The sequence below is a fragment of the Lampetra planeri genome, chromosome 14 (assembly GCF_965212315.1).
Source record: "Lampetra planeri chromosome 14, kcLamPlan1.2.h2, whole genome shotgun sequence".
In the NCBI taxonomy this organism is placed as follows: domain Eukaryota; kingdom Metazoa; phylum Chordata; class Hyperoartia; order Petromyzontiformes; family Petromyzontidae; genus Lampetra; species Lampetra planeri.
The window spans coordinates 13,874,214-14,122,693 of NC_136120.1; the positions used below are offsets into that span (position 1 = coordinate 13,874,214).

General features: G+C 56.7%; 5 protein-coding genes across 7 annotated transcripts; 3 read left to right on the plus strand and 2 right to left on the minus strand.

The window, feature by feature from the left end:
* Nucleotides 1-29,719: 29,719 nt before the first annotated feature.
* On the plus strand, nt 29,720-176,274 carry LOC144722415 (receptor-type tyrosine-protein phosphatase kappa-like). 2 transcript variants are annotated; one of them, XM_078600660.1, is made up of 33 exons: nt 29,720-30,387; nt 58,950-59,069; nt 68,529-68,827; nt 69,954-70,035; nt 73,697-73,812; nt 83,550-83,724; nt 87,475-87,587; nt 88,255-88,435; nt 111,943-112,136; nt 112,431-112,593; nt 112,927-113,036; nt 117,997-118,198; nt 118,594-118,696; nt 118,983-119,313; nt 119,743-119,779; nt 126,302-126,440; nt 137,611-137,801; nt 141,832-141,909; nt 146,439-146,779; nt 148,861-148,948; nt 152,531-152,607; nt 157,876-157,912; nt 158,776-158,873; nt 163,350-163,466; nt 163,887-164,041; nt 165,984-166,119; nt 167,664-167,813; nt 168,868-169,041; nt 169,317-169,448; nt 169,574-169,699; nt 170,115-170,275; nt 172,503-172,638; nt 172,860-176,274. In XM_078600660.1, exons 1-33 carry the CDS (start codon nt 30,246-30,248, stop codon nt 172,911-172,913), a joined length of 4,758 nt encoding a protein of 1,585 aa, XP_078456786.1. In that variant the 5' UTR covers nt 29,720-30,245; the 3' UTR covers nt 172,914-176,274. The 2 variants fall into 2 exon arrangements, with proteins under 2 accessions (XP_078456786.1, XP_078456787.1); XM_078600661.1 differs by lacking the exon at nt 141,832-141,909.
* Nucleotides 176,275-177,410: 1,136 nt separating this feature from the next.
* Nucleotides 177,411-187,511, minus strand: LOC144722263 (rho GTPase-activating protein 18-like). The gene is made up of 11 exons (XM_078600357.1): nt 187,467-187,511; nt 186,753-186,918; nt 186,425-186,516; nt 185,722-185,799; nt 185,066-185,225; nt 184,642-184,724; nt 184,004-184,210; nt 183,260-183,418; nt 182,851-182,978; nt 181,843-181,910; nt 177,411-180,794 (listed from the first exon to the last, which is right to left on the minus strand). Exons 1-11 carry the CDS (start codon nt 187,509-187,511, stop codon nt 180,691-180,693), a joined length of 1,290 nt encoding a protein of 429 aa, XP_078456483.1. The 3' UTR covers nt 177,411-180,690.
* Nucleotides 187,492-206,379, minus strand: LOC144722416 (uncharacterized). 2 transcript variants are annotated; one of them, XM_078600662.1, is made up of 6 exons: nt 205,912-206,379; nt 204,671-205,020; nt 189,118-189,869; nt 188,644-188,957; nt 188,167-188,293; nt 187,492-187,629 (listed from the first exon to the last, which is right to left on the minus strand). In XM_078600662.1, exons 2-6 carry the CDS (start codon nt 204,775-204,777, stop codon nt 187,583-187,585), a joined length of 1,347 nt encoding a protein of 448 aa, XP_078456788.1. In that variant the 5' UTR covers nt 204,778-205,020; nt 205,912-206,379; the 3' UTR covers nt 187,492-187,582. The 2 variants fall into 2 exon arrangements, with proteins under 2 accessions (XP_078456788.1, XP_078456789.1); XM_078600663.1 differs by having other exon boundaries at nt 205,905-206,361.
* Nucleotides 206,380-214,936: 8,557 nt separating this feature from the next.
* Nucleotides 214,937-227,166, plus strand: LOC144722418 (putative splicing factor, arginine/serine-rich 1). The gene is made up of 6 exons (XM_078600666.1): nt 214,937-215,181; nt 216,105-216,355; nt 217,691-217,800; nt 221,379-221,578; nt 221,975-222,040; nt 223,081-227,166. The coding sequence occupies exons 1-6, from the start codon at nt 215,075-215,077 to the stop codon at nt 223,442-223,444; spliced, it is 1,098 nt and encodes a 365-aa protein (XP_078456792.1). The 5' UTR covers nt 214,937-215,074; the 3' UTR covers nt 223,445-227,166.
* Nucleotides 227,167-230,893: 3,727 nt separating this feature from the next.
* On the plus strand, nt 230,894-232,364 carry LOC144722417 (transmembrane protein 200C-like). Its single transcript, XM_078600665.1, has one exon. The coding sequence runs from the start codon at nt 230,912-230,914 to the stop codon at nt 231,818-231,820; it is 909 nt and encodes a 302-aa protein (XP_078456791.1). The 5' UTR covers nt 230,894-230,911; the 3' UTR covers nt 231,821-232,364.
* The last annotated feature ends 16,116 nt before the right edge of the window (nt 232,365-248,480 follow it).

Here is a 248,480-nt window from a genome sequence, read left to right on the forward strand (position 1 = left end):
GACTCACAGAGACACCCAGAGGCTCGTATGGACACCCGTCGACTGAGACGGGGTTAAACTGGATTCTCAAGGTCAGCGAGCTGATGGGCTCGGTCCGGTCATGAATGCAGTCGTCATCATCATGCTTATTGTACTCTGACCACCACCAGTGTCATCGTCATCACGACTTTTACTCATATTGCCATCACAGCCATCACTGTCACTATTACTATCATCACCACCATCATGGTTGTCACTTGGGCAGTTGTCATCACTACATCAGCCTCGTCATCACTACAACAGCAGCAGCATGATCGTCACTTCAGCATCATCACCACAGCAGCAGCATGATCGTCACTTCGGCATCATCATCATCACAGCAGCATCAGCACCTGATTATCGTCGTGACTATCCTGGTCACCTTTGCAAATTAGCTCTCAAGTTCTCCATCCACTGGAACAAGATCAACTTTAACTCGAGTACCACGATCGCCATGACGACCGTTACCACCCTGGAGATTGTCACCATTCTGTCACCAGTCGAGACGCGCTGACGGCTCCGTGTGGGGGGTGGGGGGGGGGAGAAAAGGAGACGGGGGGGGTCAGGAGTGAGCGATCTCGGATGAGCATGTGGGCAGGGGGGGAGTGGGAGGTTTTACCCCCCCTTAACCCCCCCCCCCTTAACCCCGAGCGTGGAGACGACAGGGGTGAGTGGTGGAGACAGGGGTGAGTGGAGACAGGGGGTGAGTGATGGAGACAGGGGTAGGTGGTGGAGACAGGGGAGAGTGGTGGAGACAGGGGTGAGTGGTGGAGACAGGGGTAGGTGGTGGAGAAGGGGGTGAGTGGTGGAGAAGGGGGTGAGTGGAGACAGGGGGTGAGTGGTGGAGAAGGGGGTGAGTGGTGGAGAAGGGGGTGAGTGGAGAGACGGGGTGAGTGGTGGAGAAGTGGGTGAGTGGTGGAGAAGGGGGTGAGTGGAGACAGGGGGTGAGTGGTGGAGAAGGGGGTGAGTGGTGGAGAAGGGGGTGAAGTGGTGGTGGAGATTATTGAAGTGGATATTTGGGTGACTGCATCATTGCGGGATGCTTGTGGCGATGAGCACGTGGCCATGCTCAGGGCGGGGTGGTGCTTGTGGTGGTGTTTATAATGATATCGATTATAGTTGCGGTGATGGTGGTTGGTATATAAGTGATGGTTGTTATTTTTAGGATGGCAATGGTAAAATTGAAGTTGTTGATCATCATTGTGGTGGTGATAGTCATGGTGGTGGAGGTGGTGATAGTAAAACGTAGGTGATGATGCTGATGGTGTGCTGGATGATGTTGACGATGGGGATGATGATGATGATGGCGTCATCGCGATGGTTGTGACTCCCCATCACCCCGTGTGCGTGCTCCAAGTGTCGCTGCTGCCGGAATCGACGTTCCTCCCCCGCCTCTCCCCACCTCTGTCCCCACGCCTCCACGCGTTATCTTAAGCCCAGAGATGTGAATCAATTCCGAGCTGTGGTTGTTGCGTTTCACGACATCTCTCCACACCCCGCACTCGGATACACACATGCACACACATGCTCGCGTGCAAAGACAAAGTTGCCCTCCTCCGAATAGCCTTATCAGACTTTTGGGGCAAGTGCTGTTCGCGAGCACCTAATGAAGGCCGGAACGGTACACGAGGGGGTGGGTGGCCAGCACCACGCCCGACCGCCTTTGTCTCCACAGTGGCGATGTTTACACACCGCACCGGGTACTCATTTGAGGCTGAGTCGACCTAGGGGAGACCCAGGACCAGTTCAAATAATCGTCACCGGTGTTAGCCGTGAGCGGGAATCGAACTCTGATCGCCAGGTTCGTCGTGTAGCGTAGCGCTAACCGCGACACTACCGCTCGTGTACACACACACACTGACACACACACTGACACACACACTGACACACACTGACACACACACTGACACACACTGACACACACACTGACACACACACTGACACACACACTGACACACACACAGACACACACGCAGACACACACGCAGACACACACACTGACACACACACAGACACACACGCAGACACACACACTGACACACACACAGACACACACACTGACACACACACAGACACACACACTGACACACACACAGACACACACACTGACACACACGCAGACACACACTGACACACACACTGACACACACTGACACACACACTGACACACACACTGACACACACACAGACACACACGCAGACACACACGCAGACACACACACTGACACACACACAGACACACACGCAGACACACACTGACACACACACTGACACACACACTGACACACACACAGACACACACGCAGACACACACACTGACACACACAGACACACACTGACACACACACTGACACACACTGACACAGACACACACTGACACACACAGACACACTGACACACACTGACACACACACTGACACACACACTGACACACACACAGACACATACGCAGACACGCGCATGTCCAGCGACACAAGCCTCAGCGGCGTGAAGCCCACAACAGACTGTTGGAGCGAGTGCCGTTAGCGAGCGCCTATGAAGGCCGCTTATGAAGGCCGCCTATGAAGGCCGACTTTGACAATCGGTGTCTCATCGGCAGACTGAGGGTCGCTGCCGGCAGTGAAGGACATGGTCAGCTGCTGTCTCAACAATTCGCCGTCGACGATGGCGCGAAGGAGAAGTCGGCACGCGGCTCGCGCCCAAGGACAAACGTGGCTGGGCTTAGAAGCCCCTCGCGGAGGGGGCGGGGCTGTTGGGGGGTGGGGGCGAGGTGGCTGACACTCAGTGACTTACGATGGCAGCGGCTTTAAAAATCACGCGAGCTCAACTCAAGTGGTGTTGCGTGTAGTGGGGGAGCGGTGGCGCAGTGGTTAGCGCGCAGCACTGCGCTAGGAACCCCACGAGATGAGTTCGATTCCCGCTTGTGCCAGGCTAGGTGCACTTTGAGGCCGTCACGTGACGTTTCAAAGGCTTGCTGGCAGTATATATGTATGTTGAACTTTTTTCTCACCGTACGTGCTAATCGGCGGTGCGAGTTCACGGAACAGGCCCAGGTGCCATTGGTCGACTGACTGAGATGACTGAGACGACGGACAGATGCGCCACCTGTGCTCCCCACTGCGCCAACTCGCTGCATCTTCACCGCCTCGTGTTCTGCTCGTCGCTCCGCTGCCGTCCGCTACTTCTGGAGGGCGACTGCCTCCCACTGCGCCAAGTGGCGTCCTTCACGAGCCTCCTCCTCCTCCTCCTCCACGCCCGTCGTCTCGTCTCCACTTGTCCTGCCCGCCTCCTCTCATCCGCCACCGTCTGCGGGGCGCCGTTGTCGCGACAGCGGCGCGTGATGAGCGGCGTGGCCGTGAATGCCCCGCGATGCCGATTAGCCACGGAGGCTCCCCGCCACTCGCACGGCGCGAAGCCGCCACCGCCCCGCTCACGCGGCTCCCTCTGCGCCTCGTTCACCACACGCGCTTCCACCGCGTCGCTGCGGCCCCGGCCGCCTTGCGCTGCTGCTGCTGATGATGATGCTGGTGATGTTGCTGATGCTGCTGCTGCTGCTGATGATGATGATGCTGCTGCTGATGATGATGATGCTGATTATGATGATGATGCTGCTGCTGTTGATGATGCGGCTGATGATGATGATGCTGCTGCTGTTGATGATGCGGCTGATGATGATGATGCTGCTGCTAATACTGCTGCTGATGATGCTGCTGCTGATGATGATGCTGCAGCTGCTGATGATGACGCTGCTGATGACGATGATGGCGAGTCGAACCCTTGCTCGCTCGTGAGATGTCCACTTGTGCTACTGACGCTGCTGAGACCCCCCTCCCCTCCTCCTTCCTCCGTACTTCAGCACATCCCGACGTGAACTTCGACACGCCACGTGGCCTCAACGACCTAGCCTGGCGCAAGCGCCGTAGAGACGTCACCGACAACTTAGTGGCGAACGGCGGTTGTTGTTGTTTCTCCGTGTCTGCCACACACAGCACGTGGGTTCACAGCACGCGTATTCATCCTCGCGTCGTGAGACCACGGGAGGTGGTGGAGGGGGAGACACTGAGTGAGTTGGGATGGAAAGGGGAGAGGCGCGGGCTGGGTGGGGGTGGGGGTCACGTGCAGTGAACCTCGCGTCGGCTCCGCGAAGAGGCAAACAGAAGCGAGGAGAGACGGGAGCCGCTTTATTGCCGCTCGGATGAACTTTCGCGATGGATGACAGCTTAATTACAATTAAAAATAACAGGGCTCTTTACTGTCACTGAGAGAACAAGAGAGAGAGACATCTGTATTTCCTGCCGGTGACTCAGTGACGGTAAAACAACCTCGTCTGCGTCGGATTCATCTCCGCTCCTCCCTGCCCACGATCGTAGACACCAACCCGCCACACCTCTGGGTGTGAGCAGCGGCAGCAGGAAGGAGCGGGGTGGGGTAGGGGGGGTCTGCAGCCTGGGCAGGGAGGGGGTCTCGGGAAGGGAGCCTCTGGGGCCCCAACAGAAGTGCTCCTGGCGATCAGGGGGTCCTGGCGCCCCGCGAGCCACATCACGACCCGTGGCCGCTCGCCACGCGCCGAGAAGACGCGCGCGGCGCTGTCTCCGCGCTTTTCATTCGCTCCCTTGGATCCCGACGCCTCTCCGGCCGTCCCCGGGGGTAGTGGTAGGGGCGGGGCGGGGGGTAAGATGAAGGGGAGGGGTAGCGGGGGAGGGGAGGGGGGAGCCGAGCAGGAGTGCGCCGAGCTGAGTGTCTGCGTGTGCATCGTGTCTGACAATAATCGCGACATCTCGCGCGCGGTTTCCCATCTGCTTCACTGCGCTTGGGGCGGCACAGCTGCTGCTGCTGGTGGTGGTGGGGGGGGGGGGCCCACAGCCCCCCCGCCCCCCCCCCCACACCCTCCACCCTTCCTCCTCCTCATCAGCGAACTCTCCTGGGGAGTAATTTGCACAAATAACAAAAGAACTCCACGCATTCGTCAACGACGCCTTCCTCAAAGGAAGACGAAGAAGAGAAGCGACAAGTAACGGGGGGTGTTCCTGCTACTGCCTCGTCTCGAGTTGTTGTGAGGGATGAGCGGCACTGGAATAAAGACGCCGGGGTGGTCTCTCAGCCCCGTGTCATTGGCATTGAAGAGCTGCTCTCCACAGCCCACGTGATTGAGCCCCCACCCCCGCCCCCCTCGCCCCCTCCATACCCCGCCCCCCTGCCCCGTCTGTTCTTCAAAGCAGAATCAAATTAATTTCGCCCCAACGCGTCCTGCGTGTTGTGATGATGGTGGTGCGTGCGTGCGTGCGAGCGAGTGCGCGAGACCGGTAAACACGAACATCTGGGACGCGGATTCGGACTGGGATTTGCGATTCCTCCCCTCTACCTGGTCATCGCAATTATCATCATCATCACGATTCATGGGCAGATAGGCGGGAGGTGTCCACTGCACACTTCGTCATTTGTATCCACTTTCCTCTGTCTCGTGCCACTCTGCCAAGGTAGCGAAGATCTTTCTGGCATCACTCTCTCGTGGTGTCGTCGTGAAGCCATTCCCTGTTGGCTCTTCCCCTCTTTCCGGTTCTGTCCATTCTTCCGAACAACACGACTTTTAAATGTGCCTGTTGTTGGCCATCCTACATGTGTCCGAAGACTGCCAGTGGTTACTTATCGTCACGGCCTGCATCATCAGGTCTTCTTACACACGCAACCTTTGGGTTTACTACTTCGTCGGTCACTCTTTGAGTCGAGTTTGGTATCCTGCAGGAACACGTCTCGAATGTCAATATCTTCATCATCATATCCATCGTCATTGTCATCTCCACGAATACCGCCACCATACGTCAACAATATTGATCTTTACTATTGATCATCACCATTGATCATCGCCATGCATCATCACCATTCATCATCACCCCCACGCGTCGTTGCGCGCCTCGGTACACCCACTCTGAGTGCGCCGGCAATCTTCGCACGGCGGAAGCCAAGCAGCGTTGAGCCTGGCTAGCGGCCTTCTTTGTCCAGCAACGTCTCACTGGGAGTCTCGAGATGCCTCCTTCAATGAGGGTTCCTCCCATATCGAGATGCAGAGAGCGCGCGGTGGTGATGGGTCTTGCGTCCCCCCCCACTCCTCACCCGCGGAGAGGGCGTTTGCTCTCCTTAGCCTGGCTAATCGGGGCCAGGCTATCCCTGATCCCAGCCGAGTACAATGCCCAAACATAAACCGTATCCATACAGTCTCCCTTGCTCAGTCCACTGCTGGATGAGGGACTCATCGGGGTTGTTGTACAGCGCTCCGCCATACTTCACGATGCTGGGTAGTGCAGTCTCGGTGGGCGACGGGCAGTCGAGGAGTGGGCGAGATGCCCTTAGCGCTGTTGCTGCGGTTTCGTCTTTGCTGTCGTGAGCCCGGAGGGGCACGGGCTGCGCGCTAACCACTGCGCCACCGCTCCCACCGTCGTCTCACGCCGCCGCACCGCGGGCATAATGGACGGTGTTCTCGGTTCGTTCTTCCGCTCGTAACTCAAGAATACAAATAAAAGCAGTTGAAGATGTTTGCAATACAAACATCCCATGCACGCAATGGCCAATGCGTTTTAATGAAAAGGCGTGACGGAGAGCGGGGCCCAGCAGGGACGTGTGATGGGTGACAGCTATCAGCTGCGCGCACACCGCCTCACTGCCATCTGCGAGTCGCGAAGCAATCCCCGCAGTCGGCGAGTGGGGATCGCAGGCCACGCATCAGCAACGTTTATCAGCGGCGTAACGACGACTGCTGCGGAGAAGGCGGCGGAATGGAGTCGGAGCCAAAGTGGGCAGCGATTATCTCTTTAACCTTGGGGCTCGCGATGTTAATTTGTAATCGGAGTGATAAGGCGTATCTGTGTGTGCGCGCAAACTGATAGCCCGAATCCAGAGGGGACTGCTCAGCGTGCCGATAGCCACGCCTCGCACCTAGGGAGGGGACGAGGAGGAGGGGCTCCGTGGTTGAGTGATGAGGTTAATTATTTGCCCTCATCGGATTCTTTATTTCGCCCGGAAGAGGAATCCGATGAGCTATGAAGCTCTTTTTCACAGATGTCCAGTAGGGGCAACGGGTTCAGGGAGTTACAACAACAAGCAATGCAATAACGCGACAAGAGTGCAAAGTAAAGGTAAGAAAATCACAAACAAATAAAACAAATTAAGTTTTAAAATACACATTGCAGAAGTACGTAAATTCCTGAAGATGTATCCAGTGAGCCACGCTAAGCCGTAGGCCTCTTGCTCGGGAGGTTCCTGTCGCTGCCACATTGGGTGTTGATGGTTGCAGACAATTGATGTTTTTATTATTATTATACAACGTGGTAGGGAAGCGAAGCGGCCGGAGAAAACCGACGGCTCGCGCGAGGGGGCAACGCTCTATCCCCGTACAGACGGAGTCAACAGACGGCGCGATTAGTCCACGCTTTGCTGTACCGCCTTCTGCTGGCGAGCAGCGGGGTACGGCACCTCCTCGACACCCGCACGCGAAGGGAGTTCCACAGCAGCGTCTCGTGCCGTGATCCACCAACCCCAGCTGCTGCCTCGACAGCGCTGGGTTACAGTCCAGCCGCGTGCAGCAGCAGCAAGACACCACGAGCACTCGGTGTGAGGGAGTGAGGTGGGAGGGTGTGAGAGAGGAAAGGAGGAGGAGGGGGGATTGTCTGAAATGTTCGGGTGGTAGTGAGGGCTTGGGGAGATGTTGTGCGCGGTGGTGGTGGTGGAGTGAAGGCACGGGCTGGAGGAGGTGTGGAGAAGGGTGTGGAGGGGGCAGGATGTGTTTGGGTCCTGGTGGACAACATCGGGTGGGGGTGAGGCTCGACGAGGAGGGGCGGGGGGGGGGGGCTCCGGCGAAGAGCGGCGGCACCACGCGCGGGGCCCGTGGGCTGCGGGTTCGGGCCACGCGTCCGAGGGTTTAGGGGTCGCGTTCGGGCCACGGCAAGGGACGACTACTTGATTGACAGGTAAAGTGGACAGCGATGATGATGATGATTGGAAACGAGTGGAACCCAAAACCGCAAACCTGAGTTGATAATTGAACCAAAGCCGAAAGTCAAACCTAAATTAACTCCGAAGATAATGATGGCGGTGAAGAAGATGATGGTGGTGGTAATGAAGATGATGATTAGCACGTAGGCTTTCGCGACCAAGCTCATCTATAATATATGGTTTTGGGTTAGATAGCGTCAATTTACGCGATCGAACTGCAAGAAAACCGATATTATGGAAGATGATGATGGTGATGGTGGTCGTGATGATTGTAGTGAAGATGATGATAGTGATGATTGTAGTGATGATGATGATAGTGATGATTGTAGTGAAGATGATGATAGTGATGATTGTAGTGAAGATGATGATAGTGATGATAGTGATGATAGTAGTGAAGATGATGATGATGATGATAGTGATGATAGTAGTGAGGATGATGATGATAGTGATGATTGTAGTGAGGATGATGATGATGATGATGATAGTGATGATTGTAGTGAAGATGATGATGATAGTGATGATAGTAGTGAGGATGATGATGATGATGATGATAGTGATGATTGTAGTGAGGATGATGATGGCAATCGGTCACGCGAGTAGCAGTAGAACGAACCACGGCGCTGACGGTGAGTTCGGGTGACGACCGTCCATGAGCCAATCTCCCGCTCCAGGAGGAATCAACCCTAATTGGCGCGCGTGCGGATTCGCGTTTCGCCTACAATTAAGCGGCCTTTGTTTTAATAAAGGCGAACGAGGTGGGGGAGGGGGGGAGATCCGTGGGGATTGTTTGGGGGGCTCTGTACGGAGCGCTCCCCCCCCCCCACAATGTCCTCTCTGATGCGGGAAAAGACGCCCCACCGCAAGGGGCGAGATGAGGAAGCAGAAGAGGCTTGCCTCTGTCAAGCGACAACAACAACAACACCAACACAAACAAACAGCCGTCATTAGTCACGTCGGTGACGTTGACATCACCATCGCGCCTGTGCCAGGCTAGGTGCACTTGGAGGCCGTCAAGTGAAGAGAAGAAGGCTCGCCGGCAGGAGGTCACGGGTGGCATGAGTCGACGGACTGAGATGACTGGCAGATGCACCAGCTGCGCTCCCCGCTGTGCCAACTCGTAGCATTTTAATCGCCCCGCATTCCGCTCGTTGTTGTGAGCGGCGCTCCTCCGCCATACCCTGTTGCTGGAGGGCCACTGCGTCCAACTGCCCAGGAGCGTCCTTCTCGAGCCTCCTCCACAGAGGCCGATCTTGACACCGCTGGTACCGAGCTTAGGCATGTCGACTCAGCTCCGCATCAACCCATTTAGCCCCCCCTCACTACCCGACCAAGCAGCTTGGGCACACGCGCACGCGGCCACACGCGCCGCCACGTGAGACGTCTACGACACAAAGAGACGGACGCACGTTTACGGAAAACCCCAAACGCAAGAATGCGTCGACCTGGGCGCTTGCCCGGTTCCGTCACCCGTCGCGTGGCAAAGGGGGACATCCTCGCCACGCAACTGATCGCGGATGTGGGGAGCCAAGCGGGGCCGCGCCGGCTTAGCGCTTGGCTCGGTGACAACCGCGGCTCGGCAGGTGTTGCCACGTGCGGTTGCGAGACGATTGACATGCCAGTAGAGCGATAGATTATTGACTCTATCTGTGCGGAGTTTTGAGAGTCACCCCCCCCCCTCCCTCTCTCGTATAATGCGTGGGGTTTTCTCCAGGTTCCAGATTTCCTCCAACTCGAAGCCAGTGCCTCATTGGTAGACTCGATGGCCAAACATCCCAATGTGGCAGGGCCCTCCTGAAATTAACTTTGAGACTCGGCGATGCGTTGGAAGTCGACGAAGCGCGCTGCGATTGCTCCTCGCCGACAGGAGACGCCCCCACTGCCAAGAAGCACGAGGGAGGAAGCCACGCGGCTCATGAAGTTTGTGATGGCCGTGTCGGGGAAACCGATCCTGCACGGCTGGGACCCTGGGTTCGCATCCAGGTTTAACCAGCCCGTTCTTAAACCAGCTTCTAGAGGGCAGTGAATTGATGGGGGTCCCCCCCCCCCCCCACCACTCCTCCACGTCCCTCTACTCTGTACCCACTATCTTCCTCTCAACCCTCTCCTCCACCCACTCCTCCCCCCTCTCCTCCACCACCCCCCCCTCTCTCCTCCCCTCTAAGCTCCTCTACATCGTGTGCTGGGCCATATGGCCGTGTGGTCACCGGGGGAATGGGCCCGGGCTAAATTGCGCTCAGCCCCAGGCGGCTCCCCGCCGGCGCCGTTGACCGCGTGTCGGGTTCGCCTCGCGCAGCTCACGCGGCCGGCCGGGGCCGGGTGAGCGGGTACAGGCTCAGGGGTGAGCGGGGACAGGCTCAGGGGTGAGCCGGGGCTGAGCTGGGGCTGAGCCGGGGGCTTGAACGGAGCTCAAGGCACAGATGGCGGTCGTACCGCGAGCGGTAATTAACGCCGCCGCGCTCGGCGCTAATTGCGTTTGCGAGAGCGAATTGCGCGGGCAGGCGCGTGTGGTGGGGGGCGGGGGCAGAGGGGGGATGGGCGGTGCTGTGGGTGAGAGGGGAGGGGTTGCGGGGGGTTAACGCTCTTCCACCTCCACGAGGACACGGGCTCGTCACGTGACCCGCGAAACTTCGTGAAGAAAATCACGCGGAGGATGATGGGTGCACAATGCGCGCTCGACATCATCGTTATTAGCGATGACATCATCATAATTGTTAGCGACGCCGTGATCGCCGTCGTCCTCGTCAGCAGCATTGTGCAACATCCCAGGGCAGGACTCTCTTCAAAAAAAGCCTTGAAACGATGTTTGTAGGAGGAGCGGTAGCGCAGCAGTTTGCGCAGCCGTCATCGAACCGGGCTACCTAAGTTCGGATCCCACTGACGGCTGGCATCAGTTGCGAGTTAGAACCCGACCCTTAGCCCGAGGTCGTCTCGGCCTTGGTGCGTTACACAAACTTCAGCACGAGGGATGCAACACGCGGTCTGCTCCATCCGTACCCGGATTGCAAAGTTACTCGCTGACAGTACTTGCCCCGACAGCCCGTATGTCAACACGGGGAATCTTTGTCTTTGGATGAGTGCAATTGAGACGCGGGAGCTACGCAGAGCGGATGACGCGACGAGGACTTCAAACGCGGATTGCCGTGAGCATCGACAGGCGCCGGGCGTAGTCATCGATCTGCAGTTCCGTCGTCCGTGCTGTCGGCTCCGTGCGACGAGGGGAGGCGATGAGACGAAGGGGGAGGATCTTGAAAGTGGGGGGTACCACTCGCCCCATCACCCCCCCCTCCCCCGTTATTCACCCTCATGCAGTAAGTCATAGGTGCCTCGCAAATGTGTTTACATTTTACTGGCGCGTTGCTGCTGGCGAATGCGTTTTGTCTTCCTTGCACACCACTCACAACGCAGCAGCAGGAGCAGTTTCGTCAAAGCCTCGTCTCACGCAATAATGCTCACCCGAACACTCACCCGAACATTCACTCGACCATTCACTCTGATGATACTCGAGCATCCTGATCGGGGATTAGATTCACTCCCAATGTCACTCCGGAGCAATTTCATGATCGCCTTCAGCGCATTCAAGATCCTTCACGGGCTCGCTCCTGCCTCTCCCCTCTCATCTCACTCTACTCCCCTCCACACGCTCTCCTACCTCTCCCCTCTCATCCTACTATACTCCCCTCCACACGCTCTCCTACCTCTCCCCTCTCATCTCACTCTACTCCCCTCCACACGCTCTCCTACCTCTCCCCTCTCATCCCACTCCACTCCCCTCCACGCTCTCTCCTACCTCTCCCCTCTCATCTCACTCTACTCCCCTCCACACGCTCTCCTACTTCTCCCCTCTCATCCCACTCTACTCCCCTCCACACACACTCCTGCCTCTCCCCTCTCATCCCACTCTACTCCCCTCCACGCACTCTCCTACCTCTCCTATCTCATCTCCCTATATTCCCCTCCACGCACTCTCCTGCCTCTCCCCTCTCATCTCACTCTACTCCCCTCCACACACACTCCTGCCTCTCCCCTCTCATCTCACTCTACTCCCCTCCACGCACTCTCCTACCTCTCCCCTCTCATCTCACTCTACTCCCCTCCACACACACTCCTGCCTCTCCCCTCTCATCTCACTCTACTCCCCTCCACGCACTCTCCTACCTCTCCCCTCTCATCTCACTCTACTCCCCTCCACACACACTCCTGCCTCTCCCCTCTCATCTCACTCTACTCCCCTCCACGCACTCTCCTACCTCTCCCCTCTCATCTCACTCTACTCCCCTCCACACACACTCCTACCTCTCCCCTCTCATCTCACTCTACTCCCCTCCACGCACTCTCCTACCTCTCCCCTCTCATCTCACTCTACTCCCCTCCACACTCTCCTGCCTCTCCCCTCTCATCTCACTCTACTCCCCTCCACGCACTTTCCACTCTATCAACCAATCAAATGCTTTCTGTTGAATCCATCGGTCAACATTTGCTCAGTGAGAGGTCACTCCTTGTCTTCTGCTGCCCCCAAAGTCTGAAGCGCCCTTCCCCCAGCCACCCGTGCCATCAACGCCCTGCCCCTGCCCAAGCGCCGGCTCTATATCAGTGGTGATTCTTCTTCTTAACCTGGGGTGCGAGATGCCCTTTCTGGGGGTACGAGACATGACAGATTTTTTTAGAAGGTAAATAATCAAAAGACAAATTAAGAACGGGCACGTAAGTACAACTACTTTGTTTAATCAATCCCGATGCATTTATTAACAATGTACACTTTTTACGATTGTGAACCCAAGGGGTGCAGGCTGCAGTGATGGTGAAGAACGACTGCTCGAGACTTTGCTCTCCTCCTCTGCCGATGACTGACCGCCTCTCTGTCTGTGAATCACGCGTCCCACGGCTACGTTTGTGGGCAGTGTCTGTAGCGGCACTTGCATCACGCACACCCCAAAGCGTCGTATGCACGCCTGAGTAGAATTCCTGTACACGGTCATGTGCGCGCTCACAATCGCATCGCACCTAATCGATTCCCAGACGCAGGCCTCGATGCGTGGTTTCTTCAGAGGCCGAATCGATTTTAAATTACTCGATCGATCAATCAATAGATAAACGCGGCTATTCATTAGCGCCGGGCGCACGTGACTGCAGCCGGGGGAGCGGGGAGGGGGCGGGAGGAGGAGGGGGGCGGGAGGAGGGGAGAGGAGGGGGGCGGGAGGAGGGAGGAGGAGAGGGCGTCACGCGCGCGGCCAATTACGGAGATTAAAATGGAGCAAAGAGACGATGGCACTGTCAGCTGACACTGCTCGTGAGTGGGAGGGAGAGGGGGAGACGGAGACTCGGGGGGGAGGGGGCTAGGAGGAGGAGGGGGGGGAGAATTGGAGAGGGGCTCAGTGCCGCGCGTCGTCTCGTCCCCAGGGAGAGGCGCCGCCTCTGTGGAGCCCACGGGGTCGTCGGTCGCGATGCGCTCATCGCGGAGGAGCGGCTCCACACCTGAGCGACGAGGTGCGAACCTCTGGTTGCGTGCGACAGAACTGGCATAGAGGAGGGAGGGGGGTGTTTAACCCGGTGACCACGCGGGAGACCACGAGTGGGAAGCCGGCTCACCGAAACTACCAATTACATACGGGGATCGGCAGTGACGCCAATGGAAATCGGCACAAAATCAACTGCGGCGTCACGTGAGAAGTCGCAGAGAGGTCGGCAGGGAGAGAGGAAGACGGGGGGGGCAGACTGAGGGCGGGGGGAGCGGGGGGGAGGAAGACGGACGGGGGGGGGGCAGCTGGGGGAGGCGGGGGGGAGGCAGGGGAGGGAGGCGGGGGGGAACGAGAGCGGTTAGCGGCGCCGAGCGATCGCTTTACCCCCCCCCTCCCATCTCGTCGTCGTCGTCAAACGCTGTGACCCCGCCGCGTCTCGAGAGCTCCGGGGCACGACGATCGCTCGGAGAGGCACCGCGCGCGTTGCCCACGATGTTGTCGATGACGGCGGTGTTGGTGACGTGGGTCGTGAAGACTGTGACGTAGGGGACGACTCCGTCGTGACGCGTTGCCTGAGATGACGCGTCAGAGCATCACGGCTCACTCACATCGCCATCTCGCTCACTGCAACGCCACTCTCTCTGAATTGAACCCGGCCCCATGTGTGCCCTGGTTAGTGATGGCAATAATAGTTGCGAGTCTTTGGGAGACAAAGGCGGCCGGGCGTGGTGCTGACCACCACTTCGAGCTACGTGCCGACCTTCATAGGTGCTACTCGCTAACAGCACTTGCCCCTAAAGTCTGTTGAAGCTATACGGGGAGTCTTTGTCTTTGCTGCTCCAGTCGCCTGTATTTAACCACGAGATGAGACGAAGTCACGGAGACGCGCGAGCCGACGGCAGCGCCGCTTCTGCAAGGGCGATCTTTGTCGACTATAAATGATGTGGATGTGTCCACATCATTTATAGTCGACAAATGTAGACTGCGTGAGAACAACAAGTTTAGGCCATTACAATGTGAAAAAGGCGAAAAGTAAAACGGTAAATTGCCCTTAAAATAATAAATATACATTTTAACATAACCAGGAACGCGATCAGATTTGACGGGGAGAGGTAATGGGGAAAATTGCCAAGCCAAAGTCCAGCCTGCGTGTGTCTTTATCTGATCATTTGTGTGTGTGGAGCAGGATTGCAATGGTTAGCGCGCTCCGCTACGAACCCGGCGACCCGCGTTCGATTCCCACTTTCGGTGAACCGATCCTGGGGCTTCCCCTAGGTCGACTCAGCCACAAATGAGTACCGGGTGCAGTGTGTCATCGTCGCCAAGAGTGAGACGAAGGCGGCCGGGCGGGGTGCTGCTCCCCACTCCCTCGTGTGTCGGCCTTCATAGGCGCTCGCTATCAGGTCTTGTCCGAACAACCTTCTCGAGGCTATACGGGGGATCTTTGTCTGTAGTTTGTAGAGGTGCCCCCCCCTCCCCTTACATGCTCAGCAGCCTCCTCTTCACGCGTGGCGGAGCCTCGCTAGGGGACACTCATTTAAGTGGCCTGATAATTAATTATGGGCGCTTGATTACAGCCATTGATCGACCTGGTAACATCGGGGCAGGAGGAGGAGGCCTGGCTGGGTCACATTACAGTCGAGGTCCGATGAGGGAGGCACTTCAAGCCATCCGATTAGCACGGTTGCCTACGCACGGTGCGAAAGAAGTTCAACATACGTCATCATGATGATGACGACAAACCACAGTGACTCTGCTGGTCCAGAACGTGCTTCTGAACAAACTACACAATCGCTCCCATAAGGCCGCGCGCGCGTGGTGTGTGTGTGTGGTTGATGGGACGTCTACACACGTCCACCAGGAACGCGCTGTGCGCTGTCTGCCGGGTCGGTGGAGCCTTGAGCTCGGTGGCGGTGGTAGCATTTCTGGGTTATGATGAAGAGGTGGGAGGTAGTGCGGGGGTAAGTGGGTGGTGGGGAGGGGCACAGCCCCATTCAGATGTCACTCGACGCCGATGTTCGTCGTGGACGGGAATCGAACTCGGATCGCTGGGTTCGTAACGCAGTGTGCTAACCGCTGCGCCACCGCTCTGCTCCACGTGTGAGTCTCTCGGTCTCTGTAGGCCTGCAAGTCTCTGGTTCCCTGTGCTAGTCTGTGGATTTCTATGTAGGGGTATGGGTCGTAATGCCAACATTACGAGTCTCTGTGTAGGTCGATGGGTCTCTATGCAGGTCTACGGGTCTCTATGCAAGTCTACGGGTCTCTATGCAAGTCTACGGGTCTCTATGCAAGTCTACGGGTCTCAATGCAGGTCTACGGGTCTCTATGCAAGTCTACGGGTCTATGGGACTCAAGCCACACGGAGCTGTGGTGCCGTCTGAATCCGTCTCTCGCTCCTCTCCTCGCACTCAAAGTCGCGCCGCGTGTCTCTGGGTCCACGTGGCGGTGTGGAAGGGGGGGGGTCACGTGTGTCTCCCCCCACCCCCCCTCCCCATTATATATTTTATTTGCATTGTCTTTTAAGCGTTCTGAGAAGCATCGCGATTGAGAGATACTGCGCTGCATACAAATAGAAACAGCTGATGTTGTTTATTTGAATCGTGAATAAAGCTGTGCTCATGTCCGTCACAGAGCCACTGGGCAGGGGGAAGTCTGCTGTCGGTAGGAGGGTCACACAGTAGTACTCGTTTTATCGACCCATGAGGAACGTTGCTGAAGGTGATTATAGCGATGGCGGCATGAATCAAATGTTATCCGAATAGTTGTGTCGATGTCACGTGACGAGACGAGGTGTCTGCAGGGCGATGCGTTGGAGAATGCCCTGCGGAAGTAGATGCCGCAGAGCTGCTTGCGAGGTCCATCCACGTGACCTGTTTGTATCCCACCACTCGCCCACGCAGCCCGCGACAGAGACACGCTCGTCGCATGGCAGTGAACGCGACGTTCTTGATGCTCAGAGTTGGAATCACGCAGAATTAACGGACAACCCGAATGCAGCGCGATGTTTACAAACTCGTTGTGTTCCTAGTCTCCTGCAACCCGGCTGGTTGCCGAAGATAATCGACTCTGGACATGTGTGACAAAGAGCTTTATAGCTCATCGGATTTCTCCAGCGTGAATTCATGTTTCTGATTATGATTCTAAACTCCTGTCGAAGATTCGGTTTGATCACGGTTGGCTGTGCGGTTTAAACCCGGGCTCTAACCCATGCCCTGACCTCTGAGCAACCCGGCCGCTTCCCCTGCCCAAGATTTGAACTCGCGACCTTCCTGCTGCGAATCCTTCTCTCGACAACAACAGCAACAACAACCACAACAACAACCACGACAGCAGCAGCAACAGCAGCAGCAGCCGGAGCGATGACGAACGTGGTGTTTATTGTTATAAATGTGCACGGCTGTCTCCCGAGGCTGTCACGTTACTGTTTTTGGATCTGTTTTGCACATGAATAATGCAACTCTTCCCGATCGTTATTGGGCATATACAATAATAATGGGCAGAGAAAATATTAATAACGGTGCCGTGTCGACTCTTCCGGGCGAGTGGGCGCTACGAGCTATGCCCGGAGGCCCCCCTGTGGTGCAGGTGGAGGGGTTGACGGACGGTGTGTGGGAGGGTGGGAGTGTGGGTGTGTGGGGGGTTCAGGATGGGAGATGCGGCGGGGGGGGAGGGAGATGGTTTCTGTTGAGAGACGCCCCATGAGACCGGGGATGGAGATGAGAACCCGTCCCCCCTAGGTTCTCGGACAGCAGATTGACAGCTTGCGATCCCTCGGGATAAAATGCGTTAATGCACAGACATACAAACAGCACACGCGCCCCACGCAGAGGTGTGCAGAAACCTCACCCAGCAGGCGCACCATAGGCGCACAGCACTCGCCTGTGCACACAACCACCACAAGACACAGATCCCCGTGTAGCCTTAACAGACTGTTGGGGCAAGAGCTGCTAGCGAGGACCTATGAAGGCCGGTAGCCACAGCACACCACGTCCGGCCGCCTTTGTATCCACAGTGCCGATACACCGCACCAGGTACTAATTCGAGGCTGAGTCGGCCTAGGGGAGGCCCGGAACAGGTTCAGATAATCGTCACTGGTGTGCATTGTGAGCGGGGACAGAACCCGGGTCGCCAGGTTCGTAGCACAGCGCGCTAACCGCTGCACTATCGCTCCCCACGACATCGTGCACACACAGAAACACGTGCACCCGTACCACACAAAGGAAATATCTCCCGTGGAGACGACACAGACTTTTGGGGAAAGTGGTGTTAGCAAGATCCCATACGCAGACACACTCGAATACACCGTGCATAGGCGGAAGCTGGGAAGACCTTTACAAATTTCACGAATCTTACATTTCCATGTTTGCGGTTTCATTGAAAACGCGAACAGTTGAAGGTTGTTCGTGGCCGTGTCTGTGTCGCTGTTCTCATTGTTGTTGTGTATTTGGTGCTCGGGTGGGAGTGGGGGAGTCATGGGCCGCGTGCCTCGATGCTGCCGCCGCCTTGGCAAAGGGCATGGCATGATCCTCATCATCCTCACCATCATCATCACCACCTCTGCCTGCGGGCGGTTAAAGCGCGGCGGAGTTCAGTGAAACAGAAATCGGAATCTTCTCAGCCCCCCCCTCCGCCCCCTATCATCCCTCTCAATGAACGCCTCGTGATGGACTTCCGCGCCGCCTGTGCTTGCAGAGAGACCGGAGCCTGGTCCAGAGGAGCGTGGCCGTGCAGACACAGCGTGGGCTGCCGATACAAACATGCGGATGGGCACCTCGGGGTTGAGCCTGCTTGGTGAATGCCTCACCAAGCCGTCGCCGTCTCTCCCGACACTGCGATGTTTCATTCTAGATTTGAAGTTATCGTGACTGCAAGGATCCATACTCTTTGTTTTTTTCGGTAAAGTCACGTGGGTGAAAATAATAAAATAAAGTGAAGTGAGTTTTCACTTTTTTTTTATTATTTTCACCTACGTGACTTCACCGAAAGAGCCAAAGAGTATACTGCGATGATTCAACAACAATCCACTCGGATTGTTGTTGCTCCGTCTCCTCGACAGGGACGCGCTCTCGGACGCGTTCCATCCCTTGGCTGCCGCTCCGATATTAGTCTCGACCATCGCTCCTTCTGGCGACGTGTCCTGCCCAGAGACAACCAATAACAATCGGAGTAACAACCAATAATCATCAGTAACAATCAATAATCATCAGTAACAATCAATAATCATCACTAACAATCAATATGAAGGCAGTCAGCTAGCTTGTTCTTGTCACTGTGTTCGGCATCACGCGCCACTGACACTCGCCGTTACCGGGAATACAACTCATAGCTGACCTCTCCAGAGCACATTGCGCGAAACACCGCTCTTCACGGAGACGGCAAGGCGCGCGAGAAATCTTGTGTTTAACAGCGCCCTGAACGGTAGCGCCTCCAGTAGCTGCAGCAGTGAGTGGTAGCGCCTCTAGTGGCTGCAGCAGTGAGTGGTAGCGCCTCTAGTGGCTGCAGCAGTGAGTGGTAGCGCCTCTAGTGGCTGCAGCAGTGAGTGGTAGCGCCTCTAGTGGCTGCAGCAGTGAGTGGTAGCGCCTCTAGTGGCTGCAACAGTGAGTGGTAGCGCCTCTGGTGGCTGCAACAGTGAGTGGTAGCGCCTCTAGTGGCTGCAGCAGTGAGTGGTGGCGCCTCTAGTAGCTGCAACAGTGAGTGGTAGCGCCTCTGGTGGCTGCAGCAGTGAGTGGTAGCGCCTCTAGTAGCTGCAACAGTGAGTGGTAGCGCCTCTGGTGGCTGCAGCAGTGAGTGGTAGCGCCTCTAGTAGCTGCAACAGTGAGTGGTAGCGCCTCTGGTGGCTGCAGCAGTGAGTGGTGGCGCCTCTAGCGCCTCTAGTGGCTGCAGCAGTGAGTGGTAGCGCCTCTGGTGGCTGCAGCAGTGAGTGGTGGCGCCTCTGGTGGCTGCAGCAGTGAGTGGTAGCGCCTCTGGTGGCTGCAGCAGTGAGTGGTGGCGCCTCTAGCGCCTCTAGTGGCTGCAGCAGTGAGTGGTAGCGCCTCTGGTGGCTGCAACAGTGAGTGGTGGCGCCTCTAGCGCCTCTGGTGGCTGCAGCAGTGAGTGGTGGCGCCTCTAGCGCCTCTGGTGGCTGCAGCAGTGAGTGGTAGCGCCTCTGGTGGCTGCAACAGTGAGTGGTGGCGCCTCTAGCGCCTCTAGTGGCTGCAGCAGTGAGTGGTGGCGCCTCTGGTGGCTGCAGCAGTGAGTGGTGGCGCCTCTGGTGGCTGCAGCAGTGAGTGGTAGCGCCTCTGGTGGCTGCAGCAGTGAGTGGTGGCGCCTCTAGCGCCTCTAGTGGCTGCAGCAGTGAGTGGTAGCGCCTCTAGTGGCTGCAGCAGTGAGTGGTGGCGCCTCTAGCGCCTCTGGCTGTTGCAGCAGTGAGTGGTAGCGCCTCTAGTGGCTGCAGCAGTGAGTGGTGGCGCCTCTAGTGGCTGCAGAAGTGAGTGGTAGCGCCTCTAGTGGCTGCAGCAGTGAGTGGTGGCGCCTCTGGTGGCTGCAGCAGTGAGTGGTGGCGCCTCTAGTGGCTGCAGCAGTGAGTGGTGGCGCCTCTGGTGGCTGCAGCAGTGAGTGGTAGCGCCTCTAGTGGCTGCAGCAGTGAGTGGTGGCGCCTCTAGTGGCTGCAGCAGTGAATGGTAGCGCCTCTAGTGGCTGCAACAGTGAGTGGTAGCGCCTCTAGTGGCTGCAGCAGTGAGTGGTAGCGCCTCTAGTGGCTGCAGCAGTGAGTGGTAGCGCCTCTAGTGGCTGCAGCAGTGAGTGGTGGCGCCTCTGGTGGCTGCAGCAGTGAGTGGTAGCGCCTCTAGTGGCTGCAGCAGTGAGTGGTGGCGCCTCTAGCGCCTCTGGCTGTTGCAGCAGTGAGTGGTAGCGCCTCTAGTGGCTGCAGCAGTGAGTGGTAGCGCCTCTAGTGGCTGCAGCAGTGAGTGGTAGCGCCTCTAGTGGCTGCAGCAGTGAGTGGTAGCGCCTCTAGTGGCTGCAGCAGTGAGTGGTGGCGCCTCTAGTGGCTGCAGCAGTGAGTGGTAGCGCCTCTAGTGGCTGCAGCAGTGAGTGGTAGCGCCTCTAGTGGCTGCAACAGTGAGTGGTAGCGCCTCTAGTGGCTGCAGCAGTGAGTGGTAGCGCCTCTAGTGGCTGCAGCAGTGAGTGGTAGCGCCTCTAGTGGCTGCAACAGTGAGTGGTAGCGCCTCTAGTAGCTGCAGCAGTGAGTGGTAGCGCCTCTAGTGGCTGCAACAGTGAGTGGTAGCGCCTCTAGTGGCTGCAGCAGTGAGTGGTGGCGCCTCTAGTGGCTGCAGCAGTGAGTGGTAGCGCCTCTAGTGGCTGCAGCAGTGAGTGGTAGCGCCTCTAGTGGCTGCAGCAGTGAGTGGTGGCGCCTCTAGTGGCTGCAGCAGTGAGTGGTGGCGCCTCTAGCGGCTGCTGAAGGGAGTCACGTGAACATCGATGTTCTCGCGCGCGATGCATTCGTCGTTAAGAATCGATATTAATCGATGATCTCCTACCACAGGACCCGTCTTCTCGTCAGGCACACAAGTCCCCAACTCGGGTGCACTTTAAAAATGACATCTCTCGACCCCGGCACGCCTCTTCGCGTGCCTCCAACCCGGCTTCGGATTTGATGAGCGCCGCAGTGATGGACGTGGAGTGTGAGAGGGGGTGGGGGCTGAAGAGGAGGGGGAGTGGAGGGGGAGTGGGGGGCGGGAAGAGGAGGCTGAGTGTTGAGGTGAGGGGGGTGAGTTGAGGGTAAATGGGAAGAAGGCACGGGGAGAGAGAAGGGGAGGTCACTCATTCAGTTTGCGCACGCTGCTGCTGCAGGTCACGTGCACGCTGCTGCTGCTGCAGGTCACGTGCACGCTGCTGCTGCTGCAGGTCACGTGCACGCTGCTGCTGCTGCAGGTCACGTGCACGCTGCTGCAGGTCACGTGCACGCTGCTGCTGCAGGTCACGTGCACGCTGCTGCAGGTCACGTGCACGCTGCTGCTGCTGCAGGTCACGTGCACGCTATTGCTGCAGGTCACGTGCACGCTGCTGCTGCAGGTCACGTGCACGCTGCTGCAGGTCACGTGCACGCTGCTGCTGCTGCAGGTCACGTGCACGCTGCTGCTGCTGCAGGTCACGTGCACGCGGCGTTGCACTGCCGCTGCAGCCACTCGGCAACCATCAGTGGCAAGTAATGTTAGAAGCGGTCCCCGGCCTCGCCTAGGTCGCCCAAGCCTGAACTGAGCGAGCACGTGGTACGTCGTGTAAACATCTACAATGGGGATATAAAGGGGGCCGGGGGTGGTGATCGCCACACCACCCAGGTTCCCCGCTCGGATTTCGCCACGCAGCCGTGCGTGGCGCGGGAGTGCGTGGCGAGAGGCCCAGGGGAGATCTGCTCGGCTTGCATCTCAGCTCACACTGCGTCTCGCACACACACAGCAAGGACACAGATCTTCCGTTATAGCCTCAACAGCCTTCTGGGGCAAGTTTTGTTAGCCTGAACACAAAGGGAGGGGTGGGTGGACAGCACCACGGCCGATCGTAATACACCTGTATTCACACACACACACACTTGTACTTACACACACACCTGTACTTACACACACACACACACTTGTACTTACACACATCTGTATTCACACACACACATCTGTACTTACACACACACCTATACTTACACACACACATCTCTATTCACACACACACCTGGACTTACACACACCTGTACTTACACACACACCTATATTTACACACACACACCTGTACTTACACACACACACCTGTACTTACACACACATCTGTATTCACACACACACCTGTACTTACACACCTATACTTACACACACCTGCACTTACACACATCTGTACTTACACACACACACCTGTACTTACACACACACACACCTATACTTACACACACACACCTATACTTACACACACATCTGTATTCACACACACACCTGTACTTACACACACTCCTATACTTACACACACACATCTGTATTCACATACACATCTGTATTCACACACACACCTGTACTTACACACACACCTATACTTACACACACACACCTATACTTACACACACATCTGTATTCACACACACACACACCTGTACTTACACACACACCTATACTTACACACACACACCTATACTTACACACACATCTGTATTCACACACACACCTGTACTTACACACACACCTATACTTACACACACACACACCTATACTTACACACACATCTGTATTCACACACACACACACCTGTACTTACACACACACCTATACTTACACACACACACCTATACTTACACACACATCTGTATTCACACACACACACACCTGTACTTACACACACTCCTATACTTACACACACACATCTGTATTCACACATGCATGGTCGTGATCGCGCATTCCGCTCACAGGCGCATTCGCGGGCGCCTCCTCCTCCCCCCTCCTCCTTCCCCCTCCTCCTCCCCTACCTCCTCCATACTCACAACAACAACAACAAACATCATAACAACAGCAGCAGCAATAACATCTCGCCCAGTCCTGGGCTGTAACTTAATCCCGAGCCGCTGCTTTATGGCTCCGCGAGCTGGAAAGTGAATGGATGATCCTCCCTCCTCCCCCTCCCTCCCTCCCTCCCTCCCCCTCCGCCTCCCCCATCCTCCCTCCCCCTCCCTCCGTCCCTCCGCCTCCCCCATCCTCCCTCCCCCTCCTCCCCCCTCCGCGGGGTCGTTACACCGCGCGCTCTTCCACCGCGCGGCTTGTCCGAATGATGCATCGCTCCGAGTGCTGCCTCCCTCCCCCTCCCCCTCCCCCGCCTTCCCTCTCCTGCCCACCAACATAGCCCCCTCCCCCTCTCTACTGCCAACCAGCCCCCTATCACCGAGCCCCCCCCCCCCCATAAACTTTACTGAATGGTTCCACACGAACTCTGGACCGGTTTTCGGCATTTCGTTGTCTCATCAGCAGAGCCGGACTCACATGAACCATTGCTGGTGAACTATCGGCAAAAAAACCCCTCCGGTTACAATATTGGTAACCGCTAATACGATGCAAAATTACATCCATTGTACGCTTATGCGAATATATCTGAAAATTTATATATGTAATAATATAATGCGTAGCACAATGTTATCTTTACCGGTTAATTAACCGCGCAGCGAGACGTGGACATCTGTACGGGTCCACGTGTGTGCGCGTGTCCGTGCTGAGCTACTCGATAGCAGCACTTGCCCCAAAAGGCAATATGGGGCGTCTTTGTCTTTGCGTATGTGCACACGTGTATGTATGTGCGTGCTCGTTGCTGTTGTCCGCCCACGTGTGTGTATATGGCATCTCTGTGTTTCAGCGCCTTCGTGGGGATGTTTATGGATAACCGAGTGTGTGTGTCAGTACAGAGACAAAGCGGTGGCGCTGCTGGTTGGGGCACTGCGCTTCGAACCCGGCCACCCGAGTTCGATTCCTGCACACGGCTAACATCGGTTGTGAACGTTCTGACCGGATACTAAGTAGACTCAGCCTTAAATGAGTAGCTGGCGCGGTGTGTAAATATCAACATTGTGGAATCAAAGGCTTCGGGTCGTAGCGCAAGCCACGCCACCCAATCATAGGGGCCCCTCTCCGACCCTCCAGAGGTGCTCGCTAGGAGCACTTGCCCCAACAGCCTGTTAAGGCTACACGAGGGATCTTTGCCTTTGTGTGTCAGTGTGCGCGCGTAATGCACAACCGCAAAAGCGCGTAATGATCTCGGGTGTCTCTGGTGATTGTGCTGCTGCTGGCGGACATCACAAGCCGCGTGTCTACCGCGTGACTCCACAGCGCCTGCGAGGCGTCTCAGGGCGGGGGTCTGCCCCCCCTCGACCCCCCCCCCCACCCCCCTAGACAACCCCCCGGCCCCCTCCCGCGCGTCTCAACACGGCCGCCGTGTCGTCAATCCGCGTCGACGCGTCCCTTCCCTGCGGGTACAGCACGGGACAGGACGTCGCCTCGAGGCGCTAAACATCGTGCATCAGCTGAGCGGCGGCGGATCATGGTAGGAGAGGGCTCATTAGGAGGGTAATTTAACCCACCCCCCCCTTCGCTCGCTGCGACCCCCCGTTCGGGGGTCCGGGTAGAAGAAGGGGAGGGAGGGGGTGATTCTTGAGATGCGTGACCCCCCTCCCCCACCAACACTCAACCCCTGCCAAACCCTCTCCGCAGAAGGTCAAACATCAGAGTGATTTCTGACTCTTCTGCTGTTCACAATCCTGAGCTAGTGCTCAGAAGAGCAACCGCTGCTGACATTCCCACAAAGCGAGTCACTCGCCCTACCGCTGAGCCGATTATTGGTTGGCTAAAACTCCAACACATTTGTCAACAACACTGCCCTAAAGACGACACATTGTACAGTAGGCGACGTTTCGGGTAATGGTCCTTACAGCAGAGATTGCTCGCTACAGACTGCACTATACATCATATACACCATGAGGTCCCGATATACGTAAAACACAAACATTTTCTGAACGTTTAGAGATGTGCAGATGCACAGCACTTTCATTCAGTCCACTGCTGGATGAAGGCCTCCCTCCCCCACGCTGTGCGGCTAGGTGTTGTTTGACCATACTTCACCACGTTGGTCAGTGCGGGTTGAAGACATACACAGGTGGGGGCGTAGGGGGAACAGTACAACAGTTTCGCTGCACTGCCCCCTGCTGCCCGCAGCATCTCCCCGCGAGTCCGATGGGTCACACGTCCGTGCACTATCCAGGCTGAGCGCTGCTTAGCTTCTGCCGGATTAATTGTCGCTCATCAGCAGGACATCGCCGGTCACTGCGCGTACAAGTACACAGAGCGCCCGTATCGTCCTGTAAGTCCGTCGGGGCGAGCTACAAGTGAGCGAGCGCCTGTTGAGTCCAGCGGGGCACACGGGAAGGTGGTGTTGGTAGCCCTCACACCCCGACCCTCCCGTGCGTTTAATTGTTTAATTGATGGGAAGAGCATCCCGACGAACACACCGTAAGCAACGTGTGAGTTCCTAATCGAGTGCGGCTATGGCGATGCACGGAGGATAGGGCAAGCAACTTGGAGTTTGGGAAGAGCTCGTGGCAGGAAAGCGCGGTGAGTAGAGCGCGGAGGGGAGATCGTGATGGGTGAGACGCCGGTTCGGCGTGGAGGAGGAGGAGGAGGTAGGGGTAAATAACTTGGAGGTTGGTGATGGAACGTGACAGGAACACGTTGTGCGCGTAACCAGGCAGAGGCTGTAGCGATGTGTGGGACACGTGTTCGGGGTGAGGGAGGAGCATGGCGGGGTAAGCATTGTTGGAGGTGTTGTAAAGAAAGAAAGAAAGGGGCGTGAATGAGAGGTCTCCCACTCCCCCCCCCGTGTGATGAGTGGGATACGCGTGCGGGGTGGAGGAGGAGGAGCGCCGGTCACGGACACGGGCAACGGAGTGGCCCGCACAGGTTGGCGACCAATGGCACGACTCTAAAGGCAGATGGGGGTGGTGGTGGTGGTGGCGATGCTGCGATTGTAAGAGCGGCCCTTGAAGGACGAGTCTGCGGGTCTGACTCGTACGGGTCGAGGTTTGAAAATGGAAACTGCTGCACACGATGCCCCCCCCCCATCCTCTCCCCCCCCCCCCATCCTCTTCCCCCCGCCACCCACCCCAAAGAGCACTCGTCGCGTGCTTTGTCTCACGAAGTGATCCAAAAATCTCGCAATTTGATTTCACGCAGCTCCGGACGCGTTTTAACGTCGACGGATCGGCGCTCGAAATTCACGTGGCAATGTCTGGGGTCACGTGTCACTGTCTGGGGTCACGCGGCACTGTCTGGGGTCACGTGGCACTGTCTGGGGTCACGTGGCACTGTCTGGGGTCACGCGGCACTGTCTGGGGTCACGCGGCGTTTGGCTTGGCGATGTCGCAGCGTGAACGGGCGAGCGGTTGTCTACACAGAGACACTGCGCACAGGGGGGGGGGGGAGACACAGAGAGAGACACACGGAGACACGTACTTTCAGCAGGCACTTGTAGAGACACGGACACACACGGAGACAAGACAAAGATCCCCCGTATAGCCTTAACAAACTGTAGGGGCAAGTGCTATGAAGGCCGGAACGGTACACGAGGGAGTTGGGTGGCCAGCACCACGCCCGACCGCCTTTGTTTCCCCAGTGGCGATGTTTACACACCGCACCGGGTACTCATTTGAGGCTGAGTCGACCTAGGGGAGGCCCGGTTCAGATAATCGTCACTGGTGTTAGCCGTGAGCGAGAATCGAACCCGGGTCGCCGGGTTCATAGCGCAGCGCGCTAACCACTACGCCACCGCCCCCCACCAGAGAGACGCGCGCGCACTCACGGGTACGCGGAGACGTGAGGAGGCGCGCACGCCGCGTACCCGTGGGCAGCGCCGCTTTGACGCCACTCGTACAGAGAGGACGATGAGCATCATTATTCAACGCCTCCTTAATCGCATTCATTGGAAAATGAATGCGAAGAAGATTAACGGAGTAAATGTTTGTCATCGGTATGAGAGGGATTTTATGGGATTTTGTGAGATTTAAAATGCGGTGTATAATTGTATCCGTACCATCGGGTGTTTGAATTGACAACGCTTAATTCGAATACAAATTAATAATTATCAGCTCATGTTCTGTCCACTGCTGGATTAAGGCCCTCCGGCCAACGCAGTGTTCTTCACGGTGGGTTGTGCGCTCGCCACTGCGCTACCGCTCCCCACGAAAGTTGGACTCGTCCGAGAATTGAACCCGGGCCCTCTCGCACCGCGACACCAATGAGGCAGACACACGCATGTCCACGAGACACCCGTGTAGCCTGCGCACGCTGTTGGCGACTGAGCGAGTTGTACCCATCAAGGGTGTGGTGTGGCCACGATCACTCCCGGCCGCCTTCGTCTCCCCGATGCTGATGTTTACAAACCGCTCCAGGCGCTCATTTAAGGTTGAATCGGCCTAGGGGAGGCCCAGGACCATTTCAGATATTCGTCACCAATGCAACCATTATCGGGAATCGAACTCGGGACGTCTGATTCGTAGCGCGGCATTGATCGCTGCGCCACCGCTCCCCACGCATGGCTAAAAAAAACTAACACCCCCGTATATCCTTAAGCTGTTGGTGCAAGTGCTGTTAGCGAGTAGCACCTATATAGCATGGCACTGTGGCACACGAGGGGGCGGGTGGCCACAACCACGCCAGGCCGTCTTTGTCTTCCCAGTGCTCATATTTACATACCGCACCTCTAATTAGCACGGTTGACCACGTGTGATATGAAAACAGTTCAACATACATACAGCACCAACAAAGATCCCCCCTATAGCCTGAACAGAATGTTGGGGCAAGTGCTGTTAGTGAGCACCTATGAAGGCCAGCATGGCACACGAGGGGGTGGGTGGCCAGCAACACGCCCGGCCGCCTTTGTCTCCCCAGTAGCGATGTTTACACACCTAACCGGGTACTCATTTGAGGCTGAGTCGACCTAGGGGAGGCCCAGGACCGGTTCAAATAATCCTCACTGGTGTTGGCCGAATCGAACCCGGTCGCCAGGTTCGTAGCGCAGCGCGCTAACCACTACACCACCGCTCCCCACACACATACCACACCAGCTACTTGTACACACACACGCACTCGTCTCTCTGCCCGTGCTTTCCCCGTGGCTGCAGCCTCGGCTGTGTGGAGTCGACAGGAGGGGGCGTGTGCCGCTAGCGGATTGAGTGGCGCGCGTCGAAAATCGCTGCGACTGCCAAACATCAAAGATGGGGGGAGAAGTCTCCACGGGTTGTTTGTTTATGGAAAGGTTGTGGTGGGGGGGGGGTCCCGAATCCAGTTGCTTCATAAACTCCCGGTGGCATGTGGAGCGAAACGTCGGATATCGTAACCGAACAACACGCGGTACAACGCGAACACACGCCGGAGAGAGCTGTACCCCGTAGCCCGCCTCGCCGCCGCTTGACACAAAGACAAAGGTCCCCCGTATAGCCTTCAACAGACGTTTGGGGCAAGTGCAGTTCGCGAGCATGTGTTATGGCAGGGACGGCACGCCGAGGGGGTGGGGGTAGCTAGGCCCGACCGCCTTTGTACCCCAAGTGCTGATGTCTTCACGCCGCGCCAGGTAGCTGCTGTGGGCTCATTCCAAGATGCAGTCGACCCAGTGGAAGGCGAGGCAGGTTGCGATATAATTCGCCATTGATGATGTTGGCCGTGGTCGCAATGGAATTCACGTCTCTGGCTCAGCGTACACGGACACGCAGACGTACGGACTCGCGTAGACGGACACGCGTGCAGTGTGACACGTGCAGAGAGAGAGAGACGACCATTTCAATCGGTGACTGCATTCCAATGTTTAGTTTCAGGCTTTCGTGGGCGGAGCGGTGGCGCAGTGGTGGGTGCCAAACGATACCCGGAACCGGTTCAGCCCTCGCCCTAACAAAACCGTGCTGCCTAGCGTGGTGAAGTAGGGTCCAGCAACCCCCAGACATCGATATGGTGTGTAGAGGAAGTTGGTGGAGGGAGGCAGTGGTTGACAGCTGTCAATCATCAATCATTTAAACCATTTGAATTGCAGTGACGACCGCACGCTTGAACCACAGCGACTTGGGAATCGGGGGTTGTCGGATCACGATAGGATGAGGTGAACAAGACGCCCATCGGTAATTGCCCGCGAACTTAGCGGCGCGCAGTTTGAGGTGTGAGCGTCTCCCTCTCGAACGCGCGAATCGTAAAAAGCCGAGCGTCTTGAAATGAGTATTGAGACTCAGCGAGGATGTTCTGGATGTCTTGAGGCGTCTCGTGTCTTCTAGTGGCCCTGTATGTGGGCGCATCTCTGGCCAGCGAGATGTTAATCGATGTCCGTGCCACTGTGGGTTTCGTACCGGAGTCGGGAACGGCACCGGGACCTCCCTCTCCCTGTACCCGGATCAAACTGATCACCTCGAAAGTCGAGAGGCTGAGCCACGTGACTTCGCCCGCAGCGAGCGCACAGCGGTCGAGAGCGGTGGGAGAGGGCGGTGAGGTTAGGAGGCGGTAGGGAAGGAGAGTGGGAGGAGGGGCAAAGGTGAGGGGGGGAGAGGCGGGGTGAGCTATGGAGGTAGAGGGAGGCAGGGTGAGGCATGGAGGTAGGGAGGGGGAAGGGAGACGGGGGAGGGGTGAGCTATGCAGGTGCGGGAAGAAGGGTGGGAGGAGGGGCGAGGGTGAGGTATGGAGGTAGGGAGGAGGGGGAAGGGAGACGGGGGAGGGGAGAGCAGAGGGAGACGGAGGGAGGAGCGATCAGGCTGCGAGGGGGAGAGGCGCAGCGTGAGGCGAGAGAGAGAGAGGAGAGAGCGCGCGGCATCGCGCGGGGCCCGCGAACAACAAACCACCGGGGTCGGTGGCGCCGCAGTTGAAGAAACCTCGGGGCGACTCGGGGCGACTCGGGACGACTCGGGACGACTCGGGACGACTTCAGCCTCTCGGAACAGCCGTTCTGGTCGCGCCCGCGAGAGAGGCCGCGGAGTGGAGAGGCAACTTTGGGAGCAGCACGGGGGGGGGGGGGAGGAGTCGCAGCGAGTGAAGCGCGGACGCGCTCGCCGCGAGCCGAGGTCGCAGAGACTCGGGGAGAGAGGGAACTCGGAGCGGGACACGCCGGGAAGGACGAGGTGGTGGACACGAGGTGGTGGACACGAGGTGGTGGACACGAGGTGGTGGACACGAGGTGGTCGAGGGGAGCAGAGAATCCTGGAACTCTGGACCGTCTGTGGTTGAGGAGTGGAAGTCGTCACGAGGAGGAGTAAAGACTCGGGTGACGATGGAACCCGATCAACAACAACATCAACAACATCATCATCAGCGACATCATCATCGCCGTCACCACCGGCGCCTTCTGCTCGTGCTGCTGCTCTGCGGGAGTTGCGTCTCCTCGGCGTCCTCGGCCAGACCTCACTTCGCAGGTTCGTCAACAACTCGGACATGTCGGGGAGGCGAAGGGGGCTCGCAGAGACTCGGGGCGACCTCGTGCGGTGGGGGGGAGGGGGGGGTATTTTGGAGGACTCGGGGAGAGGGGGGGACGGGACTCCTTTACCGCGTGGCGTGCGTGCGACTCAAATGAGTACCTTGTGCGGTGTTGTAGACATCGCCAGGAGGGAGACAAAAGTGGCCCGGGCGTGTTGCTGGCCATCTGCTCTTTCGTGTACCGTTCCGTCCTTCATAGGTGTTCGCTAACAGCACTTGCCCCAACAGTCTGTTAAGGCTATACGGGGATATTTGTCTTTGTCTGGTGACTGTAGTGTGTGTGACTTCCTCTCTACACTCGCCAGTGTCAAGTAAAGTGTGCGGGGTGAGTGAGGTATGAGCTAGGTGAGTGGGGTGAGCTAGGTGAGTGGGGTGAGTGGAGCGAGTGAGGAATGCAGGGGAGTGAGGTGAGCAGGGTGAGGTTAGTGAGGTGAGTGAGGTGAGTAGGGTGAGGTGAGTGGGGTGAGGTGAGTGAGGTTAGTGGGGTGAGGTGGGTGGGGTGAGGTGAGTGGGGTGAGGTGAGTGGGGTGAGGTGAGTGGGGTGAGGTGAGTGGGGGGAGGTGAGTGGGGTGAGGTGAGTGGGGTGAGGTGAGTGGGGTGAGGTGAGTGGGGTGAGGTGAGGGGGTGAGGTGAGTGGGGTGAGCTGGGTGGGGTGAGCTGAGTGGGGTGAGGTGAGTGGGGTGAGGTGAGTGGGGTGAGGTGAGTGGGGTGAGGTGAGTGGGGTGAGCGAGCTGTGGAGGGTGAGCGAGGGGAGCGGGGTGATCTACACAGCCCACCGCATCAGCTGTTGTCGCGAGACGTGTTTCGTGTTTTAAACATCAGCATCAGCAGCAGCATCATGACTTCCGCAGCGCTTTGAAACTCTTCCATCAGAAAGTGACGCACAGCGTTGGTCTCCAACCGCCAACTTCATCTGTCCGCTCTCTCGTGCAGCTCTGAAGAAGAAGCTCACACCCCGAAACGCCATCACATTGTACATTGCTGTTGTAAGGCGCTGTTCCGTGTTCCAGACGCGTTGGCTTTGTGGTGGAGAATGCAATCGATTAAACACCCCACAGATTATAATGCAACGAGCAACTCGAGAAACGAAGTAAAACTCACCCCCCCCCTCTCGGAGAGTCGAGCCGCGTGTTCCTGTCCAGCCGCAACCACCGCGAGCTTCGTTTAAGCGCCAACATCTCAAACAGCTGCTTCGGATCACGATCTCACCGTTTACACGAAGACTGTAAACACGAGAGACGGTATCTTCCACTGCGGCACTGGCGGTCGCCTGCTACGCACGGGCCCGTTGGTTCGAGCCCCGGACCTTAGCGGTGCCGGCTGCATTTGGAGTTCGCGAGTTCTCTCTCTCTCTCTCCTCGGGGTGGTTGCGTGGATTGTTCTCTGCCCCCCCCCCCCCCCGTCTACATTTAGAATCAACACGCGTTTATTATCTGGCTGCGCCTATAAATTAACCCCACGTGTCATGATGCTGCTGCTTTCAGCCACTTCGACGATGAGCTTTCATCACGCGTGGCCAGGCCACCTCGGAAAAATAGGCAACAGCGCGGTGGGGGCTTTAGCTGCTAAACAATTTGATGTCGGTTTAGTTTCTACGAACGAGGGTTGTTCGCATTCGAGTGCAACAGGTACTGCTTTGGTGAAGTATGGGTTCGGTAGGGTTGAGGTCCCATATGGGATCAAGCGGGCGATGTGGGGGGGGGGGGCTCTGATAGGGTGGTCGCGTGGATTTGTCTCCGGGTTTCTGCGTGTTGCCCTCCGGTTGGATTCCTCCTAATGATTATTATTATTATTATCGCTGTGGTGAGTGTGATGGGTGGGCGAGCCAGCTCCGGTGAATGTCTGTGAGCCGTGGCCCTCGTCTGTGTGTGGATGTGTGCTCTGGGTGGAGCGGTGGCGCAGTGGTTTCGCGACCCGGGTGCGATTCCCGCTCACTGCCAGAATCGGCGAGGATCATTTGAACGCCGGTCCTGAGCAGCCTCCCCGAGGTCGAGTCGGCCTTAAATGAACATCTGGTTCGGTGTGTAAACATCCGCACCCAACTTCATTGCTGCTCACTAACAGCACTTGCCCAAACAGCCCGCGGAGGCGACACGCGGGGGATGTGCGCGTCTCTGTTTTGTGTCGCGTCTGGGGCGTGCGCGTTCCTGTGGTGAGCGCCACGGGCAACACTCGTGGCGATCGCGTGTACCAGACCCGGGCCTCCCCTAGGTCGACTCGGCCTCAAAATGATTACCTGATGCGGGTCGTGTAAACGTTAGCGCTGGCGTGCCGGCACGGTCTTCAGAGTTGCTCGCCGCGACTGCACTTGCCCCAACAGTCCGTTGAGGCTAAACGGGGCGGCTTTGTCCTGCGGGTAAACGTTGGGGCTCTCGCGACCCGTGGAGGAGCAGCGCGGCACTCACGCGGCCTGCAGAGACTGCGGCGTGTCGCACCGGCGCAGAGCTTCCGCGATCCACCGCTGGATAAGCCCCCCCGCCCCACGCACCGTGCGGCTTGTGGGGGGGCTACGTGAACACAGCTCGCCCACCGCACCGGTGAGTGCGGGTTGCCGACGGTGGGGGCGCATAGACGTCGGAGCATAGTCCGCTTCCAACACTCCCCACAGTGTCGCCCCGCCGCAGCCTATAGCACCTGTTGTGCACGATGGTGGCCGTCCACCCAAGCTTGCCATCGGACCCGGTGATTGTTGGCAGGGGATCGCACCACGTGCACCACCGCCGCACCAGTCAACCTGCGACACGGAAATGGTCACGTGTGGCCCTGCCGAGTGTCGTGTTTATTTAAATCCGGTGCGAACCCGTTAACCAAGGTGAGCACCCCGCTGAGAGGGGGAGAGGGGTGGCCGGGAATCGAACTCAGGTGACCGGGTTGGTATTATCGCCCGTGTGCAGATAACCACTGCGCCACCGCCCCACGGCTTAGATTAGGACCCGACTTGACCGGACTTCCGGCGAGGTCGTTTAGAGCGAAAGTTACGAGTTCACATTCTGCTTAGGGGGTTAACTTAACTCATTGGCCCTCCGAGGTCGATCAACATGGTTATCCATTTTGTGGGCAAGTCAAACAGCGGTTGTCCTGTGGATGGACTCGCCCCCGCCACGTGAATGTGAAATTTCCACCACCGGCTCAGGGTTGGAAACAAGGGCTGAGTGCCACTGCCACGGCACTCATTGGTGGAGGAGACGGCGGCGGCGGCGGCTCTGCGAGGCTCGTGGTGTCACGGCACCCGCACTGCTCACGGGGTCGCCAGGAGCCTTGGGGTCGTCCACGGGGTGGGGGGAGCGCCGGCTTTGCGCTCCCGTCCCGCACGGCGCAGTTGGTGACGCGGAGTTGGCAGCGCAATGGCGCAGCAGGTCACCCGAGCTCGAATCGTCGGTCACGGCTCGCATCAGTGACGATCGATGTGCGTGAACGAAAACTGAACTTTATTTTATTGTACCAGGTAAGGCCCACCGAGCAATATAGCTCGGTTTCGGAAGCGACCTGGCAATCACGAATGCATGATAGCTCAACGAAGTGGCTTATATCGTGTCGAAATTCGTAGCAGCCAAATGCTCTGAACGCATGCTTCTAATTGTGGAGGGGCAAACCGGAGGACTCGGAGAAAAAATTCACACGACCACGGGGAGAGACACGAAAACTTCAGATATACAGGCGCCGTCAGGGTCGGGATCGAACCCACGACTCCCTGCTGACTAGGCGAGGTAGTTAACATCTCGCCGCAGCGGCGCCCTTACTCTCACCCCCCCCCCCATCAACAATGTTCACTCAGCAGTGTGGTGGGCGAGAGAGGGCCCCCGTCGGCGAACCTTCGTCAGCGCGGAGATCACGGCACGCGAGTGATGGCGTTGACTCGCGGCTGCACATCACACGTGGACGTTGACGGATGGCGCCGTGAGAATTCCGTGAATCTTCGAAGCGATTCCTTTCAATATCAAACCAAAGTTTTCATTCTGAAGACATCACACGATCCAGAGCGGAGAGAGAGATTGTGGTGATTCCCCAGGAGACCCTGCGCGGGCTTCTGAGTAAGAGCGAGCTGCCACGCAGAAGGAACTTCGCTCTCATTCCTTTCAAATCGAGACTCATCTTCGAATTTTCTCGCTTTGCGAGTTAAGAGGCGTCTCGCGTGGCAATCGCCGCTGCCATCTTCCCCCCTCTGTCGCTGTCAGCTCCACTGCCTTTGCCTCGCTTAAACAACACCAACAACACGATTTCATTTTGTAAGTGGGGGGGATTATTATTTTTTACGAATTCATTTTCGTGAATTGCTCATCCTCATGCTGCTTGCTCTTCGTTCTCGAGTTACCGGCCATATGCCGGACGCGTTCAGCATCTCTTCACGGATTAATCAATAGCAGTGCGTGCTATAACACGTGCTCTCGTGTTGTGTAGTGCGGTGCGGTTGATGATGGCACGTGTCTTTATGACGAGGTGCCACGTGCACTGGTGTAGACCACCATTACAACGACCACGACCACCACGACAACGATGTAACTCGTCATCACTGCTGCCGATGACCGAATCACCAAGAATGCACCCCACCCCATCTCGTGAGATCTCCAAATAGTTGAGCCTGGCTCGTGCTTGGAGAGGCGACCACCACCCTGCACGGGACAGGTGCTATGAGCCGCTGCGGTGCGACGTTGCAGAATCCATAGTTGTGCTGTACTTCCATGCTCCCGCACTTACGCTCTCTGCCTTTAACCCGCACTGAGCAACGTGGTGAAGAATAAACTAAAACCGCACCTCCCCCCCCCGTGCTGCGTGGGGAGGCCCTCATCGAGCAGTGGATTGAAGAATGTGCACTTGATGGTCGCCAGTGAAAGTTGAGGGGGTTGAGTTCCCGTGGTTCAAGGGTGGATTGCAGGCGTTCGTCACGCGTAGCCGCGGAGGCGTGCGCCACGAACCCGGCCTCCCCGAGTTCGATTCCCCACTCGGGGTCAAACATCAGCGGTGTGGCCACCCCGAGGTGACCACAGCAGCGATTGGCTACCCCGCTACTCCCCACATGACCGCCTGCCTGATCAACCACCTCCTCGACGTCGCGTCTCCCACTCTGCTGCTGCGCCGCTCTTCGTCGCAAGGCCCCCAGGGCCCCTGGCGTGCGGCCCCGACAATCCACAACACGTGACACCCCCCACCCCCCTCCATCATCATCGTGCTGCTGTCAATCCCCCCCCCACACACAAAAAACATGTGTGGCGGCCCTCACACTGATCTGGTGTCTTATCGGCCAAAATTCCTCCCTCCCCCTCTCTGAAAATCCGTGAAGAACGCTGCTCGACAGCAACATGAGCCGTGCGACAGAAGACAGAAGCCACGGTCGGTTTGTGCGAGTTGTAGGGGGCTCCGGACCCACGCCCGCCCCCTCCCCCCCAGCAGAGGCTCGCGCCGCAGTAGCCGCGAGCTACCAAGACGCCCAGTAGAGAGGGTGGGAGTGGGGGGAGGGAGTGGGTGGGTGGGAGGGAGTGGGTGGGAGTGGGGGGAGGGAGGGAGTGGGGGGGAGGGAGGGAGTGGGAGGAGGGAGGGAGTGGGGGGGAGGGAGGGAGTGGGGGGAGGGAGGGAGTGGGGGGAGGGAGGGAGTGGGGGGGAGGGAGGGAGTGGGTTGGAGTGGGGGGGAGGGAGTGGAGGGAGAGAGGTTGTCTCCCCCTCTCAGCTGCCCACGAGGGAAGTGAGGGTGGGGGGAGCCTGTGGGGGAGGGGAGGCGGCGTTGTGTTTGGTTTTAAAAACTTCACTGCGTGTCCGAGAACCAATCACAGAGAGCAGCTCTCAGCTGGGCCAAGTGTTGCCGTGGTCCCTTTAAAAACGATCGCGTGTCGTCCGAACAGAGCACCCCCCCCCCTCTCACCCAACCATCACTCACCCCTCTCACTCACCACTCACCCCTCTCACTCACCACTCTCACTCACCCCTCTCACTCACCACTCACCCCTCTCACTCACCCCTCTCACCCCTCTCACTCACCCCTCTCACTCACCCACCCCTCTCACTCACCCCTCTCACTCACCCCTCTCACTCACCTCTCCCACTCACCCCTCTCACTCACCCTTAACGGCTCTCACTCACCCCTCTCACTCACCCCTCTCACTCACCCCTCTCACTCACCCCTCTCACTCACCCGCCTGATTCACCTTAGAACTGTGGCTTAATCCTTCTAGGTTCAGCAGGTTCACATCAAGAGGGTAATTGCCCGCTAAACGCGCCCGATGATTGGTAAACCACGCCCCACGTGTATGTGACACTGCGGCGATGCGTGAGCCCCGACAGGGAGACGAGACGCGCGCATAATGGGCGCAGACGAGTTGGGAGGCAGGGGAGGAGAGGGGGCACGGGGGGAGGAGGTGGAAGCCGGGGGGGGGGGGGGCACCCAGCGTGGGGGGAGGGGTGGGGGGAAGATCACGTTGTCGGGATAGGTAGTGGGGGGGGGCACGTGGTGGTGGGGGGGGTCACGCCGATTTGCGGGTCCCCGCGCTGATTTAATTGAACAGGAGATGGGACGCGCGACCCTGAAAGCGATTACGTAAAACAAAGACAAAGGATCTCCCCCCCGGTATAGCCTTTAACAGAGTGTTGGGGCGAGTGCTGTTAGCGACCACCTGCGAGTTCTCGTGCATTCTCTTCTTGCGCACGATGGCAAATTGGCTCAGGAGCTCGATGTGTCCGCGTGCGGCGGGAGCGGTGGCGCAGTAGTTGGCGCGCTGCGCCACCAAGCCCGGCGAGCCGGCATGTCGAGGCCTGCTGACCACACCGAGAGGACTTCGGCAGAGAGAGTGAGAGAGTTCGTGTCGTGTCGCTGTTCCTCCTCCTCCTGCGTAGAAACGGGCCACGGCGGGTTCCCTGTGCGGGCCGTGATGTGTGGCCCCAGTTGCCCGGCTGCGGTGACTCGCCTCTTGAATGTCCCACTCACGAAGCAAATGTGGGCATCGGCCTCGTGTGATGTCCTTGCTGTTTGTGTTTAGTTTGTTGTCCTTCCACGCACCTCCGATGAGCACGGTGCGAAAGAAGTTTAACATACGTACAGACATGTCTGATGCGGTCGATGGTTCCAGCAGCGGTGTTTTCGAGGAGGAGGAGGAATGTCAAAGCCAGGAGGAGCGATGACGTGTGGGTCTTATTTCGGACGTCCGCGTTGTTCCACTCTCTTCGCCAGCATCCTTCGGGGTCGGCGGGAGATTCTTGGAGAATCGTGGCGGCAGCATCGGCGCGATCCCGTACACGTCACGATCCCATACACGTCGCGATCCCATACACGTCGCAGTGTCGGGGCGACAATGACGATGAACCAACCAATGCTGCTGGAATTATGCACGTTCCAGATGACGGGACCGTGTAACGGGGAAAGAGAACAACAACTGCCACGTGTACGTTGGATGTGGAGGGACGGGAAGCGGGAAGGCAGCGTGCGGGAGTCCGCTCTCAATGAGCCGCGCGCGAGTTAATCACCGGCACGTGACGGTGGGGCCAGTCACGTGCCGGCTGTAATGTGCTGGGGGCCCGGGGGGGGCAAGGTGCGGGTTGGGTGATCAAGAGAGGGGCATTATGGGGGGTGGTGTGGTGGGGGGTGGTGGGTAAGATTGCCCTCGAGTGGAGAGAGAGATGGTGCGGGGATCTGAGCGAGAGACCCCATGGAGGGAGGAATGGGGAACTGGGGGTGGATGGGGTGGGGGGATCACACCCCCGCGGGGACCTTAACGCGGGGACGGCTTTGTAGGCGTTACGTGGCGCGAATTCGATGCATATTTAATTTAACAAGAAAGGAGGATTCGAGCATCGGCGAGGGAGACTCCCGGCAGCGCTCGCTTCTGGAGCCCACAGACGCACACACGCACATAGAGACAAAGACACGCACAGACACATATACATAGTCAAAGACAAACACATACATAGAGACAAAGACGCACACATACATACAGACACACATACACACATACACACAGCCTTAACAGATTGTTGGGGCAAGTGCCGTTAGCAAGCACCTATGAAGACTGACACGGCACACAAGGGGAGCCAACACCACACCCGGCCGCCTTTGTCTCCTCAGTGACGATGTTTACACACCGCACCAGGTACTCATTTGAGGCTGTGTCGACCTAGGGGAGGCCCAGAACCGGTTCAGATCATCGTCACTGGTGTTGGCCGTGAGCGGGAATCGAACCCGGGTGGGCGGGTTCGTAGCGCAGCGCTAACCGCTACACCACCGCTCCCCACCATACATGGAGCGAGCCCGGACACACACATACAGACAGACACACACACAAAGACACACACACATGCAAACACAACGACACGTAAAGATACATAGACATAAAGACAAAGACACGTACAGACACGCGTACAGACAAACATACAGATACACATACATACGGACACACAGACACAAACAAACATACAGACACACACATACAGACACATAGACAGACAGACATACACATGCAAAGTAACACACAAATACACAGACTAATACACACAAACATACAAAGACACGTACATATACACGTAGACACAGCGATACACACTCAGATACACACACGTACAGACACAAATACCCGTGAAAACACATATAGACATAAAGACAGACACACGTACAAACATGCCTCCAGAAAAAACACACGCACGTACATACAGACACACAGATACACGTACAGACACATACAGACACACACAATATACACAAAGATACCCCGTGTATAGCCCACACAGACTGTTTGGGTAAGTGCTGTTAGCGATCATCTCTAGACACACATACGTACAGACAAACACTCCCAGAAAGACACACACACACATTGACACGCAGACACAGGCGACAACTCGCAGTGACACTCAGATACACACAAAGGCAAAAAGATCCGGCCTAGAGCCTTAACAGACGTTTGGGGTAGTTCAGTGCTGTTAGCGAGCACGTGACACAAGGCTGGAGTGGGTGGCCAGCTCCACGCCCGACACACACTGCACGTACACACTGCACGTACACACTGCACGTACACACTGCACGTACACACACTGCACGTACACACACTGCACGTACACACACTGCACGTACACACACTGCACTACACACTGCACGTACACACACTGCACGTACACACACTGCACGTACACACTGCACGTACACACTGCACGTACACTGCACGTACACACAGCACGTACACACTGCACGTACACACTGCACGTACACACTGCACGTACACTGCACGTACACTGCACGTACACACAGCACGTACACACAGCACGTACACACAGCCCCCCCCCCCACACAGCCCCACCCCCACAGCCCCCCCCCCCCACCACACACACAGCCCCCCCCCCCCACCACACACACAGCCCCCTGAAGCGGCTGTGTGTGTGGGGGGGGGGTCCATCAACCCCCGAACCACCGCTACCCCCCCCCCTCCATCCTCCCTCCCCTCCCCCCAGCCAACGTCCCCGCTTCCCCCCCCCCCAGCCCGGAGCGTCTGTGCCGTCGCTGCCGCCGTCGCGATTGTTTTCAGCTTGATTCACTTCCCTTGTGGAGCGGTGGCGCAGTGGTTAGCGCACTGCTCTCTGAACCCGGAAACTTGATGTCGATTCAGGGTCACGGCTGACACCAGTGGCGTGCCCCCCCCCTCCCTCCCCCAACCCGTACTGACAAGCGTGGTGAAGTGTAGCGTGGTGAAGTATAGATGATCGACTCGGCATGGGAAGGCCTTCATCCAGCAGTAGATTGATAAAGATCCGTAGGTGACGATTCACGATCACCATCACGTCCCCTGCAGCCTCTCCCACCCCTTTCCCGTGCCCCCCCCCCTCCCGAGAGCCCTGGCCCCGCCCCTCATCCCCAGCGATCATTTGCCCAGCAGTGAGCGTCGTCACGATAATGAGCGGAATTGATTAGGGCCACAGTTGCATTTGTGTGTACGAATAGAGGCGTAATCACACGTTCTTAAATAAAAACAAATACAGCAACATTATCAAGCATTGTAGTTAATGTCATAATTTGTGTTGTGGGCATTTCAGCTCCTCTGTGTGACTGTGCTCATCTCTAACTCGATGGGTCTCGGTGCGTCTATGGATCTCTGTGACACTATAGGTCTCTGTGTGACTATGGTATATGTCACTCTATGGATCTGTGTGCGAGTCGATGGGTCTCTGTGTGAATGTATCTCTAACTCTATGGGTCTCTGTGTGAATGTATCTCTATTCTCTAACTCTATGGGTCTTTGTGTGAATGTATCTCTGTAAGTCGATGGGTCTCTGTGTGAATGTAGCTCTAACTCTATGGGTCTCTGTGTGAATGTATCTCTGTAAGTCGATGGGTCTCTGTGTGAGGCTATGGTGTCACCTCCGATGAGCGTGCCTCGGGGTTGTTCCTGGTCGTTGCGTGTCTAATTAAGCCGTGTCAAATCAAACCTCTTAATTAAACAGCAACAACAAACAACTCTTCCTCCCTCGCCAAACAGATCGCTCACCCGAGCGGGCAGACATCGATTGCCTCGCATCGTCACATCTGTGGCGAGAGGTACGCACACCTTGCCTTGTGTAGACCCCCCCCCCCCGCCCATATATCCCGACTCCCAGCGGACACAGCATTGGGGATCTCGGGGACCCCAGCAGGGAACTCGTTGTTGCAGTTCGTGTCTCGGTGTCATAGTTGGAGTCCGCATGTCTTTCCCAGGAGCGTGGGTGTCATAGGAGTCTGCAGTGTCCTGTTAAGGAGGTCTCAATGTTCCATTTGGTGGCGTGAGCGTCCAAGAACTGTACTCGTGGGAGGTATCATTGCCCTATTAGGCTCCCCGTGTGTTATATGAGGGTTCTCAACGTTCAATGGATAATCCCAATGTTATATCACGTGTCTCAACTTGTGGGTTTTTGGATCTAATTGTCCTTGTCAGAGTCTCAATGTCGTATTCGGGGCCTCAAGTTTGCGTTTGGGTGTCAATGCCTGCGCAGGTGTCTCAGTGTTGCATTATGGGTCTGAATGTTGCATTAGGGGTCTCAGTGTTTTATTCGGGGTCTAACTGTCCTTGTAGGGGTCTCTGTGTTCTTGTAGGGGTTAGTGTTCTTGTAGGGGTCTGAGTGTTGCATTATGGGTCTGAGTGTTGTATTCGGGGTCTAACTGTCCTTGTCGGGGTCTCGGAGTCTCGAGAAGGGGCTGGAGGTGTTGGGAGAGTGGGAGACGGAGCGACTAGAGCCCCATAGTAATTACACGCGAGTGCAGACACGTTCACTTACAGAGCGGTAATTGGAGCAATCAAGTGGAGTCAGATTACCCTTTAAGTTTCTAATTATCCCCGTTAAGGGCCCATGCGCTCCGCGGCGCATGCTGTGAGAACAAGAGCCGTGATTGCCAAACCTGTTCCACGTGGACATATTGACAAACACAGACAAAGACAAAGATCATCCTCGTCGTCTCAACAGACTGTTGGGGCAAGTGCTGTTAGCGACTAGCACCTATGATGGCCGGCGCGGCACAAGAGGGGATGGGGAGGCCATCACCCCACCCGGCCGCCTTTGTCTCCCCGGTGGCGATGTTTACACATCGCACCAGGTACTCATTTAAGGCCGAGTAGACCTAGGGGGAAGCCCAGAACCGGATCAGACAGTCCTCGCCGATGGTGGTGGCCGTGAGCGGGGATCGTACTCGGGTCCCTGGGTTCGTAGCCGCGCAGAGTAGCGCGCCAACCACTGCGCCACCGCTCCCCCCCCCCCACGTGTGGTGGCGGGGGGGCTGAACTCGTGCGGCCCGGGTCCGGGCTGCTGTAGCGCCCACTGCGTCACGACCCGCCGCATACAAAGACAAAAGTCCCCCGTATAGCGCGGTGCAGACTGTTGGGTTAAGTGCTGTAAGCGGCCGCCTGTTTACATTTTTCCCCATTTTGAAAAAGTTACACCGCAAATGACTCAGTTGTGGCCGTGCGTAGCGATCACTGCCCACCCTCGGCAGGGCCCTCCTGAAAAAGGGTCGCGAGACTCGGCGAGGCTTTCCTGACGAAACAAGCGGCATCGTAGTGATAACTTATTGGGTGGCCAGCGGGGGGGGGGGGTGTGGCCAGGGCCGCCTTTGTGTCTCTGTCTGTGCATGCGGGGAGGCACGCGTGGGGTGCCCTGGAGGATATTCGTGTGGTGACGGGAAGGAACTGGGAGCTTCGCCTTCACCGGAGCTGAACGACAAACCGCTGCGCCCGGCGTTCGCCTCCGTTCGGTCTCATCGGCAGCGCCGTGACCACGAAGGGCGCGTGGAGTTGTACGGTGGGCAGGGGGGGGGGCGACTCTCTCTGAGGTTTCGCCCATAACTCATGGGTGGGGGGGGGGCTCCGGGGAGAAGCGCGCAACGCGTCCTTCCTCTCTCCAGGGGTATCGATCCCGGGCTGTGAATGCCCCCTGCCTCCCCGGCCCCCACCGCCGCCCCTCCCCCACACCGTCCTCTCTCGTCCTCGCTCCTGCTCGCTCTGCTAAATTGCTGCACAAGCGGCACGGATTCTGAACACGCTCCCTGTGCGCATGGCGATGCGTCGTTTGGGGCAGCGGTTATCGCGTTGCGCTACGAACTCGGCGATCCGAGTTCGATTTCCGCTTTTACGGTCAACGACACCAGTGTCGATTATCTAAACCTGTGTCCTTGGCCTCCTCCTCTAGGTCGACTCGGCCTCAAATGAGTACCTGGTGCGGTGTGTAGACAAAAGCGGCCGGGCATGGGGCTGCCCACCTACACACCCCCTTGTCTGCCGTTCCGGCCTGCATAGGTGGCCGCTCGCAGTACGTGCCCCAAAAGTATGTTGATGCTATACGGGGGGTATTTGTCTTTGGTATGTGTGTGTGCGCGTCGTCGTGTATGTATGCATATGCACTTTTTAGAGAATGGTGGGGCAAGTGTGGTTCGCGAGCCACGTGACTCGGCAGAGACGACGCCGGGGGGGGGGTGACGCCGGCTGCGGATCGGTGGGAGCCTCCCGCATCGAGCTGCCCAACGACTCCTCCTCGGAGTCGCTCTTCCCAAATCTCCCTGCGCCCCTCACCACCCCCCTCACCATCACCTCACCCTCCCCTCCCTACCCCCCTCTCCTCCCCTCCCTACCCCCCTCCCATCCCCCCTCCCATCCCCCCTCCCATCCCCCCTCCTTCCCCCCCTCCCCCCTCCTCCTTCCCCCCCTCCTCCCTCCTCCTTCCCCCCCCTCCTCCTTCCCCCCCCTCCCCCCCTCCTCCCTCCCATCCCCCCTCCCCCCTCCCCCTCCCCTCCCCCCTCCCCCTCCCCTCCCCCCTCCCTCTCCTCCCTCCCCCTCCCTCTCCTCCCACCTCCCTACCCCCCCTCCCCTCCCCTCCCTACCCCCCTCCCTCCCCTCCCTACCCCCCTCCCTACCCCCCTACCCCCCCCCTACCCCCCCTCCCTACCCCCCTCCCCTCCCTACCCCCCCTCCCCTCCCTTATCCCCCTCCCCTCTCTACCCCCCTCCGTACCCCCCCCCCCATCCCTTCACCTGGTGCCGTCAGGGCAAGTTACCGAGTGCGTCAGCTCCGGGATCGGCGCCGAACTCTCCCTCCCATTAGTGTCTCTGTCCATTAGGGGCTGGGCAGCAATTGGTACTGCGGGAGCAGGGGGAGGAGGAGGAGGCGGGGAGGGGGTTGCGTGCGTGCTTGATTGGGGGTGGGGGCAAGTGGGAGATCCCACGCGTCGTCTAAATGTGTAGTAATTGATACACACACACAGACACATCGTTTAAATATTAATTCGGCGGACACTTAATTCTCTACCGACGCGTTCGTGAGTGCATCACGTGGGCCAACAGTGCTCTGGGTGAGTTTGAACGTAAATGAGTTAATGGGATTTGTTGTAAGCACAGCGCTCTCCGCTGAGAGAGAGAGAGTCCGTGTGGTGTTGCACGCGTGTTGCACGCGTGTTGCACGCGTGTTGCACGCGTGTTGCACGCGTGTTGCACGCGTGTTGCACGCGTGTTGCACGCGTGTTGCACGCGTGTTGCACGCGTGTTGCACGCGTGTTGCACGCGTGTTGTCCGACACCGCGGTGGCGAGATGTCCTGGGTTTGATCCTGGGCCCTGGCCATGTCTGTTGTGTAATTGGAGTCCCGCGTGTTCTCCGTCTCTCCCCGTGGTGGTCGCGTGGATTGGCCCTCCGGGATCCCCTCCTCTGGTTATACCCCCCCACCTCCACATTTAGAATCAACACGCGTCCATGTTAGTTGGCTGCGACTACAAATGATGACCAAGAGTAATGACGACGACGGCGGCACGCCACTTCGCTGCGTGGCCAGGTCGCCTCTGAACAAGAGCTCACAGCCCAGGCGACTTTGCCTGCGACGTAAACAACATCGTTCACTTTTAGTCCGGGCAGCGTCTTCGGCAAGTGATTAAGAACCGAAGAAGAAGAGCCCAACACGCGCAGCGAAACGTTTCAAGCCACAACAAAAGCAGCGCCTGCAAAGCACGCGGACTTTGTGCATTATTCAACAACCATGGGCAGTTCCTGAAGAACTGCATTGCGTTTCGCTTGTTGAGGTCGCCATCAACATAGACTTTGAGTGAATGTGACCGCGTTGCAGCAGCAGCAGCGATGAGACGGAGAGAGACAAACTGTGGACCGGATTCAGTCTCACTGGCTTGGGGCGGTCTTCTTCCAGCAGTGGATTGTTGATTGCTCACGACTGACAATGACGTTTACTTGATTGACTCGCCTGCGCACACCCCCTCCCCAAGGCCCCCCTCCTAAGTGCCCCCCCCCCCCCGCGGGGATGTTAAAGCGAAGTCCAGCTGCAGCTGCAGCAGCAGCTACAGCAGCCAGGGTCCGTTTGGGCGTTGTTTCAGATGCTGTGGGGGCAAGGGTCGGCTGGGCGCGGTCGCGACGTGCGTGACTGTGGTCGTGTTGACGAGTGAGTGAGTGCGTGCGTGAGGGAGTGTGGGATTCTGAGTGTGGGCGTGGAGGGCGTTAGTGTAGTGGTTAGCGCGCCGCGCTACCAACCTGGTCAACTGGGTTCAATTCCCGCTCACGACCAACACCAGTAACGAATATGCATATCGGTCCTGGGCCTCCCCTAGGTCGACTCAGCCTGAAGTGAGTAGCTGGTGTGATGTTTGAGCGTTTTTGCCACTCAGGAGATCAAGGCGGCCTAGCGTGGTGCTGGCCATCCATAGCTGCTCGCAAACAGCACTTGCCCAAACAGTCTGTTACGGCTGTACGGGGGATATTTTTCGTTTTGTCTTTGTGCGTGTGTTTACATTCGCCTTAATGAGTCGACCCCTCGCTCTCTCTCTCCCGCCTCCTCGACCCCTTCATCCGCGACACAACAGAGAGGGAGAGGGGAGAGTGGGACTCATTCAAAGGGAGATATGGAGTCACATCGCTCTCAAGACGAGACAACTCACCCCGTCATCATCTCCAACCTGTCATCATCGTTATCATAGGTCATGGTCAATTCACTGCTGGATGAAGGCCTCCATCCCTCACTCCGTGGTGGTGGTTTGGCCATATCTCACCACACTGATTAGTGAGTGTGGTAGAATTGTATTTGTGTCGACACCGCGTGATCCATTCACTCTAAACCACCAGGATGATGAAGATGGGTTATTATCGTTATTATCGTTATTATCGTTATTATCGTTATTATCGGTATTATCGGTATTATCGTTATTATCGTTATTATCGTTACTATCGTTATTATCGTTACTATCGTTATTATCGTTACTATCGTTATTATCGTTATTATCGTTATTATCGTTACTATCGGTATTATCGTTATTATCGTTATTATCGTTACTATCGGTATTATCGTTATTATCGTTCAAATGTTTGTCGCTCGCCACTGATGTTAGCCGCGGCCGGGAATCGAACTTGGGAAGTGGAGTTCATCGTGCAGAGTGCTCACCGCTGCGCCGCCGCTTAACCAAACTTAGCTGCTCCATCCCTACTGTCATGGCTCTGCTCCCCAATATTTCGCCTGCCCCTCCTCCTATGCCGCTCCTTCTCTCTCCTTTCCTCGGTCCTCTGCCTCTGCTCCCTTGTCTCCGTGCTCTTTGCTGCTTTCCCCGCACAGCCAATCTTCTCCGCCTCCCTGGGCTTTCTGCAACTCCGCGACCTGCGGGCATCACCTCTTCCATGAGTGTCGCATTGCGGTGGCGATGATTGGGGAACGCTAGGAGCAGGAGGAGGAAAATAAGTGACATCCCTGTCCGACTTTTCTCACCACCTTAAATAAACAAACAGGTCAACAACAACAAGTCAACAAAACAAACTAAAAGTAGCCGCCCGTCTCTCTCCCTGTGGCAGCAGCGCGTCAGCTGACTCTCCGCATGCTCGCATCGCTCACGGAGGGTGGTGGTGGGGGAGGGCAGCGGGGGGAGGGGGGAGGATCGTTGGCAGCTGCCACCGAGAGGATTCGCAGAAGGGCCCCGATGCGTGTGAGAGGGCCCCCAGTGAATGGGTGCCCGAGTGGCCCAATCCAGGGCGCCTGCTTCAGAGCCCCCGTGTCAGGGTCCGGGATTCTGGGGCTCCCCATCCCCTGATCCCTACCTCGGGAACCCTCCCAGTAACCCCCCCCCGCCACTTCCATCTCGTAACCCGCCATCAAAGGCCCCCCCATCTTAAAAGGTGAAGTCCAGGGGGGTGGGTGGCCGCCACCACCCCTACCGCTCCACCCGAGACACCCATCCCATCCATGGACCCCAGCCTGCCAGGTGTTTCCTCTCCCCCCCCGCCCTCCTCTTGGGGGTCGTGGTTGTTGTGAATGGAGGGGTGGGGGAGGTGAGGGGGTGGGGTGGGGCGGGTGGGGGTGGGGGAGTGGGGTGGGTGCTGGTTTGAGCGCACACCTGTGTGGGTACCTGCGGGGTCGTGCCAAGGCAGCGAACAAAAGGAATCTCGTGGCCGTGATGAATGCAGCCGGGCCACCTCGCTCCCTCCCATCCATTTGTTCATCCGCGGCGGCGGCGGCCTTGGAAGGGCGCGGGGCTCGGAGCGGTGCCCCCCGGTGCGTGGACACAGCAGGCCGGGAGCGAGCGGCGCTCTCTTCTCGCCAACAACAAACGGAGGAAATTGCTTGAGCTTAAGGAGGAGGGATTTCTTAAATAATAAAATTAAATTACAATAATGTTTGGTTTGTTTGACAAGTGATTGAGGGTTTTACAAATGAGTGGGGTTTCGAGGCTTTTGAAGACCACGTCGGGCTGTGTGTGCGCGTGTGTGCGCGCTACGAACCTGCCAACCTGATTTCGATTCCGGTTCAGATATTCGCCACTGAATGTTTGCCGTGGCCCCGAGTTGAACTCTGACGGGCGGGTTCGCAGCTCGATGTCCTAACCGCTGTGCCACCGCTCGCTCGCACACGTGTACATACCTCGCTGCTCCCCCGACAGACATACACATAAACCCCCCACACACACACGCACACACGCATTTTCATCCTCCCACACATACACGCGCATTCACACGCACACATGTGCTGACACACACGCGCTCTCACACACACGCGTATTTAACACACACACGTGCTCACACACACGTGCTCACACACACACACACACGTGCTCACACACACGCGTATTAACACACACACACGTGCTCACACACACACACGTGCTCACACACACACGTGCTCACACACACACACGTGCTCACACACACACACGTGCTCACACACACACACGTGCTCACACACACACGTGCTCTCACACACACACACGTGCTCACACACACACACGTGCTCACACACACACACGTGCTCACACACACACACGTGTGCACTCAGGGATATGAAGTGACAGCTGCAGCAAATGCGCAAGCTCCATCGATGCTGATGTGATGATATTCAACCGCCATGGAGGGTGGGGTCTGAGGGGAGGGGCTGTGGGGGTGCGAGGGGGGTTACCCCCCCCCAGCTCTCGTCTGATTAACCGATTAATGGGTTCGGGAGTTTTCTCGTCGCCCCTCCCGTGGGAATGTGCGAACAGTGTCGGGGTGAATGTTCATCCGTGTTCACTAGTGTTAATCAGTGTTCATATGTGTCCATCTGTGTCCACTAGTGTTCATTAGTGTCCACTAGTGTTCATCAGTGTCCACTAGTGTTCATCAGTGTTCATATGTGTCCATCAGTGTTCATCAGTGTTCATTAGTGTTAATTAGTGTTCATCAGTGTCCACTAGTGTTCATCAGTGTTCATATGTGTCCACTAGTGTTCATCATTGTTCATTAGTGTTCATCGGTGTTCATCCGTATCCATTAGTGTGCATTAGTGTTCATTAGTGTTCATTAGTGTCCATTAGTGTTCATCTGTGTCCACTAGTGTTCATCCGTGTTCATCGGTGCCCACTAGTGTTCATCTGTGTCCACTAGTGTTCATCCGTGTTCATCGGTGTCCATTAGTGTTCATCTGTGTCCACTAGTGTTCATCCGTGTTCATCTGTGTCCACTAGTGTTCATCCGTGTTCATCGGTGTCCATTAGTGTTCATCTGTGTCCACTAGTGTTCATCTGTGTCCACTAGTGTTCATCTGTGTCCATTCGTGTTCATCGGTGTTTATTAGTGCTCATCCGTGTTCATCGGTATCCATTCGTGTTCATTGGTATCCATTCGTGTTCATTAGTGTTCATCTGTGTTTATTAGTGTTCATCTGTGTTTATTCGTGTTCATCTGTGTCCATTCGTGTTCATCGGTGTTCATTAGTGTTCATCTGTGTTTATTAGTGTTCATCTGTGTTTATTAGTGTTAATCTGTGTTTATTCGTGTTCATTGGTATCCATTCGTGTTCATCGGTGTTCATTAGTGTTCATCTGTATCCATTAGTGTTCATCCGTGTTCATCCGTGTTCATGCGTTACTCCCGACGCTTGCGAGAGCCCCCTGCACTGCCGCAAGTCTCTGTGGCTTCAAAGGGGAGCGGTGGGCGTAGTGGTTAGCGCACTGCACTACGAGCCTGGCTACCCGAGTCCGATTCTCGTTCACGGCCAACACCACTGACGATTATCTGAACCGATCCTGGGTATCTCCTAGGTCGACTCAGTCTCAAATGAGTACCTGGTGCGGCGTGTCAACATCGCCACTCGGGATACAACTTCGGCCATGCGTGGTGCTGGCCACCCACCCCCTCGTGTGCCGTGCCGTCCTTCGCAGGTGCTGCTACTCGCTAACAGCTCTTGACCCAACAGTCTACTTCGAAACAAGGCTATACAGGGGATCTTTGTATGTACCTGTGCAATGCGATTGTCATGCCATTCATTAGACACGGGCACAATTTCGAAAAGTTAAGCTGCACCTCGTGTCGACAGCCGAAATGGAAATATATTTGACAATTTTAAATCCGGATAAAAACAAGACAGCACACAACAATAACATCAGCAACAACAACTACAATATGTATGCGTTAGCGATAGTTTTTTTTTGCTGAAATGAAATGTGAACCAAAAACGGTTTAACTCATTGTTTAGTGCAGTAAATGTGTGATGCAGACACTGTGCAGTGGATGTGGTATAAGTGTAGACTGTGTACTCTGTGGCTTTAAGTGTGTCCACGTGTCACACCGCGTGTGTCCTGTGTGTGTGTACACGTGTCACACCGCGTGTGTCCTGTGTGTGTGTACACCTGTCACACCGCGTGTGTCCTGTGTGTTTGTACACGTGTCACCACACAAAGTCACACCGCGTATGGCCTGTGTGTGTGTACACGTGTCACACCGCGTGTGGCCTGCGTGTGTGTTCACGTGTCTCACCGCGTGTAGCCTGCGTGTGTGTACACGTGTCACACCGCGTGTGTCCTGCGTGTGTGTACACGTGTCACCGCACGAAGTCCTCACCGCGTGTGCGTTGTTTTTCACCCAACTAAACGAGATGCTCCCATCTCGAGAGAGTAAACAGGTGAAATACAATATTTTAATCCGTGAGAAATCAATCGACTAATAACGCTGGCAGAAAACGGGAGAGGAGTGTTCGGTTTGTATTCTCGTTGTTAATTATGCTTATGCATCACTGCCAGCGCAGTCACACAACACACTCATGAAGATTATTATTATAATGTAAGGTCGTGTGTGCGGCAGTTGTTACACGAGACCAGGTTGAAGCCATGGCACAGACGGACAGAGAGAGAGAGAGGAGAGATGAAGAGATTCTGGTAGGCGGGGAGACGCCAGCCCCTAAATCTTGGTGCCGCCTCTGCGGCGAGACCCCGTGGCCTCTCCTCGGCACGGGGCGTCTGTCTGCTCGCGGTGCCACGCGTGGACGAGCCATTAAAATAAAATCTGGAGAGCCCAAAAGTTTTCATGGAAACAAAGCCCAAATAAAGGAGACGGTGGAGGGCTGGGGTAGCAGACAGGGGGCTTCACCCCACACACAACACTGAGGTCAAATAACCCCCCACCCCCTCCCCACCCACCGGGGTCAAGTTGTCAGTGCCAGGCGCGGAGAGTGCAGACCGCCTCAACCCCCACCACCACGATCCTCCCCCATCGTGCCGCCATGCCGCTCGCCATCCCGCTCACAATCCCACTCACCATCCCCCTCACCATCCCACTCACCATCCCACTCACCATCCCACTCACCATCCCTCTCACCATCCCACTCACCATCCCACTCACCATCCCACTCACCACCCCACTCACCACCCCACTCACCACCCTTCCCTAAATCCATCTCGGCATCTCTCCCTCTCACCCCCCTCCCATCTTCCCCCATCATTCTCATGTTTCCTATCACCTCTTTCCTATCCCCCCCTCCCTCCACCATCCCTCCCACCCCAGCTCCCCCCAACCTCTCACCATCCCTCGGAGCCAGACTCCACACTGGCAGGAATGTTCACGGATGATTCACGGCTGAGTGAGAGAGAGAGAGAAAGTTAACTTTCTCTCTCTCTCTCACTCCCAGTTGTTTTCCTTTCCCATTATTCAGCCTCACAGTTTATGTCGAAATAAATAAGTAACGCCTCCCGCTGCGAGAGAAATCTGAGCTCCGCTTTTATTTCCACCGTTGTCTTCTAACTGCTGCTGATTACAGACAGCACCATGTCCTTGTTTAAGGCTGGGTTGACCTAGGGGAGGTCCATGGGCGGTTGAGCTGTTTGCGCTGTGCCCGAACCACTGCACTGCCAGCCCCACTGTGGACACACACAGACGAAGATGGGTGGCCAATACCACTCCTGGCCGCCTTTGTATTCCTCGTAGCGATGTTTACACATCACACGAGCTACTCATCGGAAGCTGGGTCACTGGTGTCGGCCGTGAGCGGGAATCGAAATGGGGTCTGGCGGGTTCGCAGCGCGCTAACCGCTACCCCCACACTTGCACACACACACACTCACTCCCGTGCCAACTCGAAACAATGCAGGGCGCCTTCCTTGCCAATGTTTACACGAGTCGAGTGTCTCTCCCCCCCAGCCCTGTGCGCGCTGGTTTCGCTGGTCCACCACCCGCACGCGTTCCTCGTGGGGGCTCCGCTCCTCCCTCGCACCGAAATATTTCGCCCGGGCCTCGCCCGAAGCCCCGCAGAGTCAGAGCCGCGTGGAGCCAGCGGCACCAATTGACGACATCTCGGCCGCCGGGACATCCTCGCCACTTCCATGATGATGCGCCTGCGTCTGACTCCGAACACTGCCGTTGTCTCTCTGCTACCAATCTCCCGACGGATCTTTGTCTCTCTGCGTCTTCAGTATCTTTGTCCCCACAGCCTGTCTGTTTGTCTTCCCGTTTCCATCCCAGTGTTTCTGTCACATGTGCCCGTTTCATTCTGTGCGTGCGAGTGCGTCTGTGTCTCTGTGTGTGTGCCGGCTTTCGATGGATGCTCGCGAATTGCACTTGCCCCAGCAGTCTTAGGGGGGATATTTGTCTGTGTGTGGAGCGGTAGGTTAGCGGTACGAGTTCGATTCCCACTCACGACCAATAACGAATATTTGTACCGGTCCTGAACCTCCCCTAGGTCGACTCGGCCTTAAATGAGTACCTGGTGCGATGTGTAACCATCGCCACAAGGTAGACAAAGACGGACGGGCGCGGTGCTGACCGCCAACCCTATCGATCTGGAGCTTCCCAGCGACCATTCCGTTCTTCTCGCGCTAGCGGCCACTGGCGGCCGTGAACCTGGCGTGAGGGCTGCACGGAGTCGGGCAGCAGCAGCGGCAGCCCTTGGAGCCACAGACCGCCCCGAACAACGAGGGCGAGCGATCTAAACACGGCCCGTCACGAACAACGAGGGCGAGCGATATAAACACGGCCCGTCACGGCGGAAGGCGGCGACCAAACGGCTGCAGGAACCAATGCGACCCACGTTGTGCATAGCTGGGGGAGCGCACTGCCCCCGCCCCCCATCCTCTCAAGGTGCACCCTCCCCCCCATAACCCCCTTCACCCTCCCCCATCACCCCCTTCACCCTCCCCCCAATCACCCCCTTCACCCCCCCCCCATCACCCCCCTTCACTCTCCCCCATCAGCCCCCATGACCCTCCCCCATCAACCTCCCCCATCACCGTTCCCCCATCACCGTTCCCCCGGCCCCGGGGCCCCCAGACCGGCGGCGCCCCCAGTGCCTCGTCCCAGCGCTCCCTCCACTAACACGGGGGGGGGGGTCGTGTCGACATCGCTTCATCAACTCGCGTCTTGAGTCAATCGTTGTGCGTTTTCTCATCAACGCGCTCCTCTCGCCCGTGTGCGTCCTCTCCTCTTGCAGCGCTCGCGTTCCGCTTGCCTTGATGGTTCTGCCGTAGCTGCCAGTAAGTGCTCTGCTATGCACTTATTGAACAGGTTGTTCTTCTTATTATTCTTCTCATGTGCCGCTATCGATGATCAAAGTTAATTTCCCAGAAGCACCTCCACTCAGCTCTCATCGCCCCAAGGTCCCACACTCTTTAGAACGACAGAACGGCTTTTTGTGTTTAGTTTGTTGTCCTGCCCCGCACGTCCGGGTTGGGCACGGTCGGCTACGTACGGTGCGAAAGAAGTTCAACATACGTACATACACGATGACCACATCACCACCGACTGAGATTGGCAAAGGATTGAACTGCAATGACCGTGTTCTCGCTCGAGCTCCATTCGGGCGCTCCCGCGTGCCGCCACCCCCCACGTGGTCGCCACTTGGGGGTCTCAGGGTCGTGGACACGGGAGGGGCGGCGGTGGAAGGGGGGGGGACGTGGTGGGGAGGCGTGCAGGGTCGCCCTGCTGATATTCGTTATTGGCGGGTTGCTGTGCGCACGTGAAGTTGGACCTTTGGACCAAGGCCCCGGCACTCACTGCGCGTGCCGCACCCCCCCCACCTGCACCCCCCCCACCTGCACCATCCCCCCCACCTGCACTCTACCCCTCCCCCCCCACCGCACCCACATTGACCACCCAACTTGACCGTTGCACCTCCGCCTTTGTGTATTTTGCACCTGACTACAAGCGACCGAGGTGTGTTTGTTGGACTTCTCTCGCACCGTACGCAGCCAACCGAGATACATCGGAGATGAAGCGGCCTCGCGGTGCCTTTCATCTTATACGGGGGGGAGGGGGGTCCTACCCAAGCACCTTACTCGGTTAATTCAATGATTTATTGCAGTATTTCGCCTGGATAATCCCTTGAGACAAAAGGACGTCTCGTTTGCACGCCTGTCTCGGGCCACCACCTGCCACCAAATCTCGCCATATTTTGAAAGCAAATGTAGAGGTTGCGTCTTATATTCTGGTAGGCGTGTGTGTACCTGTGTGTGTGTGTGTACCTGTGTGTGTGTATGTGTGTGTGTACCTGTGTGTACCTGTGTGTACCTGTGTGTGTGTGTGTGTACCTGTGTGTGTGCGTATCTGTGTATGTACCTGTCTGTGTGTACTTGTATGTGTGTCTGTGTGTACTTGTCTGTGTCTGTGTGTAACTGTGGGTGTGTCTGCGGTAGATGTAGCGGTTAGCGCACTGCGCTGCGAACCCGGCGACCCGAGTTCGATTCCTGCTCACGACCAACACCAGTGACCATTATCTGGACCGGTTCTGGACCTTCCCTAGGTCGACTCAGCCTAAAATTAGTAACTAGTGTGGCGTGTAAACATTGTGACTCGGGAGACAAAGGCGGCCGGGCGTGGTGCTGGCTACCCACGCCCTCGTGTGCCGTTCCGGCCTTCACAGGTGCTCACTAAAAGCACTTGCCCCAACAGTCTGTTAAGGCTTTACGGGGGATCTTTGTCTTTGTTTGTGTCTGTCTGTGTGCGAGCAGAATTTACTTTTATTGGTGCCCTGCTCGCAAACTGTACTTACCCCAAACAATCCGTTAATGCTTGACGGGTGATCTTTATCTTTGTTGCGGAATCGTGTAACTTCATTGACAACGGGCACACACGTCCGGAACGCGTCTTACTTTTCGGGACGTCTTATAACCCGGGTCGTGCATGCTGGTCCTTGATGTCCAACGCTCGTTAAAGTCATTCTGTGCCGGACAAAATGCTCCCCATGTGTGTTTAAGCCTCAATTCCTGCGATCTAATTGACGGAAGTTGCCTTCTGCCCCCGCCGAGAACAACCTCGGTGAGAGCGGGTCTCGTCGTCCCACTCCTCTCGCCTAACGCCGACCCAGGGGTTGCCGCAGCCACCAAGCCTCAGCCCCAGCCGTGCCACTGACCCGAACCCTACGCTCACCCCCAGCACCCTGCCAGCTTCTATCTTATTCCTTATGTCGTTTAAACTAAAACATTTTATTAGTTTGCCAGGTAAGGCCCACTACGGAGCTATATAGCTCTCTTTCAGAAATGACCTGCCCACAAATGATAGCTCAACAAAGTTGCTTATCATGTGGAAATGTATAGCAGCCAAATATTCTAAAAGAATGTTTCTAAATGTGGAGGGGAAAAACTGGAGGAACTCAAAATAAACAGGCGTCAGGGTCGGGATGGATTCCACGACCTCATGCATAGCAGGCGAGGTAGTTAACATCTCCTAGCCACCGTGGTGATGATAAGAGAGAGAGACACGCAACTCAAAAAATACAGCAGGCATCAGGGTCGGGATCGAACCCACGACATCCTGCATAGCAGGCGAGGTAGTTAACATCTCCTAGCCACCGTGGTGATGATGAGAGAGAGAGACACGTAAACTCTAAATATACAGCAGGCATCAGGGTCGGGATCGAACCCACGACATCCTGCATAGCAGGCGAGGTAGTTAACATCTCCTAGCCACCGCGGTGCCCGCTTGGCTTTACGTGACAACACGAACATAGGCTGGTGCCCACCCTCCCACCTCCAGCTACCCCCCCCCCACCCCATTCATCGACCCCCCCCCCCCGTCCTGGGATAATTGGCATCGCCCGTTAATTCTATTTAGCGCCGCCTGCTAATTTGTAGGCATTGTCGGCCTGCAGAGCGATGTGCCCGGTGGTGGTGGTTAATTGCAATTAGGAGGAGCTCCGCGGGAGTGGCAATGCGTGTGTGGTTGCGTGGAGCGGAGTGAGATGCCCAAGGGAAGAGGGGAGGGGGAGGGAGGACTGGGGGAAGGCATGGTGATTGCAGTTCAATCCTTTGCCAATCTCAGTCGGTGGTGATGTGGTCATCGTGTATGTACGTATGTTGAACTGCTTTCGCACCGTGTGTAGCCAACCGTGCAAATCGGAAGTGCGGGGGAAGGCCAACAAACTAAACACAAAAAGTGCATAATATAACGTGGCATATAAACAGGTGCGAGCGTGGTGGTGATGGTGCCGCGCTCTGGTAGCCTGTCAAGAGCGCCTCCGGGGAGATGCAGCTACAAGAGCGGCAGTGGCACGAGAGGACACGACGGAGGGGCCCTGCAATGAAGAGTCGTTCGCTCCACGTTCCTTCGCCCGATGTTGTTCACCACGTGCGCACCGTGGCATGTCCGTGTGAGTGGGTGAGCAAGCGAGTGGGTGAGCGAGCGAGTGGGTGAGCGAGTATCTCGGGGGAGTGCTGGTGCGGCAGTTGGCGCGCTGCGCTACCAATCCGGCGACGCGCACTCGATTCTCGCTCACGGACAACACCGGTAACGATTGTCTGCACCAATCCTGTGACTCCACTAGATTGACTCAGCCTCAATTGAGCGCTTGGTGCGGTGTGTATAGAACATGAGCACTACGGAGACAAATCTGTCTGGGCGTAGTGCTGACCACTCACCCCCTCGTATGCCGTGCCGGCCTTCGTAGGTTCCACTCGCTAACTGCAGCACTGGCCCCAACAGTCTGTTATGGCTACGCATGGGGGGGGGGATCTTTGCTGTTGGGTGCGCATCTGTCGACCCTCCACGGCGTGTGGGTGACGTCGCAATGCGGTTGCTCGCAGTCGCCGTCCACGTTGGCGAGGTTGAGGGTGAAGCCAGGAGGGAGGTCGCTGGTGCGGTTGCGAGGGTGAGGCCGCCAGGCCGCACCGTCGGCCTGGCCGTGAGGGCCTCGTGACCACTCGAGGCCCCGCTGGGACTCGGCGGGGAGTATTCCCGGCGCTCGCAGCTCTCGGCACTTGTTTACTCGGCGCTTTCATTACACGAGCTTGCTGCTGCAAGTCACGTGCTGTTTTCCCAGCGGAGGGCTCATTTAATTGTCGAGCCGAGACTGTGGCAAGCGAGCGAGCCGCTGAAGGAACGAGAGAATTAATCGTTGGATTAATGACTGGAGATGGAAATGAAGAACCGGTACCCGGGGCTTCACGTGCTGGGAGATTTTTCAGGGACAAGAAATGTAGTGAAACGTCGGGCATCACAACAGTGGAAATGAAGCAGTGTCTTCCAGCACGAGTGTGTGTGTGTGTGCGTGAATATCTCGTGGTTGGTGATGTGGACCCTATTGCAATGAGTTAGATTCCCAGCCGTGGCTAACATCTGTGGGGAGTGATATCTGAACCAGTCCTGGGCCTTTACTCGGCCGAGCCTGCCTTGGTGTGGTGAGTAAAGCATCAGCATTGGGGAGACAAAGGCAGCCAGGCATGGTGTTGACCACACCACCCCCTCGCGCTTTGTTCGAGTCTGAACGGGTTCTCTAGCTCTGTCAGTGTTGATGCTCTACAGGGAGGCGGGGGGGGGATCTTGAGGCTCGCGTGTGTGTGGAAAGTAAGCGGGGCCCGGGCAGGGCGCGTCACGGCCAGACGGGACGTTGGCCGACGGTCCAAAAACAACAATAATAATAATAGTGGATTGGCCGCCAAGTGGTGGAGCGACGCGTCCGAGTGGGTGTCTGTCCACCTGGGCGAGGTGGGGCGATGGTGAAATCTCCACGTGGCAGCCAGGCGCCGTGTGAGACGGCAGCGGCGGCTTGGGGAGGCCTTCATCCAGCAGTGGATTGACCGTGGCACTTGCTGCCGATGATGATTGATATGGGATCACCTCTGACTTGGACTCTGCATGCACGATTCTTCATTGCAATGTTCCCGTCGGGCGGAGACGTCGTGTTTATTTTGATTCATGACGCTTTTTTTCCATGTCGAGTAATTGCGGTGATTTCTGCGGCGATGCGCGGGCGGAGTAATTTGGGCTCCGCTCTCGCCGCACTCCGCTCCTTGGGTCGTCGTGAACGCCGCAGCAGCAGCAGCAGCACGAGGCCGTCGTGTTTACGTTTCATCGCAGTGAGAATGATGGAACCCGATTGCTGTCCCGCCGTGTGACGTGGTTGTTTTTGCGCTGGTTTCCATTCGCTCCGCCGCTGTGCAGCGCTTTGTTATTTCCGTTTTGCGATCGTCGTGTTGATGAGACTCCTCTACCCCCGCCCTCACACATGCTTTGAGTTTCAAACGAAATCAATCCGACGCGCTTGCGTTTTCCACGTGGGCCAGGCCGCCGTTATGAGAGAAGCGTTTCCGCATGGCTCAGCGTGAGCCAAGCGATGGGGAGATGTGTAGACACCGCGAAGCCCCACCCCCCTTGGCCCACGCGCTCGCACGGCACCACGGTGGAGTTTCTCATCTCGGTGGTGATGCGTTCAGTTCTGTGCGTGTGTGTTAACCAACTGGCGGCAGTGCCAGTTGGTTAACACGCACTGCGGTACAAACCCGGCAACCCGAGTTTGATTCCCGTTCACGGCCAACATCGGTGACAAGTTTCTGATCCGGTCCTGGCCCTCACCTTGGTCGACTCAGCCTCAAATGAGTAACTTGGTGCGGTGTGTAAACATCGCCACTGGGGAGACAAAGGCTGCCGAGCGTGGTGCTGCCCTCCCAGCCACTCGTGTGCAGTGCTGGCCTTAATAGGTGCTCGCTAACAGTGCTTGCCCCAACAGTCTGTGAAGGCTATACGGGGGATCTTTGTTTGTTGGTGTTGTAGGCAACTGGCTCATTCTGGTCATCAGCCGTTCTTGCGTCATACACTCACCCTGACACCCCGCGGGCCACTGCGAGTGCGGCCGTGAGATGGTGGCTGTGAGGTTGGGCCCATGTGTAGGTCGACCACCATGCACGCCCGGGTGTCAGAGGTGGCTGCGTGGTGCGCAGTAGAATCGAATGTTCTCCCGCAGCTCTGTGTCGCTGCGTCTATGCTCCCCACCTTCCTTCACCAGCCCACACCGACCAGAGCACATGTATGATGATATTGCCACGTGTGACCATGCGCTCCATTCTCTCCCTTCCCACACCCCCCCCACCTCCAGGAAGCTGCTCGTTTGAGAATGACCTCGCCACCTGCGGCTACTCCCAGGACCAAGATGACGACTTTGATTGGCTGCAGACCGGGGGTCACGACCTCACCGTGGAGGCGGGGCTGCCCTCAGGTGAGCTACGGGCGCGGGATTGCGCGCAGCCGCGTCGGCAGCGTGGGTGGCTGGGAGGACGCGAACGCGACGTTGGGCACGGTTAGGGAAGCGCTGTCCCGTCGCACGGCGGGAGCGCGACAGGCGCGTTGCGTAGGCTGCACGCCTTTGAAAACACCGGCCACCCGCTGTGTTGCTGTTTACTTCCCCACGCCGTTGCGGCACGCGCTTGCGCTTCGTACGCAAGGAGCGCCGGCGCAAGAGACGCTCGACCGCCCGTCGGGTGCGCAGGAGCGAGCGTTCGCTGATCAATGGAAAGGGGGGATGATGGCCGAGACAGCCGGAGGAGGCAACGCGCCGAGAGGATGTGGCAAAGCGGAGTCCAGTCGTATTGTTGCATCGCGCTCGATGGCAACGGCCTGGGAGCGTCCTACATCCAGCAGTGGATTGATCATGGCTGACAGTGAAATGGGCATGGCTGCTGCCCATGGCTGGTTGGCGAGCTGGCGGGTGGTGGTGTTCTCTGCCAGCGTGCGGCTGGCAGAGTTGACCGCGCACAGCCGGGCCCTCCTCCCCGTCTCTCCGCGTCATCACCGTTCGTTACGCTCCCAGCCCCACCACCACTAGCGGTGGTGGGGCTTGGAGAGTCTTAATTTGTCACAACAGGAGACGGATTTCTCCTCCATGACCCCTTCGCCAAAGGGAACCGCCCGTGCAAGCGGATATCACAGAGCTTCCTCTGAGACCCCTTCTTCAAGTGACCTCCGACCCACACACTGTAGAGCGCAGCACTTGCAGGAACCACCCGTGCTGCCATGTGAGTGTAAGGTCTGTCACGTGACAGTCAAGCCGACATTGTAATTATCAGAGCTGTTATGTCGTTGTCACGTTCTGACCCGCCCCTACTAGACATCTGTCAAAAATGAGCTTTACAGCTCATCGGATTTCTCCAGTAGAAATACAGAATCTGATTCTGAATTTAGGGGGAAAGTGCTGCTTATCAAGGGGGACAAGGGTCCCCCAGACCACCCCTCCCCCCACCCTCCCTATAGATGTGCTACAATAAATCTGACGATTGTTATCGCTCTGCCCTCTTGCTCGGCACACTCTGGCGCGTGCATGCTCGCTTGCTCGCTCGTTCACACACACACACAGAGTCGCGCGCGTGCGTGCGTGCGGAGCGATTCACCGCCCTGTTTGTTTGCTCAGCTCGCTCAACTTGAAATCCGCAAATGAATTTGAGGTTTCCAAATATTCCCCTTCTATTTCGGAGCAAATGTTAGGCCGTGCGAGCGTGTGAACACAGCGCACGCCCACAGCGGCCCGAGTTTGCGCTGTGAGACCCCCCCCCCCCGGGTCTCCCTTGGGGAGGAGATGGCACTAATAGCCGCGCCCGTTTGACCAGGCGGGATGTGCCATGCCAACGTCTTGTGATGTTGTGGCCTCGACGTGCACCGAGCCTGGCACAAGCGCTGTCCTGATGTCGCCGTTGTTGTTCTGGTCGCTGTGTGTATGTGCGCCTGTGTGTTTGAGCGCGTGACAACATGAAAACAGGACCATGCCACGCACTCACCACCAACCCACTCACCAGCAACCCGCTCACCCCTCACCACCAACTGCTCGCCACCCAACTGCTCACCACCTACTCACCACGGAGCCACTTGCCACCTGCTATTTGCCACCCACCTGCTCACCACCTGCTCACCACCCACCCACCCTCTCAACGCCTACCATCAATCCACTCACCATCCACCATCCACCCGTCCACCACTCACCTGCCACCCAGTCGCCACCCACTGCCCACCTGCTCACCACCCACCCACCCTCTCCACTCACCACCCACCCACCTGCCACCCACTCGGGTTCCACCTGAATTATTTACGAGTTCGCTTGCACCGCGCCCAGCACTGTGCCCATGTTTGCTGTGGCTACTGCACACAAAGCACCCACACACACACACAGGTATACACCCAGGCAGTACACATACAGATAGATACACACACAGACATGCATAGCTACACACAGACACAAAAAACAAAGACAAAGATCCCCTGTATAGCCTGAACAGACTGTTGGGGCAAGTGCTGATAGCGAGAACCTATGAAGGCCAGCATTGCACATGAGGAGGTGGTTGGCCAGCACCACGCCCGGCCGGCTTTGTCTCGCTAGTGGCGATGTTTACACACCTCACCAGGTACTTATTTGAGGCCGAGTCGACCTAGTGGAGGCACAGGACCGGTTCAGATAATCGTCACTGGTGTTGGCCATGAGCGGGAATCGAACTCGCGTCGCCGGGTTCGTAGTCTAGCGTGCTAACCGCTACACTACCACTCCCCTACAGACACACACACATATGTACACACACATAGGTACACACACATAGGTAAACACACATAGGTACACACACATAGGTAAACACACATATGTACACACACATAGGTACACACACATAGGTACACACACATAGGTACACACACATAGGTACACACACATAGGTAAACACACATAGGTAAACACACATAGGTAAACACACATAGGTACACACACATAGGTACACACACATAGGTACACACACATAGGTAAACACACATAGGTACACACACATAGGTACACACACATAGGTACACACACATAGGTAAACACACATAGGTAAACACACATAGGTACACACACATAGGTACACACACATAGGTACACACACATAGGTACACACACATAGGTAAACACACATAGGTACACACACATAGGTAAACACACATAGGTAAACACACATAGGTACACACACATAGGTACACACACATAGGTACACACACATAGGTACACACACATAGGTACACACACATAGGTACACACACATAGGTACACACACATAGGTACACACACATAGGTAAACACACATAGGTACACACACATAGGTAAACACACATATGTACACACACATATGTACACACACATATGTACACACACATAGGTAAACACACATAGGTACACACACATAGGTAAACACACATAGGTACACACACATAGGTACACACACATAGGTACACACACATAGGTAAACACACATAGGTACACACACATAGGTACACACACATAGGTAAACACACATAGGTACACACACATAGGTACACACACATAGGTAAACACACATAGGTAAACACACATAGGTACACACACATAGGTACACACACATAGGTAAACACACATAGGTAAACACACATAGGTAAACACACATAGGTACACACACATAGGTACACACACATAGGTAAACACACATAGGTAAACACACATAGGTAAACACACATAGGTAAACACACATAGGTACACACACATAGGTACACACACATAGGTACACACACATAGGTAAACACACATAGGTAAACACACATAGGTAAACACACATAGGTACACACACATAGGTAAACACACATAGGTAAACACACATAGGTACACACACATAGGTACACACACATAGGTACACACACATAGGTAAACACACATAGGTAAACACACACATAGGTACACACACATAGGTAAACACACATAGGTACACACACATAGGTAAACACACATAGGTAAACACACATAGGTACACACACATAGGTACACACACATAGGTAAACACACATAGGTAAACACACATAGGTACACACACATAGGTACACACACATAGGTAAACACACATAGGTACACACACATAGGTACACACACATAGGTACACACACATAGGTACACACACATAGGTAAACACACATAGGTAAACACACATAGGTACACACACATAGGTAAACACACATAGGTAAACACACATAGGTAAACACACATAGGTAAACACACATAGGTAAACACACATAGGTAAACACACATAGGTAAACACACATAGGTACACACACATATGTACACACACATAGGTAAACACACATAGGTACACACACATAGGTACACACACATAGGTACACACACATAGGTAAACACACATAGGTACACACACATAGGTACACACACATAGGTAAACACACATAGGTAAACACACATGTACACACAGGCACACATAGTTACACACATACACACATAGGTACACACACACACACACAGCTACACAAAGATAAAGATCCCCCATTTAGCCTTAACAGACTGTAGCTAAACACACACAGCTGCACACACGGGTACACAGACTCACACACAGATATACACAACAACTGCTTTTCACCACAAATAGTGATGACGTCACCAAATCGCTTTTTCCAGGATAGGTACACTTCATTATGTTAACATTGTTTGCAAAAAGGGGACGATGTGTTTTCAGCTGCTACGTGTGATCTCATTTGAGAAATTTTCAGCTTTGGGATGTTTAGCCAATGCGAGTTACATGGTCTGTGTTCTTCACTTTGAGGCTGCAAGAAGTGTGGAAGGCTTACTGCTGACAGGAGCTCATGGGAGAGACCCAGGTACCATGGGTTAACTGACTGTGATGTCTGGCAGATGCACCATCTGCGCTGCCCACTGTGCCTGCTCACTGCGTTTTACCTGCAGGTTCTTGTGAGCATCGCTCCTCCGCCTACCGCTGTTGTTGGTGGGTGGCTGCCTCCAACTGCCCAGGAGCCGCAAAAGTGCACCTAGCCTGGCACTGCCCAGTAGCTAGCTTCTGTCACGAGCCTCTCTCCACATAGGTCGCTGTTGACACTGCTGGTATCGGGTCATTGGCTAGTCCAAGCAGAAACACAAACACAGGAAAATGTTTCCATTCCCAGCACACCACATCCAGAAGACCTCCTCTCCCGATGGCAGCGACCGCTCGTCACGTGCCACCTCCCCCAGTCTCCTGCAGCTGGGCCACTGCCCTCCCCTCTCAAATTAAAATCTAATTACGTCTCATCTCATTCCCGGCGACTTGTTTACTTATTCAGCACTGATTGATTTTCTGTTCCGTCAGCGCTTATGGCCGAGTGCCACTGCCAATCAAGAACGGCGGCTCCGTTCAATCCCCGCTCGAGGTGACGGGGGGGGGGGGGTAATAAATGAGTACAATTTTACGAACCCTGTTGTCGCGAGGAGACACACCGCCACCACCACCACAGGAGTGCAGTATTCCCACCGCCGGCTCGCAGATTAAATGTTGCACTCACTCGGGAGACCGCTCGGATTCTCACTTTTGGCTTTGAATGATCGATGCGGTCATGGTGTGCGCTCGCTCGCACCCTCATTTATCCATCCCTCGCTCACCCATCCCTCGCTCACCCCCCCACTCACCCATCCCTCGCTCACCCCCCCCCCCCGCTCACCCCCTCGTTCACCCATCCCTCGCTCACCCATCCCTCGCTCGCCCCCTCGCTCACCCATCCCTCGCTCACCCATCCCCCGCTCACCCATCCCTCGCTCACCCACCCCTCGCTCACCCATCCCTCGCTCACCCATCCCTCGCTCGCCCCCTCGCTCACCCCCTCGCTCACCCATCCCTCGCTCGCCCCCTCACTCACCCATCCCTCGCACACCCCCTTGCTCACCCATCCCTCGCACACCCCCCCGCTCACCCATCCCTCGCTCGCCCCCTCACTCACCCATCCCTCGCTCACCCACCCCTCACTCACCCATCCCTCGATCACCCATCCCTCGCTCACCCATCCCTCGCTCACCCCCTCGCTCGCCCCCCTCGCTCACCCATCCCTCGCTCACCCATCCCTCGCAGTGGTCCTTCACAGGGTCGCTAGACGCACATTCCCTCTCAGCTGCCCACAGGAAAAGCGCTCTTGTTGTCCTTCCCCGCACCTCCGATTAGCACGGTTGGCTACGTACTGTGCGAAATAAGTTCAACATGCACTCTTCACTTCCCCACAACGTGGTACTTTTGTTTTTGAGCCTGGAGGGACGATGTGCTGAGCCAACTCGCTCTCCCGAGCACGGAGCTGCCACGCCGACGTCCGCGTGGTCACCGCGCTGGAGCCGAGATGCGGTAGATCTCCGGCTTTATTGACCAAAAACCAGATACCGACGTGAGCGAGCTGGCAGCCCTGGAGGAGGAGGAGGAGGGGGCCGGGGGGCAGGAGGAGGAGAGCTGGGTTTAACGACAAACTCGGTTGTCATTGTTAAACGAGCACAAATAACAAAAGCTGGCGGCGTGTTCAGTCCACTCCATTCCGGACTCCTCTCTCCTGCGCGACGATTTGCTCCGGAGGGAAAGCAGCGACGCGAAGGTGGAATGAGGGCTGCGCCATGGCCCCCACGCCTCCCCATGCCCGCAGAGGGGGGGAGGAAGTTGCCACGGGCAGGCTTTGTGGCGCCGTTCGGAGCGTGGATGGCGATGACAAACCAAGCGGCGGTGGCGGAGCCCCCCCCCCCTCCGCAGCCTGACGCTCGTGGCTCGGCCGAGCGTGGTCGGACTGAGCCAAATAGTTGAGCACGCGGGTGGGGGGGGGGTCTTCACGATTTCACGTCTACGCCGGTGGCGAGCTGAGTGACGCCTAACTCGGACGTTTCCGCAGGGCCTCCTTTTGATCAAAGCCTTGACGGTGAATTTGCAAACGAGCGGTGTATTTCGTCAGAGGTTCTCGTTTGGATAGGCTGGCTCTTGTCGCCGTCATCATCATCATCATCGTCTTCATCGTCGGGCATGATCAATCCGCTGCTTGATGACGGCGCCCTTGAGCCGTCGCCGCCATCTCTCACCGACCCGCGATTCCCGCAGCCCTTGGCTAGAGGATTGATGAACGGCCGTCATGAGCGAGCGAGCGAGAGGGCGTTCATCAAGCGGCCGTGGTCACGCTGGAGCGATGTCCTCCTCCTCCTGCTGCTGCTGCTGCTGCTGTTCACGAGCGTGAGGTTGAGCGATCACTAACCCTGCCCTCCACCTCCTCACTCCTCCCTCTCATCTTTCTCCTCGTGTCTTCCTCTGTCTCTCCACTCTGCCAGTTGTTTAACCGCGTCTCGTCGCCCCTATCTCCGTCTCGGTGGCGGAGGAGCGAAGTTGGCGCGCAGTTTAATTAATTCATTATTTGTTTATTTCCTCGTGTAACCTCCGGACGCTCCGCAGCTACGGCGGCTTCCCGTCAGGGGATCGTTGCTGCTCGCCTCTGCAATCTGAATCGTGCAGCAGGAGGGAGGGGGGCGACTTGCATGAGGACGGCTGCTGGCAGCCGCGCAGCGGCGGCGGCCCCACGGCGGACGGGGCCCGCGTCCTCATTAGCCGCGGAGCGCAGGGCCAGTCGTTATTTTGATTTTTTAGCGAACGGCCATTTGTTGCCCAGGCGACGCGTGCCTCTGGTGCCGTTTTGTCGCCGTTATCGACGTGGACGCGGAGCGGCCTCGGAGCGACGCGCGCCCCTCGTTTGGCGCGGTTGGCCACGTACAGCGTGACGGAAGTCCGACGCGCGACAATGGCCAGCTCCGTCTCTGTGCGCGCGACGCGCCTTGCCGCGTTCATAATGGCCGGCCACGATCTCGTGAACCCAGAGATCGCCGCTCTCCGCCGTTGCCGCTCTCCACCGTTGCGGAGTCTCCCGCCGTCGTCCTGCTTGCAGCGTCATCAGGAACTGAATTGGGCACGTGGAACGGAACGTCGGACATCGTTCCAAACGACGCACGGCACGACCCGCAAACACATCGGGAGAGTCGCTAACACTTTTGGGGCATGACCCAACCCAGGCAGGTTCTTAATGGCCGACCCTCTGTGGTGTGTGCTCACCGTCACACATTACATGCGCGAGCGTATGGTCACGGTGAGACTCCCCGGTTAGTTTGTTTGCCTGCTTCACTTTGGGTCTGCGGTGGGAGACTGAAGATTTCATAGAATGTGGCTGAGCAACTCGGGGTTGCCATCATCATCATCATTGACATCACAACTATATTGTCATCATCATCACCATCGACATCCTTGACGTGTCATTATTGTCATAGTCATCATTCTTGTCATCGCTGTGATCAACAGCACCATCGTTGATATCCACTCGTCATTGTCGTTATCATCGTGAGTTTAGAATGTACAACACGTGCCCCCCTCACCCTCTCCCTTCACCACATCCCGTCATCACATACTTGCACAGCCACACAGCCACACACCTGCACACTCGCACAGCCACACACTTGCACAGCCACCCAGCCACACACCTGCACACTCGCACAGCCACACACCTGCACAGCCACACAGCCACACACCTGCACAGCCACACACCTGCACAGCCACACAGCCACACACCTGCACAGCCACACACCTGCACAGCCACACAGCCACACAGCCACACACCTGCACACTCGCACAGCCGCACCAACTGTGCCCCCACGCTGTCATCACGTTGCATTTTTCTACTGGTCCGATGGAATCTTGGCGCGGGTGGCACCACGTTGGGGTGGGGGGGGGCTGGGTGGGTGGGGCTGGGTGGGTGGGGATGTGTGGGGGGCTGGGTGGGTGGGGGGCTGGGTGGGGCTGGGTGGGGCTAGGTGGGTGGGTGGGGGTGTGTGGAGGGGCTAGGTGGGTGGGGGTGTGTGGAGGGGCTAGGTGGGTGGGGATGTGTGGGGGGCTGGGTGGGTGGGGGTGTGTGTGGGGCTGGGTGGGTGGGTGGGGGTGTGTGGAGGGGCTGGGTGGGTGGGGGTGTGTGGGGGGGCTGGGCGGGTGGGGGTGTGTGGGGGGTGAGTGGGTGGGGGTGTGTGGGGGGCTGGGTGGGGCTGGGTGGGTGGGGGTGTGTGGGGGGGCTGGGTGGGGCTGGGTGGGTGGGTGGGGGTGTGTGGGGGGGCTGGGTGAGTGGGGGTGTGTGGAGGGGCTGAGTGGGTGGGGGTGTGTGGGGTAACGGCAGCCCAAGAGCCACGGCTAATGTCCTGGTCTGTGCCCTCCCCCCTGACCACCCCCCACCCTCCACCCCCACCCCCCACCCACCCACCCCCTCTTCTCCCCCCCTTCCACCTCCCCAAGTCCCAGCTGCCCACTGCTACAAAACTTTTGTGCTGAGCTCGGGAAAGTGATGCAGAGCGGGGAGCACTAACGCGGAGCGGAGAGTGGGGAGCGTGGAGCCGGGAGCGGTGTCGGTGCGGTTATGCAGGCAAACACTGCAGCATGGGCAAGGCGTGGTGGTGCACTGCTTGCTGCTGCTGCTTGGAATCCCGGCGGTCTTAATCTGGGGCAGCTCACGCCGACCTTCCCTCAACCGTGGATGGCTGGGGGGGTGGGGGGGGTTGGCTGAACCCAGCTGCTGAAAGCTCAGCTCCCCCTTCTAGAGTGTTACCGTCACGTCAAAACACGTGGGGATGGTATTGAACACGCGTAGCGGTTTTCCTTGGGCCTTCGCTCACGTGACACCCTGGTGGAGGGTGCCATCTGTTGCTGGCCACTTGACAGCTTCGGCCTTTGAGCATGCGCCAGGCGGGTTGATGACGTCTCTGGGTCACGTGGGCCACGGCGGTGAGTCGGGCGCGGCTCGCGGGTTGCGGGTCGCGGGTCGCGGGTCGCGCCCGCCGACGAAATCCTAACGCTCGCGCCTCCTCCCGCGGGCGCAGGCCGCTTCGCGTTCGTCCCGCTGGCCGGGAAGCCCGAGGGCTCGCGAGGGCGCCTCGCCGTGCCGCCGCTGCGCGAGAACGACACGCACTGCGTCGACTTCAGCTTCCACCTGTCGGCGGGCGGCGCCTCCTCCTCCTCGTCCTCCTCGCCCGCGGCGCTCGCGCCGGCGCTGAACGTGTATGCCCGCGTAAACGGGCGCGCGCTGGCGGGCCCCGTGTGGAACTCGAGCCAGGCGACGGGCCGCGGCTGGGTGCGTGCCGAGATCGCCGTCAGCACCTTCTGGCCCAACAGCTACCAGGTGAGCGGCGCGCAGAGAGGGATGGAAGCATCACATTGGTATGCTGCTCCCCACCTAGAGATCAAAAAATAACTTTATTGATTGACTGGAGACGCAGATCCAGCATTCTGGACCTCTGTGTATCTTTTCCGACGCACAATGGCACTACTCGGCTGAAATTAAAAGTAACGCGTTAATTATGAATGAGCGGCAACCTCGTTAAGCACACACGAACGCACGCACGTGCGCGCAAAGACAAATATCCCCCGTATAGCCTTGACGGACTCTTGGGGCAAGTGCTGTCAGCGAGCACCTATGAAGACCGGTAGGTGAGTGGTCAATGCCATGACCGGCCGTCTTTGTCTCCCCAGTGCTAATGGTGCACAACACAGCGGTGCACAACACAGTGGTGCACAACACAGCGGTGCACAACACAGCAGGTACTCATTTGAGGCTGAATCCGAGTTGGGGGAGGCTCATTATCGTCACCGGTGTTGGCCCTGAACGGGAATTAAATTCGGGTAACCGGCTTCGTAGCGCAGCATGCTAACGCTACACGACCGCTCCCCATATGCACACACACACACATGTGCGCACACGCACACACACGTGGGAATACTCTGAATAATCTTCAGCATAACCAAGGCTTTGAAGCCAAAGTCTTCAGATTTCCAACAGGACAGTGAGTGGAGTGAGTAGTCGTGTTTGTTGCATCCGTTATTTAACCCAGTGGTGAAATAGACCCAGAGAGATGCGTGTGGTGGCTCCCGCGCCTTGCAGCGGAAGTCCCTGGGTTCGATTTCCCATCCGGGGACGCCTTTCTGTGCGGAGTTCACGTGTTCTCGCCCTATTCGCTATGGGTTCTCTCCGGGTTTTGCGAGTTTCCCCGTGGCCACTGGCAGACCAGTGCCCATCGCCGAGCCAGGCGCCGGTCACCTGGTGGCTGCACAGGGACAGCTGCCGATAGGGGCTCCACGCTACGAGACGTTCCCTTACGCGGTGGAGCGTAGCCTCCCGTGACCCCCAATTGTGACCTCCCATGACCCCACTCGTGACCTCCCATGACCTCCGCCCGTGACCTCCGCCCGTGACCTCCGCCCATGACCTCCGCCCGTGACCTCCGCCCTTGACCTCCGTCTCGTTGCAGGTGGTGTTTGAGGCGGTGGCGGGGAGCAGTGGCGCCGGCTTCGTTGCCGTGGACGACGTGCAGGTGCTCAGCTACCCCTGCAGTGAGTCTCCACTCCTCCTCTGCTGCTCCCACTGTCTAGATGCCCCTTCCCTCAGCCATCCGTGCGGCCGACTCCCTGCCCCCTATTCAAGTCCAGGCTCAAGTCCCTTCCTTTTCCCCATTTGCCTGCAACTGACTGCCCCTCTCTCTCCATTCCCATCGAGTCGGAGAGCCATAGGTGAGACTAGAGCTGATGGTGTGGGTGAGTGTACAGTTGATCTGTGTTTGCATCTGTGCGTGTGTCTGCGTGTGTCTGCATGTGTGTGTCTACGTGTATGTCTGCGTGTGTGTGTGTCTTTGTGTGTGTGTGGCCTCAATGTGCACATAGCCTGGCACAAGCGTCGTGGTGATGTCACCGCCACTTAGTGGCGAATGGCGGTTGTTGTTGTGTGTGTGTGTGTGTCCACCTGTACGCATCGATTCTGAGTGCTCATGCACGCACGCAAACGCGCCCGCAGTTTTGACGACACCTGGGCTCGTCTATCCGTGAATTCAAAATTATCTCCGATTTTTCGCCACTCGCAAAAACGTTTCGCACTTAGGAGATAATTGCGCGAGGCGTCAGCTGCTGCGTCGGCGGCAGCGGCGTTCGGATTGAGCGCTCGCTCCGCGCTCGCTCGGCTCTGAGCGAGCGCAGAACCAGCTCCGTCTGTCACGCTCGCTTCTCCATCGGCACTCGGCGCTAACGAGCGGGAGAAAGTGACGCGGGATTTAGCCGAGAAATATTTAACGATGGCCCCCACCAATAAACACCCCCCCCCCCCCATAAAAACAAACTCGATGCGCGCACAAATTAATGGAGCATCGCCCACCCATGACGGCGGCGGCGGCGCTCCTCACCGACGCTCGCTCGCTCGCTCGTGTGCAGCGCTGCCACGGTGACTACGACGGTGACGCGGTGCGGGGAGCCGCTCTTCCACCACCCCCCACCCCTTGCTCAGCTGCGACGTCGTGTCTCTGTGTGCAGTGCGTCTCTGTGTGTATGTGTGTGTAGTGTGTGTCTCTGTGTGCAGTGCGTCTCTGTGTGTATGTGTGTGTAGTGTGTCTCTGTGTGCAGTGCGTCTCTGTGTGTATGTGTGTGTAGTGTGTGTCTCTGTGTGCAGTGCGTCTCTGTGTGTATGTGTGTGTAGTGTGTGTCTCTGTGTGCAGTGCGTCTCTGTGTGTATGTGTGTGTAGTGTGTGTCTCTGTGTGCAGTGCGTCTCTGTGTGTATGTGTGTGTAGTGTGTGTCTCTGTGTGCAGTGCGTCTCTGTGTGTATGTGTGTGTAGTGTGTGTCTCTGTGTGCAGTGCGTCTATGTGTGTATGTGTGTGTAGTGTGTGTCTCTGTGTGTATGTGTGTGTCGTGTGTGGCTATGGAGACAAAGGCGGCCAGGCGTGGTCCTGGCCACCCACCCCCTCCTGTGCCATGCCGGCCTTCATCGGTGCTCATGAACAGCAGTTGCCTCAACAGTTTGTTAAGGGCTACGAGCGGATCTTTGTTTCTCTGTGTGTAAAGTGTGTGCCTGTGTGCGTAGTGTGTGTGTGTAGTGTGTGTAGTGTGTGTCCGTATCTGTGTGTAGTATGTGTGTCTGTATCTGTGTGTCTGTGTGCATAGTGTGTGTGTCTATATCTGTGTGTAAAGTGTGTGTCTGTGTGGGTAGTGCGTTTCTTTGTGTATTGTGTGTATGTGTTTGTAGTGTGTGTGTGTCTGTGTGTAGTGTGTGTGTCTGTATCTGTGTGTCGTGTGTGTCTGTATCTGTGTGTTGTGTGTGTCTGTGTGCCTAGTGCTTTTTTTCTGTATTGTGTGTATGTGTTTGTAGTGTGTGTGTGTCTGTATCTGTGTGTAAAGTGTGTGTGTATGGGTGTAGTGTGTGTGTGTGTGTAATCTCTCCGTATAGTGCGCGTCCCTCTGTGTACATTACTAGGCGCTCGCTAGCAGCACTTGCCCCAAAAGCATGTGTGGGCTACACAGGGAACCTTTGTCTGTGTGCATGTTTGCACCGGTCTTCACTCGCAGCCACAAACTGCGATCTTGGAACTGGGATTTTCCAAGAACACGATTCCATGACACAATCACCCAGTGAATGTCATAACTTATATTTCTTGTTCCCCCTTTTGGTTCCTTCCCATCCCTCTCGCTCGCTCTCTCTGCCCCTCTCGCTAGCTCGGACAGCTGGTTTCATTTCGTGTAATTAATTCAAATTGCGTGGACCTTCGCCAGCGGTCCGAGCCAGCGCCTCGCTGAGACGCAAGCCGTGTTCCTCTCCAACGCCGAGACGCAAGCCGTGTTCCTCTCCAACGTTGTGTGGAGGTTGTGGCCGCTGACCGGTGGGGGTGGTGGTGGTGATTGTGCCGCTGCGTGGTAGTGGTGGTGGTTGTGTTGCTGTGTGGTAGTGGTGGTGGTTGTGTTGCTGCGTGGTAGTGGTGGTGATTGTGCCGCTGCGTGGTAGTGGTGGTGATTGTGCCGCTGCGTGGTAGTGGTGGTGGTTGTGTTGCTGCGTGGTAGTGGTGGTGGTTGTGTTGCTGTGTGGTAGTGGTGGTGATTGTGCCGCTGCGTGGTAGTGGTGGTGATTGTGCCGCTGCGTGGTAGTGGTGGTGGTTGTGTTGCTGCGTGGTAGTGGTGGTGGTTGTGTTGCTGTGTGGTGGTGGTGATGGTGGTGGCAAGAGGTGCCAAGGTAACGTTGGGTGAGGAATTCCCACAATGAGAATAATTATTATAATCATTATGCAGATTACAATAACGTTGATGATTACAGCGATGATGTGACAATAATAAAAATTATGGTTATTATAATGACCCTGATGACAACGATGATGGCTCTTCCATAGGACACAGAAGGCCGGGTGAAGGCCTTGCCATAGGACAGAGAAGGCCGGGCGATGGCCTTGCCATAGGACAGAGAAGGCCGTGAGAAGGCCCCGAGACTTCTGCCTTCTCCCGTTAAATCGGCATCGCCGCTCTACCCTGACCCCCGGGGCGGCGTGATGGACAGATATTGCAGGCTCCACGCCGGTGATTTACGCCGTGGTAAAAAAAAAACTTCAATTTTTGTCAGAAAATCCGTGCGTCTCTCAAAGGGAGGTGATGGAGGGCGGCACGGAAGCCATTTCGCTTTGTTCCCCGAGTCAGGACTCCCCGGGTGTGGGCGCAGCAATAAAACAAAAATAAATTCACGCGGATCGCGCTTTAAAAGCAAATGGCTCGGCACCGTGACTAGAATCATTGCTGCCTGCCCGCCCGCCGGTTTTTTTTATAGCGAATGTGCCAAAACCTTGCGGCTGCCCACACCCTGCTGTGTTCACGAAGAAAACGAAACCAAAAATCGAAAAGTGTGCGTAAAGACGCGGGCGGGGATGAGCACGTTGGCCCTACGTGGCAAGACAAAACAAAGGAAGACGCGGATCGGAGAGAGGGTGGGTGGGCAAGATGGAGACGTCATGTTGACCGTTACGGAAGGCTGGGGCAGGACACGGGCTCGACTTGAACGGTTGGTGGCCGGTGGTCGAGACTAAAGAAAGCATCCTTGAGGACGCCACCGCAGAGACGGAGCGACTGAGTTGCCAGGTGGATCGTTACAACGCAGGACCTTGAACCATGGCGACGGCTTGAGGGAGGCCCTCATCTGATGATGATCACAAATCCCTAACTCTTGCCTCCCCCCCCCCTACTCTCGCACATACAGACAAGGCCCCCCACTTCCTGCGGTTGGGGAACGTGGAGGTGAATGCGGGGCAGAACGCGACGTTCCAGTGCATCGCGACGGGCCGGAACTCGGGCCCCACACGCCTCGCGCTGCAGGTGAGAGCTCCACTCCCCTCCCTCTCGTCGCCGTTGGCTCGCTCGCACGGAAAAGCCGCCCCCTGCCTCGGGACTCGTTCTCAGGTGGCGCGTGGGAGGTGCGGTGGGGCACGTGGGAGCTGCGCTGGGTGCAGGTGTGGAGGATTCACGTTCTTGAGTGCACCACTTCCCCTGGGCTGTGGGGGCGTTTTTGTTTCCATCATTTAATTTAATTTAGTTTCTTTAATACATATACTTATATACAAACGTTATTTTGAATGTTTCTCTATACCACCTCTCAACTACCCCGTCACTGTGCCACGCTACACAGAACTTTTACGACTTTGTATAAACAGTCAAATCGTGCTTGTTTAGGGTAAAGGCTGATGAGGGGAGAGGGGGTGCCAGATGAAATTAAACCACGAATCGCGCCTTGGCGAAGATTTGCCTGACCGTAGCAGCGTGCTCGGGATTCACGCGATCTCCTTTTGTTTTATAATCCCCTCCATGCACCGCGTCCGCGTTCCCATGGGCGCCGGGCCGTGGACCCGCGACGAGTGAGGAGCGGCCCGGAGTCAGACTGCAGTGCGAGCACGCAGGCGCTCGCTTCGTTCGCGAGCTCATTTCATTGGCACCCCGGATCGTCCGCGCAGAAGCGGCGGTTAAATTGTATTGTACCATATTGTATTGTACCGTATTGTATTGTGCCCTATTGTATTGTGCCCTATTGTATTGTACCCTATTGTATTGTACCCTATTGTATTGTACCGTATTGTATTGTACCCTATTGTATTGTACCCTATTGTATTGTACCGTATTGTATTGTACCCTATTGTATTGTGCCCTATTGTATTGTACCCTATTGTATTGTACCCTATTGTATTGTACCGTATTGTATTGTACCCTATTGTATTGTACCGTATTGTATTGTACCCTATTGTATTGTACCCTATTGTATTGTACCCTATTGTATTGTGCGGCTCTCTGCCGCGTGTTGCTGTTCGGTGAGATGTCCAACGTTTTTCTCTGCCTGCCGGAAGGGGGCTTCTTCACGAACTGAACACCGAACAGAAGCTCAGTTGAGTTCCTGTAGAAGCTCCCAGAATGTGGAGTGAAACGTCAGACATCACGCCCAACGACGCGAGCACAACCCAAACCGGGGGGGTGTGGGGGAGGGAGCTCACTACATTTGCCTCCAAACTGAATTCCCGTCGAATGTGCGTGGTTTTCCCTGCTTTGTTATTTCCCGAGGCGGCTGTCTGAAGCGGCTTCGCTGCGATGACTCCCCTCTTTCTCATCCCCCTTCAGGGCCACTTCGAGCGAAGCCGCCCGGGCAGACCGCCGCGGCGTAAACTCGCGGCGCGATCCTGCGTAACGCCGCCTTGATTTCCTTAATTGGGTTTGGAGTTTGTTGTGATTGATTTCCTCGGGCCCTCCCCGTCGGGCGGAGAGAGAGATAATCTAATGCCGGCGGAGGCCGTGTCTCCCGGCGAGCGGCGAAAATGAGATTACGCGGACGGCGCCGCCGCCACGGAGACGTGCGGGAGAAGTGCGGGAGACGCGGAGAGCTCGATCGAGTTCGAGACGAGAACAGCGTCGTCATCGTCAGTGGCAGCAGTGTCATCATCATCATCACCATCACGAGTGCCGTCATCAGCATCATTAGCAGTGGTATTATATCACTGTCATCAATTTAATAATCAGCATTGCCATTCTCATAGTGTTATTGTCGTCAGTAGTGCAGTGGTATTATCAGCGTCTTGATTATCAGCAGCAGCAGCAGCATCATAAGTCCGCGGCAGCTCTGGCAGAAAGAATGTGCGCCGCATCATCTCACACCGATCACAGGGTCTCATCGTCGTCATCAGCCACGATCATTCCGCTGCTGGACGAAGGCCTCCCAACGGTGTCGCCTTCAATCGCGGTTCCGCACAGCAACGATCCGGCCAGCACCTTCAGCCGATTTCGTGTCTCCATCTCTCGGCTGCCGCTCCGCGTTTAGTCTCGACCACGGGGCGTCGTCCCTCCTCGCCGTGGCGAATCCCGGCCCAAGCCAGGCCTGGCTCTGTCACAGCCCTGCCTCTGACTGTGCAAGTCGTCACGCGCTGCAGTGACAATGGAGTCGACGCTGTAACTTCAGGTGCAAATGCTGCTGCTGTAATTTTAATTGGCGGTGGCCGCTTGGGTGAGGCCCTTCATCCGACAGTGGATTGATCGTAGCTGACGATAATCATTTGTAACCGTAACCGCCGATGGCATGCGTGTCCCAAGCCCAGCTAACGTCCCTTGATTGTTTCCCGAGAGAATCCCACGCACGGCAATTAGATCTCGCGCGAGATGGCCACACAGCGCCGATCACCCGTCTCCCGGGCGAGGAAAGCGAACGCGTCCAGACGGCGGCGTCGAGAAGCGGGAAGCGAGGAGCGAGCGAGGTCGAGCGGCACCTGCCAATTAATGGCCGTGGATGAAAGGCGGAATTCCCGGAAAGGGAGATGCGATCGACAGAGACGCCGGGCCCCACTCAAAGCCACTAATTGCTAATTGCGTGATCGACCCACTTAAAGGACACTTGCGCCTCACAAGTTTATTTTGAATGCCACTCGCAATCAATAATCTACACCCCCCCCCCTTCCCAAATTACGAAAAACAAACAAAAGGAAACTGGTGAAGGGGCGCCGAGGGGATGGCCAGGAGTGGGGACTGCCCAGCGCACCGCCGTGTCCTGTCGCGGACTGTCAGTGCTGCCGAGTCGAGGCACGTGGGACCTGCCGCGTGTGCCCTGTGGCCACGCCAGCACTCGTCGTGATTGAGTGGCATTATGAACGAACATCATGATGACGAGGATGATGATGATGACGAGTGCCACCTTGCTGCGCGAGAAGGCAGTCTAATTATGGTAGGGTAAACAGTTGACCCTTTGTGTTTGTGTTTAAGGGGATTCTAAAAGCGTCGTACTGGAGCAGTACAACACCGTTATGTGTGTTACTGCAATTCATGTGTGTGTGTGTTACCACGACTCGTGTGTGTGTGTTACTGCGAATCGTGTGTGTGTCTCTTCAGCACGAGTGTTTTTGTGCCATGAGAGTGAATGCGGCTTTGATTGCGCTCTCCGTGTGAAGTCGAGGTTAAACTCAAAAACCTCGGCCACTTTCGTTTGGGAAACGAAAGTGTTAACCGCCGCCCGAGTCTGCGTCCCTGCGTCACGCTCCTCCACATCATACAACACGAAATCCCTCTCCGCACAACTGTTCTCTTTCTCTCGCTCGCTCGCTTGCTCGCCCACCCGCTCGCTCGTACACTCACCCACTTCCTCTCTCTCACACGCTCGCTCACACGCTCGCCCACTCGATCCCGGTGCGCAATGGCGCGGCCGTCAATCGCGGCGTTTTTCCGAGCGCGCTCGTAATCCGCCCCACGTCAGAGTTCCATTTCCGACGTGGACTGAAGATGCGAGTGGGGCCTGGAGTCAGACGCTGGGAGTAGAGTTGGAGAGCGTCGATCGCGGTCGATGGAAGCGCTCCACGGCGTCGCGTGCGTTGGCCACGGTGTGTTATTGCCGCCGCAACGCCACTTTGCAGCTGCGCCGTGGAGCGAAGGAGGAAGGAGAGTTGTGCGTTGCGCACCGCGGGCGCTCTGACGCTCGCCAGCGCGTGGTGGTGCACGGCACCCCGTGCACAACCACGCGCTGGCGAGCGTCAGAGCGCCCACGGTGCACGGCACCCCGTGCACAACCACGCGCTCGCCAGCGCGTGGTTGTGCACGGGGTGCCGTGCACGGGGTGCCGTGCACGGGGTGCCGTGCACAACCACGCGCTCGCCAGCGCGTGGTTGTGCACGGGGTGCCATGCACCAGGGGCCGTGCAGGGCTCACTCCTCCACGCCGCTCGGGGCGGGATGGCGGAGTTCAGCGAGCAGTAGCTCTGGCGAGGAGGGTGTCAGAAACCCTTAAAGCCATTTGGCCAAATTACACGAGACCACGTAACCCCCCACTCCCTGCTGTGAGAGAGAGAGATAATGCTCTCAGACGAAGTTGGAAAGTCCGCTGCTCGCGAGTGACATTTTACGATATCACGCTCTTTCGGTTGAATGGAAGATCGCTGCTGGGAGGTCATTCATTCTCCTCTGGAATTCCCTCCTGCCCCCCCCCCCAGACACGCTTGCTGTCTGCTCCCTGCTTCTGTAAAACATCTGTTAGACGCAATCGCATTTAAACATCACTTTATAAATCCACATTCTATTGGAATGTTCATACTCACAGAGACCCATAGACTTACACAGAGACCGATGCCAGACTGCCTCTCTCTACAAAACAGCTGTGCCCACCGATTCTATGGGTCGATTGGATTTGCACGCAATAGTCATGCACATTCACATTGTTTTATTTCATCGCCTGTGCTCTCGCCTGGCCGAGTTTACATTATTCTCTTTCATTAACCAGGATTCCTAATCTTGTCCCAAGGCCAGAAGGCAGCCTGGCCGTGTGGCTACATGATAAGAGCCGATTGCCCTGTGGGTTTTGTGGGTGCAATCTTGGCGGGCGGTGGGCAGTGGGCATGGTGCTCTGCGGGCACCTGCCCAGGGGTCTGCGTTGGCACCCTCAATTTTAGTTTGTGGCCCACTTTTGTGGCCGCGTTTGGGAAAGTCCGCTGGGTGACTCCTCATCCGCTGGGTGATTCTGCGTCCGCTGGAGGAGTGAGCACCAGCAGCACCGGCACCAAACCTATTCCCATCACGACAACCACCACCGATATCCACCTCTTTCGTCAACATCATCATCACCACCACCACCACCACCATCACAACGACCATGCACGTTGCCACCGCTGCCACCACCACCATCACCAACACCATCACCACCACCACAAGCACGCACAAGGCCCAGCTTGGTAATGCGTAGGGCAGCGACGGTGGCACTTGCATCGGACCTGGTCTCGTCTGGCCGCTGTGATGAGTTATTCATGTTCTGAGGCCCCACCATTTGCCCCGGTCTGGGCGAGGGGGGGGGCATGCACAGCCCCCCTCCACCCCTCCAGCCCTTGACCCCCTCCTCCCTGTCTACATCACTTGGAATGTTTCCTTCTCCCCGGCATATTTTTTTTTAATCAAAATGAAACCGGGTGCACTGGAGCACGTTCACAGGACCGTCCCCACAGCTCCCTCGACATAAAAACGGGCATTGAAGATTAAAGATTCAAAGTGACGCTGAGAGCGCTTTAAGAAGCTTCCCCTGCAGGAGACGCAGTGTCCGTGCCGCCGTGAGCAAGGACGGACACGGCAGCCCCCGGCGAGCCGCCTCTTCTCCATCGCCAGCACCCACTCTGCCCACGACACCGCGCTCTGCCATCGCTCTTCAGCATCAAACTCCGACATCACACTCCGACATCACACTCCGACACCGCTCTTCAGCACCATCCGACACATGGCGCCACGTCCCCACCAGTTGGGTAGTGGCCTTCCACATCAAGACTCCAATAGAGACCCCATAGAGACCCACAGATTCCCATAGAGACCCACAGACTCCCATCGAGACCCACAAACTCGCGTAGAGACCCACAAACTCGCCATTAACACATCGACGATGGTGCGAGATAAGCCGCTTGTCACGATGGGCTGCCACGTGCTCGTAAGACTCACGTGGGTGTGTGTGGCCTTCACTGGTGCTCGCTAACACCACTTACCCCGAAAGTCTGTTGAGACTGTTCGGCGGATCGCGGCCTTTGTGAGTGTGTGGAGTGGTAGTTGTGTGTGTGTGTGGAGGGGTAGTTGTGTGTGTGTGGAGCGGTAGTTGTGTGTGTGTGTGTGGAGTGGTAGTTGTATGTGTGTGGAGGGGTAGTTGTGTGTGTGTGGAGTGGTAGTTGTGTGTGTGTGGAGGGGTAGTTGTGTGTGTGTGGAGTGGTAGTTGTGTGTGTGTGTGGAGGGGTAGTTGTGTGTGTGTGGAGGGGTAGTTGTGTGTGTGTGTGTGGAGTGGTAGTTGTATGTGTGTGGAGGGGTAGTTGTGTGTGTGTGGAGCGGTAGTTGTGTGTGTGGAGGGGTAGTTGTGTGTGTGTGGAGCGGTAGTTGTGTGTGTGTGGAGGGGTAGTTGTGTGTGTGTGGAGTGGTAGTTGTGTGTGTGTGGAGGGGTAGTTGTGTGTGTGTGGAGCGGTAGTTGTGTGTGTGTGGAGCGGTAGTTGTGTGTGTGTGGAGGGGTAGTTGTGTGTGTGTGGAGTGGTAGTTGTGTGTGTGTGGAGCGGTAGTTGTGTGTGTGTGGAGGGGTAGTTGTGTGTGTGTGGAGGGGTAGTTGTGTGTGTGTGGAGGGGTAGTTGTGAGTGTGTGGAGGGGTAGTTGTGTGTGTGTGGAGTGGTAGTTGTGTGTGTGTGTGGAGTGGTAGTTGTGTGTGTGTGTGGAGGGGTAGTTGTGTGTGTGTGGAGGGGTAGTTGTGAGTGTGTGGAGGGGTAGTTGTGTGTGTGTGGAGGGGTAGTTGTATGTGTGTGGAGTGGTAGTTGTGTGTGTGTGTGGAGGGGTAGTTGTGTGTGTGTGGAGGGGTAGTTGTATGTGTGTGGAGGGGTAGTTGTGTGTGTGTGTGGAGGGGTAGTTGTGTGTGTGTGGAGCGGTAGTTGTGTGTGTGTGGAGTGGTAGTTGTGTGTGTGTGGAGGGGTAGTTGTGTGTGTGTGGAGCGGTAGTTGTGTGTGTGTGGAGTGGTAGTTGTGTGTGTGTGGAGAGGTAGTTGTGTGTGTGTGGAGCGGTAGTTGTGTGTGTGTGTGTGTGGAGGGGTAGTTGTGTGTGTGTGGAGGGGTAGTTGTGTGTGTGTGGAGGGGTAGTTGTGTGTGTGTGTGGAGGGGTAGTTGTGTGTGTGTGGAGTGGTAGTTGTGAGTGTGTGGAGGGGTAGTTGTGTGTGTGTGGAGGGGTAGTTGTGTGTGTGTGGAGTGGTAGTTGTGTGTGTGTGGAGGGGTAGTTGTGTGTGTGTGGAGGGGTAGTTGTATGTGTGTGGAGGGGTAGTTGTGTGTGTGTGGAGTGGTAGTTGTGTGTGTGTGGAGGGGTAGTTGTGTGTGTGTGGAGTGGTAGTTGTGTGTGTGTGGAGCGGTAGTTGTGTGTGTGTGGAGGGGTAGTTGTGTGTGTGTGGAGGGGTAGTTGTGTGTGTGTGGAGTGGTAGTTGTGTGTGTGTGGAGCGGTAGTTGTGTGTGTGTGGAGGGGTAGTTGTGTGTGTGTGGAGGGGTAGTTGTGAGTGTGTGGAGGGGTAGTTGTGTGTGTGTGGAGTGGTAGTTGTGTGTGTGTGTGGAGGGGTAGTTGTGTGTGTGTGGAGGGGTAGTTGTGAGTGTGTGGAGGGGTAGTTGTGTGTGTGTGGAGGGGTAGTTGTATGTGTGTGGAGTGGTAGTTGTGTGTGTGTGTGGAGGGGTAGTTGTGTGTGTGTGGAGGGGTAGTTGTATGTGTGTGGAGGGGTAGTTGTGTGTGTGTGGAGGGGTAGTTGTGTGTGTGTGGAGCGGTAGTTGTGTGTGTGTGGAGTGGTAGTTGTGTGTGTGTGGAGGGGTAGTTGTGTGTGTGTGGAGCTGTAGTTGTGTGTGTGTGGAGGGGTAGTTGTGTGTGTGTGGAGCGGTAGTTGTGTGTGTGTGGAGTGGTAGTTGTGTGTGTGTGGAGGGGTAGTTGTGTGTGTGTGGAGGGGTAGTTGTGTGTGTGTGGAGGGGTAGTTGTGTGTGTGTGGAGGGGTAGTTGTGTGTGTGTGGAGGGGTAGTTGTGTGTGTGTGGAGTGGTAGTTGTGTGTGTGTGGAGGGGTAGTTGTATGTGTGTGGAGCGGTAGTTGTGTGTGTGTGGAGTGGTAGTTGTGTGTGTGTGGAGCGGTAGTTGTGTGTGTGTGGAGGGGTAGTTGTGTGTGTGTGGAGGGGTAGTTGTGTGTGTGTGGAGGGGTAGTTGTGTGTGTGTGGAGTGGTAGTTGTGTGTGTGTGGAGCGGTAGTTGTGTGTGTGTGGAGGGGTAGTTGTGTGTGTGTGGAGGGGTAGTTGTGTGTGTGTGGAGGGGTAGTTGTGTGTGTGTGGAGGGGTAGTTGTGTGTGTGTGGAGTGGTAGTTGTGTGTGTGTGGAGTGGTAGTTGTGAGTGTGTGGAGTGGTAGTTGTGAGTGTGTGTGTGTGGAGTGGTAGTTGTGAGTGTGTGGAGGGGTAGTTGTGAGTGTGTGTGTGTGGAGTGGTAGTTGTGTGTGTGTGTGGAGCTGTAGTTGTGTGTGTGTGTGGAGCGGTAGTTGTATGTGTGTGGAGTGGTAGTTGTGAGTGTGTGTGTGTGGAGTGGTAGTTGTGTGTGTGTGGAGCTGTAGTTGTGTGTGTGTGGAGGGGTAGTTGTGTGTGTGTGTGGAGTGGTAGTTGTGTGTGTGTGGAGCTGTAGTTGTGAGTGTGTGGAGGGGTAGTTGTGTGTGTGTGGAGCTGTAGTTGTGTGTGTGTGGAGTGGTAGTTGTGTGTGTGTGGAGGGGTAGTTGTGTGTGTGTGGAGCTGTAGTTGTGAGTGTGTGGAGTGGTAGTTGTGTGTGTGTGGAGTGGTAGTTGTGTGTGTGTGGAGCTGTAGTTGTGTGTGTGTGGAGGGGTAGTTGTGTGTGTGTGGAGCTGTAGTTGTGTGTGTGTGGAGCGGTAGTTGTGTGTGTGTGTGGAGTGGTAGTTGTGTGTGTGTGGAGCTGTAGTTGTGTGTGTGTGGAGCTGTAGTTGTGAGTGTGTGGAGTGGTAGTTGTGTGTGTGTGGAGCGGTAGTGCAGTGCTGAGCGTGATGCGCTACAAACCCGGCGACCCGAGTTCGATTCCCGCTCACAGCACCAACACCAGTGACGATTATCTGAACCAGTCCTGGGCCTCCCCTTAGTAGATTCAGCCTCAAATGAGTACCCGGTGCGGTGCACAAACATCGTCGCAAAGAAGACAAAGGCGGCCGGGCGTGGTGCTGGCCCACCCGCCTCCTCATACGCAGTGTCGGCCTCGTAGGTGCTGCTCGTTAACAGCACTTGCCCCAAAAGTCAGTCAAGGTTATAGGGGGGATCTGTGTCTTTGTTTGCGTGGGAGGGTGTGTTTAAAGGCATCCATGCAGAGGAGAGTCGAGTCACTTAGTGCTCTGCGCTGCGTATCCAGCCGCCTGGGTTTGATTAATCTCCACAGCCAACATCAGTGGCGAATAATATCTGAACCGCTTCTGAGCCTATCCTAGATCGACTCGGCTTCATTGGGTGCCTAGTGTGGTCTGTAATCATAAGCAATGGGGAGACAAAGGCGGTGTTGTTTCTGGCCACACCACCCCCTGGGTACACCTTGCTGCCCTTAATAGGCGCTTACGGGTAGAGCATCACCAGCGGTGTGTGCGGATGGCTACGTGGGGTCTCTGTGTGTGGGGGAACACGGGTGCAGGGGTTAACGCGCAGACCTGAGACGTTGGAGCGTGACGCTCACACCTGAGACGATGGTGTGGGAGGGTGCGTGTGTGCGACGTGCAGACTGGTCGTACAGAGCAACTAGTACGTCGCTGCGCTCCGAAACCCGGCGACCCGAGTGTGTCGCCCTGCGAGCGCCGTGTCACCCTGTGAGTGCGTCGTAGCTGTGCCATGCACAGCTCTTCGCTGTGTGTTTGGGCTATACCTCGCCTTGTTTGGCATGATGTTCGACGTTTTAGTCTGGCCCCCAAACAAACTAAAATAAAATAAATCGATCCCTCCCTTCTTCCACCTTCTCTCACTGTCCCTTACCGGTCTCACCCCGACCTTCCACGTCACCCCCCTGAACCCATGCTCCCCACCCTGCCCCCCCCCCAACTCCCGTCCCGCAGCGCAGTAACGGCGAGGACGTTCCCATGACGAGCACCAAGATGGTGAACCACCGCCGCTTCTCCGCCTCCTTCGACATCCGCCGCGCACGCAAGCGCGACGCCGACAAGTACCGCTGCGTGGTGCGCTCTCCCGACGGATCCGGGGTCTCCAACTTCGCCGAACTCTTCGTCAAAGGTGCGGCGCCGTTGGGGGGGGGGGGCGGGGGCCAGGGGTGGGGGGGTTGGGGTTGGAGGGGAACTTGCGGAGCGGATGATCGGAGATGGAGCGACGAGAGAGATCGGCTCTCGGTGGAATGTTGCATCGTGAAGCTGGCAGGGGGTGGCGGCTTTGGGGGCCATCGGACGGATCGCCGGTGACGAAGTCCGTTCGCGGAGCGACGTCGTACGACCGGACGATGCACGGGTTTTGGTATCCAGGAGACCGGCAGGAGAGAGGAGCCGGCAGGAGGACCGGGTAGTGCTGGGGGTGGAAATTGATCGGTGGGTGTGGAGATTGGTAGGTGCAGTTCGCGTAGTTTTGCGTGGACAGCTCGTTGTGCGATTTGTCTGAAGAGATGCAAGGGATTAGTGTCTAGCGGTCGGTGGGGAGACGGCGGCTGGCTGCACCGTGGCGCCCGTGGCACGCACCAAGCGCACACCCGCGCGCCTGGTGGCACCGGGTAAATACGAGGAAGCTGGCGCACGCGGGCGGGCGGGCGGGGGGGGTCTGCGTTGAGTCGCGCCCATCTGCCAACGCCCCCTATCCTCCCCCGGCAGCCTCCTGCTCCCGCTCGGCGCTGGCATTTCAGGAGGGAGCCAATTACAGGCGGCTTTCATGAAATAATTACGGCTGGCATCTGACATTTGGAAAGTAAAGATGCCACATGCCTGCGCCGTTGTAAAAAAAAATAGTTGTTGCTGTTTTTGTGTTTACTTTCTAACGTTTAAATGTGTTCACAAAAAAATATATTTATATTTCTTGTCCTTGTATTCTCAGCGCAACTTTTGAATGAGATTAAGAGGCAATTTCGCGAATGTCCTTTCAACTCGGCGTGTTTGTTTCTCACAATCAAGTACATTGCAACTGGTAAACAGCGTTGTAGACGTGACTCATCGCGCTCCAATGCCAGGCACACTACACCATACCGACCGGTCACACCACACGAGCCATACCATGCATCACACACCAGGCACACCACACTGCACGTCTCGCACCCATCGCGTGTTCGCTGATGACAGGGACACAGAGACGGTTGATGTTGTTTATGTTACACGCGCGTGCGTGAGTGCGTATTCTTGTGTGGGGAGTAGTTTTCCTGAAAGTGGCACGTGGTCCATAACCACGGCCAATCCTGCGATTGTGAGGGAGAGAATGGCGATGGCCTCGGGAGAGGACTTCATCCGGCAGCGGATAGATCCTGACAGTCGGGGGGTAGTGGCGGTTTGGGGGGGTTGTGGAGGGGGGGGGGCTCTGGTCCGCATTGTGGCCACCGCCACCACAGTTGCTGCCAGCGGCCATTACCGTTATCATTAGTGGAGCGGCACGAGTTGACAAAACCACTCGCTTGGGATCGCTGCGGAGAGCCCCGGAGCAGATGTCCTGTCCCACCATCCCCGTCTCACGGCCTCGTCCCACAATCCCCATCCCGCGGCCTTATCCCTGTCCCACGGCCTCGTCCCTGTCCCACGATCCCCGTCCCACGGCCCCGTCCCACAGCCTCGTCCCACAGCCCCATCCCGCGGCCCTGTCCCACGGCCCTGTCCCACTGCCCCATCCCGCAGCCTTATCCCTGTCCCACGGCCCCGTCCCGCTTCGTCGCAGGGCTGCTGTGGCATCTGAGGGCGCGCGAGCGAGGGACGGAGATGCCCCATTGGCTCTAATCACCGTGGCAGCGGGGCCACCGGCTGTCTCGTGCCAACGCGCGATCGTGATAGTTGGTGGTAGCGATCGGAGGGCAATGTCGGCCCATTGTACCAAACAACGCAAGGCGCGACCCGGATCAAATCAGTGGGATCACATCGACATCAGTGGGATCACATTAGTGGGATCGGATGGGATGGGGGAGCTTGAGCTACGGACCTGCCCTGCGGCAGAGATGATAAAGATGTTTGCGTGGGAGAAACAGTCGCTTGAAGGGGTTAACGAATCGGCAATGCAAGGGAGCACACATTTTTTCGCGGAATAGAAAATCAGCGAATTAGATTTTGTGGCGGCGGCAGCGGCAGCGGCAGCCAGATTAATGAGCACCTGCTAAGCCCTGATTCTGCTCGGTTCCAGGAACGCAACTAACGGCCTCCTGGCTTATCGTCACCGCGTCGGTGCTTTTACCCGCAAAGCGCGGCGCGAGCGTTGGAGCGGAGCGCCAGGAGAGAGAGAGAGAATGGATTGTGTGGCGGCGTTGACGGTGGACGACGGGTCTCGGTCGAGACTAACGACGGAGCGACAGCCAAAGCAGGGAATCTCTCTGAGTGGGCACCCCCCCCCCCCCCCCGGCGGTTGTGTCGATGAAATCGACCCTTCGTAGATGACTTCATCCAGCAGTATCTCTCCTGTGGATGGAATGCGTTAAAAAGGAATTGGCCGTGTATCCCAATGCAGGACACTGCCGATAATGGCCAAATGTAATTGCCTTAATCTCACCACGTGGAAAATTATACAAATTACATTCACAGAACCACGTGCATTTACCATCACTGTTGTATGTATATATGTTGAAATTATTTCACACCGTACATAGCCAACCATGCTAGGTACGCTTGGCGTTGAGAGGTAAAGGCACAGCCCTGCAATTTCTCGCTCATGCCCCAACCGCCAGAAGGGCCTCCACTCGAGGGCGCTCTGGAGAGCAGGGCAAGGGGTACTGTCGGCCTTCTCTTTCACACGACTCGGAAGAACATGTGGGAGTTGCCTACCCACACGCGATCTGCCGATTGACTGAATGCAGCGATCCCATTGGATACTGCTCTGTGGAGAGGGGCGTTGGGTGACGGGGGATTCAAGATGCGTTCCCCGTTCCTTTGAACCAGCGCTGACCATCGCAGCCCGGCAGCAGCAGCAGCAGGCCCTCTGTAAAACACCGTGAACTCGAGGTTAATCTTTGTTCTCTCCGCTGTGTTCCCCACGCGTGCGGGCTCTGCCTTGCTACTCTGATTTCTCCACGCACTCTGTCCTGGGCCATCATCTCCACGTCCACTCCACGGGGGAGGGGATGGGGGGGCGGATTTTAGAAACCTGCTGCACCATTATTTGAACCGCCGTGCCGGGAGACGAAATCGAACCGGCGACCCCTGGATTGCCAGTGCGGCGCACGCTGATAGCCGTTACGCCACAGCAGCAGCAGCAGCCCTGCTCTTTGTTGTTGTTCTTCTTATTATCATGAAAATAAAAAATACAATCTGGGGAAACAGAGGCGGAGGCGGTGGAGGCACTTGGGAAACGAGGCGCTCTGCCGGGTGCGGCGATGCTCTCTGCGTGCAGCCGCCGCTCGCTCGCCGCGCCACTGTGATTTATTGGAAAGCGTTTTTTGCGTTCATTAGGCGGCTGCTATTGACCCGCGCAGTACGCAGCGCGGGCTCCCTGACTCGCACGCACGCACGGTGCCCCCGCCAGCAAACAACAACAACGGATCTCCTGTTATCAGTCATTGCTCAATGTACACAGAGTGAGAGCGTGTGTAGGGGTGTGTAGGGGCGTGGTGCTGTCCACCTACCCCCTCGTGCGCTGTGCCGGCCTTCGTAGGTGCTGCTCGCTAACAGCACTTGCCCCAACAGTCCGTTGAGGCTAAACGGGGGATATTTGTTTTTGTACATAAGTGTGCGTCTAAGCGTGTGTAAGTGTGCGTGGGTAAGCAGGTTTGCGTGTAACTTTACTGTCACGGGGAACGCGTTTGGGCTGCGTGGCGTGAGGCCGAGCGACGCTCATGCGCGCCTTTCCCGTGTCGCGCAGAGCCGCCGGCGCCGGTGGCCCCGCCGCAGCTGCTGGGCGTGGGAGCGACATATCTGTGGATTGCACTCAACGCCAACTCCATCCTGGGAGACGGCCCCATCGTCGTGAAGGAGGTGGTCACCGCACGGAGACACCGCCAACACTGCCACCACTACCACCACTACCACCACCAACAACACTGAAACCACGACTTAAGGCAAGCTGTCTCGGGTGTGGACCAATCAACTTCAAGGATAGTGCACATTATCAGAGTTATGTCTTTTGTTTGTATTATCACTGCAGGTATTGCGGTCTATGCAAACATGACTCCTTGTAAAAAGGTGTCAGTTTTGTTGCCAGATAGAAGGGTAAAAAAACAATTAACACCAACATTAATAGCAACAACCCCTCAGTCTAATCCTGAGCAGCAATATGAGATCACTTTAGGCTTACCCCGAACCCTAAGCGCACTAGCCACCAAGACACTAGCCCTGACCCTAACTCTACTAGCCCTGACCCTAACCCCACTAGCTCTGACCCAAACCCTAACTCTACTAGCCCTGACCCTAACCCCTCTAGCCCTGACCCGAACCCCTCTAGCCCTGACCCGAACCCCTCTAGCCCTGACCCTAACCCTACTAGCTCTTACCCTATAAAGAGATGAACACCGAGTCACGCTGGACGGCACCACACCAGCTGCGCCACCCATCGCTCGGCCGCTGCGGTCACCGCTTCACCTCGCTTTGCCCCCTCTACACTGCACTCTCTGACCCCGTGACCCCGTGACCTGGTGTCCCCCAGGTGGAGTACCGCATGCCGCAGGGCGCGTGGGCGGAGATCCACCCGGTGGACACGGCGACGTACAAGCTGTGGCAGCTGGACCCCGACACGCACTACGAGGTGCGCGTGCGGCTCACGCGGCCCGGAGAGGGCGGCGCCGGCCGCCCCGGGCCCCCCCTCATCGCCCGCACCAAGTGCGCAGGTGAGGGCGACGCGGTGCCCCCCCCTCCCCGTCCCCGCTTCCCACTGCCCCCCACCAACCCCCAACCATCCCCAAACCACCTTGCTTGGATGCTTGTCGCAAAGCTTCATGGTTCGAATTCCGGTGGCCGCCGCGGTTAGCCCCACGGCGCGTATCGACCGTGACTGCGCTGGGCGCCCATCGGCTTCACGGTGGACGTCAAGGACACTGTGACGTCACTGGCAAGAGTTGGCCGTTGTGTGCCGACGCCAGGGTCCACATTTGCCAACGTTCAAAATTACATCGCAAATTCCTGAATTGGAATCACAGACAGGAGCAGGCATCTCGCCCCCTACTGGCAGACCAATGCCCCAGGTCACCTGGTTGAGCAATGTCAAATAATGAAACCGATCCCTTCCAGGATTATCCCCTTGCTGAGGAGGCAGCTGATGTCCTGGGGAAGCTGTCAGTGTCCCCGGGACATTACAAATCTTTTGAGTCCAGGTCATTCCTTCGTTTCCTCACAATAACGACGACAGCGCCTCGAAGCAACGCATCTACCTGTGGCTCTCCCCTCTCCTGGTGTCGCGAGAGGGCCCTCCCCCTCTTCTTCCACCCGTGATGCGTCGCGGTTCTTTGTAGCTCGGCGGTGATGACCGTATCACCTGCGAACCGGCGGCGTAGTCTCCACCCCCGCCTCCGCACCCCCCCTCCCGCACCCCCCTCCCGCACCCCCCCGGGTCGTCGTCGTCGTCCGTGATGCGTCGGTGTTTTTGCATGGAGCGCGCACGGCCAGTGGCGGTAGCGGCACGAGCGAGCAAACCGAGCAAGGCCTCGGGGCCCCCATTTGGGGCCATAGGGACTCCCGGAGGCTCTAGGAGAGAACCAGGACCTGGGAGAGAACCACGTGGCCTCGGCCGGTACCTCGTGAGTTCTTCGCCGCTTTTCGCCGTAGCTTTCTTCTTCACAATTGATTGCCTTGGCAACTGATTACAAAGTGGATGATCGTTTACTTGTGATTAAAGGTTAAGATGGTGCGATTGTCTAAGTGCGTCTCGCTCACGCGTGTGTGAGGGTGCGTGCACGCGATGTGTGCATGTGGTGCTGGCCAGCTGTGTCAGCTGTGTTGGCCTTCATAGGTGTTCACGAACAGCACTTGCCCCAACAGTATGTTGAAGCTATTTAGGGGAGCTTTGTCTTTGCGTGTTATTGTGCACCACGCATCAAGTTGAGCGAGCATCACGCAATGACAGCACGTTAAAGACTTCACCAGGCCGCGTGAGTGCTGCTGCTGCTGAGGATGATGCCAATGTCATCGATACCTCTGTCTGTGTTTGTGACGTTGCTATTGATCGTCGTGTTCGCAGCGAGGGGGCTATTTATGAACATTAGCAATGATTCTGCTGATAATCATTGATGGTGCTGCTGATGATGGTGTTGACATTGATGGTGCTGCTGATGATGATGTTGACATATGTGGTGGTGGTGGTGGTGGTGATGATGGTGATGACGACGATGACATTAATCTTGCCGCCACTGCTGCTGCTGTTACTGATGATGGCGCACGGAATAAGAGATTGAGTCACCGCTGCTGCTCGTTTCCTTACCAACAAATGAGGCTTCGCATTCGGGTGGCAGCACCCCCCTCGAGGAGGATGGCAAGTAACATCTAAACCATTCCTGGGCCTCCCCTAGGTCGACTCGGCCTTAAATGAGCACCTGCTACTTTGTGCCAACATCGGCGGCCGTGCGTGTTGCTGGCCGCACTCCACCGCCTCGTTTTCGCTGATAGCACTTGCCCAAAGAGTCTATGCAGGTTATACGGGTGATCTTTGTCTTTGTTGTGCGATAACAGTCTGCAGACGGCTCCACTCATTGCCTTTGTTTGGCGGTTCCTATGCAACGGTCATTAGTAGAGCGCTGTAAGATTAAACGTGCAGTCCTTAATATCGGTTCCTCAACAAAATAACACGTATCTCGCTTCGGAGTATAATTAAAATCAGGCGCTGCCGCCGCTGATATCAATAATTGGGAATTCACGAGTGCAGGATAATCCCAGAGAAGGGAAATGAAGGCAGTATCCCACGGTCCGACAGTGTGGTGGGTGGCATGGCGACGCTACGTGGATCGGTGGCCTCCGGCGCAACGGAGGAGGGCGAGAGCAGTGGAGCTCATCTCGGGCCCTCGCAGAGTCTCGGAGGGCCCTGGAGGGAAGTGGGTTGACGTGGTCTCGGGGCATGCGGCGTGAGAACAGAGAGGAGGGCAGGAACCACGTGGGGCGAAGGAAGGCGATGAAAGCGATGGACGTGGAAGCGCCAGGGCGGAGATTGAGAGGCAGGGTCTACAAAGAGGTGGATCGGAGAAGTGAACCGCGATGTGAAGGACTTGCGGAGTGAGCGGACCTCGAGATGACGGCCTAGGGTGGGCGCGGGTGGAGAGGGGAGCAGGACGGTGCAGCCCACGTGATGAGCGAGAATAATGACAGGAAGAGGGAGATGAGGATGAATGTAGATTGGGTTGCAGAGGTGGGGTGCTGCTGCTACTGCTGTGGTGTGATGGTCAGCTCGCTGGAGTTGCAAGAAGTCACCGGTTCTATCTCCCGACGTGGCAGCTTGAAATGGTGGTGCTAGCTTCTTAAATACCCGCCGCCTCTGTCGTCCCAGCAGTACGAATGGGTTCACACCCCCAGTCAGTCGACCGGCAGGTCGCGTGCGTTGGGGTAAAGTGTGGGCATCCCACCTCCTTCAAGATGGCTTTGCCAGTGTGGACGAGTTAGAGAGCAAACACCCTCTCGAGGGGTTCGCTCAAGCTCCCTGGGGGGGGGGAGCCCTTCCGCCAATGGTGGAGTGAGCACTTGCAGGGCCGCGCCTTTACCTTTCGTGGCCAAGCGAGAGGATGGGGAGCCTGCCACGGGTAGCCCATCGGATGACCACAATGTACAGATGTGGTTTGGGAAAGTTCCAACGTTTAATTCGTTTTTGATGGGCTTTGCTCCCCTCTGAATTTACAGCACGGAGAGTGAGCGCGGAGAGTGAGCGCGGGGAAGAGGGAAGAGAGGGAGAGCGGAGCTGTGGAGGTCGAGTGGGTGGGAAGCGAAATGTTGGCTTGCGAGTGTGTGTGGCATGTGCGTTTTGCATATTGCGCGTGTGTGCGTGTGTGCCCACGGCACTTATCGGCGTGTGCGTTGCATTTAGCGCTGCGCTACGAACCCGACGACCCGTTGACAATTATCTGAACCGCTCCTGGCCCTCCCCTAGATCGACTCGGCCTAAAATTAGTACCTGGTGCGGTGTTTAAACATCGCCACTGAGGAGACAAAGGCGGCTGATCGTGGTGCTGGCCACCCACTCCCTCGCTGACAGGAATTGCGCTAACATTCTCTTAAAGGGATCTTTGCCTTTTATTTACACACACACACGCGTGTCTTCGCTGTGTATATATCTGTAGGCATGCAGGCCGGCGCGTGTGTCCATGTTGCCCGTTCAGTGAGACACAGAAGTTAATCAACAGCTCTGGGAGAACGAAAAACCAATTATCGCGTCGATTCTCGCCGCTGCGCTGTTGCCAATCATCGCGCGAGTTCGACTCCCGGTGCGGGCGTGAGTCTGGGAGAGATTCCAGATCCTCCCTCCACCTCCCTCACTACCTCCCTCCTCCTCTCCCACAAGCACCACGCGGTGGGGGGGTTATAAGCAATACAGACGGAACTGGCTTCACGAATCCTGGCGGATTTGGAGTTATTTGTGCGTCAATCTGACAAATTGGCCTGCGTTGGAGCGATAGCTGCTTGTCACCGATGCATGGCTGCTCGCACTCACCACCAGAGGCCCGCACGCTACGGCGTGTGTGTCCCAGCGCCCTTCTTAGACGCCTTCTCTTCATGTGATGTGTGTCTGTGTGCGGTGTGTGTGTGTCTCTGAGTGTGTGTCTGTGTGTGGGTCAGTCATCTCAGTCAGTCGACCCATGGCGCCTGGGTCTGTCCCGTGACTTCCTGCCAGCAGGCGTTCGACACTTCATTTGGCCTTTAAGTGCACATGGCCTGGCACAGACGCCGTGGTGACGTCACCGCCACTCAGTGGCAAATGGCGGTTGTTGTTGTTGTCTGTGTGTATGATGTGTGTGTTTGTGTGCGTGATGTGTGTGTCTTTGTGCGTGATGTGTGTGTCTGTGTGCGTCATGTGTGTTTGTCTGTGTGTGTGATATGTGTGTGGCTGTGTGTCTGTCTTTGGGTGTGGGGAGTGGTAGTGTAGCGGTTAGTGCGCTGCGCCAAGAAACCCAGCGACCCGAATTCGATTCCCGCATATGGTCAACACCAGTGACGCTGATCTGAACCGGTCCTGGGCCTCCTCGCCTAGGTCGACTCAGCCTCAAATGAGTACCTGGTGCGGTGTGTAGACATCGCCACTTGGGGGACACAGGAGGTCAGGCGTGGTTGCTGGCCACCCAGCCCCTAGCGTGCCGTACCGGCCTTCATCGGTGCTCGCTAAACCCTTCCTCGAAAGTGTGTGTGTGTGATTTCGATTTAAAGCTTTCGTGACTGCAGGGATTCTTTGAACCCCCCCCCCACCTCCTACGCATTCCACAAGTAGTGACTAATCCCATATCATAAATATGCTAAATTCCTCTTGATATGCAAATTCCTTTGTCAAGGCGCCCCTTCCCCCTCCAACCCAGCTTAAATATACGCTGCCAAGCCTGGTGGTGCCCATTCAGACGCTGTCTTTCCGACAGACCTGTTCTTCACCTGAGGACGGCTGCTTGTGTTGTGGCCGAAACGTCGTGAGAATTATTTTATTATGTTTTATTTTTATTATTTTATTATTTCCCTTCTACGTGACTTTACCGAAAGAACCAAGAAGATGTGTGTGTGTGTTTATGCTTTTACTCAATTGAGGTCACACCGCAAAAATCATCACCTCCTCTTGGCAGAACTGATGCCCGCTTGAAAGCCATGTACCTCGTCACCTTGTGGCATTATTTCCGTGCAGGGCAGCTACCATTGGGGGTGCACCTTTTTAGACGTGTTCAGACGAGATGCGATGCAAGTCGCGCGCTGGGCTCTCTATCAAGCGCAGCTCACGATGCGGTGGCGGCGTGCCTCCAAGTGGCGTATCCTCCACGTGGTGACCCACGTGGTGACCCACGTGGTCCTCTTCCTGTCTCTCAGCACAGTTCCCAGCGTGCACCTCTCCGTGCTTCTCTGCGCATCGCGATCAAGACACGACCACGGCTCTCCGTCGCTTGCCCATTGTTGTTCAGCACGATGTCCCACGTTTCGCTCCAGGGTTACACGTCGGATAGCTACGCAGCAGCAGAACAATCGAAATGACCTACGCAAGCAGCAGAATCGTACGCCTTCTGTCTCCATCATTGTCATCATCATCATCATCATCGGTGATGTCTCGAGCTGCCGTCGCCGCGAGTCGCTGACTTAGGAGTCGTCTGCCGTGGGCTGAGAAGCGCCCCGCGGGAGCTCCTCGCTTCTCGCTGGCGCCGTGCGGCCACGCCGGGGCGAGCAGCCACGCTCGCTCCCCGAGCAGAGCCACGTGCCGGCCACGATCCTTGATGAGTGAGGAGCTGCGCATGGGGGGGGGGGGGGTCTCTATGAGGCTACGGGTCTCTATGGGTCTCTATGTGAGTCTATGGGCCTCTATCAGAGTCTATGGGTCTCCATGTGAGTCTATGTGCGGTAAGAATGGCGCGAACACCAAATGCACATTTCGCCCGCCCCAGCTCTCGGCCATAGCGGTGGCGGCAGTGGCTAGTAGAGGAGAGGGAGAGGCCGCCGAGCCTGCGCCGGTGCCGTGAGCTGCCGGTGCCGCTGCAGCGCCGGAGTCGATGATGGTGAAAGCGCCGTACAGACGCCTTCCATCAGAGCCACGCGGCGGGGCGGTGCTGGTGGTGGTACTAGCGGTGCCCGTGGTGCTGGTAGCGGTGCTGGGTGCAGTGCCGGTGGTGCTGGTGGCGGTGCTGGCAGTATTGGTGGTGCTGGTGGTGGTGCTGGTCGTGGTGCTGGTGGTGGTGCTGGTCGTGGTGCTGGTGGCGGTGCTGGCAGTGCTGGTGGCAGTGCTGGTGGTGCTAGCAGTATTGGTGGTGCTGGTGGTGGTGCTGGCAGTATTGGTGGTGCTGGTGGCGGTGCTGGCAGTATTGGTGGTGCTGGTGGTGGTGCTGGTGGCGGTGCTGGCAGTATTGGTGGTGCTGGTGGCGGTGCTGGTGGTGCTGGCAGTATTGGTGGTGCTGGCAGTATTGGTGGTGCTGGCGGTGCTGGTGGTGGTGGTGGCCCAAAGCCTCCCCGCGTGCTCGCTTATTTTCCCGTCAAATTGCCATGTGCTGCGTTGGGCCGGGTCCCGGGCAAATTGTTTTTTTCCATAAGCCCACACACTGCGGAAATAATGGCATTAGGAGAGCCCCTCGCGTATTTGCGAGCGGCCCAAAGTTCCATGGCGAGATTGCTGGAAGGTGATTGTCGTGTAGAGCGTGGGGTCTGCGAGCGCGGCACGCTTTCTTTTTTTTATTATTGGAACAAATTCACGGCGATAATAATTTTCCTGGAGGAGAGAGACGGGAGTGCGATGGTTGGGGTGGGGAGCAGGGGGGGGAGGAGGAGGCAAGCCGCGCTGGCCGCCGCGATGATGCGGGCCGCGATGATGCGATCAAGGGAGGGAGGGAGGGTGCAGCTCTCCTCACCCCTGAGGAATGAATTTGTTGTCCTGGTGGATGTTAAAAAAAGACATGGGCGGTGAGACACCATACACCTCCTCGGAGCTCGTCCACAAACCTTGTGAGCACAGGGGCACAGGGGCCATCGCACCGTGATTTCCGGGGCCTCTGTCACTCTTGTTGTTGTCGTTGTTGTTGGGCGCGCGAGTGGGAATGAGGTGAGATGGACGCGCCGGGGATCGCCGCTGGCTCCCGAGCGACGCGTCGCAAATCGCTGCGTGCGGCCCCTCGAATTTGCGGCAGATTTTATTTTCCGTCGCGTGGCAGAGAGCAGGCAAAAGGTGGCGGGGTCGGGGGCGGCGGGGGCCCAAATAGAGTCAGGAAATTTCAGGGCTGTGCGAGATTGCCGAGGTTGTGCATCCATCACTGCTATAGTGGTTTTTGTTGTTGTTGTTGTTATTATATCTGCCTGCCTCCCTCCATCCTTCCCGCTTGCTCGCTCACCCAACCGCTTGTCCGCCCACCCGCTCGCTCACTTGGCCGCTCGCCCACTCGCTTGCTCACCCACTCACTCATCCACTCACTCGCTCACCCACTCATTCATCCACTCACTCGCGCACCCACCCGCCCGCTTATCCACCTGCTCGCCCAGCCGCTCGCCCACCCGCTCGCTCGTCTGGCCAGCTGCGGACAGTGTTGCTTGGAGTTCGTGTACCAACATTGACCCCTCCCTTTTCTTACCTCCGCGAGAGGGTGACAACGTTCATATCTATGTGGTGTCTGCACGTTGCTCCAGCTTTCACCGGCCACTCTTCTCGCTGGCTTCTTGCCCTGCCGTTCAGTGCGGGCTTCTCCAGAGCTCTCTGCGCTCTGTTTTCGGGTCGTGACGCATGTTGTTCGGCGCGATGTCCGACGTTTTACTCCACGTGCCGGCTGATTTTTAATTAATTGGGTTCCTGCAGTTCCTGCAGAAGCTGCCACAGTGGATGTCCCCGGGATGTCCTCGAGTCTCCATGGTTCAGGACCCTCAATGCCCAATTGCATCAGGAACCACTCTTACTTGGTGGACATGTCAGTGCAGTGCTATGATTTAAAGGCAGGTGGACTCTCACAGTGGTGTCTCCATTCCATGTTTCTGTCTGTCTCCTCGTCTGTCTCTGTTTGTCTCTGTCTCCAAGTCTCCTGGTCTGCATCCCCATCTCATATTATGTCCCTATCCGTGTCGCCGTTTGTCGAGCCGTCTCTGCGTCTCCCCGCCTCGTATTCTCTGTCTCCCCGTGTCTCCCCGCCTCGTATTCTCTGTCTCCCCGTGTCTCCCTGCCTCGTATTATCTGTCTCCCCGTGTCTCCCTGCCTCGTATTTTCTGTCTCCCCGTGTCTCCCTGCCTCGTATTCTCTGTCTCCCCGCGTCTCTCCGCCTCGTATTCTCTGTCTCCCCGCGTCTCCCCGCCTCGTATTCTCTGTCTCCCCGTGTCTCCCTGCCTCGTATTCTCTGTCTCCCCGCGTCTCCCCGCCTCGTATTCTCTGTCTCCCCGCGTCTCCCCGCCTCGTATTCTCTGTCTCCCCGTGTCTCCCTGCCTCGTATTCTCTGTCTCCCCGCGTCTCCCTGCCTCGATGCCGATTATTTTTCGTACAATTTTTCAGAAATGAGTGCACGAGTAAACACGTAAATAAATGCCAGCGTAATAAGGAAAGACAAGACATAATAACCTGTTATTAACGTCACACCATTTTATTTCCATTTACAGTTTCACGTCTAACAAAGTGCAGTGACAGTTCTCATTTCGAGATGGGTTTTATTTTCTCTCCCGCAGCCCGAGCTGCGGTGTTATCGCGGCGCGCAACGCGTGGACAAATGACGATCGCCGTGAGAGAAAAAAACTTCATTACAATTCCCGTTACTCGAGAGGAAAGAGGAGGCAGAGAGAGCGAGAGAGAGAGGGGAGAGTCCTGAGAGTGCTCGCGACAAAAAGCCGTCTCGTCTGCTTCCAAACGGTTGCCATCCTCTCCCCTTTGTGTGGTTCTCCTGCTGAAAGCCACTTTGGGCCGCCGCTCTTCATCGCTGGAGATGTTTACGGCGTGAATCGGCCCGGCCGGGCGAGCGCTTGGGCGCGAGAGTCCGTGCAGTGTAGCGGAGAGCGCGCTGCGCTACGAACCCGGCACCCGAGTTTGATCCCCATTCGCTCACGGTGATAAAATTACACTATGCAACACAGTTTTTCTTCCTGGGTACTAAGTGTTATTTCGTCATTGCTTATGCCGAAAAAGTATAGAAAATGGCTATTATTCCCCACAAACTTTGCTTCTGTGACCAGGACAGTAATATTTTGAAATTTACCTATTTTCCATGAGAAAACGGGCGACTTTGTGTCTTTTCGTTCACCTAAAGTCAGAAAAAAAACATGAATCAAAATTAACTTGTATTTATACTAAAGTAATAAAAAATTACTACGAAATAATTAGTAGAAATGAGTGGTTTTTCGAGATGTATGATTATACTGTAAATTACTTTCACAAATCAGCCGCCAAATGTCGTCTCCCATCATGTTCTCGTTGTACTGTCCTTGGCAGTGGCGTTCAAAGTCCAGTATATCCTGGTGGAAGCGCTCGCCTTGCTCTTCCGAGTACGCTCCCATGTTCTCCTTGAATTTATCAAGATGAGCATCAAGGATATGGACTTTGAGGGACATCCTACAGCCCATTGTGCCGTAGTTCTTCACCAGAGTCTCAACCAGCTCTATGTAGTTTCGGCCTTGTGATTGCCCAGGAAGCCACGAACCACTGCGACAAAGCTGTTCCAAGCCGCTTTCTCCTTACTAGTGAGCTTCTTGGGGAATTCATTGCACTCCAGGATCTTCTTTATCTGTGGTCCAACGAAGACACCGGCTTTGACCTTTGCTTCAGACAGCTTCGGGAAGAAGTCTTGAAGGTACTTGAAGGCTGGCGACCCCTTATCTACAGCTCTGACAAATTGTTTCATAAGGCCCAATTTGATGTGCAGTGGTGGCATCAGCACCTTCCAGGGGTCCACCAGTGGCTCCCACTTGACGTTGTTCCTCCCCACAGAGAACTCGATCCGCTGTGGCCAGTCCCGCCTGTGGTAGTGTGCCTTGGTGTCCCTACTGTCCCAGAGGCAAAGATAGCAGGGAAACTTGGTAAAACCGCCTTGGAGACCCATCAGGAATGCCACCATTTTGAAGTCTCCGATGCCCTCCTAGCCGTACTCATCATACTTCAAGGTGTCCAGCAAGGTATTGATGTTGTTGTAATCCTCTTTGAGGTGCACCGAGTGAGCCAGGGGAAGAGATGGGTACTTGTTACCATTATGGAGCAGCACGGCTTTGAGGCTCCTGGATGAGCTGTCAATGAAGAGGTGTCACTCTTTCTGGTCACAGGCGATTCTGATTGCCTCGAACAGACTGGTCGCATTGTGGCAGAAGCAGAGCCCATCTTGATGGGTGAAGAAGCTGCAAAAAGGTTGGTGACGCTTTCTCTGATCTGCGACTTGCACACTTTCATCCAACAAGTTCCACTGCTTGAGCCTCGACGTCAAAAGCTCGGCATTGGACTTGGTGAGACCAAGATGTCTGATCAAGTCGTTGAGGTCTTTGTGCTTGGGGCAGTATGGGTTTCTCTCCTCAGCTCCACCTCTGAAATTTCCATCTGCATCTACGTCTTCCTCGCTCTCTGACTTGCCGCTCTTTTCTAAAGGCAGCTGCTCTCTCCTTCCAGAGGAGTGGGTACGGGGAGCTCATGGCAGTGTGGCACCGGGGCGATGGATGGATGGATGAAGGAAGGTCCGGATACGTGATAGCAGGTGCATTCTTGCCAGTCCGACGTTTGGAAGGGTCCACCATGCAGAAGTAGCAGTTGCTTGAGTGGTCCGCTCCGATGCGGTGCGGTGAGATGCTGGATGCTTACCACCGCCCAGAGAGATTTGTCAAATTGTGTGACGCCGTCAACGCCGTTATCACCATCGTTACAATCCACACTGTCGGTTATTCATCGTCACCGTAATGGATGAAGATCAATATTGATCACCGTTATCACTCTCGTCACCACAATAATTGTCACCTTTGCATTCACCATCAGTTAACTATTATCATGAATTCAGTTTAATTGTAATCATGAGCATCATCATCATTATTGTCATCATCATCAGTTACTGAGAATCAAGTATCGTTGATTTCATGGTCATCATCCCCACCACCACGACCATCATCATGGCATAATCATCACTCGTTGTCATGATGTTGATAGATTATCACCATGTGAGAGTAAACTGACTGAGATCGATACCAGGTGAAGCGTCTGGCTCAGCGTATTTTTTAGGACGCTGAGTCTCACGTCTCGTGTTCAGGAGCGCTCTGTGTTGGGATTTTTGGCAAATTGCAAGCGTGATTCGTCGTGCTTCATCAACTCGGAACAATGCGGGGGTCAACTCGAGCGGGCCAATGCTCCCATCTCCTTTCCGTGGCCCTGAGCCAGCGGTGGAAATTCCACATTCCTATGGCAGTGGCCGGTGTATACGTGAAACAGACACTGCCAGCTTCACACACACACACGTGGCGGCCGTGTATCTGACCCCGGAGGGGTGGTGAGGGGTGGTGAGGGGTGGTGAGGGGTGGTGAGGGGTGCGGTGTGTAAACATCGCCACTCGGGAGACAAAGGCGGCCGGGCGTGGTTCTGGCCTTCATAGGTGCTGCTCGCTAACAGCACTTGCCCCAAATGTTAGTCAAGGCTCCATGGGGGATCTTTGCCTTGTGTGTGTTTGTGTGGAGGGAGGCGTGCGTGCGTATGAGCAGGGGTGAAATTACTTCTGTCGGCCGTGAATACGCGCACCTGCCGTGTGAACCTGGGGTGTGGAAGCAATGAGAGAGTGGGCGGGAGAGAGAGGAGGGGGGAGGAGAGGGTGAGACCACGTGGGAGTGAGGAGGACATCGGCTCAACCATCACCCAGTGTCACCAGTCTCTGTCGAGAGGGCCCCACTCACCTCTGTGTACCTACAGCAACAGCGGCCATCATCGCCATCAGGATCAATCCACTGCTGGATTGAGGCCTCGTAAAACCGCAGCAATCTCCCACGGATCTGCAGCGTAACGATTCACACAGTGCGAGCTGCTAGATGTGGCTGTGTGGGAGGGTGTGGGAGGGTGTGGTTGTGTGAGTGGGTGTTGGTGGGTGTGGTTGTGTGGGAGGCTGTTGGTGGGTGTGGTTGTGTGGGTGGGTGTGCGAGGGTGTGGCTGTGTGGGAGGGTGTTGGTGGGTGTGGTTGTGTGGGAGGGTGTTGGTGGGTGTGGTTGTGTGGGAGGGTGTTGGTGGGTGTGGTTGTGTGGGATGGTCTTGGTGGGTGTGGTTGTGTTGGTGGGTGTGGTTGTGTGAGATGGTGTTGGTGGCTGTGGTTGTGTGGGAGGGTGTTGGTGGGTGTGGTTGTGGTTGTGTCGGAGGGTGTTGGTGGGTGTGGTTGTGGTTGTGTGGGAGGGTGTTGGTGGGTGTGGTTGTGTGGGATGGTGTTGGTGGGTGTGGTTGTGTGGGAGGGTGTTGGTGGGTGTCGTTGTGGTTGTGTCGGAGGGTGTTGGTGGGTGTGGTTGTGGTTGTGTGGGAGGGTGTTGGTGGGTGTGGTTGTGTGGGATTGTGTTGGTGGGTGTGGTTGTGGTTGTGTGGGAGGGTGTTAGTGGGTGTGGTTGTGGTTGTGTGGGAGGGTGTTGGTGGGTGTGGTTGTGTTGGTGGGTGTGGTTGTGTGGGAGGGTGTTGGTGGGTGTGGTTGTGTGGGAGGGTGTTAGTGGGTGTGGTTGTGGTTGTGTGGGAGGGTGTTAGTGGGTGTGGTTGTGGTTGTGTGGGAGGGTGTTTGTGGGTGTGGTTGTGTGGGAGGGTGTGGTTGTGTGGGAGGGTGTTTGTGGGTGTGGTTGTGTGGGAGGGTGTGGTTGTGTGGGAGGGTGTTTGTGGTTGTGGTTGTGTGGGAGGGTGTTAGTGGGTGTGGTTGTGGTTGTGTGGGAGGGTGTTAGTGGGTGTGGTTGTGGTTGTGTGGGAGGGTGTTAGTGGGTGTGGTTGTGGTTGTGTGGGATGGTGTTGGTGGGTGTGGTTGTGTGGGAGGGTGTTGGTGGGTGTCGTTGTGGTTGTGTCGGAGGGTGTTGGTGGGTGTGGTTGTGGTTGTGTGGGAGGGTGTTGGTGGGTGTGGTTGTGTGGGATTGTGTTGGTGGGTGTGGTTGTGGTTGTGTGGGAGGGTGTTAGTGGGTGTGGTTGTGGTTGTGTGGGAGGGTGTTGGTGGGTGTGGTTGTGTTGGTGGGTGTGGTTGTGTGGGAGGGTGTTGGTGGGTGTGGTTGTGTGGGAGGGTGTTAGTGGGTGTGGTTGTGGTTGTGTGGGAGGGTGTTAGTGGGTGTGGTTGTGGTTGTGTGGGAGGGTGTTTGTGGGTGTGGTTGTGTGGGAGGGTGTGGTTGTGTGGGAGGGTGTTTGTGGGTGTGGTTGTGTGGGAGGGTGTGGTTGTGTGGGAGGGTGTTTGTGGTTGTGGTTGTGTGGGAGGGTGTTAGTGGGTGTGGTTGTGGTTGTGTGGGAGGGTGTTAGTGGGTGTGGTTGTGGTTGTGTGGGAGGGTGTTAGTGGGTGTGGTTGTGGTTGTGTGGGAGGGTGTGGTTGTGTGGGAGGGTGTTTGTGGTTGTGGTTGTGTGGGAGGGTGTTAGTGGGTGTGGTTGTGGTTGTGTGGGAGGGTGTTAGTGGGTGTGGTTGTGGTTGTGTGGGAGGGTGTTAGTGGGTGTGGTTGTGGTTGTGTGGGAGGGTGTTAGTGGGTGTGGTTGTGGTTGTGTGGGAGGGTGTGGTTGTGTGGGAGGGTGTTTGTGGTTGTGGTTGTGTGGGAGGGTGTTAGTGGGTGTGGTTGTGGTTGTGTGGGAGGGTGTTAGTGGGTGTGGTTGTGGTTGTGTGGGAGGGTGTGGTTGTGTGGGAGGGTGTTTGTGGTTGTGGTTGTGTGGGAGGGTGTTAGTGGGTGTGGTTGTGGTTGTGTGGGAGGGTGTTAGTGGGTGTGGTTGTGGTTGTGTGGGAGGGTGTGGTTGTGTGGGAGGGTGTTTGTGGTTGTGGTTGTGTGGGAGGGTGTTAGTGGGTGTGGTTGTGGTTGTGTGGGAGGGTGTTAGTGGGTGTGGTTGTGGTTGTGTGGGAGGGTGTTTGTGGTTGTGTGGGAGGGTGTTAGTGGGTGTGGTTGTGGTTGTGTGGGAGGGTGTTAGTGGGTGTGGTTGTGGTTGTGTGGGAGGGTGTGGTTGTGTGGGAGGGTGTTTGTGGTTGTGGTTGTGTGGGAGGGTGTTAGTGGGTGTGGTTGTGGTTGTGTGGGAGGGTGTTAGTGGGTGTGGTTGTGGTTGTGTGGGAGGGTGTGGTTGTGTGGGAGGGTGTTTGTGGTTGTGGTTGTGTGGGAGGGTGTTAGTGGGTGTGGTTGTGGTTGTGTGGGAGGGTGTTAGTGGGTGTGGTTGTGGTTGTGTGGGAGGGTGTGGTTGTGTGGGAGGGTGTTTGTGGTTGTGGTTGTGTGGGAGGGTGTTAGTGGGTGTGGTTGTGGTTGTGTGGGAGGGTGTTAGTGGGTGTGGTTGTGGTTGTGTGGGAGGGTGTTAGTGGGTGTGGTTGTGGTTGTGTGGGAGGGTGTTTGTGGTTGTGTGGGAGGGTGTTGGTGGATGCGGTTGGGTGGTTAGCGGGGGTTGACTCAGCGGAGCGGTAAATCAGGTTTTGGAGTAACACGGCCCTCCCCTCCTCACTCCCTCCCATCCCCTCCTCACTCCCCTCCTCACTCCCTGGCCCTCCCATCCCCTCCTCACTCCCCTCCTCACTCCCCTCCTCACTCCCTGGCCCTCCCATCCCCTCCTCGTTCCCTTTCTCACTCCCCTCCTCCCTCCTCTTCTCGTTCCCCTCGCCATGTCTTCATTCCACTCGCCGCTATTATTTTTCATATTATACGATGCTTGCGTGTTTATTTATTGTTTGTGTTTGTTTTTATTTCCTGTGTTTGTTTGTGTTCGTTGTTTATTTCCTCCCTCGCCATTTCCCCGGTGACCGCAATTCGTTTGTCGTTGACTCCGAGACGAGGTCGGCCTCGTGTGAGCGGCGGCACCCCTAGCAACACCTCGTCACCCCTAGCAACACCTCATCCCCCATAGCAACACCTCGTCACCCCTAGCAACACCTCGTCACGCCCACCAACACCTCGTCACCCCTAGCAACACCTCGTCACGCCCACCAACACCTCGTCACCCCCAGCAACACCTCGTCACCCCTAGCGACACCTCGTCACCCCTAGCGACACCTCGTCACCCCTAGCGACACCTCGTCACCCCTAGCAACACCTCGTCACCCCTAGCGACACCTCGTCACCCCTAGCGACACCTCGTCACCCCTAGCAACACCTCGTCACCCCTAGCAACACCTCGTCACGCGCACCAACACCTCGTCACCCCTAGCAACACCTCATCACCCCTAGCAACACCTCGCCACCCCCAGCAACACCTCGTCACCCCTAGCGACACCTCGTCACCCCTAGCGACACCTCGTCACCCCTAGCAACACCTCGTCACGCCCACCAACACCTCGTAACCCCTAGCAACACCTCGTCACCCCTAGCAACACCTCGTCACCCCTAGCAACACTTCGCCACCCCCAGCGACACCTCGTCACCCCTAGCGACACCTCGTCACCCCTAGCGACACCTCGTCACCCCTAGCAACACCTCGTCACGCCCACCAACACCTCGTCACCCCTAGCAACACCTCGTCACCCCTAGCAACACCTCGTCACCCCTAGCAACACCTCGCCACCCCCAGCAACACCTCGTCACCCCTAGCGACACCTCGTCACCCCTAGCGACACCTCGTCACCCCTAGCAACACCTCGTCACCTGGCCGCTCGTCCCCTCACCTCGTCGCAGGCGGCAGCAGCCCCCGTGACCTCGCCACGGCCCCCCTCGACTCCGTTGCGCAATCCCCATCGCATCTCTTGACCCACTCGCCTCCTCGCGACAAAGACAAAGATCCCCCGTGTAGCCTCAACAGACTGTTGGGGCAAGTGCCGTTAGCGAGTAGCACCTATGAAGGCCGGTACGGCACACGAGGGGGTGGGTGGGCAACACCATGCCCGGCCGCCTTTGTCTCCCTAGTGACGATGTTTACACACCGCACCAGGTACTCACCACGCACCATCTCACCTGGTGACGCTCGCACCATCGCACTCACCACCTCGCACTCACCCCTCCTGACGTCACCTCGCTTCACGCTCCCACTCGCCCGCTCGTCCTCACCTCGTCTCACTCGTCCTCACCTCGTCTCACTCGCCCGCACCTCATCACAGTTGCTGATGCAGCTGCTACGAGCCCTCTCTTCGCCATAAACCCCCCCCCCACTCTCGCCGTATTTACTTCCCCGCATTGTGATCGCCCGTAAATAATGCCCCGCGCGAGTTTTATGTGCGCATGAGTGAGTGCGTGAGTGTGTGTGCGTGTGTGTGAGTGTGTGTGTGCGTGTGTGTGTGCGAGTGTGTGAGAGTGTGTGCGCATGAGTGTGTGCATGTGAGTGTGTGTGTGTGTGCGTGTGAGAGTGAGTGTGTGTGAGTGTGTGAGAGTGTGTGCGCATGAGTGAGTGCGTGTGTGTGTGCAAGTGTGTGCGTGAGTGTTTGTGAGTGTGTGTGCGTATGAGCGTGTGAGTGTGTGTGTGAGTGTGTGTGCGAGTGCGTGTGAGCGTGTGTGCGTGAGAGTGTGTGAGTGTGTGTGCGTGTGAGCGTGTGTGCGTGTGAGCGTGTGTGCGCGTGTGCGCGTGTTAGTGTTAATGCGTGTGAGTGTGTGTGCGTGTCAGTGAGCGTGTGAGTGTGTGAGTGTGTGTGCGTGTGAGTGTGTGTGCGTATGAGCGTGTGAGTGTGTGTGTGAGTGTGTGTGCGAGTGCGTGTGAGCGTGTGTGCGTGAGAGTGTGTGAGTGTGTGTGCGTGTGAGCGTGTGTGCGTGTGAGCGTGTGAGCGTGTGTGCGCGTGTGCGCGTGTTAGTGTTAATGCGTGTGAGTGTGTGCGCGTGTCAGTGAGCGTGTGAGTGTGTGAGCATGTGTGAGTGTGTGAGCGTGTGAGTGTGCGTGTGAGTGTGTGTGCGTCTGGGTGCATGCGTGTGTGCGCGTGAGTGTGTGTGTTGGGAGTGGCAGGGTAGCGGTTAGCGTGCTGCGTTACGAATCCGGCGACCCGAGTTCGAATCCTCCTCACGGCCAACATCAGTGACAATGATTTGAACCTGTCTCTGAACGCGTTACTGGGGAGACAAAGGCGGCCGGGTGTGGTGCTGGCCACCCGCCACCCCCTCGTGTGCCGTGACGGCCTTCGGAGGTGCTCGCTAACAGCACTTGCCCCAACAGTCCGTTAAGGCTATACGGTGGATCTTTGTATTTGTGTGAGGTGTTTATGTAATTTATTGGTCGCTAAGGCAATAGCGGAACAATAAGAACACCGCGATATTATCTCAAGGTTCCCAAATACACTCCGCGTTTAATACATTTCACTTTCACCGCTTGATCAAATCCTCGATCAGATGAACGGCGTCGTCGCCGCAGTCTCCACGTCGTGGGCGCGATCACCCCCCACCGCCCCTCCCGCCCCACCACCCCCCACCCTCCCCCCACTCTCCCCCCCACCCTCCCCCACCAACCCCCCCACCAACCTCCCCACCAACCACCCCCCACCCCCGAGTGTGCGAATCGCAGACGGCGCAGCACGTCGACATCGCGTAACGTGTCGCGAAATAGCTTCGTGTTTTTCCAAATGTCATCGGCACCATCTTATAAACGTGATATTGAAAAGTCCACAGAGCATGTTTAAAGAAAATAAACAAATCTGCGTGTAAGTGTGTGTGTGTGCGCGCGTGCGGAGTGGTGGTGCAATGGTGCGCTAACCACTCGACCTCAAATGAGCACCTGGTGCGATATATAAACATCGACACTTTGGAGACAAAGGCGGCCGTGCCTGGTGCTTGCCACACACCCCCTGAAGTGCCGTACCAGCCTTTAATAGGTGCTACTCGCTAATAGCACTTTCCGCAACAGCCTGTAAAGGCTGCACGGGCGACCTTTGTCTGTGTGTGCACGCACCTGCTTGAGCACGCGTGTGCACGTGGCCTCGTAATCCCTCGGCCGTGGATTTACGTTTTGCATTTTTCGCAGACGGATTTTTCCCAAATTTTACGGAAGCCAAACAACGACCACGAATAATCACGCCGCTCGCCAAACCCGGGCAACGTTAGCAAATCAACCCAATTAGCGGGCGGATAATGAAATAGTAAATCAAATTGGCACGCTTGTGAATCGAACCGTTCAGATTGAACGTGGGCGTCGGGGCAATGGGCAGCAGCTGCCCGAGAGGACGCCGAGAGACGGATTGGGTGTCCCCGGCAGCAGCAGCGACGATGGCCTTGGTGGTGGGGTGCTGCTGACGACCACTGAAGGATGAGGATATGGTGCCAGCTCTCGCAAAGCCAAGGAATTAACCGGCCCGGCCTTCTCGGCTCATCACCACCGTGCAGGGGGTGATAAAATAGGTACCGCCTTGTGTGAAGCCAACTACTGTGGGTCGTCACATGGAGTGGCTTTCTCCTCGCCGTAGGAATGTGGAATTTCCACCACGTGCCCAGGACTTTAAGTGGGTGGCGAGTGCTGCCGAATGCAAATTCGAGTTGAAAACTTATTTCGATTTTATTTTTAATTTGACTCTCCCGCTCCTGAGATGTTCATGAGTGGAATGAGAATTGACAAAATATAATCTCTTCGACAGAAATAAAAATGATACTGAGCCAACACAGATAATTGAAATGATAATTACCCTTCAGTTAAAAACAAGGGCTCTGGGCTCATTTTAACGCGTGCATCGATCATAACGGCGGTGTCCTCACTCGCGCTCTCTCCCTTACTCTCTCTTACTCTCTCGCTTGCTCTCTCACTTGCTCTCTCGCTTGCTCTCTTGTTCATGCGCAGGGAGTGCCACCCTGGAGGATGTCAAGGTCCCTCCCCTCCCTTCCCCTCCCCTCCCCTTCACTCCCCTTCCCTCCCGCGCCACCTTCGCAACTTTCAGAAACATTTGAGACCTCCACGCCGTTCGGCGCATCGTGAGTTTCATGAGCGGGGAAAACGATCGCTGCGAGGGGCGTGTTGGAGTGCCATGCCAGGATCGCGCCGGCCACCGCACGCCAAACAAACAGCACGTGGTGGCACGGAAACGCAGGGCAGAGCCGCACAGCAAAATCAAACATCCCCCGTATAGCCTTTAAAAGGCTGTTGGGGCAAGTGCTGTTTACGAGTAGCGTCTATGATAGCCGTCATGCCAATTGAGGGGGTGGGTGGCCAGCACCATGCCCGCACCAGGTACTCATTTGAGGCCGAGTCAACCTAGGAGAGACCCAAGACGGGTTCAAATATTTGTCGCCGTTATTGTTCACAAGTGGGAATTTAACTCGGGTGGCTGGTTTTGTAGCTCGTTGCGTTCATGGCTACGCCGCCGCGCCCCAGAGTGGTGCTGCAGAGCGTCCGCGTCGTTGATGTGCGCGGCCGCGCCTCGTACCGTCCGCGCCTCGTACCGTCCGCGTAGGGTACGGGCGGCGGAGTAAATTGTGTCAATCTCGGAGGATTGGGCGACCGCTGCTCTGATGGGCGAATTTCATATTACGACTACGCAGAAATTGACTGCGATGCGTGGGCGTGCAGGCGCGTGATTTGTTTTGGACCCTTGTTTTTGAGATTCGTCGCGGAGGCATAAGCCCCGGCGCTGCAGGGCGCCCCTAAACGAGCGGTGGCCTCCAGCCGAGAGCAACGAGCGCCGAGCGAGGATTAACGAGTCCGAGGCGCCGCATGTTTCGTAATCGCCGAATCTCGTGGAGCGCTTCTGTGGCCTCGGCAGTTGAGCGCTCTCGGTGCAGGGGCTGGGAGGCAGGTGGGCACCCCCTCCTCTACCCCCCCTCTACCCCCCCCTCTACCCCCCCCCCCTCTACCCCATACTGCATTGGGTGGTGTGGGGGAGGACTTGCCATTGAGACTCGGATGACAACTTAATTTTGCCATGGCCAGGATGAGTGTGTGTGTGTATGTAGGGAGTGGAAGTGCCATGGTTGGCACACTGCGCTTCCAGACGGCCGAGGTTAAATTCCCGGTCACGGGTAATGTCAGCCAAATTGAAGCCTCGGTCTTACCTAGAGACCCCATCAACTGGGGTAGAGACCCAGAGCTTTGCATGAACTCACGTAGACACACGGAGACCAAGAGAGATGCATCGTCTCACACAGGGCTTCATTTCTTGCCATATGTTTTCTGGGTCACTGCTTCCGAATCACTCTTCTAACGCGAGGACCACAATCATTTACTGCTTCCGTGGGCTTCACTCCACCCGTGTTGAGGACTCAGTCTACCAGACACCGTGCCATCTCATCCACCACACTGCACGTCACAATAACGCACTCAACCACCCATCCACCACACTGCCTCATCCCTCGCGCGGCTCCACTTTGGAATCCCCTCCTTCCATCATTATCTCTTTTCTCAAGCTCTGATAATCACCTTACTCCACTCAAGGACCGTATTACACTCGTAATTCACAACTTCGAAAGTGCTGTTTTTTTGCCGGCCGTTTGACCTTTTGGGCTTCTGGCCCTGTGCTCGGCATTGTGGAGTCGGATGGCACCGCGACCAGCAGCCTCAACCGTAGCGAGAGGCATCCTGGATGTGTCGTGCTGGGCGTGGATATAGTTTCGGTGTCACCAAACCCGTATCAACCGTGAGAGACCTGGCCGACTGTGGCTCTCTGCTCTGCAGAGGACGAATAGAAACCCAACGACCAGGCTTCGCTCTGAGTCTGCGCACGTTTCAATTAAGGAGCAACAACTTTAATTGTGTGTGTGTGCGCGCGCTTGCACATCGACAAAATAAATAAATAATGTGCACCATGGGGTTTATGAGCGAGCGAGTGAGCGGATCAAACTTCTCGCGGCTAGAGTGGGCGGCGGTAAATCGCGGCAGAGCAGACATTTCATCTGACGGGGAAGCGTGTCCCGTGGTGGGGGGACGGGGTGGCGGTGGGGAGACTTAATTGCTCTTTAATCTCAGCTGATTGATTAAACGCTCCGCCGCGCCGCCCGCCGCCGTCGGCAGAGGCGGCCGCGGCCTCTCCCGCTGGGGCGCTCAGCGGAACACGGCGCCTTTGTGGCGCCGCCACACGAACTGTGACCCCGCTCGGCCAATCAGAATCTTGTTTTTATCCCGGAGAAATCCGATGAGCTTTGAAGCTCTTTTCCACAGGAAGTTCAGTCATTTCACAGGCTCCCCAGTAGGTCGGCGGCTGCTGCTGCAGATTTCCACTCTTTGTTGTAAACGATTAAAATGTTTGGGGGATGTTGTTGTTGTTGTTGATATGAGTGTTATAATGTCGTTTTGCATTGTTCTGCCACACGATCCGAACGCCGGGTATAATAGTGAAGCGCGTTGCAGCTCATCTCAACCACTCGCTGCCCTGCTGCAGTCTGGCCGAGTGGACCAATTGGGCCCAATTGGCCCGTCATGGCGGCACACGTGGCCTCCTCCTTTCCCGATGACGTCACAGAATCTTACATCTCCGCTGTGCAGCGGGACGGCACGTCGCACCTCTCGGTTCTCACGCTCGGTTCTCACGCTCGGCTACACTCGAGTTTTACTTTACTGGGCAGAGCCCATTGAGCTGTGAACTCTTCCTCGCCCCCGCGGCGCCCCGTTAATTAACCAGGGCGGCCGTCGACCTCAAACCGCAAACCTCCACAATGAGCGACCGCCCGGCCCTGTCGCCGCGATGATGTCATCTGTGTGACGGCACCGCAGACGATGGCACCCGCACCCCGCACCCCGCTCACCACCCCGGCTCCGCTCGCTCCAATCTCCGCTTCCTTTGACTGGCAGCGTGCGTCGCGCTGCGGTAATTGCTTCCGAACATCATCAGCAGTGGTAACGGCGCAGCCCCGCAATCCCCTGCTCACGCCGCTGCTGGCAGGAAGGAGTGAGAGGGGGCTCTGTAGGGCCCCTCTCGGGGGGTATTTTGGCCTCCTCTTCAGCACCGCTTCACCCAACCACACCACGGCTTGTGGCAAACTGTGGTGCAACCATTCAGGCTGCTGGGTGTACAGAGGCGTCGGGATTTCATGAACCTGTACACATATATATAGAGAGATATACAGATACACATACAGATAGATCAATACATACAGGTAGATCAATACATACAGGTAGATCAATACATACAGGTAGATCAATACATACAGGTATATACATAAAGAAACATTTACACATACGGATACATATATACATACTAAAACATACATACAGATACATATATACATACTAAAACATACATACAGATACATATATACATACTAAAACATACATACAGATACATATATACATACTAAAACATACATACAGATACATATATACACACAGAATTTCTCAATCAATATTTTGTGGGTTGCTAGTCGACTGGAGCAGGTGACGGGTGACGGAGTAGCCATGGCCAGAGCGAGTGCGCCACTGGATGTGGTGTGCCGGGTGCGGAAACATTTTCCCGGCTCGCCCACCCTGGACAGACGCGGCTGAGATTGAGCGGCAGAGTGGGGGGAGCAGAGATTTGGAAAACTTTCTTCCAGAATTCCACCGAGAAATCATGGTGATTGGAGGAGAAGGGGTGGGTGGGGGGGCACGGGGAAGGAGGAAGAGGGAGTCTGGGAGGAGCAGGAGGAGGAAGGTCGCTTTTGATTTCACAGAATAATTTGCGCTAAATTGCACGTCCGCTCAAGGGGCGCGCGCGTGACCGAGTGAAGGCTCGGATGAGTTAAAGTTTTCCTCGCTTGCACTGTAATTTAATTAAACCTGACCCCAGCACTCCCCAGGTAATTGAGCGCACGTCAGGTGCAAAATTGCTTTGTGTTTCCCACTTTGATTAACGAAAAGTTCAGCGTTGTACGATTAACGCCACACGCTCTCGCGCCCTCGCTACACAAACATCGCCGTGTTGATCCTCAGCCGAGGCAAATGCATGATCCCCCCCCCTCACACCCCCCCCTCACTCCCCCTTTCCCCCCCTCACACCCCCTCACTCCCCCGCTCTCACTCTCCCCCGCACTCTCTATCTCACCCCCGCTCTCCCCATTTTACCCCTCACTGCACTTAGCGCGGTTGACTATGTACAGTAAGAAAGAAGTTAAACATAAATACATCACAATACATTCACTCCCCCTCACTCCCGCTCTATCCTCTCGTGTTCTCCATCGTTTTCCCTCCAGCCCCCCTCACTCCTCCATGCCAGGCCCCGCAGACGATGATGGTGACGTTGTTGACGATGTTGACGATGTTACGATGATGACGATGTTGAAGATGATGACGATGTTGACGATGTTGACAAAGATGACGATGCTGACGATGATGACGATGATGACGATGTTGACGATGATGACGACGATATTGACGATGTTGACGATCAACGGTGCTCGGGGGTAACACTGCGTGCGATTGCTCGGCACCACATCCGACGTTTCACCTCGCCCGCCCCGGGGAGCTTGTTCTTGAGGAGCTGAATGCGCTTCAGTTAGCGGTGGCCGCGGCGGTCTCGCCCGAGACAACAACAACGGCGAGGGCAGCGGAGTACGTTTGTGTGTTCGCTCCGTCGCGCCATCGCGACGGACGTCGCTTCACAGGCACAGCCTGGGATCGTTTCTCAGTGGGGGCAGGGGGAGGGGCGGGGGGTGGAGGCGCGATCGAGTAAACTCACGAGGGTCGTCATATCCCGAGTTGACGGCGGGAAGGGACGCTCGCGCCGAGCGGCAGATCGCTCGCGCCGAGCGATGGCACTGACGCCGAGGGCGGCGACCTTTGTTTGCGCAGAGCCGACGCGGGCGCCGGGCCAGCTGGAGGTGTACAACGTGAAGCCGCGCCAGCTCAGCGTCGAGTGGGAGGCGCTGGGCTACAACGTGACGCGCTGCTACCGCTACAACATCACGGCGCGCTACCGCTACGCCCGGCGAGCGCCGCTCCCGTCGCCCGGCGCCGGCACCGCCGCCCTCGGCGCGCACGCGGAGGTAATGCCGGCGGCGTCCTGCCATGGTGGTGGTGGTGGTCGGTGAGTGTGTTGAGGTTGGTGGTTTAGAGTGAGTGAAGTTGGGGGGTGTTGCAGTGGTGGTGGTGAGTGAAGTGGGTGGGCTGCTGTGGTGGTGGTGGTGGTGAGGGAAGTGGGTGTGTTTTAGCGGTGGTGGAGACGAATGAGTTTGGTGGTCGTGGTGAGATGGTACTGTTGATGGCGATGGTAGCCGTGGTGGTGCCAGCTGTGTGGAGATTGCTCCTAGCTGCGTCCCCCCCCCACCACCCCCCCACAGGAGGTGACGCTGGAGGAGGTGTGGATGGGCGACGATGACTCGGTGACGATGATGACCCTCCACGACCTCCCGCCCTTCACCAACGTGAGCCTGCGCCTCGTCCTCTCGAACTCTGAGGGCCGGAAGCAGAGCGAGGAGATCACTGCGCAGACCACGGAGGATGGTACGCTCCTTCCTTCTCATTCCTCCTTCACATCCTTCCTCCCTCCTCCCTCCTCCCTCCCTCCTGATGGGTGGTTTGCTGAAGAATTGCAGACTTGTTGTCGGTGAGCAGCGAGTCATCCACAGTTTGGGTCACACTCTGGATGGCTTCTCTACCTCCTCGGAAGGAGTGGGGGAGGCTCACGGATTGACGAGGTGGTCCGTCGTTTGTGGGGGGCGACGCTGCTGCTGATGATCTCAAATTCCGCGTCTTGGCCAGACGTTCGCTATATTTGTTTGTTTATTCAATCTGACCGCGGGGGAAACGTGTCGTCTCCGTGCGTGTGCCTGGCAGTGCCGAGCCCGGTGGCCCTGCAGTCGTTGAAGGCGCAGAGCTTCGAGGAGAAGCTGCAGGTGCAGTGGGGGGAGCCCAGCGAGAGCAACGGGGTGATCACGCTCTACGAGGTGAGGCCCTCCCCACCCCCCCGGCCCCCCCCCCCACCCCCGCCCGCGGAGCGACGGCGGCGCTCGTGCCAGGAATCGTCTCGCGACCTTGACGTCGCCGCAATCGCTTGCGCCAGGCTAGGTGCGCTTTGAGGCCGTCGCGTGACGTTTGGAAGGCTCGCTGCTGGCAGGAGGTCACGGGACGGACCCGGGTGCCATGCGTGGACTGACTTGAGGTGACTGTGGCAGACGCCACCACCTTCGGTAATTCGATTTTTGCCAATCAAATTACCAAAGGGCCGTGCCACGCACCGCGCGCAGCACCGCTGGTGCCACACGCTGCCGCTTCGTGTCCGCGTGCTCGCGTGACGATTACCCAGCTCGCGTCGCGCATCTTGCTCTGCAGCTCGCATCGTAGCCAACCAATGAATGGGTGGCTACATATGGTGCAAAAGAAGTTCAACATACACCAAAGGTTCCGTCGTCATCAATACCATCGTCATCATCATTATCGTCGTTGTTAGTAGCAGCCATGATCGATAATCCGCTCTCCAAAGACTGCACTCAAAAATAACATCAACATTTGTGTGTGGACCTCATTCCAGCTTTTAGAATCAAAAATATCGGTGATGTGATGAAAGTTACTGTCGGTGGTAAGAGCGGGTGGGAAAGTGGTACCCCGTAGCGCGTGCACCAGCGATATCGGAGGCGGCTCTGTGATGTCCTCTTCACACGGCGGTGCCGCGCTGCTCTGCGAGAGCTCAGAACGGATTCTCGGTCATAAAACTGCGGGGGGAAAAGACCAAAAAAAAAATTGAAACCTCAATTTATTTGGCCAAGAAGGCGACGTAGCCTGCGGGGTGCAGACCGAGAGGATGATTGACCTCCGTGGTAGCCTTGCCCCGGGGGGGGCGTTGGGATCACCACGGACATCGCATCCGTGAATGGTGGCAGCAAGCGCGTCATTCCTGCGATCAATGAACTCAAATGTGATTTTATTTTGGCGATTTAAACCGGCGGTGGCCCACCTCGTTATTTATTAACGCCCTGGTTCACGACCCCCGGGTGGAGGAGGGTAGGAGGGGTGGGGGGGTCGTGACCCACAGTTACAACCATGTCACTTATCCGGTGACGTAGGATCACTGAGACTCGAGACTCGTTTTCAGGAGGGTCCTGCCACAATCCTCTTTTGAATGAGCTCATCAATGTTGGTTGTGCAACTCAAGAGTAGAGCTCACGCAGTGAGTCGGTTATGAATGAACTCGGTGAATTGACTGAAACCTGTAATTTATTAAATTGTTTGTGGTCGTTACTCAGGCCTCTTTGAAAATAGTTCGGAACCCCCCACATCCTGCCTTTTGAAGGTGGGAAACCCCGGACTAGTCATGCCCAGGACATGGCTGATGATGACATTACCAGGTCCTGCCCATCATCACCTCCCGTCCAGCGGCACACGTTGAAACGGAATTGGGCCTTTTATTAAAACCAACACATTTTGCACTCTCTCATTGTCCGAGTGATCAAGCCGATAATCCTTCCTTAAATGTTTAATTGGATGGCCCCATTGTGCCCCAAGGTGGCGCAATGTGAAACAAACACATCGGTGGCGAGATGGGGTGCGGATGGGTTAAAGTGTGGGGCGGGTGGGGGTGGCGGGGAGGGGGGGGGTTTGCTTTCCCCCGGGCGAGCTGGGGCTCGGGGTAACAGGGAGGGGGGTGGGGGGGGGCCGATGCCGGGCTCCGTGCGGTGCCGGTCGCTCCGAGCGGAAGCGACACGCCGCGGCCGTGCCGCAGCGGGGAGGCGCGCGCCATCAATCGCAATGCGCGGTGACAGCAGAGAAATAGTGATCCGCGAGCACCCCGGGTGGGACACGCGCGGACCCTCAGACACGCACACGTGCTCGCGATACGCGCGCACGCGCCACGCGTCATTTGGGCTTCGTGGCGAGCGCAGGCTGTGCACGCGCGCAAACACGCGGTCACAATCTCACACTTGGCCGCGCGTGCGTAATCTAGCCGGGTATTACTGCCCGGGCAAACATGCTGGGTGGCTGGAGTTTTCATATTTTCCCCCCTCACGCCTGAAAAATAAATCATCACGGGGGCATTTCTGCACGCTCGCACGCACACGGTCTCACGCATACATACACACTCGCACAAACACGCGCGCACGCTGTCACGTGCACGCTCTCACGCGTACACTCACACACAGACACACTCGCACAGACACACTCGCACAGACATGCTCGCACGTGTGCCCACACACTAAACAAAATATATATATATATATATAATATTTTTATTTCACTAGGGAAGGCCCGCTAAACTATATAGCTCTTTTTTGGAAGCGACCTGGCTACAAATGATACCTTAACGAAGTGGCTCATCGCATGGAAATGTATAGCAACCAAATACGCGTGCGGATTCTAAATGTGGAGGGACGAAATGGAGGACCCGGAGAAAATACACACAACCACTGGGAAAACACTCAAACTCCAAATATATTCAGGCATCCGGAATCAAACCCACGACCTCCTGCATACCAGGTGAGGGATATACCATCTCGCCACTGCGGCGCCCCAAACGCCCATCCAGTCGCTCGCACGCACAACCACGCAGCTTTTACCACCGATCAGCTTTCCCAATGGCACCCTAAGCAGCCGTGAGATAATAAACCATAACGCGATTTTGCAATTACACACGCAGAGAGGAGGCCATTAATAGATCCACCGCTCTCTCTTTCATTCTGATTAAACGAGCCTTGCAAGGGGCATCAGCCATTAACGCTCAATCCAATCTCCCATCCGCGTAACGACGGGAGAGCAATCGTACCGGCAACACTGCCAGCAACACCGCCCGGCACTCCAACACGGTCGTGCGACCACGTGAACGAGTGACCATTGCACTGCCCGCGTAACCGCGTGACCACGTGATCGCCGCTCGCGTGACGACGCTCGTCAAAAGGTTCACGTTCATTTCCTTAAAGCGCAATCCCCCCCCCACCTTCGGCACGCACGGGCGATCGATAATCCTCCTTCCTCCCCGTTCACGAAAACAACAGCGACAAACAAGAGATTCATTAGCGTTCACATAATACACCACGCCCCCCGCCCCCCTATGCTGGGCTGTAGTTAATGCCGTGAAGATCACGGCAAGGAATCCATACGCGCAGTCGAAGCCACATCGACATTTTAATAGAGTATCGGCGCGGCCGCGCACTCCGGAGCGCCGCGATGCAACGCCCCCCCCCCGCACCTCCGCCACTTGGGAGGAACGACACGTTGGGAAGATGCCGCCGATCGTTCGTGCGGTGACGTGGATATTTATTTATTTTAATATTATACATTTCTACTCGGGCGCTTGCTCGTCGGCCGGTATGGAATTCTGTAACTCGGAGATAAATCATTAATCGGTACGCATTTTTTAGTAGGGGAGAAATTCTCTGTGGCGGACGTACACAGACGGACAGACGGTCTCATCCACGCTGGGGTGGTGGTGGTGAGTGTGGTGAGAGGGGTGGTGGTGGCAGTGATGGTGGTGGCAGTGATGAGGGTGGTGAACTTTGGCCACGATGTTCGCCGGGCAGCTCGTCAACTGGTGCCCATCATCGCGATGCCACCAGTGGAGAGTTACTCAGCCATTGGCACGGCTGGCACTCGAAATCCGGCCACGGAGCACAGTCCAGAAGTTGTCAACGCTGCCACACAATGAAATCATCGGTGCCATTGGTGCTCGTGCCGTTCCTGTACCGCAAGGTTATGGGCAGCGGCTGACCTTTGCTTTGTGGCAGTTAACCTTCAATGTAATTTGCGGTGTGACTCTCTTTCAAATTACACCACGGGATCTTTAACATCGACCGCAAAGCAGGCGGCACGCGGTACGCACACTTAACACTCCCTGCCGACGTATTGACCAGGGGGATCGCTGGGTTTGAACCGCGATCCACCATAACGAGCGGCCAAATGCGGCACCGTCGCTCGGCCACGTCGCCACCCACCGCTCACCGCCGTCGTCGTCGTCTCGTAGATTCCCTGGCACACACGCAAGTGCCCGTGCCCACACATGCCAGCGTGCCCGCGCACCCGCACGCCCTCGCTACGCGTTTGTCCTGGCGGGGGTCTTGGGGGGGGGTGGGGTGGGGGGCCTGAATTGCGTTTATTGCAATCGTCCAGACCCGTCATGAACAATTACGCTCCTGGCAGAACACGGCGGCGGCGACGGCGACGGCGACGCTGCCAGTCGTCGCGATGTGACGGATCGTGTTCCCGGTTTATGTTCCGGTTGCTGAGTGAACCTGTCGCCCCTCCCCACCCCCGCACACGCGCGTGTGTTTTATGCACCGCGCCGTAAAAGTATATTTATATACGGGCCAAGAGTGAGAGTGGCTGTGAATCTGGCAATTACACTGCAACATTAATGTGGGAAATTAATTCAGAGCCCAAAGCTGCTTGAGGATTTTTTCGGTTCGTCGCTAATTCCTGAGGATCGACGAGGCAGATTGAAGCGGCACCCTCAGGATTATTGGAGATCGACGCCAATTCTCAAGGGGCCTTAGACTCGGCATCGGGTGGATGTTCGGGGGCTTAATGGGTCTAATGCCAAATAAACGTTCGTGAAATATTAATTTGCAAGGTTCGGAGAGCCACACTAAGGCAGCTGCAGGAGTGTGAAACTCAAGTCTGAGATTGGAATCTTCCTCGTCTCTAGCTTGGGGCTAGAGACGAGGAAGATTCTGGCCTGGCCAAGGTCTAGAGGCACCCATTTGTTTACGTGACAGAAACAGACGATTGCGGTGAACTTTTAAGATCGCTCGCTCATAGGCGAACTTCGTTGTGGACGCACGCTACCGCTGGTAGAACACGGGGGGAAGGGGTGCCGCGTTCATTCTAGCGCCAGGGCCCATGCCAACCGCACTACGCCACTGCCCGTGTGCCGCAATGGTGCCAGACTTTCATTGTCCCGGTCTCTCCCCGCCCGTGCAGGTGTCGTACCGCGGCGTGTCCTCGTTCGACGGCGCGTTTGACGCCAGCAGCCACGGCGGGAAGGTTTACAAGTCGGGCGGCGAGTACCGGCACCTGTTTGTGGGGCTGCACCCGGGCACGCGATACGCCGTCACCGTTCGCGCCAGCACCAGCCGCGGCTTCGGGCTGCCCACCACCACTCACTTCAGCACCAACATCTCCGGTGAGCGCGGCGGAGGAGGCAGTGAGGGCCGAGCAGAGAACCGATCCAGAGGATGGTGGAGTGGTCGAGTGGCCGAACCGCTAATTGAGCCGTTAAGTCGTTAATTGGATGGCCCCACTCTGTGCCGAAGTGCGGCAATGCAAAGCACGTGGGCGGCGAGTTGGGATGTGGATGGGTTAAAGCGCGGGGTGTGGGGAGGAAGAGGAGGGGCCCAGTGGGGGAGAGGGACGGGGGGTGGTTTGGCTTCGCAACAAACAAACTCGCCTCCGGTGGCAAACCGCACGCACTGGAGATGGCGGCACGCTGCTGCCAGCGCCGCTCCCTGCCAACTGCATAGCAGCGTCCTCACTTTCCTCCCCCACCCCCCTGCTGCCTTCCCCCCCCCCCCCCGGCAGCCCCATCCATGCCAGACTACGATTCATCGCGGCCGCTGGAGGAGACGGAGACGACGATCACCGTGCTTCTCAAGCCGGCCACTGCCAAGGGCGCGCCCGTCAGGTGTTTGCGTGTGTGTGCGTGTGTACATGCGTGTGTGTGCGTGCGCGAATGCAGAGTGGTAGCTGGCACAGCAGTTGCACACTGCGCTATGAACCCGGGGAACACAGTTTGAGTCCCACTGACGACCAACATCGGTAACGAATATCCGGACCTGGACTTCCCCTAAGTCGACTTAAATGCGTACCTGGTGCAGTGTAATGTGCCGCTTGCACCCAGCGTGTCGGCCCGCCCTTTAACCCGAGCGCCGCGGCCCCTCACCATCCACCCCCCCCCCCGCCCCCCCCAGCGTGTACCAGCTGGTGGTGGAAGAGACTGCGTCTCGGCGCCGGCGCAGCCACGAGCTCCCTCCTCTCCAGCGCCGGCGCCGCGCCCCGCGCCGCTCGGGCGGCTGCTTCTTGCGGCCCACGGCCTACCAGCCGGGGCCCGACGGGGCTGATGCACCGGCGGGAGCGGCGCCCCGGCACTACTTTGCCGCGGAGCTGCCCCCCGGCAGCCTGCAGGTGCCCACACCCTTCACGGTGGGCGACAACGGCACCTACGGCTCGTTCTGGAACCCGCCGCTCGACCCCGGAAAGAGCTACGACGTCTACTTCCAGGCGGTCAGCGAGGCCGGCGGGGTGAGTGGGCGAGGCCGGTGGGGAGTTCACGGCGACATCCGCGTGCGATCCACCAACCCTCGCAGCTGCTTTTGCACGGCGCTGGGCTACGGACAGCCACGTGCGATCCGCCTGGCCGTCGCCGCCGCTTCCCGACTAAACGTAACACCTTGCCAATCACCGTGCGACGCCGACGGCTCCACGCGCACACACGGCCCTTGTCGACCCCCTGCTGGATGAGGGCCTCGCCAGAGCGCGCGGCCAGTGGGGGGGGATCCTGTTAGCGCACGTTGCCGCCACGCTCGCTGTGGGTTGCTGAAGGCGGTGAGCGTGGCCATGGGAGCGCCGGGGTGGGCGGCCACGTCTAGATGCGTGCGTGGCCGCGCGCCCTCTGCGTGCGGTTGAGGGCAACCGGTGACTCCAGTGTTTGTGTGCCCCTTGCGTTCACAGGAAGTGAAGATCGACTGCGTCAAAGTGGCTTCCAAAGGTTAGTTCGTGTGCCTGTGTGCGCGTCAGCCCCCGTGTGTGCATGTGTCCGTGTGCACGTGTGCCCCCGTGTGTGCAAGAGTCACGGTCGCTACCGCCGGCGCACCGTTTGCCCGGCGGCGTGGTGGTGAGATTTGCCGGTGGAGACCCCAACTGGAGGAGCGGCGCTCATTAGCGAGTGACTAGTCAGGCCCCCGTCTAGCCAGGCGCCCGTCTAGCCAGGCGCCCGTCTAGCCAGGCGCCCGTCTAGCCAGGCGCCCGTCTAGCCAGGCGCCCGTCTAGCCAGGCCCCCGTCTAGCCAGGCCCCCGTCTAGCCAGGCCCCCGTCTAGCCAGGCGCCCGTCTAGCCAGGCCCCCGTCTAGCCAGGCGCCCGTCTAGTCAGGCCCCCGTCTAGCCAGGCCCCCGTCTAGCCAGGCCCCCGTCTAGCCAGGCCCCCGTCTAGCCAGGCCCCCGTCTAGCCAGGCGCCCGTCTAGCCAGGCCCCCGTCTAGCCAGGCCCCCGTCTAGCCAGGCATCCGTCTAGCCAGGCGTGGCCGCCTCCTCGAGTCGCTCGTCCTCCCCCCTTTTCCCCTCGCTCCCCAGCTGACCTCTAAAAACGAAATTCTAATAAAAATTTTATTTTACGTGGTAACGCACACTGAGCTTTTTAGCTCTATTTCAGAAGCGACCTGGCCACATATTATCGCTCAACAAAAGCAGCAAAATCCTCAAAATACGTGATCTTGATTCTAAATGTGGAGGGAAAGCCCGGAGAAAAATCCACGCGACAACGGGGAGAGAAACATGCAAACCCCAAATATACAGCCAGCATCAGGGTCGGGATCGGACTCACGACCTCCTGTATACCGAGCGAGGTAGTTAACATCTCGCCACCTCGCCGCCCTCGCTACCGCTACCTCCTCCCATGATTTCCATACCTCAGTCCTGTTGATTAATTTCTCTCCATTTCCATCTACCAAACTCTTCCCGCTATCCTCTCGCGTCTTCATCCCACCCCCTGTTCTTGATATGAGATGCCGTACATGCACCGTAATGTTTGCTGTGGTGGTATACTGCCTTGTCAACTTTTGCCCTCTGATTTCCCGGCACCCACAGTGACCTCTTCTTCCTCTGCCTTATCGCTTATGTCTTGTTCTGCCCATGAGCCGTTCTCTCCCACCCAATCTCCCCCAACTCTCCACTAACTCTCCCCGAACTCTCTCCTAACTCTCTCTGCCTCGTCTCTCCCCCACGCACCCTCTCCCTTGCGGACACAGGGCTGAGTGCGCAGTCGCGCCTCAGCCCCACCAGCACTAACAAGGGAAACGGGGGCAAACGCCTAACAGGTCAGGCCCGAACCCCTCACACCCCCCTCCCCCCCCCCATTTAACCCTTCCCCGAGGTCACCCAGGTCAACCTTCCTCTCTTCCTGAGCAGCACGAGATCTGTAATGATCCCCACAACTCTACGGTGATGGTGACGGTGGGGCGGCTGGTGGGGCGGCTGGTGGGGCTGCTGCTGCTGCTGTTAATCCTTGGGTGCGCGTGTGAGATGTTCCACCGCCGTCGTCGTCAGCCACGGTCTATCCACTGCTTGATGAAGGCCTTCCCCGAGGCCGTCGCCATCACTCGCTGCCTCGCGACGTCACGATCCATGGAGCGCCTGTGCGCGGAGCCGGTTTTACGGCTCCGTCTCCGTGGTGGACGCGCTGTCACCGCGCGCGTTCACGGAAGAGCATCAAGAGTGGGCAGCGCACGCCAGAGATCCGCGTCGAGCGCGGTGCCGTCGCCGCCGACGCCACCGCGCCGTGTTTATCAGCGGGAGCCGCGTTGGCTGTCAGGAGCCGCGGGTCCGACATGGGGGAGCCGCGTTTGGAGCGCACGGGAGGGGGCGGGGTGGTCGTGGCAGCGGCCACTCCGCCCGTCAGGGCCACCCCGGCCGTGACGGATCCCTCCGGAGATGCGCTCGTGTTTATTTGCTCAATAAATGGGAATCGTGCCGAGGTGAATAATTAATTAATCATTCAGGGCGCCCGTGCCCTACGCTCAGGTGCCCGTACCAAGACGTGCCTTGAATCATTGCGCCAAAAACAGTGGCACCGCCACGGATGGCGCCACTGTTGGGGGGGGGGGGGCGTGGTGAGGGGGAGAGGGGGAGGGGTGGGTGGCCGCATCGCACGCCGTCAGTTTTAATTGCCCGTCCTTGCTTTATTTATCTCTTCATTCACGCATTAGCGTGTTTATTAAATATCGCGGCGCTTTTTTTGTTTTGTCCACACGCCATTACCCACGCCGCCACGCTTGCCGCGATCCTCAATCACCGTGGCAGAAACCGCTTACTGCTCTTCCTCGCCACCGCAGGGGGGCGGGCAGGCGAACAAACGAGTGAGCGGGTCGGTGGATGGGCGAGTGGGGGTGGACAAGCGGGCAGGCGGGCGAGTGCGTGGGACGGCACTCGAGAGCCATGCCGCTGCCATGACCCCCCTAACCCCCCCCCCCCCCGGCGCTTCACCGCGCCCACTCCTCACCGTCGTTCTCGCTCCCGAGCGCCCGTCGCTGTGACCCCCACACAGCCTGGGGTCAGCGATCAGGGGTCACGCGATCAGGGGTCACGTCAACTCCAGTGATGATCCGTTTGACAGAGTGCGTGAGTGTGACTGATTGCGGTGAATTTCACTAAAATGTTAATCACCTGGTTTAACTGGACCTCACTTAATCACTTTGTCACCCACTCGCTCAATCTGTTAGGCACTCGCCCACCAACGTACTGTGTCCACCTACACAGTCAATCACTCACTCACTCACCCACACAATCACTCACCACATCCACTCACTTATTCGATCACCCACTCACTCGTTCACAAACTCACTCACTACCCACTCGCTCACTGTGACCCCATCACTCAACCTCCCCGCCCAGCCGTGTGAACACCGATGGGGAAGTAAACACTGGAGGCGTCGTGCTCACGATGAGACGGATCTCAATTTCAGAGCCGGTTTCCTGGGGTCAGCCCCCCGGGAGTCGTCCCTCGCTACAATCGCGCGAGCCAAACCCCCTTAAGTGCCCTCTCCTCCCGACACCCCCCCCCCCCGCCCCTGTTTTCTTACCCCCCGTACATGCCGCTCTAGCTGGGCTGGCTGAGGGGTGGGGGGCTCTGATGACGAGCGGTCGCCACGGTGCCCCCCCCCCCTCCGCTCGCCGCGACGATGTTGGGCACCTGACGACGATTGTCGCGATATCGGCTTCCCGTCAAGGTCAGCATCAGCCATGGTCTATCCACCGCTGGATGAAGGCCGCCGTCGCCACCTTTCGCCATCCGACGATGTAACGATCCACGCGGCGCACGACCGGATCTCGGCGCTCCATCTTCGCGGTGGACGTCCTCTCGGACTCGTTCCGTTCCCCGGGGCCACTCCATGACGCGTGCTGCCCGATAATTTGGATGCTGTTCCACTACGGTGTCGCCATACCCTGGCGACCCTGGCGACCCCAGTGGCGCTGGTGGCGGAGATTGCCGGGAGGGCTGTGTAATCGACGCCGCGCTCAGCGCTATGACCGCCCTCTCCTCGCGCCACTCTAATGTTTGTATTTTTTTGATTATTTTACATCAATGACTTGGAAATGCGAGGCGTGGGTGGGGGGTAGATGGGCTGTATTTCAAGGCACGGATCGCGGGGGAGTCGCGCGCCGAATGAAGAGCGAAGGGAAACGCGTTTGTGTTTTTTTTTAGTGTCGCGCGTGGGGATAACGTGAATTTTATGAGGCGTGGCACCTCTAAAATTCACGGGGGGGGGGGAGCGTGGGGTGGCAGTGCCGGGGGGCTCTGCGAGTTATAGAATCGCTCCCAGCGCCGAGCGATGGGGCTGCCCGCTGCCTGCTGGGGCTGCCCGCTGCTTGCTGGGGCTGCCCGCTGCCTGCTGGGGCTCAGTGTGTTTGTAAACCGGTCCCATGGTGGGCGTTTGGCTCTCCCGTCAACTCCTCGTGGACGTCAACGTCTCCAAGCTGGGATCGGACAGCCTGAGTGGCAGACGTTGCCCGGAGTCGAGCGTGCAGCTCCCTTGGGGTAGGCGACACGGCCACTTGCGTGGCAGCCGGCCCTCGGCTGCAGAGTGAGCGGCTCACAATCGGTTGGCGGTTAATTCGGCTCATCAGCCCTCGAGGTCGATAAAATTGACACCACTTTGTGGGGAAGGCAACCAGCGGGTGTCTTCTCCTACGGAGACACCCGGCCCTGCCATAGGAATGTGGAATTATCACCGCTGCTGCTTCTTCATGTGGCTGATGTTGCTGTGGAGCAACATCTGTTGAGCTGGTTGATGAGCCGGTTGCGTCGGGAGTAGCGGAGTGGCAAATCGCTCCTTCGATGGCCACTGGCTGACGGCTGATCACGTGACTTGTGCAACCGAGGTGATGAGAACTCAAGAGAGCAGCAGCACTCTGCGACACAAATACAATCACAAGTTACAGCAATGGCGCGAAGGGATACGCGAGTGAGAGAAGCGGCGCCCAGATGCCCGCGTGAGGCCGACGCCGCCCGGTACGGCTGCCGCGGGAATCCGGGCTGAGCGGTCCGTCCCGGTCTCGCGAGTCGGCGCTCGGTCCTCGGTGGCTGTGGAAACGCGGCACCAGATCCTGTGGGTGGAGCGTGGAGCAGCGCCGCCCGCATGTCCGGGCGTGCGCAGGCGCTGTTGACGCCAGCGGCACCTGGGGCGGCGCGGGGGCGCGGCGAGCGGGGAGAAGGTCGGGGTGGGGGGAGGTGGAGAGGAAGACAAAGGGAATGCGGGGGGGGGGGGATTAGAGGGAAGGGTGGGATCAGAAGCGAGGTCATGCGATGCACCAGCTGTTAAAACAGACGAGCACTTTATTAATCCAGTGTTAAACACTTTGCCAACCAACCCCCAGTTAAACACGGCAGCATGGTGCTGAACTCCTCTGGAACAGGGCATCACTTCTAATCCCATGTTAAATACGGCCACACGGAGAGGTGTAGTTTACTCCGAACCAGGGAATTATTCATAAACCCGTGGTACACACAGTAACACTGCGGTGTGTACCACGGGTTTCGGAATGATCTCCCGGTGTTCCCTGGTTCCCAGCTCCCAGCGCCAGGGGGATGTGGCGTGGCCCTTTGTAGCTCTGCACACGGAGGACGTGGTGGCGAGCGAGCGAGTGGGTGAGTGGGTGAGGTCGGTGGGTGAGTGGGTGAGGTCGGTGGGTGAGTGGGTGAGGTCGGTGGGTGAGTGGGTGAGGTCGGTGGGTGAGTGGGTGAGGTCGGTGGGTGAGTGGGTGAGGTCGGTGGGTGAGTGGGTGAGGTCGGTGGGTGAGTGGGTGAGTGGGTGAGGTCGGTGGGTGAGTGGGTGAGGTCGGTGGGTGAGTGGGTGAGGTCGGTGGGTGAGTGGGTGAGGTCGGTGGGTGAGTGGGTGAGGTCGGTGGGTGAGTGGGTGAGGTCGGTGGGTGAGTGGGTGAGGTCGGTGGGTGGGTGAGTGGGTGAGGTCGGTGGGTGAGTGGGTGAGGTCGGTGGGTGAGTGGGTGAGGTCGGTGGGTGAGTGAGTGGGTGAGGTCGGTGGGTGAGTGGGTGAGGTCGGTGGGTGAGTGGGTGAGGTCGGTGGGTGAGTGGGTGAGGTCGGTGGATGAGTGGGTGAGGTCGGTGGGTGAGTGGGTGAGGTCGGTGGGTGAGTGAGTGGGTGAGGTCGGTGGGTGGGTGAGTGGGTGAGGTCGGTGGGTGGGTGAGTGGGTGAGATCGGTGGGTGAGTGTGCAGCCGTGGCGGTGGAATCTTGGCATTCCGCCGAGTGACCGCTGTTCATCTGTTACGGCAGAGATTTCGCACGCCCGTTTACGACTCGACAACAAGAGCTGAGCCGTGCTCCCGTCCACGCGTGTGTGCGTTTGTATATTTTTTTTTGCTAAAGAAGCAAACATCGATACCTTGATTTAGGCGTCACGGCGGCGGGCAGACCCGGCGCTCGAGAGCTCTCGGCTGTCACGGCGCCACCGCCGCTCCCACCGCACTGTCGCGGTCTCATTAGGGGCTTCTCTGGCGGCGTGCGTGCGTGCGACTGTGAGGGTGAATGTGTGTGTGTGTGCGTGCATGCGTGTGACTGTGGGAGTGAATGTGTGCGTGTGTGTGCGTAACTCTGAGGGCGAATGTGTGTGTGCGTGCGTGTGAATGTGAGGGCGAATATGGATGTGTGCGTGCGAGATTGAGAGGCAAGGCTATTGCTCCCAAGTTGTATCGATGGCCCAACTCTCGTGCTCTTGAACACGCATGGAAACAAATGCTGCCTCTACAGGCCGAAGCCTGTTACCATGGTGATAACCTGTGCTGTTGATGATTGGTTATGACAAAACCAATGATGATAAAGACGATGGCAATCGTGGTCACAACATTGCCAAAGTCATGGTGGATGCAAAATGACTTTGGCAATGCACCATGACTTTGTCCGTGTCTGTACGTTCATCACGTTGTGTGCACACCCTGTACGGGATCGTGACCTCCTGACCCCTCCCTGCCCCCTCGCTACCCCGCCACCCCCACCCCCCACAGTGGCAGCGTTCACCCGCGCCCCCGCGGCGCCGGTCCCAGAGCAGCGGGCGCAGCACACGGTGCGCGTGGCCGGGATCGTGGCCGGGGCGGTGCTCACCGTGGCGCTGCTGCTCGTGCTGGTGCTCTTCCTCAAGCGCAGGTGCGGTGACGGTGCCACCACAACGTGGCCACACACACACACGCGCGCCATGGCACATCACGATCACCCACAGATCGCGTCACACCACGACACACTCCACCCTCAGATCGCGCACACTGCAGCCACACACGCCAAACGCACCGTACTACCGCGACCGCACGCAGCGATCTGGCTCACACCGACACCGCGCTCGGCGCATTCGGCCAGCGCACCACGGCGCTCACCACGGCGCTCACCACGTCACTCACCACATCACTCACCACACGGCACTCACGGAGCATCGTGACGCATCTCCCGTCGGCAGGCTCATCACGAGGGGCACGCAAACGCACGTGGCGACACAGCCCTAGATAGCTCAGCATGCACGCACACACTCATGCACACACACACTCATGCACACACACACTCATGCACACACACACATGCACACACGCACGCATCAATATGCATACATTGAAATGTGCGCGTTCGGCTCACCGGCACAGAGGTGGTTAGCATTTCCTTCGTGGGTCAAGTGGGGGTTGCACTGCGTGCCCAGTGACAGATTTGCTCATTTGAAGCGTGTTTACTTTTAATTTATGGAGCCGCCACTGCCTTAAGTGGCGTTGGACATCACCGGCACCGGCGGCCCAAGCGTGCGTTTGCGACGCGGTGGCTCCGTGGCGCTAACACCGCGCGGGCGCCCTGGTAAAGGTTAAACCGCAGAGCGCCGGCGTGAAGGACACGTGCGTGTTTGTGTGCGTGCGTGCGTATGATCTCCATGGGTTGATGCTTTCCTATCATACATCCTCACCCTCCATCCTCCTCCATCCATCTTCATCCTCCACGATCGCCCTCCATCCTCCGCCATCACCATCAATCCTCTACCATCAAAACTAATTTATTTAGAACGGCTTTTTGTGTTTGGTTTGTTGTTCTTCCCCGCACCTCCGATTAGCACGGTTGGCTACGTACGGTGCAAAAGAAGTTCAGCACATATACGTAAATTGCCCTCCATCCGCCTCCACCAGCATTCATCTTTCCCCATCGCCCCCCACCGCTTGATCATCTCATGGACTCGTGCCATCCTCTCTGCGATGGTGGTCGTAGGTCAAAGTGTGTGGGTACAAGTGGGTCCCGAGTGGCCCACAGATGGATCAGGGGACATTTTCGTGGAGTTATTCTTCTCTTGGGTAGCAAAGGCCCCCACGTGGAGTTGGGGCAGAGGGGCCCAGCAGTGGAACTCCAGATAGCCTGTACTCTTCTGTGAATCATACCGCCTTCCTTCCGGATAGCCGTGCGCTGTAAGAACGGCACAAGTACCAGATGTAGTCATCCTTGGTTGAGAGGCATGAGGACGCAGTGCAGCACAGGGCCGTATTTGTGGTTCAGGTCACAGTTGCAGAGCTTCGTCCGACCCTCGGCCACTGATATCGATGATGAATCCGAGTCTTGGAGAACCGGAGTGAGGTCTCGTAGGTTAACCAGCCTGAACACGGTTGAGACGGTGCTACGTGGATTGTACCGCTGGTTGCACGAAGAGCGCTGCTTGTTTTCTTTGTAGTAACGTGTTTTTAAAATAGAAATTTAGCGCAAGACTTCTCTCGCCGTTTCACCGCATCGTTCGCGCTATGAGCGGACGCCCCACTCTGCGAGTAAACATCATCGCGAGGCGTTGCGTGTGACACGCGCCCAATGTTAAAAGCGCGACGCCACCGCCGCTGTGCGGTTCCGCGACGCTGCTCCATGGCTCGGCTGTCTCTCCTGGCCTCTGCTGCGACCCCACCCCCCTCCGCGCCCCCTCCCCCTCCCATTTCCTCCATCTCAATAACAATCCAACTCAACAACCGCGCCCTAAAGCATCGCATTTCACTTTCACGTCGGCTAAATAATTTTTTTTTTATTCATAATCTGCCATCGCAGAGGGCTCTAGCGGGATGGAGAGTCGCGATGTGCGTGAGAGTTGTGCCCTGCTCATTCTCTCTGTTTGTTTCGCCCCGTGCGCTCACTCCTCTGCTGCCCCCCACCTCATGTGTCACGCCAGGAGGACCGCGTACTCGTATGCGCATTACCTGTAAGTACCTGCGCCAGTCCACTGCTGCCACCGCCTCCTCGCACCACCGCTCCCATCTCTCCACCGCCACCCACACCGCAATCCCAGCGTCCCCGTGCACCCACCCGCCCGCTCGCCCGCCCGCCCGCCTGCTAGCACGCCCGCCCATCCATCCGCTTGCTTGCTCGCTGGCTCCCACACGAGCTCGGCTTGCATTTGTGCGACCGCTCGTATTTGGCCAGATTCATGCCGGATCACACAACCGAACTCGAACGGAACTCAACCACAGTGAACCGCACCGAATTGGGCCGAGCCGGTCCCATCCTGTGCCTTGCTGCCCCCCCCCCCCGACCCACTCTCCCACCCCCGTAGCTCCATCCCAGCACGATGTCTCGTGTCGTTACTACTGCCAGGTGAGGTTACTGCAGGCTACGGAGCCAGATTGAGCTGTTGATGAAAAGGCGGAAACGCATACCGTGGAGATGAGGAACTCTCGGCAACACCCTGATGGGGCCCGGCAGCTTGGTTTGTTTCCGCTGGCGTTTGCTTTTGTGGTTGTTCCGCGCGTTTCCCCGTTGCGCCGTCGGCACCCTCGCAGGGCAGCGCCATCACCGGCCTAAACTAGAGAATTGCCCACAGAAGCAGATGTCATCGAACTAGTTCTAGGTGAGCACGGCGCTGAGACGCTCGCCTCGTCGTACGGTGCAGCGCTCGCACCGGCTCGGCGTGGAGGTCGGGTGAGGGGTGAGGGGTGAGGTACGTTACGGGGCACACGTCTCGCTTCTGCCTTGACCTCGTGACCTCTCTACTCGTCGCTGGGTCAGCTCATCCCCTACTGCTTGAGATGAACCACTCTGCCGGAGCGAGTCAGGCCACGGCGGCACCGAGCAGCCCCCGGCTGGCACTGTGCCAGCGCCATTTCCAGCGGTCGTGGAAATGGGGTGGCACTTTTCTCGCTCACTCCCTCGCTCGCTCTCATGCTCACTCACTCACTCACCTGCATGCCCCTTTCTCTCATTCCATTCCCGTCACGGTGTTTGTTTGAGATGAACCTCGCAGCCCCAGAACGACTTTCCCACTCCCCTCCCACCCCGACTCCTCCACCCAACACCCCCCCTCCCCCCCACCGCTCACCGGGCTTATTGAGGGTGGATTGGGGCGACGGCGGCGCCTCCTGGGAAACTCGGGCTAATCCGCCGCAGCCCGTTATCTCTCTCCACGGCGCGAGAGGTCGGTGCCAACCCTCGCCGCCACGAACCTGCAGCAATCGCGGGGGGGGAGCGTGGGGGCTGTGGGCTCTCCAACAAAGCCGCCCATCGCCGCTAATCACACAAACGATCAAACAGCACAGGAGGTGGCCCAACGGCCAAGCGGGCGGCTCCCAATCATCAAGCATGAGTTCAACTCCTGGTTGGAGGTTGACCCGGCCCATCACCCCTCCAGGGTCGATAAAATAGTTACCACTTTGTGGGGAGGTTAACAGTGGTTGCACTATGGAAAGACTTTCCCCTTGCCAACGATACGGGGAATTTCCAGAAGACTAGCACTAGCTCGGTGCTCACTGGAGCAGCAGAAGCTCACTTTGACCTTTGACGAGACAAAGAAGAGCGATGCCGAGGTGAGTGGAACGGGGGTTTCGAGCGGTGGGATCAGGCGAGTGCAGAGGAGCGCCTGGTTGTAAGCCAGGGGCGCAGAGAGGGGGGACGGGGAGGAGGAGAGGGAGTGACGGGTGGCAGCTACCTAGCAAACGACCCGGTGGGAGCGGCAGTGGCGGTGGTAACGACGCCGCCGCCCGCCGCTCCCCCGTCGCGCACGGCGCATGCTCTCCTAGCGCTCCGGTTTCCTCCCACACGTGTGATACAAGCATCACTTGGCTTGAAACATCTTCACGTATAGAGAACGGCCAAGCTTGAGCAATTGTTGGCAGCACCGGCTCGTCACCACCGCGTGGCTGCTGCTGCCGCCGCCTTCCTCACTCGTCTGTGGTTCCTTCTCCTGGCGCCCCTCTGAGCCGACTCCTCTCTCCGCGAGCGAGCGACTCCTCTGTGGCTCCCCGGCACAAGTCTAATTTATCTTCATCATTATTATTCAGCCGGTGTTCAGCCCCTCCATCGTTTCAAGTTGCATCGCAAAACCTGCTTTGAGATTTCTGCGAAGCGGCGCGAGTACTGCGCTCCCCACAAGTCAACGGATTTTTTTTGCAAAGCCGGGGACCGTGTTTATCGACTCTCTCGCCGGTGAAACAGCGTTTGCTGAGAGCGCCCCGAGGCGCCGTGTTTATTTGGGGAGCCCACCGGTGCGGAGAAGCACGGTGTGACATTTGTCCGCTCAGCCCGGCAGCTGGAGCCCCAGGGCCCACATGCAGACACTGCGCGTGGCACGCACACCGCACGGGGAGAGAGAGAGATGGGTGAGGGGGGGCGGGGAGAGCGAGGGGAGAGGGATGTGTGAGCAATGGCGAGGGCGCACTCCTCCCCAGTGGTCTTTGTTCTCTGCTTGCTGACGTTGTCAGGTTTCCTCAAAGAGGCCCACCTTTAATCATATCTCTTATTCAACCTGCTAAATAAATTATTAAATAAACGGTACAAAAATATACATTTAGGACGATAACTAATTGAAGCGGTGCTTTTTTAACATTAAAATTCCTCTCCAGGGCTTCATTTCTACATCTCCGGCCAAAGAAAGGGCCTCACTCGTTTGGGAGCCCTCCTCTTTTATTTACCTTCAAACGAGAAGAAAAAAAATAATAACGGAACGTTTCCAAGCAGGGCCGTCTTCAAAACGACTTAAACGCCGCCGTCAAACCCGGTGTTGCTGACCGATTGCCTGCCGCGCTCCCCGCGCCACAGTCCGCGCGCCGCGCTCACAATTTCATTAGGGTGCGTTTTTACCACGTGGAAGCCGTCTCTTTAGATCAGACCTTCCTGAAACCTCGGGGTGGGGGGTGAGGGGGGCGGGGGGTGGCAATAATGAAAGCCGCCGAGTTGCGCACGACGATGCGTCGAACCTCCTCGTTTGCCGTGGAGCGTGTTGCGTTCGTGCTCCCGCAAGCCCCCCCCCCCACCCGACGTTTCCCTGGACGGCCTGGGAGCAGCATCTGAAAGAAGTGAACTCGCTTCTCTCGGTGGGTGTAACCGAATTCGGTTTGCCGAAGAAGCTCCCTGCACGTGGAGCGAAACGTCGGGCATCGTGCAGAGCGACACGCGTCACGACCAGCGAATGTATCGGAGAGCTGCGTGTGAAGGCCACGTGTTGAGCCACGTAGCGTTATCGCCCATCATCATCAGGAGGCAACCGACAACAACCGGGAGGTTTACCGTCCCAGGAGGACGGCAGCCGCTGCTTCCTGCTCCCCAGGAGGGTGACCCTGGGAGCACCAGGATGGGTGGCAACGCTATGTGGACCATGCGTCCAGGGGTACCTCCCGGTCATCACAATTCTTGGGATGATCTGAAGAAAAAAATCGTTTCGGGTTGATCCAAAAACTTGACGTGACCAGCGATGAGGTCACTTATGCGATGTTACATCCTTGCTTTTACCGACAGTCTAATTAAAATGTATTATTCTGAAAATGAAAGACCCAGCAAAATGTATACAATTTGTGTTGAAGATCACACTCGGCATTACCATGTGCGTGTTCACCCACGTGACAACTTGACTAGGTTGGCTCTGTCAGGTAGTGGAGGGTTATGAATATTACATTTATACCTACAATGATCGAAAACAAAAGAAACAAACTTTGAATCACGTTGGTCGTGAAAGCCTGCATATAGAATGAACCTGGAGCCACGTTCACCGTCGTCACCAATCGACCTCAGCCGCATGCAATGCCGAGAAGAGTGGTCCGAAAATCCGAGCCCAGATCCACAATCGTAAAAAAATAATCCGAAAACATTAAAAACGAAACGTCTGGCGGAGCCGTGGTCGATATCGGCCGCTCCACCGCCCGCGGTTCCCACGATGCCGCCAGACAGTGTCCCCTCACCGATCAAGCGCCCAGCGCTCACACGGACCCAGAGAGAAGAGCCGCTATGGGCCGACTCTTTGTGCTCCCATCCTCTCCCTGTGCATTCTCTCACTTCATCTCTCTCCGTCTCAACCTCCATCTCTCTTGCTCCGTCTCAACCTCCATCTCTCTTGCTCCGTCTCTCTCCCTCTCCGCACGAGAGCCTTGTGTCCTCTAATCGTAACTCGCCACGCTCTCTATGTAAATGTAGTAATTACCTGGCAGTACAATGTAATTACATGTGCAGGAGCGCTTGCACATACACGGACACGCAGATACACGCACACGCGTGGTGCAAGAGGCAGACCAGACCGTCGTGACAGGATGGCATGTCATCGTCCGTCTCACTCCGTCGTCTGTCTCCTACGTGGACCAATTCGCCTGGCCTCCTGCGCACGGGCAGATTTCGTCGCTCCATCTCCGCGGAGAGTATCACCTCGGGCGCGTTAGGGAATTGACGTGGATCTCAGTTTGTATCGAGGGCACTGACGGTAGAATTGGAAACCCAGCGGGTTTGACCTCGGCCCTCCTGGACAAGCCTGCGAATTTGTGTATCGGTAGATTCCACGATTAGTTTTTCTGTGACCGCATCCAGCGTGACCATCGTTCTGGACCTGTCAGTGCAGCTGCACGCGTGGGTTTAACAGCTGGGCTGTGGCCAGGCAGCGAGGCGATGGCAGTCCAGCAATGGATTGTTAAATCGATCTGTGCGGAAGCATCGAGTGCGTCGACCTTTGCCATATGCGTGCTGGGTTTTCTCCGGGTGAGGGGGACAAGGGCATGAGGAGAGGAGTCGCAAAGCCACACAGGGAGTGCCACGGACACACAGACAAAGATCCCCCGAATACCCTTAGCAGGCTGCTGAGGCAAGTGCCGCTAGCGAGCACGTATGAAGGCCGGCATGACGCACGAAGGGTTCGTGGTGTGGCAAGCACCACGCTCGGCCACCTTTGTGTCCCTTTTTGAAATCATTACACGTCGTGCCTGGCACTCATTTGAGGCTGGACGTTCTTGGACGTACGCACACACGGACGTACACACACGTACGTACACACACACACGGACGTACGCACACACACACGTACATACACACACGTACATACACACGTACATACAACAACAACAACCGCCATTCGCCACTAAGTGGCGACGCTTGTGCCAGGCCATGTGCACCTTGAGGCCACGTGAAGTGTCGAACGCCCGCTGGCAGGAGGTCACGGGGCAGACCCAGGTGCCACGGGTCGACTGACCGAGATGACCGAGATGACTGGCTGATGCACCACCTGTGCCCCCTACTGTACCAACTTGCTGTGCTTTAGCCACCCGGCGCTCCGCTCGTTGTTGTGAGCGTCGCTCCTCCGCCCTCCGTTGTTGTTGGAGGGCGACTGCCTCCAACTGCCCAGTAGCGTCCTTCACGAGCCTCCTCCACTGAGGCCGATCTTGACACCGCTGGTACCAGTCATCGGCAAGTCCACTCAGCTCCACATCCTCCTGTACCACATCACTCCATCTCTTCTCTAGCCCATGCCGCGCCCGTTTAGCCCCCTCGATCCGGCCGAACAAAAGCTGTTTAGGCATGCGGTGGCTGGGCATGCGGGCTACATGACCCAGCCAACGCAGCCTTGCCTGCCGGAGGAGCTCACTGATGGGACTTTGCCCAGATCTTTCAAGGACTTGTGAGCTCCTCACACAATCCAGCCTGGTTAAACCCAGGATGGATCGTAGGCAGGCCAGCCTAAATGTTTCCAACCGGCGAAGATGCTCCACTAGGGGGGTCCACGTTTCGCAAGCGTAGAGAAGGGAGGGAATGACCGTGGCCGAGAAGACCTGAAGCTTCGTGCGGAGCGACAGACCAGGTAGCTTCCACACAGCGTTACGCAACCGATGAAAAGATATTTCCGCTCGACTGATTCGGAGTGAGACCTCTGCTGATAAACTGGAGCCGGTCATAAGCACACTGCCCAGGTATGGGAAACTCTCCACTCTCTCCACAACTGCCCCATCACCAATTGGGAGTTGTGGGGGTGGAGTGTCCGATGGTACAAAATACCCAGGCAGGTGCTTAGTTTTGGTGGGGCTGATGGTAAGGCCCCACCTCTTAGTGGCATGCTCCAGTCTCAGCAGCAGCGTCTCCAACTCCTCTTCTGAATGAGCAGCTATTACCAAATCATCGGCATACATAACGTGGTTGACCAATAGGGAGCCATCCCTTGATCGCACCCGGGCGTCGATCAGCCTCCCATTATATCTGTACCAAATGGAAATTCCCCCGGTACAGCTATTGAAGGCTTCACGAACTACGCAGTCGAAATAGATGGTAAATAATGTGGGAGCCAGAGGACATCCCTGTCGCACCCCAAGGTGTACAGGGAAAGGCTCCGACTCCCGGCCACGTAGTTTTACCCGGGCCCGCTCACCATCATGAAGGTCCTTAATGATCGTGAGCAGAGGGTCAGGGACTCCGAAAGCATGAAGAACAACCCAGAGCCCAGTCCTACTGATGGTATCATAGGCCTTGACCAGGTCAATAAAGCAGAGATGTTGGTCTTTTTGGAATTCCCTACACCTCTGCTGTAGCAGACGGACAGAAAATATGGCATCTGTGCAGGACCGCCCTTTCCTGAAACCGCATTGGGGCTCCGCAAGCCTCTCCTCAGCGTGCCTAGCAAGGCGATGTTGAATAATCCTTGCCAGGACCTTACCCGGCACACTGAGGAGTGAGATGCCCCTGTAGTTGTTACAGTCGGTACGGTCCCCCTTCTTAAAGAGGGGGACCACCAGGGCATCCTTCCAGTCCTGCGGAACCCGTCCAGTGGTCCAGACTGTTGTTATGATGTCATATAGGGCAGTCTGTGCACAAACGCCACCCTCCCTCAGCATTTCGCTTGGGAGATCACGTACATACACACACGTACGCACACACACGTACGTACGCACACACACGTACGTACACACACACACGTACGTACACATACAATTGAACCGTTTATTTAGAATTGCCCTGTGAGCTAAGAAGCTCTTGAATCGGGTTTCATCAACAACAACAAAAAACCTGTACAATTAAAAAGACAACGTTTGCAACAGGTCGCATACAAATTATGAAGCCGCACGCGAGCGCTCGTCGCCGTGGTTGTAGCTGTGCAGGGGATTGTGTACGAGTCGTTGACTGCTCGTGCCCCTGCCCCCATTAAGTGTCCGCGTGTCTGCCTCGTCTCAAATTCAAACGAGCCCAGCCAGTTCCCCGCTCACACGCCATTGGCCCGTTTGAAGGAGCAACCGCTTTTGTTGTTGCCTTGACAACGGCATTCCACGGCCCCCCCCCCGCCCGCCGGGCGATGAGGGGGCACGCGGCAGAGTGAGCCTCGCGGTGTTGTCTAGACCTTTGTACACTTACACAGCAGAGACACAGGTCCCCCCCCCCCCCCGCATAGCCTGCACAGACTGTGGGGGGCAAGCGCTGTTATCAAGCACCTACGAAGGCTGGCGCGGCACGCGAGGGAGGGGGGTGGGTGGGACAGCATCACGCCCGGCCGCCTTTGTCTCATGTAAACGCACTTTCGTAGAAGTACGTAACAGATTTCGATGTAAAGCTTTCGTGACTGCAGGGATTCATATTCTTGGTTCTTTCGGCAAAGTCCCGCACACACGCACGCGTTCTGCGTGAGCACGCAGCCCCCCGGCTCCCACAATGCCGAGCGGCGCGATCATCGCTGCAGATGCATAAACAATCCACTTGTAATTAGCGACTTAATTATTCTCCACAGTGACGCCTCACGACTGTGACTTGCTCGTCTCTGTCATCGCGCCCGGACCCATTAATAACAGACGGGGCCTTGCCTACAAACACCCGAGGCAGTTTGGCACCGTTGCTTTAAAGCGAGCGTGACTGCTGATGAGGCGTAGAGCGTCAAAACCGGTACAGTGATTTTCTAAAATTGCAACCGTGCTACAGATACGACGCGCGAGTGAGACCTTCACGGTGCTCCCGAGGAGTGGCGTTTGGTATGAATTAATAACTAACTCTGCTGTATGTAATTAGAGTTCCGAACAAGAAAGCGACAGCGAACAATGGGCGCTTGATTGTCGACACAGAGCCCCCCAAACGAGCGTGATAGCTCCTGGGCGACCATGCGGTTAATTTTATCTGTGAGCGCAAATCCATTCGGAGTCGGATCCGAGCTCTGGGTCTGGGTTTTTTTAACCACCCCAGCCCATCGCTGGGCTCGGTCCACTCTCTCTCCACCACTGCTCGCTTTTAGTGACCTCTGTTGGCCACAGCGAGCATGGGGATATTCCACTTGCAAACTCGAAGTGAGAGAGCTCCACTGTTTCAGATCATCAGCACCCCCATTCCCCCCCCTCATCCACCACCTCCTGCTGCTGCCGCTGTCCTACACACGTAGCCCAGAGCCAGCGAGGCTTAGCCAAATCACACAAGAAACAAACTGGGGAGATGCAAATTAACAAACGTGAATTATTGATAAACGCTTGGAATGCACCACCGAGTGATTGACACATTCACTAATGGGCCACTCGTCAGAACAAGTGTGCTGCGGACGTGCGGGCTGTTGAGCGAGCGGGGTGTGCTTGCTGTCTCAGGAGTAGCTCTGTGTTTTCCACTTCTTAGGGCCGTTCTCTCACAACACGAAGGGCCCTGCTGCTCTGCGAGAGTTCCGAATGGATCCTTTGTCTCGTGACGACGCAAGGACGATAGCTCGAATGGGATGAATAAATGAACACGCAAGAAATGAGCGTGCTGGCATCAGAAATTCTGGATGGTCAGTGGTAAAAACGTGCGTTCAGATTATTTGGCTGCTATAAATTTGCACTTGATGAGCCACTTTGTTGAGCTATGATTTGTGGGCATATGGCTTATGAAAAAGAGCTATATAGCTCACTGGCGAGCGTGCAGACTCGCTCCTGAGCATTCTTGGTGACGAGCAATTGAGTGTGCGAGCGAGATAGCGGGCGAGCGGGTGAGCGAGTGGATGACCTTGCCTCTGGATCGTCGATGAAACCGATGCACGTCGATCTTGTTGATGAGCGAGCGAGCGAGCGGACGGGCGGCTCCGGAGCACCGTGATGGACGCCGGTGCGGCGCTCGCCGGTGGTCACGTGTGCGGGGTGCGCAGGAAGCTGGCGAAGAAGCGCGGTGGTGGCGGCGGAGGCGGAAGCGGCGGAGGCGGTGGGCGGCGCCAGGAGATGACGCTGATGGTGAACGCGATGGACAAGAGCTACGCGGAGCAGAGCACCATCCTGCCCGAGGAGCCCTTCGCCTTCCTCAACGCGCACGGCACCAGCAGCAATGCCAGCGCCAGCCGCTGTGAGTCCCGCGTGCGTGTGTGCGTGCGTGTGTGCGTGTGTGTTCAGTTCAGTGAACTACGTGCAAAGAAGACCCGAAGCTGCGTGTGGAGTGACAGATCATGTGGAAGCTACCTGGTCCGTTGCTCCACACGAATCTTTGGGTCTTCTCCGCCACGGTCCCCTTCTCTATGCTTGCGAAACGTGGACCCCCCCTCATGGAACATCTTTGCCAGTTAGAACAATTTAGGCTGGCCTGCCTATGATCCATCCTGGGTTTAACTAGGTTGGATTGTGTGATGAGCTCACAAATCCCTGAAAGATCTGGACAAAGTCCCATCGATGAGCTCCTCCGGCAGGCAAGGCTGCGATGACTGGGTCATGTAGCCCACATGCCCAGCCACCGCATGCCTAAACAGATTTTGTTCGGCCGGATAGAGGGAGCTAAACAGGTGCAGCACAGGCTCGAGAAGAGATGGAGTAATGTGGTAGAAGAGGATGGGGGGCTGGAATTGCCGATAACTGGTACCAGCGGTGTCAAGATCATCCTTTTTGGAGAAGGTTCGTGAAGGACGCTCCTGCTACTAGGCAGCTGGAGGCAGTCGCCCTCCAGCAACAACGGAGGGCAGAGGAGCGATGCTCACAACACAGTAGGGTGCACAGGTGGTGCATCGGCCAGTCATCTCAGTCAGTCGACCCATGGCACCTGGGTCTATCCCATGACTTTCTGCCAGTGGGCGTTCGACACTTCACGTGGCCTTACAGTTTACATAGCCTGGCACAAGCGCCGTGGTGATGTCACCGCCACTTAGTGGCAAAAGGCGGTTGTTGTTGTACGTGTGTGTGTGATGGTCACCGACACGCTCCGGCTGATCGCCGTTGACACTGGCACACAGGATGGAGTTCAGTGGTGATCAGTCGGAGTGTGTCGGTGACCTCTTCTGAAATCAGACGTAAACTGCGTACTAAAATCTCGTATTCACAGATGCGCACCAACAGCACTTGCCCCAATAGCCTGTGTAGGTTATACAGGGTAACTTTGTCTTTGTGCATATGTTTGTTTCTGTGCGTGTGTGCGGGTATGTGTTTTGCGTGCATGTGCACGTGTGCGCGCGTGTTCGTGCATGTGCATGTGTGTGTGCGTGTGCGTGCATGTGCGTACGTGTGCGTGCATGTGCGCGTGTGTGCGTGCATGTGCGCGTGTGTGCGTGCATGTGCGCGTGTGCGAGGGATGGTAGCGTAGTAGTCGGTGCACTGAGCTACGAGCCCAGCAGTCCAAGTTCGATTTTCGCTCACGACCAATATCGGTGATGAATATTTTTACCGTTCCTGGCCATTCTTAAGGTCAACTCAGCCTTAAATGAGTGCCTGGTGCAGTGTGTAAACATTAGCACTGGGAAGACAAAGGTGCCCGGACGTGGTACTGACCACACTACCCCTTCGTACTCATTAAGAGCACTCATCCCAACAGCTTCTCAAGGCTATTTGAGGGCATCTCTGTGTGAGCGTGCGTGCTTATGTGTGCATGCGGGTGTGTGTGTTTTACATCTCCGCCACACATGCCAGCATAATTACCGTTTGGACTCTCAGATGAAAGCGGAGCCAACCTGCACAGGATTTGTGTTGCATCTTAAATGAGCGCCTCGTGCTCGCGTGCTTACATTTGCCGTGCTTATTTAAACACGAGCCTCTCTTGCAAAATTGACTCCCGGTCCCCATGGGCCTCTCTTCTCGGTCATAAATAAAGGTCGCCAATTCAGCCGGCTCCGTCCATGTTGCACCCGGCACACCACATCCACCATGCCGCCTCTCGCTATGGCTGTGCACACGAGTCACAGCACCGCCTGTTCCAGTCCGCCAGCAATCCTAAAATCATTAAGTGAGAAATGAAGCCATGTGCCAACCAAACTGGCCGCCACTAATTGTTGCTGGAGATGCATACAATCATCACTCTTCCCACGCCACTGCCATGGTTACCGTTCCCATGAGCGTCACTTGTTGATTTCAGCACACTGCGGTTAATGACAGGTCACTCACCCACTCACTCACCCACTCACTCGCCTACTCACTCACCCACTCACTCGCCTACTCACCACACTGCGGGTCACAACAACTCGCTCACCTACCACTCACTCAGTCACTCACCCACCACTCACTCATCCACTATTCGCCCACTCACTAATTATTTCACCCGTTCACTCACCGCACTGCCGGTCACCAGACTTCTCGTGCTGCGTCTTTCTGTGCGCTGCTCCGCTTTGTGATCCCCCTCCCCTCATCAGCTCTCATCCCAAGCTCTTACAACAATAACCTTTCTCAGTTCTAGAAACGTGTCACGCTCTTATCTGTTACAACTTCGATAAGTGTTGTTTGTTGCTGCCCACGGACAGTTTTGGGCCTGGGGGCTGTGCTTAGCAACCGTGATGTATAAGAAATATATATATACGCGTATATGTGTATACCGAGTTCGATTCCCGCTCATGGCAAACACCAGTGATGATTATTTTAACCAGTCCTGGGCCTCCCTCAAGTCGACTCGGCCTCAAATGAGTACCTGTTACGGTGTGTAAACATCGCGACTGGGGAGACAAAGGCGGCCAGGCGTGGTGATGGCCACCCACCCCCTCATATGCCGTGCCGGCCTTTATAGGTGCTCGCTAAAAGCAATTGTCTCAACAATCTGTTCAGGCTATACGGGAAATCTTTGTCTTTTGTACACACACATGTGTGCAGTACACGTAAACACATGTGTGTGTGTATATATATCTCTCTTTCTGTAAGATCCAAATGCGGATTTCCGGGTTGGGACGTGTGCTGAGCTGTTCTTCCCTTAAGCTTTGGCCACGCACGACTGTGGCGGGCACCACGGGGAAATCCCGGGATCGAATTTGACGGCGGTGAGAGGTTCTGGATACGCAGCCCAATGTGGACATCCACACTCCCGAGCGGCTACGAAATCAGTTTTCAGTTTTTTCAGTTTAATTTATTTGGTATAGCCCTGTGAGCCATTTGTCTCTTGAATCGGGTGCAACCGCAACAAACAAAAAATAAAAACATGAACAAGAAAGCATCTTAAAGTTACTATGTGACTATGTGCAAACATAAAATCCAAGAAAAGACAGCAAAATATTGCAGAAAAAGCACCGTACACCAACGCTGTGTGGAAAAATCCCAGTGGGATGCAAGTCAAACAACAACAACAACCACAAGACAACTTAGATTAAGGCCATCAGCCTAACTCCGTACTACAATAAACAAACATGGCCAAACAAAAAAACTTATCGAAATCAAAATAAAGCCATTAAAGCAATGTAACAGTGATCATAGGAACTGACCGAATTTTCACAATAAACGACATAAACAACATGTACCACCAAACCCTGCAGCCATAGCTGGCTGCATGAGTCACTCCACAACAGCAGGAGCATCAGTCGGAGTATCAAAATTTTTCAATGCACCTTTAAGATCAGCACGCTAAATCAAAACACAGATCATACTTTGCAGCGGTCATCCGGAGCGAGACATTTTATTTTATTTTAGGCCACTGAATAGCAGTGGCAGCTAGGGGTGGAGATGGCGCGTGGTGGAGATGGCGCGTGGTGGAGATGGCGCGCGGTGGAGATGGCGCGCGGTGGAGATGGCGCGCGGTGGAGATGGCGCGCGGTGGAGATGGCGCGCGATGGAGATGGTGTGTAGTGGAGATAGGGCATGGTGAAGATGGGGCACGGTGGAGATGGGGCGTGGTGGAGATGGGGCGCGGTGGAGATGGGTGCGGTGGAGATGACACGCGGTGGAGATGACACGTGGTAGAGATGGCGCGTAGTGAAGATGGCGCGTAGTGGAGATGGCACGGTCTCCACCAGTGGCGGTGCGGCGAGCGCACGCCGTGCGTGTTTGTCGGGGCGCGCTCCCCGTTGGCCATGTTAACCTTTCGCGTTTCCCCCCTCGCATGACGCGTTTAAACCTCTTGCCTGTTCTTCCTCGTGTCCTCCTCGTGTCTTCCTTCTTCTCGACTGTCTGCCCTCCGACCCCTGTGCTCGCACCGCGGTCAGCCCACACCCCGTCGCACACCGCGGAGAGCCTCGCCGCCAACCACAGATCCCCCAAACCCTCCTCCTCCTCCTGCCCAGGTAATGAGCTCCCCCCGCTCCTTCAAGCACGATCACAATCAAAATCATCATCGGCACGATTTGTACCGCGCACATTTTCGTGGAATTGGACGCGGGGTTCGATTGCGAACTCCAGCGCTGAGATCCTGGGTTCAAATCTGGGTGCGGCCATCTCGGTCACGGCTCTTGAAATCGAGTTCTTGGGCGCAATGCACGCGTGTGCATTGGTGTTTACGTGCGTTAGCGCATGCGTGGGTGTTTACGTGCATTAGCGCGCATGAACATTGGTGTTTATGTGCGTTAGTGCGTGCGTGTGCGTTGGTGTTAACGTGCTTTCGTGCACGCGTGTGCGTTGGTGTTTACGTGTGTTAGCTCGTGCGTGTGTGTTGGTGTTTACGTGTGTTAGCTCGTGCGTGTGTGTTGGTGTTTACGTGTGTTAGCTCGTGCGTGTGTGTTGGTGTTTACGTGTGTTGGCGCGTGCGTGTGCATTAACCGCCTCCATGGTGTCGCCTCACCACCCCCCGCGAACGCGGTCGCGTGCCAGACAGAATGCCCAGGTGACATTTCATTATGCTAATGTGTGCGGTTTTGTGTCACCACATGGGGATTGTTATTTTCTAACCTTTCGCTTATCTGCCCGTGACGCCGCTGCGAGCTGAGGCCGCGTCGCTCCACCGTGATGGGCTTACTCCACGGGTAGGAGGAGGGGGGAGGAGGGACTCCGATAAAGTGAACCCCAGGAGTCGTCCTTTCCCGTAGTTGAACTGGCACCCTCTCGATACCGGCCTCCTGGCGGGAAACTCGAGAGCCATTCTGTGTCCCAACTTGATATTAGAACCGAGTGGCACTTGCTGCAAAATGAAACGGTGATAGTCCTTACTTGCACCGGTCACTGCCATAGGAATGTGGAATTTTGACCACTGGTTCAAGCCACCACTGAAAATGAGCAGTGCCCAATGCACAATAAACAATTGGCTGGGCAGTTCGGTGGTGGTTCTCATAATGGCCGTGTCGGATCACTCAGCCAGCACAGGGTGAAGTCTTGGGTTAAAATTCGGGTAGCAGCTGCCCGTGCTTCAACCGGGTTCCCAAGCGTCGTACATTGCTGATATCAGCCCAGTCAGCAAGGACCGAATTGCACTTAATTCAGCTTCATCCCAGCTCGAAAACAATCGGTTTGACTGCCATTTAAGGCGCCCCTCTGCATCGGGGCGAGTGAGAGGGTTCAGTGCCACCTGGCGTGGCGTCACCACGCCCGTCCCACCCTCCGTGTCGTTGGGCCCAGACCTGAGGCCCATTCCTGGCTTCCCGTTTGTCGCGGGTGGTAAATCTCGCAGTGCCCAGGGCCAAACAGGATTCGGCGATCCGCACGCATCGGCCGCATAGGAAGAGTAGGAAAGGAAGCCCTTGCCGTTAAATTTAGATGTACATGGCATTTGTGCCAGGTTGCAAATATGCACCCCTCTGGCACCCGATCGGTGTGGATAAGATGCTCGCGGCGATGGATAAACATCGTGCGTGGGTCGCTGTTTCGAGGTGGTGAGCTTCGTCAGGCTGCGGGGGCCGCATGAAGTTAAAGTCACGGGCCTTACCTGGTCCGTGGGCCGTCTTGTCTCCACCGCTGGCCTAGGCCATGACGCATGGGCGAGTTTGATTTTGGGTTTGCCACGTGTCCCAGTTTCTCCAGGAGCGTTCTCTTGTTGCGGAGGCAGCTGCAGCTGTCCCGGGACGTTTTTTTTCTCAGCTACGCAATAACACTGCACCACCCAAGACAACGCATTCACGTGTAGCCCTCCCGTATTCATATATTCTGAGAGTGTCTCTTCATTCCACAGCAAGTCCCATGTTGTTTTGTATGTCAGAGGTGGCCACCTTGCCGATCCCCACCGGCCCGGCGGGCCCCAGTCACCGGGCTCTGCCGCGAGTCGCAATGTTTGCGCAGCACCTGCAGCAGCGGCGCCACGGTCACGCAGGCGCCGCGAGAGAGCGGAATTCTAATTAACAGAGCCGCACTCACGCCGAGCACAATTTAATGACCGTAATTATATAATTATTTGGTTCAATTAAATAACGTTCCCGCAGGGAGGTGCGGGCGCGCGCGCCACGCTCGCTCGTGTGAGCCCCGTCCCACGCACCTCCCCGCTAACGAGCCGAGTGGTGTGTCGGCCACGCCGGGGGGCTCGGGAGCGATGAGCCGGAGCCACCTCTGCCGGAAGCGCAAATTGAAACGATGCAGGAACCGCCGCCCGAGCAGTTTGGACACGCGCAATCGTGGGGGGGGGGCGGGGGGCAGGGGGGGGCGAGAGGGGGGTCAGTGACCAATCTTGGTCACTTGCGCTGCTCCATTACTCGAGCTTTCACAGAACGGCTGCCCGATCGTGCCGACCTGTTCTCGCTCACTCACGCCCGCTAATGCCCGCTAACGAATGTTCCGGACTTGGGCTGCCTCGACGACAACAGCCGTCCAGAATCAGACTCAGAATCTTTATTTAAACTGGAGGAATGCGATGAGCAATGGAGCTCTTAGTCACAGCTCAGCAAGGTAAGTCCATGGGTCTCTATTTGAGTCTGAGTGTGCAGACTCCACGTGCAGATGGAGGAGTGAGAGCCCTGCAGACAGGCAGAGATACACAAAGAGACAGATGCAGAGAGATGGAGAGACATGGGGAGAGATGGAGAAACACGGAGCTACAGACACATAGCAAGATGGACAGAAATTACGAACAGGGATGGACACAGAAGAAAGAAGAGATTGCCACCGAGAGACAGGGCCAGACGCAGAGCGAGAGAAACGCGTAGGAATAAGAGAGACGCACAGACAGACGGAGTGCCATGGAGAGAGGGCAACATCTCGCACACACACACGTGCATGCGAATCCGGCGCTAACACAGCGCGTTTGCACGTTAGCGTAATAATCTCTTGCGGCGCCAACACGCACCACTCCACACCGTCCCACCCTTACCGCCGGCACCGGCGCCCTCGACTCCACGCCAGGCGGAGTGACCTTTCCCGGTGAAATACCAGGCTGACATTCAGAGCGAGAGGGAGGGGGTGTGCCAAACGCCGCACTGCCCACAGCAACCGCTGCCCCCACCTACCCTCCGCACCCTCCTGTACCCCCATTTCCCCCCCCCCAACGCCCCCCACCACCGATTACCCCCCTCAGAATGATGGACCAATCGCTCGAGACCGAGCACCTTGGCAAAGCGAACTTGGGTTGAGATGAAACCGCGCGAGACTCTCCGTGCCGGCTCCGTGGTGGAACCCTCCACGGTGAAACCCTCCGCGGTGAGCTGGAACCGCGAGGCTCGTCGCGTACGATCACGACGAAGCCCGGCAAGGCAGATGGGGGGCCGGGGTGGCGGCGGCAGCAAAGGGAGGGAACGCACCCGGAGGTGCGCCATGCGCCACGAAGATGGATTGTGCCATCGCATGTGCGCGCGTGAGAGTCGGAGGCAACTTGGGTGCCAGGCCATCACCAAATGGTTGCGAGATCCTGGTCGATGATGACGATGAGGCTGAAGCGTGTCGGCGCATTGGCGTATGTCTGCGTGCGAGACCCGGGGCTGTCGCGCAGCTCGCTGGCGCTGCCGCTCTGCTCCGTGCTGACGAGGCCTGGCAGCTGAACTTTGCGTGAACGCGAGCGCTCGGCCAGCAGCGTAATGTCACCTCGCCTCTAATTAGCTTTCCGACCACTGCTTGCAAAAGACCAACAGCAGGAAGTGATTATAATCACTTGATTATTATAATTTATTATTGTTGCGCTTACCCTTGGGTCCATGGTTGCAATGAACCGCGGCTCACCAAGCAACTTCACCGCTCGCACAACCACAACTCGCGTGGTCGCTGTGGCGCCGCATGGCGCCGCGTGGCGCCGCGTGGCATGGGGCAGTTGGCTTCACCGTAACGCCGCTCCGTAAACCGCGGCCTTTCGGAGTGCCGTAAATGGCCCGGCACGTCCGTAACCACGGCCGCCGACGGCGCCCAACCACGGCGCCCAACCACGGCGCCCAATCACGGCGCCCAACCACGGCGCCCAACCACGGCGCCCAACCACGGCGCCCAATCACGGCGCACGGCACGGGCACCACCGCGGAGCTCGCCAGAACCGAGTTCCCCATCCAGTGCCGTCTCGCCGCCACCGTTTTGATGGCGCCGGCGTGGGACGTTATCGGCGCCGTGTCTGATTGATGCCGTGGCGGATCGTGGCTTTTGAGCGGCGGTTGGGGTGTTGGTTGTTGCCGAGGTGGTGCGGTGATGGTCTGTGTGTGCCTGGCTTCCAGCCCACGACGCTGTGTTTAATCCAGACTCTGAGTCGGCAGGGTAGGGGTGCCGGGCAGGGCTTTATGCCGATAAGCGGGAGACGCTGCGGTAAACACCGGTCCAGTCCACAGGAATGTGGAATTTCCACCGTTGCCTCAGGGCTGGCAATGAGGAAATCGCTGCTCACCGCCGTGCGAACCGGAGGCCACTTAAAGGGACCTCAGAAGTAGTTCTGTAATATCCGCTTCTAAAATCCCTTCATCCCCCCCCCTCGCTTCCCGCACAGACGATGGCTGTGGGGGGCCCCTCGTCGAGGCGAGCGGCTCCCAGGGCCCGTCGGGGCCCGCGCCCCCCTACCCGCACCACGGGCAGCCACCCATCCCCCAGCAGCTCCCCCCGCCGGGGGGAGGAGGGGGGCACGGCGCCCGCGCGCCGCACTGCCACGGGACGGGCGGGGGCCAGCGGGGGCCGCGGGCCTCGTGCCCGGCGTGGCGGGGCCCCGAGCGCGTGCCCGAGTCCCCGTACCACACGGGGCAGCTGCACCCGGCCATCCGGGTCAACGACCTCCTGCAACACATCGAGCAGATGAAGCTGGGCGAGGGCTACGGCTTCAAGGAGGAGTACGAGGTGTGTGGGAGGGGCGCGGGGGGGACGGGGTGGGAGTGTGCGCGTGCGTGGACCATTGTGTGCGTGCGTTCGTTAGCTTTTCTGCGCGCGCGTGTGTGTGCACGCCAGTGTGTGTAAGAGCACGTGTGTGTATGAGCACCTGTGTGTGTGTCCGAGCACGTGTGTGTGTGTGTACGAGCACGTGTGTGTATATAGCATGTGTGTGTGTGTACGATCACGTGTGTGTGTATATATACGCACGCGTGTGTATATGAGCATGTGTGTGTGCGCACGAGACAGCGCATGCCTAATTTAGCGCCATCAATTATGCACACCTTCATTTGTGAACTGGGCCGCAACATTGACTCTGCGTGTGTTTGTATTTCTCCTCCACGAAACTCGGATCCCCTCTTCTTGGCACCGATTAATAATGCAGATTTCATCAGCACTGCTACTCAAACAGCTCTGGCGTGCGAGCCAACCCTAACTCCTAATCCTTAACAGCTAACCCTAACCCTGGTGTTTGAGCCACCCCGAACCCAATCCTCCTTTTACCGTCGGAGGCCATGGCATTTGACGATGCCCGGCAAAAACAGTCGCATCGTTAGCCTCGGTCTGGAACTACGGTCCCTGCCACCATCCTTTAAAAAAAGAACTGGAGTAAATAAGCCAGCACACTGAAGTCTGTGGATCTCTACGAGTCTCTGTGGCCGAGTGCCTCTCAGTATAGTCGCTGTCGAGTGTGCAGGCTGTGCAATTGCACCAAGCCACGGGTCAGAGGGGGGCCCCCATTTCATCCCTCGTGCCAGGGCCCACGTGGTGACGCTACCACGCCACCGCCTGCGGACCGAACGTGGCCGCCGTGCGCGCCGTGGCCGCCGTGACCGCCGTGGCCGCCGTGGCCGTGTCGCGTACCGAGATGCGCCCGCGTGTCGTTGCGCTCCCCGAATCGTCATTGTTTTGTTTTCATCCCTCGCCCACGGGCATGGGCACCGGGACAAGACAGCCGCGATGGTTCCGCTGCAAAAACTGCCCCGGAATTTTCAATTTGCCCCGAGTGTCGCTCGTCAGCGGTGCGTCCCCGCGGAGCGTGGGGCGAGAGGGGTGAGAGGGGAAGGTGGGAGAGTTGGGAGCGAGTTGCCATGCCGCCTGATGGGACACGACAGAGCCCTCGCCCCTGAACCCTCCTCGCCCCCACCGCCACCCCCTGACTCCTGGGCCGATGACACACACCGAAGCAAAAGTGCTTTCCTGCTCACAGCACCGAGCCAGCGGTGGACATTACGCGTTCCTACATCGGGGCAAGATTCCTCAAAGAATAACCGGTGTTGACATCCCCACAAAGTGGTACTCATTTTATTGATCCGAGGAGGATGATGCGCCAAGTTAACCCCCAACCAGGAGTTGAACTCGTGACCTTTTGACCACGAGCATCTCGCTCTGCCGCTGGGCCACCCAGCCAGATCTACGTCGCAATCCGGGTTTACGTTTCTCACCAAATCCTTTCCGGGCCGCTGGTAGGCGAGAGTAGGCGACACGCGACTCGCAACCCATAGCGAGAGGTGCTGGGGTTGGCGTCCCCCCCCCCCCTGGGAGGCGTCCCCCCACCTGGGAGGCGTCTCTTCTGCGTGGACCCGGCTCCTGTCCGGCGATGACGTCCAAGCGCACTCCGCAGGTTGTTTTGGGGGTTTTTTGGATTCGAGTTTGTCCGGGGAAGTGCGCGCACATATGCGTGCGTGCGTGCGTGCGGGGGGAGCGGTGGCGGAGGGGTTAGCGCACTGCATCATAATAAACCCTGTGAACTGAGCGTGAGTACCGACTGTGGTCGGGAGTGGTGCTGGCCACACCACAGTCCCATTCGCCGTGCCGGCCGTCATAGGTGCTCGCTAACAATGGTTGCCCCAACAGTCTATTGCATGTGTTTGTGTATTTGTGTGCATGTGTACGTGTGTGTGCGCGTGTGGCGCATGTTAAGCGCGCTTTGTGAAAACGATTCGTGCGCAAAATGGGAGCGCTCTGCACCTCCTGCACTTGACCTTACACATCTCTCGCTCTCCTCTCGCTCCTCTCTTCCCTCCCTCCCACCCTGCCCATCTCTCCAGAGTTTCTTTGAAGGGCAGTCGGCGTCGTGGACCGTGGCCAAGCGGGAGGAGAACCGTCCCAAGAACCGCTACGGAAACATCATCGCCTGTAAGTGCTTGACCCCGCCAGGTCGCGGATCCCCGCTCGATCTCCCCCCTCGATCTCCCCCCTCGATCTCCCCCCTCGATCTCCCCCCTCGATCCCCCGGGAGGACCTGGGATCACTCGGTGCCACTCATCGCCTCGGGTCACGCGTGAGATCTCTCACTCGGCCGAGAGATAGCAGCGGCGGCGGCGCGCAGAGCATGAGCTGGAGTCCGGTGGGGACGACTTAAGCTCCGTACGCATTTGTTCGTCCCTGCTGCTCGAGCGGCACGGGGGGTGCGGGGGATCTTGCGAGGGGCGACAGTGTCGCTTGAGATGGAATCCCAGGTTCCTTCTCCATGCGACGGCGTGACGAACGTGACACTCGCGGTGCCAATGATATTACGTGTATGCAATGAAGGCGGTGATTGTGGTGATGGCCGCGGTGGTGATGATGATGATGATGATAGTAGTGACCATGACAGAAATGATGGTTGCGCTCATGGACCGAGTGCCCATTTGCACCGCACACCACGTGGGCACCCGTCTGCCATCAGGGACCGTGTAGACACCTCTGTTGGGCCTTGACGTTGGACCCTCGGTGATGCCATCCATCCATCACCCATTGTGGGGCCTTGGCCATGGATGGAGTCGGCCCTGAGAGTGGATCCTGGGGTAGGGATGGATGGGGTAGGGATGGATGGGGTAGGGATGGATGGGGTAGGGATGGATGGGGTAGGGATGGATGGGGTAGGGATGGATGGGGTAGGGATGGATGGGGTAGGGATGGATGGGGTAGGGATGGATGGGGTAGGGATGGACGGGGTAGGGATGGACGGAGTAGGGATGGACGGGGTAGGGATAGATGGAGTAGGGATGGACGGGGTAGGGATGGACGGGGTAGGGTTGGATGGGGTAGGGGTGGATGGGGTAGGGATAGATGGAGTAGGGATGGACGGGGTAGGGATGGACGGGGTAGGGATGGATGGGGTAGGGATGGATGGGGTAGGGATGGACGGGGTAGGGATGGACGGGGTAGGGATGGATGGGGTAGGGATGGATGGGGTAGGGATGGATGGGGTAGGGGTGGATGGGGTAGGGATGGACGGGGTAGGGATGGATGGGGTAGGGATGGACGGGGTAGGGATGGACGGAGTAGGGATGGATGGAGTAGGGATGGACGGAGTAGGGATGGATGGGGTAGGGATAGATGGAGTAGGGGTGGACGGAGTAGGGATGGATGGGGTAGGGATGGACGGAGTAGGGATGGATGGAGAAGGGATGGACGGAGTAGGGATGGATGGGGTAGGGATAGATGGAGTAGGGATGGACGGGGTAGGGATGGACGGGGTAGGGTTGGATGGGGTAGGGGTGGATGGGGTAGGGATGGATGGGGTAGGGGTGGATGGGGTAGGGGTGGATGGGGTAGGGGTGGATGGGGTAGGGGTGGATGGGGTAGGGGTGGATGGGGTAGGGGTGGGTGGGGTAGGGGTGGGTGGGGTAGGGGTGGGTGGGGTAGGGGTGGGTGGGGTAGGGGTGGATGGGGTAGGGGTGGATGGGGTAGGGATGGACGGGGTAGGGATGGACGGGGTAGGGATGGACGGGGTAGGGATGGACGGGGTAGGGATGGACGGGGTAGGGATGGACGGGGTAGGGTTGGACGGGGTAGGGGTGGACGGGGTAGGGGTGGACGGGGTAGGGGTGGACGGGGTAGGGGTGGACGGGGTAGGGGTGGACGGGGTAGGGGTGGACGGGGTAGGGGTGGACGGGGTAGGGGTGGGTGGGGTAGGGGTGGGTGGGGTAGGGGTGGGTGGGGTAGGGGTGGGTGGGGTAGGGGTGGATGGGGTAGGGGTGGGTGGGGTAGGGGTGGGTGGGGTAGGGGTGGATGGGGTAGGGGTGGATGGGGTAGGGGTGGATGGGGTAGGGGTGGATGGGGTAGGGGTGGATGGGGTAGGGGTGGATGGGGTAGGGGTGGATGGGGTAGGGGTGGATGGGGTAGGGGTGGATGGGGTAGGGGTGGATGGGGTAGGGGTGGACGGGCCCTGGGGCGGCCGGCCTGCGGCAGGACTTCACTGAGTCGGGATCGGGGTTACTGATGATGGCCCCGGTGGTTTCCCGGTGGGTGAATGCCCCTCGCCCTCCCCCCAATACCCCCCCACCCCTCCCCCACCTCCTTCCCCAGCCACGCTCATCATCATTATCACTAAGACTCCACTTATAATTACATTTCAAGAGGAATGTTTTTTCTGCGTAGAACAAAATCCCGATTAGTATTCCCTGCTTTTATTATTTAGCCTTTTTCATATATATGTATATATATATACGTGTGTGTGTGTGGCGCATAGATTATTCGGCACTCCCGAATGAGTGCCTGTGGCTTACGCAGCAGCGCTGGCTGTGTGTGTGCCGGACAAAAGGCGGTGAATCTGCGTCGAGATGGCCGCAGTCCGCTCGCACAACACCGACAAACTCCGCGTGAGCCGCGCCGTGGATATCGCTGCCGTCCTTACTGGGACGAAAACTGAAAAGTGCCCAAAGAAACTAAAATAAAAAAATGATTGTACCAGGTAAGGGCCCCCTGAGCTCTAGAGCTCTTTTTCCGAAGCGACCTGGCCACAAATGATAGCCCAACGAAGTGGCTTGTCATCACGCGGACATTTATTGCAGCCAATTACTCCATTCGCGTGACGGTGATTCTAAATGTGGAGGGAGAACCCCGGCGTGGAGCGGCACGCACCCGGACCGACCGCGAGAGACCGAGAAAGAGAGGAGCACCCGGAAAACGTGTGCAGCTCAGGGACATGGGCCTTTGGCCCCTGCGCCAGGCCGCCTCGTGGCAGCGCTCGCCGGGGGGGGGGGGGGGGCCGGCGAGCAAGGTGCTGGGCGGATTGTTGCGTCGCCATCCCGTGAGAGGCGGTGACGACTTGCAGAGGAGGCCTTCATCCAGCAGTGGATTGATCATGGCCGACGATGACGATGACTGTCATTGGAAGTTTCACAAGCACGGAGGCGCAGCGTGAATCGGCTTCGCGTGCCGTCTTCGTTCACCTGCGTGAAATTCATGTTTGCTCTTTTATTTAAATGCAAATCATCGCAGCGTCTCACTCCACGGCATCGATACACATGCATGCACGCGTCAACACACGCGTGCACGCACGCACGCGTGTGCGTGTGTGTTCTCCACAGTGCTCACAGGAGTGGATGTCACTAGCAAGGAGCGCCTGGTGAATGTGTGTGTGTGTACGTGTGTGTACGTGTGGGACTCTCAGTACTTGCCCCAATGCTGTCGCATTCTATATGGGGGATCTTTACCTTTTAACATGTGTCGGGCATGGTAATGTAGTGGTTGGCGTGCTCCACTACGAACCCGGCAACACGGTTTCAATTCCCGCCCGTGGTTCACACCGGCGGCGACTGATATTAGAACGAGTGCCCGAGCCCATCGGTCGACTCGGCATCAAATGAGTGGCTGGTGTGGAGTGTGATCATCAGCACTGCGGAGACGAAGGTGGCCAGGCGCGGTGCCGGTAGCAAGAGGCGCTCGCTAACAGCACTTGCCTCGAGTCTCTATGTAAGCTACGTGGGGGATCCTTGTCTTTGTGTGCAGACGACCACTCGCGAGTCGTGCTTCAGCCAACAAACGGAGATCCGAGCTCCGACTACATCAACGCCAACTACATTGACGTGAGTGCACCCAGCCCCCCACCACCCCGCCTCTCACCACCCCGCCCCCCACCACCCCACCCCCCACCACCCCGCCCCCCACCACCCTGCCCCCTACCACCCTGCCCTCCACCATCCCGGCCCCCACCACCCCGCCCCCCCACCCCCCTGCCAACCACCGCCACCAACCTGATGGCCCTGCATCATCGCGAGCGTGGTTTAGAGGCCAAGTTAGCAGAGAGCAAACAAATGCTCCGTGGAGTAGCCAAGGGGGTCCACGTGGAGTAGCCAAGGGGTCTGTGTGGAGTATCCAGGGGGTCTGTGTGGAGTAGCCAAGGGGGTCTGTGTGGAGTAGCCAAGGGGGTCTGTGTGGAGTAGCCAGGGGGTCTGTGTGGAGTAGCCAAGGGGTCTATGTGGAGTAGCCAAGGGGGTCTGTGTGGAGTAGCCAGGGGGTCTGTGTGGAGTAGCCAAGGGGTCTATGTGGAGTAGCCAAGGGGGTCTGTGTGGAGTAGCCAAGGGGGTCTGTGTGGAGTAGCCAAGGGGTCCACGTGGAGTAACCAAGGGGGTCCACGTGGAGTAGCCAAGGGGTCTGTGTGGAGTATCCAGGGGGTCTGTGTGGAGTAGCCAAGGGGGTCTGTGTGGAGTAGCCAAGGGGGTCTGTGTGGAGTAGCCAGGGGGTCTGTGTGGAGTAGCCAAGGGGTCTATGTGGAGTAGCCAAGGGGGTCTGTGTGGAGTAGCCAGGGGGTCTGTGTGGAGTAGCCAAGGGGTCTATGTGGAGTAGCCAAGGGGGTCTGTGTGGAGTAGCCAGGGGGTCTGTGTGGAGTAGCCAAGGGGTCTATGTGGAGTAGCCAAGGGGGTCTGTGTGGAGTAGCCAAGGGGGTCTGTGTGGAGTAGCCAAGGGGTCCACGTGGAGTAACCAAGGGGGTCCACGTGGAGTAGCCAAGGGGTCTGTGTGGAGTATCCAGGGGGTCTGTGTGGAGTAGCCAAGGGGGTCTGTGTGGAGTAGCCAAGGGGGTCTGTGTGGAGTAGCCAGGGGGTCTGTGTGGAGTAGCCAAGGGGTCTATGTGGAGTAGCCAAGGGGGTCTGTGTGGAGTAGCCAGGGGGTCTATGTGGAGTAGCCAAGGGGGTCTGTGTGGAGTAGCCAAGGGGGTCTGTGTGGAGTAGCCAAGGGGTCCACGTGGAGTAACCAAGGGGGTCCACGTGGAGTAGCCAAGGGGGTCTGTGTGGAGTAGCCAAGGGGTCCACGTGGAGTAACCAAGGGGGTCCACGTGGAGTAGCCAAGGGGGTCTGTGTGGAGTAGCCAAGGGGGTTTATGTGGAGTCACCAAGGGGGTGCACGTGGAGTAGCCAGGGGGTCCACGTGGAGTAGCCAGGGGGTCTGTGTGGAGTAGCCAAGGGGTCCACGTGGAGTCACCAAGGGGTCCATGTGGAGTCACAAAGGGGTCCACGTGAAGTCACCAAGGGGGTGCACGTGGAGTAGCCAGGGGGTCTATGTGGAGTAGCCAGGGGGGATATTGATTGAGAGGTCATGGCACAGCCTCGCATTCCTCTGTCCATAAACCAGGGAAGAGGCAGCCATCTCTTCTCCCCCCCCGCCACCCCCCATGTTCAAATCTCTGTCTCCTCCTCCTACTGCTGCTGCTGTGGATGCTGTGGATGGGTAGGTGTGCTGCTGCAGCAGCGGTAACCTGGTGAGTTGGTCCCTCTGTTTCTCTGTCTCTACGTCTGTCCGTCTCTCCGTGTTTGTCTTCCCATCTGTCCATCCTCGCGTTTCTGCCAGTACACCCCCACCCCCCCAGCCCCACTCTCGCTGGGTTTCCACTTAGAATTTCGCAGGGATATGTTTTTATTTATCGGATAAGCATTGTGTAGTTATGTTCCGAAGGTTGAACACAACAACAATTGATGGGATAGACACAAAATAAATGGCACATCCTTTAAAAACGTATTAAGGGAGCAGTGTCACAGTGGTTAGCGAACACTGTGCTTCAATCCTAGCATATTGTGATTTGATTCCCAGACGTGGCCCACAGCAGGAGAGAGTGATGTATGAGCCGGTTCTGCGCCACGAGGGTGGTGAAATAAACTAAAATAATCCCCGCGATTGATACGACATGGGGAGGTTTCCATCCAGCAGTGGAATTACAAAGTTACATTTTTTTAAACCGTATTCCCCCTTGAGGCAAGGACGTTGATATATATTTAAGTGATGCCAATTGGACACAAAATTAGAGGAAGGGAAGTGTTTGTTTGGTGTGAGTGCTTCTAATTGGACACCCAGTGAATGTTCGACTCATTGTGTAACTCACGTTGGGGCGTTGGAATGGAGGTGCATGCGCAGGAAGCCTGCAACGCTGTTGTAAGATAGGGCAAGCCACTTGGGGTTTGGGAATTGGAGGTAGGGATGGGTGGGACAGACGGGCAGCGTGGAGGAAGCAGAGGTGAGGTCACTGAGATGGGCACGGCAGTGGCACGCAGAGGTCGGGGACCAAGGGGAAGAGGATACCCCGAGCCAGACGACGTCACGCTGTCGGCGACGAGCTTCGAGTTCACAAGCACCGCAGGATCTAGCGGAAGGAAGGAAGCAATCGCGGGGAGTGGCGGCATCGGCCGTGATGACCCCATGGCCTTGAAGCGGTGGAGCACGTCGCGTCCGTGCGGGTGCGGAGCGAGCCAGGCCAAGGTTCGCTCTGCAGTAGCGAGAGAGCTTGGGGGATTGGGCGCGGATCGGTGGCGTAGCGGCGTTGGCACGATGAGCCCTGGTGCAAGGACCACCGCCAGTCCAATTCCGCCTCCCGCCCACTCTTCACAGCCCGATGCCTGGGCCCTGGGGCAGTCGCACCCCCTGCAGGCACGACAGCCGTGCCGCCTCCTTGTTCAGTGGCCACAGCGGGGGCCGGGGCGGACAACGGCGGGCGGGGGGGGCGGCATTGGAATTCGCGCCCAGGTTCGCAGGCGAAGGGGTGGAAGCAGAGTTTGTGCCGGGGTCGGCGTTGAGGATGTTCACACCGAAATAATCTCTTGAATATTTAAGACGTGAGCCGCTGCGCAATATATTATAGAGCAGTGGGGTTTTCAAGGTCTGGAGAGGGGGAGCGATCTTCGGACGGAGTCGGGGCTGTTGCGCTGACGGCGTGCTGGGTGTGGGGGGGGGGCGCAGGCAAGCGGACGAGCGTGGGGGGGGGGGGGTGTGGGGGGTCAGGGGGGCAGCTGGGGGCAGCTGGGGGCAGGTGGTGGGGGGCGCGCGAGCATGCCGGCTTGTGATTATGTCTGAGAGTTATACGCTTCCTCCTGGGATGGGACATTTCCATAAGACGAGAGATTCCGCGTGCGTGCCTGTGTGTATGTGTGCGTGCGAGCGTGTCTCAAAGTACCCATCCCTCGTGCTTGCATGCGTAAATGTGTCCATTCCTCCGCATGTGTGTGTGTGTGCCCTTATTTGTTTTGCGTACACGTGTGTGTGTGTGCGTACGTTCACCTCGTGTCACCTTATTCCACTGCCCCTCCCGGTTGCTGTGCACGCACATGCTGCGTCTTGGCGCGGCACAGTCTGCGTGTTGGCATGCGCGCATTGATACGTCCGAATAGCACAAGCACACGCATGTCGATCATGTACTGCGTGGAAACACAGGATGCTCCTTGTTTTTCCACCGATTCACGGATTACGATCGATTCTTACGCTCACGGTGCTGATGCGATGCTCGGTGCGTGCGGTGGCCTAGAGGTTGGCGCGCTGCACTGTTCACCCGGTGACCTGAGTTCCGTTCCTGTCCAAGACTAACATGAGCGGCGAGCGATATCTGAACCGGTCTTGGGGTCCACGTCCTTCACCGACCCACGCACGCTGACCGGCGTGGTGAAGTATGGCTAAAACAACTTGCGCGACCGACTCGGAATTTGGAGGCCTTCATCGAGCAATGGATCGACAATCGTGGGTCGGTGACGTGGCCCAGCTCGCTGTAGCGTGTCGCAGAGGTTCGCGGTTCGAATCCACAAGCGGACTGCGTCAGAGTAGCGTTCCCACGCAGGTGCACGCTTTTGCTGGGCTGGGGGGGGTGCCTCAATTGCCTTGAAACTTCCAGGTGAGAGCCCCCTTCAGGTACGGGGGGTGGGGGGTTAAACGCAAAGAGCTGTGGGGGGGGGAATGATTTTTCATGACGACAGTGAAGGATCGAAAATTGCGGAAGCTGAAACAAGTTTATGACAGAATAATGAAATGTAAGTTAGGCGAGCTGTTTTTAATTAAAGGCGATGTGCGATAATTTAATGTAAATTAGGAATGCGCTTGAAGCGGCATCTTCATCATCGTTATATCAGCCACAAAAACATCTGCTTCCTCCCGGAACCCTCGAAGCGATGGGAGGTGAGGTGGTACACAGTGTACACAGTGTACGTGGTGTGCGTGGTGTGCGTGGTGTACGTGGTGTGCGTGGTGTACTCGGTGTGCGCGGTGTGCGTGGTGTGCGCGGTGTGCGCGGTGTACGCGGTGTACGCGGTGTGCGCGGTGTGCGCGGTGTGCGCGGTGTGCGCGGTGTACGCGGTGTGCGCGGTGTACGTGGTGTACGCGGTGTGCGCGGTGTGCGCGGTGTGCGCGGTGTGCGCGGTGTACGCGGTGTACGCGGTGTGCGCGGTGTGCGCGGTGTGCGCGGTGTACGCGGTGTGCGCGGTGTGCGCGGTGTGCGCGGTGTGCGCGGTGTGCGCGGTGCGCGTGGTGCGCGTTGTGTGCGTGGTGTGCGTGGTGTACGTGGTATGCGTGGTGTACGTTGTGTACAACACTGTGCCACCTCCCATCGCTTCGAGGGTTCCGGGAGGGAGCAGGGCCCTGGGCGCGTTGCGGGAGCGGCCGCGGCGTCACGGGCACGGCAGAGCGAACGCCATCGCCTCCTCCTCGCCTCCTCCTCGCTTCCCCCACCGCCGCACGCGGCTCCGGTGGACGTCGAGTTGCCGTGCGCTCCGCGCGACCCGCGCCGCCCGTTAGCTTCGTCGCCCTGATGGGCCTCCGCATTAATCACCGTCCCCCCGCCTCGCCGTGCGCCCCGAGGTGGCGGCAAAGCGATGTCGCCGAGCGTCCGGCGAACAATTTATAAACGCCTCGTTTCCCCGCGTCGCCCTCGCTCTCCGTCTCTCTCTGTCCGTCTCACTGTTCCTATCTCTCTCTCTCTGTGTGTGTCCATTGCTCTCCCTCTCTCTCTCTGCCTGTGTCTCTCCGCGCTCTCCGTCTCTCTTGCCGTGTGTCTCTCTCTTACTCTCTCTGTCTCGCTCCCTCTCCCCGTGTCGCCCCACTCTGCAGGGCTACCACCGAACTCACCACTACATCGCGACGCAAGGTGAGAAGGGCGCGCGAGCACACATTCTCCTGCCATCGCCGTCGCTCATCATCATCAGCCATGATCAATCCACTGCTGGATGAAGGCCTCCCCAAGCGGTCTTCGCTTCTGACGATCCTGCGACGTGATATTTCGTTGCTCCATCTCCACGTTGGATTTCTCACCGCCTTCGGCCGCATTTCCTCCTTGGACTGCAACCCATCATTAGTCTCATCTCTCCGCGTCTATTTGGCTATTTCCACGTCTGCTCTGAAGTTTGTGTGACCATTGTAAGCGGCTGGTCTTCGCCGAGAGTGTTGATGGTATACGTATGTATCTTTTTTTGTTGCGAGCAATTGTAATTGGAGAAGTGAGCGTTGTTTTAAGGGATTGCGTAACATTAAGTTTTCATTCCAGAGCATCTCAGATCACTTAGGGACTCGACACCTGGATCGTAAATCAGAGCCGGTTTCTCCTAGCTTGATACACGCGCGTAGGGTCAGTCACGCAGAAATCTATTATTTACAAATGATGCAAATGTAATGCTAACGTTACCTTCCAGCTGACGGAGCGAATGCGAATGTCCGTACGAGACGGACCGAACAGCAAACAACACAAACGAGATTGTCAAACGAGACAAACGCGAATTGATTGAATCGCGACCCTGAATTATGATAATTTATGTAGTCAAGTCTGCGGTGGGAGGTGTTTGTATCCATGCAAGGTAAGGTGGAGACCCTGACCCAGACAGTGGGGGCGATAAGACCGTGAGAGCGGTCCCTGGAGGTCTGGCGTGGCCTGTTGAGAGATCTCGGAGAAGGAAGGATGGCGTCGTGGTGGCTTCTTGACCCCGCCGTCGTGTTTGTGTCACGGCGTTCACGCAGGGCCCCTCCCGGAGACCGTCTACGACTTCTGGCGCATGGTCTGGCAGGAGCACTCTGCCTCGGTGGTGATGCTCACCAACCTGGTGGAGGTCGGGCGGGTAAGCGGTCGCGCTGCTCACCGCCCACATCGCCAGCCCCTCCCCTCTCTCCACCCCCCGTCGCCTCTTCAGCCTCACCTCCTCGCACCACCACCTTGCCTCCCCTGCCCATCACCTTCCGCGCCTTGTCGCCCTCTGACCTTCCTCGGCCCCACACCCCAGTGTACACACCGTCACCCTCCCGACACTCGCGTACTTGACGTATCGTTGGTTTACGAGCCCTGCTCAGGTAGAACATCCGCCCACGCTGCGCCGTTCAGTACCCCTCCTGCCAAGGAAACGTGGAATTCCCATCGAACGTAGCCAACCGTGCTTATCAGAGGTGCCGGGAAAGACAACAAACTAAACACAGCGGCGAGTAACGAGCCAATTTTCACGTTGCTCCCCCTGGTGCGGTGAACTCTGCCGACGAGGGGTTAATGTTCTCTCCCTCGAGAGAGAAAGAGAGAGTCCATTAAACTTGCCGGGCCTCATGTTCTCAACAATTTGGCGACATTTGTTCGTAATCTCGGCGTGGCGCCGGGCGTTGTTTTTGTTTGAAATGAAAGACATTCATTTGGCCGATCTTGTCGCTAAATTATTTTGTGCCGGAGCTGCGAGGGAGGGGGCAAAGGGGAGGGGAATGGGGAGGGGGGGGGCACCAGCCCCGCCCTTCACGGGGGCCAGACCACCTGCATTATTACAATCCGTTCCGTGGTCGAGCCTCTGATTTGCTCTAATGGACCAAGAATGTTATTCTAATTGCAATAAGGGAGCCCCCGTCTCTCCGCTCAAATGCAGCTTTGCTTTATTCCCCCTTTCATTCGAGGCCCTTGCACTCGTAATGAAATACCCACAAATTGCGGTCAATTATTCATGAATAATAATCTAATCGTGCACACATAATTTCCGCCCGCTTGTAAGATTTCCCATTAAATCATGAAATTTCATCAGACGCCCGACACTCAGAAGATCAGGCGATCGGATATCATCCCCCCCCCTCAACCCGTGACCCCCAGCGTAACCCTTTATATGACCCCCTTCTCACACCCCTGCCCCCCAAACTCAAATGGTCTTTGCTTAGCATTCACAAGTGTCCACACACACACGCACGTTGTCTTACGCACTTACTTTATCATGCGTACGCACGCACGCACACGCACAAGTGCGCACGCAGTCAAGCATGTACGTGCAAGTGTAACAAGACAAAGATCCCCCATATAGCTTTAAAATGCCGTTGGGGCAAGTGCTGTTCGCGAACGCCTATCTATGAAGGCCGGCACGGCACACGAAGGGGTGGGTGGTCAGCACCACGCCCGGCCGCCTTTGTCTCCCCAGTGGCGATGTTTGCGTATGGCACCAGGTACTCATTTGAGGCGACCTCGGGGAGGCCCAGGACAGATTCAGAATGTTGTTAGCGACGTTGGCCACCGCCCCTTCGTCATACATGTACGCACACATGCGCGCAGCCTTAGCCGTGCACTCTCACACGCAGCCACCCTCTCTCGCGTCTACGTGCTTGTGCGCGCATCCACGCGTGTTCCTGCGTGGTTGCGATTGGCACCGGAACGGGGAGAGTAATTTTCCGAGCGCTTGGCAGAGCAAAGAAATTATTTTTTATAAAAGTGCGTGAGAGCCGTGCGCCTCCCGAATCGTAATTCGCTTGTTGGGGGGAGGGGGGCGCGGGTTATTTATTTTATTTCCCCCTCTTCTCTCCCTCCTGGTTCTAACATGACGGATTCGTTAAGGGCGGCGGATTCGCTCTGACCGGAGCCAAGCGCCGAGCGGCGCCCACAGCGAGCGCGATGTCCGGCGGTCGTCGTTTGCCGCTCGAACCGTCGTCTTGGTCGATGTTCACGCGAGTGAGGAGCGGTGCGCGTGGTGTGCCGCCCTCCCCGTCCCAGCGCTCGGCAGTGCACGGAAGTGTGGCCATCCAGACCCCACGACCGACACGGCGTGGGGAGTCCTTCATGCAGCAGTCGAGTGGCGAAGGGCTTTCAAGTGTTATGATAAAAAGAATTTCAGTTGCACTTTAGCGGTCACGTCATTATTGCAGCTATTAAATGCGGAACTCCAAAACGTAGCAGTGCGCTACTTGGTGACGGACAGCGGGGCGCAGAAGAGGACATCGCAGAACTACTGCCGAAGTCACTTTTGATTGGCCTCTATGGTGGACGTCAGGAGGAGGGAGAAGAGAGCGCGGTGGGGGGAGGGGGGTGGGGGTTGGTGCAGAGAGGGCAGGGTGCCCTGCCCTGCGGGTGGGGGCAGGGCCCTGCCCAGCAGGCCGGGGCGCTGCTCCCCCTCCCCTCAGCTGCTCACTCCCCCGCAGCCGTTGCGCTAAAGGGTCCACAGCGCACGTCGTTTGTGAATTGCAGTACGACGCGGATTTGTATTTGTTCATTCATTCTGAGACGGAAGTTAATGAAGCCCCCATTCCAGTGCGGCAGTGCAGACAAAGGTCCGCCGTGTAGCCTTCATAGACTGTTGGGGCAAGTGCTGTTGGCGAGTAGCACCTATGAAGGCCGGCACAGCACACAAGGGGTCGGTGGCCAGTACCACGCCCGGCCGCCTTTGTCTCCCTAGTGGCGATGATTACGCACACCATCTGGTACTCATTTGAGGCTGAGTCGACCTAGAGGAGGCCCAGAACCCTGTGAGGTAAAAGTAATTGGTGTTGGTCGTGAGCGGGAATCGAACTCGGGCCGCCGGGTTCGTAGTGCAGCGCGCGACCGCTCCCCACAAGGTACCGATCCTCCACTTAGCCTTATGAGCACTGCTGTTAGCGAGCACCTATTAAGGCCAGCAGGGTGGGGGTGGTGTGCACCGGTCACGTTCACTCCATTACCGGCTTCAATGGGCACTCGCTCACTCCGGCGGTGAGCCCCGGCAGCTAACCGAGCGAGCCAGAGAGCTCCGTCTCGCTGGCTCCGTCTCGCTGGCTCCGTCTCGCTGGGTCTGTGCGCCACAGAGCGGAGGAGAGCCCCGCGTTGACCGCCCTCAGTTTGGCCGTCTCGGCCCGCGGATCTCGCGTACGGCAGTCGGTAAACGCCGACTCGCTTCACACTGGAGGCGGTGTCAACCTCCTGACTAAAGTTGGCATTTACACAACCGGTCGCGCTGCCCCCGTGCCCCCGGCTCCCACGAGGGTTTATTTGTCCTTACGTGTACTTTGTACGAAGAGAACGGTCATCATAATAATGCTGGGCTCGAGTCACCAGATAATGAATCCACAGTGAACATTTTTACAGAGCAGTGCAACTCTCCGTGTCGGACACGTGGAAGCGGATGTCACAGAGCCACCTCTGAGATCCCTTTGTCCGAGTGATGTGTGGTCTGCGTAGTAAAACAGACAATTCGCCTCCTTTTCAACTCCATTCCTCCGCATGCAGCCTGATCGGCCCCACGGCCTTCTGGTTCGCACACAGTAGAGGGGCAGCACTTTCCTTCCAGCTGCTCGGCCAGAGCGACAAGGTTTGTTTGGCCTCATTGGTGATGGGGCTGGCACCCTCGGCTCACTCCTCTTGGGAACTCGGTTGGGTCGCTGCAGTTGGGCGGCTTGATACCCGGATTCGAACCCAGACTCTCGGCAGGGCCGCTCGGCGCTCCGACCTCTGAACCGCCCCGAGGGTTGATCAAGTCTCGGCGCTCAAATTAATGTGGGGCGGTGCTCATCTCCATCGGCAGCAGTGGAAATTCCAGATTCTTGTGACAAGTGCAGGATGGAAGAGCAAGCATTGAGTACCACAAAGTGGTGCTCGTTTTATCTCCCCTCGGTGGAGGATGAGGATGATAGGGACGATGAATAAGTTGTCAAATGTCAACCCTCAGCCGGGATTTGAACCGGTATGCCTCAGGTGCAGTAACAGAGATTTTCAAATTTTCCAATCTCATTTTCTGAAGTGTGGAATGGAGATGCATGTGGGCGAGCGGCTGATTGCCGTGTATGTTTGTGTGCTCATTTGCTCAAATGTGGTAAATTGCTAGCGTGCTTGTGTGAGTCAGTGTCGTTTCAGCCGTCCTTTCACGGGAATTAGAGAGCTGTGGAATAAGGCCGAGAATAACATTCCATGTCCGTGTCTTCGTGCATGTGTGTGCGCGTGTGTGTGCGCGTGTGTGTGCGCGTGTGTGCGCGTGTGTCCTTTTGTGTGTGCATGTGTGTACTCTATTGGGAGCAGTAGTGCAGCGGTTAGCGTGCTGCACTACGAACTTGGCTACCCGAGTTCGATTTCCGCTCACGGCCAACACCGGTGACGATTACCTGAACCGGTCATGTGCCTCCCCTAGGTCGACTTAGCCTCAACGTGAGTACCTTGTGCAGTGTGTAAACATTACCGCTCTGGAGAAAAAGGGATGTGCCGTGCCGGCCTTCATAGGTGCCACTCGCTAACAACACTTGCCCCGACAGTCTGTTAAGGCTAGACAGGGGATCTCTGTCTTTGTGTACATGCACGTGTCCGTGTATATGCGTTCGTTCGTGCACGCGTGTTCTACTGGCAGGTGAAGTGCTGCAAGTACTGGGCGGACGAGTGCGAGGTTTACAATGACGTCAAGGTGACGCTCGTGGCCACCGAGATGCTCGCCGAGTACATCATCCGCACGTTCAGCATCGAGCGGGTGAGGCTCACGGACACGTGGACAGTTACACGCAGACACACCGACAGTTACACACAGACACACGGACAGTTACACACAGACCCACGGACAGTTACACACAGACCCACGGGCAGTTACACACAGACACACCGGCAGTTACACGCAGACACACGGGCAGTTACACGCAGACACACGGAATGTACAGTTACACACGGACGCACGGACAATTATGGACATGCAGCAGTGGATCATCATGACTGACGATACTGCGTGCGTGCGTGCGTGTGTGCGTGCGTGCGTTCGTGCATGCGTGTGTGCGTGCGTGTGTGCGTGCGTGTGTGCGTGTGTGCGTGCGTGTGTGCGTGCGTGTGTGCGTGCGTGTGTTCGTGTGTGTGTGCGTGCGTGCGTGTGTGTGTGCGTGCGTGCGTGCGTGCGGAGCAGGCGGGCTGCCCCGAGGTGCGCGAGGTCCGCCACTTCCACTTCACGAGCTGGCCGGACCACGGCGTGCCATACCATGCCACGGGGCTGCTCGCGTTCGTACGCCGCGTCAAGGCGCTCAACCCGCCCGACGCGGGGCCCTGCGTCGTGCACTGCAGGTGAGGAGGGGGGAGAGCGGGGGGGGCTGGCCTCACCACATCGCTCGCCCCTGCAGTCCGTTGAAGGCTGCACGTTGTGGGTGCCGTCTCTGTTTCTGCTGTGTGTGGGGGGACGGCAGTGTTACACTTTCTTTTTTACTATATTTTTTTCACCAGGTAAGGCCCACGCTTAGCCGTTTAGCAACCTGGCTATCACACATCATAGCTCGACGAAGTGGCTTATCGTCACTTGGAAGTTTATGAGGCCAAATACTCTGAATGCACATTGATTCTAATGTGGAGGGAAAAAACCTGAGGACCCGGGGGGAAAATCGCAATCTCCAAATACATAGCAGTCAGAGTCGGGATCGAAACAACGACCTCCTGCATACCTGGTGATGTAGTTAACATCTCGCCACCGTGGCGCCCATAAGGGTTAGAGCACCGCGCAATGAGCCACACACGCGTGTACACAAAGACAAAGATGCCCCGTGTAGCCTGCATAGTCTGTGAAGGGAAGTGCTGTTAGTGAGCACCCACGTAGGACAGCACGGCACCTAATTGGGCCGGTGTGGCCAGCACCACGACCGGCCACCTTCATCTCCCCCTTGCCAATGTTTTACATGACGTGGCACACACTCGGCATTCATTTAAGGCCAAGTCACCCTCGGGGTGGGAAGCCCAGGATCGGTTTGGACAATCCCCACCAATGATCGCCGTGGTCACGCATCCCCAACAGCACGCACACACCGAGAACCACCTCTCACACGAAACCCACGTGTTCTCTTCCTGGTCACGGCTAACGTCAGTGGCGAGCGACATGAGAGCCGTCGTGATCCGTGCCTTGCACGTTGCACGTGCTGGCGGTGGCGGCGGTGGTGGCGGCAGTAGCGGTAGCGGCGGTGGTGGTGGCGGTGCGGGGCGATGCTCCGTCACGACCTTCCCCGACATTGCCGATCTCCCGCCCCGCTGGGCTCCCAGCCAATTAGCGATGCAAATTACACCGTGAAGAGCCCTTAAAGGGATTGCTTCCCAAAATTTGATTTACAAACTGCGCAATTCTCAAAGAGATGCAAATACTTCCCAACCCTCCTCCAGGGGACCCCTTGCCTGAGTAACGCACTCGCGGCACACGTGTGTGCGTGCGCAGTACACGTGTGTGTGTGTGTGCGCAGTACACGTGTGTGTGTGTGTGTGTGCGCAGTACACGTGTGTGTGTGCGTGCGCAGTACACGTGTGTGTGTGTGTGTGTGCGCAGTACACGTGTGTGTGTGTGTGTGCGTGCGTGCGCAGTACACGTGTGTGTGTGCGTGCGCAGTACACATGTGCCCGTCGGCGCGTGCTTGTGTGCTGGTCTTGGGCCTCCCCTAGGTCAAATTGGCCTCAAATGAGTACGTGTTGTAGTGTGTAAATATCAGCACCGGGAATAAAAGACAGCCAGGCGTGGTGCTGGCCACATCACCCCCTCCACACACACTTGGCCTTAATAGGTGCTCGGACCAATTGCGTACGAGTTTATGTGTGTCCGTTTGCGCCTGTGTGTGCATGTGTTTGAAATTTTGTTTAATTAAAAATCACAATCAGCGCATATAATAGGAAGATAATGTGCCGATTTCATCCGAGATGAAATCGGCACATTGTGTGTGAATGACGTGCGTGTGTGTGTGCGCGTTTGCCTGTGCGCTAGTGCCCTAGTGTGTGCTTGTGCATCTGTACTTGTGTATGCGTGTGTGTGCCCGTCCGCGCAGCGCGTTACCAACCCGGCGAGACGAGTTCAATTCCCGGCCACGGCTCGCGTCACCGTCGAGCGGCACCTGAACTGGTCCTGAGCCACCTCGAGCGTGTAAAGACATCAGGGGAGACAAAGGCGGCCGGGTGTGGTGGCGGCCACACCACCCCTCGCTATCGTGGCACTTTCCCCAACAGTCTGCTGTCGTGTATTCGTGCGTCTGTGCGTGCGTAGCGCGGGAGCAGGCCGTACGGGTTGCTTCATGGTGATCGACATCACGCTGGACATGGCGGAGAAGGAGGGCGTCGTGGACATCTACAACTGCGTGCAGGAGCTGCGCTCGCGCCGCGTCAACACGGTGCAGACCGAGGCAAGCGGCGAGCGCACGACACACAGGAGACACGTGGCTCCCTCGAGATCCTCCACGCGCTCTCCTAGCTCTCCCCTCTCATCTCCCTTTACTCGCCTCCACGCACTCTCCTAGCTCTCCCCTCTCATCTCCCTTTACTCGCCTCCACGCACTCTCCGACCTCCACGGTGTGGAGGGGCTCCGTGGGTTCCCTCAAGTAGAGGTCCGTCCGCCAGCAGGCGGCGGGGACGAGCCACTGCACAGTTGCACGTCTTCCTTTCCTACCAGTCGGCAAACGCCGTTCTCTGCCGCAGAGCCAATTTTCCAGCTCGTTAGGCTAATGGGCTGCGAGGGAGCGGAGCGGAGGGCTGCCCTCCGACCCCTCGGCCCCGCTGAGTAATTACCACCGGCCCCGGCGCGCTAATCGCCGGCAAGCGTCTTATTAACCTCGTCGCCGCCAATTAGCACGCAGACGCCCCTCGTCCCTGGCTGTCCACGAGAGCTCTCTCTCGCCGGGGCCCCCAGCGCCATGCCAGAGGAAACGTTGGGCCGGGCGGGGACTGCGCCGCCGTGCGTTCATGACGGCGTCGGCCCGAGTCTACCGCACGGCGGCTCGGTGGAGCCCGGGGGGTTCACGGCGGCTCAGCGCTCACGGCCCGGCCAGGCTCCAGAGTCGCTCGGCACTCGGAGCGGAGTCGGATGCAGAGGGGTTAAATCACTCGCTCGACCGTCCCCTCCCTCCGCCCCGTCCTCCACCACCCCCACCCCACCAATCCCCCCCCCCACCTCGCCATCAGCACCTGGGCACCCCGATCACCGTGGAATGTGTTTACTTCCATTTGATTCACATAAAGAATTTCCTTGTCGGGCCGCTGTCTTTTTTAACTGGAATGTGGTGGAGTTCTGCTGCTGCTGCTGTAATTATGTGTGCGCGTGTGTCCGTGTGTGTCTTTTCAATCATCCTTTTACTTGAATTAGAATAGATATGCGTTACGGGACAGACTGCATGCTTGGAATAAATGTTATGTGTGTGTTGGTGTGAGCATGTGTGTGTGTGTGTTCGTGTGTGTCTGTGTGTTTGTGTGTGTGAAGATGTGTGGGGAGCTAGAATAGCGGTTCGCGCGCTGCGCTACAAACCCGGCGACCCGAGTTCGATTCCCGCTCACGGCCAACAGCAGTGACGATTATCTGAACTGGTCCTGGGCCTCCCCTAGGTCGACTCCGCCTCAAATGAGTGCCTGGTGCAGTGTGTAATATCGCCATTCGGGATACCAAGGCGGCCGGGCTGCCCGTTCCAGCCTTCATAGGCGCTCGCTAACAGCACTTGCTCCAACAGTCTGTGGGATCTTCGTCTGTGTGTCTGTGGTAGCAGCGGTGTAGGCAGGGGCTTGTGCACCGCCTATAAACGTAACAACCTGGGTTAGACTCCTGCTCACGGCCAACATCCGTGCTAGCATCCGAGCCAGTCCCGGGCGCACAGCGGCGGCTCCTCCTCCCGCGCGCCGCCCTCGATAGGCGCTCGCTGACGCCGTCGGTGTCCTCGCGCGTGTGCTCTCCGGCGGCAGGAGCAGTACGTGTTCATCCACGACGCCATGCTGGAGGCGTGCCTCTGCGGCGACACAGCCATCCCCGCGCCCGACTTCCGCGCGGCATACTGCGACCTCCTGCGCCTGGAGCCGCAGAGCAGCTCCAACCACGTCAAGGACGAGTTCCAGGTGAGAGGAGGCGGCCGGCCGCTCGGAGTCTCGGGGCAACCGCCACCACGGCCGCCTGCCTGGGTTCCTATCCGAGTTCTCGGCCTAGTCGACGGTCACGGCCCGGTCGAGGTTGACTCGCGTCGAGACTCGGCGGTTTTGGGCGACGCGAGCAGAGAGAGGGGGGACGGTGGCGGCCACGGAGAGTGGCGGTGGCTGCTCCTCCTCCGCTGGAGAGAGGTGGTTGAGCCCAGGACGCGCGTCGTTCTGGACGTGTGTCTCGTGTCGGGCGCCTTGACGACCGTGCGTTGTCTGTCGACCTGCGGAGGTGTCCACGGCCTTCAGATTCCATTGAGACGGCCGCGATTAGCACGACATGTGGCTGTCTGTCCCCATATAAATAATAAATGTGTGAATGCGCCCGTTGGCTTAATAAATAGGTCCATTAGCGACGTGAAAAAATGTGCAGTAATAAACATTCCGGTCGAAAGTCTAAAATTAATTGCGTGAATTCCAAAATGAATTGCTTTTAGACACGGCTACTTTGTCCTCAGGGCCACTGGTTTGTGTGTCAGTGTTTGTGTTTCAGTGTATATCTGTGGGTGTGTTGGTGTATGTGTGCGTGCGTTCGAGTGGAGAGCGGTAGTGTAGTGGTTGCACATTGTTCTATAAACCCAGCGACCCGAGTTCGATTCCCGCTCATGGCCAACACCAGTGACGATTATCTGAACCGGTCCTGGGGCTCCCCTAGGTCGACTCAGCCTCAAATGAGTACCTGCTGCGGTGTGTAAACATCGCCACTGGGGTGAAAAGGTGCCGTGCAGACCTTCATAGGTGCTCGCTAATAGCACTTGCCAAAAGAGTAGGTTAAGACTATATGGGGGGTCTTTGTATGTGTATGTGTGTTAGAGAATGTGTACGCGCATGGCTTGATAACAGAAGTGACGTCACTTGGTCACGTTTCCCGGAACTTATGAATTCCAAAATTCCGGACCTCAATCCAATTTCCGGACGAATCCGAGCTCCCGGTGCCACCTTGGCTGACCCGTGCCGCGGCTCGCTCACTCGCTCGCAGACGCTGCACATGGTGACGCCGCCGCTGCGCGCCGAGGACTGCAGCATCGCGCTGCTGCCGCGCAACCACGACAAGAACCGCTTCCGCGACTTCCTGCCGCCCGACCGGTGCCTGCCGTTCCTCATCGCCATGGACGGGGACAGCAGCAACTACGTGAACGCCGCCCTGCTCGACGTGAGGGCCCCCCCCCCCGCGGCCCGCTGCGCACCCGCGTCGCCGCACCGGCGCACGAGCCGACCGCCCTGCCGGCCGCCGCACCCGCGGAGCGCGATCGCGCCGCGGCCTCTGCTCTCCTATTCGCCGTCTCGTATTCCACGCGTCCCGCTTCCCGTTGTCTCGTTTCCTGTCCGGCGTCTCGTCTGTGCGGTGTCCCGAATGCTCGGTGTCGTGTCAGTCTGGGCACGAAGAGATGAAGTCGCGTCTCCGCGTGTCCGTGTCTCGCACCGCAGAGCTACTCCCAGCCGTCGGCATTCATCGCGACCCAGCACCCGCTGCCCAACTCCGTCAAGGATTTCTGGCGTCTCGTCTTTGACTACCATTGCACGGCCATCGTCATGCTCAACGAGCTCGACCCCACGCAGGTGAGCACGCGCGGACACACGGACACGCGGACACGCACACACGGGGACGCGGGGGGACACGAGCGTACGCGGACGCCCTACCACACAGCGTCACGATGACGAGGCGTCGCTGCGCTTGCCCACAGCTGTGCCCCCAGTACTGGCCGGAGGAGGGCCTCCTGCGCCACGGCCCCATCCAGGTGGAGTTCGCCGGCTGCTTCCTCGACGGCGACATCACCAACCGCACCTTCCGCATCTGCAACGTGACGCGGGTGAGGGCGGGGGGGGGGAGCAGGGCTGGGGGAGCAGGGGGAGGGGGGCATTCCATTCCTCGCGCCGCCGCGTGCAGCCGCGTGCGCAGGGGTTGGGGAGTCGATGGCCGCACCTCCGTGCGTACTCCGTGGGGAACGGCGGCGCAGCGGTTATCGCGCTGTGCTGCGAACCTGTCGGCCCGAGTTCGATTTCCACTCGCGGCCACATATCTTTACCGGTCTCGGGCCTCGAATGAGTACCCGGGGTGGTGTTAGAACACCGGGGAAGACAAAGGCGGCCCGGCGCGTTGCCGGCCACCCGCCCCCTCGCGGGGCCGCGCCGGCCTTAGCGGGCGCCGCTCGCTAACGACGCTTGCCCCGTCGGTCTGTCGAAGGCGGCTCCGCGGCGGATCGTTGACTCTGCGTTGTTTGTTAGCCGCAGGATGGGTACCGCACGGTGCAGCACTTCCAGTACGCGGGCTGGGCGCTGCGCAAGGACGTGCCGGCCTCGCGCCGCTCCTTCCTGCACCTGGCGGCGCAGGTGGAGAAGTGGCAGCAGGAGTACGGTGCCGAGGGGCGCGTCCTGGCACACTGCCTGTGGGTGCCGCACACACACAAGCACGCACGCACACGTTCACAAGCATGCACGCGCACGCACGTTCACGCACGTACACGCACGTACCCATGCGCATATGCTGTGTAAACCATGTACACTGTGGAGACCGTGTCCACCACGTACACCACGTACACCACGTACACCGTGTGCATGGTGTACCGGGTATTGTTTTGTTGCGAGGCCGTGTGAGATGGCGGTGGCTTTGGGAGGCCCTCATCCAGCAGCAGATAGATCGTGGCTGACGACGAGGAGGTCGCGGGGTGCGGAGAGAGGCAGGCAGAGTGGAGGATCGCTGCTGGCGATGGCGGACGGAGCGGGCTGCTAGAAACTCCGCGGGCGTGCCGCTCAGTGGCGGGGTTAGCGGCCATCGCTATTCGTTACGGAGCCATTGATGGTGGTGGTGACGATGGTCATGGTGGTGGTGATGGTGGTGATCGTGGTTGTGATTGGACGGATGGTGGTGGTGGTGATGGGTGGCGGCGGTGGTGGTGGTGATGGTGGCGGTGGTGGTGATGGTAATAGCGGTTATGGTTGTGGTGGTGGTGATGGTAGTGATGCTGATGGCGGCGGTGGTGGCTGTGGTGATGGTGATGGCAGCCGTGGTCGTGGTGGTGGCGGCGGTGATGGCGGTGTTGGCTGCGGTGGCGGTGGCGGCGGCGGCGGCTGTAGTTTTGTAGCTGTGGCTTTGGTTTTTAATGTTTTGAGACGGGGGCGTAATGCGGAGCAGCGGAGGCAATAAACGTAAATAATCTGGCGTCGCGGTTATTAAACCCGCAGGGATAATCACCACGAGTTCCGGCTTTCATTGGACTCTCAGGAGCAGCAGCGGTGCGTGGCGATTTCACTTGGGAGAGAGAAAATTATTTAAATGTTTTTCAATAATATATTCAAATATTTTCCGCCACATCCATACCTGTCAACCCCTTATCAGTGCCCTACCTTATTACAGACCAATTCAGACCGTATTGGTCACCCCGTGCCCTTATAAATCTCAACGTTCATCTTACAAAGTCCCAAGACAAGGGATAAACACAAACAAATGGACAAAATTTCCCTGTACAAGAATACAGGTACACTGTATGGATTGACAGGTATGCACATAAGTCACGCCGCCACTTATAGCGTTATACCGGAGTAAATATTAGCGAGGTGAGAGAGGGTTTAACAGATGGGAGCAGAGCTCGGAATGAGGATGATAAGCAGCAGCAGGAGGATGAAGAGAGGGGGATGATGAAAATAAAGAAGATGATGATGATGACAGGGAGCAGATGACGTTTCGTTCCTTCTGCCTCCGTGTGTGGCTCGTACAACACAGATGATGAAGATGTTGTTGTGAAACTCCAGGAGATGGCGGTATAGCTTCTGTCAGTACGGGGATAGAGCGTTGCCCCCTCGCACAAGCGGTGGGTTTTCTCCAGGTGCTTCGGTTTCCTCCCACACGAATACAGAACGCTCGTCATTAAACATAAACACCCAACGTAGCAGCAGCAGGACTTCCCTAATCCTACAATTCTCCCGGCTAAATCGGTAAATCAGTAAATGTAGCTTCCTCTGTGCACAGATTACACGTGCATCGTTTCTGTCCTCCATTTTTTTATTGGAGGTCATCCCCGCTGGTGCTCTGATCTCTATCCACGCGTTTGGAGCGATTTGACTCCCAAACACCTCCACAGCGGGCACTCTGAATGGAAGCCGCTCCGTGTCCAGCGAGTGCCGAGCTCTCTGCCCAGTCGCCGCTTTAACAACCCCGCTTTTATGCGGTGTGCGTGCGTGCCATGGTTGTTGTGTGTGGGCACGCGATGGTGCGGTGTGCGTGCGTGCCATGGTTGCTGTGTGGGCACGCGATGGTGCGGTGTGCGTGCGTGCCATGGTTGCTGTGTGTGTGCACGCGATGGTGCGGTGTGCGTGTGTGCGATGGTTACTGTGTGTGTGCACGCGATGGTGCGGTGTGCGTGCGTGCGTGTCATGGTTGCTGTGTGTGTGCACGTGATGGTGCGGTGTGTGTGCGTGCCATGGTTGCTGTGTGTGTGCACGTGATGGTGCGGTGTGTATGCGTGCCATGGTTGCTGTGTGTGTGCACGCGATGGTGCGGTGTGCGTGTGTGCGATGGTTACTGTGTGTGTGCACGCGATGGTGCGGTGTGCGTGCGTGCCATGGTTGCTGTGTGTGTGCACGCGATGGTACGGTGTGTGTGTGGCCGCGGCATAGTAACGGCTCGGGGCGGACCGGCCTCTTCTGCGCCGCTACCAACGTGTGCGAGATGATCCGAAGACAGAACGCGGTGGACGTGTTCTGCGTGGTCAAGGCCCTGCGCAACAACAAGGCCAACATGGTCGACTCGCTGGTGAGGCCGCACGCCACCCCGGTTCATCCTCTCACTCGGCTGCCCGTCCACCCACCTATTCACTTATTCATCTAGCCGCTCGTCCGCCATCACCGGCTTACTAATTCACTCGCACGCTCACGGACACACGCGCGTGGGTGTTAATGGAGTGAGTAACGTGCATCGACGCCACCGCGTCTGCGTGCTCCCTGTTGCCCTCCCCCACCCTCCATACCCCGCAGAGTCAGTACCAGTTCTGCTACGACATCGCCCTCGAGTACCTGGAGTCTGGATAGACTCCGGCTACCCCAGCTCGCAGAGGTCCTGACCCCGGCTCAACCCGTGGTGGACATTCCTTGGCGGGCGGCCCCACCCTGCACGCTTACACGCGCACTGCGGGGGCAACAGTGAGCTCACCAACGCGTGAGCGTGCGAGCCGGTGAGCTCACGGACGAGCCGGTGAGCTCGATAGGCAATCGGGGGGGGGGGGGGCAGATGGATGAGCCGGCGAGCTCACAGAGGATCGGGCGTGAGCCAACGCCGGGATTGGTGAACTCGCCGGAGCGTCGTAGCGAACCCCTGGGCCGGAGGGCAACCAGGCGAGCGACCTGGCGGACTTACAAGTGACCTGGCGAGCTTACGAGCTACAGCTGGCGAGCTCGCGAGCTACAGCTGGTGAGCTGACGGGCGAGCGGTTTGTTATTTGGGCGGGCGGGCCACCGTCGTTTCAGCGCTGTGGCCTGACAGCTGTTGCCACCCGCGGCCCCCGCGCACTGCATGCTCCATCTCGCCGTCTCGCCGGCGCGCGAGCGCGCGCTATTTTTGTAGTTGAGCGTTTACGTCGTTTTGTTACGAATCCTCGCGTCGGGGGTCTAGTTACGCGTCCCCGTTTCCAAGGCAGCTGTGCGCCGTGCCGCTCACGAAGGCCCCAATTAGCGGAGGGGGAGTTGTGTAATTATATTTCACCCGAAGTTTTGTGGATTTACGGAGCGGATTCACACGCAGAAAATAACGCGTTTCGTCGGGCTCTTGACATTTCGCTTTTTTTATACTGGTTGTGGCGCCTCGTCGTGCTTATTGTGCAAAATGTTATTCACAAAACGAGCTTTTTAACAAGAAAATCAAAACGCCGACAATTGGTAAACGCTCGGTGAGCCGGGCCCCCGCATCGTCGCCGTTCCCGAGATGAAGCGAAGACACCGTCGTGTTGCGGACACGACGGTGGTTTTATTTTATTTTTTTATTTTTGTACAGAATCTCTCCCAACGTGTTTACGTGCGCGTGCGGGCGAGTGTATGCACGCCTCTCCGCACGCTTGTGTTTGTGTCTCGACCTGTCTCCGCCACCGCGGATTTATTTCTGTTTCACTGTCGCAAGATTCGTCCACGCGAGCACCCGGAATTCACGGCCGTCACGTCACCTCCGATGTCTTTTTTTCCACTGCACAACCAAGCTGCGCCGAGCCAGCCCGGCACGGTTCTGCTGGCGCCAGGGTCCTTTTTCCACCACCGAAACAGTACCGCGCCACTGACGTCATGCGCAGTTAACGAGTGGAGATGCACGTCGCACGCAACGAACGCATCATTAACCCGCCCCTGCTTGGCCCCGAGCCACATTTACATGACTTATTGCGAGGCCAGCGCATCACGGTTTGGTCCCGGCTCAGCTCGGATGTTCCAATGGAAAAGGGATAACTGAGACACTCCCCCCACGCCCCCCACCACCCCACCAGTTTTCGAGTGTGTGGTGCATTTGAGTGTAATTGGTGTGCGGGGTGTAATTGCCACAGCTGGGGGACCGTGCCGCTCTGAGCCAGCCTCACGTGGGGTGTGGGAACCAGGAGAGAGACCCGGGCAGCAGTGCACAGCCCCACACCGACGACATCAGCAGCAGTAGAGCCACAATGAACCGCTGCCAATAGAGCCACCAGCATCACCAGCAGCATCAATACCATTGTAAATATGACAGCAGAAGCAGCACCATCAACAGCACCATGAGCACCAACATCACCTGTAATAGCAGCACCATCACCAGGACCAAAAAAATATCACCGCCATCAGCAGATTCCGCACCATCATTGTCGCCATCATCAGCACCAGCACTAACGCGGCACCAAGGCCACCACCAGCACGGATAGGTGCTGGCAATGCCCCCCAACCCAAGGAATTGCAGAGGCTGCACTTTTATCTTTGACTCCTATCGCGTTGCAGGGTCTGGATGCACAGCAGGCGGACACCTTGTTTATACTTGCCACAAGCGTGTGCTGCTCTCCAACAATTCGACTTTACATTTGGTGACCGGCCCCCCACCACGGGAAGGGTGCCAGGGGCGTGACCCCTCTGCTCGTCCTGTGGGGGAAAGAGGAGCAGGATTCTAGCTACGTGCCACGAGCCGGAGCGCCAAGAGCAGTGCACCTCTGGTTCCGCGTTACTCCCAGCTTCACAGTGCCGAGCCACGGCAGAGTTAGCGCGGCTAAGACCCCGGCTGCCGGGCATTCAAATCCACCCGGCTCCCCCACTCTCAACCCTTGCACCTCCGTTCGTCTCCGTCCTTCGAATCCATGGCCAACCACGTGGCCGCCGTTCATCGATCCCGCCCTTCAATTCTATTGGCCACTGCGCTCAGCCAATCGGAGCTTAGGCCAGCTTTCCGCGTTGATCAATAGAAGACCCCACCACGCCGTGTTTGAGTGACAGAGGCGATTTTTAACGCGTACGCTGTGGCGGACAACTTGATTCATGACAGAGCCTTTGGGTCAGATGGCGATAATTGAATGCGAATCAGTTGATCGGTGTCGCGAGCGCAGGCATTGCCTAATCAGCAACAAGGGTCCGCCTCGAATGGCATTTGCGTTGCTCCGTATGATTTCCGGCAATATATTTCGTGGACATGTTTAATATGTCCTCAAGTAGTGACATAATATCAAATTAATTATTTAATATTTTGTCGGTAATTGATGATGTATTACATGCGTTTGTTAAATATATTTTCGGAAATCAATACTGTGACAGTACGTCCCTTTCGTCGACTCAAACACGTGGCCTGCCGCGCCGCCACGTGGCCACACGTGGTCACTGCACGCGACGCGCGGACAATCCTCGATGATTATTCACAGCTGGCCGATGACATTGATGATCGTGATATCACGGTCATGGATGATGATGAAGACGGTGACGATGGTGATGGTAATGATCATGAGGATGGTGATGACCGCGACGGTGATAATTACCACGGTAATAATGATCATGATGATGATGGTGATCATGTTGATGGAGATCGTGATGATGATGATTACGGTGTTCCAAAGCTTTTTTTGCAAATCGGAATTTTGTCCCTTGGTTGAAAATCGTCTGGCGTCATGGTCGACTCGTGATGCGGGCCAAGGGGCGAGGCTGCCCGAGTAACGGATGAGGTGGGAGGAGGAGGGAGATGTGAAGAGGGCAGCAGGAGGGGCAGTCTGACCAAAGCGAGGTGTATTGTGGAGAGAGAGACACGCAGGGAGAGCTCCCAGTGCGGCACGGGAGAGACGACCACGTTTCGCGCCACGTCTCTGTTCGCGGTTTGTGTCGCGCGCGTTCCGCCGGGTTCACCTCGGCCGCGGCTTTGGCGGGCGAGAGAGTTGTCGAGTCAGCAGCTCCATTAAAGGCGCGGACCCTGGCTCCTGGTGCGGAGTGTGTGAGGGTGCGTGTGTCTTGTGGCTCGGTGATTAGCGCTACGCTGCGCTACGAACCCGGCGACCCGAGTTCGATTCCCGCTCACGGCCACCAACACCATTGACGATTATGTTATCTGTACCGGTCCTGGGTCTCCTCTACGTTGGCGCAGCCTCAAATGGGTGCGATGTGTAAACATCAAGACTGGAGCTGGGCACGGAAGGCCTCACTGAGCCTCATGACTCTTTTGCAGGAGGCTCCTGCCAAGTGTTTGTAATGGGGGAGGCAGGGGGTTGATCACTGTGTAAATCCCAATCGAGTAATTTTAGTTTTTTATTTGACGAATCTTGATAAGTGACGTCGGCGCACAGTGGCTTCCTCTCGCAATAGACGCCACGGGATCTTTAACGTCCGCTGGGAAGCAAGCGGCGTGGAGTATCGTCACGGTGAATGCGCACGCCCGTGGTATTGATCGGGGCGGCCGCAGAATTCGAACCGCGAGCCTCTGCAGCGAGCAGTGAACTCGCCTGCCGCTCGATCGCGTCACCACGACGATGGCGGATCAGCAAGATCAAAACTATAAACTATTTTATTTTACCGGGTAAGGCCCACTCTGGCGCTCTGTTTCAGAAGCGATCTGGCCACAAATGGTCGCTCAAGGAAGTGGCTTATCACGTGGAAATGTATAGCAGTCGCCAAACACTCACAACGCGTGTTTCTAAATGTGGAAGGAAACCCGAAGGACCCGGACAAGAATCCACGAGACCAAGGAGAGAAACGCAAACTCCAAATCTACAGCAGCAGGCGTCAGGGTCGGGATCGAACCCACGACCTGCACACCAGGCGAGGTAGTTAACATCTCCTAGTCACCGTAATGATGACGAGAAAGAGAGACGCAAACTCCAAATACACAGCAGGCGTCAGGGTCGGGATCGAACCCACGACCTCCTGCACACCAGGCGAGGTAGTCAACATCTCCTGGCCACCGTGGCGCCAGGAGCAGCAGAGTGGATTGGAGCGCCGCGAGTCCCGGGGGGGGGGGGGGGGTGGCGACGGCGTGGGGAGGCGGCCTTCATCCAGCAGTGGAAAGATACTGGCTGATGATAATAATAATAATAATACACAGGGGAGTCCACCAGATAAGCACGTTCTTGGCTTTTATTGTCCAAAATCACGACCTCTCCGCGTTACAAAATATAATAACATTCACCGAGACGACGCGTGTGATCGTTAATACGGAATAGACAGCGATATGTTCACACGACGCGTCACCAACACTGTAAGACGAGCACTGAGCTGCTGGGGGTCGTGATGGGCTACCGCATTCTCTCGATTAGGAGACGGACGCACTCTATGTTAGAGCAAAAGTCGGGCGATCGTGTCTGTAATCTGGAGAATGCGGCAAATCAGAAGATCAGCGAAGCTCACAGGGAGAGGGTCAGGGGAGAGGAGTAGAGAGAGCGAGCACGGGTAACGAGGTGGATCAGAGGGGAGCCAGAGCGATCAGGAGCTGAGGAAGGGGATCGGCAGACAATACGGGGAAACAAAGGGAATCGGAGAGATCGGTGGACAAGTCGAGAGAGCAGGGGGCTCTGAGAACAACCACCACGGGTACCGGGGAGGGATCGGAGACCTGGAGAGACCAGAAACCTGGGGGGGGGGGTCGCTTGGGACGTCAGGGCGCCTCTCACGCGTCCCGCACGACGAGGGGTGCAGTGCCCACTCCACTGCTAGCGTGACTACGCAGGGACACGCAGCCCTGGCCACGCCTGACCCGGCCGGCCTTTGGGCTGGGGTCAGGGTTAGGGCCCGGGTCACAGTGACGAAGCCGAAGCCGCGGAGATGACGAGACTTAATTCTACACATCAGCATCACGATCATCACGATCATCATCACGATCATCACGATCATCACGATCATCACGATCATCATCATCACGATCATCATCATCACGATCATCATCATCATCATCACGATCATCATCATCACGATCATCACGATCATCACGATCATCACCATCATCATCATCATCACGATCATCACGATCATCATCATCACGATCATCACGATCATCACGATCATCACGATCATCATCATCATCACGATCATCACGATCATCATCATCACGATCATCATCATCATCATCACGATCATCATCATCATCACGACCATCATCTCTAGAACGGTCTGAAGCTAAAGTGCGGAAATCTCTCCTCTCTCTTCATGGGTGGGGGGAGGAAGTCGGGGCGTGGACGGTGGAGAAAGTGGGGGTGCATGGTGGGGGGGGGGGTACGTGGTGGGGGGTAATAGGTGGTCGTGGGGGGGGGTGAGACCATAGCAGCGAAATCCATGGCAAACGAGCCTGGTGGAGATGATGACGATGATCGCGTGTTCGCCAGGAGTCTCGAAACTCAAGCCAGGAGGGTCCTGCCAAGTCCATGATGCTCCCGTGCACAATGATTTGCACCTCCGATGAGCACGGTTGGCTACGTTCAACATATGTACACACATTGTTGATGCGACTGCTGTTGATGATGATGCTGCTGCTACTTATTATGATCACTTCTTCTTTCGTATGGCTGATGAAGATGCAGCTTCAACTACAATTTCACATTCAGCTGGTCGAGCCAGATAAAGGCGTCAGATTATAATCACCGATGATGATTTTGCTCGTGATTATGCTGCTGCTGCTGCGGATGATTATTCCTTAATGATACCACTGGCGATGATGGTGACAATGACAATAATGGGACTTCATAAAAGCTTACGGCTGCTGGGCTGGTGGGGCGAGGTAATGCGTGGGGTTCGCGAGGTCGAGGAGTCAAGGTCAGGGCAAGCATCAGGGTCACGGTGTCACCAGCTCGCTGCGTCCCAGACGCGCCGCACACGAAGTGCTGGCGGGCGGGGGAGACGCGTGAAGGTTGGCGAGGACCCACGCTTTGCCCCACCACAGAGCGAGTCACAGATGCGGTGGTCATACCCATTGCACGCAGGCCACGTGGAGAGGGACACGTGGTCTTAATATGTATGCACTGCACATATATACCTCCTTTATATTCCAGATATACGATATATACTATGTAAATGTAGGTTATTTATATAGATATTTTTTAAAATTATAACATACTAATATATTCGCATTGTATCATAGCTCTTAATATTGCATGAGTGTATGTGTGTCCGTGAATATGTGTGTGTATGTGTGGCTGTATATGTGGGGCGTGGTGGAGCAGTGATTAGCGCACTGCGCTACAAACTCGGAAACCCGGGTCAGGGCTAACGTCAGTGTCGACTGATATCCGAAGCAGTCCTGGGTCCCTCCCATAGGTCCACTTAGCTGTGGAGACAAAGGCGGCCGGGCAAGGAGCTGCCCACACCAGCCGCCATAGGTGCTCGCAAACAGCATTGCCCCAAACAGCCTGTGCAGGCTACTCGGGAAGTCTTTGTGTGTCTGTGCGTGTGTGTGTGTCTGTGCGTGTCTGTGTGTGTCTGTGTGTGTCTGTGTGTGTGTGTGTCTGTGCGTGTGTGTGTGTCTGTGCGTGTCTGTGTGTGTGTCTGTGTGTGTCTGTGTGTGTCTGTGTGTGTGCGTGTCTGTGTGTGCGTGTGTCTGTGCGTGTGTCTGTGCGTGTGTCTGTGCGTGTGTCTGTGCGTGTGATAGTGTAGCGGTTAGCGCGCTGCGCTATGAACCCCCCCAACGACCCGGGTTCGATTCCCGCTCACGGCCAACACCAGTGACGATTATCTGAACCGGTCCTGGGCCTCAAATGAGTACCTGGTGCGGTGTGTAAACATCGCTACTGGGGAGACAAAGGCGGTCGGGCGTGGTGTTGTCCACCCACCCCCTCGTGTACCTTTCCGGCCTTCATAGGTGCTCGCTAACAGCACTTGCCCCTACAGTCTATCAAGGCTATACGGGGGATCTTTGTGCGTGTCTTTGTACACGTGGTGTGTGGATATACTTTGGGCAGCGCACTGCGCTCTGAACCCGGTCACCTGAGTTCGATTCCTGGCGACATCAGTGAGAACAGGTGATCTGAACACGTGATCTGAACCTGTGCTGGCCTTCATCCAGATCGGCTCGGCCTGAAGTGTTGGTGGCAACACTCCGCCCCGTGTCACCCCGACCTTCATAGCTGCTCGCTAGCTGTCCGCGAGGCTCCGTCGAGAATTGTAGTCTCTGTGCCGCACACACACGCAGCTCTTTGTCACTGCTGGGTGACGGCCTCCCCACGCATTGCAGCTCGTGAGGGTTGTCTGACCAGATGTCAACACGTTGGTCAGTTCGGGTTGGGGAGCAGAGAAGCGCAGGGTAACAATGGATGTCACTGCACTGCCACCCAATTCTCGGTATAAGCAGAGGTCTGGGTTCAATCGCAACGTCCCTTGGGCTCCAGTCCGACCCGGTGCGATCTGAGCCGCGCTAGGCTGAGACCCGCTTCAGTCGGCGCTTGACGATCCATTCCGCGTTCCTGTTCACGGCGCACAGCTCCATCATGCGCGCCCCGTTGTCCAGAATCCGCTCGTCTGGGGGGACACGAACAGCGGTGACGCGCCGGCGAGACGTGGACACGAGAGACGTGGACACGAGACGTGGACACGAGACGTGGACACGAGACGTGGACACGAGAGACGTGGACACGAGACGTGGACACGAGAGACGTGGACACGAGAGACGTGGACACGAGAGACGTGGACACGAGACGTGGACACGAGAGACGTGGACACGAGAGACGTGGACACGAGACGTGGACACGAGACGTGGACACGAGAGACGTGGACACGAGACGTGGACACGAGACGTGGGCACGAGAGACGTGGACACGAGAGACGTGGACACGAGACGTGGACACGAGAGGCGTGGACACGAGAGGCGTGGACACGAGGCGTGGACACGAGACGTGGACACGAGACGTGGACACGAGACGTGGACACGAGACGTGGACACGAGACGTGGACACGAGACGTGGACACGAGACGTGGACACGAGACGTGGACACGAGAGCACATGGGCTGCTGCTCGCGCTTGTGGTGAGCACCTCCACGTGGAGGGTTCATGCCACGGCAACGATGTGGGGGGGTGAGGGGGGTGGGGGCGGGTGGGGGGGTGAGGGAGATGGGGGGGGGGGTGAGGGAGGTGGGGGGGGTGAGGGAGGTGGGGAGGGTGAGGGAGGTGGGGGGAGGTGGGGGGGGGGGGGTGGGGGTGGGAGGGTGGGGGAGGTGGGGGGGGGTGGGAGGGTGAGGGTGAGGGAGGTGGGGGGAGGTGGGGGGTGGGGGGAGGTGGGGAGGTGGGAGTAGGTGGGGGGGGGGGTAGAGCGGCCGAGAGGCCCAACCCGGGAAGCGACGGCGTGGACCACGATGAGCAGAAAGCGTTCGGCCTCTCCTCCCGTAAGAGACCAGGGTCGCAGTAACGGGGGGAGGGGGGGTCACGGTAACGAGGGGGTCACGGTGGAGGGGGGGGGGGGTCACGGTAACGAGGGGTGGTCATGGTAATGATGGGGTCACGGTAATGGGGGGGTCACGGTAACGAGGGGGTCCATGGCCCACAGGCTCCCTGCCGCGAGGCTCCACTCACCGATGTTTCCCTTCGTCTCGCAGAGGCAGCACTCGTCGAGGAACGAGCTCTTGAAGCGCAGCTCTCCCCTAGGGGGGGACCAGAGAGCGCAGCGTCATCATCAGACACTATACATGATCATCATCATCGTCATCATCAGACACTATACATAATCATCATCGTCATCATCATCGTCATCATCATCGTCATCATCAGACACTATACATGATCGTCATCATCAGACACTATACATAATCATCATCGTCATCATCATCGTCATCATCATCGTCATCATCAGACACTATACATGATCATCATCGTCATCATCAGACACTATACATAATTATCATTGTCATCATCAGACACTATACATAATCATCATCGTCATCATCATCGTCATCATCATCGTCATCATCAGACACTATACATGATCCACATCGTCATCATCAGACACTATACATGATCATCATTGTCATCATTAGACACTATACATCATCATCATCATCGTCATCATCAGACACTATACATAATCATCATCGTCATGGCACACACGATCCATCATCATATTGGATGATGATGATGATGATAATGCACCTCTGATTAGCACAGTTGGCTCTGATGGTGGGAAAGATGTCAACATATTCGAGAGACCCACAGAAGCAATAACCCGGCAACTGTTTCTGAGAACCTGTCACGTGACCTCTGTTCCACACAAACAGGGGCTGAGACTCTCCCATGCTATTTGCATGACAGTCAGCCCAAGATATTTCATTGTCAGAGCTGGAAATTCGTCAAACGCAGAGCAAATTCAAAGTAACCAGTGTTGTTTGTACCATCGACCATTTTAATCACGGACAGACGCGCAAAGAGACGCGGAGACAAGACGCGGAGACAAGATGTGGAGACAAGATGTGGAGACAAGATGTGGAGACAAGATGTGGAGACAAGACAGAGGGGGAGAGAACCATCCATGGGCCCCCGATGAGCTGCACCACATCACGCCCCCCCCCCCCCCCCCCCCCCCCCCACCTGTGGCGCAGGACGTGCTGCTCGAAGCAGACGAGGACGTCGCCCGCCGTGGTGCCGCGGACCAGGTCCACGGGCAGGTCGGGCACGCGGAGCCACTCGTCGCCTCTCACCGAGATCACGCCGCTCGGCTGCTCGCGCGACACGTCACACCGTCGGCGTCATCAGAAGCAGCGGCATCATCAGCAGCATCAGAAGCATCAATCATCAGCAGCAGTATAAGTAACAGCAGCAGCAGCACCATCAGTAGCATCAGCAGCAGCATCATCACCAGGATCAGCATCATCATCAGCAGCATCAGCATCAGCAGCATCATCATCACATCAGTAGCAGCAGCATAAGCAGCAGCATAAGCAGCAGCATAAGCATCGTCATCAGCATCATCATCATCAGCAGCAGTGCCGCCTCCCACCTGTGCAGGATCGGTCCGTGGTGCTGCTCCCTCTCGCCCCCCCTGGATGCGTCTCAGGAACCTGAGCCCCCCCCCCGCGTTGGCCCCGCGCTCCTTCTGACGGTGCCGCTGTCTCAGCTCGTTCTGCTCCCTCACCTGGCGCAGCAGGAACGCGGGGACCTGGAGGGGGGGGGGGGCGAGGGGGAATGGGTGTTCAATGGAAAATTACTCCAGTAGCAGCCCTGTATCTGCGTAATGCTTCTGTAACTCATCGTTATTATTGTAACTTTGGTCAGTCTAAAAATAAACTGCCCGAGTCAGCTCGCCTCGCAGGGAATTTATGATCGAACATGTTTCGTGCAATATCTTCGCTTTCCCATGCGGCAGAGCAGTTGTTTCTGAGCCCCTTTCTATTCGCTACATCGCTGTACTCTATTGAGATTTGCCTTCGTCACCCACGCAGGAGTGCACACGCTGAGCAACACGTGAACACACGCACACACAACGTACATCTTCACAAAGACAAAAACGCCCCCTATAGCCTTTAACAGACTGTTGGAGCAAGTGCTGTTGGCGAGAACCTGATAGTTGCCAACACCACGCCCGGCCGCCTTTATCTCCCCAAGTGGCGACATTTACCAACCGCAACAGGTACGTATTTGAAGCTGAGTCGACCTAGGGGAGGCCCACGACCGGCTCAGATAACCATCACCGCCCGCACCAACACACACACAGAGACCCTCCCTCCCGCGGCCGCAGGCGCACCGTCCAGATGATGTGGCGGTAGTGCACGAGGAAGGCCACCACGTCGGCCGTGTCGGCGTGCGCCTGCATCTGCGCCCACTCCCGGCTCACGCCGCGCAGCCCCTTGGGCATGAAGAGGTTGGGGGCCACGATCTTGGCGACGTTGCCCAGCCCCATGCGGTTCTGCTGCTCCTGCGACACCACCTTGCCCAGCAGCAGCAGCAGCGCCTGCGTGGGGCGGGTCGGGGGGGATGGAGGAATCAGGGCAGAGGTTTTAGACCATTTATCGATATGTTCATGATCTGAGGGTTTGCGTTTACTTGTTCATCGTCATAAACAGGATGTAGGAGACGGGAGGGCTGGAGGTGTTCCGAGTGAACCTGGGAGAGGCGCAGGCGTTGGACCTGCCACCAAATCTTCCGAAGTCATCAGATCTTGCAAGCTCAGCGGGAGTAGTGCCTGGCTAGCCGTGGCCGGGAATCGAACTCGGGTCACCGGGTTTGTAGCTCATCGCGCTAGCCGCCATGCCCCCCCCCACACACACCTCGACTGTTCCCCCCCCCCCCCACGTTGCCCAACCAGACCCTGGTCACAAACCCCAACCGTGACCCCGAACCCACCGACCCCAGGTCCCCCGCACCGTCACCCACGGCCCCCACCTCCAGCGTGTCCCTGTTGGCGTCGGGCAGCAGCAGCACGAGCAGGTTGAGCGCCTGGATTCTCTGTCTCGTCGAGTTGATTTCTGGTGAGGACGGTGGGAGGGAGAGGTGAGCGGTTGGGGTGAGCGACATCACACCGATGATTGGTCCGTATTGAACGTGCCCCAGTGTGCACGTATAGCCGCGTGAATGTGCATGCACACATGCATGGACGGGTGTATATGCACGTATGTGTACACACGTGTGCGTGTGTGTACATGTGTGCAGGTGCGGTCACACGCACTGATGACGGCGGCGAAGGTGATTACGTGCGTGCGTGTGTACGTGTGTGTGTGCGCGTACACGTGTGTGTCCACGTGTGTGTGTGCGTGTACACGTGTGTGTCCACGTGTGTGTGTGCGCGTACACGTGTGTGTTCACGCACTGGTGACGGTGGCGAAGGCGATCATGTACTCCACGGTGAGCAGTGGGGTCGGCAGCTCCCGCACGAACATCTTCAGCAGCACCGCTGCATCCGCAGAGCTCAGCTGCCCCCACGCGAACGAGTCCCGCGTCAGAGGATTGTCCAACTGCTTGCGCGCAGCCTGGGGTCACGGGGGGGTCACGGGGGGGTCACGGGAGCGTTGGGGGTCAAGGGAGAACAGGAGGATGGACAGCCATGATGATGATGATCGTGGTGGTAGTGTCGGTGCTGCTGGTGGTAGTGAGGATGGCAATGATGAGGACTGCAGTGATGATGATAATTATTGTATAGATGTTGCTGTGTAACAATGATAATGACGTTGATCGTGGTCATCATGACAACAACGATGATCGTGGCAGTGGTGGTGGTGATTGTAATTGTGGTGATGCCAATCATCACCAATCGTGGTGGTGGTAATGGGGGTAACGATAACGATCGTAAGCGATGATGTGATAATGATGACGTTGATCGTTGACGATGATTACAGAATGATAATGACGATGACTGTCATGGTGACCGTGGTGATGACTGTGGTGACGACGATGATCGTGGTGGCCATGATGCCAATGATGAGCACGATGATGCCCCCCACCCACCCCCTCATCCCCGTCGCTCACCTTCACCCTCGCCGCGTTGCCCGACACGCGCAGGATCCCGTCCTGGTCGAGTCCCTGCTTCTCCAGGTGCTGGATCAGCTGTGAGAGCAGCGCGGTCACACGGGGTCACACGGGGTCAACCCTAGCCCGACCTCCACACACGGGCGCAAGCAATTGCCCAAGCTCTGAGGTTTGCCAGTAGGGGGTGATGGTCCCTTTGCATTAAGTTTTCTGTAATCTTAGTTGAGTAATTTGTGGTGATTTTTATATATTCGGAAAAATGTGAACCATGAGACTGCCTAGCAACAATGACCGACTCTTGCGGAATACGTCACGGGCTCTTTAACGCCCGCGGTGAGGCAGACGGTCCCCACTCGGAACGCTCTGTAAATGTGCCTGTGGGCGCGGCTTCACCAGAATGTCTGCGTCGTTGTCATCGTCATCGGCCACGATCAATCCACTGCTGGGTGATGGCCTCCCCAAGCCGTCGCCACCTCTCACGACCCCGCGAAGCTACAACCCACCCGGCACCAGCGCACGAGCTGACCTCTTCGCTCCATCTCCCCGTTGGACGCCCTCTTGGGTTCATTCCTCCCCTTGGCACACACTCTATCCCCTTTCTTTAGACAATCGATCAGTATCCCTTCCTGGGCGCACCTTGTGAACGTGCCTGTGGGTATGGTTCCTCCAGGGCGCCGGAGTGCAGTGTGAGTAGTGTGCTCACCTGCTCCAGGATTCGCGGCACGCAGATTCCTTCCTCTCTCCTCCGGTCCTGCTCCAGGAGCTCGCCGAGGGGCACCCCGAACACGGCTTGGTCTGTGGGAGAGACGGCACCGTAGACGTGGTCAATAGCAACAGAAACGACGCTTGTGCCAGGCTAGGTGCACCCCACACCCTGCACCCCACACCCTGTGCCTCACACCCTGCCACCCCACACCCTGCACCCACACCATGCCACCCCACACCATGCCACTGGCACCCTTCACCGGCACCCTTCACCCTGCAGCCGCACCCTGCCACCCCACACCCTGCAGCCACACCATGCCACCCACCTCCGTGCTTGGCCTTGGCCGCCCTGCACCGCTTGAGCTGCAGGCTGAGGCTGTCGAACAGCGCCGTGAGCTCGATGAGCGCCACGCGCCGCATGCGCGTGAGGTCGCGTGGGGAGAGCGCGTCCGGGCGCGTGGCGCCCAGCCAGTCCTGGCTCAGGCAGAACTCCTGCACAGCGGCGGACAGCGGGGGGGGGGGGGGGGGGAGTCGATGGGGGGGAGCAGGAAGTGGAGGAGGTCCATCATATTACTGTTTCCATAATCGCCCAGGATGGGTCATCATCGCCATCGCGATCATCATCATCAAGGGGCTGGTTTACGGCCAGCTACAACCAGCACTACCGAAGTGGTGGTAGTCTTAGTGGTGGATGAGGGTCTCGAATTCTCAGAGCTTGGGGAAAAGAGATGATGGTGATGGGAGGAGGAGGAGGAAGGAAGGGAATTCCAAAGCGGAGCAGTGCGAGGGAAGATGCAGAGAGAGAAGAGTTTTGACCTGCAGTGTCGTGAGTGGGTGGGTGAGGGGGTGAGTGAGTGGGTGAGTAATTGGGTGAGTGGGTGAGTGAGTGGGTGGGTGAGGCGGTGAGTGGGTGAGTGAGTGGGTGAAGGGGTGAGTGAGTGGGTGGGTGGGTGAGTGGGTGAGTGAGTGAATGCGTGGGTGAGTGAATGAGTGAGTGAGTCCTCAACATCGGTGGATTGGGGGGGGGTGGGGGCTCGTACGGGCAGCCTGGTGTCCGGGGTGAGTTCTGGGGGGGGGGCCGTCATGGGGGGCATTCCCCTGCTCCGAGTAGGCGATGTCCGTGCGGAAGAGGCCGAGGTCGGGGGCCCTGCGGAGTTCACGCCTCTCGGGCGGGGGGGGGCCGCTCCGAGCCGGCCTGGCGCTCTGCGGCAGAGACGGCCGCATCACCGTGGTTACGCGTTGCAACTCATCACCGTGGTTACGCATTGCAACTCATCTGTTGTGGCCTGTTGTGGTGGTGGTTGTTGTGGGGGTGGTTGTTGTGGTTGTTGTGGTGGTGGTTGTTGTGGTGGTGGTTGTTGTGATTGTTGTGGTGGTGGTGGTGGTGGTTGTGGTGGTGGTTGTTGTGGTTGTTGTGGTGGTTGTGGTGGTTGTTGTGGTGGTGGTGGTTGCTGCGGTTGTTGTGGTTGTGGTGGTGGTTGTGGTTGTTGTGGTTGTTGTGGTGGTTGTGGTGGTTGTTGTGGTTGTTGTGGTGGTGGTTGTGGTGGTGGTTGTTGTGGTTGTTGTGGTGGTGGTTGTGGTTGTTGTGATGGTGGTGGTGGTGGTGGTGGTTGTTGTGGTGGTGGTTGTGGTGGTGGTTGTTGTGGTTGTTGTGGTGGTGGTTGTGGTTGTTGTGATGGTGGTGGTGGTTGTGGTGGTGGTTGTTGTGGTGGTGGTGGTGGTTGCTGTGGCTCCGGGCACCTTCCGCGTCCTTGACGCTGTAGTGCGACGCGCGCGGCTTGAAAGCGCTCAGCATTCCCGACGGGCTCACAATGGCCAGCTCGGGCATCGTGAGGGGGTTCCTCTCCTGGGGATCAGAGGTCATCGCCTGGGGGCACGGGGTCAGCAGAGGAAGAAGGGGGGTGAGGATAGGTGTGTGTGTACAGCCCAGTGACCCGAGTTTGATTCCCATTCACGGCCAACACCAGTGACGATTATCTAAACCGGTCCTGCCCCCCCTAGGTCGACTCAGCCTCAAATGAGTACTCGGTGCGATGTGTAAACATCGTCACTGGGGAGACAAGCGCGGCCGGGCGTGGTGCTGGCCACCCACCCCCTCGTGTGCCGTGCCGGCCTTCACCGGTGCTACCCGCTAGCAGCGCTTGCCCCCACAGTCTGTCGAGGCTCCAGGGTCCGGGGCGGGGGCAGGGGGGGGGCATCTTTGTTGGTGCCGCCCACCTCGACGGCGCTCAGGAACACGTCCCGCACGTCCCGCGGGCCCTTCTTGTCGGGCGCCCGGGTCGACTGCGTGAAGTTGTTCATGCGCTTCTGCACGGTGATCCTCTGCGCCACGCTCAGGGTGGACATCAGCTCCTCGGGGTGCGACACCTCGTCCTCGTCCGATTCCACCGGCCCCAGCTCGTCCCCGGCGGCGCCGTCGCCGCCACCGCCGTCGCCCGCTCCGGTCCGGTCCTTGCGGCTCGACCCCCGCGGCCGCTCCCCCTGGGTCAGGAATCCGGTCTCCTTCAGCCAGTCGGCCTCCTGCTCGTTCTCTGGATGGTGCAAAGACAAAGATTAGGCATGTCGTCTTAAATGGGCTGTCGAGGCCCACGGTGGGCCCACGGTGGGCCCACGGTGGGCCCACGAGGGCCCACGAGGGCCCACGTTGATTCGACCCTCCTGCGGCCCTCGAGCTCCGCCACCCAATCTCACCGTCCGGCGTCTTGATCTCCACCAACGGGAAATCCTCGCTGCCGCGCCGGATCTTGTTCACCTCGCGCTGGAAGAGGTCCTCCTGCGAGTCGTCGAGCGACTCCTGTGAGGCCCATGACTCGAGGCCCGACGTTTCGCTGCTCTGGCTCAGGCTGAGGCTGGGTGACGGCCTCCTCCTTCCGCCGTCACTGCCACTGCCCACGCTGGCGCTCAGGTCCAGTGATGAGCCGGCTCCTCCTCCGTTCTTCCGCATCATCTTCAACGACGACATCTTCATCATCGTCGTCATCATCATCGTCCCGTTCTTCTGGCTGTCCAAGTCGCCCTTCTCCTCGTCCTCCGCAACAGAGGGTGCCCGGTCCGGCTCGCCGGGGTCTTCCCCGGGGGCCCTCAATGATCTGGGAGCCGACTCGGGGGACGCGATGCACAGGTCGATGATGTCGTCGTTGTAGTCGGCGTCGTAGAGTCCTCGCGGGGACGAGACTCCGGAATCCGGGGTAGGGTCCCCGTTGGAGTCGGCTTTCTCTGAAGAGGAGAAGGAGGAGCGGTTCGTGGTGGCCGCGTGCGGCGAGGCGGAGTAGCCATTGGTGGCCAAATGGGAGATCGGGGGACCCCGGAACAGGAGGTTGAGAGTCGGGGTCCGACGGAATCCGGATAAGGGGGCCCCCTCATTGGGGGACTGCGACACGCGACCCGGAGCAACGGAGAGCCGGCGGACGGGGGCACGCTCAGCGGAATTGTGAGCGTCACTCCTGCGTGAAATCAGAATCATTTTCATTGTCATCATCATCATTGTGATCATCATGTGCAGAACTGGCAACATCGCTGTCATCATTTTCTTCATATCATCAGCAGCATCATTGTCATCATAAGCATTAGCAGTAATACCACCACCACCACTATCATCAGCAGCCTTATCATCATTAGTAGCAGCAGCATCAGCAGCAGCACACTGTGGAATGTTGTGTGTGCAGTGCATTGTGTGCCCTGTCAATCCCCCAATGCTTAGAGCATCGTGAGGATGTCCATCGCCGCGCGTTCCGCTCGGAGGCTTTTCCGCAGGAGGCCGCCCCATTCGCCGCTGGAGAACAGCGCGCTCTCTGTCTCGCTATTATCGTCCATCGGGGGTTCCTACGCGACAGCGAGTCCCAACATCACCCCTCGTGTCTACGGTGCACGATGGGGGGGGGGGGGGGGGGTTCTTTCGCGGTTGTGCCGCGAAGCTTCTTCAGAAACTGGAGACTGCTCCCTCCGGCACGCGGAGTGAAATGTCAGAGTTGCCGAACAACACGCGGCCCGGAGCCGAACACGCAGCGGACAGCCGCGACGTCACGGCAGCTGTGACGTCACGGCAGCAGTGACGTCACAGCAGCCACGTGCACGAGTCATGAGGCCAGAGCGTGGCGCGCGTGGCGGAGCGCAGACGTCCTCGGGAGGAGGGGGGGACCAAGCAAGGGAAGTCGGGAAAATAAGTGACTGACCCGCTCACTTACACACTCACACACACACAATCACTTACACACTCACTCACTTACACACTCACTCATTCACCCACTCACCCAGCGACTCAACTCATCCACTCAATTACACACTCACCCATTCACTTACACACTCACACACTCATCTACTCACTCACACAATCATACACCCAACCACTTACTACTTCACCCGCCCACCCACCCACTCGCCCACCCGCCCACCCACCCGCCCACCCACTCGAACACCCACCCACCCACTCGCCCGCCCACCCACCCACTCGCTCGCCCACCCACTCGCCCGCCCCACCCACTCGCTCGCCCACCCACCCACTCGCTCGCCCACCCACCCACTCGCTCGCCCACCCACCCACTCGCTCGCCCACCCACTCGCCCGCCCACCCACTCGCTCGCCCACCCACCCACTCGCTCGCCCACCCACCCACTCGCTCGCCCACCCACCCACTCGCCCACCCACCCACCCACTCGCCCGCCCACCCACTCGCTCGCCCACCCACCCACTCGCTCGCCCACCCACCCACTCGCTCGCCCACCCACCCACTCGCTCGCCCACCCACCCACTCGCTCGCCCACCCACTCGCCCGCCCACCCACTCGCTCGCCCACCCACCCACTCGCTCGCCCACCCACCCACTCGCTCGCCCACCCACCCACTAACTCAGCCGGTCACGCCGCGCTTCATGGACAGCGGAGCGAGTGCGACGTGAAGGAGATGCACTCCAGTGACGTCACCGCAAGCCTCACTGATCGCTTTCATCAAAAAACAACCAGCAGGGACCATCAGCATTACCATCATCCACGACACGCGGCGATTGCGCAAGCGGCCGTGGCATGCTGATGAGTGATAAGATCTCAAAACTTGTGCACTTTTTTACATCTCATTGCGTCCGTCACTGAAAGTTCGTCTATTCCACAATCATTGCTCCGTACCTTCCAAGTGGTGGCTCCATTATTCACGGTGGCTCGGAGATGTTAACTACCTCGCCTGGTATACAGGAGTTCGTCTTGTCGATCCCGACCCTGACGCCTGCTGCTGTATATTTGGAGTTGTGTTTTTCTCTCCCCGGGATCGCATGGATTTTTATCCGGCTTTTCCCTCCACATTTAGAAACATGCGTTGAGATTATCTGGCTGCTATGAATTTCCACATGGGAAGCCACTTCGTTGAGCTATAATATGTGGGCAGGTCGCTTCTGAAGTAAAGCTAAATAGCTCAGGGGTGCCTTTACCTAGAAAAATATGTTTTCATAGTTTTAGTTTATGATCGATCCCCGAGGCATAAAGAGCTCTTGGGGTGTTATTGAACTCTCGTCACGTCGTGTAATCACCGTCATCGCAATCGCACCTCCGGCTGACGTCACGAAACGCGTTCCAATCATTCCGCCGTGAGCCCGAGAACGATAAGTTCTGTCGTGGTGTATAGTTAAACAAAACCCCCGTCCGCGAAGACGCACGGCTCGGTCTCTTGACCGAGCGAGTGGACGGAAATGTTTGAATGGAATTGGGAGAAAAACAGAAGCTAACAGCTCAGCGCCCACCGCCTCACTGCCATCTGCGAGTCGCAAAAAAAGACAGCCGACAAACGGGCAGAGCGTGCGTGAAAGCGCGTGTGGATTTAGCAACAGGGCTTGTTTCAGTTGTCGGCCCGAAACAATAACACGGCCGCACACGTTCAGCGCTGTCGAGTTGGTGGCTTAAACAATGCGGAGATCATTGCGCACGTGGTGTGGTGGTCACATGACATGCATGCAAGGCATTATGGGAGTCGAGCCCTCCAGATGCGTTTGTGCTTCACACCTCGGGCGTGGTGATGGCCACCCGCCCCCTCGTGCGCCGTGTCGGCCTTCACATGTGTTACTCGCTGACAGCACTTGCCCCAACAGCACGCTAAGGCTATACGGGGGATCTTTGTCTGCTTGCTATCTCTGTGTTGTCATCCTGCACGACGCAGTTTCGTGTCGCGATAGGGTTTCTCACCATTCGCAGAAAATATTGGATTTGAATCACGGCGCGTGTCTGAGCAAGGCGACGGCAGAAAGCGGGAGGAGGTGGTGGTGGGGAGGAGGTGCAGGAGGAGGTGGAGGTGGTGGTGGGGAGGAGGTGCAGGAGGAGGTGGAGGTGGTGGTGGGGAGGAGGTGCAGGAGGAGGTGGAGGTGGGGAGGAGGTGCAGGAGGAGGTGGACGTGGTGGTGGGGAGGAGGTGCAGGAGGAGGTGGTGGTGGGGAGGAGGTGCAGGAGGAGGTGGACGTGGTGGTGGGGAGGAGGTGCAGGAGGAGGTGGTGGTGGGGAGGAGGTGCAGGAGGAGGTGGAGGTGGTGGTGGGGAGGAGGTGCAGGAGGAGGTGGTGGTGGGGAGGAGGTGCAGGAGGAGGTGGAGGTGGGGAGGAGGTGCAGGAGGAGGTGGAGGTGGTGGTGGGGAGGAGGTGCAGGAGGAGGTGGAGGAGGTGGTGGTGGGGAGGAGGTGCAGGAGGAGGTGGAGGAGGTGGTGGTGGGGAGGAGGTGCAGGAGGAGGTGGTGGTGGGGAGGAGGTGCAGGAGGAGGTGGAGGTGGTGGTGGGGAGGAGGTGCAGGAGGAGGTGGAGGAGGTGGTGGTGGGGAGGAGGTGCAGGAGGAGGTGGTGGTGGTGGGGAGGAGGTGCAGGAGGTGGTGGAGGTGGGGAGGAGTGGCGAGCGTGCACTCGGTGTTTTGTATTTGTCAGTCTGTCAACGCCGACGGCTATTTTTAGATTCGCGCTGTTCGACTGAGAAGCACACACCCTGCGTGCACACACACACACAGCGACTCGCTTCTTACGACTCACACACTCACAATACACACACACCACACACACACAGAGAGACTCGCTTCTTACGACTCACACACTCACAATACACACACACCACACACACACACAGCGACTCGCTTCTCACGACTCACACACTCACAATACACACACATCACACACACACACAGCGACTCGCTTCTTACGACTCACACACTCACAATACACACACACCACACACACACAGAGAGACTCGCTTCTTACGACTCACACACTCACAATACACACACACCACACACACACACACAGCGACTCGCTTCTTACGACTCACACACTCACAATACACACACACACACACACAGCGACTCGCTTCTTACGACTCACACACTCACAATACACACACATCACACACACACACAGCGACTCGCTTCTTACGACTCACACACTCACAATACACACACATCACACACACACACAGCGACTCGCTTCTTACGACTCACACACTCACAATACACACACACCACACACACACACAGCGACTCGCTTCTTACGACTCACACACTCACAATACACACACATCACACACACACACAGCGACTCGCTTCTTACGACTCACACACTCACAATACACACACACCACACACACACACAGCGACTCGCTTCTTACGACTCACACACTCACAATACACACACACCACACACACACACAGCGACTCGCTTCTTACGACTCACACACTCACAATACACACACACCACACACACACACAGCGACTCGCTTCTTACGACTCACACACTCACAATACACACACACCACACACACACACAGCGACTCGCTTCTTACGACTCACACACTCACAATACACACACACCACACACACACACACAGCGACTCGCTTCTTACGACTCACACACTCACACACAATACACACACACCACACACACACACACAGAGACTCGCTTCTTACGACTCGCACACAATACACAATACATACTCACACACAATACACAATACACACACAGCGACTCGCTTCTTACGACTCACACACTCACACACAATACACACAACACACACACACAGAGACTCGCTTCTTACGACTCGCACACAATACACAATACATACTCACACACAATACACAATACACACACAGCGACTCGCTTCTTACGACCCACACACTCACACAATACAAAATACACACACAGACTCGCCTCTTCGGACTCGCACACTCGCACGGAACAAGCTCAGAAACCCCCTGTCCAGTCTTAACAGACTGTTGGAGTGACGTATTGTTAGCGAGCATCTATTAAGTCCCGAGCGTGACGTGTTATGCCGCCACTCGCAGGCACACGTGACCCATCACTGTTGAGCCCCAGGTGTATCCACGGGTTTAGTTCATGGACTGGTTAAATGAAGGAGACTGACATGCGAATGGACACACTCGCATAGACAAACACTTTCTAGAATAAACAACACAAATTCATCCATAATAGAGGTTTTTTGGGGGGGTTAGATCCCGTAAATATGAATGTGTCGTTAAACTCGCCACCACCCGACACAACCAATTAGTAAGGGGTTTGGCACGTAACCAGAACGTGCCAATTCGTTACGAGTACAACACACCGGTTGTGTGTTGGAGAGCAAATCCACAACATTTACAATCCGAGTACGACGTTTCGCCAGTCATTACAACTGGCATCATCAGGCGGCAGAGCTAATTGGTTGTCACGTGGGCAATATGCCAAATGATTTGCGGTGATTCGGCAAACGGGAAGATGAGGAATGTCCAAGTGCGTGCCGCGGCTCTCGATGCTGGAGGTCATCTCCATGGAAACGTCTTCGTGTACAATTGTCACAATGCCGATGGCTCGTCGGCGTTCCGGTTTTGCCGGCGAAAAATAACCCCCGAATCAACTGGCAGTCGCCCTGCGCTCGCATCGCTCGCATCGCTCGCGCGAAGGTCAGGCCACGGGGCCCGCATCATCTGGGTCACCGTTCCTCTTGACCATCTCTCCGCACGTCGTTCAAGCGAGCCCGGAACGCGGCGCTGCTGCTGCTGCTGGCCCGTGCCTCGGCTGACAAAAAATGCCGAGCAACCCGTCCTGTAACCCGTCCTGTGACACCGCTCTCCGTTCGGACGTGATGTGAATGGGTGTTTTGTTCGTGGCGTGTTCTACGAATACATTTGGATGTTTTGAATCGCTCCTCGTCTCCGCAGGGCTGGGCGTCTGAGCTAAAGGCTTGCCGGTGACGTCAACGTGGCACTTGTGTGCCAGGCTAGGTGCGCTTTAGGTCGCGTGATGTGGTGAGAGCTCGCTGGGAATAGGTCAACGGAGACACCCTCCCCAAGCCCCAGGTGATGTGTTTGGGGTCAGCCACACGGCGCGGCGCCGTAGCGTACAACGTGGGCGCAGTTTAGAGAAGTTGTGAATTATGTTAATTGTATAGAGAGGAGCGAGAGAGACGCCGTCAACCATAGGCGAGCCTAGAAGAGTGTCAGGAAGCCGACTGCATTGGCGGCGTGGGGAAGGGAGTTCCAGGCGATGGGGGCGGCAAAGGAGAAGGAGCGAGCGCCCACCGGGGGCTTCGAGAGAAAGCTTTGGTTGCTGGAGTGGAGAGCACGTGGAGAGGAGTCGAGTGAGATAGGGGAGCGGCGCGGAGGATCTTGTCGATGCTCGGGGCGACCTTGAGATGGTTCTGGAATTGCATCGGGGGTCATTGGAGGAATTTAAGCGTTGGGGTGACGCAGCCTCATTTACAGATGGGGGTGAGAAGTCGCGTCGAGCAAAGATCCCCGCCCTCCGTATAGCCTTGACAACCGTTTGGGGCAAGTGCACTCGTACACATCAGCACACCATGCGCCTCTAACACGTACCCGCAACACGCACAGACAGCACGTACACACGTTCCCTGCACACATACCACGGGCATTTTTGTACAAAAACTCATCGCAAACACCCGAAACCACCATGACAAAGATTCCCCAGATAGCCTTGCGCAGGCTGTTAGGGCAAGTTACGTTCGCGAGCGCCACGCCTGGCTGCATTCCCCCCAGTGCTGATGTTTGCACGCTGCAGCCGGTACCCGTTTAACATGTAGAGTCTACATAGGGGAGGGCCCACAGCCGGGTCAGATATCACTCGCCACCGATGTTAGTCGTGGCCAGGAATTCAACTCGGGTATCCAGGTTCACTGGGCAGTGCAGCAGCCGATGCGCTACTCTTGCACCCACACCTGTAACGCACACACTGTCGATCACACCATCTGTGTCGCGCGCACGCACCCTATATAATCAGCCCTGGCACTCGTACAATACATTTACAACTCACGCGCTCGCATCTGTAACGCCCGCACCCGAAACACTGACGCCTCTATCTGACAGCCACGGCTGAGTTTAGTCTCAGATTTGTAAGGACCTGCACTTGTATGAGCTCTTAACGGACCTGGGCAAGGGATGGCGTGGGGTGGGGGGGGTCGCAAATTGGTGGCGTGACCCCCACCGCCCCCACCGCAAGTGGAGCCCGGTTTGGCGACATTTTCAAAGCTGCTTCCACGTGCTTGCTCGCTCCCCCATTGCACAACGACTTCCTGCACGACCCCCACCCCACCGTCCTCCTCCTCCTCCAAACAAAGAGTTTAAAATATCTCCGGTGACTACAAATAGCCCGTGCCACCTCCCCTCGCAGGGGCCGGCGTGAGCAGGTGGAGAGGGGCGAGCGGCTGAGATGACGTCCCGCGAGGACTGACGGCCAAGACGGGCAGACAGGCACGTAGGCAGGTAGACAGGTAGACAGGTAGATAGGTAGATAGGTAGGCAGACAGACATACACGTAGGCAGGTAGATAGGTAGGCGAGTCGACAAGCGACTGGAGAAATTCGCGCGGGAGATGCTTTGCGTCTTACCCTTCCAATGGGACATTCATCTGACTCGAGTTGAATGGCTCCAGCTCTCTAACGTGGGGGTCTCACGTCGGGGGGGGGGGGGCTCTCAGTAGGGGTCGGAAGGGCGAGGGGGGATTGGGGCCGGGGTCTGGGGGGATGCGGGCTCCGAATGTGATTTTCTAAGAAATCACTGCCCAGCTTTAAAGGTGACGTGTCAATCTCAGTCACGTGTCAATCTCGGGGCCCAGCAGCCCCGGGCAGTGTCCACTTATCACGACCTGCTCACTGCTCGTCACTGCTCACCACGCCTCGTCTCCACAAGCATCCTCGCAGCTCCTCCTCACTCATCCACACACCTCATCTTCTACCACACACCACAGCCCACCACCGCCACCCTCCACCCAGTGGGCTATCCACACCAGCATGGGTGACCTGGTGGTCTATGGTGAGGCCCTCCTGAAACGTGATTGTGCCAGATTACAAGGTGGTATCGGGGACTGTATCCCAACTGCAGGCACAACCAACTTGTGGTGGGTAGTGGCTCTCAATGTCGTGGGCTCAGTCAGGTGCTTGTTGTGTTTAGTGTTGTTGTCCTTCCCCGCACCTCCGATTAGCACGGTTGGCTACGTACGGTGCGAAATAATTTCAAACATACATGCATCCTGTGACCTGCCATGGCGTCCACCAGTGTCCACCATGGGTTGGACCATGGGTGGACGCTGTGGTGTCACAATGTCTTTAACCTTATCCCTAACTCACCAAAATAATCCAGCCCATTTCACCTTGGTGGCTACAACACAAAAGACATGGACCAGACAGCAGCTGCAGTAATGATAGCAACAGCTGCAGCAGTAATAGCTGCCGTTGCAAGACAGCGCCCAGAGAGAGAGAGAGACACCTGCCCAGAGAGAGAGAGAGACACCTGCCCAGAGAGAGAGAGAGACACCTGCCCAGAGAGAGAGAGAGAGACACCTGCCCAGAGAGAGAGAGAGAGACACCTGCCCACAGAGAGAGAGAGAGAGACACCTGCCCAGAGAGAGAGAGAGAGACACCTGCCCACAGAGAGAGAGATACCTCCGCAAATATTCGAACGGACGTCACGCGCCCCCCTCCTCGTGCTAAATTCTCCAAACGTCGGCGCGGATTCCTCGCATTGCCGCGCGTGTCGCTACCGAGAATCCGTGAGTGCCAGGGGAGGAGCGGTGCAGGTCGCGTCAGCCAGATATGTGTGTATGCGTGTATGTGTGTGCATGCGTGTATGTGTGTGTATGCGTGTATGTGTGTGTATGCGTGTATGTGTGTATCTGTGTATGTATGTATGTGTGTATGTGTGTATCTGTGTATGTGTGTATGTGTGTACGTTGCAATTCTTTCGCACCGTACATAGCCAACCGATCCCATCGGAGATGCGCTGTGTGTCGGCGTCAGGGTTAGGGCCGTGTGCGGGACCGCGATCCTATTGGTCGGCGGAAGAAACAGCCACCCCCACCCAGCCAATCACGGCGGAGTGTGGACTCGGGGCGAGGTTTGCGACGCTGTAGTTGAGACGTGAACGTGCGTGCCGCCCTGCTGACAATCCACTGCTGGATGACAGCCTCCTCACCCAGTGCGGGTTTTGGTAGCAGCTATTTGACCATACTTCACCGTTCTCGTCACAGTGTTCGTGAAGGGCAGCAGAGACGAGGGAGCACAGGGATGAGGTGTAACGACAGACCCAGAGCAGCCTGTAACAACCGGATGTGCATCCAAGCACCATCGCGGGCCTCTTTTGCAAAGGGGGCCTGGGTCGTAAAAGCTAAACAGGAACAGGTAAAGCGAGAAAAGGTCACAGCGGCAGCTGCAAACACAATAACATTGTCGGGGACAAACACCGCTCAGATGATTTGTCATAGACGGCGTTTCACAAGAGCGAGATGTAAACGCGACGTTCGTCGAGGAGTTATTGCGCAGATAAGTGGAGTAGGAAACGTTCAAGAGCGTTTGTTTGATGATCCTTGTCTTGAGGCATGGGGTGGAGGTGGTTTACCGGTATTTGTTTAAAGAAGCCTCACTGCTGATGAGATGCTAAATGTCAAATCCGGTCCTGAGTGTTTGTGTTTTACACCCAGGCTCCTGAAGAGATCCACCGTGTTAAACTGATAGCTATATTGTGTTCATATGGAGTGACACATATGGGAAGAGGGGGGCGTGACATCTGTTTATACACGTTGTGATATTCAGCTTAGCTGGGTTTTCGCAGCTGGGCTGTCGGATTATCTAAATAATCGATGACTCAACTGGTTGTCGGTGCGACGACTCGTCGAATAACAAAGGCCGAACGTTCAAAGAGGGAAGTAGGGCAGCAGCTACAGCAGGGCAGGAATGTAACCGACCAGCGCGGTTGGACGTCAATGCCGCAGCGCATCAAAACAACACTCCAGTGGAGCGGATCGCGACAGAACTCGCACGTGGGGCAGAGACGATCATCAAACGCCACTTCCATCGACCCCACGCATCCCGCAAGAAACGAGAATCACTGACGTCACAACAGCAGCACGGTGGCCACGTGACGCGCAAGGCACGTGGTTGGCGCCGTGCCCTCCCTGCTGCGAGCAGAGCAGCGCCTGCTGCTTGTCCCGTGCGGGGTGAGAGGGATATGAATAACCGCGTGCCAAGTGAGGTTTATAGATGAACCTATCAATCACATTCTGCAGGACAGAGACGACTTCATACCGGGTTGAGGCGTGTCTGGATTCATCAGTCAGTACGGCATAGCCATCATTGCCTATCTCAATATTCATAAGGTACATACGAAAGCAGTAACACCTCCCTCGAATCAATGTCATGTCACTCCACGTAATAAACGACGCCTTCATATTTTTCGCGCAAGAACAGATATTGGAAGGACGCCTGCTCATTTGCTCTGTGACTTAGAGCGAGTGCTCGAGTGGCTGCGAGGTTGCCAGGCTACTCGATACGTGTATCACACGAGCCGTGCCGATGTTCCTCCAGGTAAGGGAAGCAATCTCCAAATCTAGCGCTCATCCTCACGGGCTGCATGAACAAACCACAAGAGGAAAACACAAATCACAGGAGGAGTCGGACAGGGAGACACCCTATCACCGAGCCTATTCGGAGCGACTTCGGAAGACGAAATGAAATAACCAGCTCAGACGTACCGATGACATCGTCGTTTTAACGGCCAATGGGACTGGACTGCGACACGCCATTGAATCATTACCAACAAAGGCTGCCAAGTTTGGCTCAAGATAAGGACGAGCAAAACGATGGCCACGTGCTGAGAATTCTTCACCGCGGCTCTATGGGTGGTGTCACGTACAACGAAGACATTTTGTCCGTGGGGCAGTGCAAAATTCGGTACCACCGAAGGTAGCAAAGCTTTAGCAGCACCGATTTAATCCGGTGGACAAGACGAGTGAGTTACTCGATAACCCCCCACTCATTTCAAACGCCTATCGCGTCAGTCCCTGTTGTTGGCCACAAGAAGAGATACACACACAAGGGGTGCCACCCCCAGTGGGGCCGACGAGTGAGATATCAACTCTGGGCTCGTGCAAGAGTTCTTGCAGAGACGCAACTGGAGAACACATCAGAGTATGTGTACCGAACATTGCGTTACATTCATGAACATAGAATAGACAAAGACCCCCGTGTAACTTGAACGGACTGTTGGGGAAAACGTTGGTGAGGAACCAACGGGCTGGGTAGCCAGCACCACGCCCGGCTGCCTTTGTCTTCCTAGTGGCGATGTGTACACAGCACTCCAGGTCCTCGCTTGAGACCACCGAGGCGACCCAGGGGAGGCCCAAGACCGGTTGAGATATTCTCATCTGATGTTGACCGTTGAGCGGGAATCGAACCCGGGTCGTCGGGGCTTTGTTTTGTTTATACCGAAGGTTCATTGGCATGGACCATCAACATCTACGAGTTTGAGTGACCTCCCGAGTACGGGCCATGGGATGGACACGCCGGACCGCTCTCCATCTCGGTCGGAGCGCGCGAGACACACCTTGGGAGGCCGCTCAGCGCGCGCGCGCCCCCCACTGTCGATGGCGACGTCACCGCAAGGGGTGGGTGCGTTGGGGGGCCCGGGGCGGGGGGGGGCGATCGCACCCTGGGCGGTCGAGGGGACGTGACCCCTGGACCCCGCTCGCCCCCTTCGGCTGTTGACGGAGGGGGCGACGTGCGCTGGGCACCCCGCGCAGCCGGTTTTCTCCCTTTGCCGCCCGCCCTCCACATCGTTCACAGCAGATTGACGCCCGTCAGTGATGATGGATGGCGGCGCCTCTCTCCTGCCCTCCCTCTTCTCTTGCCCTCTCCCCTGTCTCTCTACACTCTCTCGCTCTCTCTGAAGTGCAATAAATGCAGCAATAACAGAGGTACGCAAACAACCATGAAGCTCACAAACGAATGAAGTGCACACGCGGTGCAGCTGCGCCAGGGCCCGTGTGGAAGCGTGGCTGGCAGCGAAGATGAACCCGAGTTGTACGACACTTCATAAGTCCCCTTGGCCACTGCACAGGTACCCCCTTCGCTACTCCACGTAGGTCCCGTTGGCTCCTTCGCCCCCAATTTCAACATCGTTCCCACGAACTGGGGGGGCGGTGTCTGCTCTGCTCGGTGAGATCTCACGCTGCGGCAACAGGTGCGAGAGGCTGCTGCAGGGCTGCGTGGTGGGCAGCAGAAGGCAGCGCAGACAAACCCACTGTTGGACTGCACTGCTATGCTCCAGAGTGTCCAGCGGTCTGCGAACCAGGCTGCCCATGGTCACGAGGACGCGGCATCGTCAGAGTGCCTGGGGGGCGGTTCCCTTCGAGGCTTCAATTAACCACATGCCACGAATTAATGAACCACAATTCAGAGCTTAGCAAAGCGTTAATTGCTCCTTGCAGTCGCGAGGGTGACGGAGGAGCTTTGTTTTTGTAGCCACCCAGTGAACCGAACTGCCAAGGGGAAATACGCGGCACTTTGAACAACTTCGTGTACACCTGTGTACTATTTTGTATAACAGGAAATTTCCGTTGGGCAACGCCCATCTTGCCTGAGCCAGTGGCGGAAATTGCAGATTGAAATATGTCTCTCCCAAGAGGGCTGTGAGTGTGTATAGGTGCGTGTGTATGTTGTGTGTATAGGTGTGTGTGTGTGTATAGGTGTGTGTGTATAGGTGTGTTTGTATAGGTGTGTATGTTGTGTGTATAGGTGTGTGTGTATATAGGTGTGTGTGTGTATAGGTGTGTATAGGTGTGTGTGTATATAGGTGTGTGTGGGTGTGTGTAGGTGTGTGTAGGTGTGTGTAGGTGTGTGTAGGTGTGTGTAGGTGTGTGTAGGTGTGTGTAGGTGTGTGTAGGTGTGTGTAGGTGTGTGTAGGTGTGTAGAGATGTGTGTGGGGAGCGGTAGTGTAGCGGTTAGGGCACTTCGCTACGAACCTGGCAACCCGAGTTCGATTCCCGCTCACGGCAAACAACGGTGACGATTATCTGAACCAGTCCTGGGCCTCCCTCGATCGACTCAGCCTCAAATAAGTAACTGGCGCGATGTATGAACATATATGATGTATGTTGAGTTTTTTTGCACTGTACGTAACCAATCGTGATAATCGGAGGTGGGGGTGAAGGACAACTAACTAAACACACAAATCGAGATTTAAAAGTTCGTAGCTACCAGTAATATTGTAAGGAAGAGCCATTTGGGGAGACAAAGGCGGCCGGGCGTATTGCTGGCCACCCACCCTTTCGTGTGCCGTCCCAGCATTCAGAGGTGCTCGCTAACAGCACGGTCAGCTGAAGGATATTCGTGTTGGCACACCTGTGCCCACCTGTGCCCACCTGTGCCCACCTGTGCCCACCTGTGCCCACCTGTGCCCACCTGTGCCCACCTGTGCCCACCTGTGCCCACCTGTGCCCACCTGTGCCCACCTGTGCCCACCTGTGCCCACCTGTGCCCACCTGTGCCCACCTGTGCCCACCTGTGCCCACCTGTGCCCACCTGTGCCCACCTGTGCCCACCTGTGCCCACCTGTGCCCACCTGTGCCCACCTGTGCCCACCTGTGCCCACCTGTGCCCACCTGTGCCCACCTGTGCCCACCTGTGCCCACCTGTGCCCACCTGTGCCCACCTGTGCCCACCTGTGCCCACCTGTGCCCACCTGTGCCCACCTGTGCCCACCTGTGCCCACCTGTGCCCACCTGTGCCCACCTGTGCCCACCTGTGCCCACCTGTGCCCACCTGTGCCCACCTGTGCCCACCTGTGCCCACCTGTGCCCACCTGTGCCCACCTGTGCCCACCTGTGCCCACCTGTGCCCACCTGTGCCCACCTGTGCCCACCTGTGCCCACCTGTGCCCACCTGTGCACACCTGTGCACACCTGTGCACACCTGTGCACACCTGTGCACACCTGTGCACACCTGTGCACACCTGTGCACACCTGTGCACACCTGTGCACACCTGTGCACACCTGTGCACACCTGTGCCGTGAGCTGCCAGCAACGAGCCTTCTAGAATTCACGTGGCCTCAAGGTACACCTAGCCTGGCGCAAGCGTAGTGGTGTGTCACCGCCACTTAGTGGCAAATGGCGGTGGTTGTTGAACGTGTGTGTGTGTGAGTGAGTGGTGGTGTCGTGGATTGCCCACTGCTCTACGAATATCTGAACCAGTCCGGTGCCCTCGGTCGATTCGGTGTGCTCACGTGGTATTCGCCCCGTTGTGCACCATGCCTTCCTACGCGTATATAACACGTGCGTGCGTTTATATAGGCTCGTGGTGGAGCGTACGTGTGAACGCGTACATGCGTCTCGACCCACGACCGCCCCTGTGCGCACACACACGCATACCCGTGTACACTCGTGCTGTGCTAACTTTAAACACACCCGTGCACACCTGCGCTAACTTTAAACACACCTGTGCTAACTTTAAACACACCCGTGCACACCTGTGCTAACTTTAAACACACCCGTACACACCTGTGCTAACTTTAAACACACCAGTGCACACCTGTGCTAACTTTAAACACGCCAGTGCACACCTGTGCTAACTTTAAACAAACCTGTGCACACCTGTGCTAACTTTAAACAAACCTGTGCACACCTGTGCTAACTTTAAACACACCTGTGTACACCTGTGCTAACTTTAAACACACCTGTGCACACCTGTGCTAACTTTAAACAAACCTGTGCACACCTGTGCTAACTTTAAACACACCTGTGCACACCTGTGCTAACTTTAAACAAACCTGTGCACACCTGTGCTAACTTTAAACAAACCTGTGCAAACTTTAAACACACCTGTGCAAACTTTAAACACACCTGTGCACACCTGTGCTAACTTTAAACACACCTGTGTACACCTGTGCTAACTTTAAACACTCCTGTGCACACCTGTGCTAACTTTGTGCTCGTTCGCCCGTGCACACCTGTGCTCAACTCACCTGTGCGTCGCGTCCCAGTGGCTGAGGGAGCTGCTCTCGCCATCGTTCTTGCGCCTGTAGAACATGAGAACGACGTCCTCCTTCTTCTGCTTCCTGCGATATTCCATGCTGCTTGCGGGCGGCGGAGTCCACGGGTGAGTCCACAGGTGAGTCCACAGGTGAGTCCACGGGTGAGTCCACGGGTGAGTTCACGGGTGAGGGCAGCAAGGCACCGACTCGCATCTATGAGTGCTGCACCAGACCCCGAGACCGCCGAGGTAGACTCCTGAGCGGCTCTCGGGTCTCGAGTTTGCTTTGAGGGATGAGCTCCGTCAGATTTATCCACTCGACTCCATCACAGCAGCTACGGCCTAGAACAAAGACAAATACCCCCGTATAGTCTTTAGCAGACTGTTGGGGCAAGTGCGGTTCGCGAACACCTATGAAGGTCGGAACAGCTCAGGAGGTGGTGGATGGCCAACACCATGCCCGACCGCCTTTGTCTCCCCTGTGCTGATGTTTACACAACGAACCAGGTACCCATTTACAGCTGAATCCACCTAGGGAATGCCCAGGACCGGTTTAGCGATGCCTCGCCGATGTTGTCCGTGAGCGGGAATCGAACTCGGGATGCTGGGTTCGTAGCGCAGTGTGCTAACCATTGTGCCACTGCTCCCCACAAACTTGTTAGAGAACACACATACACCCCAAGAACACAATCTCACACTCCTCCTACACACACAGACACACACTCCCATCCCTACAACACACTCTCACGCCCCAACAAGACACACACCCCTACAAGACACCCACCTACACACACAAAGACACACACTCCCATCCCTACAACACACTCTCACGCCCCAACAAGACACACACCCCTACAAGACACCCACCTACACACACAAAGACACACTCTCACACCCCTACAACACACGCACACATCGTGCAACACACATCTACAGCGGCCTATACCCCAAGTATGTGTTGTGTTTGTGTTGTACGGTTGTGTGTGTTGTTGGAGTGTCTTGTGGAAGTGTATTGTCAGAGTATGTGTGTCGTAGGTGTGTGTGTGTGAGCGTTTTGAGGGGGTGTGAAGGTGTTCTAAGTGTGTTGTACGGTTGTGTGTTGTAGGGGTGTGAGTGTGTGTTGTAGGGGTGTGTGTGTCAGAGTGTGTTGTAGGGGTGTGTGAGTGTTGTAGGGGTGTGAGTGTGGTCCGTGGCCACGCGTTGTGGGCCCGAGGCAGCAGCGCTACCTGCTACCTGCACGCTGCTTCACGTCCCAGGTGTTGCGTCCTGCTCTTCTGCACTTCGCTTCACTCGCTCATCTGAGCTCGCATGTGCGCGACCCCCGCTCTACTTTGCCAGCAATAATCGTTATACTGCTGCTACTGTTGCTGAACTGAGCGACCCTCGACTGACAACGCGTTATCAGTGTCTCTCGGAGCGGATCTAGAAGCGGGTCGGAGCTCGCCAGCCACTGTTCACAGCCCGTCAGATCAAAGTGACGGGGGACCGAGGTAGGAGGAGGAGCTGATGGAGGTAGCGGAGGAGGCGGGACCAGGCGTGGGTTCAGTAGCGAGCGTGGAGGAGGGAGGGAGTGAGTGAGTGGGTGAGGGAGTGAGTGACTGAGTGAGTGAAGGAGTGAGTGAGTCGGTGAGTGAGTGAGGGAGTGAGTGAGTGGGTGGGTGAGTGGGTGAGTGAGTGAGTGAGTGCGTGAGGGAGTGAGCGGGTGGGTGGGTGAGTGAGTGAGTGGGTGACAGAGGGAGTGACAGAGGGAGTGAGGGAGTGAGTGGGGGAGTGAGTGGGGGAGTGAGTGGGTGAGTGAGGGAGGGAGGGAGGGAGTGAGTGAGTGGGTGAGTGAGTGAGAGAGCTGCGCAGGTAGCCCGTCCAGGTGAACGCCCTGCACCTCTCCACCGGGACGCAGGGCGAGCGAGGCAATGGTGTCAATGCTCGCGAGCCCTCCGATTATTGTGGGTTTGACTTGATCAAAGCGAGGAGGGATATGCAATCGTTTCGGCGAGGATGGCGCTTTCCGCGGATTTCTACCCCAAGTCTTCACCTCCCTGTGGCTGGGCCGTGCTGTGGGGGGTGCGGCGAGGTGGAAATGGGGGGATGGGGGAGGGGGCTCGTGCTGGGTGCTTTTAATAGCCGTGAAGAAACCCGCCTGCTTGGAATTCCTCTGCACGCGCGTCACGGCGCTGGGGGTGAGGGGAGGGGTGGGGAAGGGGTGGGGAGGGGGAGGGGTGGGTGGGGGCAGGTGGACCTCGGCCTCAGGTGCGTCTAGTGTTCTCAGGGTTCAACAGCGATGCGCCTGCAACTCGCGGAGCCGAAACGAGGCAGCCGAGTGCCGCGGGGGGCGCCGAGAAGAAGTCGCTCGTCCAATGCGAGAGGCGACGGCGGCACTCGCGCAGGTAAAGGTGCGGCCCTGAAAGTGCCTCGCACATGCCACCCCCACCGCTAGCGGAAGAGCCCATTGATAATACTATGACGAGGTGGTTCGTTGCGGTTGATGACAACACGCCGGTCGATGGTACATTGGTATTTGCTCGTAAACTATTCACGGTATGCAGTATTTAAGCATCATGATACGTTAGTGATAGATAGATATTTAGTTACGTTTTAGTAATTCATTCATTGGCAAATGGTGGTGGATGTTCCGCTGTTGTTGGTGATTTGTAGATGAAGTCATCAATAACCATGCCAGTGGCACGTTGACGATGATGACATCGCCGATGCTGTCTGATTGTTGTTTGTTGACTGGTGATGGTGAGGCGAGCAAAGTGATCGTTGAGCAACTTCACGAGCCTCTAGGACCTCTCTCAGACCCCTCGGCTTGCACCTGGGCCTCGTGCGCACCAGCACCAGGCCAGGTGCGTGGTGGTGGTACAGGCAGCAGTGTGTGGTGGTGGTGGTGGTACAGGCAGCAGTGTGGTGGTGGTGGTGGTGGTACAGGCGGCAGTGGGTGTGTGGTGGTGGTACAGGCGGTAGTGTGTGGTGGTGGTGGTACAGGCGGTAGTGGGTGTGTGTTGGTGGTGGTACAGGCGGCAGTGGGTGTGTGGTGTGGACAAGATTTGGCAGTACAGCAAGTGGGTTCCTAACCGGTATGTGCTGATTTTTGGGGTTTTGTTTCCCGCTCATACGTGGCGGGGTTTCTTCAGTCACTCTGCCCAACACTGATCTTTAGCAGATTTGTTCAGGCATCGAGGGGGTTTTTTGTAGATTGTTTTTATCACAGTTGCTGAGCACATGCCCAAAGAGCTCAACACGCCAGGCGGCCACCAACAATCAGCACAATCAACGTTGTAATAGGGAAGCGTAAACACGTTAACTTCGACTCGAGTGTGTTGTTGTAATGTGTCGTGTGGTGAGTGGGTGAGTGAGTGTGTTGTTGTAATGTGTCGTGTGGTGAGTGGGTGAGTGAGTGTGTTGTAATGTGTCGTGTGGTGAGTGAGTGGGTGAGTGTGTTATTGTAATGTATCGTTTGGTGAGTGGGTGGGGTAACTGACGGTGTTGTGATTTGTAGTGTGATGAGTGGATGGGTGAGTGTGTTATTGTAATCTGTAGTGTGATGAGTGGGTGGGTGAGTGGGTGAGTGTGTGGTTGTAATGTATAGTGTGGTGAGTGAGTGGGTGAGTGTGTTGTCATGTGGAGTGTGGTGAGTGAGTGGGTGAGTCGGTGTGTTGTAATGTGTCGTGTGGTGAGTGAGTGGGTGAGTGTGTTGTTGTAATCTGTAGTGTGGTGAGTGAGTAGGTGAGTGGGTGGGTGAGTGGGTGGGTGAGTGGGTGAGTGTGTTGTTGTAATCTGTAGTGTGGTGAGTGGTTAGGTGAGTGGGTGGGTAAGTGGGTGAGTGTTGTTGTAATCTATAGTGTGGTGAGTGGGTGGGTGGGTGAGCGCGTTGTTACCTGCAATGTGGTGGCTGCGCAGTGTGGATGAGACTAAACAATCAGTCTGAGCGTGGTATACACGTATGTATTTTGAACTTCTTTCGCACCGTACGTAGCTAACCGTGCAAATCGGAATTGCGAAGGACAACAAACCAAACACAAAAAGCAACACCGGTGGAGGAAAATGTTGCAGAACCCTCCTGAAAATGAGTCTTGAGACTCCGTGAAGCTATTCCGGACAAATCAACTGCATAATTGTTATCGTCCGGTAACAAACCCTGTCCTTGTGTCCCCGCGCAGACGGGAACGCGACTGAATGGACCTCCTTTCTTGTTGAGCATCCATTGTGGGTGATGTGGCTGTCCCCCCGCTCGTCCGTCTTTGTTTCCCCAATGCTGATATTTACACCACCCCTCAAGTACCTCGTCATCTCTGAGTCGACCTAAGGGAAGCCCAGGATAGGTTCAGGCACCATAGGCCACGTGTGTTACGTGGTCGGAAATCTAACTCAAGTCACCAAACTATCTTTTACACAAACTCCCACAATAGATCAGCCACGACCTATCCACTGCTCGTGCAGGCATCCAAGCTCACAAAACAAAGTCCAAATACATAAATAGTTTGCAACTATAAACACTACGGATAAATATCGGACAGCTACTCTGAGACGACGTTGAGTGGCAGCAAATATTACAAGGATCGTCAACAGTTTTGCTCAACTAATATTTTCCAACATTTGGATCAGAGAAATAAAAGTAATATTTAATTGGAGCAAAATTTAACAGTTTCGGATTTGCAAATGACATTCGTTACAACAAAACATGAATGCAAAAATCACCGTATGTGCACTATACATGGGGTAGCCAAAAAGTCAACACGTATCAGGCTCTTATATTTAATTTACCAAATGACATGTTCTCTTTTTTCATTTTAACAAATGTTCAAACTGACTTTCATTAATATTCATGGACGCATGGATTCGTTTTTATAATTAATGTAGAACTTATTTTAAGATCGCAGGTGTAATCTTTGAATATCCACCAATTTTGTTTCGTTTCAATTCACTCCGGGTTCTTGATCGAGTTGTGTAAACGACAGACTGGAGGTGACCCCACAGGAGAAGAAAAATCAATATTCATCATGATAATAAATTAAACATTAGCTTCCATTATAAATAATTAAATTTTCTAATGCCAGTGTTAAAATAAATTATCATGCATGTCCTGACTTTTGGACCACCTTGTAGAAATGTATGTTTCAGTAACTTGCTGGTACAAAATTTTTTTTCAAGGTCATTGTTCGGAACGTAATTGTCTTAAAATATAAACGTGTGTTTGTGTCGGATGTCCCGTGTCCATGGACGTCCACTCCTCCAGGCTCCTCTCACGAGACCCCGACTGGGGCAGACGCCAAGGGAACCGAGAAGCAACCCCGAGAATCTGAGCGACACCAACATCGAACCGTCGCGCAGCAGACGAGGGCGAATCTACTTCTGGTTACTAAATTAGTTTGTTTTGCGGCAATAAGCGAATGTAAAGCACGTATTGACCCCCCCCCTCCCCTGACCTTAGTAAATGCAATAACAATAACCTTGGGTAGTTAATAACTTCCCACTGCCCTCTCATTGCAAGGCTGTGAGTTGAGATAAAGCTACGGAGCTGAGTCTTACATAACAAGACCTGAACCGTCTTGCTGAAGCTGCTGCTGCTGCTGCAGGGGCGGCACTGCGATGAATGGGGACTTTGTGTGCGGGTTGCAACAGACTAACAGCAACACTGACAACACACGTGATCGTCTATTGCATGGCCGTGAGCCACACGACATTCTGATAAACCCCGAGTCACACGGGCAACGATCCTGGAGGCTTGACACGTGTGCATCGCCCCTGTTTGTGCCCTGATATGTGGTTGGGTGTTTTTTTTGTCGTGGATTTAATTTCTATACAGTACGGTACTGTGCTTTGTTTGATTTTGTGATTGTGGTGACCTAGGTTACTCGTAAATGAGAATTCTAATCCTTGAGTTCTGACGTGGTTACACAAAAGCAACCTAAACTTGAACCGATAGAAATTACAGGAAATGTTGTGGATTAGCTCTCCAACACACCGTTGTGCTGTACGAGTAACCAATTGGCATGTTCTGTTGACGTGACAAACCCCTTACTAAATGGCTGTGTCGGGTGGTGGCGGGTTTAACGACACGTTGGTATTTACGCGATCTAACCCAACAAACCTGCATTATGAAGTAAATGATACACTTACACCAACACACACTGTGGTAGAAAGGTCAGGGCTCAGCCCTGCAATTGCCGCTCACGCCGCCGCTGTCCGAAGAGGCCTCCACTCGAAGGGAGCGCGAGAGGGACTCTCGATGCATTTGTACCACGGTGCACCAAAGGCCCGATTCCCACTGGCTGCTGTTGTTTAATTTACAGACTCAGTCTCTTTATCGAGACTTGAGGATTCCGATGGGCTATAAAGCTCCTGTTGACACATGTCCAGAAGTCGCGGGTCAGCAAGTTACAACAACAAACAATACACAAACAATCACAGGAGTGCAAACCAGATCAAAGGTAAGCAAGTCACTAAACATGAATACATATAAAGTATACAAATTGCATAAGTACATACATTCGTGCTGGGGCGAGGTAGCAAAACCACAACAAAAACATTCCCGGACCACACCAAGACAACAACACACAGTCCCCCCAATTGCATTGCACATGGACATTGCCCGGGAATGGAACACACTCGACGCACGCCGTCCCACGCGGCCTCTGTGCTGTGCCACTCGCTCGAGCCAATGCGCGCAGGAACCCGCCGTGGTTCCTCGAGTGGAGGGGATGCTCGACTGTTGCCTCGCGATTGCTGAGCACGGGGCGCAAAGCGTCGAGCGGCCAGCAACAATCGACACCGCTGTTGTCATAGATACAGAGTTGTCACGTTTCTTGAAATGAGAAACGTTATAAGATCTTGGGGAGATAAGATGATGCCGGGAAGGAATTTCCAAGGCCGACCAGTGCTAGGAAGCATACATGGAAATTGATTATGGTAATACTGATGATAAAATTGGTATGCTGTTTCTGATCGTGGTGATGCTTCTGATGATGATGATGTGATGTGATGCTGCTGATGATGATGACGATGCTGCCGATGATGATGACAATGTGATGCTGCTGATGATGGTGGTGATGACGCTGCTGCTACCGCTGATCATGTTTAATTGATTGTTGTTGTTGATGATAATAATAATGAATGATGATCATTACTGTTAAAGCGTGAGAGATTCTGGTGGGCTAGCACCTTGCTCCCCCGTGTAGCCTCCACAGACTGTCGGGGCGAGTGCTGTTAGCGAGTAGCACCTATGAAGGGTCCGCAGGGACACGATGGGGTGGGTGGCCATCACCACGCCCGGTCGCCTTTGTCTCCCTCCTGGTGATGTTTACACACCACACCAGATACTCATTTGAGGTTGAGTCGAGCTAGGGGAGTCCCAGGACCGATTCAGTCAATCGTCATTGGTGTTGGCCGTGAGAAGGAATCGAACTCGGGCCGCCGCGTTTAGTAGCGCAGCGTAGCGCTGTAACTGCCCCCTTCTTGATCGATTCGCCGTGTGGGTGAGACGAAGCAGTTTGGCACATCGCGTCCTGAGTGCGGGAGAAGGAATCAATGTTTCAATTGCACGGCAACGGTCGCCATGGTAGAAGCGATAGAAGAGTAGTGACAAGGGGGCGACGGACCACCACCCCCGCCTCCCAGTGAGTTCGCGACGGGAGCGGATCAGTGAGTCAAGCATCGTCAATCAACCTTCAGTCAATGTGAGCAGAAGAACAGCTCGTTCTCCAGCCAACCTGTTCCACTGGTCCCGATGAAAGCTGTTACAACATCCACTCCCACACAATCTGCTCCAACGTCATTGGCTTCTGTATCCCCCTTGAGTTTTGATTCTACCGAGTACCCCTCTGCCTGACCCAACATGGTTCTGAGAATTAAATGTATAGACAATGAACATCAATATTTTAATCAATTGTCAATTTTGTGAGGCATCCTAACAAGCTGCTCCTAGCTGCAAGCGAATACAAAACATGAAACGGACGCTTTGCATGCGTTACGTCATTTGTTCGCTGGTTGCTCTCGGATACCCGCATTGTTTACGATCAATAAATGTAGAAAGGTATTTATACCACGTGGATTTAAATGTTGTAGTTATTTTGTACTGGCATATTCATACGTGATTATTCACCAACGACTCTCGCGTATGAAGTAATTTCGCACGTTTATAAATAACCTCACGTAGCCCCCATGAGGACATTGTCCGGTTGAGATCAACTAACGACGTCTCGGACCGTGTTCGTGAACACGAGGCAGATCTCAAACACGGCAGAACCAATTCCTCTGCCGTGGCTGATCGCTGCTTGAACGCGATTGGGCTCACACGACATTGTTTTTCTCCGAGACCAATGTACTCTGCAAATCTTCGGGCTACCATCAAATATTTGTTCATGAAGCCATCTAGATATAGAAACAAAGACATAACCACAACTGAGAAGATGGGTACAAACTGAGCAATCATTGGAAGGACGTTATTAACCAGGTAAAGCCTTAACTTGTTGTTGTTTCCATCCTACCTGCCATTGTCAGCAGGTATTTCCGACTCTCTGAGTTACATTACAATCAATACAATGGCCACCCCCTCAGCTCTCGCATCAATCCCCCTCTCGTCTCTCTCTCTCTCTGGATATCAGGACTTGTTTCAGCAGCCTGTTTCTCTCTCCCACCTGAAGACGACACACAGAGCCGTGGTCACGGCGAGACAGGCACGGCCCGGCGGTGACTCCCGTCGCTACCCCCGGCGCTGACGCAGGGGGAGCTGCTCACACGAGCAACACGTTGTCTCGGTTCGCACTGTGGGAAGTTAAAGACGTAGGCGCGTCCACCGGCGCCGCCCAACACAATAGCTGCCACAATGCTGCACTCAACACAATCGCCAATACCACTGTGGCCTTAAAATAGACTATATACAGGGTGCTTCAACATGATGGACCCCATTTGAAATCGCTATATCTCTGCAACCACGAACCGCCCATAAATGAAACTCTTACCACTGCAACTTCCGATGACTTCATTTTCCAGCAAGACGGAGCACCGCCACATTTGCACCTGCAGGTTCGGCGTTTTCTCAACGACGCACCGCCTCAACGTTGGATAGGTGGCACGGGACCCCAAGACTTTGCGCTACACTCCTGCCCCCCAAGATCCCCAGACATCACGACACCCTGCGACTTTTTCTTGCGGGGATACGTCAAAGACCCGTGGTGTTTTTGTGCCACCATTAGCGACTAATCTGGATGACCTCAAAAACAGAATCACGGCAGCGGTGACTTCAGTGGAAGGAGACACTTTGAGAGGCGTTGGGACAAATTCAACTATCGTCTCGATGTTGTCCGTACAGCAGGTGGAGGGCACATAGAGCATTTATAAAATGGTTAGTAAAACTTGATAACTCATTAAACCGTTTGTAACTTTTTGTGTAATTGCAACATGTTGCCATCGTGAAATATACTGCTTTGAAATTGGGTCTATATTTGTGAAACACCCTGTACGTACAGACAACAGACGACGGTTTGGGCGATGGCCCTTCTTGAAAGCGCATCCATAGGGAGGCCAGAACGAGTGCACAACCCGATGAGAGTGGTGCGAGGAGGCTCGAGCTCACTCCAGTGGAGGCCCTTCCGCCGACAGGGGCACGCGCACGCACTTTCAGGGCGGCGCCTTCACCTTCAGTTACAGCGATCAGGCTTACATTGGTGACGTAGAACACAATTCGCAATGACTACGAGGACATGTGACTGGACTGACGGTAGCGGAATAGCTGAGATAATTCTCACACAGGCGGCTGGCAGATAAGAGGATGGCGATTACGAAATTTCGCGGATAACAGGATGAAGATAACGCGGTGTGACGTCAGCCGCGCGGCTGGGTGTGACGTCACTTTACCGCCCGCGTTACTAAAGCAGTTACAAAAGCAAATTACATGTACGCGATGACGTCACGAGTATAAACATACAGGAGCAAACGTAACTATGGAGTGGCTTCGATATTCTGGCTCTCATCACCAGAGTCAGAGTTGGTAAACATATGATGCTGGGTTACCGGGTGTAATTTGCAAGATAAATAAAAAGTATTGGTCTGGAAATCCAATGGGCGGATGGACTAAAACGTTCTTTTATTTGCGTGCGTGTGTGTGTGTGTTCTGGTCATTGTATACGCTTTGAATGAATAAACACATTTGGCATCCGGCAACACGCAACTACCAACTACTTTTTAAAGTCGTAATGTCTGCGCGTGACGTCACACCGCCTCCGTGTTTGATGGCGTCATGTCCGCGTGTGAATTTCCGTGCCCGTGACGTCATGCGCGAGATCCGGTGACGTCACGCGAGTCGAAGCGAAGGCGGCCGTTACTCGGGCTTCGTGAAGAAGCGGAGAAGAAGCGAGAGAACGAGGGCAGAGACAGAGAGGGGGGTCAGACGACGACGATCATGTCGCGAATTTATCTGGGGAACCTGAGCTACAGGGCGCGCGACAAGGACATCGAGCGCTTCTTCAAGGGCTACGGCAAGATCGTGGAGATCAGCATCAAGCACGGGTGAGCGGCGCGGCCGCGTGCGCCTAGGCCTCGGGCCTGCACCGCGCGCCTCGCACACAACAACAACCACCACCACGACGACGACGTCGCCGCTTTCACTTTGTATTGAATGCATTTGACGCAATGTACAATAATGTTAACAAGCTCTAGACGATGCTTTGTGTTCGCGCGTTTTGTTGTGCTTGCGTACTGCATATTCTCGGTTAATTGAGCTAACGAATTACACACAAAAGTTTTCCCGCGGAGGGAGGAACGGAGATGGAGGCCGCGGGGCCTGGGCCTTCGCTCCCCCTGGCCGGGCCTTCACTCCCCCTGGCCGGGCCTTCACTCCCCCTGGCCGGGTCTTCACCGGGGCCTCCGCCTCGGGATTCCCAGGCCGGGCCTTCGCAGCCCAGCCCGGGCCTTGATTTCACAGCCCGGGCCTTCATTACGAGCCCGGGCCCTTCAGCCGCTGGTTCCCAGCCCGGGCCTTCACCTCGGGCCTCTGCCAGCCTCCATCTCGGGCCTTCATTTCCCAATCCGGACCTTCAGTCCCCACATCTCGGGCCTTCAGTTCCTTCCCCATCTCAGGACCTCGGTCCGGGCCTTCATTCCCCCACGCAGCGCCGGGCGGGGGGCGTCGGTTGCACAACCCTGGGCCTTCAATGCACGTCCTGGGCCTTCCCTCCCTGGTCCGGGCCTTCCCTCCCTGGTCCGGGACTTCACTTGGCGGCGCGGCGGGGCCGGGGCGGAGCCATAGCAGTTAGGGGCGGCTAGGGGCTCCCGCCTGCCTGCCACGGGCCCGCACAGTAAGGCAGCGACGACGAGCAGACACCGCGGCGCAGGCTGCGGCTCTTCAGACTCAACCCCCCAACACCGCACACCCCCCCTCCCCCCTGGGATCCGTCCGTTCACGCTGCGCCTCGCCGCCTCCCCCGGGCCAGGTTCGGCTTCGTGGAGTTTGACGACACCCGCGATGCCAACGACGCCGTGTGCGAGCTGAGCGGCCGCGAGCTCTGCGGCGAGCGCGTGGTCATCGAGCACGCCCGCGGGCCCAAGCGCGACCTGCACGGATACGGGGGCGGCGGTGGCGGCGGCGGCGGTGGTGGCGGCGGCGGTGGCGGCGGCAGCAGCAGCGGCGGAGGATATGGGGGTACGGACTCTGGGCCCTCTGGCACATTGACCCAATCTCGAAGTAAGATCATTATCGGCTCCCCGATGTGTTTTTTTTGGTTGCGCCGTGTGTTTGTCCGGCACGATGTCCGACGTTCTGAAGAGCGGAATCCCAGCGCGTTGGAGCAAAACGTCGGACATAGCACCGAACAACACGGCGCAATCCAAAAACACATCGGAGCATTGTACAGCACAACCGCGATAACCAATTCGCTATTGTAAGAGCATCATTCTCGGCCGTGGTTTGTACACTGCCGAATATAACGGCCCATCTCGTCACCATCAATCACGGTCAATTTAATCATCCTTCCAGCACCTGCATAACGAGCGCATTTCATCGCACCATCTACCCCTTTGTAGTCCCTCTCGGGGGCATTCGTGCCGTTGGCTGCGATTCTCGCTCGTCTCGTCCGTCGACCATCATTCCTTCTGGGTGATCTGCCTAACCCAAGTCCACCTACATTTACGAGCAGCCGCTATGATGTGTGGTGTGCCAGGCGCAGAAATATTCGTGCATCCACAATCCAGACAAACGTGGCTGGAATTACACCCTCATATCCAGCCTTCTTGGAATGTAGACACGTGATGCCTATCCACAACCATAGCGAGAAATCCATCGCCACCGCACACCGCAGTCAAAGCACAATGCGATTGCTGTGGTGTGGCAACATGCCATGAGGATGGGATGAATATAGGGATGGAGGCTTGAATGGATTAGAGCTTTCGGGGATCCATTAGTGCGATCTGAGGAGACCGCTCAGCCTCTCTGCCCTTCCATGCGCTTGGGCGGCAAAAAACGAGCCCCGCTAAGCAGCGGTGAATTGTCGGCGTGCGTGCAGTGGTGGCTTTGAACGTGCCAGTGGCGTGGCTGCATGTCTGTAGTCACTTGTTAAGCACACATTCTTTGTAGTGGTGGCATGGCCCACCCCATGCTTTTGGCTGCCATTTTGTTAATCGTTTGGATGATGGCCTCCCCACGGCATGCAAATTGTGTCGATATTAAACCATGCCTCGCTATGCTCTTCAATGAAGGTCGGTGAAGGCAGGGATAATATATGTGAAAGTATAGAAGTACACAGTTCAATGTTGAACTTTGCCGCGCATTTTGCTACGTAGCCTTGCATCCACTTATGTTTGTGCAAAGCGCTATCCAGGCTTAGTGCTGCTTGGCTTCCGAGTTTCGACGACATTGGGTGCATTCTCCACATAGTTTGGTAATGGTGGTGATTACTTGTTTACAAACTGCACCGAGTATAGTTTCCGGTAGTGGATTGTCGAGAGCGTCTGTGTTTACGCGTGCATGTGTCTTCCCCGTGCCTGTCGTGCCCAGCTAATGCCGAATGCGTGTTGTGTGTGGGCGGGGCTGGGACAGGCAGCATGGCATTCCGGCACGGCCCCCCTCCTCGCACCGACTACCGCCTGGTTGTGGAGAACGTCTCCAGTCGCTGCAGCTGGCAGGACCTCAAGGTGAGACGGAGCTCCCAGGGCCACCACGTGGTGGCTTTCATAATGCCCACCGCGGTCTCCGCCTCTGCCTTGTCTGCTTACCATTCTTCTCCGTTTGAGTACAAATTAAATTGCTACCGCGTCCGTCTCGTGATTGGTAAAACGCAGGCACGAAAATATTAACCTTCGCCTCCACAGCAGTGATTCAATTAATGATCAATGTTGATGTCGCACTGGGATCGAGAATCCACAGCTTTTTATTAATATTTTTTAGTAAAACTCACGTTTTAAGTGTGGTGGATACTTTTCAAAACATAGGATTTTTATTCTGTCAAACTGCAGCATCCACTTTAAAAATGTTCTTAAAGTTGCATGACCCAAAGAGGACATTCTGAACATCCCACGAGAGCGGGGCTTCTGATTGGCCTTCACAGATGACAAGGGATCACCGTGGAGTGAGAGAAGTGGCAGTTCTGCCTTTCGCTCAAACCTCTGTGCATTGACCGCACGGTCACCCGTGCACTGTACAGTATGTCCCTGGGCTCTTGATTCGTCCATCGATATTAATGGGTTCGTACTTTGCAGTCTGCAGTGCGAAAGTGACCAGTGAGAATGACACAAGTCAACACGCGGTGGAGGTGGCTAGTGTGCAATGCCGTCTGGTGCTGGCGTGCCCTCCCTCCCTACGCAAACACCCGCACTGCTGTTAGTGTGTGGAATGGGGGCACTGTCCATTTTGCCAATGTACGTGGCACAGGCAGAGGGGGCGGCGGTTTCCATGTGGCCAAATCACCCCAAATGCGCCCGATGTTGTCAGATCTCCGAAGCTTTGCAGGCTGTGAGCCTGGTCAGTTTTTTGGAAGACTGCCGTTTACTGTGCACCTGAACCACCAGGATAATGCAACACACAATGTGTGGATGTTATCCAAGCCGAGCTTTGAGTTCTCCCCCACCCCCCAACCTGCACTAAACAGGTGTTGAACATTGAACACTTGAGCTCGTTTTAGCCGTAGCGCTGTTATTGTGCGCAAAATGAGCACTTGCTTACTCAGTCGTGCTCAAGTAAACTCTTGGCAAGTGTTAAGATTAGTGGCCCAGGAATGGTGTCAATAATAGGTGGCGAAAACAGCCATGCCCCCTGCTCTTTGAGACAAGCGTAACCCTGGGTGTTATGTAACGTCCCTGCTGATGCACTTCAATCCAGCAGGAGGCGGTATAGTCACGCACAGACAAAGCCAGCATCGGCTGCTGGGCAAATGATGTGTGCAAGGACTTATTAATGCTGGCACAGGGCCTAAGGGGGGGGGATGGTTTTGACGGCACCACTCCTGGCCACCTTTGTCTCCCCGGTGCTTATATTTACACACGAGGTACTCATTTAAGGCCGAGTTGACTTATGGAAACCCAGTACTTGTTCAGGTAATCACTATAAATGTTAGCTATGGGCAGTAATAACAAATGGGGTGCTTGGGTTCACAGCACAGTGTGCCAACCACTGCGCCTCCGCTCCTGACAATACGGTGGCGCACGTGCGCTTGCGTACACGGCAACGGCCGGCTGTCGTGAACATCGAATTGATGGGTCGGGCACGCGGCTTGCACCAGCGCTGTTGCCCTGGCGCGACGAGCATCTCGTTTAAAACAAATCGTACTGCACAGACGATGCGCACGGCATCCACTTGATTAGCGCCGTTGGGTGCGACGACGCAGGGACAAACGATGGCCCTTAAAGGCTCGTAAATATCCACTGCTTTACTCAGAGTGTTGGTCAGTGTTTGCCATGGCCCGTTGTTTGTGTTTAGCGAACAAATACGGCCGGCCTTTAAACTAACAGCTGCACTCTGCAAACCGCACGGGTGCCAAGTCAGCTGTGACCTGACGGATGATGCTCGGCTGAAAGCGAGGGTTGTTAGATATTGTGTTGACGTTTTGTTTGAAGATAAGCGCCCGTGGTGAAAGTAGCAGCAGTCTGTTAGTGATTACCGTGGAAGCTTGGATTGCAGTGGGTACAGCCGCACTTTGTCAGACCACCACTGGATGTTCTCCACACTCCCATATCAGTCATGGGGGTTGATGGCCATACTTCACGCTTGTCATTGCGGGTTGGTGAAGGGTGGCAAGGTTCACTCCCCACTGTTCAGCAATAAAACTGGTTGCCAGGTTCATCGCGTGGTGTGCCAACTACTGCACCATCGCTGCAACCCCTGGATCGTAGTGTTTGTCTAAAGCTTGCAAAATGTTGAGTATAATTAGTGAGCTATATAATTATGCTGTTGACAGCTTGTTTTTATATTTAAATCCACCAAATCTCTTAGCAGCATCGATTCATAGACCATACTTCACGCTTTGGTCAGTAGGCATTAAGTTGTGCATGCGAGACTTGGTTTCCAATTGTGTATGCCATATGGAATTTAATTCACGCACGATTGATGGGTGTATCATGGCAACCCCCCTTCAACCGGTGCTGAGCAGCATGGTGAAGTATGGTCAAACAACTCCCATGACTGACACGGTGTGGGGGAGGCCTTCATCCAACAGTTGCTTTTACAAAATGGCTGTACTTGAACACAAAGGGATCAAAACGTCTATTGTATAAGCTACGGTATGCAATGAGGTCGCACGGCTCGTACAACCACTCGAGGCACTACAATGCCCCGCAGTATAATAATAATCATCAAACGCTATGGGGGAGAATCGTCGCAGGCCTATTTAGGACCCTGTGGACTACACAGCCAGACTGGCTTGAAGTAGAAATTTCTTTGTTCAGTGGCATCATGATTACGCCTCTCGGTGCTTGCATCCCGCTTGGGTGGTGCGGCGTGCACAGCGCAAGGCTCGAAGTCGGAAGGTTTCGGGTTCACACCGCGGTCTTGGGAAATGCCAGCCCCGAATCTCTGGGATCATTAACATGTGTTCCGTTTAGTGGAAAGTTGGCAGTGAATGTCCTTCTTGTTCATTTGTCCACACCATGGAAATGTGGAATGTTAACTACCGGCCCAGAGCTGTTAAGAATATTTCTCCCGAATGGTTGTTTGAGCAGAACACCACTTTCGTTTTGTTGTTTATGGCCTATGAAGAAGAGCCATTGCCTGAAATGTCCCCTTATTGACGAACGCGTTGAATGCGTGTTATCTTTTATCGTTATGGAACTAGTGACGTCACTTGATTAAATCGCCATCAATGGCTTCATTTTAACGCTCAAGTGATGCCACTCCACACCCAGATTCCTAAAGTCTTCCAAGATATGGCAGGACATCAGGTGGGATCATGAGCCCATTTCTCTCTGGCTTCCTCCCACACACATCCCCTGACCAGGGTTGAAGAGTAGGCCCGACCACTCTTGCTTGTGGGAGGCCCTTTTTCTCCCAGCGGCGTGAGCAAGAATTTGCAAGGATTTACCTTTGGCCCAGGGTAGGGGTGGAGAGGGGCGAGGGTGCATCAACTTCCGTCCATAGACAAGCGAGTTGATTGATGTACATTGCGTGTACCTATGTTGAACTTCTTTCGCACCGTACGTCGGCAACACGTGCCGATCGGAGGTGCGGCGTTGCAATCGCGCGTCTACCCCCGTGTGAGACGAGGCGGTTGTTGTCGCTCCAGGACTACATGCGGCAGGCGGGCGAGGTGACGTACGCGGACGTGCGCGGGGACGAGGGCGTGGTGGAGTTCCTGACGTACGCTGACATGCGCCGCGCGCTCGACAAGCTCGACGGCTCCGACATGTACGGCCGCAAGATCCGGCTCACGGAGGAGCGCAGCTTCTCCCGGCGCCGCCGCTCGCGCTCCCGCTCCCGCACGCGGTGAGCGCCCGCGCGGCAAACGCGCCAACACCGTGCGGTAACACCGGAGCGTTGTCACTAAATGCTCGAAAGATCGAAATTCAAGTCTGCTTCGGCAAATTTTGGTTATAGACTTCTTCCCTGGGTCGTTGTTCAGCCTCCTGGCTCTTTGTCTTTGGGATGTTTAACGTAGATTTTAAACGAGACGTTTCGGTGAGCCGGAACAATAACAATTGGCGCTTTTAAACACGGGACTGTTTGTATTTTTGCAGCTGTTGGGTTGTGGAGGGTCATCACGACACAAAAATCAATGCAGCACACTTGCCCGCAACAGTCTGTTAAAAATGACACGGGGGATCTTTGTTTTACGAGTGCGTCGGTTTGATCACGTGTATGCATGTCGGTGCATGTCCCCAGCTCTCCACGGCGCCGATCCCTGAGCCGCAGCAAGAGCCGCCGCTCGCGCTCCAAGTCGCGCTCACGGTGAGTGCTGCCCTTCCCTCGCACCGCCCGTGCGGTCTTTTGGGCTCTCCGCAGGGGACAAGGCAACCACGTTCACAACCGCATTTTGATTGATGGGCACGCTGCGTTTTTAAACGGAATGGGTCTCACATCCCGCAGCAATGGTGTTTTTATTAATTCTGAGAGAGGCCTCATGGTGGGGTGAAGACCTCCATTCAGAGTGGGAACGTGGGCCCCTTTGTGCTGTCCGTGACCACACAAGGCCTGTTGCTTCGAAAACGGCGCCTAAATGATGTTTACCGGTCCCTGCAAGCGTCGTAACCGGACTAATTGGGTGTTTGAAGGAACTACACTAGAACTGGCGAACACGGGGTTTCTAAGTTTAGTGCCACGCTCAGTCACTTATGTCACAGCAAGGGCTTCTTGCAATGACAGAGGTGACCGAGGCGTGTGTTAATGCACCGCCCGCCAGAAAAATTTGACAGTCTTCTTTGACCTTCAAATACTTGTTAAAGTTACAACAAGCCCCTTGCGATCAAATCGGGACAGAAAACGACTCCCGACCGCCATTAATCAATTTTTTGGGCGCATAGATCCCACAAAGCCGTCCATGGCCATCCTACAAGGTACGAGTGAGGAGACCAGATATACGAGGGGATGCCCAAGGGAGATGAGGGGGATTCGGAGCACCACACACCGAACGGGATTAAACCTCAACCAGCTGATCCGTGAAGATGAGGATTGGGCAAAGTGGTGGGAGACGACAACCGAAGCTGCCAACGTGATCTTACCGTGAGGACGGTCATGGGGGCACAGCCGGACGGGGGAATTTAATCCTCGGCAAGGAAAAGGTTTCCCCGACACCCAGACCTACAGCGTTCCGTCAGGTGCAGTGGTAGTGTTGTTGAGGCCCTGTTATCACCCTGACCGGCTGTGCTCGTGTGTGGCTGTGCTCGTCTGTGTGCGTTTGTTGGATGTGCCGGCGTGCGTGCGTGTGGTGCTGGCGTGCGTGTGCGTGGCTGCGCTTGCGTGTTTGTGACTGCGTGCGTTCACATCGGCAGATCGCGCGGCAAGGCAAGTCGCCGCTCCAAGTCGCGCTCTCGCTCCAAGTCGCGTTCGCGCTCCAAGTCGCGTTCGCGCTCCAAGTCGCGTTCGCGCTCCAAGTCGCGCTCGCGCTCCAAGAGCCCCGTCGTCAAGGGCAGCCGCTCGCGCTCCAAGTCCCGCTCTCCGCCACGGAAAATGATGCGGTCGCCATCCCGCTCGCCGCTCAAGCAGAACGGCGGCGGCGCCGATGGGGACCAGGGGGGGGCGCAGCGCCAGGCCGGCTCGCGCTCCCGCTCGCCGGCGCGGTCCAAGTCTCGCTCGCGCTCGCCGGCGCACTCTTCGTCGCCCATGCGCTGTCGCTCCACCTCGCCCCGCGATTGAAAACTTCCCCTTTTATCTGACCTCTGACCCCTTTCTAAAGACCCCGCAGATTCCATTGGCCCAGGCGCCTACCCCCTCCCCCCATTTACCTGTTGAGTTAATTTTGTTCTCTTTTCTAGTTTTATTCACTACCAGCTCGCAATTTTTTTGTTATGAATATTAACCTCTTTAGATTTGTGTTACGCTTCAGCAGGATTAAAGATTCAGCGGCGTTAGATTAATCGAGTTACAATCCTAAAATAAAACTACAAAAGTTATTATTACATTTTCCATACAAATGAACGCCAGGGAGAGGGGGGTTTCAGGCACCGGTCCCCACGTTTGGACGTTTTAATCTTTTTCCCTTGCGGTGGGTGGGCACGGTATGTTCGTTGTGAAGTCAGTGTTGCATTGTGGGGTGACGTGGCACCGCAGGGCGTGGTAGCCGCAAGTGAGATGGACGGGCCCCCAGTTGATAGTGGTGACATTAGGAAATGTCCTACCCCTACACACTCCCCACCGAAAGTCCCACTTTGCACGCTCGGTGTTTAAAGTGTTGCCATGGTTACCATCGTCATTCCTGTCCTAACGCATTTTTCTCTTTGTGCTAAACCAAACAGAAAAAAACGTGTAATTTGTCGCCACTGCCACGAGTGAGACCTGCGGAGGTCAACGCTCCCAAACGAACACCCCCACGTGTGCCCCCACGCTCCCCAGCGTCCGCTTGTTCCCCCACGGCACCCGTGTCCCCCTGCCCCCCGCAGCCTGCCCGCCGCAGCCTGCTCCCCTTTGCTCCCCCTGTGATTGTGAAACACGCCTCAGTCTCACCCTGGCATCGTCTCGTCCTGGAACAAACGGTAGCGCCTTGGCAGTCGTTCATTTCCAGTGTCACGCCTGCGATTTTAATTTCCGTTGCAAAGTGCGAGTAAATGGTTTATTTTAGCGGTGTATTGCGTAAAACCCTAATTGCTTTCAGCAGGGAGGGAGAGGGCTCTCGGTTAATGAAGTCTCTCCTTAAAAGGATTTGAGAGTTGACCGGCAGTCAAAATCAACTTTCTAAAATTGTCGTTAATCAAACACATTTCTAGTGCCCTCCCCCATCCACCGCCAACCTCCGTTGTTGCTTTTTCCAGCGCTAGTTCCGTTGTCCCCCGCTGATAGCTTCTCGCGAAGACGACCTTCGAAAGGACGTCTGTGTGCCGCGTGGGCGCCGCGTGGGCATCGAGCGGACGAGGTTTGTGTTTGGCGGTGCCGTGCCGCTCGCTCGCTCGCCGGCTCGGTCACTTCGCGACGAGTCGCTCTCGCGATGGCTCTTGGACGAGCCGTCCACCACGACGACGCATCCCGGTGTGGTCGATGTGTGTCCATGGTGGTGGGTGACGAGGTGTGTTATGGTGTGGTTGGCTTTGTCCCGTCGTGGATGACATATCCGGTCCACGCTTGGCTGTGGATGCTTGTCCCCCCCCCACTACCCCTGTAACCGTGTGGGCGGTGCATGTCAGCCTGGGAAATCTGCAGCGCTAGCATCGGCGTGCGCTCTGGCAGTGCTTCTCCTTAGGGATTCATCATTCGTAATAGCCACCCTCCAACAGCAGAAAAGAAATCGGCTGGGAGCAAATGAATTACAGCGGCTCGCTGTGTCGCGAGTACAGCTCTTCATTTTCAAGATAGTGAGAGGTGGAAGGGGCATTGGGCCGAGAGACCCCTTGATCATCTTAGAGGTCCTGTCCTGTTCTCTGAAACCGTGGGGATGCCGAGACCTCGGTGGGAGTTTTTTTTTTTCGGACATTTCACCAGCCTCGACCGCGTCCCGTCGATGTCGGCTTCGGGAAATGTCAACGTCGCGAGGGTCGCCGTGTCGCATAGTGCCGCAGCGCGTAACATCGTGTTTTGTATTGACAGGTTTAGAAATGTAACGCGACTTCTGATTGAAAACACTTAAGGCTTATTGCATGCGACATACGCGGAGCGTCGCTAACCAGTAGGCGATCGCAGCTTAGTGTTGGCGTTTAGGGCGAGGAGTCGCCGGGAGTAGGCTTGTTGATATTTTACCCGATTCGTAATCGAGTTCCACAAGTCATGGGAATCGATAATCGGAACACGGTTTGAGTTGAGTTGCAATGAAACCGATTGGCATGCCAACATTTCTTTGTGGTCATTTTATAACTCGGCACAAACCATATTGACAAGAGCTTACAGCCCGTTGTCATTCCACTGCGAGATGGCCTCACCATGCCCTGCCAGTATGGGGAATGGTTGAACATACTTCACCGCCCTGGTTAGGGCGTGTTGGGGAAGGTGAGGTTGATAAACTGAAGACTTTTTTTCTCCTTTTCATTTAAACATCAATGCTAAAAAACTAAACAACCCTGCTGTGGAGTGCGACGTACATGTTGACGGTGATGGAAGACCGCCAGAGCCTGTGCTCGCGATTCGTCTTGGCAGATTGAATGGAAATCGCGCACCGATCTCTCCGCTGCCCGTGTGGCTCGTTGCCAACCTGCGACGCCCGCCCCCTCGCCATTAAAGTGTTGCGCCAACGCAGAAATTGCCCACGAACCGAAAAATCTCCACTAGAAGAGAGTCTTTGTCCCGTGACACGATGCCAGGAACACGGTTGTATTTTAGGTGGGGTGGGGGGGTGAACAAACACGTTATTGTTTTGAAGGTGCTGTTGCCTGAAATGTTGGCCTGCAGTCCGCAATTCCTTTACAGTTTTAAGAGTGATGTTCCTGCCCAGTGGTGAGGGCGTTTTGGTCTATTTTGTGGGAGTGAGGAAAGAGTGGTGGGGATTTGGCGATGTGGCCGATGGAAAATGAGCGAGGATTTGGGGGGGGGGACACTTAGGACGTGGGCCTGCGTCTTGCCAAAGCGACGATGCATTTCGGTCACTGGCAGAACGGTGAATCTGGCCTGTCGACGTGGATGTCACGCAAGTGAGAGGGATGCCTCCCCACCATCATTAACGCGGTCGTAGAACACAAAATATGTGATGCGCCGAGGCTTTTTGGCAATGGCCCTGGAAAGTTGGACCGTTACCAAAAATGTAGTCCATTATATACGAGCGCCAAGGCAGCTTGAGTAGTAAATGTGAGTTTTTGAATTTACGCAAGTACACCACTGAAGCTCCTTAGTTTCAAATAACGTGCATTTCAAGAATTGGATTTAGCTTAGTGTCCTGTTTCCGCGCCTAATGGGGATGGTGCACTGCACTTTGACCCTGGCGACTCTGGTCTTGATTCTCAACCGTGGGCAACATCGATGACATGTCTCATCAGGTCCTGGGCCCTCTCTCCACGCGGCCCAACGTGGAAGAATGTCAAGCAGCCATCACAGCTGACGAAATGGGGAGGCCATCCAGCGCTGGATTGACAGTGCGCTGTACACTTACGTGATTTAAATATAAATAATATTTACAGCCCTTTGTCAATTATCCATTGCTGGATGAAGGCCACCCGATGGCGTTGTAATCACTTACAATACACTGCCGGACTTTGTAAGAGAGCCCCCTTACCACCTGTACCAAGGTGTCCTCGTCGTGTTACACGAAGGCGTCATTTTAAACAAATCTCGCAGCTTCGTCTCCCGTTCACGGAGTGAAGGAACGCCTGACGGAACAAAGGGAATCGATCTCCCTACGCGTGCCCTGTGCACGGCACCTCTTGAGGAGACGCGGGATCTGAAACGACGCTGTTTTGTGTTTTTTTGTCCCCAAATATCTTAATACAGTTTTTAAAAACGTGTCTCGTGGTTGTGGTGTTTGTGTGGTGGTGTGTGTGTGGTGGTGTGCGCACGGTGAGCTGTTCCGTGTGGTTTTGGTGTCTAAGATTGTCGTGTTACTGATTTCGACATTTGTGATTGTGTTGGCAGTGGTGAAATGTAAGTATGAGTGGTGGTGTTTGGGTTGTGGTAATGATGTGCATTGTGAGGTCGTGGCGCTTCAGTTGGAAGTGAGTTGTCTGCGGTTGGTGGTGGTAGTTGTTGGGTCGTGTAGCCCGCATGCCCTACCACCGCATGCCCAACCACCGCATGCCCAACCACCGCATGCCCAAGCAGCTAAACGGGCGCGGCACAGGCTAGAGAAGAGGTGGACTGATGTGGTGCAATAGGATGTGGAGCTGATTGGACTTGCCGATGACCGGTACCATTGGTGCAAAGACCGTCCTCTGGAGGAGGTTCGTGAAGGACTCCGCTGGAGAGGTGGAGGCAGTCACCCTCCAGCAGATGGGCGACGCTCACAACAACGAGCAGAGCGCTGGGCGGATAAAACAAAAAAAGTGGCAAAGTGGGGAGCACAGGTGATGCATCTGCCAGTCATCTCAGTCAACCCACGGCGCCTCGGTATGCTCCGTGACCTGACAACGGCCCTTCGACACTTCACGTGGCCTCGCCAAGCATGGCACAAGCGCCGTCGTGACGTCCCCGCCACTTGTGGTTTGTCGTCGGCGGACTGCTGAAAGTGACTGACGCCAGGCGGCGTCGTGGTTTAGTGACGTGCCCCGCAATGTCGCAGCACCGGCCGTGACGGGGTGAGGAAAGCTGTGCAGCCGGGTAAATATGAGACGCTGCTGGTAAATATAGAACACTGAGCATTGCGAGCCCCAGAGAGAGCTCGGGATGAATGTGCGGTGAATATCGCAGGTGCTCAATTCGCGTGCCACTTGGGAAATTCCACGTGAAGCCAAATGGTGTGAGGGCGTGGCTCAGGTTGGAGAGCTTTGGGGGTGCTGCTGGCTAGAGAAGGGAACGCCTGGGCTGGCGTATGGCGGGTATGGCCTCGGCTGGCGTAGGATGAGGATGATGATTTCGTACGACCATGGAAGATCACCTATTACATATTCAGAGCTTAGTGCTTTGATAGTTTGTGAATTTTGCACATCCATACACTCATTCTCCCACTCACATCCACTTACCAACTCGCTCAGATACCCACCCGCCTTCAAATGTATATTTGGGACAATGCGACATGTAATGGTCAATGGTTGAGTGTTTGACCCGCAAGTGACACGCGGGAGAGAATGCCATCTTTTCCACGTGTGCGTTAGGGATCCAGGGTTCCGCGGGACCGACGTCGAAGGGATGTTGGTGGGCAAGCCGCGTGTTGCTCGGGACGTGTGTGGGCGAGGTCGCGCAGGCGTGGCTAGTACACGTGTGGGTGGGGGCCCATGTGGGTGTGGCTAGTACAGGTGTGGGTGGGGCCACACCTGTGGGCGTGGCTAGTACAGGTGTGGGTGGGGCCACACCTCTATGGGCGTGGCTAGTACAGGTGTGGGTGGGACCACACACCTGTGGGCGTGGCTAGTACAGGTGTGCGAGAGGAGGGGACAGGTGTGCCTGTGGAGAGAAAGCGTCACTTCCACGGAGCTCGCGGAGGAGAGGAGACATGGAGCGGGGAGCCGCGGTCCAGGTACGGCTCCTGCTTGCCCGGTCGTGCCAGGACCCCTCGCCGCGGGGGGGGGGGGGTCCCATAGGGTGCGTGGTTGTGCAGCAATGGGGGAGGGAGAGCTGGCTTGGCTGAGTGACAGCTGAGATAGAAGGTGGCACAGCTGATAATGTGTGAAGGAATAGCAGCACGGCGGAGATGAGATACCAGGTGACAGTTGCGATAGGTGACAAGCTGAGTGACAGCTGAGATAGAAGGTGGCACAGCTGACAATGTGTGATGGAGAAGCGCAGGTGAGATCGGTGATAGCTCAGTTCAAATGTGGCTCAGCTCATCGGTGGCATAGCTAATTATTTGTTTTGCCTGAACAGACTTTTGGAGAAAGTGCTGTTAGCGAGTACCTATGAAGGCCGCCACGGCACACGAGGGTGTGGTTGTCCAGCACCGCGCCTGACTGCCTTCATCTCTTGAGTAGCGATGTGTGCACATCCAACTAGTTACTCATTTCAGGCTGAGTTGGCCTAGGGGAGGTCCGGGACTGGTGTTGGCCACGAGCGGGAATCAAACTCTGGTCGCCAGGGATACAAACACAGGCTACGCACGGGAGGTCACCGAGGTCGAGGCAGAGCCCGTCACTGTCAGGTGCGTAACGGAGTGTGGCATCATCTCCTGGAGCCTACTCAACCACTCGCAAGCGCACGCCGTGCCGCAAAACGCTGCACGCACCCGATAGTTGGTAACAGCCGATACCAGAGCCAGTGCCAACCTCGTGGCCCGACTCGTATCTCTATCATTCGTCCATCACGCAGCCCGACATTTTCCCTACACCGCTCGCCCAACCACGACCTAACCCGAATCTAACCGTGATTCTATCCTGACCTTGACTCTGCCCTACACCGCAGTGGCTCCCGTCTGTGATGCCCGTGTGATGGAAGGAATCGTGGCTTTAAATAGAAGATCGATCTGAATCGCTGTGTTGCGAACCCTGCTGCTGGGCTCCATCGCTGATGGAGGGGTCTGTGTCGCTTGTGGGGAAAGGGTCACAATTAGGAGAGGGAGGTGGAGGGGAGGGAGCCTGGTGGAGTGTTTCGATCGAGATCGGAGCTGCATCTCTGCCTGGCTCCATCCGCGGAGCAAGCGAGGGGAGGAGGAGGGGGGATGCAAGGGAACACGGGAGGGAGGGGGCGGAGGGAGGCAGATGGAGGGAGGGATACAAGTCCCCCCGCCTCCCGCTCCTCCCTCCCGCCTTGGCGCCGCGATCCTCTACGGGAGATGCTCCGTCTCTTCGTATCACGTCCCGTTGCTGCTGCTCTCGCCGTTGCGATGGCCCGCGGATAAACAGCGCACCAGCCGCTCCAGCCACACCAGCCGCTCCAGCCACACCAGCGGCGTGTGCGGGAAGCGACCTGTCCTCGAATTGCGAGCGGTCGTGGCGTGCGGCGACATTTATTTTTTTATTTTGTGCAACAATTCTGTGATCTGACGCGCGAGCTGTGATTTAGCGGCGCTCCAGGCCGTGTCGTCACAACTCTTGGACACTCATCTCCATCACCTCCATCACCTCCATCATCCCCATCATCGCACACTGTACCTGCCTCCCCTCTCCCCGAGTGCGTGAGCTGTGATTTGCGTGCTCCCTGCGTTTTGTTTAAAAGTCTCCCTGCTGCTGCTGCTTCTGCTGCTGCTTCTGCTGTTGCCTCTGCGTCAATTTGTCTCAATTTGCATCCTAAACGTTTCTTCGCCTCGCGTCGGCTCCCTCCTCTCATCTCCCTCGGCTCTCCTCCACCCTCCCGCGTCCCACATCACCCGTCCGCGCCGCACATCTCGGTCCGTCCGTCGCACCCGCGCCGACCAGCACCACCACCTCTCCCCCCTCCTCCTCTCTCCCTCTCCTCCATCGCCTCTCTCTCTCTCGCTTCTTCTCTCTTCTGTCATCTCTCCTCTCACCTCGCGTCCCTTTCCTCTCTCTCTCCTATTCTTCTCCCCGCTGTCTCCCCTCCCTCCCTCCCTCTCTCTACTCCCCCTCCCTCTGTCATCCCTCCTCCCGCCCGGCTCTCGCTCTCCACTCGCGCTGCTCTCCAGCCAGGGCCGCCGCTCCTCCACCGATGCCGGCCATGATCGCCACGGGCGGCCTCATCCGCGGTCTCGCCGCGGCCACGCGGAAGCAGGAGGCCATGCGGGGCCTGGACCCCGAAGGCGACCCCGGCTCCACGCGCCGCCAGCGCCGGCGGCGACGGCGGCGGCGCAAGAGGAAGCGCGAGGGGCGCGACGTGGTGCTGGTGCGAGGCCGCCTGCGCCTCGTGTCCCTGGCCGGGCTGGTGGCCCTGCTGGGGCTGCTGGTGCTGGCCCTGGGCATCGCCCTGGCGGTGCTCGGGTACTGGCCGCCTCCATCTGCGCCGTCGTCTCCGGACTCTGACGCCGCCGCCCCCAAGGACGACGCCGCCGAGTCGAGTCGAGACAACGGCACCGCCGCCCGGGACCGGGTGCGAGGCTTCCACGGCGCCCGCGGCGAGAGGGGGCAGCGGGGCAGCGCCGAGGAAGTCCCCGCAGCGCGCAGCCTGCGCTGGCTGGCGGGGCAGATGCTGAGCGCCGAGCGCATGAAGGTGGTGGGACCGCTCGTGATGGGAGTGGGGATCTTCGTGTTCATCTGCGCCAACGCGGTGCTCCACGAGCGCCGAGACCGCGACACGCGCCTCATCCGCCTGCGCGACCTCTACTCGTCGGCCATCGACGCGGCGGCCAACGGGGTCGCTGGCCTGGGGCCGCCGCAGCAGCAGCAGCAGCAGCAAGAAGCGCCGCTCGCCACTGTGGAGACCCTGAAGCCACGTGATGAGATGCGGAGAGCCCGAGGAGGAGGAGGAGGAGTTGCTCTTCCTGGGGTCCCCTCCTCCTCCACCGCTTCCTCGCCGCGGCCACCCCGCGGAGACCCCCCTGTCCCGTCGGGGTCCAAGGCAGGGATCCGCGGGGCTGCGACTGAGGGGACCCTGGAGATGACCCGCGAGACGAGGTTTTGATTCTGGAAGGAGGAGGAGGAATGATTGTGAGGAGGGAGAGTTTCCCGACATGAGCCAAGGAGACGCTTTCTGACCACGGGCTCACATCATCGCGTCCCATTGCATCCCGTCGCATCGCGTCCCATTGCGTGGCGTCGCATCGCGTCCCGTCGCGTGGGCGATTCGCCGCACCCCCTTGGCTGGCGGTGATGGAGACATCGGAAAAGTTTGTTGCCGGAATGGTCGGAAAAAACTGGAGCAGTGATCAGCAACAAGTGGATTCTGACCTTCGCTCTCCTCCCCTCTCTCCTCCGCGTTCCCCACCGCTCCCTGGGGTTCACCCGGGTTCACTGGATACCTGCAATCCCTGGTGTCACCACGTGGGAGAGGACGGGAGGGAGTTCTCGGAGCTGGGAAGTTTTGGTTTGACACCCGGTCGCGGGTGGAGGACCCGAAGGACACGACGTGCCGAGAGCGTGTGGCGTGAAGCACTTTGTCTGGACTGAGCGGAGTCGACGCGAGGTGCGTGGAGGGGTGAGCACGGGGACGTTTGGTGTGGGAAACACACGAGTTCGACACCTGGGCAGCCGCGATCCATGGGGGGGGGCGGACGGGAGGGATGACGGGTTAAGTTGGGGTGATTCAGCCCATCACCACAGTCCTCCGGTCGATAAAAAAACTATAATCAGCACTTTTCGATAATTTAACGGCGTGTGTTTGTGTGTGCCATGGTCAGAATAACCACCGTCATAGGAACGCCCCATTCCCACCACTGGCTAAGTCCCCCCCCGCCCACGTGATGAGAGCAGCCAGGCGCGGCCACGTGGCCTCAGCGCCTCGCGACGCGCGGTGCTCGTGCATCCCCTTGCGTCGCTCCACTGCTGGATGAGGGCCTCCCCACGCCCTGCAGGTGCGGGGTTGGTGAGGGCGGGGAGCAGCGTAGCGGCCTACAGCAAGCAGCCTTGCACGACGGTTCCCTTCCCAAGCACTCACCAGGCTCGACGCTTGCTCGGCTGCCCGAAAGGCCATGACTCTGCGGGCCATTGGCCGTGGGCCACGCGCGGCTCTCTCCGCCGTCACGCTCCGCGGGCATTCTCCGGATTGCAGCCGCTAGAGGCCGCTACATTGACCGCGATGTAACAAATATAATAATCGATCATCGACTCGCGATCCAGATTTTGCAATCCCCGCCGGGGAGATGGGAATGGCGCGGGGCTCGTTGTGAATGCGGCGACGTCGCTGGAGCGCTGTCACGGCGACGCATCCGGAGAGGGCAGCCGCTCAACTCGACTGATCGCGACCATTTATTTTCCTCCTATTGCGCAACTGCTCGCTCAGATGTGGACAAAGCAGTTGCGTCCGATGAATTTGAGAGCGACTTGGTCGCGTGGCAGACCCAGGAGAACCCGGGACCCGTGCAGCCGAAAGACACCGCTGCTAACTCCACAGGGCCACGGGGTCTCTGTGTAACAGGACCTCTAAGGGACCCCCGAATCCCTCTCATCTGCCCTTCCCCCCGTGGCTAGAATCCCCACCCCCTTGTTTTTCGGACAAACTTTATCATCGCGGGGGTCTCGTAGTGGGGTTACGGGGGTTTGTACAGACACAGGGACCTCCCGTCTGTGTGTGTCCGGGGTTGAAGACCCCTCTGACGACGGAGGTCGCGTCCCCCGAGACCCGAGAAGATCCCTATGAAGGGGATCTCCGTTCGGGCGTGAGAGTCGGCGTGTTGGGGCTCAGCGTCGTTAACATAGCACGCAGCACAGACAGTTCACGTCACACACAGTACAGACAGTTGACGTCACACACAGCACAGACAGTTGATGTCACACAGCACAGACAGTTGACGTCACACACAGCACAAGCAGTACACGTCACACACAGCACAAGCAGTACACGTCACACACAACACAGACAGTTGACGTCACACACAGCACAGACAGTACACGTCACACACAGCATAGACAGTTAACGTCACACACAGCACAGACAGTTGACGTCACACACAGCACAGACAGTACACGTCACACACAGCACAGACAGTTGACGTCACACAGCACAGACAGTACACGTCACACACAGCACAGACAGTTGACGTCACACAGCACAGACAGTACACGTCACACACAGCACAGACAGTTGACGTCACACAGCACAGACAGTACACGTCACACACAGCACAGACAGTTGACGTCACACACAGCACAGACAGTACACGTCACACAGCACAGACAGTTCACGTCACACACAGCACAGACAGTACACGTCACACAGCACAGACAGTTCACGTCACACACAGCACAAGCAGTACACGTCACACACAGCACAGACAGTTGACGTCACACACAGCACAGACAGTACACGTCACACACAGCATAGACAGTTAACGTCACACACAGCACAGACAGTTGACGTCACACACAGCACAGACAGTTGACGTCACACACAGCACAGACAGTACACGTCACACACAGCACAGACAGTACACGTCACACACAACACAGACAGTTGACGTCACACACAGCACAGACAGTTTACGTCACACAGCACAGACAGTACACGTCACACACAGCACAGACAGTTGACGTCACACAGCACAGACAGTACACGTCACACACAGCACAGACAGTTGACGTCACACAGCACAGACAGTACACGTCACACACAGCACAGACAGTTGACGTCACACAGCACAGACAGTACACGTCACACACAGCACAGACAGTTGACGTCACACACAGCACAGACAGCACACGTCACACAGCACAGACAGTTCACGTCACACACAGCACAGACAGTACACGTCACACAGCACAGACAGTTCACGTCACACACAGCACAAGCAGTACACGTCACACACAGCACAGACAGTTGACGTCACACACAGCACAAACAGTTGACGTCACACACAGCACAGACAGTTGACGTCACACACAGCACAAACAGTTGACGTCACACACAGCACAAACAGTTGACGTCACACACAGCACAAACAGTACACTTACTCATCATAGCGCTGATAAAACACACAACACACATAGTACACATTGCATAAATACAGCACGCACATCGCAGCATAGCACACAAAGAAAGCACTGCACACAAGCGACGCACATAGTACACATGGCACCAAACAATGCATCAGGGTAATCATCATACTGCTACTGATGATGGTCGTGCTGCTACAACTGTTGCTGCTGCTGATGATGATGGTGATAGTGTTAGTAGTCATGATGGCGGTGGTATTGAAGGTATCGATGGTGATTGTGCTGATGGTGGTTGTAATGATGATGATGGTTCTGTTGATTGTAGTCATGGTGATGGTAATGATTATGATTGTAAGGCTTTACTCATGATGATGATTGTGATGGTTGGAGCCAGGGTAATGGTGGTGATGATGTTGTAGATGGGATAATGAGGATGGTTGCGGCTGTAGTCACGATGATGGTAAGGATGATGATACGCGTCTTGTAACACGTGCGTGTAACGCTTGTCTTAAAGCAATAACCATTCACCCAGACCCCGCCTCCCAATCGCGAGGCGAACCACTATAGCTACTTAAAGACGTCATGACCACGAGTCATCATCCACAACCACAACGATCATCCACAACCACGAGGGATCATCCACAACCACGACAATCATTCACAACCACGAGTCATCATCCACAACCACATGTCATCATCCACAACCACGTGTCATCATCCACAACCACGTGTCATCATCCACAACCACGACGATCATCCTCAACCACGTGTCATCATCCACAACCACAACGATCATCCACAACCACGTGTCATCATCCACAACCACGAGTCATCATCCACAACCACGACGATCATCCTCAACCACGTGTCATCATCCACAACCACGTGTCATCATCCACAACCACGTGTCATCATCCACAACCACAACGATCATCCACAACCACGTGTCATCATCCACAACCACGAGTCATCATCCACAACCACGACGATCATCCTCAACCACGTGTCATCATCCACAACCACGAGTCATCATCCACAACCACGACGATCATCCTCAACCACGTGTCATCATCCACAACCACGAGTCATCATCCACAACCACGACGATCATCCTCAACCACGAGTCATCATCCACAACCACGTGTCATCATCCTCAATCACGTGTCATCATCCACAACCACGTGTCATCATCCACAACCACGTCATCATCCTCAATCACGTGTCATCATCCTCAATCACGTGTCATCATCCACAACCACGAGTCATCATCCACAACCACGTGTCATCATCCACAACCACGAGTCATCATCCACAACCACGTGTCATCATCCACAACCACGTGTCATCATCCACAACCACGTGTCATCATCCACAACCACGTGTCATCATCCACAACCACGAGTCATCATCCACAACCACGTGTCATCATCCACAACCACGTGTCATCATCCACAACCACGTGTCATCATCCACAACCACGTGTCATCATCCACAACCACGTGTCATCATCCACAACCACGTGTCATCATCCACAACCACGACAATCATCCACGACGATCATCCACAACCACGAGTCATCATCCACAACTACGTGCGATCATCCACAACCACGAGTGATCACCCCCCCCCCCCCCCCGTGATTTCTCCTCGTCACGCACGGCGCGCGGTGTGCTGATCGCTGTGACGAGCATCTGGGTCGCGCCGGGTGAATAAAGACGGCAAGGAACTCCGCGCCTGTGGGTGCCGCTGTGCAGTGAGCGATGGGGGCGGGGATGGCCACGTCACGATTCCGCGTCGATTCGCCGATTGAAATCGATGCGTGGCACGACCGTGCGGGAAGGAACCGATTTTTTTTCGATTTTGTCTTTCCAGACACAATGGTGGAAGGGAAAGTAGGCAGAGCGAGACGAACAACAGTGCAAGGTGATGAGGCAGTGCGGGTGACAGTGCACCCGGGACTAACAGGACTGGTGACAGCCGACGACACAGACAGCGGTTACAGACAGGGCCCGGACGCAGGTCCATGAGTTGGTCTCGCGTCATCGCAGTGCCCGCTGGTCGCCGTGCCCGCTGGTCCCCGTGCCCGCTAGCCGCGGTGCCCGCGCTCGCTTCGTCTGTGGGCGAGTCGTAAGCACGAGGATCGCACGCGCGGTTCCGTGCGTGCGCCCGGAGCACGAGCGTCGAATGGTTCCACGGACTCCTGTTCCAGACACCCCCTTCCCGCTCCCCTCCGACCATCGCTACTCCCCACCACCACCATCATCATCATCCCTCCTACATCTCCACGTCCCTCCTCCGCAGTCCTCCTGACTCATTCCTTGTCCTCTCCATTCATCTTCACCGTCATTCCTCCTCCTCCTTCCTAACTCTTCCTAACTCTTCATCCGTCCTTCCCTCGTCCACCACCTCCTCCCTTCGAGAGGTGGACCTCTTCCTTCTCGGGGGCTCCGTCTATCAGCTATGATGGCGGACATCGCGATGTTCTTGTTCTGTGTAACTGCACCCGGGGCGGCGCGATCCGGGATGGACGCGCCGAGAAGCGGACCCGGCAGCATCAACTCCAGCAGCCCACGCGAGGTTCAATCCAGAACCGGGGCGAGCGGCCACGGACGATCCAGGGACTCCTGGATGGTCTCACTGGGGACCACCAGCACCTCCCGCGCAGCCTCGCAATGAGCGTGGCGAGCGGTGTCCGTGGGGGATCTGGGAAGGGCTTCATTAGTTACTGAACCCCAACCCCATCCCCTGGATAGCGGGGTTTGGGGCGGGGCGGGCAGTGGACGGGACTGGGTCTCCATGGGAGTCCCTGGTGACTGAGACCACCGGCTCACGACATTTGAGATCCCGGCTTCATCGCGGGCAGCTGCCACCCGGCTTTGACCCGGTAGGATCTCATCGGTGCAGACTGGGCGTCTCTGATCGACGAACCGCCGCGGGCCCTGGGAGTTTGTAGAACGCGGATGAGTGGCGGAGCTGGGCCCAGACTTCCCTGGGGGGAGGGGGGGGAGCTACAGACAGAGGGCCACGTGGCAGCAGCCCCTGATGCATAATTCATCTCCGCCTCCTTTGTCTCTCCCCGTGCGCGCGGCGCGGGACAACGACGCTCACCGACACGGAGCGCAAACGCCGCAGGGTCCCCGCGAGCCCCAGACAGCGGTGGGCGCGGGGAGGTGCGAGAGGGGGCAGCCAAGAACGCGCGGCGAGGGGGGTCGACCCCGAATCCACCCGTCTCGCCACGGGTACGAACACGAACCTCACGCAGCCAGCCAACCAGACACTCGCGCCGGTCATTAATTTTAGTCGACTTTGTCCGGCTCAGAGAGGCGACCGGGCACACCACGTCCAGGATGCCTATCGCGGTGGCCATTAGCGAGCCACGTGCCACCTTCTCCGGTCTCACAGCGACTCGGAAAACATTCCAAAATGTAAAACGAGAAATCCAGCCCCACCCGTCACCGAGGAAGGCGAGGGCAGTGCCACAGGCGGCCACCAGCAACAGTGCCAGCCCTGCCCACCGTGCACCGTGCCTGACACGAGCGCTGCCGTAAATGGCGGTGGCCGCCGTTGTGTTTTTGTCACCCGGCCCCGAGCTCGCGCCTGATTGGTTGAGATGTGCACAGCCCCCCCGGATTAAACACAGCACGAATTACAGTGCAAACCCCCCCCCCCCTTCACACACACACATGCCCCCCCCCAATCCACAGCCCCCCTCCCACAGCCCAATGTGATAGCTGCAGCAATGTGATAGCTGCAGCAATGTGATACTTGCAGTACCGAGATGACTGTGATACGCACCTGCGATTGGTTACGTACGATACGAAACAAGTTGAACGCACCTAGACACACAGACACACACATAGACACACACAGACACACACATAGACACACATAGACACACACATAGACACACATAGACACACACGTAGACACACCTAGACACACATACACGCATAGACACACATAGACACACCTACACGGGTGTCTCACCTAGACAATGATGTTACTTTGGCAACGCCGGTGACCTACATTCGTCCTGACGCCATCATCCACGTTAGTGTCATGGCCTCTATTAATGGAGAGAGTAGATCGCAGCTCGCCTCTTCGTCTCCCCCCCCCGTCTCCCCCCAACCTCCCCTCAACCTCCCCGCTGTCTCTCCCCCCTCTGTCTCACCCCCCCCGTCTCCCCCTCACCCCCCCCCCCGTCTCTCCCCCCCCCCCCCATTCTTTTCCCACCCCCCCCTATCTCCCCCCACCCGTCTCTCCCTCACCCCCCCCGTCTCCCCCTAACCCTCCCCCGTATCTCCCTATTAGATGCCCTTCTCTTTCTGTACGCGATGCAATGCAGATGGATATCGCTTCTAGATGTCAGCGACCCTTAAGACGCTGCACATTAACAGCGGACTGTTGATTCCGCAGAGAGAGAGAGAGGCAGCGAGTCACAGGCAGGAGGAGAGCGACGTCTTCAGCCTGAACTTTAACAGGGGCTGACAGCACACGGGTGTCTGGGGGAAGGCAGTTCCAGGCGATGGGAGCAGGTTGACATGTAAACATAATATCGATCTAGAGGCGGTGACATCATCACTTATTGTGCCAGGCTAGGTACACTTCACGCTTACGTGACCTGCACGCGACGACGTGTGGATACGGAGCCGTGGAACCCTCTGTCATCTACAATTAATCGCTTCCGCCACGGAACTTTTGTCTTGCCTTGAGGACCCAATTACCGACACCACGTGCTCCTATTAATTGGCCGTGCGCTCGTTAATTGGTGGGTTCGGCGTCGGAAGCTGAGAACGCCCCCCCCCCCACAATGGGGAGTGGGGAAGGGGGGGCAAGGGGGGACCCGGGAGGGATCTGGGGTTCAGTGCCGTCTGCCCCGAGAACTCCTTCACACCCAGAGACGCGTGGAAAACAACAACATCAGCAGCAGCACCATTACCATCAGCAGCATCAGCATTACCATCAGCAGCAGCATTAGCAGCATCAGCACCATCAGCACCATCAGCAGCAGCACCATTACCATCAGCAGCATAAGTAGCATCCAGAGAGCAATAGCAGCAGCGATAGCATCCACGGCACCGGTAACTGCAGTAACATCAAAGCCAACAGTAATAACAGCAACAGCAACAGCGACAATAACAACAGCAGCAGTAGTATCAACACCAACAGGAGCAACCGCACAGGAACAACAGCAGCCGCAATAATACAACAACAACAGCAGGATCAGCGGCAGGGCCAACACCACCATAGCAGCAGCACTAACACAAGAGCAGCAGCAGTCGCAGCAGCAGCAGCAGGAGCGACTGCTCTCCGATGTGGACCCAGCATCGTGGGACGATCCCTCTTTGACGCGTTCGCTCACCGGGACAAGGGTCCGTGCCATCGGTGACGTCTCCTCCTCATCCTCCTCCGCTTTATTTGCTATCAAGAGGTGGTTCTGCACAGCGTCCAGATGACATGCTGACAGGACTTTGAAACAACATCATCAACACGATCAGCAGCAGCAAAACCAACAACATCATCAGCAGCAGCCGGAACGCGTCATCGCGAGTGACCGCACGTGGAGTGGCAGTGACGTCACGATCTCCAGGCTCTCTTTGCGAGCCCGAGGTCCTGTCGCTGGGCATGACTCACTGACGATCCCGAATGAAAATGAGAAATCAAATTATTGTTCTGAAATGCAATTGGCGGTCTGTCTCTGGGCACGGCTGACTGATGAGTTAAAATGACCACAAGGACCCATATCCACTCCTGCGCCGTTCTGGACAAATGTATCGAGGCATGCCTCGCTGACGAGCTCGGTAAACACCCCCCATCCCCCCCCCCCCCCATATTCTAACACTGATGACCCTTGGACAGTCTGCATATTTATGAGCTGATTAGTCCCAATGTGTCTGGCCTTGGCTCACTCTTACGAGGGCGCCACGCGTCTGCCTCTCCCGTGTTATTGATTACCCATAACGCCCCCCCCCCCTCTCTCTCTCTGTTCAAGGCATGCCTGTGAGAGAACCCAGCATCTCTGCAGACTGATCAATGGGTACGCTCGCACGCGGGGCTGCCCCCCCAATTACGAGCACAGAGCAGTCAATCAGCCGGCGATGATCGCAGGGTTCCTTGTCCCATTAAACACAAACATCCCCCGTATAGCCTGTTAGCGAACACCTATGAAGACCGACATGGCACACGATGGGATGGGTGGCCAGCACCACGTCCGTTCGCCCTTGTTTCCACAGTGGTGATGTTTTTATCACACCATGTTCACTTTTGAGGCTGAATCGACCTAGGGGAGGCCCAGGACTGGCCCAGAGGTCGCTTGGTTCATAGCGCAACGCGCGAACCGCTACCCCACCGCTCTCCACTCACACACACAGCGAGTCGCCCTCTGCGTGCGCACGCTGCCCTGGTGGTGAATGGTGAGCACACTCGACTCGCGATCCCGAGGACGCCGGTTCGAGTCCTTAACCCGGCGTCGCAGTTCAAGCAATGGGGGAAGAGTTTCCTCAAATCCCCCCTCCCGCCCCCTCCCGCCCCCGTCTGCCTGTGCCGCCCCAGCGGCGTAAACGGGTGCGCACCGCAGTTGGTCGAGAGGCAGGTGGGGTGCGGTAAAGCGCGAGTACTCCCACCTCGTCAAGGACATCTGGTGAGTGTGGAAGAGTAGGCCGAAAACCACTCTACTAGAGTGAGGCATTTCTAGAGCCCCCCCCCCCCTCGAGTGAAGGCCCTTCCGCCAGCTGTGGCATGAGCGAGACATTGCAGGGCTGCGCCTTTACCGTCATCAACCTACCGTGGCGTCGCCGAGTCTCAAGGCCGTCTCAGGAGGGTCCTGCTACAGCGGGATGTTTTGCCAACGATTATATTTAGTCGAATTTAATTTGTCTCTTTCCACAATGATGTTCCGGTCGAGCTGCAGCTTTCGGAAGCAGCGCCCACCTTGAGTCATAGTGAATGGCCTGTAGGGGCCACGTCGAGAAGCCGCCATTCGTTACAACTGGAGGTAATGCCACGTGTGAGAAGCCAGCGATGACCACGGAGCGCTCCGCTCGCGAGCATGAATCGAATAGTTAGGAGACGAATGAGAAAGGTGCCCTGCCCCCTCCTCTCCGGCACCGCCTCCTGCTCCCTCCACCCGACCCCCAACTCACCCCCAACCGCCCACTCTCGGCTCCCCCTCCCCTTCTCCCAGTGCACGGAATTCCCGCGGCTCCATGAGAACATCTGCAAAGCATTACACTGCTGGGGGGAGGGGCGGTGTGACGCCCCCCTCCCCCTCGGCGTGAGTGGAGCCGAGTCCCCGGCCACCACCACCACAGATGCTCGCTCCTGGGCGCCCCGCGGCAGTTTGGCCGCGTTTGAGCTGCGACGGGTTAATGACTGCTTCGTCTTTGCGATGGAAGTGTAATTACCACGATTAGAATGGCGGTGAAGGTAATGGTGGGAGACAAATGGATGTGTATGATGGTGGTGGTGGTCAGGGTGGTAATGCTGGTGATAATGGTTTCGCAGCCGTGAGCGCTTTACGCTACGAACCCGACAATCCAAGTTATTTTCCCTCTCACGGTCAACACCAGTGACGATTATTTATATGAACCGGTCCTGGCCCTCCTCTAGATCGACTCAGCCTCAAATGAGTGCCTGGTGCGATGTATAAATATGGCCACTGGAGAGATAAAGGCGGTCGGGCGTGGTGCTGGCCACCCACCTCCTCGTGCCCCGTCCCGGCTTTCACAGGTGCTCGCTCACAGCACTTGCCCCAACAGTCTGCTGAAGGCCAAACGGGGATATTTGTCTATTTGGTGATAGTGATGGTGGTGATAGTGATGGTAATAATGATTATGGTGGTGATGGTGATGATGGTGTTGATGGTGGTGATGGTGATGGTAATAATGATTATGGTGGTGATGGTGATGATGGTGTTGATGGTGGTGATAGTGATGGTAATAATGATGATGGTGTTGATGGTGGTGATGGAGGTGATGGTGTTTAACGCACTGCGCTCCGAACCCAGCCATATGAGTTCAACTCCTGGTCACGGCGAACAACGGTGGTCATGAGACTTCCCCCAGCCCCCTCCCCCATACCTTTCACCAACCTGCATTGACCAGCCTGGTGAAGTATGGCCAACAACCCCCATGACTGACATGGCGTGGGGCATCATCCAGCAGTGAAGAGTGATGATGATGACAACAATGAGCTGAGCACGATGGTGCCCACCGAGATTTGTAGAACTCACAAACCGCTGCTGGGCTGCCAAGTGGCAACGATTTTGACGGCACAGCAAGCGGGCTCGTGAACCCGCTTGCTCTGCGGAACGCGAAGTGTCAGCGCCTCGCTTGCGTGGTGGGTTTACTCCGAGTTCGCCGGTTACCCTTCACCCCCACCCCACCAAGCCAAACTCTCAAGACTGGGGAGGAACCTGAATCGGCCAAACATCATGAATGCAGGAACCTCCTGAATAGAAGCCTTGAGACTCACTGATGATGTCCTGGAGAAATACTGATTATTATTACTATTACTTGGTATGGAGCGATAATTTATGTTCAGGTCCCGGCACACGACTGTTGAGTGCACACATCTGGCCTAAATTCGTTGCTGAGTACAGGTGGATAAATGCGGCTGTGATGTTTCGGCACGTGGTGCCCTTGAAGGTGACTGAATCGTGAAGGTCAGGCTCGGGCTAAATCACTGATTGGTGGCCGGGAAGAAGTGGGCGGGCTGCAGCAGTCGAACTTGGGGGTACATTGGAGCTGATGCGGGGTCCAGTGAGAACTCTTCTGCGCATGGATGTTCATCATTCAACTCCCTCCTACATCATCATTCAACTCCCTCCATCATGATCATGCAAATAATCCGTACACCAACATCACCGTCGCGTTTCATCCTCCTCCGTCCAACTTCAACATCCCACCCTACAAACCATCCTTACCACTCCTCCAGATCATCATATTCGATCCTCCATCATCTTCAGCATCACGATTCCTCCACCACCATCACGCTCCCTGCTCCATTATCAGCATCACCACCCTCCATCATCACCATCGCCACCGCTCCTCCACCATCATCTGCGCTCCTCTATGCTCCATCACCCTGGTCACCCACACGCCATCCTCCCATCACCATCACTCCACCACCAGCATCATCATCCTCCATCACCCTCCATCCCCCAATCACTCGCCCCTTGGCAGCTTCGCGCACGCGCTCTGATCCGTACAGTGCGAATTAGAGTCGGCGCGCCCCCTTGCCCCCAATTATACCCCCCCCCGACACACATATAAAGACAAAGCTTACCCTATAGCCTTAACAGATTGTTGGGACAAGTGCTGTTAGCGAGCACGGCACACGAGGAGGTTGTTGGGCAGCACACACGCCGCCCGCCTTTGTCTCGCCAGTGGCAATGATTACACAGCGCACCAGGTACTCATTTGAGGCTGAGTCACGCGTACACTCACTCACGTACAAAAACATGCAGACTGCTGTTCGCAATCACCTAATAAGGTGATTGCGAAGGACGCACGAGGGGGTGGTGTGACCAGCATCGTGCCAGGTCGCCTTTGTCTCACCGATGATGAATCTAAATGCTTCACACATCGCAACAGATTCCCATGTACGGCTGAGTTGACCTAGGAGAGTCCCAAGACCGGTTCAGATGCCACTCGCCACGGAAACATTCAATTGAAACACATTTATGCATAAACTGGTCTGCACAGAGGCAAACATCCCCCGTATATTCTTGGAACAGACTGTTGGGGCAAGTGCTGTTAGCGACACGGCGCACAATGGGGTGGGTGGCCAGCACCACGCCCGGCCGCCTTTGTCTCTCCATTTCTGGTGTTTGCACCCCGCACCCGGTGCTCATGTCTGTCTGAGTCTACCTAGGGGAGGCCCAGTAAGGGTTCAGATACCACGTGCCACTGATGTGCGGATTTTCCAGGAATTGAACCAAATTCGAAGCAGGGATGGGGCGTTTGGAGGTAGCAGGAGGAGGTGGGTGTGGGGGCTAGGGGAGGTGGAGGAGGAAAGGCAGAGGGGGAGGGAGGGTTCAAGGGGGGCTGGAGGGAGAGAGGAAGCGACAGGTGTGTGGGGGGAGCTGTGGAGGAAGAGGCGAGCGTGCTGCTGCTGATCGTGTGAACAGCGCGTTCTCTCTGACAGTAACGGGGGAGGGGGGAGCGGAGGGAGGAGAACGGGGGGTCAGACAGATGTGCGTCGTGAGGCACAGGGAGAGAGGGAGGGGTTGGTGGGGGGGCGTGTTGGCTCGTGAATACATCATCATCACCACCACCAACACGCCACTACCACCACCATCATCAACAACATCGCAACGCCCCGAGAGGCGCCGTGATTTTTCAAAGCGTAAATTTCAGCCACCGTCCTGGTTTCCACTCTGTTGTAGAGGTCATTGCGTTGTGGGGAGAGGGACGGAGGCTGGGAGATGGAGGAGGAGGAGGGAGCGAGGCGGCGTTGGCCACTATGAATTGTGCGCGTGCGCGGGATGAATGAGAGCGAGTCCCGCGTGGGGGATGGGGGGCGGGGCGACCATTTCCCCGCAGCTTCCAGAGCGCCGAGAGACGCCCCCCCCACTCCGCTGCCCACAAACCCCACACACACCACACACCCCACACACATCACACACCACTAACCCTACACACAACACACACACCACACACCCCACACACACCACACACACACCACACACACATCACACACACCACTAACCCTACACACAACACACCCCACGCACCACAAACCCCACGCACCACACACCATACACACCCCACACATCACACATCACACACCCCACACACATCACACACCCCAAACATCACAAACCCCACACACATCACACACCCCGCACATCACACACCCCACACACCACACACCCCACACATCACACATCACAAACCCTACGCACCACAAATCCCACACATCACAATCTCCACACACCACAAACCCAAGGGACATCGCTTCCACAACCGCAGGATGGCGCCATGGAGCGGGCTAAATTCCCGAACCGGGCGCGGGCCGTGGCCGGATGAGACGCGATCACGCTGAGATCGTGAGCGCACGAGTGGGGTCCATGCCCCCCCCCTAAATGATGAAGCAATGCCCCCCACCCATCACCTAGCCGTGTGCCCTCCATTCAGAGGCTCCTCCTCGGGTGGCGGCTGAGGAGGCACTGAAGATCAATTTGAAGAGATCATCATGGGCATTGTCAATAATGCCGCCACCAGCACCACCACACCTCGCCATCGCTTCCTTCCTTCTGCCAGATTACACAGCATTTGGTTGCACAGTCGACGTCTGGAGACCTTCAGGCTTTGCTCTCGGTCTCATTCCACTCGTGGACTGTTACACTGAAGGGGTGGGTGAGGGCTGTGGGATACTTTGATATTGCACGGTGCAGCATAACAAACACAAATAGACCCGCTGAAATGATGATGATGATGGGGCCGAGATTGAAAGATTCAAAACGAGGCGCTCCGCCCAATGGGCGAGATAAAAAGATATCGCCTCCAGTCACGAAAGCTTCAAATCAAGAGATAAAATCAAGAGATCAAATCAAGAGATCAAATCAAGAGATCAAATCAAGAGATCAAATCAAGAGATCGCCTCCTATGGCGTGGCCACCTCTCACGAGGGGAGCGCGACGGGGCGGGCCCCAGTCCCCCGCTCGGCATGAATCGCGTTTAGCCCCCCGCCCCCCCCCCAGGGGCGCAGCAATCAGCGATGCATCTCCAGCTGATGCTGCGTTGTTTGGTGTCTCGGCTGCAACGGGTAAATGTGGTGATTGCACATTTCCTGAGATCGCTTTGCCCTCTCGGCACGGGGATGGGGTGGTGGTGGGGGGGGCTACTGGGTTCCAGTAAACGCACTTGGCACGGGGCTTGGCACGACATGCCGGGAGTGGCAGCAGCTGGAGGACCTCCACCGATGAGACGAGATCGACTCATCGTCGTGAGACTTGGAGACACCTCTACCTACCAGTGGATTTGTCATGGCTCGTGATAAGCATGACACGTACACATATGTACGTACAAAGCTCCCCTGTACAACCTGAACATACCGTTTGGACAAGTGCTGTTAGCGTGCACCTTTTGAAGGCCGAAACGTTACACGAGGGGGTGGATGGCCAGCACCACACCCGGACGCCTTTGTCTCCCCAGTGGTAGATATTTGCACATCGCACCAGGTACTCATTTGAGGCTGAATGGACCTAGGGGAGGCCCATGACCGACATTCGTCACTGGTGATGGCCGTGAGCGGGAATCGAACTCGGGTTGCCGGGTTCATGGCGCAGCGCTCGAACTGCTGCCCATCTGTCTGTGTCCTTCTCGAAGCCCGCACGACGGGGGGGGGGGGGGGAGGGGCTCGTGTGTGTATTCCTGGAGGGAGCGGAGACCCACTTGCCTAAAGGCCCCGTTATTTTTAACATGTTTAAATGTTTATAGTGTGCTTGTTTACTTATCTGCTCCATCTCCTTGAGCCAATTTTATTCCCTCGCTGGGGTTGGGAAGTTCCAGCTCTTGGGATCCCCAAAAATAACCCCGGGCGCGAGTTTGGGATGGAGAAGGGAGAAAATGGTGATTATAGTAAATACACTTAATTATTTTATTTTTTTATCCGCCAAGGAATGGAAACGCGTCCACAAGGTCGTTCGCCACCGAGTCGGCGCGAATATGAGATGAGGCCACGTGGAGTTGCCGAGTAGGGTGATTACACCGCAGGGTCGTGAGCCGTGGTGGTGACGGCTTGGGGTGGAGACCTTCATCCAGCAGTGGACTGACCATGGCTAATGACCATTGATGATGAATTAGGGAAACGATCTACTCGCTCCTGCTGTGATGCAGCGCTTGGTGGGTCACACGGAGAAGGGTGCCACGAGGCTTCCAAATCCCGCTGGAGATACGAGGTGGTCAGAATGGTGGAGGGAGAGGCGGTGGAGCTGTGGACCCCACTGATTCACCGCGATACGGTTTTAAGGAAACAACAACTCGATTCGCTAATGAGTTAAACACTCTCAGGGTAGAGGCATGTGTCGCTCTAATATTGCATTACCTGAACAAGAAACTGGTTAATATTTTAAAACGTATCAAGTTAATTACGCGAATAGTTTTTACTTTCACATTTGATTACTGAATCGCTCTAAAATATACATATTTAATGACTAACTGATTCATTATTAATCAGTCTGGTATTTATTGAGATTATGATCAACAGTTGATTGATCACTGTGATAGTGAGTTAATCAGGTAGTATAAGGAGTGCCCTTGCCTAGACATCTGGCCACCCAGCCGCGTGTTCTCATCAGGCCAGAGGCCACGTGTTGCACAAACGCTGCAGGGTCGTGTTGGTGTGGAAAAACAACAAGCCGATGGACTAAACCATATTCGTATCTATTTCTGGAGGACGGTGTTGGGCCGATATTTTCTTTAACCCACAATCTTCTTGGTTCTTTCGGTAAAGTCACGTAGAAGGGAAATAATAAAATAAAAACAACATAATAAAATAATTGTATTTTTATTATTTTATTTCCCTTCTACGTGACTTTACCGAAAGAACCAAGAAGATGAATCCCTGCAGTCACGAAAGCTTTAAATCGAAATTTAACCCACAATGTTGTTCATTGTGTTCGGGCTCTGAAGGTCCGCGAGTTGGCATCTGAACGCCGTGGTCTGTGGTCGCCACCCTGTGGTGAAGTA

Excerpts from the sequence above, each read along its gene's own strand:
- LOC144722415 (XM_078600660.1), top strand. The coding sequence starts at position 30,246 with ATGGAACCCGATCAACAACAACATCAACAACATCATCATCAGCGACAT. Across the intron at positions 112,594-112,926 it reads TGCGCAGACCACGGAGGATG|TGCCGAGCCCGGTGGCCCTG; the intron begins GTACGCTCCTTC and ends TGTGCCTGGCAG. Across the intron at positions 167,814-168,867 it reads ACGTCAAGGACGAGTTCCAG|ACGCTGCACATGGTGACGCC; the intron begins GTGAGAGGAGGC and ends ACTCGCTCGCAG.
- LOC144722263 (XM_078600357.1), bottom strand. The coding sequence starts at position 187,511 with ATGACGGCCCCCCCCCCAGAACTCACCCCGGACACCAGGCTGCCC. Across the intron at positions 185,800-186,424 it reads TGCCGCGAATCCTGGAGCAG|CTGATCCAGCACCTGGAGAA; the intron begins GTGAGCACACTA and ends CTGCTCTCACAG. Across the intron at positions 182,979-183,259 it reads CACGGACCGATCCTGCACAG|CCGAGCGGCGTGATCTCGGT; the intron begins GTGGGAGGCGGC and ends TCGCGCGAGCAG.
- LOC144722416 (XM_078600662.1), bottom strand. The coding sequence starts at position 204,777 with ATGGAATATCGCAGGAAGCAGAAGAAGGAGGACGTCGTTCTCATGTTC. Across the intron at positions 189,870-204,670 it reads CACTGGGACGCGACGCACAG|GAGTGACGCTCACAATTCCG; the intron begins GTGAGTTGAGCA and ends GATTTCACGCAG. Across the intron at positions 188,294-188,643 it reads TGTTCCTGAGCGCCGTCGAG|GCGATGACCTCTGATCCCCA; the intron begins GTGGGCGGCACC and ends CCGTGCCCCCAG.
- LOC144722418 (XM_078600666.1), top strand. The coding sequence starts at position 215,075 with ATGTCGCGAATTTATCTGGGGAACCTGAGCTACAGGGCGCGCGACAAG. Across the intron at positions 215,182-216,104 it reads GAGATCAGCATCAAGCACGG|GTTCGGCTTCGTGGAGTTTG; the intron begins GTGAGCGGCGCG and ends CCCCCGGGCCAG. Across the intron at positions 221,579-221,974 it reads CGCTCCCGCTCCCGCACGCG|CTCTCCACGGCGCCGATCCC; the intron begins GTGAGCGCCCGC and ends GCATGTCCCCAG.
- LOC144722417 (XM_078600665.1), top strand. The coding sequence starts at position 230,912 with ATGCCGGCCATGATCGCCACGGGCGGCCTCATCCGCGGTCTCGCCGCG.